Source organism: Melopsittacus undulatus, chromosome 3, assembly GCF_012275295.1.
Source record: "Melopsittacus undulatus isolate bMelUnd1 chromosome 3, bMelUnd1.mat.Z, whole genome shotgun sequence".
In the NCBI taxonomy this organism is placed as follows: domain Eukaryota; kingdom Metazoa; phylum Chordata; class Aves; order Psittaciformes; family Psittaculidae; genus Melopsittacus; species Melopsittacus undulatus.
In genome coordinates this window covers 1,691,170-1,945,839 of record NC_047529.1, presented here as the reverse complement: position 1 = coordinate 1,945,839, position 254,670 = coordinate 1,691,170, and the positions used below count along the sequence as shown (strand labels likewise).

General features: G+C 42.4%; 4 protein-coding genes across 8 annotated transcripts; 2 read left to right on the top strand and 2 right to left on the bottom strand.

Annotated features, from left to right (window-relative positions):
* The first annotated feature begins 9,758 nt into the window (after nt 1-9,758).
* MTIF2 (mitochondrial translational initiation factor 2) lies at nt 9,759-20,714 on the top strand. Of its 2 annotated transcripts, XM_005144013.3 has the most exons (14): nt 9,759-9,801; nt 11,113-11,344; nt 11,863-11,968; nt 13,233-13,404; nt 13,864-14,024; nt 14,580-14,756; nt 15,283-15,422; nt 16,412-16,536; nt 17,139-17,343; nt 17,947-18,199; nt 18,876-19,016; nt 19,803-19,967; nt 20,167-20,307; nt 20,466-20,714. In XM_005144013.3, the coding sequence occupies exons 2-14, from the start codon at nt 11,120-11,122 to the stop codon at nt 20,633-20,635; spliced, it is 2,181 nt and encodes a 726-aa protein (XP_005144070.2). In that variant the 5' UTR covers nt 9,759-9,801; nt 11,113-11,119; the 3' UTR covers nt 20,636-20,714. The 2 variants fall into 2 exon arrangements, with proteins under 2 accessions (XP_005144070.2, XP_030900464.2); XM_031044604.2 differs by lacking the exon at nt 9,759-9,801 and having other exon boundaries at nt 11,205-11,344; nt 11,827-11,968.
* Nucleotides 20,715-21,261: 547 nt separating this feature from the next.
* On the bottom strand, nt 21,262-23,552 carry RPS27A (ribosomal protein S27a). The gene is made up of 6 exons (XM_005144014.3): nt 23,487-23,552; nt 23,330-23,391; nt 23,034-23,088; nt 22,806-22,891; nt 22,155-22,286; nt 21,262-21,454 (listed from the first exon to the last, which is right to left on the bottom strand). The coding sequence occupies exons 2-6, from the start codon at nt 23,375-23,377 to the stop codon at nt 21,305-21,307; spliced, it is 471 nt and encodes a 156-aa protein (XP_005144071.1). The 5' UTR covers nt 23,378-23,391; nt 23,487-23,552; the 3' UTR covers nt 21,262-21,304.
* Nucleotides 23,553-78,740: 55,188 nt separating this feature from the next.
* Nucleotides 78,741-126,166, top strand: RTN4 (reticulon 4). Of its 4 annotated transcripts, XM_013127741.3 has the most exons (9): nt 78,741-79,277; nt 96,925-96,981; nt 97,792-100,236; nt 114,798-115,005; nt 117,157-117,295; nt 122,638-122,707; nt 123,280-123,326; nt 124,440-124,498; nt 125,113-126,166. In XM_013127741.3, exons 1-9 carry the CDS (start codon nt 78,833-78,835, stop codon nt 125,153-125,155), a joined length of 3,513 nt encoding a protein of 1,170 aa, XP_012983195.3. In that variant the 5' UTR covers nt 78,741-78,832; the 3' UTR covers nt 125,156-126,166. The 4 variants fall into 4 exon arrangements, with proteins under 4 accessions (XP_012983195.3, XP_030900475.1, XP_005144072.1 ...); XM_031044615.2 differs by lacking the exons at nt 96,925-96,981; nt 97,792-100,236 and having other exon boundaries at nt 78,755-79,277; XM_005144015.4 differs by lacking the exons at nt 78,741-79,277; nt 96,925-96,981; nt 97,792-100,236 and adding an exon at nt 106,718-106,886.
* Nucleotides 126,167-128,564: 2,398 nt separating this feature from the next.
* On the bottom strand, nt 128,565-246,289 carry EML6 (EMAP like 6). Its single transcript, XM_013127742.3, is given in 46 exon segments — nt 128,565-128,681; nt 130,270-130,370; nt 130,637-130,790; nt 131,857-131,960; nt 132,489-132,651; nt 133,222-133,394; nt 134,962-135,150; nt 136,281-136,395; nt 137,450-137,607; nt 139,032-139,240; nt 140,065-140,238; nt 140,602-140,622; nt 141,778-141,876; nt 142,482-142,611; nt 143,735-143,813; nt 145,308-145,316; nt 146,553-146,567; nt 154,940-155,066; nt 155,276-155,477; nt 155,590-155,766; nt 156,454-156,542; nt 157,867-157,998; nt 158,259-158,411; nt 159,560-159,701; nt 160,936-161,063; nt 161,832-161,943; nt 163,170-163,372; nt 165,194-165,294; nt 170,139-170,232; nt 174,377-174,482; nt 175,149-175,335; nt 175,949-176,067; nt 179,039-179,145; nt 180,014-180,181; nt 181,028-181,240; nt 181,896-182,152; nt 185,038-185,175; nt 190,848-190,993; nt 190,995-191,050; nt 194,409-194,544; nt 196,378-196,563; nt 199,186-199,254; nt 201,358-201,372; nt 201,374-201,457; nt 209,222-209,381; nt 246,093-246,289. Coding segments are annotated over 46 exon segments (5,922 nt in total). The 3' UTR covers nt 128,565-128,656.
* Between the last annotated feature and the right edge of the window lie 8,381 nt (nt 246,290-254,670).

Sequence of the window (254,670 nt, the reverse complement as noted above, 5' to 3'; positions counted from 1 at the left end):
CGTTAGGAGGAGCTATCCCCCGTGTCTCCCGGCGCCGTAATAAAGAATACCTGCTTGTCAGCTTGAAACTCTGTTGGCGAGTTTGTACCTGGAGTTTTCTCCGAATCAATTTGGCACCCCAGATGGGACCCTCTCTGCTCGGCTGCAGGACCCGCTGAGGACAGGGCTCCCTAGGGCCCTCGGGAGTTTTTCCTGGAGGGACCCCTCGACTCATTCGGATCACTGCGGGAGCAGACAAGGACCATCTTCAGAAAAGGTATTCTTTTATATTTTAAGGGGGGATCCTGCAAGACGCAGTGGCAGAAGGCGTCTTGTAGAAAGCATTGTATATTGGTTTGGTAAGCGTACGCATGGTGAGGAAGCCTTCCGTAAATCGAGATAGGAAATCTCGTGGGTAAAGGCGTATACCCGGCTGCTAGCGTCCGTTTGGTATACACCCACAAGAAGCAGTGGGCATCTTGTGGTTTGGGTTATGCAAGACGCAGTGGCAGTAGGCGTCTTGTAGGAAAGGTTTTTACCGGTATACAATCACAAGAGGCAGTGGGCATCTTGTGGTTTGGGTTATGCAAGACGCAGTGGCAGTAGGCGTCTTGTAGAAAAGGTTTTTACCGGTATACAATCACAAGAGGCAGTGGGCATCTTGTGGTTTGGGTTATGCAAGACGCAGTGGCAGTAGGCGTCTTGTAGAAAAGGTTTTTACCGGTATACAATCACAAGAGGCAGTGGGCATCTTGTGGTTTGGGTCATGCAAGACGCAGTGGCAGTAGGCGTCTTGTAGAAAAGGTTTTACCGGTTTACAATCACAGGAGGCAGTGAGCATCTTGTGGTTTGGGTCATGCAAGACGCAGTGGCAGTAGGCGTCTTGTAGAAAAGGTTTTACCGGTTTACAATCACAGGAGGCAGTGAGCATCTTGTGGTTTGGGTCCGCAAGACACAGTGGGTGTCTTGTACAAAAGGTTTTACGCACGAGAGGCAGCGGGCGCCCTGTGGTTTACAGACACAGGGGGCAGTGGGCATCTTGTGGTTCGGGTCCGCAAGGCACAGTGAACAAAAGGTTTTACGCACGAGAGGCAGCGGGCGTCCTGTGGTTTACAGACACAGGGGGCAGTGGGCATCTTGTGGTTTGGGTAAAGGTGTAAAACAAGAGGCAGCGGGCGTCCTGTGGTTTACAATCACAGGAGGCAGTGGGCATCTTGTGGTTAAGGTCCTACAAGACACAGTGTGTGTCTTATAGAGAGTCCTGCAAGACACAGTGGGTGTCTTATAGGAAGGGTTTTGGATTTTACTGGTATTTGACTTCTATTGTGGCTTATTACAGTTGTGATTTTGGTCTTGTGATTTTTGGTATTGGTGACAGACTACTATAAATGAGTCTGTTTCAAGTATTGTAACTGTGGAGTGCCTATTCTGTGGCTTGTTATAGTGATGATTTTCATCTTGTGATGTTAGTATTGGCAGCAGGTTATAACTATTAATTGTTTGATACGATTTTAGTCTTTGTCTCAAGTGTTGCAGCTGTGTGGAGTGTGTGTGTGTGGGATCCCGTGTGTGTGTGTGTGTGTGAATGCGAGATTGATAATGGGAAATCAGCAGAGTGGAGAAATCTTGAAAAAGAGTCCTTTAGGTTGCATTTTGGCCCATTGGAAAGAACTGGGAGGGTCTTCTGGGGGCTCGCTACCAATGGTGGCCTTTGTATAGTTTAAAAGATCAGGAAAAATGGCCTAAAAATGGAACTTTTAATTATGATACATTGTTATACTTAATGTTGTTTTTGAGGTGGCAAGGAAAATTGAATTAAGTAATGTATGCAGATATGACAGATGGAATGCAAAATTAATATACCTTCGCCAGATCCCTTAATTTTGGCTTTGGAAAAGGACAGGGAAAAATTTGAAAGCTAAGCTGGAGAGATGTTGTTCAGATCATGATACTGGGGAAAGATGTTTAAAGTTAAGGAAAACCAAGAAGGAAAGTAGGGGAGCTCGGGCAGCTCCTGTGGTTGAGTGGGATGAGTGCTGGGGGAAATGCATGGGATGGCTCCGGTGGCTGAATTGGAGCTAGACTGATGGGGACCTGGGTAATCTACCCTAGTAGATCTACTGGTTAAATTAAAACCGGGGACTAGAGGAAATAAAGTAGAATTTTAGTGGATACAGGAGCAACTTGTTCAGAGTTAAGTCAGAGGGAAAAGAATTTGTTACAGATGTGGGAGCTAATGGTCACCAAGGAAAAAAAAAACAAACAAAACAAAACAAACAAAAAACTTTCTGAAACCCTTTCAGACAATTGGAAAAACAAAGGAGAATGCATAAATTTATGCATACTAAATTCTCCAAAATCTATATTAGGACTAGAAGAAGCATTTAAAGAAGGTAAAATGGAATTGAGAGTTAAAAATCAGTTAATTTCAGTTTTGAGTTTATATCTTCAACAGAAAAGCGAACAGGAGGACACCCCCTGAAATAGAAGAAATCCATAATCAAGTATATCTGGGAGTATGGGCATCTGAAGTTCCAGAAATGGCGATAAGAACTGCTGAAAAAAGGTGGACACATGCGTCCTGAGTAAAAGGACCCATAAAAGAATGGAAAAGTTGTGACTGAACCCAGAGACGCCAAGTTGACCCTCAAGAGGACTTGGGATAAGTAACTGAGAGAATTCATATTGACTCCTGTAAATTTGATATGGGAAATGCAGATATAGTTGAAATTATTTTAAGAAACCATAGGATAAGGGCCAGTACCAGTCCATGTCCTATATGCAAACACTGCAATTTGTATATTAGACCTAAGTGTCCCAATTGTTTGAAGCATATTATTACTCGTAGGGGAGACCAGGAACAATTTTTTTGAGAAATCAATTACAGTTCTTTTGCATTCGGTGTGAAATTACCACCTCATTGGAACAGTTGTTGTGGGTCAAATACTACTGCCATAGTAGCCGACGGGGAATATACCTTTAAGCTACCAGAGAGGGCAAGACCGGAGGGAATCGGTGCTGCAGCTGAAAAGGTCTGCCGAGGGCTGCAACCCCTGGGGCTGTGACCGCTGAGCACTATGATCCTGACCGGACCTCTTTTGGTGTCGGTTCTGATAGGAACCATATGGGAAAATGCCGTGGCTTCTAAAATCATTCACAACTGTAGTGAATGCATTACCACAACTAGACAAGGGAGAGTAACCTCTCAAATGCTGATCTACCACACCTTTTATGAATGCAAAGGAACAAAGACAGGCAGTTGCATATACAATCAAACTCAGTGAGAACAAATTCAGAAGGAAGATTAATTGGAATAAGTTATAATGAAGTTATAACCAATTTGAGTACCTCACTGTCAATAATTTTTGATGCATGTGATATTATAGATGATGATTTAGATACTAATTGTGGAAGTTCAGAGTAGAGGCGGTACTACAGTAGCCAACCAAAATATATTTGCCCAGGTGGATACCAATGTCACATAAATCCTGATGATGTACCTAGTCAAACAGCTAGATATCAGTCATCACACCTCTGTGGAAGAAAAGGATGGTCTTGTGTATGCTGGAATACTGCAGGCTGGAGATATGACTAAAATTAATAGCAGGAATAGCTGTACAACCCGTGCCTGCAAGCCAGTAAATTTAACTGAAAAATTAGAAACAGAAAAAAAGTAACTAAAATTGGACTTAAAATATATGGAACTGAAGAAGACCCAAATGTGATTATTAGTATTAAGATCAAAGAAAAATATAAAGAGTCAATACAACATCATGTATTATCATGAAATGGAAACTGGAGTCCAATATGAAATTCCCACAGTTGCTAAAAAAATCTCTTTGTAAATCTTGCTGAAAATATAGCTAAAGCATTGAATGTAACTAACTGCCAAGGAAGGGGGGTATAGGCATTTGTTACTAAATTGAATAATAATCAAATGGTTCGCTGTCTTGGATTTAAAGGACTCTTTCTTTGCTTAATATTGGCCAAAGAAAACCAGAATTTATTGGCTTTTGAATAAGGAAAATCCTGACACAGTAAGGAAAACTCAACTAATTTGGACAGTATTACCTGAAGGGTTTAAAACCAGTCCAACAAGTTTTGAAATCAGTTAACACTGGAACTAGAAACATGGAATCCACCCACTCAGAGGGACTCTGTTACAATATGTGAATGACCTATTAATTGCTACAGGAACAAAGGAAGAATATGTCTCGTTAATGGTGGGATTATTGAATTTTCTGGGACTGAATGATTATCAGGTATCCAGACAAAAGGCCAAACTAATTCAAACCTGAGTTTCCTACCTAGGATATGAAACAACAGGAGAACATAGAGGTTGGAACTGCTAGAAAGGAAGCCATTTATCAAACACCACGACCATCAACCATCAAGGAGTTCTGTACGTTCCTGGGAATGACTGAATGATGCAGACATGGATACGTGATTATGGTGTTCTGGTAAGACCACTATATGAACTGTTAAAAGAAACCTCTCTTTGGAATAGACCGATTCTGTAGAGGAGGGCTTTAAAACAGAGCTAATGAGAACTGCAGCTCTGTGACTTCCAGATGTGACTAAACCCTTTTGGCTATATTCCTATGAAGAGGGAATAGCTTTGGTCCTTGCTCAGAAGCTAGGACCCTATAAGAAGACAGTGGTGCATTTTTCAAAACAGCTGGATGAAGCAAGCAAAGGATAGCCCAGATGCCTAAGAGCTGTGGCTGCAGTTGTCATGAACATTGAAGAGGCTTGCAAATTTACCTTGGGACAAAAGATTACTGTACTAGTGTCTCATGTTGTATTAGCAGTTCTGGAACAGAAAGAAGCCCACTGGTTATCTTCTTCATGGTTTTTTTTTTCTTTTGGTTTTTGTTTTTACCAAATTTGAAAGAAACCTGGAACATGCTGAACAAGAGCCCTGGAACTGTCTAAAGACAAAAGGATAAATATTTGGACTGATTCTAAATATGCATTTGTGGTCCATGGACATGGTGACGTCTGAAAAGAATGAAAACTTTTTTTTAAAAAAAAAAAAAAAAAATAAATTTAAGCTGGTGACTCTGATCAGGAAACTGGAAATAATTTGGCCAATATTGGAGCCAAACAAGAAGCTGAACAATCTTAAAATCATTCTTTTAATCCCTGATGACAAACTAACAATTGAGAAATCTAAACCTAGATATTCAAAGGAGGATAGAAAATTGATTGAAGATCTCGAAGGACAGGAAAACAAAGAGGGTTGGGTTCAGATACCTGATGGGCGAATTGTAATTCCTTATAATCAACTCTGGAGGCTAGTTCAAGAGGAACATAATAAAACTCATTGGGGTAGCAACTCTTTGTATAAATATTTGGACAAACAAATTGTAGGAAGGAATCTATACACCACAGTTCAATCAGTGACAAAACAATGTCAGCTCTGTCTTAAGAATAATCCTAAAACTGAAAACAGAAATCAAATTGGGACCATTGGGAGAGGAAATTATCCGGGACAGCAATGGCAAATAGATTTCTCTGAATTACCAAGAAAAGGGGGTTACCAATATTTGTTGGTGTTAACGGATACTTTTTCAGGATGGCCAGAAGCATTCCCTTGTAGAATAAATAATGTAAGACAAGTAATTGGAACATCGTTGTATGATATACCTTGTTTTGGAGCACCAGAGGCAATTTCTTCTGACCGAGGCTTACACTTTAGAGCAAAATAGTTACAAGAAACTAGCAAAAATAGAAGCTGATTGGCAACTACATGTACCATACAGGCCCCAGGTCAGTGGGCAAGTAGAAAAGATGGTTAATCTGATCAGAACATCAGATTGGTAAAATATGTCAGGAAATAAATTAATATTGGTACCAAGCCTTACTGGCTCTATTAAGGCTTTGAACTAAACCTCGGTCGAAAGAAAAGGCTAGACCATGTAAAATTTTATATGGAAGACCATATCAGTCCCAGTTTAAAAGAGAAAGTCTTCTGGAAGTGGGAGAAGGCCATCTCTGAGAGTTTGACCACCTTTACAGCAGTGAAGATAAAGGAACAACCTGCTTGGATACATTATTCAAGAATAAAGAAAGCACCAGAACCAGAGAAGACATGGTGGATTGAACCCTCAGGCTCCTGGTGTATGAAATTGTATCGGTCGTAATTTGAACTTATATGATAACTGGCATACTAGTTTGGGACCAATACTTATACCTGAAATTAATGCAGAATGTTGCTAAAATTGTTAATTGTAGTGGCTGTTGAGTGTGTGCACAGTTGCCTGAATCAGGAGATCAGGGCCGTCCATTAATTGGCATTCCAGTTTCCAACACTATCTCATGGACAAATTTGTGGGTGATATCTAAAATGGTATTACAAAGCCGAATGGCTCTAGACATTATTGGCTTCACAAGGAGGGGTTTGTTCCATAATCAGTGAAAGTTGCTGTTCCTGAAACAAATCTGGAGGAAATTTGGAAATAAACTAAAATCTTTCATAAAATGGCCAAGGATGATACCTCCTGGGGGCTTAAAGAAATATGGAAAAAGTTAACTTCATGGTTACTTGATCTCTCCTGTTTAAGGCAACTGGTTGCAGGATATTGTCTTAATATTAATTACTTGTGGTATAACAAAATTTTCTTTCTGGTATTGTAAATGATCTATAATAAGTTATGAAGACTGGAAAAAGAAATGAAATTTAAGTATCAAGTAGAAACAGGAAACTTTCAAAAGACTCTAGATGGTAATGGTATTATATAAAATGTTGCAAAAGAATTTGCAAAAGGACGGAAAAAGGGGGGATTGAAACAAAGAGGCACAAAATGTAATCAGTTCTAAAGTAATGATAAGTTTGGCTTTGTAATGAAAAGTAACCGTTTTGCCTGAAGGCAGTTTCAGGTCCTCAGAACCTCAATACAAAAGGTGTGACAAGAACAGAATGGAAAACGACCAAGGGGTGGGTAGCACCTGGGACTAGCTGATGGCCAGGATGGCAGCAGTTAAAACCTATTGATAAGTAAAAGAACAGGATGATTGCTATGTCTGTAATGTTAATTAAGCTGGGAACCACCATCATATTTTGTATGAATGCGGGAAACTTTCTGGAAATGATGTAATGTTCCCAGTGACCATATAAGGATGACCTGTAGAGCAATACGGGGACACACGTTAGGAGGAGCTATCCCCCGTGTCTCCCGGCGCCGTAATAAAGAATACCTGCTTGTCAGCTTGAAACTCTGTTGGCGAGTTTGTACCTGGAGTTTTCTCCGAATCAACCTTAAAACCAAGACTGGATCAGAATGTGAGGTCTCCATCTGTGCAGACACTCAAAACCCAAGGGGACACCATCCTGGTCAGTTTGGGATCCGACCGTGCTCAAGCCAGGGTCTGAGACCATCTCCAGAGGTGCATTCCCACCTCCACGGCTCTGTGATGCCACCACACGGGAGACCAAAGATTGCTGTATCCTATGGGGCAGATGAATTTGTCTGTCCCTCCTGTCATACAGCTCCAGGAGCTTCCTGCCATCCCCCTTCAGCCGCTCCTGGCTGGAAAGCAGTTATCCATAGCACTCCCCCATACATCTCCCTATACCTCCCCTCCCATGCAGGTAAGTACATACCGTGTTTCCTAAGACATTCCGTGTCTTTGTCACACAATGACTTTAGAACAATACATGCTTTGACATACACTGGGTTTCCCCATCCAACATGAACTGTACTTGGTTCAAATACTGGTTTCAGAACAGGTATTCGTTCTATATATACTCATCTGCTCATGCTCACTGTAATTCCAGGTGCCAGCTTAGTTTTGCTGAAATGTTGCTGCTAAAGAAGGAAGTTAAGAAAGAATCAAATATAGATAAATCAAAATAAACTCTTTAGCCAATGAGACACATTGAAAACTGCAAAATCAAATGTTTGTGTTTTTTTAAAGGCAACCAGTAATAACAAAGAGCTGCCACTAAGGGACCAAGGGAAGCACTAACGGCCACAGTTAAGTGGAAACTATTTCTACAGCCCAAACCATGGTCCTGACTTGTGACATCAGAAATTGTTTGGTTTCAGTTTGCCCTGCAGGAAAACAGGCAATCTGTAATGAAGCTTTAAATTAGAACAGCATGAATCTGTGGTTAAGAGACACGTGGATACAGTATGAGCCACACGAATTCCCAGAGCCTTAGAGCAGCACACAAAGATTTCCAGGCAGCATCCAGGGGAAAATCAACCCAAAAAGCAGATTTGAAGCAAACTCTAGTGACTGTTTTGTGTGATAAATTTACCTTTAAAATAGAGTTTTCCAGGTGAATCCCAGGCTCATGTGAAGGACATGGTGCCTGCAGGATGAGAGCTGGCAGCTCTGTGGGTCATAGAATCATAGAATAGTTGGGTTGGAAAGGAGCTTAAGATCATCCAGTTCCAACCCCCTGCCATGGGCAGGGACACCTCACACTAAACCATGGCACCCAAGGCTTCATCCAGCCTGGCCTTGAACACCACCAGGGATAGAGCATTCACAACTTCCCTGGGCAACCCATTCCAGTCCTGTCACTACAGTCCCTAATGAACAGTCCCTCCCCAGCATCCCTGTAGCCTCCTTCAGGCACTGGAAGCTGCTCTGAGGTCTCCATGCAGCTTCTCTTCTCCAGGCTGAACAGCCCCAACTTGCTCAGCCTGGCTCCATACAGGAGGTGCTGCAGCCCCTGAGCATCCTCGTGGCCTCCTCTGGACTTGCTCCAACAGTTCCATGTCTTTTTTATGCTGAGGACACCAGAACTGCACACAATGCTCCAGGTGAGGCCTCACAAGAGCAGAGCAGAGGGGCAGGATCACCTCCTTCGCCCTGCTGGTCATGCTCCTTTTGATGCAGCCCAGGATACGGTTGCTTTCTGGGCTGTGAGCACACACTGAAGCTGGTTCATGTTCATTTTCTCATTGCCCAACACCCCCAAGTCCTTCTCCTTGGGCTGCTCTGAATCTCTTCTGTACAAATCCATGTGCATGACCCATGTGTGGGTCCATGTGCTTGTGCGGTCTTTGTGCCCAATTCACCTCCCTGTGCAGGAACACAGACTGCACTGAACAGACTGCACTGAACACCTTTGTACAACCTTTAGTATTTAAGTTTGGGGGTTTTTAACTGTGCTTTACTTTTTAGATTATTTTTCCATTTTTACCTTTGGAGAAACACTCGAGGGCCCTGTGCATTGTCAGGGTATCAGTCCCTGACACATTAATCAGCAGATGTTCTCTTTTGAAATACAGGACACGGTTTCTGGTCATTACCCTGCATCATAAATGAGCTCAGCTCAGTCTCCCCTCTCTTGGGCAGGTTCAAGCCATTCCCCTTGGCCTGTCCCTACATCCCTTGTCCCAAGCCCCTCTCCAGCTTTCCTGCAGCCCCTTTAGGCACTGGAGCTGCTCTCAGGTCTCCCCTTCAGGAGCCTTCTCTTGTCCCCCAGCCCAGCTCTCTCAGCCTGGCTCCAGAGCAGAGCTGCTCCAGCAGCTCCATGACCTCCTCTGGGCTCACTCCATCAGTTCCACATCCCTCTCCTGTTGTTGGACATTGCAAAGAGAAAAGAACATCTCACAGGCAGAAGAACCCCAAATTTAAGTCTGTGTATGTGTGTATGTGTGTGTGTATGTATATGTAGTTACAGACATACAGTATCCAACACCCCCAGCAACGCCTCCGACCCCTCCATCCTGACAGGAGATTTCCCGCCTTCCGTGAGGGGAGGCAGAGCGCACAGGCAGTCACTACTGCGCATGCGCGATGCCCGTGGCGCCGCCCGGCGCCTGCGCAGTAGAGCGGCGGAGCCCGGCGTCAGGCACAGGGGTGAGGTGGGGGGGTGGTTATGGGGTCTCTCTGTGGTATGGGTTGTGTTGGGTCACTGCTGTCCCGGGCGGGCTGCAGGCGGCCTCCGGTGCTGGAGCCCCGGGGAAGGGGGTGAGGGAGGCTGTGACCGTGGGGAAGGCTGCAGCTGCCGGGTCTGCGGTGCTGGTGCGCGGCGCAGGGCCCCTGGCAGCGGGTGAGGGTGTGTGAGGCGGCTGCCCGTGGCCTGCCCTCAGGGGAGCGCAGGTTGTGAGGAGGAAGGTCTGTGGAGCCTGGTGGCTGCTGTGCAGTGCCAGCTATCGGGGAGAGCCCATCCCGGCACTGCTGACCCTGAGAGCCGGGAGTGCTTTCCTTGCTGTCAGCAATCTCCCGTGGGTTTCTGCTCCGTGAGCTTGTCCTGTCACATCCTGACCTTGTGTTAGTTGTCTGTGTATGCAGTCTTGTGGGTTCCTTGGCTTTACTGGTTCTGTCCCTTTAAAGTTCTCATTAGGGAGAAAACCTCACCCAAGTAGTTGGTTTTGGTTGGTTAGTTGTCATCTTACTTCTGCAGGTATATGGTTACAGGAGAGTTGCAGTTGCTTTGGGAGGAACTGATAGCGTTTCACTCATTCGGAGCTGCTTGGAAGCTGGTACAAAGCCACCTCTGAGGGAAGAGATAGAAGATATAGAGCTTGGCATCACTGAGCACAGGGACTTAAATAGCTCTGAACAGGATGAGAAGTTCAAATAGGAGACTTTTGTATACAGGGTAGTGTACAAAATGACCCAAGACAAAGTTAAGATGTGGGATGGTCTGACAGAAGCATCTTGGAAAGCTTAGTTGCTAAGGCAGGATTTAGCCTCAAAAGACAGCTCTGTCCATGTGACAGCACTGGTGTTACTACAGTGCTACAGAGTTTCAGTGGTGGTATATGCTCTTGTAAGAAGCATACTGCCGATGTGGTTTACAGAGAGGTTTGTTGCACCTGGATAACTACTGGTACAGAACTAGCCATGTGAATGTCCCTTTTTCCTAGGTAATGTCAACCCAAAATGTAAATAGTTCATATTAAAGGTGAGTGGAGGAAGGTGTAAGATTTGTAAGCTGTGGCAATATTAGTAGATCTGTGTGTCCACATTGGAATAATGGAGGAAAACAAAGAACTGAAGGGAACTGAAAAAACAGAGCAGTTACTGAACAGATCAACTTTTTCAGCATTAAAAGGCCTGTTTTGAAACACAACACTCTGTGCCTTGTGTTCCTGCCTGTATTATCACAGGGAAGAGTATCTTTCAGCTTTGAGTCTGATTTCAATGTGTCCTTTGTATTTGCAGTGAGGAAATGAATCGGGGGTTGATACTGAAGTTTGAGAATCTATTGCAGTTACGTGGTACTTGTCGGCAGCTGCAGACTCTGTCCTACAGGAAAGTTTCCAGGGCACAATGGAAGCCTGTGCAGTCATCTGCACATCCCGTGGGATCCATCCTTCTGTATCCACACTTCTGGCACAAAGACAAATCAATCAGTATCGCCTTATCACAGCGCAGACATCTAGCTACAAAGGAGGTGACTAACAGCATCCAGTGATCTCTGGGTTTATGTGGAAAGTGCAAGAGCTCAGTTTGAAGATTCTAATTAGAGAAAGAAGAGCTTTATTAATGAATATAGAGGAGCTTTTACAAATGTATAAGACAGAATGTACTTAATATATGACTACAGCATGACTTCCTCTCAAATGTTAAAGTGTTTATACCAGCAACATCATGAATCCTGCAGAGGCAGGAGGAAGTTAGTTATTACAAACAGAAATGAAAAATATTTTGTTAATTTTTCCCCTGGTTTTGCAATATTCAGAATGAAAAAGATTAAATGTAGTATCCTGTACATTTTAAATATTCATCATGGTGTGTTAAGTCATTAATTTATCATAGTTTATTAGTGTCATAGTAAAAATACATATTTACATCATATGGCTTGATTTTTTTACATCAGTGATTTACATAATTGTCTTTTTAATATTGTTTTTATTATTTCTTACTTTATGCCAGCTTTGTGTTCCTATATATGTGTCTAATTCCATGTAGGAGACAAAAAAGAAGAAAAAGAAAGTACTGCTAACAAAAGGTGAAGTGGAGATAAGGCAGAAGATGACTGTTGAGGAACTTGCACAAGCTATGGGTAAAGACATAGGTGAGACCCTGCTCTGTTGTTTAAGATCAAATGAAACACAGCAGTTAAAATCTGTCATGCCACTTTCAAGAGTGGCAAAGGGAAGGATGTCTATTATGGCATTAGTCAGTGGTTGCTAATCTCTCCCTTAGCAAGGTAAATTGTGCCCATACCAAAGGAAATGTTGGTAGACATGATGGCAAACTAAAGAGAAAAAATCAGGCCATGCAAATTACCAGACAAGACACTTTAATGTGAAGAAGCCAGGACTGTCTTCCATCTCCAGTAGGAAGGCTTCAGATCCTCATGAACTGCTCTTCATGACTGTATTTTCTGAGTGCCAAAGTATTCTGGGAGGAAAGACACTGCACCCTGGTTTGTCAGTGCTGGACCCCTGTGAGTAAAGAATCTGTGGGTAAAAAGAGAAGGCATAAAAGAGCTTCAGCCTGTAATCCAACCGTTGGGTCTTGGGTTCAGGAGCAATATGTATTTCATTAAAACAAGTCGTTTGATTAACTGTGAATGGGAAGGACTGGTCTGGAAACACTCCCCACTCAAGTGACTGCCTTAACACTGGGCTTACAGAAGCAGGCTTGTTCTTTTAACCCCACAAACCATTTGGGTTCCACAGTGGCTCAGCTTGACCTGTTTTCAGTGGCATTTTGGGGGTTATTATCATGTTTTGACTACTGACATTTGGAATAACTCCATACTTGTATAATACCAATCTCCAATCTCTTTTTATGCAAAAAGATGGGTACTTTTTGTGGCAAACTGTCCTCTCAGCAAGGAGGAGAGAAGCAGAAAAGTCTGTCATGTCTTGCTGTACAGATAGATTTGTAATATTATTAGGTCAGTGTACAGCAATTGTTGACTAATGCATTATGTTCTGTATTTCTGCTACCAAAGAAGGGGGCATATGAACAGATTTATCAAATTTCCTCCCTCCTTGAATCATTGCTTTGCTGCTTGGCTTACATGAGTTTAGTTGTTTCCTTCTCAGGGGTTAATGGAAAAGCAAGCTCTGAAAATCTGAGCGAAAAATAAGATTGCAGTATCTAATAAGATAGTCGTTTTCAGTAGATGCTTCTCAGTCAAGTTCTTCTTTGTAAGTCTGTAGCATGACAGGGACTTGCAGATCAATCTAAAGGCAAAATGCTTTGTGAATGAAATTTATTAGCATGATATAAACGACTAATGAAAAAGCCTTAAATTGTATGAAGTGGGATGTTTTTGTCCCACGTTTTTGTGGATATAATTGTTAAATGTCTTTATCATTTTACAGATCATATTTATGAAGCGCTGCTATACACAGACATTAACCTTGATTCACTAGAACCAGATTCCATCTTATATGAAGACCACATCAAGATAATTGTTAAAAAGTCAGGAATGAAGTATAAATCAGCAAAACTGAAAGAGGAAAAAGAAAGAGAAAACACAGATGCTGTCAAGAGGCAAGTTGTGAACTGCTCTTTTTGGTTCTTTTTATCCTACTTACTCCTGCAGGTGTTTTTTATACGCTGTATTTCCGTTGTTCTGGTGATATGTTGGTAATACCTGATACAGTCATGATCTGGTAATATTTAACAGGGAGGTTTTACTATTTTGATTTCTTTGGTCATAAAGTTGGTACTTGGATTTGGTTTTATTTAGGTGAGCTTTTTCTGTGCTGTTCCCTGGAGAAAAGTGACCCCTTCTTTGCCTTACTGAATTGCTGTATTAATTGCTGCAGTAAGACTGAATACTAACAGAGCTAACTGTGGGGTGTAGCTGGGAGTTGTGATATCAGTGAGGAGACTCACCCATTCATCACTGAGTTCTGGTAGATGGCTCTTTCTAAGGCATAGTGGGTGTGCATATCACTCAATGAACTTCTTTGGTATTTACAAACCACCTCATTGCTGTAATTGTAGGCCTCCTGCAGACCCAGCAGTACTGACTCCCAGACCGCCTGTTGTTACCATCTTGGGCCACGTAGATCATGGGAAAACAACCTTACTTGACAGCCTGCGAAAAACTCAGGTGGCAGCAACGGAAGCAGGAGGCATCACCCAGCACATTGGTGCTTTCCTTGGTATGAATCATGTCTACACGCTTGTGTAGAAACCAACTTACTCTCCATCTTGCAACTCGGGCTGACTTTCTGCCAGTTCTGTGGGGAAAAATCTTGCAACATAAACAGTGTATATGTAAGCAGTGAAAAAGGAAATCATCAATTGTGGTAACTGTCATAACTGTGTGGATGGAACTTAGAAGTGGCTTGTCTGCACAGTTGATATTAGACTAAGTGTTCAAGGCCAGGTTGGACGGGGCTTGAAGCAACCTGCTCCAGAGGGAGGTGTCTGTGCTGGTGGCCGGGGGTTAGAACTGGATGAGCTTTAAGGTCCCTTCCAACACAAACTTTGATACTACTATGATTCTTCTTTGAATTATTGAAGATTCCATGACACTTTTTCTTCCCTGAAGAGTTAAAAGCAGGTTTTGCTCCATGCCAAAAGTTATCCATCTGCCTCAAATATGTCATTATTATTAAAAACAGTTCTTAAAGAAGTGATGCTTGATTTACAGTAGGTCAAATAAAGTTCTGAGAAATGCTGATTTTAAATGTACCGTATTCATTTGTTCACAGTGCATTTGCCTTCTGGGGAAAAGATAACTTTTCTGGATACTCCTGGACATGCAGCTTTTTCAGCCATGAGAGCAAGAGGTACCCTTGTTACTGACATCGTCATACTGGTCGTAGCAGCAGAAGATGGAGTAATGCAACAAACTATAGAATCCATTCAACATGCTAAAAATGCAGGAGGTAAAGTGTTCACCTTGTTAATATTACACTTTGGAGTGGCAAGTCCAGTACTCAAAGTAAAGGTACAAGATGTGTGTTACTGTGCAGGTTTAACAGTGAATACTTTGCGAATGTTTATTTACTTCTCAAAATGAACTCCTTGGACTGGAGTCCACACACTTGGGAAGTAATTCTTGTAATCCCCTTCCTTCTTCCTTGGGAAGGTGTTTGAAAATGTACTGAATGTTGCAGTAATACATAAAGATATTAAAATACTAAGGTTTTTGTAGGACTTGCATGTTTGTGAGAACCCCCTCATAGGGTGTGGCTGTGGGGGTTACTGGGGCTGATTTTCCTCTTCCATAGTAAGATAACTCCTCCAGCTTACTTGTGGTAGTTCAGATCTCAGTGCCTACTCAGGGAATAGGCACAAAGTGAGGTCGTATGCTCTGAGTGGCCATAACCTGCTCTAACCTTTTATTGCAGTTGTGTTATTAGCAGCAATGTTTGGTTAGCTTGGTAATGAGTTTGTGTGTTCTCCTTTTAGTTCCTCTTATCCTTGCCATTAACAAATGTGACAAACCTGAAGCTGATCCTGAAAGAGTAAAGAAGGAATTGCTGGCCTATGATGTGGTCTGTGAAGAGTTTGGAGGTGATGTTCAAGCTGTAAATATTTCTGCACTCAAGGTAAAGTTTTGGTGGAAAGAATGATGGTGTTCATGGGTGTCTAATACATGCATACAGCTGCATTTTTGTCAGCTGGAAAATAAAATGCTAATCATCCTTGTATTTGACACCTTATCATGAGCTAAGTGCTGCTGGCTCTCACCAGAATCATTTACAACATCCTCCTGTCATATTTAGAGGCTCAGACCTTCAGTCAGCAATAATATATCAATTTCCTTCTGGTTATTTTTTCAGGTTAATGCTAATTGCTGTTTCCTGGTATATTTGCTCACTGTATGAAATCAGAATCAAGGTTGTTGATAGTGCTATGCAGGAAGAGGAAAATTCAGACAAGAGTGAATGAGTATTTTCCTAACACGTGCCTAATCACAGGAATGTAGTTCTGTAGTGATCTTGCAGGATTTACCATAATCCTGGCAAACAACTGAGAGCTACAAAGTGAAAATACAAGTAAAATCAGGACTTTACTTTTGTGGTGGCCAAAGCAGCTTTGGCCAAACTGCTGCAGCAGCATCATCCTTATTGGTGGCTTTCCAAATGCATCCCAAGTAATTTTCTAAGTTTTCAGGCAAGTTCAAGACCCTTTGAAGCCATGTCCTTATACTTTAAAATAGCCATACATAAAAATGGCATCTTCATTCACCTCTATAGCACACATTGTTGCCCTGTTTCATGTAGATCTGGATCTGCTGACAGCTGGCTTGTGGTATCTGTTCTCAAAACCAAAATGTAATTAGAACAAACTGGGGGGAAAAGAGAAGAAAACAGACCAACAATTTTGTCTCTATGGTGTCCTGGAATCTTGACTGGGTGGTCGATATCACCAAGTTTCAGTTTGGGTGGTTTGGTTAGTTGGGGTTTTTGGGGGTTGTTTGGTTGTGTTTTGGGTTTGTTTTTCAATTTGCATTCCTAATACACTTGTAGCAAATTATTGCAAGGTTTATAATTAATATAAATATATATATTTGTGTGTATATGGTTTTATACAGGGTGAAAACTTGATGGTTTTAGCAGAAGCAACTGTTGCTTTAGCAGAGATATTAGAGCTGAAGGCAGATCCCACAGGTCTGGTAGAGGGGACTGTAATCGAGTCTCGCAAAGACAAAGGGAAGGGGTAAGTAACCTGCTTCCTTTTCAGCTTTAATGAAGCAACTTGTAACAGTGCAGACACTGTTCAGTTGGTTTGTACCTCAGGATTTTTGTTTAACATTGAGCTTTCTGTTGTTGGTAAACTGTAGCAGTTTCTTTGCAGTGTTTGTGACTGAAGCATTGAATTGTTACTGTACAGCATGAGAGGCAGAAAAAGAAGCTATATAGTGATAGGGCAAAATTCATCATCTCACTGAAGTTAAATCCTGTGAGCACAGGAAATAGCTTAAAACGCTACAACAGATGCAATTTTTTAAAGTTTCATTAAAAATAGGAATGACAAAGTTTAATATTCGTAATACATACACAATTTCTGGTGAATTATGTGTAACATGACATTGTGCTCTTTCAAATATCATAGTTCCTTTGCAGATTCTCTGGTAACAACGTGTGTTTTGCCCTCTAAAAATAAACTGAATTCTAGAAAGTTGTTGGGGTTTGGGGTTTTTTTTGGTGGTGAGTTCACTTAATGTGTTAAATGTGTTTTCTTACTAAAGCTAAATGCAAAAAATGGAAGAAGAGTCACTTTAATTTTGCCTGTTAATTCTCTCCTCTGCTCTTCACTAGTTCAGTTACCACAGCCATCATCCAAAGAGGAACTCTGCGAAAAGGCTGTGTTCTGGTTGCAGGGAAGACATGGGCAAAAGTGCGTTTCATGTTTGATGAGAATGGCAAGGCTGTAGATGCAGCATCTCCAGGCATCCCAGTGGAAATCATGGGCTGGAAGGATGTCCCTTCAGCAGGAGACGAGATCCTTGAAGTAGAATCTGAGGTACAGAAAGACCTTTGGAAAACTCACACTGCATTGAGGTGGAGGGGAAGGCGCTGAGTGAAAAACAAATCATAGCTTTCATTGTAAATAACCTGGATAATTTGGTGAAAGATGAAGGATGAGCATGGGTATTGAGACCTGAACTAGGTGCTCTGAAAGAGGAATATCCAGGATATGTTCTGTGTTCCCTTCCTAAAAGGCACAGAAGACTTTTATACGATCACACTATTAACCTGAGAAACAATCCACTGCTTAATTATATCAGTGTTTTAATTTTAGAATCAGAGAACTAGTTTCTGTCAAGAACATGCATAAAACACAGCTTGAAATGGGTGTGGTGAGAGCTGGCCAAACACCACATGGAATAATGAACTATAATTCTTTTCTGCAGTGCATAGTTACCGTAAGAATAAGCCTTGAGTCATGTTGTAACCCAGGAAAGAAACTATTGTGGTTATTCTCTGCCATACTTGCAGCAAAATCTGCTGTTAAGTGTGAAATTAAATGAGTGAGCCTGTAGAAAAGATGCAGAATGCTGAAGCTGCATTATTGTGGAGTTTTCTGGTGCAGTGCTATGAATGATGTTTCTTTCTTCCTGCCCAGCAAAGGGCGCATGAAGTTGTGGCTTGGAGAACCTATGTTGAACAACAAGAGAAGCTGAAAAAGGACATGGAAGTTATTGAGGCAAAGCAAAAGGAGCACAGGATGGAATATGAGAAGAAGCACCAGCAGCTAGCCCATCTGACCTGGAGGCAGAGGAAGGCGGTGTTGTACAAGGAGAACAAGCGTGTCATGCTTTTAAAGCCTAAAGAGAAAACAGAGATGGACAAAAACGTGCTCTCGGTAATTGTTAAAGGTGCTGCTCTATTCTGTTTAAACATTGGTTCTGTGTTTCTCAAATGCTCAGTTTGAAGCATAGCACTAAACTAGTAAGAACATTCTGTTACCAGCAGTTTGATCAGTGCAAACCTGAACAGGTTATTGAACCTCTCTGTCAGAGGATGGGCATCTAAAACCACCCGGTGGTCAGAAGGATATACTTCCAGCAGGGACAGAGAAACAGGAAAATTACAAGGCGGAACCCCTTACCCAGAAACTGCTGAGTAAAACCCATATAAGTGTCTCTAGATATAAATATATATTAAAAATATGTATATCAAAAGAATTAAGTACAAGCTATATGAGCAGCAGTACTGCATCAGCAAAATGGAGGACAAGAACAATTAGGTATTAGTTAAAGTGGGACAGGGAGAACATCTAGTGATACACAGTGACAGCAGTAGCTGATAAACCACGCAAACCTGACCTGAAAATGACTGATGTAGATCCTCTGTCCTGCTGTATTTATTGAATTAATTTTTGGCATTAATAAACTTGTTAGGTGTGTTTTAACATACTGCTGAAAATACAGTAAGAATGATGGATGTCAAAAGACTTCCTGTTGCATAGTGTGGAGTTGCCAAGTGCTTAGTTCTACTTCAGTGTTTCTCTGATGTGTACAAAGTGAGCAGTGCTTCTGTTTATACACACAGGTGATGTGGATGGATCTGTTGAAGCTATTCTGAACATTCTGGACAGCTACGATGCTGACAACGAATGTAAATTGGATATCGTTCACTTTGGAATGGGAGATATCAGTGAAACTGATATAAGTCTTGCTGAATCATTTAATGGTGCGTGTTTAAAAATGGATTTACAATTAGTACAAGTTGTTTATTGAAATGGGTAGGACTCATTCTGGTTTTGTTCTCTCAATAATTATCAGCAGCATCAGTAAGGTAAACTTGTATCTTAATTTTTCCTTCAACATCAGACAGTGCAGGCAGGGGAGACTAGAAATACCACAAACCAGAAGGACTTGTGGCAAGTTGAACTGTTAAACTCTGACTCTTCACTCAGGTTGTTTTATGATGCTCAAACAGGGCAAAGCGGGAAAAGTAGGCTACAAAAGAATTCCCTTTTGCTCAGGGAGGTAATTGGAAAGACTGTGTTGGAAGTTGTTCCCACATATGTCCTGTAATGCTCACCTGCTGTAGAACATAGGGTCATTGCACCTGTGATAGTCCACAGGTGGACAAGAATGATTTAGTTAACTTCCAGCTTGATTTGACAACTAAGCTGTTTTTCCAGCCCCAGAATGGGAGGTCATTGTCCTTCACATGTGCTCAGGTGAGTTGTAAGCATTAGTTTCTGCTTTGACACCTACAGTTCTATCACAGGTGAATATTCTCTTAAGGCTTTTTGAGCCATTAGCTTTGATTCAAGGTTAGTAGCAGTCCATGTGCAATAGTGGAAGAAGTAAATGGTCTGTCCTTAAAAGGGAAGTAGTAAAATGCTGGGTTTTGTTTCGCTAACCACTTATTCTACCCTGTCCTTGCAAATGCAACATTACAGAATGGACTTCCTGGTTAAAGCATGATCCCTTGTAGTCATCACTTGCTGATTGTTTTATTTACCAGGTGTTATATATGGATTCAGTGTGAAAGCCAATGAAAGCATTAAACAGCTGGCTGCTAAAAAGGGAATAAAAATTAAACTTCACAATATCATCTACAAACTTGTTGATGACTTGAAAGAGGAGTTGAATAGCAGGCTGCCCCACACTGTGGTGGAGAATACAATAGGTGAGTTTTCATGGACTGAGAAATTCTTGCTCCCTAATGTGGCCTAAGGTTTATTCTCTAATGAAGTGTTCCTATTGAATCAAGTATTTCATATTCTCCTATATCTGTTATAAAGCTTGGTCAGTGGAGGAGTGAAGCTTGCTTCTGCTCATTGTCAGTTTCCTATTCTCATCACCCTCATACAACTTTTTCCTTTCAGGGGAAGCTTCTGTTCTCAACATCTTCTCTGTAACAGTAGGGAAAAACAAAATTCCAGTTGCTGGATGCAGGGTACAGAAGGGGCTGCTGGACAAGAAAATGAAGTTCAAGTTAATCCGCAAGAGGGATGTTATCTGGAAAGGTAAGTGGCATGGCCACAAAACAAGAATTGTGTCCAAGCACTGCTGGTGACCTGTGAAGTTAGTGCAAAATGTACATGCCATATTCACAACAGATGGGCAAAACAAAACACCCCCTCTGATATTGGTGACCTTCTCTGATGCACTTTTGTCTTTGTAGGATCTTTATCATCACTGAAGCATCTTAAAGATGATGTCCAGGTTATAAAAGCAGGCATGGATTGTGGATTAAGTTTGGACAAGAATATAGAATTCGTTATTGGAGATGAAATTATTTGTTATGAAGAAAAAGAAGTTCCACAGACAACTTCCTGGGATCCAGGATTTTAAAAGGCACTAACACTAAAGGACATGTATTGTTCCTGGCTGGCCTTCAACTCTTAACATTAAATGGACTTTCAAAGATACACATGAGCTTCCTCCTATCTGATGTTTATGTAACAATGTTCTGCTTTTAAATGTCAGCAACCACCTTAACTCACTGGAACATGAGATAAACTGTAACAATTGACATCAAGCAGCTCAAGCATTTGAAACCATCACCCTCTATTTATGTCTATTGGTTCCAGATAGCCAATCTTCTTTCTCCCCCTCCTCAGTGCTGCTATAAAATTTCTCAGTATGTATTAAGACTCTACTACCCTTTTCTCTAGCATTGAGCATTGTAGACATAACTTCAGACCTCTTATTTTTCCAGAGTACATGTAGGGTTTACTCCTTTGAGGTTTAAAGAGACCACTTCCAAGGTTACCCAGTATCAGTTTTCTTCCTCTGCCATTGCTACTAGTTATCTCCTTTCAAGGAGACATAACTAACCAAGGCCACTCCCTAAAGAAGTTGCTGCTTCAATCTCGAAACAAACTATTTCATCCTAGCCCACAGTCAGCATCTAAGTTTCAAAGATTTTCCTCATTTACCAGAGAGGAAATACAGCACCACAGGAACCAAAAATAACTACTTAAACCGTACAGAAGTTCAGATTTTTATTGTCTAGTACATTTACTTGTCTTCTGGTTTATTGAAGCAGTACGTCAGACAGCACTTGCCACAGTAATGTCTGTCGAAGTGACTTGCCATGAAGACTCCGGCTCCACACTCCTCAGAGGGGCACTCCCGGCGCAGGCGGCTGATCTTGCCATTCTCATCCACCTGGGAATCATGGAATCAGAATGGTTTGTGTTGGAAAGGATCTTAAGATCATCCAAAGTTCCAACCCCCTCCACAGGCAGGGACACTTTCCACTAGAGCAGGTTGCTCCAAGCCACATCCAGCCTGGCCTTGAACACTGCCAGGGATGAAGTATTCACAACTTCGTGGACAATCTGTTCCAGTACCTTACTGCCCTCAAATTGAAGAACTTTGTCCTTATATCTAACCTAAATCTCCCCTATTTAAGATTAAACCCATCACTCCTTGTCCTGTAACTATAGTCCTTGATTCCCTGATGAAGAGTCCCTCTCCAGCACCCTCATAGGTCCCCTTCAGATACTGGAAGGCTGTGCTGAGGTCTCCACACAGCTTTTCCAACAACCCCAGTTTTCTAAGCCTCTATTTGTATGGGACTGCAGAGAAGCAACATCTCATAAATGCCCTCACCACCTTTTACCACCAATGATAAGTTTGAGTTGTTTTTTTAGCAAAGTAGTTTTTGTGACAGTTACTACATCAAGCTTCTTGAAGTTCAGAAGTGCCCAGTTGCAACACTTAGTTTCTTTTCTATTTAAGAGGTTGGATGCGTGCAAATAGAAGGACTTTAAATATACCAGGCTACACATAGACTAGCTACAGGCTTCATGTCCTTCCTGGTGAGAACTCAGTTTTCATCATGCTAAGAGTCAGTTCTACATACCTTATAGTACTTCAGCACTGCAAGCTTAACCTTCTTTCTCTTATGCTTGTTCTTCTTGGGGGTTGTGTAAGACTTCTTCTTTCTTTTCTTGGCACCACCACGAAGTCTCAGCACAAGGTGAAGAGTTGATTCCTGTTTGGAAAGCACATGAAATAGATTAAAAATGCATTTAAGCAAGCTTTTATCTACGAGAGCTCCGAAAGGATTATTCAATATACAGGCTCCAGAGAACAGTGGCTCCTACATCCCAAACCCCAGAAGGTTCAATTGCTGTGCCTATATTCTCAATTCTAAGTGGAACTGCAGAATCATTTCCTGATGTAACTATACCAAACTGACAGCTTTTTGTATCCTCCTTCCCAGTGATACTCATTGCCCTGTCAGGTTAATCTGGCAGAAGTGAGCAGGATTTTTCACATCAGCCCCCTAACTCAGCTCATCCCCATGTGCCATATGCCCAGGCAGACAGACGGGAGATGCTGGAAGCAGAATCTTTACACTTCCCCAGTCAGAAGTGCCACCCAACCCTAAATCAATTGATTTGGTTAAATCCATCTGCAACCTTTCTTAGGCTCAGCTGCCTTGGCCAGTCTGCTCCAACAGGGCCAGCCTGTAGGTTCTACAATGCTCTGTGCAGCCTCCCCTACTCACCTTTTGGATATTGTAGTCAGACAGCGTGCGTCCATCTTCGAGCTGCTTTCCAGCAAAGATCAATCGCTGCTGGTCAGGAGGAATGCCTGAGGGGGACACAGATCACGATTAAGTGAAAAACACAACCTAGGACATTCTAGAGTAAAATATGAGCTTGCTGCAGATGATCACCCATGCATACGATATACAGCAACCAAAACGCGAACAGTAACTGCACCCTGAGCTTACCTTCCTTATCCTGGATCTTAGCTTTGACATTTTCTATTGTATCAGAAGGCTCAACCTATGAAAGAAACGAAACAACGGACTGAAAACACGCTTTGACTTCTTGCTAGCACCCAGATGCAGCAGAGCCACGAGGAGCTCCATGCACGCCGCCTGCGCTGTCACGGCCATTCCGCCTCCCCACCACGGCCAGCCAGTTTCGGACAGGCCCCGTGAGCACCCAGGGCACCGGCAGGGCCCGAATGCGTTGGGGCCTCCCTCGGTGAAGGCAAACCCTGCTAAGGCCCCGCCGCGCTCACCTCGAGGGTGATGGTTTTCCCCGTGAGGGTCTTCACGAAGATCTGCATGGCGAGGCCGGCACCTGCGGCAGGGGAGAAGGGGGAGAGCCGGTGAGGGGCGGCCGGAGGGGACGGGGGGGTCCGAGGCCACGCGTGCTGTGGCGGAGAGAGGCCTCACCCGCGGCTTCCTGCCGGAATGGCGGCTCCGAGAGAGCGCGGCGCCGGCACGCACGGGGCTTCCCCCTCCCGGGCCCAGGGGCGGGACTACATGTCCCGGCATGCCCCGCTATCGCCGGCCGTGCCATAGGCTGCTGGGAGCTGCAGTCCGGGCCGAGGGGCATCATGGGAGTGGTAGGCGGGGCTGGGCGTGGAGGGGCGGGGGGACTGCGGCTCCCACAGTGCACCGCGGCCGTGAGGGGAGGAGGCGGGTGGTGTTGAGGGGAAGAGGGTGGATGTTGGCTTGGTTGTTATTTATGTGTTGGAGAAGGGTGTTGTGTGGTGATTGAGGATGTTTCTGGTATCAGCGTCTGTTATAGGTCTGTGTTGAGGCCCGAAGTGCCAGAAATCAGTGTGTTTGCCTCGGTGCAGGCTGCTTAAAACAGCTTTATGGCCATCTTGATAAATGTAAATTCCCGGAGATCAATGTCGAGTTTATCAGGGCGTCTGTCTTTAGAATTAGAAAAGCTGTAGGTAAGTGAGGAGGAGAAATGCAGGTCACGTTAATTTGGAAATTACTTGTTAGGTGGATTGATGTATATGAATTGAATATGGGAAGGGTTAAGCTAAAAGAATTGCTTGAGTAATGAAGTATAATCTGTTGCTTTTTTAACCATTTCACCTACTTTAGGGTTTGATCTGAGGCAGTTGTTGGACAAGGGCGGAAAGAGGTTTAGACTTTGTGTGAGAATTTGCTGTTGTATAATGAAAACCATTGGATGGGAGTAGAACAATGTTCTGTCTTCCCTCCTGCCTTAAGAAGAGCAGATATCCATATGAGCATATATATGGACAGCAATTGAGCAAGCGGGTTGTGATGAACAGGGATCACCTGAGGAGTGTTACATTATAGACAGTAAAGCATTTTACAAGGTAACATTTTCATGTAAATGAGAAGTGACCAATAATCAGTGAAAATGGGTTTGCTCCTGCTTTGTCTTCTGAGGAAAAAGTGTATTAGCAGATCAGTTGGGTCTTGTTGGTTGAGGGTATGTATACTTTCAGCTGGTTTGTGCCCCTGTGTGCGCTGTAGTCAAACAGAAACCTCTCCAATAAATTCATATTACCAGAAGTTACAGCAGTGTTCATGCTTGGTAACTACTTTTCGTAACTGTGTGGCAATGATAAACCAAGAATAAACATTCTTAGCTTTCAGGATGGGTAGGAATAAGGGTTATTGGGTCTGCGTTTAAATCTTGACTTGGACTGCCATTTTAAGCTACTAAAGTGCACAGTACCCTCTCCTTTGGTTTTCTACATCTGTAAGTGCGAAATTCATTTAGTGCCTTGTTACTTGCTTCTGGGACTGTTATTATTTTAGGTCAGTGCCACAGAACTTGCTCCAAGGGCTATCTAAGGAGTACTATTTTGTCTCTTCATTTCATTTTAAACCTATTATGCTTATTAGAAAGTTCCAGAAAGGTGTTTTACTGTTCATTCTCTTTGTTAAATATTATGTCAAAGAGACATTCACATGTAAGAAAGTATGTTACTATGTACAAGAATGTCCTGACTTCAGTCAAACAGGAACGTGAGGCCTTTATTTGCCAGAATCAAGAGTGGCCAAAGGAACATCTTTTTTCTTCAGGAGAGGCTGAAAGCTCTGGAATCAGAGCCCGTAACTCTGAGATCATAGAATAGTTAGGGATGGAAAGGCCGTGAAGATCACCTAGTTCCAACCCCTGTGCTGTAGGAAAAGAGCAATGGAGCTTGGAGACACATTATCTCTAATAATGTTTAAAGCAAAACACGTTGTTTTAATTAGGACATTAATAATTGTCACTGGTTTCTCTCATTTTTTCAATGTTTCAGTTCTTGTTTTATTTTTATATGCAAGTTGCCACTGGTTGTGTAAAACCTTGCTAACACGTGGGGTTAGACTTCTGCTCCTCACATCTTGATGCTGATTATTGTGCATTCAAACTTGAGGTGTAAGCAGCAAAGGCTTTCTGTGCAGAAAAGCTGGAGGATCAGAAGTTAAACACACACAGATTCTCTCCACCTGTAGAAATAGCATAGCCTGAAAGTGAGGCTGTTGTATTCCTAAAGTGCACTGTCTGAGGTTGAGAAAGTATTTGCTGATGTCTTTTTTCCCTATTCTTTTATTAAATCCCTAATTCAGTGTAAGCATAGCCCAAACAAGCAATACCAACAGCTCCTTCTGAAGGACACATTTTGCTTTGGTTGCTCTCGGCCTTTCTTACAGCACTGTAGGCTCCAGTTTTGCTTGAGACGTTTTTTCTCTTACATTAACAATGGATGTAAGATTTGTCACAGCCTTCTGTGGATTAAAAATAATTACTATGATATTAATTTCTTCCATTTTATTGTTGATGTCAGTAGCAGATCCACAGTTTGAGACACACACTAAAACCATGCTTAAGCTGTAAACCCTATACCTGCATTTGGCCGTTGTTTTTCCTTTTACGAGTATAGGATACGTTCATATTTGAATTTCTAGAAATGCATCTGTTTCTGCATGTTTGATTTGGAGAAGACATTAAACCGACAGCAATGTGTTTTCCTAATTCAGAGTAGATTTGTTTGAAATGGTGAACAGCTTTAGTAGAGTCTGGTATTAAATGAACTGTAACGGGTGCCTCTCAGGTGAAGACTCCTGTGAAAAGCAATAGCTTTTTTTGAATACTAGCTTGTATTTTAGTTTTAAATTGAGGTTCTGAACTACCTTGTGTCTGGGTCAAAATACCACTTCTTTGTTTAAGTCCTAACCCATAACCTATCCTACTTTAGCCTGCTCTTTTGGCATGCTGCAGTCATTATTGTTCTTGGAGTAATAAGACCTCATTACTTACATCATCACACTGAAACAGTGTTTCTCAAGCCATGCATTATGACCACCTTGGGAATCACAAAGTATTACAAAACACAATGTGAGTAGCCAACAGCTTAGTTCCTCTGGGGTGAAAGAGTGAAAAGCAACTGTAGTTTCTACTTTCAAGCATTCCAGATGCTTACAGTAGTCAGGAAGCTGCAAATGGCTTTTAATTGTTTGCTGGAGAAGCCTGTTGAAAAATACTCTGTTACTGAAACATGGTGATGCCTTGTTTGTGTAGCTCCAGATGAGCTTCACCTCCAGTTCCAAGGCTATAAAGTTCTGATTTTAAAACAGTCCTTTGCAAATTCTAAAAATAAATGAATCCTAAACCATTTAGATTGTAGCAAAATAAGTAGCAATGACTGTAGCAGACATTACATAGCACTTGACGGCTTAATCCCTGTAGTTGTTGCACTATGGTTACTGCAACTGTGGCACATCACCAGTACCAAGCAGATCTGCTTCCACAGCCCAGTCTTTTTCTTCACAGTGCCTGGGCAAGGATAAGAGTGGTGCTTAAATTTAAAGATACTATTTCTGAAAATTAGGATTTATGCTTCCATAGCTTTGCATCTACTGTGCTTTTTGTGTCTTGCTCCAATAAACTGCCTTTAACTTGAGTTGCCTACAACTCCCCTGTCATTCTATTGCTCTTGCAGGTTTCAGAAGTGATCTTGAGTGCCATCAAAGGTATTTTGAGTGCAAGGTATTTTGGCCTTTAGGCTTTTTATATTAAAATAAGCACTGTTTTTCCTATGGGCCTTTAATTTCATCAGCTTTTTCTTTTTATTTTAACTTAGCTTTAAGATTTATAATCCATCAGGAAAAAACAGAGATTGGTTTGTGCAGGATGTTTAATATGAATAGTAGGAAGCTTTTTAGGGCAAATATGGCATCTTTAAATGCAGTTGGGTTTTTTCTTAGATGCATTGAAGAGGTTATTCTAAATGATACCGTCTTACTTTGGAAGACTGGAATAAAATAGAATTTGCTTGTGCAGAAAATAAGCCTGAAATGTTATCTCAGAGAATCGTGTCGGTTCTCCCCTCTCACAGAATAGAGTGTTTGAAACCTCACCGCTTGAACAACGTAAGAGGATAATGAACATGTTTTTCGGTAGTTTTAGTGTGTAACAACAGAGGGAGCTCTTACAGCAGGCAAGTGACGAATCCTTTTAGCTCTTTGTATGAACCGGAGTAAACACTAAGCATGAGAAAAACAGTGCTGAGAATTATTTTACTATCGAATATCACTTTTTTATCCCTTTTAATATGTCCGTGTGAGAATGTGTGCATGTCCGTGCTTTGTTTAACTGAAAATGTATTCTCAGTGTAGAAGAAAGTGGACGTGTTGTACTCTGGAATGGTATGGTAATTGTAGACACGTGCTTTCCATTCAGTTCTCAGCCTTAGTAAGCCTTATCTGTCCTTTAATATAGTGCTGGAGGGAGATACCACATGAGGTTTAGAACCAGCATGGCTAAGACACTGGTCTGAGCGGATCATCCCTCTGGACAAAGGGAGTGTGGTGTACACATACCCTGATGGTTTGATCCTTTTGTTTTTTCCTGCTAGACCATCACTGGGGTCATAGTACAAGTTAGATTATCAAGATAATCCAACAAATCCTTCCAAAATACAACAAATGTTTACTTAGACCAAATTTAGGCTTCAGTTACATGCATCCATCTCCTCCTTGTGTTGCTGTGGGATTTGAGGACTATATTACACTGTCAGAGCCAGTGAAGGAATTTGGCTTTGACTGATTAGTAAAAAGGGGTAATTCAGTCTTTGTGGGAAGGCAGATGCCCACTGCAGTCATACACCAGCAGATGCACTGGGTGCATGTTGGCAGAGCCTCTTGATAGCTCTCAGCCCACAACCCCCATAAACAGGAAGAAAGCTGAATGTCATTTGCTGTTGTCACTGTGCTACATGTTCCCAAAGAACAGATATCTGTATAATTAAGCTAGATATAACTGCTGCTGGTTTGTGTCAATTTTAATGTGCTTTTTAACTGTTTAAAAGCTGCTGGACCATACTCTATTTATTATATGGGTGAATCTGCAGTGTAAGGATTCACAAGAGAACTTCCTTTAAAAGAGAATTACAAGTCTACAGGTACTGTAAGTATTGTGTGGGTGAGGAGCAGGGAAAGGTATGGAAGTTCAGTTTTCAACATAAAGAATAATATGTAAATATAACCCCCAAGTTAATATATAAATGTAGAGATATAGACCTGAGGAATCTTTCAGCAAGAGAGAACACAGCTAATGGTGGTAAAAAGGCAATGCCCCATTCCACATGGTGGTTCTGCACTCACTGAAGTTAAAAGTTGGCCAGATAATCCTGCTTATAATTAATTAATTAATATTTCCGAAATAAATTAGTATTAAATATTTTTCCTAGTAATGCCTGACCCTTAGTAATGTGTTTTCAGAGGCTTGTGAATTATTACCACTCTGCAGAGCTTGCAATTGATGCCATTTTTTAGTGATACACTCTTTGTAGTGAGCATTAGAACTTCTGCTCAAGAGTGGTTCAATTCTATCAAAGGCTGTCCAGTTCAGTGGTACTTGAAGTGTATTCAGTGCTGTAGAGAAAGGTAAGTTCTGTGACCATGGGAAGCAGGGCCTTGCCAGGATGCTTTCAAAGTTGTCTAGCTGATCACTTCTTTTCCTAGGTTGGATCTTTTTAATCTGATGCGGTGTTTTCTGTATTCCACCTGCTAGGCTGAGAAGGAATTCCTAATATTTAAAGGGCAGTTGATATGATCCTTTTTGCAGGAGAGGGGGGGGAAAAAGAGCTGATACTGTCAAAAGAATGTGAGTAGAGAGATTTAAACCATTTATTAAAGCCTCAGTTTAATGAACATAGGAATAAGTGAGTGGTGCAATGTCTACTTTACATATTGCAGCTGAATATTGTCTGATGTTCAAGTCCATTTTTCCTAGAATTCTGAGAATGAACTACAAATTAGGAGTGGTGTTTTCCCTTTTAGTGCTTGTTGCTATTCAAGTAACTGAAATGAATGCAGTCCTGTCATTAGGAACGTCTGTGCTGATGTAGATGCTCCAGGAGCAGTCAGGTGAAAAGGTCAATGCTGGCAACTTCAGTGAGGTTTCTGAGCATGGCCCATCTATAAAGCAGAGCTCTGAGCAAGTGCTTATGGCTGGGGAAAAAAGTACTGTTATTTCTGTAACAGTAGAGCATTCATTGCTGACACTTGATCTTTTCCTTATAGCTCAGCTTGACACCACCTAAGTGACTGCAGGCTTCTGCACTTCCTGATTGTGAAATGCAGAGCAGCTGAATTCCATAGAAGAGACTACTCCACAGCCTGGTGTCATCAGACACTATGAATACAGAGGTCAACAGTCATTTCTCTTCACATTTATATAATTCAGTTATAAAGGTATGGAATTCTACTTGTGACCAGCTTGTATTGTGAAGTTCAAATCTGAAGTATATCTAAAAACCAAGCATAAGCAAGGGATCATAAAGAACAGCCAAATATCTTTTGTATGCCAGCAAAAAAGAGCAGGTATAAACTCTCAGAAGTAGTAAAACACCTTAATTGGAAAAAATAGTCCATGCTAGATGAAAAATGGATTTATTCTTAGACATTGCTATGCCTACTGAAACCTCAGGTTCCATTTTCTCATTTCATGTTATGCTGGTGGATGTATATTCATTTTAATGGTGCTGTTTCTCAGTATGTAATGAGTGACAAAAGGTCATCATCTGATTAGTTGCCACACTGATTATAAGATGGGGTGTTTGACCTTAGATACACTGTATATATTGTAACTCAATTTACAGTGTAACATACATCGGATTTTGACCAAAAGGATGAAAACAGTGAATGAAAGTTACTGATATTCTTTCTGTATTAAAGCTGACATCATACAGGAAAGCAGTGCAGCTGTAACTGATAATCCCCAGAGTGGTTACATGGGGATTGTTTAATATTTGTTTAATATTTGCAGCAGCTCAAAATGAAAGTCCTTGTTAAATTGATCAAGACAGTGATGGGCAAAACCACAAAGTTTTATTCTTTTTCTTTATAGCCATTTTTGCTGTGCAAAAGTGATTTCTACCAGGAATGCATGATCAAATGGCAGGCCTGAGGTAAGTGCTTCTTTAATTGACCTACTTGCTAGCTGTTTTGTACTTAGTGTTCTCTGGAAGCTCTAGAAATCATGCTACATAAGAAAAACAATGCAAGTGCAGTGTCAAAGATGTGCTCCCTGGAGCAAACACAACTGTTAAGGGGAGGATTGTGCTGCTGTTGCCTTGTACGCCTTATTTTCTTTCAGTATTTGGTACCTCCCAATCCAGGAATCAGTTGCTAATCATCTGCTGGGATTTAAAGCAGTTTAGACCTGTGTTTTATTCAGCAACCTCAAGAATTTTCAGTCACCTCATCTTGAGAAAAATAAGAACTGTTTTGACTATTCTATTTAGCAAGGTGACAGTCTACTTTTACCCAAAGTGTCCATGAAAGCCAAGTAGTATTCAAATACCTGACATTACATATAAAGAAGAGATGGAATTTCAACAAGATAGAGACATTTGCAGGTTAAAAATCCATTCCTTACAAGTTTTTATGTTCCCCGTTTCAGATGTTATTTTGAAGAAGAGTTACCCAGTTTCACAGCAGTGAAGTAGGAGAGCTGTCTTGTCACCTCACTGGTAAGAGACATTTTGAAACATTTGGCTACTGTCAGTACTCACATTTCTTTTTCCTCTTATTTATTAATCAAACTCAGAATCTATCATTTTCCCAGTGTTTGACAGACCTTGGCTTGGATAAAAGAGTCTGGTCAAAATATAATAAAGTGGTGATGAGCTTTAAAATACTTCAAGACTGAACAAAATGTACAGATACAGAAGTGTACAGCATCATGGTGCTGTGCAGTTTATTACTGCCAAGCTCTGGCTGATTTAATTTCTATCTCTACTTGACTTGTGTGCTGCACTCACCTCCTTCCAATGCAGACTTCACAGAGATCAGCCACAGATTTATACCTTGATCTAATGAAGAAATTAGGCTCTTACAAGATAAGTGCTATGGGGGGGTTAAAGATACTGGAATGAGAGGAAATGTGAGGTTAGTTATGTAGCCTAGTGTCTGGGATGTGTACCCAAAGGAGGAAATCATAAGCTTCCTGCTTCGTGGAATTCTGTCTTTAAGAGTTAATTCATTACTCATCTTCTGTCTTCAAATTAATTAATCACTGGAAAAAGTACAAATCCCCTCCAGGATCCACTTCCCAGGTGAGTGCCCTTACCACATATGAGATTGGTTTTTTCCAGCCCCCAAGAAATTTCAGTAGAGCTTAAAGAAGTGGTAGTAGTATTCTTATTGCCTTCTTGTCTTGGTGAGATGGGGTTTTATGTTACTCTGGCAAGTTTTATTAGAAGGAGATGACCATAACTTAGCTTTTTGCATGCTTTAATCCCCAAACTCCCGTGTGATGTGAGACATTTCCTAAGGTTATCAAAAGCAAATAAGATTTTGTGATAGTTTTCACCAAATGCAAATCACAGGGAGATGGTTATTGGTATGAAAAAGTTTGTATTGATAATTAGGTAAATGATAAAGATACTGATAAGGGTTTACATTGATAAGAGTCCATCAGTGATATTCATGAGGCCCTTTTAAGGAAAATTAAGATACTAAATTTTTAAACATTTTTTATGTTGTTTCTTTTTCCTGCTAGTTTTCTTGTATCTCCATGGGCCAATTATTCTCATACTTGAAACCACAGAATGGTGAGGAGCAATATTTCACTGGTGGAAGATTAATGGTGACCTAACACACATATATGTGGTCTATTTTCATCCTTCTGGAATTCCATTGAAACCCATGAGTCACACTAAGGGTGTTTGGCTTCACACCTTTTCCTTCAGTCAGTTTTGTGAGCCTCTGAGCCTCCTTTCTGGTTTTGAAAGCTATATATACAGTCACTTCATTGCTGAAGCCATTAGTCAGAAAGAGCTATTGAAGAGGCAGCACTAGAGATACCTCACCAGTTATGTCAGCTCTCCCAAGTGTAATTACTTATGTCCTAGATGTATTAACATTGCTTTGACAAATGGTTTTGAAACTTCCAGATACATTGAGAAATCCTGATAGTTTTATTCCAAATGAATTGATGGAATCTGATATCAAGTTGCAGTGCTCCAGGATTCATTAATTAAAGCTTCTCACTGGATTTAGTAAGCTATAAATTCTGGACTGTGTTTTGCTCCAGTGATACTCACTCTGACTGTTCTGCTGGAGAGCTGAAAATGGAAGTAGGTTATCTCTGAAGATAACAGAGCAAAAAAAGAAGTATTAGTTGCTGAGCTTTTGCGATTGGGTTCTGTTAAGCTTAAGCTCCAGTTGTTCTCTATTTTATGCTCAACAAAAATAACCCTAGTCCAAAAACTAGATTTAAAAAGTGCTACAAATGCAGTGCAGGAGACAGAATTAGCAAGTATGCAGCTGCTGACAGCAGATCTGCTAAGATGGAGTAAATGAGTTTTGAATTAAGCTCATATTTGTATGAAACTTAAAAGGTCCAGTAATTTCCCAGTAACTCACCATTAACCCCTGGTGTAACTGGAACTTCTAACTAGCTATATTTGGACTTCAGAAGTAACAACTACATTGTAATAAAAAAGAGTGATATGTTGTAGCAGCTACACTCCTTTAGGTCTGCAGTCCCTGATGGCTTTTGTTTCAGTTTAATGAGACTGTTCCTAATATCTATTAAGAAGCATCAACACAGACAATCCCATGATTTATGTTCAGAGTGCATATTGCTGAAATGTAGGACAAACTGCACAGCCCTCCCTCCTGCAATCAGCAGAGCAGCAATTACAGTCATTTTGATGATAAACCACCAAGGAAGAGGGGAGGCAACCCACAGTGTTTCATGTGCTGTAGGAACACAAAACTGTATAAGCAGAATCCTATTTTTTAAAACAATAAAAACCTTTCTTTCAGTAAAACAATAATAGAAAAGGAATCTCTGCTGGGTATCTTGCAGAGATTATTGTTTCTTATACAGTGCTAGCATTGAGCTACAGTCTCATTTTACCAGATATTGTTCAAATACCAGCAGACAGACAGCAAAAGTGAAAGGAAAGCAAAGTGCAAACACTGAGGTGGGTCTGGAAAGGTCATTGGTAGCTGTGTTTGTTGTAGGTACTTTTCTGAAGTCTAAAACACACAATGAAAAGAGCAAAGGGAGAAGGAGACACTGTAATAATTTGATATTTCTAGAGCATGTTATTCTAAAGATTCATTACCAGTTAATTTGTATTTCTGAGTTCCATCAGAACCAGAATTGAAGTGTAACAAATGTGGCTGCTTTGTGAATAGAATCTGGGTGTGTAGATAAGCTAAACAACTACTTGTTTGGCAGTCTTGAGTGTTCTGTCATTTTATTCATCCTTGAACAAAACTATAAGGTGCTGCAGTGTCCCCAGCACATAGCGGGGAGGTTACCCCCAACTCAAGGCATCAAACTCAGCAGAAGGTTCATTTGCTGAGGCTGCAGCCATTGCTGTCATGCATTGCAGGGTCAGAAAGCAGCGCTGCTGTCGCTAGCACACAACTGGGCCAGAACATTTCTCCACTCCCCTCCTCAGCTGCGGTTGCTCAGGCAACAGGATCATTCAGCAGCAGAAAAGCGCAGAAGGAAACTGTAAGGAGTGGGAGGAGAGAGATTTCCTGGGGGCTATAGAAAGGGGGGAGGAAAGAAGAGAGAGAATATTAGTGTCTGTCTCAGGGAAAACGCTTGCCCTTGTTGTTGTACTGACAATGGTGCCAGAGGCTGCTTCAGACCACTTCAATTAAGCTTCTTTCTGAACTTCCCATTTGGAGTAGCTTCTGCCCCTCTCTTGGCTTTGGAAAGAGGGGAGAAGATCGAATGAGGTGCCTAGTATTGGATAGTGTTAATATCCTGCTGTATACTGGAACAGTATTCTTTAGGAGTCATTTAGGTGCCTTTACCCTGGTAAACTTGGCATGAGGCATCTTGTCTAGTCAAATGCAAGCTGAGGTTTGTGTTGAACCAACGCAAAGCTGTTCTGGTGCACACTTGCTTCTCTCAGAGGAGCGATAGGATGCTGTTGTCGGCACTCAGGGCATCTCCCTTGGCTCTCAGGAGATCATGGTGTGTATTTTAGGGCTCTTGCCATATGAAGGCATACAAAGGTAGTTGCTCTTCTGGTAACTACTAATTAGGGGAAAATGGTGTCTGTGACCATCCTCTCTTAGGGGTAGAGAAAACATTTCTAAAAGGAGAACAGCAACCCCGTAACATTCCATCAGTGTTTCTACATATATGTTTGTAGTATTGGTGCCATTATCAAAGCTGTTAAAGGTGAGGAATTGTTACTGAAACTTCTTTAAACTTAACACATGAAAAATGAGCTTCAGTTCTAAACATTACCTCTTCATTATCATTTATTTCAATAACTATTACAGTTCATCAGTTACAGAATGTGAATACTCTATAGCCTTTACTGAAATTCTGAATTCCAATGAATTAATATTGATTGGCCAAACTAACAATCATTATTATTTAATTTTTAACACATTTATTTTTAGCATATCTTATGAAGTATTCACGTTTTCCTTCACAGATGTTTTATTGTTGTTCTGTTAGCTATTATGTGCCAAAAAGCTTGACATTGTCTGACACAGTCCATATGAAAAAGAAGCATTTTAATCTTTAAAAGCTGTATTGCAGTCAAAGTCTCTATTGACAACTAGATTGTTCTTCTTAATTGCAATGAATATATCCATGATATTTTTTGGATCAACCTGTTTGTTTTTGGAGTTGCTTTTGGAAAGTTCTGATATGAAGTCTTACAATGATGTCTAGAAAATCTTGATCACAACTGTATGATTAGTACTTCTCATGTTGGCCAATATCATTATCTCATTACTTCCCTTGTAGACAATTTACATGTGTTGTGTCTCAGACAGTAAATTCTTCAGAGCGCTGATTGTCTTTTGTTCTATATATAGCACCTTGCAGATGAAGTCTTGTTTATGAGTTGGGCTCCTGTGCACTGTGGTAATAGAAATCTTAATCTCCTCCTGTATATTGTTCCATTAATCTAGGTAGAGGTGGCAGCAGCAGAACAATGTTGTTAAGAGATGAGTTAATGCTGTTTGGGCTGGGCTGTGTGGCACTCACAAAGGCTGCAGTGTGCTGACAGAAGTGGGGTTGCCCCTGCTTCAGAACTTTTCAAGGTTTTACACTTACCTCCTCATGTGAAGTTCTTCTCTTGAAGGGAATGATCAGGAAAGCAACCACTAATTCACAAAAAAAGGATTGAAGGAATGTCAGAAGACAGGCATATCTTTACTTCTGATGCAGGAAAGACTGTCATCCCATGGCCCTTCACTTGATGGATGTATAGCTTTGATGCCTTTTGTTTTTAATTGCTCTAGGGGAGTCTGTCTGCTTTTCCTGCTTCCTTTTCACTGAGCTTTTCACTAGAAGGAGATACAGAAGCCCAAAGAATTAATTTGATGGTTTACAGTCATATCAATATTGAAATGAACTGAAAATCTAGAAAACTGAAATTGTTCTCATTATGGGAAGGTATCTCTTAACAGTGTGAATATTATAGAAGTGTTATTTGGGATATTTGAAACTAGATTGGACAGAAGACCTGAAAGGTGATTGGTGACTTCCTAAATGTTCTGTTTGTGAGCATGGATGATGCAGCATTGGCATGTTGAACCACCATTGCTTTCCCTACACTTGCAGCAGGTCTTTAATTAGACACAAAGACAAATAATGCTGCATGAATTTGCATCCCAACAGTTGTATTCCAAACTGGTATTTAAAGTGCCATTGGGAACTAGCAGCTGCTTATGAAATACTTGAATTATATTCAGAATTATCCTTCAGCACTCTGCTCTCATGAGACCTCACTTGCAGTACTGTGTGCAGTTCTGGTGTCCTCAACATAAAAAAGACATGGAACTGTTGGAGCAAGTCCAGAGGAGGCCACGAGGGTGATCAGGGGCTGAAGCACCTCCTGTATGGAGCCAGGCTGAGAAAGCTGGGGCTGTTCAGCCTGGAGAAGAGAAGCTGCATGGAGACCTCAGAGCAGCTTCCAGTGTCTGAAGGGGGCTACAGGGATGCTGGGGAGGGACTGTTCATTAGGGACTGTAGTGATAGGACAAGGGGTAATGGGTTAAAACTTAAACAGGGGAAATTTAGATTGGATCTAAGGAAGAAATTCTTTCCTGTGAGGGTGCTGAGGCACTGGAATGGGTTGCCCAGGGAGGTTGTGAATGCTCCATCCCTGGCAGTGTTCAAGGCTAGGTTGGATGTAGCTTTGGGTGACATGGTTTAGTGTGAGGTGTCCCTGCCCATGACAGGGGGGTTGGAACTGGATGATCTTAAGGTCCTTTCTAACCCGAACTATTCTGTGATCTTTTCTATGATCTTTTCTGTGATCTATTGGCATAAATAACAGTGGTGGTTTTGGTTATTCTTTGGGTTGATCCCTCTGCAGAAGAATGTATGACAGGGTTTAATAGTTGTACATTTGCTGCTGCTAAGCCCAGCTATTAAAAATACTTCTAATTTCCATTCAGTGAGTATACTCAATTTGTCTTCATAGCTGTGGTTGTAGGAGCAACCTTGTATTTTTCATTAGCTAATGTTTCCAAATTGAGTGTTGTGTCATTGGCAGAGAATCTGAGAGCAGAATTTCTTCCTCATTCCAAAGCCTGCATGTGGCAGGAGGTTTGTTTGAGGAGGGCCAGAGAAATGGGCTCCTCATTGTAAAGTGCTTCTGGAAATTCCCTTCTTGACTCATACACTTGTAAATTTAGATTCTGTTTGTCATACATCAGTAATGCCTAATTCTCTTGAGCCTGATGGGAATATCTGACTCTTAGAGGTATTTCTGTATTCTCTTGGGTTTTGAATGACAGAGACCTGTACAAACAACACTTTGTTCTTTCTAGAACAGTGTGTGGTGCCATTGTCTGCAAAGAGAGAATATGTCTATACTAGGAATAGGCATGATCTGGAACTTATGTCCCTGTCTATATGAGTTGCAGGGAAATGGGGAGTCATAGTTTTGAGTCCAGACCTTGGCACAATACATGCTTTTAGCACTTACTAAGAAGATGAATCACAGTCTTCACCACTGGTCAGAATGAGTGCAAACTTAGGGTCATATTCATAGCCAAGACTTTGCAGTTAGAATCAACTGTTGCCTAAGTGTGTGAGGCATACAGAGGGCTAACAACAGCAGTATAAATAGAATATGTGGTAGAGGTTTTGGTAGCCTTGGTGGAAAGTCACCATCAGCCTCTGTGATGATTTACTGGTAGTGATAGGCTGCTTCAGAGCATGGAGACTGGCACTGCTGAATCTTGTCATCTAGGACAATGGGGTAGGAGATGGGGTGCTGTCTGACAGGCTTGTGATGAAAGGCTGAAGTGCTATCTAGAGTTTCCATACCTGTGGGAAGAGTTGTGTCCCATACTGGGTGGGCTTTCCTTCGCCTCCTTTAGCTGCCACGAGTGGGAGCAGAGGAAGACGTGAAAGCTCTGTGTGCTCCAGAGCTTTGCTGGAAGTTGTGGGTGAGCCTCTGGAAAGGCAAATGCCTTTCAGGAGAAAACATTCCACACTGACCTGGCCATTGGATGTCATTAGAGGTGTCAATAATTAATCAAATGCCGGCAGATGGCGCCCACGAATGCGGAGTGTCAAGGCCAGAGTCCCCGGGACCCGGTGCCGTTTGCTCGGGTGTGTTTGCTACCTGAACACGCCGCTCTTAAGAAGCTCCACGTAGCATCTCTGCCTAAATTAATTTGTAGAACAGCAAGTAACGCATCAGATGCACAATCAGCTGTAAGAACTGAAGGTTGGTTGCAGTGCTAGTGACAGGGGAAGAGCAGCACTGCAGGATTCCAGAGGGTAATGCCCATGGCAGGAGGAGAAAAGCCCCTTTTTCCAGGTGTGGCCTCACTTCAGGAGTAGTGACTTGTCTGCAAAAAATGCATGTGGTAAATAAAATCCTTATAAAGCCCTGCAGAAGGCAACTTAATTGCAAATAATTGCTCGGGTGGGTGTAATAGGGATGGTATGGCAGGAATGAAGTTTTTTGCTTAGTCATACTTTGCAACATATGTTCAAGCATCTCTTTGCTCTCATAAATATTGGAGAGAATAAGATGGGGTGCCTGCATGTGGGAGCTTTCTGCTCTTGCTTTCAGCTCGCACGTGAAACACACAGAGGGATTAAAAATGGATTAGACAAGGATTCTTGAGGGAGTTCTGGAGAGAACAGTGCCCTGGCCTATTAATTGTGAAGGATGCAAAAAGCTACCTGGCCCTTTCTGGTTGGGGAAAGCACAGTATTTGTATTGGGGTTTATCCCATTTACAGCTTTCTTGTTGTTCTCCTCCTCTAGTCTTTCTTTTTAACTGTTTCAGGGTATTCAGTGTGTCTTCACAATTCTATTGATGTGTTCTTTCCCTAATATATCCCATCTGCCTTGAAATGTCAGTAGGACTGGAAATAAAACTGTGACCCATACATTAATACTAAAATTCTTGTGAAATTTCAACTTGTCAAGATACAAAATTGTACTTTTAGGCAATTTATTCTCTTAGGGCAGAGCTGGACTATTTTAGAACTTTACTGTTGAATCCAATGGGAAGGAAGTGGGGCCATAACATGTATGTACTTTGTGCACCCCTTTTTATTTTTTCTTGTATATTTTCTAGCTGATGGTATGGAGGATACTCAAAGCATGTCATTATTATGTGTTAACTACTGCCCTAAAGCTACATTTAATTAAACCTTTAATAGCAACAGATTAGAAATATCCCTGGAAAACACATTTCTTTTGTGCTGTAGGGCTGTTATAGTGCAGCTTAACTGGAACCCCAGAGACTGACAGCACCATCCAACACCTCTTGTTCTGTGGGGGAAGATAAGAGCACTGGTAATGAAGGGCAAAATATGAGTGTCAGGATTTCAGCAGCTGAAGCTATTCTGTCTGGCTCCTGCCAAATAGCCTATTAAACCTTTTAGCATTATGCTGTCTGTGACACTAGGAGTTGCTCCTATTTACACTAATAGCTTTACTGGGAGAGAGTAGCATGAATACCCTTCATTAGTCCTACAGATAAAATCCTGCGTAGTACGTGCAACATAAGGTGCTTAAAACATGTTGTTCTCAATGTAGTGCAGCATGTCATGTGTTACACTGTCTGTTAAACGTACTATCACTATTCTACTGAGGTTCCACACTGGATTGAAAGTATAAAATTGGTGCATATAATTTCCATTTATTCCATGGCTTCTGTCAAACTAATTGACCCTTTACCAGCCCCTTTGTCTCTTTTCTTCCATGTGTACTCCTTTAAAAGTGCTCCTTATAATCCTCACTGTAGTTCAGGATGGCACAAAGGAAATGTGCCAAACCCATCAGAATTTCATCGTGCAGACTTGTCAAAACCATCTTCTGAGCCATGCTACACTTTAATGCAATGCAGTGTCCTTTCTTAAGGCTTGCTTCTTCCTTACTTAGCAGCTGCTCAGAACTGCAGTATGCCATTTGCTTATGCACCATGATTTTTTCACAGAAAATGCCTCTTTTTTCCCCTCTTCCACAGATACTAGTCAAGAAACCAAAAATAGTTTGATTTCTCAAAGTACAAATATTATTAGAGGCTTAAGAGTTATGGCATCACTTAGAAACACATCTCAAAGACTTTTATCCTTCTCAGCTGGGATTCTGAGTTGCTATGAAATTGCAGAGTGCGAGATATTGAGGAATCTGCCTGAGAAGCTTAAGCAGGCAGTGAACTCTCATTCATGGTAAGGTGCCACACTGTGCTGACTCAAACCCCCAATCAACCAACACCAAGTCAGAGGTAGATATGTTATCTGTGAATATTTAGTAAGAGTTAAAGGAAAAACTGAAGCAGTAAAACATGTCAGATACTCTGTGGAGTGTTGCAACTCCTTTACTTGGAGGAAAAACTTTGTAAGATACTTTGAATAGCAGACGCTCTTGAAGTAACTAGAAGAGGCATTCTGCTGCATAGTGTTTTAGCATAGTCCATAAACAAAGACAGCCCTCAGCTTCAGCAAGACAGACTAATGATATAGAAAATAAAGCATCAGAAATGAGGTATGCAGGAGTGAACACAGAGAAAAATCTGCCCTGATTTACCTATGTAAATGTAGTTCACCCCCTCTATGTACATGGGTTATTACAGAGCCTTTAATCAGGTGATCGCATACTGTGGGAAACAGCTCAGCAGAACCACATTGCGATCTGTCTTGTCCACACTTGTGATACTATTCCAGGCAAGTGTTTGCATTCCCACAGATTTATTCCATGTATTTCCCTTCTCTTCAGTTTCTTCCCAAACAGTAATAATTATATAATTAAACAGCTTATTTCCTGCAAAGGCCTATTGGCCAGTATATTTACTTTCCACTTTGTAATTGCTGCAAATCTCCCTGTTTTAAGCATTATGACAGAGTTGAAGCTATGTTTCTTTGTCACAGTGTTGTTTCTCATACACTGTTGGTATTCCTACACAGTGTTTGCAGAGATACTGCTGTGCTTTGTTTGCACATCCATCTTCTGGTATCTTTCTGGATAAATGAAGTTTCCCTTTGACAGCCTTTCCAACCACCCGATGCTAAAGAGAAGGCTGAGAAATCTAAGCTGACACATGATTTTTATCCCCAAAGCTGCACTTTGGGGTAACATACAATAAATTCCTGGTCCCTATATGCTATTGTACAGAACAACATGTCGTCTTATGCCATCCTTACTGGGGGAGCAGTGTTTGTGAATGCAAGCTGCTTCTGTCACTAAGATGGATGTATTCATTTTTTCAGGGCTTTTGTACTCAGCTATCAGGCTGGTATTACTTCCAGGCTTTGATTTTGTGTGGAATTAAATGATCTAGAGACTTCCAGGAAGAAAAGAAAACACCAGAAGAGAGGAATTCAGGATTTCTTTAAGTAGCATACTCTAAGGAGAGGAGATACGTAAATCCCTTTGGATTTCTTCACATCAGACTGCAGTTCCTTACAGCCTGTTACTGCTGGCTGCTTCTTCACTCAGCCTTTTGCTCTCGATGGGCGCTGCAAATATGATCACAAAATACATGTGGTATTACCATAGAGCCTCTTTGTGTCCCACACATGCACTGGGTTTGGTTTTCATTTCCAGATCAGTCCCTTCTGAATTTTCTTGCCATGTTGAAGTCTTCTTCATTTAGGTTTACAGAGAAGAAATTTCACAGCTCCTACTTAAAGGCTTGCAGAGAGCCTCGCTGAGGCTCTGACATTTCCTGTTAGGTAATTGAGGTTATTGTAACACGTTACTTGAGGGGCATGCAAGAGAACAGGCTCCATCTGAGATTCCAAAATAAATGCTGACACAGTTTTTCAGTTAAAAAAAGTTTGCCAGAATATTTTAGAAACTAACAATTATATGCTAATATTTCTAGACTAACAGGAATAGAAATGAGATTTAATGAGTTCTCTGCAGGTACATCTGTCACATATTCAATGATAGGAGGCATATTTCATGCTCGCAGCGCTCTGCTAACATTATGCAAGCCTTGTAATAGCTCTCTGCAGCAAATACCAATCTTGATTTGCTGCTAGAGAAAATGAAACTTAGTTTCTAGGCATGACACCCTGAGGGGTAAGTGTGGCTCCTCCTGAAGTCCGTGGATATAAATGCTCCTTGGACTATCCAGAAAGAGCTGTGCCCCAGTGGAGCTGGTGTTATTCCTTGTGACTGAAAATGTCCTTGTCTAAGCCACACTGACAGTGTAAGAGCTCTGGCTGCCACAGCTCTGCATTGCCTGGGTGGGTGCATCAGTTTGCGGTAGCTGACGCCTCCAATGCAGAGAAGCAGCAATTTCCAAACATACCTGTTGAGCTGCTCATCTCCTGGGATAAAGAGAGAGATAAGCACAGAATAAATACATTTGTTTACAGAGTTTTAACCTGGAACTGCACTGCCAAGATTCCTGTGGATGCTGATGGAGTGACCTGGTTTGTCCCTGTTGCCATTCTCCGCTCTGCAGCATTAGAACAATAATTGCTCCTATCTTGGAAGAAATAGGAAAACTAAATGTTTCCCTAGTGCTGAGACAGCGTTGATCCAGTAGAAATGTCTTAATCTTTCTTAGGGTAGAATAAGAGTACCTGGCTAAGGTGTCCTTGTACATAGACTGGCAAAGGCATCCTCTTCTTTTGGCAGACTGGGTTAATTCAAATGAACAAGTAAATCCTGGGCTCTTCTCTTCCAGCCTTCCCATGATTTACAACCTAGCCATAAAATTGTGTCTGTGGTTCATTTAACCTGAAATTTCTAAAACAATTTACCTATAAATGAAAATCTGTTTGACATTTTGCTGCTTTTACTCATTTGGCTTACTCTCATTTTCAGTCACAAGTAATCTTACCACCTATTAGTAGTTTTTTATGTGAAAGTTGAATAAAAGGAACATAATTCCAATAGTTGCTGCTGCAGTTCTGCCTTTGTGAGACTGGGAAGTGAATTCAATGTCTGCCAACACCAGAAATAGAAGACCCACTCTCAATTGCTTCGAGTGTGCTCCTGGGAGATGTTCGTGCTTCTTTTTGAACTACCCCTGTTCAGGATAGGATAGTTCTGTATCACAGCAGATATCTGCAGGCAGAGAGGTGGACCTGAAAGGGAAGCTTTAATTTAGATCTTCACTTTCCGCACATCCAGGGGCTGTGTGAATCCCATTATAAGCTTAATTCCTGAAGCTCAGTTCTAGTTCTGAATTTTCCTTGGGCTACCAATAAGAAGAATTTTGTTTCAATCTGGATGTCTGGTATATCTTTTTATATCATTGCTGGCAGACTTCTTGATAGACCAGAAAACCTTTCATTTTCCCCATTAATGAAATTTCCATTTCCATTGTGTGATAAAAACTTTTGTTATGAATATAGAAAGAGTATACCTCATATAATAAGTTACTCCTTATCCAGGGAAATGGGGGTTTCGAGTCCATGGAAATGTCTCATGCTGCACCGGAGTTATTAGCTTTCCTGTAGCATTGCTAACACATATGGCAAGCTCTCAGGCACCTGAGGTAATACTCTCTTTTTCCCTTCTTCAATGCATCAGTATGACTGTAATTTTATGCCTTTGCTTTAAAATCAGTTTCTTCTTGCAGACCAACATCCAGTCAAAAGGACTTCTTGTCTTTAGATCATCTTTGCTATTGTCTAGGAGCTTCTCAAGCACATAATGGTGACAAAAGCTATCCACTAGTACTCACTGTCAGTTCCTCCACAAAGGCTTTTGAAAAATAATCGATTTTCTTTTCTTTTTAAGGATATAGGAATAGGTGTATAATAAGAACTGTTGATGTTTCACCACAATTAGTGCCACTGAACTAAAGAAATCGGTGTCCTTCTGTTGTTGTTCTTTTGCTTTGTATCTCAGCTGTAGCATCTGAAAAGACTGTTTTTCAAAAGGAAAGCGAAATCAAGGGGTGATATAATCCTAATGGTAAAGTCCTGATGACTGTAGACTGAATGTATGTGCTTTAGCAAGTCACTGTTGTCCTCCTTCAGGACATGTCTGCACTGGAGACTGCAGCATAGCTTAAAGGCATCCAACCTGACCCTGAACTAGACTGTCCAGAAACAGGGAAATGAGCCCATGGCAAACTCCCTTCAAGACTGCTGCAGCTGCAGAGCTGCTGGGCCTCAGTCAAACAAGCTGGGCTTGTTTAAAACCTGTTCTGGTTTCTAGACACTGTTCTGGTTTTCCCTCTTTAATGTAGGGAAATGGGATGTATGCTGTAGGAAAAGCTTTACCAGCTGTGAATAGCAAATGTTAGGTGGGGCCAGTAGTTTTTGTAGAATACCATTAATGCTTCAAGGGCTGCACTGACACCAGCAGCTAGGCAAGAAAGCATGCTCAGGTGGAAGGGATCATGTCTTGCATCCATTCTCCTTATAAAAGAGATGTTGAAACTGCATTGAAATAGCAATAGCTCTCTCTTGGTACTACTAAACTAAATTCCTGTGAATGATGAATGAGGAAAAAATGCATCTGGTTCTTTAGATCCAATCTGTGGAGTTTAATTAGGTATCCACTTTGCATCCAGTTATGTTTGTATGTAGTTTGACACTGCCTCTTAATTCAAAGAGCAAATGTGACCATGTTATTCTCTCACAGACTTCTCTATTAAATGCATGTCAGAAATATTCATTAGTTTCCTCTGTGACCTTTTTTGTTTTATTCCTGAAAGTTTGTTTGTTAATAATGTACAAAATGTGGGTAAGTTTCACCTAAATAAATAAATCTCACAACTTTTGAGGTTTGGACTAGTTTACATATAGGAACAATATGAAATTATAAAGACATGCTTCTGATGACATTTGGTCACTGCATGTGTGCCACACTCTGCAAGGTGGTGAGCAGATCATCCAGCAGTGTGCAAGGTCCTGTTCCCTTTGCTTAGGGCTTGTGGTGTTTAAGATGAAAACATGCATTCAGAATGAAGATGGCCAAAAGGCCTCTTTTTTTCCCTCATGCTCTCACCCATCCAGGCCATCTGAAGCCTGTGTCAGCTGGTTACTGTTCCTCTTTCTCAGAACTGCACCTAAGAGTGGTCAAGGGCTTCATCATCTCTCCTGTCTCCTCTCTTTACAAAAGAGATGTTGCACCTTCTGTATAATTCCAATTTGTAAGGACTTAAATTGTAAAGGAAGTCAATGGAACTGTCACAGCATTCACCCTGCTCTTCTCCTGATCCTGGTTTGTATCCTTTTAGGCCACTTCCACACTGGCCATTGCCCAAGCATAGTCATCCTGAAGTCAAATGAGAGCTGTGTGAATAACAGAAAATCACAGTCTGAGACTGTAAAATCCCAGTGCAGGAGCTATGTTCTCCTACTGTGCAGTTCATGTTTCATTCTGAGTCATGCTTAAACAGGTTGAGCAGCTGTGCATTTAAATTGCTCTAAAGGCATGTTATTTTCATGTGAAAGTGGATGCAAAACCAAAGTCTGAAGTAATCCAGGCTGACAAGTATCAGCTGTGTTAATTGTAGCTAGAATTAAAACTTCCTACTTAAACCTGTGTGTTTTGGGAACCTCATGGACAGCTCATATGAACTGGTTTCTCCGGTTAGTTCCTGTTGCTTTGTATCCCCAGCTTTTGAGTGAAAGGAATTAGTTCCTTCCAAACTGGCAAGATATTTTGGAAGAACAACCTGTGAATTTCTGGACCTGGACATCTTTATAGAGGTACTCTGGCTTCTATGCCTGGCACAGATGTTTCAGGTAACCTCCAGCTATAACCAAGCTTCTACCTACTAGCTCTTGATTCTGGGAAACACACGTGCATATCCGTATTACCAGCTGTCCGTAAGCTCCAGGCATACAAGCATGTGGTGCATAAGCTAATAGTGCATCATATGGTCAGATTCAGCTTTCTTCTGCCTCCTACAGTCAATTATCTGGATTGTATATTTTATAATAGAGCAGCTCCTGCATTAAAGATCCTTATTGATCAGCTGTAAGTTGGAGATATGGTATTCAGACTTGGCCTAGAGTTAAGCATAAGTCAAGTCAAGGACAGGGCTGGCAAATGTTCAGGCTCAGGCACCACAGTGCTGAAATCTGCATTTATTCTAATCTGTTCAGATACGATTTCTGCACTGCAGCCAGTGGCTAAGGCTGACCTTAAATCCAAAGAATCCTTGGCTGTTGGTTTGTCTCCAAAGGCTTAATCCCTTTTTGTCTTGAGTTTCTTCTGTTCCTCCTTATGCCTCTGCAGAATGGAATGGTATTTTTGCTGCTCTTTTATTTGTCCTGAAACAGTCCTTCACATCGCTCATGGATTATTGGTATTTTTGCACTTGGGTTTTTGGAGTATTAACTTCATTTAATCCCTCTTCTGCAGCACTCTGTTTCAGCTGGCCTGCAAGCACACTTTGGATTGCACCAGTGCTGCTTTGTTAGGCCAGAGGCAGTACCCCAGCGTGATACAAGGCGGGTCTGAGCTTGACCCAGAGCCTCCACTTTTTGCCCTGTGGTTAGTAACTGCAAACTGAGCACAGAAGTCTTTCTGGCACCATCATACCACAGACCAACAGCTGAACATGATGCATTAATGTTACAAATATTACAACTGGAACAAAAAGGGGAAATTAAGAAACAAGCTGTGCTGCCCAAAGTCCCCATCTGGTAACCTGGCAATGGTTTGTTTATTTTAATAGGTGTGCTCTTTAGCAGGTACAATCAGGTGTCTGTTTCTGTGCAGGCAAGACGTCTTATTCCATTCTGCTCATTTCCTTCATAACATCCTTGTGTCAATCTGTGTGTCCCATGTGCACCCTGAAGAAAGGAGATACCTTCTGCAGGCTGATTGTACTGAGGAGGAGGTTCCTGTGCACAGGACAGGGAGGTCCCTGACCTCATTTTCAGTGCTCAGCCTTCCAGCATCTGGTTTAGCAATTACGGTTGAAAATCCTCGTGAGTCTCTGGAGCTCACACTCTGCAAGTGGCAAGTGTTAGCACAGTCTGGCTGCATGGAAAGCTGTAAATTGGGATCTCTAGAAATTTAGTAGCCTCAAATTCAAGGAACTCTACATAGTACAGGTAAGTTAGATTTTTTCTGAGGATTGTATAGACATGAAGCTGGCTGTTGGAACAAGTCCAGAGGAGGCCATGAGGATGCTCAGGGGCTGCAGCACCTCCTGTATGGAGCCAGGCTGAGAAAGTTGAGGCTGTTCAGCCTGGAGAAGAGAAGCTGCGTGGAGACCTCAGAGCAGTTTCCAGTGTCTGAAAGGGGCTACACAGATGTTGGAGAGAGACCCTTCACCAGGGCCTGTAGCAATAGGACAAGGGGAATGGCTTTAACCTGCCAGAGGGGAGACTGAGCTGAGCCCTTAGGCAGAAGCTGCTCCCTGGGAGGGTGCTGAGGTGCTGGCACAGGGTGCCCAGAGAAGCTGTGGCTGCCCCATCCCTGGCAGTGCTCAAGGCCAGGTTGGACACAGGGGCTTGGAGCAGCTGCTCCAGTGGAAGGGGTCCCTGCCCGTGGCAGGGGTTGGAACTGAAGGAGCTTTAAGGTCCCTTCCAACACAAACCATTCCATGAGTCTGGGATTCTATGATTCTATATGTAAGTTTATTCCAGGGACAATAAGATGCGCACTACCAGTTACGTGCTCTTCCAGGTAAAAAACCCACAAACCAAAACCCAGCCCCCTTAAGATTCCTTTATTTGGTATCACCATGACAGTGTGTTTCTCTCCTTGGCTCATTGCTCTGAAACAGCTGAATCATTTCTTGCTGCAAAGAGCTCCAAAATTTTCAGCCAATGGCATGGAAAATGTTGATGCAAAGGTTTCTAAGGAGCTGTTTGAATGGGGAGTGGCAGGGAGCTGCGCAGTACGGAAGTGTGTGAGCCCAGAGTATCACACACACTTACAAAGCCACAACCTTCATGTTAGATCTTCCAAGTGAATAGAACATGAAAGACACTTGTTGTGTTAAAGGAACATAAAATGTTTGAAAACAATGTAGTAATTTCTCATTAATAGTAATTGTGTTCCTATGGTAGGCAAGGCTAGGGTATTAGGTGTGCAAGTATTGTGGAAATCTGACCTTTCCCATAAATCTGAGCAGGATAACATGGCTTTGATTTCATCAGAGTGTAGAGTTTCTCTCTGCTTAGCACTGGGGCTGGAAGCTTTTCTGTTAGTAGCTGTAAGCTGAGATTCCATATCACACCCTCAGTGAGTTTCTGTATTACAAAGGTTGTGTAAATTGAACCACACTAACATCACCTATGGATTCCAGGCTATGTGATTAGCATCACAAATGGCCTTACAGTGTGCATACTGTACACTCACCAATTAGGCTTTCTTTTCAATCCTCTTTGGTCCTTCATAAAAAGAGAGGAGGGCTTTTATTTGGTGGTGGTGTTGCAAAGAAAAGCTGCTAATGAAGGAGTGATGAATGGTCTGATTGTGTTGCTGTTTGTATAGTTTCACCTTCATTTGCATCAGTACCAGGCACAGATCCCAAGACTCATTTTTCAGTTTTCAGTACTCCTCTTCTTTGCCCCCTGCCTGCACCAGAACCAACGAAAGCAGCACATTTATCTTTGCCTCCTAGGACACAGAATAGGAGCATTTCCCTTCTTGCACCAGTGGGGCCTACTCATGATGGAATATGGACCTCTACCCAAGCACATCTCCCTCTTCTGTTGCAGGTTGATTTGGAAATCTCACACCAGCTGGAGGATACACAAAGTGCACTGGGAGCCATCCCTGTACTGTCCCTCTGGGATGATTAATGCATCATCTCTAAGTGTGAAGCCATTTCTTGCTCCAAGGAATGCATCTCTTATTTAGAATCCTTTTCCAGCAGTTCCCACCATGTGTTTGGCACAGTAAAACTAATTCCCCCTAACCCAAACCCAGAGAAGGCACACAAACAGAGTATCAAATTGCTTACATAGCAACCCCCTAAATGATTTAAATCAAAAGTGTGAGGCAGTTCTGCAGAGCAAACACTGGAGCAATCCCTCTCTGCCCATAGCCACAACTGAGGATACACAGCCCATATCTGACGAGTGACTCTTCGGATCTGGAGTTCTTTGGTCCTTCCTGTTTTTCCTGTCATTTAAAAATGTATCAACTCCCCCAAAATGATTGTTTTCTTTTAAGAAAATGAAAGAATGTGGCTCTTTGTGTTCTATATCTGTCCAGGGAACAAGCTTCAGTTGATTGAATGCCAGGGAGAGGATAATGCATTCTCCCATTAGGCTTGTCTGCATCTTTTTCCAGGATGACAGTTTAAGTCTGCTGGCTACAGATGGCCTTTGACAACTGACAACACTTGCTGCTATGCCAGTGTATGACTTCATCGGTGTGACACTGCATGTGACTACAGCTCTCTTCCTCTTTCACTTGCAGAAACTGGTCTCCGTCTCTGTAGCACCAGACTAACAGAGGTTTCCCATGAATAAAAAGGACTGCCTGAAACTGCATTGCTGTTCATGCTAAAAGCACTGGGAGCTGGAAAAACACAGTATGGCTGGGATCTGTTTGTTTGGGGCTTTAACCACCAAGTCTGAAGTTGGCCGGATTTGGTAAAGCATCTTTGCAGCTGCGGTACATTTTCAAACCAAGTTTCCAATTCTGTTAAGGTCCACCTGGCTGTAATATCCATCTTTCATGCACCAGAGAGCTTCCCAAGTGAAGAAATACCAAGTAATGAAACACCAATTGCAGAAGCAATTTCTGTCTCCTCTGAGTCTTGGCAACCTCAGGGAATGCTACAACTTGAATGAATGAAGTCATCCATCATCTAGCAGTGACTGGAGTAGGGTGAACTCATTCTCATTCTGCGTTTTGCTTCAGAAGCAGGAAAAAGAGAGATTCATGTTCTAGACTTTTCTTTTTACCACCTTTGAACAGGGCTCTCAGTTTGCTCTATGGTTGGTAGCTATTAACTTTCCCAATTTTTATTACAGCTGTTTGATCTAAACATGGTGCTAGGGCCTATTCCAACACAGGTAACTTAATCTTGGCTTTAAAAAGAGAGTGAAAAAATACTTTTCTCATTTTCTCAACATTTTTTCTTGCTCTAGACAATCAGAGAGCTGAGATACACATACAGTGGTACTGCTCTTAGGTAGTGAGTGTATGCACATGCTGTAAAGCCCATCACAGGCCTGGACTGGGGATGGAGCTTAGCAAGTATTTGGCCTCCTAACAGAAGATGACAGCCAAAAAGTTGAATGCTGTACAAGAACAAACCTCCAGTCCTCACAGACCATAGTGGTGGTGTTACCTGGCAGCAACTGAATGGCAGCTGGCTTCACCAGACATAGAAATACTTTGAATGCCAAGCACATGGCCTCTGAGTCCTGGAACACACACAGTGCAGAGGGGACCATGAGTCTTCCCTCTTGTAGGAAGCTCTCTGTTGTGTCTTGGAAGAGGGATATAGCTGGTGCAGCAGGAAATGCTGTCTGGCAGGGGTACATCAGTGTGCTCAGCTGGAGCCAGGCTTGATCAGTAGAGACAAAAATACTAGGGGACATGTTTTTAGTTCTTAGAATAGAATAGAATCATAGAATAGTTAGGGTTGGAAAGGACCTTAAGATCATCCAGTTCCAACCCCCTGCCATGGGCAGGGACACCTCACACTAAACCATATCACCCAAGGCTCTGTCCAATCTGGCCTTGAACACTGCCAGGGATGGAGCATTCACAGCTTCCCTGGGCAACCCATTCCAGTGCCTCAGCACCCTCACAGAAAGAATTTCTTCCTTATATCCAATCTAAATTTCCCGTTTAGTTTGAACCCGTTACCCCTTGTCCTATCACTACAGTCCCTAATGAACAGTCCCTCCCCAGCATCCCTATAGGCCCCCTTCAGATACTGGAAGGCTGCTATGAGGTCTTCATGCAGCTTCTCTTCTCCAGGCTGAACAGCCCCAACTTTCTCAGCCTGTCTTCATACAGGATGTGCTTCAGCCCCTGATCATCCTCGTGGCCTCCTCTGGACTTGTTCCAACAGTTCCATGTCCTTTTTATGTTGAGGACACCAGAACTGCACACAATGCTCCAGGTGAGGTCTCACGAGAGCAGAGCAGAGGGGCAGGATCACCTCCTTTGACCTGCTGGTCACGCTCCTTTTGATGCAGCCCAGGATACGGTTGCTTTCTGGGCTGTGAGTGCACACTGCAGCTGGCTCATGTTCATTTTCTCATTGACCAACAGCCCCAAGTCCTTCTCATTGGGCTGCTCTGAATCTCTTCTCTGCCCAACCTGTAGCTGTGCCTGGGATTGCTCCGACCCAGGTGTAGGACCTTGCACTTGTCATGGTTAAACTTCATGAGGATGGCATCAGCCCACCTCACAAGTGTGTCAAGGTCCCTCTGGATGGCATTCCTTCCCTCCAGCAGATCAACAGAACCACACAGCTTGGTGTCATCGGCAAACTTGCTGAGGGCACACTCAATCCCACTGTCCGTGTCAGCGACAAAGATGTTGAACAAGACCGGTCCCAACACCGATCCCTGAGGGACACCACTTGTTACTGGTCTCCAGCCGGACATTGAACCATTGACCACAACTCTTTGAGTGCGACCATCCAGCCAGTTCTTTATCCACCGAGTGCTCCACCTATCAAATTGATGTCTCTCCAATTTAGAGACAAGGATGTCATGTGGGACAGTGTCGAATGCTTTGCACAAGTCCAGGTAGATGACATCAACTGCTCCACCCCTGTCCATCAGTTCCGTAGCCCCATCATAGAAGACCACCACAATGGTCAGGCAGGTTTTCCCCCTAGTGAAGCCCTGCTGGCTGTCACCAAGCACCTTGTTGTTTTTCATGTGCCCTAGCATGCCTTCCAGGAGAATCTGCTCCCAGATTTTGCCAGGCACAGAGGTGAGACTGACTGGTCTGTAATTCCTTGGGTCATCCATTTTCCCCTTCTTGAAAATGGGGGTTATATTTCCCTTTTTCCAGTCATTGGGAACTTCACCTGACTGCCAGGATTTTTTGAGTATGATGGCCAGTGGCTTTGCAACTTCATTTGCCAGCTCCTTCAGGACCCACGGATGGATTTCATCAGGTCCCATGGACTTGTGTACATTCAGGTCCTTAAGATGGTCTCGAACCAGATCGTCTCATCACAGTCCCTGCATCTGCCTTCCATGACTTGGGTTGTGTGGTCAGAGCCAGTGAAGACCGAGGCAAAGAAGTCATTCAGAACCTCAGCCTTCTTCATTTGAATGGAACTCCAGGAAGACTCCTCTGAACTGGATGGCACAAGCATTTCAAATTACTCATTCCAATTCATGTTAGTAATTCAGTTTTAACAAAGTGATGTGGTTTTCAGTCTTCAGGGAACAATTAAGAGTATATGTAATAATCTCTGTTTAAAGATCACATTTCAAAGATGATCCCATCTTCACTTTGGAATCACACTGTCATGAGTCTGTGAACATGCTAAAGAGTATGAAAATGGATGTGCTATCTAAAAACTTACTTTCTTTAAGTGATAATGTGCTTGTGTCTATCCTACTGTCAAAACCAATGGACAACCTAGGAAAGGGATAACAATTGATATCCCAAGATTTGTATTTGGGATGTTATTTCTGCAGAGCATCACAAAATTCCATAACTTCAGAAGGCAGTTTATCAAAATGAAATGGAACTACCCTGGATAAATAAATTGCCTCCGTTAGATGGCCCCATACTGTAAAGCAGCCCTGGTCTGATGAAGGAATCACAGAATAGGTCTGTGACTCTCTTCACAAGGTAACTTCTGTAAGTATTACTAGTAAAATGTTATATTCCCCACATCTTGCTAAGGAAGAGTGGGACAGATGCTGCACATTTAAATCTTTGACAGTTATCCCATCTGGTCAAATGGTACTTTAAGAGATGTCAAAATAGAGGAATGACACTGGCAGAAAGAATTTCTATCTCAGTTTCCTTAGTCATGTTGCAGACACGTTAGATGAACAACCAGGGCGACATCCAGTGTGTTGGAAGGGCTGAGTTCCTGTTGTGCTCTGAAATCCATCACCTCTACCAGACAGTGTTTGATCCCTTCAGGCTGGCAAGCATGTGGCCAGCTAAATGCCTTTTCTGCTGTGATGCTCAAACCACCCTCTTCACAGCCTTAGCTAACAAAATGCTAATGTTATTTCTATAGCCTCCTAATGCAACTCCTTGCAAATGATCTTGGATCAAAAACATTGGTTGCTGCTGGTGCCCTTGATCCTTGTGACTGTGGATAAATCTGTTTGCTCTCTTGTTTTGAGACTTGGGAACATGTGAATTTTGCCCTTGTTTAGCCTGATCTTTGTCTAGTGACTGTGAAGTTGAGCCCTTGGAAAGGACAGAGAAGAATAGCAGCAGCTTGGCTGTGAGACATCACTTTGGCTGGCAGTTTGTGAAAGAACACAGTCTGTTGACTGGCAGTGATATAAATATTCAGGACTGGATTGACAGTATGCAGGACATAAGCCTGCTGGGAATAGTGATATTGAGACGTGACTTCTTTCCTCCTTTTGTGCTCCTTTTGGGAAGGCATGAAGGGTGGCCAGCAACAGGTTTCTTTCCTTCCCCAAGATAAGGACAAGTAGAACTGAGCTGCGAGGAGTTGTTGGTATTGTTTTCCACTTGGTTTCAACTTCTGCAAACAAAGCTAGAGCTGGTAAGTGAATATGGTTTAGAGAGCTTACTGGACCCTCCCAGAAGTGCTGAGTCTCAAAGCTGCTCTTGCTTCTAGGCTGCATAAATGACAGAGAGCACTTTGGTGTTGGCTACATCAGGCCTTTTCTTTTGCAGTTCACCTCATTGCCTATCAGTTTGAGCCTTGATGTGAAAGATAATTTCAGTGCTGGTGAAGAAGCAGCTCTCAGTGACACTTAAGGGGCTGCATTTAAAAGCTAATTAATACAGTGACATCAGTACTGAGGAATGTTACTTGCAGTTAAATGTGGCCAGAGAGACCAATGCTTCTACTCCAAGATATAACCATTAAGAAAAACAAGCTTTAAATGGCTGTCTAGTATGTATATCCCCAGAATGTTAAACTGATCACTAGAGCCCTTTTTAACTTACCTGCTTTTGGGTCAGATAAAACTAATGTGATTACTCAGAAGCACTCATAATATACAGGTGGGATGAATATAAGAGCCAAGAAGTTGCAATTCTGCTTATCAACAGATCTAAACCTGGGTTAGGTGTGAGATTTGTCCCAGTAATATAGAGTGGGACCTAGATGTGTTTATGTGTATTGCACATGAAGCAGAACTATTTCATTAATGTGTTTAGATTTATGTCCTTTATTTCCCCTTGTCTTTTGGGGCATTTTTATGTATGCAGCAGGAGTGCACATGAGATGAGCTCTGAAAATTGTTGGGTGATCTGCAGGCAAAAAGCACAGGAGGGGAAATGCATGAAAGGAAATCTAACAGATTGTGAAAGGCAACCAAGAGTGACTTTCTACTTTGTTCTTATTGACACACGCTGTTTCTACTTCACATTCTTACGTTGCTGAGAAACCCTGTCATCTGCAAACAAAACCAGCTCATGCGGTATAGAGCTGAGTGTGTGCAGAATGTAAAGAGGGGGGTATCTGTAACCAGCCCACAAGAGCTTGTCACGTTATCTCCATGCACACTAAAAGTTACTTACTTCCTGGCATCAGATTTACCACCCTGAGAAGCCACTTCTCTGCAGTTAATGGATTTTATGTTGGGAAGTTTCTCCGAAGACTTGACTCCTATATTCTTAAGTAGTGAACAAAAAGTTGTAAATTATGTTCCAAAGCATCAGTCAGTATTAAAATTACAGTATGTGGGATTCCTGCTACATAGCCTTTTATATAGGATATATAATCTTTATATAAGATATAGTCTTTTAACTAGGAACATCTGATTCAAGGTTATGAACTATTTCTCTGTACCATCAAAAAGACAACTAGTCTTAGTACTAGATTTAGTAAATTCTTGCAGAATATCTTAGGTAATATTTTACTGGTTATAGAATTTGAGCCTGTAGTATCTAACACTTTGTTTTCTGTCCATTTTTGTGTACCATGTCATCCCTTTATTAACTCTCAGGATGAAACACAGAGTCTTAGTGGTGGATTCCTTTCTGAGCTGCTCACCTGTGTTTACCCAGGAAGGACCGAGTCTGTCCTTGGATTTCTGGAAGTGTAGCCCTAACTGCATAGGAAATGCCAAGACTGCAGGATTATGTCTGGAATAAAAACGTGGTCCCAGTGGTGAAATAACAGAACAGTTTCTCAGCCAAAAGCTGCTTAGTCAGACAACCTGAGAGCAATGGACTGCCTGTATTGCTGCAGTGACACATTGCAAGACTCAAACCAACAGGGCACAGCTGGCCCAGGATCCCTGGTGGAAGATATTCCCGGTAATGAAGCATTGTCAACAGTAAGCTGGTGGTAGGCAGATGGCAGTGCACAGGCTGCTGTGAGGGGTCTCCTCACATTCAAATTCCCCATTATATCTGCAGGGGTCTTCTGTCCTTAATAGGGGACTTGGAGCTGGGCTTAATGGGCTCTGACTAATGACTAAAAAGGAAAAAAAAATGAAGAATTAGCTCCTTTGTGATTTCCTTTTCTTTCTTTCACCCATCCTTGACAGGCTGTAAATGGATTTTCTGGAGCTGCTACATTGCACTGGGAAAATCAGCATGGTGTGGTTTTAAATGATTAGTCATTATCTATAGGGTTTGTGCTCAGCTCTTGCACTGTAACTGTGAGACCAAGAGGTAACAAGGAGATCTTTCAGTTCCCAAGTGAGAATTCCTACTGGGGTGTCTATGGGAAAAGATTGCCCCAGTGCTGCTCATCCCCAAGGTAGTAACAAGACATGGCCTCATTGCTTGTGACCACCAAGCTCTGGACACTGAGTTTCTGCAACCACCATGAAACTCACATTTTCTACACTGTTTTAGCCCACCCTCTGCATTTTAGAAGGGAGATTTAGGTTAGATATAAGGAAGAAGTTTTTCCTTGTGAGGGTGCTGAGGCGCTGGCACAGGGTACCCAGAGAAGCTGTGGCTGCCCCATCCCTGGCAGTGCTCAAGGCCAGGTTGGCCACAGGGGCTTGGAGCAGCTGCTCCAGTGGAAGGGATCTCTGCCCACGGCAGGGGTTGGAACTGGATAAGCTTAAGGTCCTTTCCAAACCAAACCAGGCTGTGATGCTGTGATTTAGAATATGAACAAAAAACAGCTTGTTTGTTGATAAAAGTTATATGTAAAAGTTTAGTTACTCCTTCAGGCTTAGTAATTCCAACTTCAAGGTAAACTGTGGAGTAAGTTCCCCGCTGTCCTGTGTTTGCACTGGATTTGCAGAGAGCTTGGCATATGCTATGTCACAGTGTTTGTAGGGAGTATGTTGGGTCAATATTTCCCTTTTGAAGTCTTGAAAAAGAAGGGGAGAGATTCATGAACTGTCAATACTGCTGTCTACAGGGAGGGGGAAAACAGAAAGCTTTATAATTCGGATAGAAAGAAAATGCTGTCCATATTGATGATATGTCTTGTTTGATATGATATGTTCATATTGATGAGGCTGTAAAGCAGGAAAGGAAAACCCTTTTAATATAGACAAGCTGATTTCAAAGCTGAAGAACCTGAGATTTGGGCTTTTTGCAAAGTATATGGAGTCCCCAAAGAGATGAAGCCATGAGCTTCATGCAAAAGCCCAGTATGGTTATACTGCTACACCATGGTGCAAGAGGGAATGCAGAGATTGTTTAACTGGGAATTCCTGCTGGGTGTCAATGGGAAGAAATTGCCCCAGTTCTCATTTTAAATCTGTGCTTTGGCAGGTGAAAATGTGTGAAGGACGATGTGGGATGGAAAAGAGAAACCTAATTTCACATAAAGATAAATGTATAGACAATTTAAGCTATAGTTTTTGGCTTAGTGCATCTGGTTTAGTCCAGAGAACTTTACATGGCAAGTTTCTTAGAGCTGAGTGATATCCTGGTGTTTGTGATTGTTTTCTCAACAAAACCCATTACATTTGCTACCACTGTGTGATAAGCTTATTGTCAGGTTGAAGCTCAATCCAAAGAAACAGGGTTTGTTTTGTGAGGAAGTGATTAACCCTGGGCACACTGTAATTGAGAGAGAGTTCCCTCTCCAAAGCTTGCAGTGGATCAACACTGATCGGCTACTTGGACTCTCACAAATGTGTGAAGGCTTTACATATGTTGGCTGAGAAAGAAAAGTAATTTCAGCACTTTGCAGAACATGACTTAGTATTTTCAGAGCTGAAAACAGCTTCTTATGGCTGCTTCTTCCTTGGTTTATACTTATACATCCTTTTTGAAAGGACTTAGATGCTGATGCTTATGGTTTGAAGATTCTGTTGGTCTCTAAGATGGGAAGTCAAGCCATGAAGATTTAATGTCTGTTGAACTCAGTGGAAAGATTAAGGAGTTGAGGTTCTCTGGAGTCTAAGGCTGAGGGGTAACATTTGCTGTCACCTCAAGGCTGTGTGTCCTCTTTATTGTCTATCACTAATTTAATCACTGCTTCACAAAGGAAAAACTTAAAATAGGTTTCTGTTTAAAAACCATAGGAAAGTTAGAAGGTGTTTGAAAGAAACAAGCACAGAAAGATAGAAATTACTATAGAGAAAAAGAGGAAGCTGATGTGGACCAAAGGGAATGAAGGCAGAGGGTGTTGAAGTGAGCTCAGAAGTTCCTTGTAAAAGGCTTTCATTCTGAGGATTTGGATGTATGATTTTAGCAAAGGATTTGACTCCTGAATAAAGAACAGAAGCCACAAAAGGTAGAAGTGTTTAGTAAGTCATGGCTAGGGATTGCCTGTTGTTCCTTCCCCAAAGGAACCTATTTGGGCCTTTTGTTTTACTGTGGGACATTGCCGAGTGTACTTTGAACTCAGCCTTGATGTAGCAAAGAAAGTTTGAAGAGCAGGCTGCTTCCTCAGCAAGTGCAGTGACTCAGAAGTGACAGCAGCAGAGCTGACTGGGGTGAGGAGCAGTTACTCAGCAGCATTGTGTGAGTGGGCTAAATCAGTCCCTGACACCATTTCCAGAGATCTGCTGGTGACGGCTCCAGCTGGAGCAGGCTCTGATGGGGCTGTCAAAGGGAAGAAGGGTCTGAGAGGAGTTATATATATATATATATTATAGCTGATGGGAAGATGACAGCGCATTCCAGTTTGGGGGGATTTCTTTTTAAAGCTCTTGTGTGATGTCTACCCAATAATAGTAGAGAAATGAAGAGGCTGCTCCAGGCTTCCTCATCTGGACTTCGCTTTTACAGTCAGTAATTCTGCTTCTCCACATGAAACAAGTGTGTTAACAGGGGCAAGCACAACAATAGGGAAAAATCCAGGAGCAGTTATGTTATATTGGCCTAAATTACACAGGTTAATGAATGTAATTGAGGATTGTTGGCTTATTGTAGCTGAGGATCTAGCCAAAATAAATACAGCATCTAACACAACTGCAGTGTACCTCAATTAGAACCACGTGTAATTGCTCTGTATCTGGTAAATAACTAACATGGGCTCAGTCATTCAATTCTATTTGAATTCCATCTGTAAGCAGCAATGGCAGATTTTCTGAATCAGATACATAAAATGACTGTGAGGGCTTTTGTTCAGCCATGAAACAAGACATTGGAACACAGTGGATCACCCACATTTTGATAACAGGAAATAATGAAGCAGTAAAATGCTCTTAGTGCCCTGCTAATTGGTTATAATGGAAGTAAATTACTTTGGTTGAAAATTGCTTGATGGCCAGCTTAGGAGAGATTTCATTTGTCTGGGAGGTTATTGGAATGTTTGTGGTATTGTACAGCCAAGGGGTTTTGGTCAAAAAGTTAAAAATATAACGTTCATCAGAATCTTTTTAATGAAAATGATGCTTTAAGAAGGACATGGAAAGGTTGGAGCAAGTCCAGAGGAGGCCACAAGGATGATCAGAGGCTGGAGCAGCTCTCGTATGGAGACAGGCTGAGAACATTGGGGCTGTTCAGCCTGGAGAAGAGAAGCTGCATGGAGACCTCAGAGCAGCTTCCAGTGTCTGAAGGGGCTACAGGGATGCTGGGGACTCTTCATCAGGGACTGTAGTGATAGGACAAGGGGTGATGGTTTCAGACTGAAACAGGGGAAGTTCAGGTTGGAGATAAGGCAGAAGCTGTTCCCTGGGAGGGTGCTGAGGCGCTGGCACAGGGTGCCCAGAGAAGCTGTGGCTGCCCCATCCCTGGCAGTGCTCAAGGCCAGGCTGGACACAGGGGCTTGGAGCAGCTGCTCCAGTGGAAGGGGTCCCTGTCCGTGGCAGGGGTTGGAGCTGGAGGAGCTTTGAGGTCACTTCCAACCCAAACCAGGCTGGGATTCTGTGATTCTGTGATCTGCATTTTCTACATATCTATATTGGTGGAAGGGGGAAATAGAAGAATAACTGATACAGAATGGAAATGAACAAGAATAATTGTAGTCATGTCATAGAACATACCTGTTTTAACTGTCTCAGTTTACTCACTGGCTGCTTCCTTCAGTACTTTCTGTGACAGTGCTTTCGTTGATGGTTTCTACAGCTGGATATTCCACATTTCTTTTGTCTGCCTAGAGATAAATAGCGAATACCTTCTGGCTGCTGTGTCCAGGCTAAAAGTGGGAATGCAATAGGTACTGAGTTGTTCACTGTATTTGGTCAGAATAATTGTCTGCTTAACTCACTGCTTGATATTTCTTATGCTTGAGAAATATTTTGAATTGAAGGATTAGATTGCATGACTGCAGTAATCAAGTCCCTGTTAAAGGTTTTTACCCACCTGTTCTTCTTCAACATAAATCTTAAGCAAGATCACATTTGGAGGAGTCTGAAGTTGTGATATCTCTCAATTATCCTTAAGTATTCTTGGGTTTCTGGAATCATACTAGTCCCTGAGGTAGGAATACAATGGGAGAGGCCTTTTAGCAAGTTCTCAGGGTTAATTCCTGAAATTCAGGTCCTCTCTTTGGAGTTAGTTCTTTGTGCCCCAGAATATTGCTGTTAAGCAACACAGGCTTATTTCTTCCAGCAAAATTCACATGTATGGGTGAGGCTTGTTGAATATATTTGGCTTCTGTATTAGCATGAAGCAATGTAAATCAAACTGGGCTGTAAATACTTTTCATCGCTGCTGCAATCTTGTTGCTTCAATACACAAGCAGTAAAACACAATGTAAAACTGAATAATAAGATGAAATATTTACCAGTGCAAAGGCCTGATCTTGCTCTCTTTGTAATGATGTCAATTACTAAAGCCTGATGCGAGTATCTGCTTGATGTTTGAGGCCTGGAAATAAATTGTTTTGCATCTGTGAAGTCAGAGGAAATATATTTGGCATAAACTGTTTCATAAAAGCTTAATAGAGATCACTGCCTGACAGCCTGGTTTATCCTGCCTCTGTTAAAGACCGTTCCAGTGATTTTGGACTGAGCGTTATCATCTTTCTTGGCTAAAGTCTGCAACATTTATACACATGAATCATTTATGTGAATACTTTCATTGACTCATCCATGTAAATATTTTCAATGTGGAGCCTTGGTCAGTGTCAATTCTTCAGAGAAGTGATTATAAAACCTGATTTTTGGCTCTAGAGCAACAGAAATTATAATTTAAACACATATCAAAAATACATTTGTGAAAATGTAAGTGGCAAATAGTCTTTCTAAAGCCTGTTTTGAGAAAGGACATGTCACTCACTAGCCATTAAGAAACCACAACGATTTGTTGATGTTTTTTATATAGGATCAAGTTTAAGTCTAGCTGTGGTCAAGGAAATTTCTACTGAGGTTACAGTCATAGCAACTGATTTCAGGCTATGTCAGTCATTCATCCCATTTTTTACATAGTGGGTGTACTTAAAGGAGTAGATTTTGGCCTTTCAATGGATGCAGGGGAACACCCCAATATATTCTGCCATTGGCCAAAAATTTTCCATGTTAATCAAGTATATCTGGATGAAGTTATAAAGTCAGATTAGTACTTTCCACTGCTAAATTTCACCAATATGGTAACTGGAATATTTGGTTGCCTGGGATTTCCTGCTACAACATCCATCTTACTGAAATCTTTCCTAACACAGGGAAAAACTACTGATCCAGGTAAGGACATGGACTGATTTTCTTGAACCACTAGATGCATCAAGCCTTGTCATTTGTATTTCTTAGCCATGCTGTATAAAGGGCTTCAAAAGCACCTGCCTGTGCCAAGCTGGAGTTCGCTTTGCATGCCTTGCTTTATTAAACAGGGGAAGCACATCAGCACTAGAAATGCCTGGCTGATAAACTGATGCACTTTTTATCTCCTCTGGAGCCTGACTGACATCTTTGAATGCTATTGTATCTAAACAGCTTGAATATGTGACCTCATTCCTTAAATACCATCACTTGAACAGCTCTTGTTGCTAAAATAAAAGCAGTGTTGCTTCTCTGTTGTGATAACTCCTCCAGACCCTCTGACAAGCACAAACCAAACCACACCTTCTTTTACTATGATAAAACATGTCAACTTATTTGTACCAATTACAGTGTACCTGTAGCAGCAATTACAGTGGAGGCATCGCTTGTGGCTTTCATCATATTCACTTCACGTCAAAGAAAGCTCTGGAATAAGACTAGGAAACAGAACTTGAGGAAGATGATACCAGAAAGGTAAAGTGGCTGAATAATTTTGTTTTCTTATACTGACAAGTAGTTTGTTAACTGCTCCCTACACTGAGGAAAGACTGGAGTTGAGCCAAACTCTCCAGTAAGATAAAAAGAGGCCAGGATCAGCTTTCTCATTTTATGCTGTCTTTTATTGCTTGGAAATAAGCTTTCTGCAATGCAGGCCTGCGTCAGTGCTTTGTTAAGTACAGCCAGGTTTTAAAACCACAGGCTATGCCCTCCATTCAAACACAACTATGTGTTTCTCTGGAAACAGTGTTTGTAAGTTTTTTCCCAAGAGGTGATAGTTGGAAAAGCTGAACTTTGACTGGGAAGCTGAAGTATGGACTCCTTAAAAAGAAGCTTAGATTTTGTTTATCTATGAAAATCATTTTTTATGAGAGGACTGATGTGCACATCCACTGCAAAGGAAATAAAAAAGGGAGGAATATTCCTCTTTTAGTGAGTATATTTATTGACAATTGTTTAAACAGTTGTGTCAGTTTGAATTTGGTGCTTAAAATAGTATTTTGAAATGAACTGTGACTACGTATTTGCATACAATTGTTTTGCAGCTGCATTTATGACCATAGGTGCAAACTCTGCTACTTGTTACGTCCTGTTCCTATTGGCAGTATTGAGGCAAGTGCCATATAAAGGCCAAAGGACTCATAGTGCAGAAAGGATATTCAGGTCACTGAATCTGCATCTTTAACAGACTCTAGTCCTCTCCCCCCCAAAAAGCTGGCTATAAACTGTTTTAAATTGTGTTTCATTTTCAGAGTATAACCTAATTTTCTTAAAGTAAAACTATTTTTAATAGAAATCCTGCTCTTAGGTCCAGTCCAGCAAATACTTTGCCACAAAGCACAGTTTTGGATACACGATAGGGCAGCTTGTGACTACAAATCGCAACACACTTATGCAAGCACTGCAGAATCAAGATCTGTTGGTATAGAAGCAAATGAGAGTGCCTATGGTTTTATTCATGGATGTGAGGACCAAAAGAATTGGGATTTGGTGTCCTTGAATTGTGTTATTGTCTTATTGCAATTTTTACTGGGTTGAAATAAAGGTGGATTGATATGTACTATAGAGAGCGCCCTATTTTTAATACCTTTATCCAGTAAGATGAATTGCCATCAGGATCACTTATTTCTTAAAGCTCAGTATTATCTTGTTAAGGGAAGAATGTCACCAAGAGTAACAACTTAAATTTGTGTTTTAATTTATTACAACCAGATACAGCATTTACATAAAAATAAAGGATTTCAGTGTAACTTTGGACACCAAACCTGCATTTTGGAGGAAAGAAGGGCAAAAAATCTTGAATACAATCTCTGTGTAACTTTGGTGATCACAGTACATTGGACCTTTCTGCAGGAGAATGATTGTAGAGCAGCCAAGTTGCTGGTGAGGTGGGCACATCTGTATAACTGCTGGTAATGGGAAGACTCAGATGGGCCTGTCTGGCACTCAGAAAGGTGAGGGAATTGCTGCCTTGGAGGAAGCACCCGGGTTGAGATTCCACCAGGCTTTAAAGGTCAAGAGGAAGCACCTTGAGGCCAATATTGAATGTGGCTGGCAACCAGGGTAACTAAGCTACGAAGGGAGTTATGTGCTTACTCTGTCTGCTGCCAACAAAACTCCTGCCAACATCTTTTTGTAGTAGATGAAGTCTATTAATTCTGCATGCATACACATCAGCAGAAAGGGTCTAACATTACGCTGGTCTAAATGGAACAAAACACAGACATGAAGAAGGACAGTCGCATCCAGCAGAGGCAAGGAAGTGTAGTGGCAATATTCCAAAAGAGAAAGGAGAAGCATTTCACTCCCATGAAGGAACACTGGCTGGGTGCTGGACCAGAGACTCCTGGGGGTGAGAAAGAGCAGTGAGAGATGGTGTCAAAGAAACACAGAGTTTATATAGATATTTCATATATATTAATAGTTATTTTCTCTGTTCATCCTGCATTCATTTGCAGGCTCTTAACAACAGAGACACAGAGGAGTCAGGTGCACTGACAACACACAGAAGTGGCAGATGGAACAGTGGTAATGATTTTTAATTACATCTTTGTGATAGTTGGCATCTGAATGAAATTTAAGCTTCCTGATGATTTTATTAGATCCATAAGTGAAAAAATCTACAGACTGAAGAATTGAACACAGTGCTCTGAGAAGATCCATAATGAGTGATTTAATGAAGTAGTTAACTCCACTGCAGAACACAAACTGGTTTCAAATGGGAACACTGGATGGCTTAATCTTTCTGTCAGATGTTCAGAGGAAATCAAATACCCCGTTGCATAAAAAGCAGCTGGGACACGGGGAGAATGGCTTTTATATCAGTGCTCTGTGAGAGGTCAATGACAATTTTAATTGATGCTATTTCAGTTCTTGTGGTATGGTGGGAACTAGAATAGAAATAACTGAACTGCTTGTTCTTAGAAATATGTGGACTTTATTCAGGGGAATCTTCAGCTTCGAATCAAGCACAAGGATTAGATGAAATCTGCAGATAGATACAAGAAAATAGGTGCAGCTAAACATGATTTTATGGATACATCCATTCATTTCTGAAAAAAACAGGAAGTGGCCACATTCACTCATTTTCAGACACAGTTGACAGTGAAGCCAGGTATCATTAAACCTATTATACAGCTCTGAAAGAGAGATCCTAAACAACAATTGCTTTAAAGATTTATTTTCTTGATCTTTTAGACTTTACAGAGTCCTTTATATGGCTTGTCCTTTGTCAGCCTGAGATCACAGCATGGTCCTACTAAATCCATCTCTTGATGTCTTTGGTGTCAGTGTTGCATACCATTCCAAATAGAAATTGTATTACTAAAGTAGTGAGAATATGGGCTCAAGTTTGAACAATAGCAATATTGGTTCTGCTTTTTCACATATACAGAGGAAGATTGTTGTAGGGCATAGGAGACAATAACAGGAAACAGCATGTAACTGATTTTGGAGGCAGAGTATTTCTAAAGTTTAGCTTTGAAGAGACCTGCTGTCATATTCGGTCTTTGCTGTGGCTAAATGCTTGTAGTAGGGTATTGGGAAGTGGGTTTTAGCTGGTGGTATATGGGTATGTGAAGAGTACATGATCTTTTGACCTCTCTTTTGGACTAAACACTGGGGAGGCAGACTTTGGGAGAACCCAGGACAGGAGTCAGATGGTCCCATCCACTCCAATGCTTCTGTGATGTTGGTGACTTTGGTATGATTTTAGTTTGGAGTGTTATTCTGCACAGAGATATGTCCTGATGTCATGCTTTCCATATAGTTCATGTTTCATTTAGTTAGTTTTGAGCCTTATGAGCCTAACTGCAGCAAGCCAGATTCTCAGCCAACACTAATTCCCAACAGTGTGTTGATTTCAATGAAGCAGCCTGCATTTTATACAAGCTGAGGATCTAATCCAATACCTCTTTGCATAAGAAGGTTGGATCTGATTTTAGTGACAAATCTCTTAAATACATAACATGAACTCTCTAGGGCTCATCTTTACTCAGGTTGGCAACAATTAAGGATCGCTCCACTTATCCCAATAGCAAACATAGATCTGCATGATTCCACACATTTCTGGGGTTATCTTTAGAAGACATAGTCTACCAATGTCATTAACATGTCAAGCTGTGGTCTTGGAGTGAGGTTGTGCTCCTTACACTGCAGAGCTGTGTAGAAGAAAAACTCCCTCTGGAGAAACAAGGGGGAGGTGATTCCCACAGGGCTGCTGCATCCTCAGAAAGTGGTCCACAATCCAGTCCTCAAACTGATGCATCAGGACTTCAGATCAACTCCCATGGACTTCAAACCCTCACGAGCACTGAGGATTATAGTAATATTGGTAATTTTATGTTAGGATAACATCAACCTTTTTAAGTGTCTTTTTTCCCCATCTCTCTGTGGTTCATGTTGCTTTCCCAAATTCTTGTTGGTTCAGCTAACTTGTGTTTCTCACTTCATCACCCAGTCTCTGGTTTGAAGTGGCTCTACTGGAGTCATACTTCCTTCAGCTGAAGAAGGGATGAGTTAAATAGCTGCGTCTCTTGAACTGCTCACTTCCAAGTTTTAATACCTTTATTTTCCCCCAGCTTTATTGTGCTTTCTAGGTTTTAGGTGTAATCCTCCCAAAACACTTTAATCACATTAAAAGTTTAATCATTGTAACAGGTTTACTTACTATTACACATTCATATTACTTTTGAGCTTCTCTTTGTGGGTGGGTTTGGGTTTTTCTTGCTTAATAGTCATTTGAGAGTAAATTCTTAGACTACAAGATGTTTAATCTGAGTGGTGTTCATAAATGCAGAGACTCACATTTGTTATTATTTATTAAATGAATGGATGGTTGTTTCAGAACATTGTCTAACTTAGGGTAACACCTTCCTGTTTTAATATATTTATACAATTGAATAAGCAGAACAGAAGGTCAGGCTGTAAAGTCGGTCCTTATACTAAAAGCCCTGCAACAACTGCCTCTTGAGCTCTCCTGCACCAGACTTTAGTCCTTTTGCCTTCACATACACATAAACAACTGCATTTTGCTGTAGTGACACTCACATGTGCATGCCTGAGAGAAAAGCTGGTCCTTAGCAATAAGTTTTGAATGAGAAGAGAGAGTAGAGAATAGTACAGGCTTAAATATGCATTTAAAATAACAGAATGGAGTCATGCGCTAACTGCATTCAGTGCAGCAAAGTAACTTGAAATCACAGTCTTTGTTGGTTTTCTGCCTCATCTGGTTTTCTGCTTGTAAGGAACATTTTACTCCCTTTCCTTTCTTCTGTCTTCATTTCACATAACAGAACTGTATCAAAGTATTAATACATTCCATGCAGCAAGGTAACCTGAATTTATACTTCAGTTCTCTGCCTCATCTATTTTTGTGCTAGAAAAGGGGATTTCTTGCCTTTTCCTTTTTGTCTTCATCTTTTACAATTTCTCTGTATTGAGCTCATGATTAATTTCACTCTTTTTCTCCTAATCCTCCCATGCCTAGCTCAAAAACTTTGGGATACAGATTCCGTTTTGTTCTGCCTATTTGCTTTCTCCTCCAGCTGCTGCTGCATGACACTGCTTGGCTTGTTCCCCCATCCAGCCTGCAAAGCACCTTGAGTTTGCTGAATTGTCATCACAGGTTCTGTGCATAAATTCCCATCTTTTTCCTTTGCCACTTGAATCTCTCCCCCTCATAACCATCACTGAGAAGCACCAAGACTCCTGGCTTCAGTGTTGGTTGCTCTTCCTGAGCAAGTGACTTCATTCAGACACATGGGCAGGACCAGGCAGCAGTTCTTCATGCTTGCTGTATTAAACAGCCATTATTTTTGGAAGAGCATCACACAGCTTGTGGCAGTGTCAGAGTTTCTGTGTAGCAGCACTGAGAAAACCAATACCCAACTTTCTCTCTTGCAGTAATCTCGTGGGTTCCTTATCCAAGCATTGCCAAACCCACCTATCTTGTCAAATCCCATGTGATGTTGCCCCAGGTGACAGGGCTACAAACATTGCATACACATATCCCACACATCTGCATGTTGCAAATACTCAGAAGGGGTTTTAAAACACATCAGTCATGTGCTGACATGAAGGAGAATAAGTAGAAATTAAATTGTTCTGTATGGTGTGCCATTAACTTCATTGGCATAATGATTCTTCTGAACTTCTGCAGTGTGGGTTACCAGCACCTGGTTCAGCAGCGCTTCCAGCTGATGTGTTTGCCCTGTCAGCAGAGTTGTCAGAGAAATCTGATGGAAGAAGAAAGAAAAGCCAAACCCATCTTGGCAGGAGGTATTTATAGTAGCTATGTACCATAGGGGCTGTGATCAGGATTGTGGGTTCTTTGTGTTACACTCTGTAGATAGGAGATGATGCAGTCTTTGCCTAAGAAGCTTGCAACTCAGGAGAACAGAAGTGTGTGCTACAATATAATATAGAGTGCCTGAAGTGTTCATAAACTGCGTAGACAAGGCCCTCAGTGACATGGGTAAGTGGTGGCCTTGGCAGTGCTGGGGTGATGGTTGGACATGATGATCTTAACAGTCTTTTCCAACCTGGTTGATTCTGTGACTCTGTGTTCTATCTATATTGTAGTCTGCTTATATAGCTAAATATAGTAGCATGGGATGATGTTCTTTGCTCACTGAAGATCTTTTTTTAAACTCTTTTTTCCCCCAATCCATGTGTATAATTACTTGGTTACTTCTAGATCCATCTTTCAAATCCAAGGAAACCCCAAACATCTGCAAGCGAAATCAACTCGCCAATAGTGGTAGATAGCAAAGTGACTGCTCTTTTTCCACTGACCTCTTTGGTTTGTTGTTACCTCCTTTTTCCAAAGCACCCCCACGCAGCATGTCTTTCATCCACCTGCTGCATTGTGTTTTATGAACTGTGTGTAGGAGGGATCAGCTTCTTGACATGCCAGTGCATTGCGTAAGGCAGTGAGCCTCAGTACTCAGCTGTAAGCCTGAGCACTCCATAGGACAAACATGAACCTAACTAAAGCCAAACAGCCAGTTTGGCCAGAGACAGTATATTCTGCTTTTTTGGATCACATTTTGCATATGCATTTATACATACATATATATACATGCCCCACACAACTATAAATGCATAAATACTTAGGCTGAAGGAATATCCATACTTAGAACTGAAGTTTCCAAGTGGAGGGGAAGACAAAATCCCTAATATAGTGTGTTTAAAAATGACATACTGGTAGGAATGCAATAAAAATCTAAATGTTGCCATAAAATGGTCTAAAATGGAACCAAAGTATCATGTGCCATGTATTTATATGGGAGCACCTGATTTTTGTTGTTAAAGCAGTTCAAATAGCACTTGCTATTTCTGAAGAATATGGGAAATAATATCCTCTACTGTTTTTAGGAACTATATGTTTATCTGTTTTTGGTTGCAGTTAGATGGATGCTATGTGAAGAAGTAAGGATTAACCAGGCTGCTTTAGTTGGGGGGAACTCAAGTTAATAGTTTTAGACTGTGCCAGTTGCCAGTGCTGATCTTGCTGTTCTGTAGGTCAGCAGCTGGAGGTCTAGTCCATTTTAGCATCCATTTTTGTCTGCTCCCAGCTGTCTTTCCTCTTATCCCACAGTGGGATATATAAATTACTTTTACAAGTTCAGCATCCTGGGGCAGCCACAGAAATGGATTTGGAGGGGGGAAGTGCCTCAGATCTGTGCAGAGAGGCTGACTCTACAGAGGAAAAGACAGGGGAGAAGTTTTGATGAAGTATTATGCTTAGTTAATATAAAGTGCATATACATTTTGGTATCTCACAACCTTTCTTCTTGTTATATTCTTGAAGAAAAATAAAGGATAGACTGCTTCGAAGGAGAAGTTCAGAACAACTATTGAACACCTGTACAAACTTTAAGCTATGAGAAAGGCTAAACCAGGCCAGATGAGCAGCAACAGGATGACAGTGATGATCTGGTGAGGGGGTTTGTCTGAAAGTGGGCTGAATTTGAGGATTCCTCTGAGACAAGAGGAGAAGGTAAGCATGGGACTTGCTTAAGTGCTGAAAAGAGACCAAGTGGGTGACCAGAGTTATATCTTACCATCACATCTGTGCCAAAGTACAAAGAAACTGCATGTGTGTGGTCTGTGATCACACGCTATTGAGTGAAATAGAGGAATTCTTAGACTTACTAATAGGAGCAAGGAGGCTGTCTTCTCCCCATCAAAAGAATTTATTTAGAATAGCAATCAATAGGCCTGTGATTTTGAGTTCATTCTTTATTAGAATACTTACAAAACAGTTTTACACTGTAATTGTAAGTGTATGAAATGCACTGTGCTGAAAGAAGAAATAAATTGACATGAATTTAACAGCAGCCTCTAGGTATTCACATATTTGTATGCCTTATTAACTTGTTCCTCCTCTAGATTATAGTCTAGGTAAAAGGAATTGCTACTAGTGTGCTTGTCATCACTCAGTGAGGCTGGCTTTACAGCAGACTACACAGTTGAAGCATTATATGATTTTATTCTTTTAGCAGCAGTCGTTTGAAATTGATTTGCCAGGTGACATTTGGGGAAAAAAGAGAAGTTTTAAGGAAGTCATTATTCTCATCAAAAATCTGAGTGAACAGGGATTAGGTAAAAATAAAGATTGCATGTAAAGAGAGTTGGAAAATGAGATCAGTTTCTGAGGGCAGACACCGCCTGCTATCTTAGTTCATCTGTATTGGCTTCAGGAAGGTTGTAATGTGCTCCATCAGAGGGATCTGTTCAACATTAAACAACACAATGCAAAACATGCAGGAACTCTGTTGAATCAATTTAGTGGGGTAAATCTTCAACATTGATAGATATAAACTGTGATTTTATTTTTTAAAGCTTGAAGTGGGTAAGATTTGGATGAGAAACAACACAGAGCTTGCTACCTCTGAAACCACACTTATTTTATATCTTTCAGTTGACCCTGCCCAGGGTATGGTCAGGTTATAGTTATTTTCAGGCTCATACATTAAAACTTGCACTGTTTAGCAACCTGATTCTACCTGATGGAATAAACCCAGTTAATCTTAGCCAACGGCCTGTGCAGAAGTAATAATTTAAGCAGCTGTTACATGGTATTCAAGAAGTCAGATTTTACTGAAATATGTTAGCTTTTTACAAGTTATAATGAGAAGAGTAAAAACTGTATTTTCACTGAAAAAAAAGTACACTTGAAAATTGCTTAGAATAAGTGATACCTACCAAATATCTTGGCCTAGAAAGCCTGAAGAACCCCAGTTTTCTTTGGGGAATAAAGTAGCCCTATGCAACCTCTTTTTGTTTCTGCTCCTTTTCACAGGATACATCAGAGAGAATTCAGCCTACAAGATTTATCTCCCTTTTTTTTCCATCCTTGCCAAAACTGTGGCTGCACCTACATAGTCTTCACCACTGGAATGACTCACCTAAAATACATCCCTGTCTACAGCAGTCACAAACTAGTTCCAAAACCAGTAAAACTAGCAAATTCAGGTTTCCTACAGCTCCAGGTCTTACATTGTTTGCATCTATTGTGGCATAGCTTCAGTTGTTCTCACATCTCTCTTATCCTTCTTTTTGCTTTTGCCATCTGGGTAAAATACAGACACATCTGTAAAAGCTATGTACAAGCTGATGGCTCTCAAATGGAAGGGGTAAAACCAAGCTCTCCACAGGAGAGCTCCTCAGCTCTCTGTAATCGAGCCAGCTGCTGAATGTTACTAAACTATCAGGAGTCTTCTGCCACTGCCATAGTTAACTGAAATCATCCCCAGTATTCTAAAGCTGGTGTGGGGAAAGGTGAGGGAGATGAAGGCCTTCAGTGTATGATCAGCTTGATGTGATACTGAGAAAGCAGGGTACTGATGCTGAAGATCTTTTTAGGTGTCCTATCTTTGTCTGACCCAGATAAGAGGAAGAGCTCCCTAAATGCTTGTAAGGAAGAAGCCACAGTCACAGTCTTGGTGGTGTTTTCCAACGCTGCCACACCTTCTGCTTTGGAAGTCAAAAATGCAACCCCCAAGCACCACCATAACTGCAGCTGCTGTAGTCTGATAAAAGCAGTTACAAGGGACATGTTATTAAGCAGTGAGCAAAGTGCTAGAAGATGGTGGGCTGGTACCTTTCAAATGTGAGCCATTTAAAACCAGTACTGCTGCTTCCAGTGCAAGCTTTGCCTGTACGTTTAAGTTTCATAGTCCCAGTAGCAATGCCATCAACCTTGGATATAGTAATGCTGAAACTGTTGCTGCCATCAACCTTGGCTATAGTAATGCTGAAACTGTTGCTACCATCAATCTACTTACTCCTCAGACCTATTTAGCAGCCAGGGGAATAACCCTGGATGTTGGTTACCAGGCTATTTTTTTCCTAAATGGGTAAATATCAGTGCTGAAAAGAGCAAAAATTGATTTCTAATTGAAATTGGACACACTTTTAAAAAGCAAACCAATTTTAATTCCAAATGATTACAACTTGTATGAATTCCAAAGTTTTAAAAAAGCTCTTAAAATAATGTAGATATAATACCATGATTTCAGATGGTTCATTCTTGCTGTTGGAGTTGTAAATTCTAGACACTGAGCCAGCAGCATCACTAGTTCAACATCTGGAATCAGAATGGTGGAGCTGCCAGAGGGGCTCTTGCCACCTGCATCTTCCCCTGCATATGCTTCCCTCAGTCAATTTGTTCAGCTAATTCAGCTCAGTCACTTGTACATTCCAAGTTAAGAAATCAGAGATTTGAGCACCCCTGATTTAGAGAGGTTGGATATTCTGAGCCTGGAACATACCAGCTACAAGCTACAAGCTACACCTGTGACTGTAAAACTGTTCTGTCCACTCTCTAGTTTGTGATGTGATGACCAGACCCCTCCTGTCCTCCATCACCAGGAACTGAACATCACAGGTACGTCAGTCCAAATGACCCAAAAGGTACTGGGAGTCAATGGGCTTTTTCCTCTCCATTGAACCCCCATGCACACAGGGAACAAACACTGCTCATTCGTTACTTTTAATTACAGTGTGTGGGATGTTCACATAAAACTGAGGAAAAACATAAAAAAACCATTAGAAAGAATCATTAAGTATAAAGGCTGAAGAGTTTGGATTCAGACATGTCCATGAGTATTGATTTAGGGATGCCAAGATCTAAACTTAACATTGATTTTAAGCATTCATGTTTAAACGAAAAGTGGGAGGGGACAACATGAATTGGAAAAGGTAGTTGTGATACTACCTCAGTCTGTTTGCAGCAGGGAATAACAGAGAATGGATTTTTTTGTGTCTAGGTCCAATGAAGCTGGTCCTTATGTTCCTCAGGAGTGTAAAGTACTATGGCCAAAGTGGTAAGTGAATGATTTCATTGTATTTCCTACAAGTAGGAGGGCTGAAGCAGATTTACTGCTTTACTCAACAGTAAACCTGAAGTAGTGAATTACCTGTGTTCTGGGTTATCTGGAGAACTAGAATTAGAAAAATCAGAATCTTCACCATTCATTCCAATGCCTTAGAAACTTCAGGAATGCTCACAGAGAGTCTCAGAACACTTCACATTCTTGTAGGTTTAAAATGTCTACAGTGCCCTGGTGAATTTAGCAAGTGGCATTAACAGTTGTTTAGTGTACATCATTCTGCCACATTCCCGTGGTTTTGTTTTCCTAATACACTATTATTAACGTGTGAATGGACACATTTGATTGAATTTTGTTCTTAATATATTGCATCACTGTAATAACGGCAGGTAAACCTCTAGGCTTTATTTTCACTTAAGGACCTTCCTGATTGACTGTATGGTCCCTCCGAGGGTCCAACCCTCATCTCCCTGGCTGGGCAGAGAGGAAAAGACTTCAAGGAAAACATTTATCTTGAATCCACATTATCTGCTTGTTGGGAACTTGTCTGTCCTATGAGTCAAATGGCTTTCACTGGGGTTATTATTTAGGTAGAAGGTTATCCAGGAACACGGAAGTGCTGCAGGAAATGGCTTCCTGGCTTGTATCAGTAACAGCATAGCCAGCAGGACTAGGGAAGTGATCGTCCCCTGTACTGGGCACTGGGGAGGCTGCACTCGAATCCTGTGCTCAGTTCTGGGCCCCTCACTACAAGAGAGACCTTGAGGGGCTGGATGGGGCCAGAGAAGGGAATGGAGCTGGTGCAGGCCCTGGAGCACAAGAGAGATGGGGAACGGCTGAGGGAGCTGAGGGGTTCAGATGGAGAAGAGAAGGCTCAGGGGGGACCTGATGGCTCCCTCCAAGTGCCTGCAGGAGGATGGAGCCAGGAGGGGCTGGGCTCTGCTCCCAAGGAACAAGGGATGGGACAAGAGGAACTGGCCTCAAGCTGCACCAGGGCACGTTTAGATGGAGCTGAGGAACAATTCCTGCCCCACAGGGTGCTCAGGCATTGGAACAGGCTGCCCAGGGCAGGGCTGCAGGCACCAGCCCTGCAAGGGTTCACACAGCGTGGAGATGAGGCTCAGTGCCATGGGTTAGGGGTGGCCTGGGCAGGGCTGGGAACGGTTGAACTTGAGGAGTTTAAAGGTCTTTTCCAATCTGGTTGATTCTGTGATCCTGGCTTGTATCAGAAATGTTTGAGGTTTTTGCAGAGGTCTCACCTCTCTGCAGTGTCATCTTTGGGTGTGGAAGGATGCTTCAGGTCCTACATGTCAGTAAGACATAAAACTAGTGTCTTAACTATGTGTTATCTTTAAAGACCTAATGGTTCTCTCCAAGGAAAAGAGGAGTGAGACCCAAATCCACTTAATAGTGAATTCCTGTGCTGTTTTAGTGACATGAATGTCTCATTTCACAGCCTCATTTGCTAGAGAGCATTGTCATTGCTTTGATTCACTTCAAATGCTGGTGTATTTTAAGATTGAGCAAATATATCCTTGTGTTCACTGTTGTACCACCATTTTTAATGTTATACCTCAGCTTTGGTTCCTCTGAATGAAAGCTTGAACAGACAAAGTTATGGCCTAGGAGGAAAATACCTGGGTGTAGGAATTCAAAGCTATGGCTAATGGCAACTTTTCACTCATGACAGTTGGTATAATTTAGGACTGTCCTTAAACCACTCTCATTCATGCAGATAGACTGGCTGAAGGAAGTTTTGTGACAGGTCTGAATCACAACACTGCCTATGGACAAGGTCACTAGGACACCGGCTGTAGAAATGGACTGCTTTGGCTTAGCAAGAGGATTTTGAGAGCATAAAAAAGTGGAAAAACTGGCTCCATCTAAGTCAGCTATGGGATGTTAGAAACGATTCCAGAACAGGAAATGCCAAGAACACTAAAGCATATAAAAGATTTCAAAGCTACTGTCAAGAAAACATTAATGACTGTGGAGGATGAGGCTGAAAGGCAGCCCCAGAGAAGGTTCTGATAGAGCTGAACCCAACTCAGTCACTATCAGGAGATGGTAATCCCTTTGTATTATTGCTTTACCACTTGTTCCCTCCATATGCTGCATTTGTATTAATGAACTAAGCAGTGATTTTGTCACAATGTCCTTGTGATCTCGACAAGATCTTGATAATAGCTGCAGCAGATGTTCAGTTGTCTTCACTTGTGATGCCCAAGGTGCTGCAGCATGGGCATAATCTGGAAACTAAAGAATCACAGTTTTATCTCTCCAGAGATAAAGACACAATGCCTGAAACCTGAAGAATGGTACTTCAAGCTTAAAAGGAGGGACAGAAACCCAACCCCTTGTGTGACTTTAACTCCATAGTTTTAACTGTTATCTGAGCCCAAATGTGTTTTTTTCTGTTTGATCCTGCTGTGAAGTGCTAATACTGCATTTGTCCCATTACCATTACTTTCCTAGTCCATGACATGCTGTGATATCATGTAACATCTGTGTAAGATCAAACAGGGCACAGTGGACAGAAAAACTCCAGTCAGTCCATGGCCATCATTAACACTGCTCAGGATGTTTGGAAACACACTGATTGATGTTTCTCCTTCACATGATGAATCCTTTTCTTCCCAAGTTTGCCATACAGAAACATCTCATGGAAACTAAGTAAATGAACTTGCTGAATACCTGCAGAGAACTCCTGCTTCTTGACACATATAAGAATGGTATTTCTCTGAAGGGCTAGAAGAGAGGCTGCTTTGCAGTGTAGTTTCAGTACTGGAGAGCTGTATTTTCCCCTCACTTGTTAGTTTGTCTTGCCCAGGCTATCTGGAACTCCCTTCCTGTTTCCCTCCAAGACCTTTAGTCACTTCCGTTCCCTAAATAAAACCCCCTTTCATTTGTCCTTAACTGATGATGGATTCACTTTCAAGCTTTCTGATAAAATCAGCTGAATTATATCTAGATTTTTCCTTACTTGTTCGTGACCAAACCCCACTGCAGTTAGAGCTGTTGAAATCAGTTCAGCACTGTGTCTGTACTCAGAACTTTACAAGTGTTTCAAGGGACCTTGTTGCTTTAGGGCATATTTTAATGGAATGTTAAAATTCCATTTTCTTGTTTAACCAGGAAACATGGAAAATAGATTGGCTGGTGAAATTATAAAGACTTTATTCAATCAAAATGTTATTTTCTTTGCTTTACAAAGAGTGCAGATTCACAATACAGAAATAAAATGCCGTTTACTTTCCCAGTATGTAGTAAATGAGTACACAGAAAAGCTGATTTTCCATTTTATAAAGTATTTGAAGCCCAGACATCCACTGTGCATGGGGTAGGATGAATGCCACTGCAGACTACAGACTGCTATTCATCAATGAGGTCATTAAATGTGCCCTGTTGGGTTTGTTTTCCTCAGATAAAAGCCATCACCAGAATGTTACTCCTTTCTTAATGCAATTTAATATACTGAGCCTCTTCAAAGAGTAAAACTGTTCTGAGAATTCAAATTACCCAGAACTGAGCTACATTAAAAGTGACTGCCTGGTAGGAAAAGAGAGGAGGTATTGGGGAGGTTTCCTTTGCGTGCATTTACACTGAGGCAGCTGCTGTAGACACATCATTTGGGAAGTAAAACAAAGACTGAAGGTATCAGTTTGTATCTTCAATCATGAATCAAATTAGTTCCTGGCTCAGTGAAACACAAGTGCTGGTGCTGGAGTTCCAGCAAAGATCTAGGGCCATGATCCTCCACATCAGGACCCACCATCTCAATCAGAGTAAGCATGGTGCCTTTAGTGTATTATACAAATACTTTTCACATCCCTTCTGGTCCCTCCTGATGGAGATCAGGAATATTGATGTCTTTGCACATTCTGGAAGAAATCTCAAATGGAACCTCCTGTGCCCAAACTGAGGCTGAATCAGGTGTGGGGAAAGGCTGCTCGGAGTAGCAAGGGAAGGGAGAAGGTGGAGGTCTTCTGGTTTTAGCTTAAGACAGCAAGGGCAGGTTAGAAATTAAAGTTCAGAGAAAAGAACAATTTAAATTAAAGGGAAAAATAGTTAAGGGATGTACATTGGTCTTGGGCAAATTAAAACTGGATGTTAGGAGATCTCTAGTTATTTAGGTATTTTCAGAACAATACAGATACCAGCAACAACTCAGATATTTAGACCAGGCTGCTCCAAGCCCCTGTGTCCAACCTGGCCTTGAGCACTGCCAGGGATGGGGCAGCCACAGCTTCTCTGGGCACCCTGTGCCAGCGCCTCAGCACCCTCACAGGGAACAGCTTCTGCCTCAGAGCTCAGCTCAGTCTCCCCTGTTCTGGCAGGTTCAAGCCATTCCCCTTGGCCTGTCCCTACATCCCTTGTCCCAAGCCCCTCTCCAGCTTTCCTGCAGCCCCTTTAGGCACTGGAGCTGCTCTCAGGTCTCCCCTTCAGGAGCCTTCTCTTGTCCAGGCTGCCCCAGCCCAGCTCTCTCAGCCTGGCTCCAGAGCAGAGCTGCTCCAGCTCTCTTGTATGATCTGGGCTCAGACAGTTCATGCAAAGAATAGATGGTCATGTTTTCCTGAAGCAAAAGCAGACTCAATACCAGGAGCCCTTCGAGTCCCTGACTCATGTGTTGCCATTCTATTTTTCAGAATGTGACTGAATGCTGGAGATCCAACCCCAGTTCCATGCCAGAGGCTCTTCCCTGTGCAGAAGAATCACAGCTGCCCCCTCACTGTTCAGATACACTGAAGAGAGCCCACTTGGGAACAGCTCCCAGTGCTGGGCATCAGGCCTTCTGCATAGCAGGGCCACTCACTGGAACATCCATCTCTGCAGGCATTCTACCCTCCATGGCACAGCAGAGGTAAAAGAAGAGTTAGTGCTTTTATTCCTTAACTTCTCATGTCTCATGGAACTTGCCATTGCATGCTCCAAACATCTCTATGAGCTAATTATACAGGCATATGTGGGAGAATAACTCATTTGTGAGTTAAAAATCCATAATAATGCTGGAATAGGATTAAATCACAGAATCATAGACTGGTTTGGATTGTAAAAGACCTTAAGATCATCCAGTTCCAAACCCCTACCATGGGCAAGGATGCCTCACACTAGGCAAATGTCATCCAAGGCTCTGTCCAACTTGGCTTTGAACACTGTCAGGGATGGAGCATTTACCACTTCTTTGGACACCCTGTGCCAGTGCCTCAGCACCTTTACAGTAAATAACTTCTTCCTTACATCCAACCTAAATCCTCCCCTGTTTAAGTTTGAACCCATCACCCCTTGTCCTACCACTACAGTCCCTGATGAAGAGTCCCTCTCCAGTATCCTTGAACACAGAGTTTTAAGTCCTTTTGGTCTTATTGTGATAACTTCGTGGGTGGAAATCATGTCCAAATAAACACCGTTTCAGTTCAATTGTTACCCTGAGGGCTTTGGGCAATGCTCCATCTCTGCACAGAAAGCAAGAAACTGCACTGGGGTCCAATGCAGGCACAAGCCAAGTTCTGCTCTGTGAATTGCTGCCATTTTCCCCAGCACAAGCCGGGATTCAACCAGAGATGGTTGGATCTGCTCAGCTGCCTGACCTAAACTAACACGAGTGACCGGACAAGTTTGTCTCTTCTATAAACGTCTCCCTCCTGTTTTCCAGGCCCAGTCTGGTTTATGCATCATGTTGTGGTTGAACCTTCCGCTCCCCTCCGAGGAAGGCGCTGACGGCTCCTTGCCTGCGGGGCCGAAGAAGGAGCCTCCCCCACCCCGCAGTGCGGAGCTCCCCGGGACGCTTCGCTCTCAGCGGTGAGCGGTCCTTGCGGCATCGCTCCCGGCTTTAACGGAGCTAAAAGTAACCCTACTGCTGGCGGGGATGCGATGGACCCCGGAGCGCACCCACAGCACGTCCGTCACGGTGCTCCCGGAGCACGGCCCGTGGGCAGATAAAGGGATGAGGGATGGGGAGATGTTGGGATGGAGGGATGGGGGCACCTCCCCAGCGCCCCGTTACCGTGCAGTGCCTCCCCCTCCGCCCAGCCCCACCCGCATTCTCAGCACTGAACTTTACCCGACTTCTCTCTCCATCCCCGCTCCACCACCGCGCACTCCCCGCCTCCCACACTGCATATTCATGAGGCCGCACCTAACTCAGCGTCTCATTGGCTGTTCCGCTCTCCCTTCCCGTTCCTATTGGTCAGCGCCGCTGTCACTCAGCGCTGCGGGGCGGGGCAGGCGGCCGCGCCCGGCGGTGACTCACCAGGGCGGGGAGGCCGGTCCCGCAGCGGCGCAGCCGGCACAGGCACAGCCCAGCGCCGCGCACTCATTGTTCCGCCACCTCCAGGCACCATGGACGAGCTGGACCAGTCTCCTCTGGTCTCCTCCTCCTCCGGCCCAGCGCGGCCCCAGCAGCCCCAGTTTAATTACCAGTTCGTGCTCGACGACGAGAAGGAGGAGGAGGAAGAAGAAGAGGAGGAGGAAGAAGAGGACGAAGACTTCGACGAGCAGCTGGAGGTGATGGAGAGGAAACCAGCCCCAGCTCCAGCCGCAACCCTGCAGGACCGGCCGCCGCAGCTGCTGGACCTGGGCGGCCCCACCGAGCCGCCGCGCCCCTCCGCTCCGGAGCCACCGCAGCCCGACTGGAGTCCCTTAGGAGCCGTGTCCTCCTCCTCCTCGTCCGCCACCACACCGTCCCCCGCGCAGGAGCAGCCCTCGGCCCCCGCCCGGCCCGCTCAGCCCGAGCCCGCAGCTCCTGTCGCTCCTCGGAGGAGAGGGTCCTCCTCCGGCTCGGCTGGTGAGTGCCTCGGGGCCGGGGCTCGGGAGGGCGGCGGCCGCTCCGAGCCCGGATCGCTCCGCTTTGGCTGCCCGCTGCCCCGACGGGAGGTTCCCTTTGTCTGCCGGCCCGCGGCCGCCTCCTGCGGCATCGCGCCCTCCCCTCCGGCGCGCCGGGGCGCGGCCCCGCCGCAGCTCCTGCGGGAGAAAGGACCCCCCTCCCCTCCCTGTTTTTGGTTGTTTTCCTGTAATTTCGCCTCTTTCCCCCTCTCTGTTATGTTAATGGAGGGAGGGGGAAGCGCCGCCCCGCACATGGGCCCAGCAACGGGAGGGGGGGATGAAGGGGCCGCCTGTGTCTCGCCGGTTCTTCCCCCGATGCCAAACCTGCCTGGCTACTGCATTCCCGTCCGCTGGCCCGGCCCGACGCGGCGGGGAGGGGCGGGCGGCTGCGGGGAGGAGGGGATCCGGATACTTGAAATCTTACTCATTTGAACCAAATCGCCTCGCCGGGAGCGGTGTGGGGGAGGAATTGAGCAGCAGGGCTGCCTACCTCCTTCCCTGCCTGCCCGATGGGGCAGGGAGCCAGGCGGGAGGTGCGGGGATGACACAGCCTTCGGCCCGTGTGGGAAGCGCCGTGCTCCGGCCCCAGACAATGAATCCTAAGCCCGGAGAGGGAATGTAAACTAGTGAAGTACGTGTGGGAGCACAAAAGGCGTGCTGGCTGCTGTAGGTGTGGCAGCGCTGGGAGGGGAACGCCGGCCTCGCGTCCTGCGGATGCCTGGGGATGGCCGCAGGTATCGTTGAGGGGCTTCATCCCTTGATGGTGGGGTTCTCCGGAGCTCAGATCCGCTGCAGTGATGGGTGTGATGCTCCCCGAACAACTGTTAGTGCTGCCAAAGTGCTAAACCCTTTCTTGAAGGGCTGATCCAGGAGCATGACTAATGTGTTGCATGCGGCTTGTGCCTTGGCTCTGCTTTTGCTTAGTTCAAAGTACGAGAGCTAACGTGAACCCATTAAAACAGCGAAATGAGGCCATTAAAACAGCGAAAATGAACAAATCAAAGTGCCTTACGATCATGATGATGCATTCTTATTCACGGCTATTGTTACATTGGTACGATGCATGGGTTTTAAAGGGGGATGATTTCAAGAAGGATTTGATGTCATGGCATGAGTGGGCATAATACTCAAGACTTCATTAAAAAGGGCGTCTGGAACGGTAATAAAAAGGGCCTGTTGTTAAACCTGAACTAGATTTCGTTGGGGAGGGAGTTTCACAATGCATTTTATTTGCATATGTGGCAGGACTTGATGGTTAGTTGTGCTGCTGTCTTTCATGAAGCCTACTTCTTCTGTTCTTTGGTAGCTGTGTAGCAATATGCGGAGGAGACTGTTTCTGTTTCCACCATTTGGAGGACAGATGAAGACAAAAGCTTGCAACAGACTTAAGAGGAGGGACCCTGCATGATGGCTGAACAGAATCTTTTGAGTGGAGCTCAGGAAGGTTTGAACAGAACAGAATGCAAGGAATAGGATCAACCAAATCTTGATGTTGCTTTGAAAAGTAGGGCTAAAAGTGTGATTTCTAGAGTTGGTTTGTCTTTCTACTCTCTGACCCCTGAAGGATAAGGCAAAGAGCAGAGTAATTGCTGAAGTATTTCTTCCTTATTAGAGGAGGCCTAGCTGTGAGGATTGGGTAGTGTAGCTGAGCAGAGGTGTCAAAAAGTTACTTTCATTTATCAGTGATGATTAATTTAGAGCCCTGAAGTGAGGCCTGGCATCAGTGGGAGGCCTGGTTTCCAAAGACAAGTTGTATGATGAGCATAATGCTCATGTAATGATGGGTTGGAGTATTAGATGCTGTCTGAAATACTTGCTGAGAACAACTTTTTTGGTCAAAAGCTTTGTCCAGTGATGTCACGAGGACTTTGGTCCTCTCACATGCAGGGGTACTCAGTTTTGAGCATGCTATGTATCCATTTAAATGTCATGTATTTTTTAGTTTTGCATCTAGCAGCTATCTCAGTCATCACAGTGGAACATACAATAATCTTGCAGTACCTAAAGGGGCTCCAAGAAAGCTGGAGAGGGGCCTGGGACAAGGGCCTGTAGGGACAGGCCAAGGGGAATGGCTTGAACCTGCCAGAACAGGGGAGACTGAGCTGAGCTCTGAGGCAGAAGCTGTTCCCTGTGAGGGTGCTGAGGCGCTGGCACAGGGTGCCCAGAGAAGCTGTGGCTGCCCCATCCCTGGCAGTGCTCAAGGCCAGGTTGGACACAGGGGCTTGGAGCAGCTGCTCCAGTGGAAGGGGTCCCTGCCCATGGCAGGGGTTGGAGCTGGAGGAGCTTTAAGGTCTCTTCCAACCCAAACAGCTGTGGGATTCTGTGATTCTGGAGAGCACTCAGTCTGGAAGCCTCTCTTTGATTTAGTGAGGATTTGAGGCAAGTAACTTTGAACTTCAATTTCCCAGAGAATGAGCAAGTCATAGTGCCTGTAGCAAGCATGCAAAGAATAGCAGGGATTCTTTCATCTGCCACAGTAGGTCGTGGTGCTGCTTCCTGTCAGTGCAACAATAGAAAAAAATGTATGGACTACTTGATGGCCCATTAAAATGTATTATTTATACATCTGGATGTGTATTAAAAGTAAATCTTTGCAATTACTATTAGTTACAGACTTGGGAGTATTCAGTATCAATGTTGTAAGAGACTGTGACATAAATCTGTGTAATGCAAGCCTCTGGCTGTGTATCAGCAACTACCTTCTGAAGAGCTAATCATATACTTGCTGGAGAAGCAAACAAGCAGGAGGACTGCAGTGAAACTTACGCTGTCCTTGATACTTTCTGGGTTTTTTTCCTAATCCTTGCTTGATGTGTAGCAGAAAACACAAGTAATTTCAATAGGAAATATTATACTTCAAATAGTAATAGGAATACTTAAATGTTTTGATTACCTAAATTTACATATAGTGAGAAGTAAATTTGAGATAGTTATACATACATGGTGAAAGTATTATACTTTGGGTTTTTTCTTTGTCCAAAGTAAGATTAACCAGTAAATAACAGTAAGAATATAGCACTTTCTATCTTCAAAGCTCTAGATCCTGCAGCACCAGCTCCTGCTTTTAAAGGGAGGTCACATACCACTCTTCTGGAACAGACTATAGTGTTTTGAAATTAGACTGCACTTAGAAGAAGCCCCTATACTAAATCCACCACATCAGCATCCAAAGGGAATAAAGACATTTCCCTGCTTGTCAGCTGCCTGCAGCTCGGCCACGGTTCAGTACATAGGCAAATGTTGTGGAGGGCCAGCTAGTAATTAGTCTTGTTTTTCCATTTAGTTTTATAGGGCTTGTTTGTAATTCCTCAGTGCTGAGGAGAGGGTTCGTGAGCAGTTTGCTTCTGTGCCAGACAGTGTCAAGCAGAGGTCAGCAGGGATGAGGATGCCGCAGGCTGTACCAGGAGCACACACACTGTTCTCTGTTGGAGTTCACCCTCACCGAGCTGACCCCAGCTGCAGTAGGTGGGGATTAGATGGAGGGATCTATACCTGCTTCTGCCCATTCTATAGTGGGGTATTCAAGTCCTGTCATTTGTGTTTTATACACATTCTAAAGCAGCACATCCACTCCCCAGCTTTTTACTGTGTTGCTGAGTTTTCTGGTGAGCTGCTATGTATGCACAGGCACAAACACAGCAGTTGTGTGGATTTTAAGGGCAGAATGCAGCATGACTTGGGAAAAATACAGCTGTCCTTGGAAACTACCATTAGTGACTTCCATTTGCACCCTTCATTATGTTCTTGCTGATCTTCAGTGTTTCTTTGAGGTGCAAGATCCTTTCTCTTGCCAAATGCAGTTAGGGAAGCTGCAAAGGAGGTGGTTACAAGGTAGGTATAGCAAAGGTAGAGTGGGATATTTTTCCTATTACACATTTTCCATTCTAGTGACTTAGGAGGAGGAGAGTAACCAGCAATTTGAGTGGTTAGTAAAGCTGCTATCTTCATTCTGTATTTCATGTTCCCATCTAGCTGAGTTCAACAAGGGCATCGCTATGTATTTGGTTTTATTTATTGTCATGTACAGTGTATGGCACAGTGGGGCCTGCTTCTGTAATTGAGCTGGTGAGAGTTTCTAAAGCCAAATAGCTATTTCCTCACATAACCAGAGGTATGTGCAAGGATATTGCCAAGTCTGGTAGTATTTGCTTTGTGTGCGTATGTTCTGAGTTGTTTTCCAGGAGAAAACCACACAGCTTCCATCTACCATATAATGATGCAGCCCTCAGGGAAGTCTTGAGTTGCACTGGAAGTTTTCCCCTTGGAAATGAAATCCGACAAGCCACAACTCAGGGGACAGTGAAGAAGTACTGTTTGTTTGCCCTTTTTTCCCCCCTCTTCCTCCTTATCTGTACTTAAGGAAGTTTGCAGTGTGTCTACAAAGTAGCCACTATCTTGTCCACCTTGTTGTATCACCTTGTTGGTGACACACTGAAACTCTTTCATATCTCATAGATCAGGATGTTTAACAACATAAGAAAAGCACTAAAGACAGCACTCTTGTGAGCTGAGGACAGCATTAAAGCCTCCTGGTCAGTGGTTTTCTCCTGCTGACTGGTGCAAAGTTGCTAGGAAAGTGTCAAGTCCTTTTGCAACAGCTGATCCACAGATGGGTTATGTTCTTCGGAATATAAAGGCCAAGAGACTCAAGCATTGTGGCTCACAAGGAGAGAAATAACCTGTGGTTGCAGGCAATTGGCATGGTGAAATGACAATTTAAAAGTAGATCTCTGACTGGAAAAACATGATTTCTAAGTGGCTTGCAGATGTATCATGTGTTATTGCAGAAACTTGATGCATTTTCTACAGTACTGTGAGGATGCTATCTTTGCTTTTCCTTCCCCTTCCTTCAGTGCCCAGGATGGGGAGGAGGAGGATTCTAACTTTGTGCTGGGCTGATGCAAAAGGAGCGTGAGCAGCAGCTGAGGGAGGGGATTCTCCCCCTCTGCTGTGCTCTGTGGAGACCCCCCTGCAGTCCTGATCCAGCTCTGGGGCAGCAGCACAAGAGGGATGTGGAGCTGTTGGAGTGAGTCCAGAGGAGGCCATGGAGCTGCTGCGAGGGCTGGAGCAGCTCTGCTCTGGAGCCAGGCTGAGAGAGCTGGGCTGGGGCAGCCTGGACAAGAGAAGGCTCCTGAAGGGGAGAGCTGAGAGCAGCTCCAGTGCCTAAAGGGGCTGCAGGAAAGCTGGAGAGGGGCTTGGGACAAGGGATGTAGGGACAGGCCAAGGGGAATGGCTTGAACCTGCCAGAAGAGGGGAGACTGAGCTGAGCTCTGAGGCAGAAGCTGTTCCCTGTGAGGGTGCTGAGGCGCTGGCACAGGGTGCCCAGAGAAGCTGTGGCTGCCCCATCCCTGGCAGTGCTCAAGGCCAGGTTGGACACAGGGGCTTGGAGCAGCTGCTCCAGTGGAAGGGGTCCCTGCCCGTGGCAGGGGTTGGAGCTGGAGGAGCTTTAAGGTCCCTTCCAACCCAAACCAGGCTGGGATTCTGTGATTCTGGAGCTCACAGTCTGCAGCCTGGCTCTTCAGGAGAAGCATATAGGCATTATTCTTCTAACCCAGGAGATTCATTCTCATGCTGTTGTCATTCCCTGGGGCCTTTACTGTTTGCCACCCGATTTTGAGGGTGGGTGGTGGCTTTGCCTGTTCCAGTGTCTGTTTCACCACACCCAACTGCTTGGTGGCTCTCATCAGATTAATCCAGCCTTTGTGTGCTGGGAAGAAGGTATTTGAATAAGAAAGGCAGTTAACCTATAACTTGAGGCATGTCTTGGTGGGCTTGAGTTACGTTTCTTTGTTTTCTGTTAATATTTTGAATGAAAAAAGCCTTTTTTTGGTGTCCTGTTACTATAGTAACTGTGAAACTCGTGCAGAAATTAGCAGTGCATAGTTCAGTCTAAACACGGCCTTCAGGTTCTGGATATTCTCTGAGCAAGGCAATAGTTCTTGGGCTAGAGAACAGAAAGCAGTGTATAGCTTACAGATAAATTGTCCTCAGGTATTCAGAAATGCTTATGCATGAAGTAGGAGGAAAATTGTGTAACTATCAAGCTTCATTAGGGACAAAAGAAAAAAGCTATTATTACCAAGTAAAAAATAGTGATCTGAGACTTATTCCAAGTAGAACAATCGAGTGTGTTTCCATGTGGTTATTTAACTTCTTGTCTTATGATCTAAACCAGGAATTACTCCTGTTATGCTTTGAAAACACATGTTATTTTCTATGTGTTAAGACTGGTTTTAGGGCAGCTCAGCACAGCCAGCTCTGAGATCACCAGACTGCGGCCATGTGACAAAGGTTTGGTGGATGGCTTTTGAAATTGGTGTTTCCATCAATAAAATCTATTACAACAGCAATGAAACAATGGGCTTATTAATATTCACAAAGCCTGAGAAAATCAAATTATCACAGGAGCATGTTTTTGTGTTTCAGATGGAAATAACCTGCTGCTAACTGTAGCTGTCAAAACACAGACTTGAATTGAGAGATGCTTTTAAATGACTACTTTCCCCCATGATTTTTAATGGGTTTGTCTCCATTTACTGCTTTCTGATGTCTAAAGTAAGACTATGTGTATTTCCTCCCCCTTCACATAGAAGCATTAGGAATACCAGGTTGACTATCCCTGCTTTTGCTGGAAGGCTTCCTTTGTGTCTTAAGGAATGTACTGTGAACTTTTAGTTGCAGCTTCTTAATGAACTGGGCAATCATATCATCAACTTCATCAGCCAGGAAGCCTGTGTTAATTATGGTGTCTTTAAATAAGACACGAGGCTGAGATAAATATAAGCTTTTCTGTTGCCAGCTAAAAATGATCTCAGTCTATTAGATACTATTGGTCTAATGCTAAAATCCTGCTGCTCCTCCAGTTGTTACTGGTTTGAAAGGGTTTTTCTTGAGCTCTATTCCCTCTTTTCTGACAGAAGATGAAATTTCCTTAATGCCTGTCATTTGTGTGGGATAAGGAAACGAATGCCAACTTAAACAGATGAAAAAGCATGTGCAAGGCCTTTCAGAAGCAAGTTGTAGCTGCAGAACTGAAAGGAACAAGCAAGGTCTGGAGCAAGTAGAAAAACATATGTGGTAGTTGTGGAAGAAAGGTTGCTTCTTTCTTGGTCTTCAGCCAGGTCTTCAAGTATTCATGTGTTAAGCTTGAAAAATGCTGCTCAGAGGGCAAAAGGGTGAATTTCTAGTGGTCAAACCCACATTTTCTTTAAGAATCCCATTGATGGACAAGAAAGTCAGTTTTCTTTTGTATATGAATTGTATCTAAGTGCCAAAAACCAAAGTGGATTGCTAAAACCCATATTGATCAAATATCTATTGCAACCCAGTGCTGCTTGACAAATGATAGTCTTTGTTGAGGAGGAGGACATGAGGACAGTGTGTATCATCTTCACACTGCTTTATCTGTTATTAAAAGATACTCTTTTACAACTGCTAATGGCTGTAGTGAGTCCTCTGATGGATGTCCTTGTTCTTTTGAGGTGAAGATATCTTATGCATCAATCTGTTTTTATTTTACAGACTATAAGCTCTTGTATCAGAGGCTTCTCACGCAAGGTAATGTGCTGGGAAGAGATGCTGAAAGAAATCAGTAGCAGCTCTTCTCCATTCTTTAAAGATTAATTTAGCTAATCAATACATTCTTCTGCAGTGATAAAGTTGCTAATCTAAATACTGCTTAATTTGCTTAATTGTGGGGAAAGGGAAAAATTCCATCTGTACAAATCAGTGAAAGGGAATCTTATGATTGGTATAATCTCTAAAATGAAATTGGATAATGTCTGCATAATGATAGGATTTGCATGGCTCTTCAGACCTCCTGCCTTTGAATAACTTCTGCTGTAATTATTAGATCTTTCTGCTTTGTGGCTCTGCCAGAACCCAAATTTGTTACTTCAACAAACTGAAAGAGTCTGGGCATTCAGGAAGAGTTACTCTGTTTTTAGAGGAATTAGCTGGCATTTCTTTAGTTACTGATATTGCCAAGGACTGAATCCTTCAAAGCTATATGGAGCTGGACACATGTGCTTGCAGTTGGGTAGATTGTTTTTCTCCTTCTTTTTAATTAAATATATGCAATTGGATCTGTGAGTGTTCACATCTGAGGTGGTTCTAAATTCATTCTAAGCGTTGCTGCTGAATATGTTTGTGTGATATATTAAAAGTGGTTGTGATTGTGAAGTGGGCATTTCAAGCCATCAGGGCTGGGCTGAGAACAGATTAAGTTGATTATTGTGGCCACCTGACTTTAATGAAGGGAGATCCTAACCCACCACCTGATGCTGACTCAGGAGGCAGAACTGGCATGACCAGGTCAGTTGATTTACTTGGGGGAGAAGGCACAGGCCCTCAGGACACAGTTAGTCTGCAAACAATGCCACTCCTCTGGGAGCTCAGAAGCCAAATGGCTTATCTTTGTTCTTCAGAGGATTTAACTTGCCTTATGGTGAGCCACTGTGGATTGCTGGTCTGTGATAGGTGCATGCATCCTGGTTCTGAGAATTCCTTGTTCTCTTGTAGTACTTGATATAAGAATAATGAAAAGCTTCTTTGGAGCTGACCTGTGTGACTTTTTTCTTTGTTTATTTACTTTTAATAACAGAATATGCCAGATAAGATTCTGTCCCTGCTCTGAGGAGATATACTGGCCCTCATATGGATGAGGGACTTTTAATAGGAAATGGTGTTATAGAACCGTCCTCTGGAATGCTGCTTGGATCCTGTCCAGACTGTTACTGATCAGAACGTTTGGTGCAAGAGTGAGGTGAGGCTGGCAGTGACTTGTCTGAAGCATTTAATGACCTTTCAAAACACCCTTGTAGTGGGTACCTAGTTTGGCAGTGTGGGAATTGTAATGGAAAGAACTGTGACAGAACCAGAACTAATGTACCTTCTTGCTTTGGTTGCAGTTGCAGGGCAGTGGTACTTGTGTGCTTCTCTATAGCTGCTCAGAAGATGAAATGGCATATACCTTACCTGTGTCCTTGTGCACTCCACAGGATCTGCATCGCTGGCAGCCTGCCTCAAGTGTAACTTCCAAAAGAGAAGTTGCTGCAATTTGGATCATGTAAATACGATATTGGGAAGGAAAAAAAGCCCCCAGTTGAATTAACCTTACTTAATCCAGTTTGCTTATAGATTTCTGCTTAGGCAGTAAGAAAACACTTTGCTTCTTGCTGGAGACTTGTGTTTCCATAAACAGAATATTGAAAGCAGCATTGTCTGAAATGCTTCTTTTGAACTTGTTTTCTTTACTTCAAATAACACAAAAGGGGAAATGTGTGCAGCACAACTTGCTCTGCCCATGGTGTGTGACACCACTTTGTGATAATTGCCATGAAGACCTGGGATGACCTGCAGCTCCCCTTGTTTGTTAATCAAATCTCTTGGATCATTTTATGATCTTAGCTGTCATAAGGGTATCCAGATGTTAAAACCAGCTCCTTTTCACTTCAGTCCTCATCAGTCTCCATCTTCTGCAGCAGGTCCTATGCTCTCCTCAAAGACTTTCAAACAGTTTACAATCCGAGTTCCTAAACTGAGAACTTTTCCTTATAAACTTACTCATAGAACTAAAAAGCAGCTAATTAGTTGCTGTGGCTCTGCAGCCTGACCTAATGGTATGAGAAGATGCTATTAATAGTTACTGTTCTTTAACTTGAATGCCTTCAATATTTGGTGAAATAGCATATTTGGAACAATTGCATCATAAAGGGGGGTGATTTAAATGGAGTTTGTGTAGGCAGCTGCTTTTCTCAGGAAACTCTTGTGAACTTGGGTGCCCTTGTTTCCTACTGCAATAGGAAATCAGGCATCCAAGAACTCGACTCTCCTTGAAGTCATTTAACTTTTAAATCCCCACATATGTTGTTTTTGACACTTTATGCCAAGAGGTAACAATTTACTCATAATAATTTGACATCACTGCACATAGGAGGGGGAAAAACCCAACATGGCATTTCCTCCCTATGGTTATGAAGTGTGAGAGTGCTGCACTGATGCAGCAAAAGCTTTAGAGCGACAGTGCAAAAGCCTTTTGAGCTTTCTGAAGCTCTTTAATCTGTAAAAGAGTCTGACTTCATGGTGATGCTACATATGTGGTTTGCTTAGATAACAGTTTGGGATTAGAAACCAGTTGAGATTAGAAATGCTGCTTGGGGCAGTCTTTGCCGTCGACAGATGAACAACTCAGTGCATTGAAGAAGGAGACAATTTCTCTTTCATATCTGCCCCGGAGGGATTGCTGCAAATACAACTTTCAGGCTGCAGATGAGTCATGTCACAGATGCCATTGCTTTGAGTATTAATTTCAGCTTGTTTTCTTTGGTGTTAAATATTTGTATCACAGGAGACGCCCCTCAGAATCCATGTCCTGTTGTTGTAGGTCTGTAAGATGAAAGCAGCCCCTGTCCTGTTAGTTTGGCATTTTTCTCATGTTCTAAACATGCAAAGGTGAAGTGGATCCTTAAAAACTTTATTCTTGCTCACCAGTGGGGATTTTTGGCTTAAGAATAGCATCCATTCTCCAGCAAGCTAGTCCAGGAAATGTGGGTTTGGTTTCTGAAGACTGAAACTGCCATTTAGCAGCTTAATACAGTCTCCTACCACAGTTTGGGTATCAGGGTGAAGTTAACTCAGTTTATATGCAGAAAATAAAATATTTAGATCTTTTCCTGATTCTAAGCTCATACATAAGAATAAGGAAAGTATCAGAACAATAAACCTCAGAGCAGCCTTACAGTGTTTGAAGGGGGCCTACAAGGATGCTGGAGAGAGTCTCTTCATCAGAGACTGGAGTGATAGGACAAGGGGTGATGGGTTCAGACTGAAACAGAGGAAGTTCAGGTTAGATATAAGGAAGATGTTCCTTACTGTGAGGGTGCTGAAGCGCTGACACAGGGTGCCAAAAGAAGTAGTAAATGTGCTGTCCCTGGCAGTGTTCAAGGCCAGGTTGAACAGAGCCTTGGGTAATACGGTCTGGTGTGAGGTGTCCCTGCCCATGGCAGGGGGTTGGAACTGGATGGTCTTAAGGTCCTTTCCAACCCTAACTATTCTATGTTTGTATGATAAACCTGATGTACCACAGACCTGCTGCTCGTACATGGAAAGAGTCACACATGAGAGCAGATGGGAGGATCCATCAGTTATCCACAATACAGCGATGAGGGATAGAACATGTTCTTGCCGAGTTCCTGTTTTCAGTGATGAGACTTCAGTCCTCTGCTTTCTGTTGGCAAGTCTGTTTTGGGGGCGGAAAGGCAGTTTTTCCATAAATTGCTTTTTTTGGAGTTGTCAGTTTACTACTTCTTCATTTAAACATTCTCTCTTTCTCCAGAGATCTTTGCAGCTCACTTCATTTTTCTTTCTTGTCTGGGAAATCTCCAGTTTTCTGCTTTTTCTCTAAAGCTTTGATATCAGAGTTTGATGCTGGTAATATCTTGTAGCAACAGCAGTTTGTGGATGATGAGCAAAAGTTAATATGAGAGTTTAAAGAGACACCTCTTTGTCTTCTTGTTGTCAGGGTTTTTGTTTTTAAACAAAACTGAAATCTCTTGGTGGAGCTGAAGGTTTAGATGAAAACAAACCACAAAGTTTTAAAGTATGAGAGTTTGTGCTAGTCATAGAACAGTTTGGGTTGGAAAGGACCTTAAGATCATCCAGTTCCAACCCCCTGCCATGGGCAGGGACACCTCACACTAAACCATGGCACCCAAGGCTCTGTCCAACCTGGCCTTGAACACTGCCAGGGATGGAGCATTCACAACCTCCCTGGGCAACCCATTCCAGTGCCTCAGCACCCTCACAGGAAAGAATTTCTTCCTTATATCCAGTCTGAACTTCTCTTGTTTCAGTTTGAACCCATTACCCCTTGTCCTGTCACTACAGTCCCTGATGAAGAGTTCCTCCCCAGCATCCCTGTAGCCCCTTCAGACACTGGAAGCTGCTCTGAGGTCTCCATGCAGCTTCTCTTCTCCAGGCTGAACAGCCCCAACTTTCTCAGCCTGTACAGGGTTGTTTGTGGGTGACCCCTTAGTTTTTTCAGGGAATATTTAATTTACAATATCCAAGGTAAAACTTGCAGAACACTTTTGGTTAAAAATGGGAATTAAGTCAGAATGAATCACTTTGTGCATCACTTTGTTCTGCTGTTCCATGAATGCTTTTCCTTTCGCAATAGGGGGATATGTTCCTATACATGGGTATTAAGATAAAAAGCTAGAGGAGTGTGTGTGCTAATGAGCAAATCTGAACTCTCTCTTGTCAGGCAAGCAGCAGTCATGCAGCATTGGTCTGGTGAAGTGTGGGTGCATATGTCTGAACACAGTATTGGTGATTTACTGCATGCAGCAGCATCACCTCGGCAAGGTTGAGTCTGTCCATAGACTTCTCTTTAATAACCATGGATTGGATTACTCCAGTAACTAAGGGATCCCTAACTAATACAAAGTAACACCATTCCCACATAGGAGCTCTCCTGACTGTAATGCTGAAGGCAGGTTACTAACCTGCACCATTATGTGTTTTTGGCAGATCATATTTGGAGTAAGGCCTGTTTTCTCCTGGAGATTCAGTATTCATTTTGAACTTCCATTCTTCTGTGTTTCACGAAACAGAATGTGTCTTCTGGTGGAAACAGAAATTGAATAGATCATCTTGCATCAGTTCTTATTTGTAGATGCAGAAGGCTGCTTTCTGTCTGTTCTCTTTGTATCCTTGGGTGAAGCTCTACTGTAGCAAGGGCCTGCTTTGTAGGTCAAGAAGGGAGTTTTGAATATGCACCTTTACTAAACAATAATCTGACTTAGATTATATATTGTGAAATTTCACTTGATTCTAGTAGTGGTGTCCTACTTGTTTGCATCACCTGCTTTCTGCCATTGGCAGGCAAATAGGAAAAGCCTCTCTCAGTGATCTGATCTCCTCACCTTTTACAAATGAAGTTTTTCCACTATGTGCAATACTCTATTACCAAATTTACTACAGTTATCAGCTGTTCCTGGTGCTACCTTTGAGCAGTGGGTGGGAAGAGGCAGTGGTTCTCTGGAGTTGTGCAGTGCTGGCTGATGTGGTTTGCACACTCCTTAGGGTCTGCCTTTGAGCCTGGGCAGTCTTGCTCTGTGCCAGGCAGCATCTGAGAGATGCTGTGTTTAATTCCTCTCATTTATCAAAGCACCACGGAAGGGTTTCTGGTTCTCAAAGGTTTCTCCCTCCAACATTGAAGGTGAAGGTTCTTCAGTGCAAATATCACTGCTGGCAAATGCTGCATTCCTTTCACCTTATTTGAATTGGCCTGAAGGGGAATGGTTGGTTCAGTTGGCACTCACACAGATATGGGAGTTGTGCAGGTCCTTCTCTGTTCTCCCACCTTGCCTGGAGGGGTTGTACAGGGCCCACAGCAGGAAAAAGTCCTTGTATCTTCTTCCTTTCAGCAGGGAAAATGCCATTGAATGGTGGGTGGAGGGAAGGTGGGTGGTTCTCCTTGGCTGGTTAGGAAATGCTGCTTTATGTAATCTCTGCTCACACTCCAGCTATGTGTGGAAAATAAAGCTTGGGTGTGGGCATAATATCCTTCCATTAAGAGAACCTGGGAATCCAGTGACTAGCACAGCCATTGTGTGTTGATGTGTTGAGTAAATGGAAGCCAAACCTGAGGCAGAGCTTCTGCATTGTGCTGTCCTAATGAAGCACTGGAACATCAGTGCCCATGCTCATAAAACCAGCGTTCCTCACCAGAAACTGAGTCTTCTCTCTCTCTGGGGCTGGGAAATACTCAAAAGTAAGTCTGGAATCTTTGGTAGAGGTTGCAGTTAGTCTTTGGGCACCAAATGTACTACATCTTAAGGGATTTGTTGTGCGTTTTCTCTTTGCCACCTTACCCCAGTGGACTCCTTTCTTTGCCCATCTTTTATTTCTATGTTCTCAGTACCTCCACTCCATTGAGTTGTTCTTGGTTTCCCTGTGAGATCCCTTTCTTCTGGGCTGCCAGAGGTCTCTGTTTTCATGCTGCACAGTCTGCTTTTGTCAGGTCTATGCTGCTTTCTCTCTCCTGTGCTCCAAAGCAGAGACCCAGACCCCTTCCAATGAATGAAGTCTATGCTGCTATACCATGGCACAGAGCAGGTGAGAGCCTGGGGTGTCAGGGAAGGTGCAGGCTGAGGAGCAGTCTTTGTTACCAGCTTCAGGATGAATTGCCACAGCACAGGGCCCTGGAGGCTTTGGATGTGATCTCTGTGTGTGTGTGTATGTGTAGTGCCACAGGTGAGGTGATGGATTGACATTGGCTCAAGCATGGAGTATGTGGACACCACTGCTCTGTTGAAACAAGTGAGTAGGTATTTTGGCTACATCAGCATTCAGTACACACAGAGGGACACAGTCCTGTGTGTGCTTTCTTGGTCCATCTAGGCATAATGCTGAGGGAAAAGGAGAGTGTACAGCTGCTTGATTCAAACTCCAAGGCTCAGGAAAGACCTTAAAACAGTTTCCAAGTGCCTAGAGGGGCTTGGGACAAGGGATGTAGGGACAGGCCAAGGGGAATGGCTTGAACCTGCCAGAAGAGGGGAGACTGAGCTGAGCTCTGAGGCAGAAGCTGTTCCCTGGGAGGGTGCTGAGGCGCTGGCACAGGGTGCCCAGAGAAGCTGTGGCAAGGCCAGGTTGGACACAGGGGCTTGGAGCAGCTGCTCCAGTGGAAGGGGTCCCTGCCCGTGGCAGGGGTTGCAGCTGGATGCGCCTTAAGGACCTTTCCAATACAAACCAGTCTGGGATTCTAAGGCCCAAAGCCTAAAGCTCAGCAATAGTCCTGGATGTACCAGACACACCAGAAACTGAAGTAAAAACTCTAATGTTACTGCTGAAAGCATCATTTGAGGAAAGCCGAGCAGCAATTTGGAGCGGTTAGTCCCAAGCTGAGCTCTCACTGAAGCCCCTCATGTCACTCCACACCAGTCTAACCTGGGGCTATGGGCCCCTTGTGAGCAGCCTGCTTGTGGAGGGGATCCCCATGAGCAGGGTATGGGGACTTGAGCATCCCCTGCAATGAAGGGTGTGCAGTGACACTTGGCAGTGTGCGGATGAGCACAGCAGTCCTGGGACCTGGTGTCACACACTGATCGGTTGTCCTCCAGTGTGGGTTTTGTCCTTAAAAGCTTTCACCACCACTGAGCTGTAGCACTGCTTTAATGGGTTCTAAATTTGGAATTGAGGTTTCTCTCTGGGTGGTCCTTAATAGGAAAATGTCATTTCTGGAGAACTGAACAGAAATCCTTTGGGCCCAGCAGGACTTGAGGAAGCTCCTAAATTCCAAGTCCTATGCTCCTGCTTTATTACTCTGTTTTCTTCTATCTTGCCATATTTTGTGGATTATAAACATCACTTGGAATAACAATTAGGTTGGATATAAGGAGGAAATTCTTTCCTGTAGGATGCTGAGGCACTGGAATGGGTTGCCCAGGGAGGTTGTGAATGCTCCATCCCTGGCAGTGTTCAAGGCCAGGTTGGATGAAGCCTTGGATGCCATGGTTTAGTGTGAGGGGGTTGGAACTGGATGATCTTAAGGTCCTTTCCAACCCTAACTGTTCTGTGATTCTAACAATGTTCTGTGAAACAAAACTAAGTGGGTGTATATTGGGACAGGAAAAGTAGGTTGTGAGGAGACTTGATGTTTTGGGAAACTCCTGGTGGGATTGAATCAAGCCTGACAGGTGATGAGTATGGTGAAGGGGCATTGCTTTTGCAAAGAGGCATGGGTTGTGCTGTGTGTGCTGCTGGCTCTGCCAAGTTCTTCACTTCTTGCATCTTGTAGAATCAATTGCTTCCAGTTTTCTTTGGTTTTAAGAATAGGAAGTTCTTTTTTGGTGCTTGATTTTTGCCCATGCAAACATCAAAACTGAAGATTATTGATGTCTGTAGTAGACATTCAAAATCTAATTGAAATGCTTTAATACAGTTCTGCACGCTGCTAATACAATTGATGTCAATTGCAAATAGGCTTTAACAGGCTTAATTTGAAAACTTTGTGCATTCTTCAGAATGAAATGCATTTACCCAAATATTACTGGGTTTACATTAACTTAATGCCAATAGGCCATGATGGACCTGCAAAAAACACTGCTGCTGATGCCAAAATGCAGAGGAGGGCTGGTTTTGGTTTGTGTGGTTCCTAATGATGGCTGCTATTGCTGCTTCTGGAGGGGCTTTTCATCAAATGCTTTATTCAGCACAGTAAAATATCATATTTGTATGCTTTTACTCTAAGCTCTAAGATTGTTGAGCTTCTCACCACGGTGCAGTAGTGAAGGAGGGTGGTGACTTCCTTGGCTTAGGAGTGTGGCCTTCCTTATGTTTACTTAGTTCTTTGAGTGGAAATTGGAGAGCTGGGAATGTCGTGTGAAATGTTAGGGGTAAAACAAATACAGCAAAGCAAAGTATGCTCCTGGGCTTATGCTAAAGAAGGCATTAAAGCTAATGCCTTCATTGGGAAGCTTATCTGTGTTGTAACTCCCCCTGTGCTGGGCACTGGGGAGGCTGCACCTGGAATCCTGTGCTCAGTTCTGGGCCCTTCACTGCAAGAGAGACCTTGAGGGGCTGGATGGGGCCAGAGAAGGGCAATGGAGCTGGAGCAGGGCCTGGAGCACAAGAGAGATGGGGAACGGCTGAGGGAGCTGGGGGATTCAGATGGAGAAGAGAAGGCTCAGGGGGGACCTGATGCCTCCCTCCAAGTGCCTGCAGGAGGATGGAGCCAGGAGGGGCTGGGCTCTGCTCCCAAGGAACAAGGGATGGGACAAGAGGAACCGGCCTCAAGCTGCACCAGGGCAGGTTTAGATGGAGCTGAGGAACAATTCCTGCCCCACAGGGTGCTCAGGCATTGGAACAGGCTGCCCAGGGCAGGGCTGCAGGCGCCGGCCCTGCAAGGGTTCACAGCCCATGGAGATGAGGCCTCAGTGCCATGGGTTAGGGGTGGCCTTGGCAGCACTGAGCAATGGTTGGACTGGATGAGCTTAAAGGGCTTTTCCAGCCTCATTGATTCTATGAAAATACTGAAGATCTAACCAAACAGCAAACAGTACAGTCATTTACTGTTCCTGGTTTGATCAGCATCAGCATGCCTGGCCACTGCTCTGGTTTGGGAAGTTTCAAAGCCTTCCTTAGTCACTTCTCACAAAGTTTGGTTGAATCTCCATTTTGCTGCTGTTTTTGCCCAAACTGGTTGGTGTTAGAAACCCCTCTGACAAAGTGAGCTGATGGAGTCATTGTCAATGGCAAGTCAAGTGGTTTTTCTGGTGCTAGAGCTGCTGTAGCTGCTCAGTAGAGTAAATGTTCAGAGAGTGCAAGTAAAGAGTAGCTACTGTGGTGTATCTTACCCTAAGCATGGTCACTGGCTTGAAGGGTGAAGGTCCCTCAGTTGCCTCAGTGAAGATCCCATTGTACATGGAGAAATCTGGGTGTTGTCTTTCCCCAGTTACCCAGCTTGTATCCAGTCCTGTGGTTCTCTGTGGGTGTAGATGGTGGCTATGGATCTGTGTGGCTTCCTGGGAACTGACTCCTTGTGTGCTTTCTCCCCTCTTCAACCTAGCCTTTATTTCTGCTGAGGTTATTTGTTTGTTTTTCAGATGAGACCCTTTTTGCTCTTCCTGCTACATCTGCGCCTCTGATGCACTCCTCTGCAGGCAAGTTCTTTCTGCTCACCTTTGTCTGAATACATCCTGCATTTCTGACCTCATTAACCCATTCCAATTAGTCTGCCTTTACTAAAAGTCAGCATGGGTCCAAGAATAGCCTCCATCACATTGCTCCATCTTGTGACTTTCCAGTTGATCTGTTCAACATTTTAATACACATTCATTTCTTGACATAGTAAATGTTGTGTGGACAAGCCACAGCCATCTGAATTCTTGGACCCTTGATGTAGAAGAGAAGTTGATGTTATTAACAGGTTAACACATCGAAGCCATAGTTGCTTTACTGATTTAGCAGAAAGATTTAATCCATAGTAACTTTCTGCAGTACTTTATGTAAGTGAAATATGTACCTGTAGTATTTTAATGCTTTTTTTGTTAGCTACAGTGCCAAATCCCCACTAAGATGTCAAAAATGGACTTCATGCACATTTGTGCATATGTCTGTGTGCAAGTATTCACACATACCCTCTCTCTGTCTCCCCTTGCCACCTTCCCTCTCTTACTGTGTTAATATTGCCTGCTGTACTTGGATGCTCTGTACTTGTCTGGCATCTTCAGCTTCACTGTGATCTCTGCGCTGCATAGTTGCTGCTTCTCTAGCCTCTTGCATACTTCTCTGCTAGAAGAAGTGAACTAGAATAGCACACTTTAGCCCATGCTTTTAATGGGTAATAGTGTTTATGGTAGAACTTGGAAGAACTCTTAATAACTAACATCGTGTGAACCTGTCATGAACATTTGCATTGACTTTAAAGAGCACTTGCATTCTCTAACTTTCCTTTCTGTCCATGGTCACAGAAAAAGTTCTGGACTTGCAGGAGCAGCCAGGTAGCACTAAATCGCTTGGTCAAGAGGATTTTACTGCAGTCCCGCTTGATACTGCTCCTTCTCTTCCCTCCTTCTCTCCTATCTCAGCTGATCCCTTTAAAGAGCACTCAGCCCTTGATACGCTCTCAGATGGATTACCTGCAAGAAGCACTTGCAAAGAAAATGCAAGTGAGATTTATAAAGAACCTGTGGAAAAGGCAAGAAATCCATTTCTTTCAGAGGGAATTGGAAAAGACATTCAGACATCAGAGATGAAGTCCTCAGAACCCCCATTTGCTAAAGCAGAAGCAGCCATTTTCTCTCAAGCTAAAGAAGAAACACAGCTAGAGGGCCCTAAAGAATTACCTAATCTAGAGAAAATGCCTGCAGAGAAGCTGAAAATGTCTCCAGAAAGTCCTCAAGATTTGTTTGAGAAAAATGAGGATGATTTCTTCTATAACAAAGGCAAATACAGAGCTGGTGATCAGGGTGACAAAGGGGCACAGAAAGAAGACCCTCTGAAGAGGGAAGAATATGCAGACTTCAAACCATTCGAGCCAATATGGGAGCTAAAAAGTGGACTGAGCAGCGTGAAAGAGGATGTTGGAAGTAAGGTTGATGCCAAGCTAGAAAGCAGTTTAGATGACAAATATGGTGTAAGTAAGCTGGATGTGCAGAAGGATTATGAAAGAGACAGCGAAGGCAGCGTGGAAGATCGCTCCTTCCCAAGTACCCCCGAAGCTGTTAAAGAACCTTCACAGACTTACATCACTTGTACTAAATTTGAATCCTCTGTGAGTCCTGATGGTAACAAAGGCAAGTCTCTTTCTCCACTAGAGGAAGGTGCTTCAGAAAATAGAACCGATGATGAGAAAAAGATTGCAGAAATGAAAGCTCAGACAAGCACAGAACAAGGTAATTTTAGCACTAAAGCAGTTGGCAAGCAGGAAGGCCAGGAAGCTGACTATGCTAAACCAGAGAGTATATCAACAGTGCCATCTGACACTGCAGCAAATATGCCTGAAGGTCTTACTCCTGATCTAGTACAAGAAGCATATGAAAGTGAGATGCATGATGCAGCATGTACAAAACTTGCTTATGAAACAAAGATTGATTTAGTTCAAACCTCTGAGTCGGTACAAGAGACTCTGAAACCCGTGACACAACTCTGTCCCTCCTTTGAAGGCTCAGAAGCTGCTCCATCACCAATCTTGCCAGATATTGTTATGGAAGCCCCACTAAGCACTGGGACTGTGGGTGCAGAAACATCTGCTGTGCAGCTTGAAGCTTCCCCATTAGAAACATTTATTCCTACTGCTAATTATGAGAATGTAAAAGAAGAGAGTGAAAAACCTCCCGTGTACCAAGAGGCAGTGAAGGTACCACCGACACAGGCCCAAGAAGCAGAAGAGACATTAGCATTTAAGAAACCTGAGCATGAGAGTAGCACCAGTCCTGAAGATACAGAGACTCCATATATCTCTATTGCATGTGACCTGATTAAGGAAACAAAGGTCTCTGGTGAACCTGCTGCTCCATCCTTTACGGAATACTCAAAGACACCCGTAACAGAATGCATTCCTCAGGATGTGCCTGAAGACAAGGAACTCATTGAAAAACCATCTCCACAGTTTGGGAAGTCTGACCTGTTCAATAGCCAGGTGATACCTGACTTCACAGAGAAAGCAAGTGAAGATTCATCTGTCATCTTAAAGGGTAAACCAGCTGAGAATATTATAACTGATGAGGAATATGAGGAAGAACTGGTGGATTCAGGAGCTGCCACAGGGAAACCTTATCTGGAGTCTTTCCAACCCAAACTGGGCTCTTCCAAAACTGTGGCTGCTCTGCCCTCTGAGCCAACACCTACAAAACCAGCCAAGGTAGAGAAGATTCCTCTTCAGATGGAAGAGCTGAATGCTATGGCTTATCCAGCTGACGTACCTGTTGCTACACAACCAAAAACAGGAGATGACAAAGCTCTCTCACCCATGGAGTCTTCCCCAGTCACAGTGGAAGATGACTTTGTGATGTTAGGTCACCCTAAAACTCCTGAGTTTTTGGCAGAAGCCATTGACAGAGAAGTGATGCGCAAAGATGCAAGTGAAGAGATCAGTAAGGTGATCCAAGGTGAGAAGAGGCAGTTGCCTTGTCCAGAGCTACCCTGTGATCTGTCTGTAAAGAATGTAGACGTAAAAGCTGAGGAAGGTACCAATGCCTTGAAAAAGCCCTTGGAAGCTGTGGACAAAGAAGTGCCTGAAGTATCCAAGATGTCCTTACCGGCCACAGATACCTCACCTTTACCTGCTGAAAAAGAGATAGTCAGTGTAGGAAAACCAGAAGCTTTTGAGAAGGAACCTGAGCGAGAAGCTGCTTCTGTTAAAGACAAGGAAAAACCTACTGCTATATTTTCAGCAAAGCTGAATAAATCTTCAGGTAATCTGTGTGTGCTGTCTTGCAGTTTGCCAGTCTGCTGGTTTTTATAGCTAAGCTTAAGCATGTCATGACTTTAACTGTTTTTAAGTCACTTTCTGTAAACTTCTCTAAGGGTAACAGAATGTTAGTGCCTGCACTTTTACCTTACTCATATTCTGATTGCTTTAGTACTGTTTTTTCTTCTGTTTATCAGGGATGGACTCACTGTCTCCAGTTTTCTCCTTCAGTTCTCCTGCTGGTCTGTTGAGACAGAAATAAGTCACTACTCACTGCAAGCTCTGCTGTGGTGGTCTACAGGCTGGGCGTTAGGTGGCCTTCCAAACTTGCTCTTAATATGGGATAGTAAGCCAGGGATGGTGTTTCAATCTGCTGTGTGTACATGATTTGAAGAGGCATTGCTTTTCATACACAGTTCAGCCATTAGACATGAAACTTAGGAAGATACCCTTGCTGCTACTATATGTGTAGCACACACATCTGGAATCTGGAAGAGAACCTGCACATCTGCTGTTATGGGACTTGCAGCTTGCATTAGATCAAGGCCAGTGGTTTGAAATAAACAGTGCACATGAATGGGTGCCATAGTACTCAGGTTACTAGGAGAGTGGTCTTTGAGAGGTTGAGTATCCTGCAAATGTTAAAATTGGTTCACATGCAGCAGAGATGCTGATTTCCATTTTTCCTTTCAGGTGGGGCTTGCACTTCAGTGTAGGGGATTTTTCTTCTAGTAAAGTGTATTTAGGTAGCAAAAAGTTGAAGGAGAGACAAGTTCATTGTTGTGTTCTCTAAAGTGAACACCTCACGAAACTCCAGCTCTTGTAGCCTAGAGGAGTACTTGCTTTTTGATACCACAGCACTCTGCTGCTACTTGAGTCTTACACCAGAAGCATTCCTGCTAAAAAGCAACTACTGCAGGAAGCACGACTGTTTCGAATAGAAAACCACATATTAGTTTGACTCAGCCATAGTGTATTTGTGCAGTAGCTGCAGTTCACAGTTCATAATATACATTCCTAATGTAGGTAGACTATATCAAACGTGTTTTGGAACACACAGGTGTGTGTTATGGGGAATGTCAGGGTGTTGATGCGCTTGAGATATGGTTTGGAAAATAAGGTAGGAGATGTAATGCTTACATTTAACTTTGCATCATAGTTGCCATTCCTCCTGTCTCGCCTCTTCATACATACAGGTGGGTGGAAAGGACACTTGCCCTTCTCCCTGCTGATGAAATACCAGTGATACCTGCACTGTTCAAATGCTGTGTGTTCTGTGAAGACTTCTCTCCTTGTGCTCAGACTTCCAGCATACAGTGCTGTCTAGAGAACAGCTGCTCTGTATCTAACCCTTCATGTCAAGGGGTTAATTGTTCAGAGATCAGACTACTTAGAAAAATAACATTGCACTTAATATAATAGCTTTTTTCATTGGTTCTTATAATGGGAAGCCTTGCAGGGGTGTCTTAAATCATTGCATGGATGTAGCAGCCTGGGGGTGGCAAATCACTGCTTTGGGTCTGAGGAGGACACAGCTGCTGCTCTTCTGTCTGTGGGAGGCTGCCAGAGAAGCTGCACATGAACCCATTTCCCACAGCAGGAGAGGAGAGACTTGAAGGGGGTCTTCCCTCTCCCATCTAGTGGCACAGAGCTGGGACAGGCACGGTGCTGGCCTGGGTGAATGGGAAACTGAGGCACTGTCTGCAGTCTGTCAGTGCTGGAATCACTTTAAAGCAGCTGCAGTTTTAATTCTCGATGTGTTGTGTTGTTTGGGAAGGAAAACTGTTGTTTGTGGAGGCACATTTTCTTAAAGCCAAAGAGATGGGAATACTAACCCCAAACCAGGGCCCATTTGTCCTAGGTTTTTGTCCCTACTTTGTGCTGTTGACTTTTTGTGCTCACTTCTGCTGTATTCTATAATACAGAACAGGACTTCTGAGACCTGCCTGAAGAGTGTAATGACAAGCCATGAACAAAACCAGTTGTCTGCTTTTCCTGCCACACTACTTAAGCACAAAGTAGCATCGAAAAACTTAATGCATACACTGGTCTTTCACTCTCTGAAAAGAGGGATAATTCATCACAAGGCCAAGAAGTGGATCTGTGTGTGTATTTGCTCATCTGAGTCTTATCTTTACTCTGTGTGTGTGTGGGGGGGGTGGTTTACGTTTTTCTCTCATTCCATCTGTGGAACTGAAACAGATCTTCCTGTGCCTTAAGACTTCTGGAATCAGTTGGCTTGATGTATGTATGGTGCTTGTTAAAACATTACTCTCAGCTGCCTTACAGCTGCACTTAAATGAAGGTTCTTGAATGCTTACTTAACAGTGCTATTTTGATCGCTGATGTGAGTGCAAGAGTGCCTGTGTGTATCTGAAGGTGTAACTTCCACCAATCCCAGTGAACTGCAGGGAGCTAAAACCTCTAAAGGGGTTGCACATTGTGTGTTTTAAAACTCCAGCACTCCGATAAAGCAAATCTAAATCGTTGAGCAGCTGCCTGGGTTAGAAGGAGGTCTGTTGAATGCAGACCCTTGAGTGATCTGTTTTGCAGTGGTATCAAGACAACAGGCACCTTGTACTTCATAGCTGCACAAATGTGAAAACCAAGCCAACCAAAGCAAAGTCAGAACTGTGGTTAACTGTCAAGAAACCCCTCTCCTTGTAAGAAACTCCTATTTATAACAGTTTAACAGCAAATACCCCTCTGCTGCACCACCGTCAATTCCCACTGTCATGGGTATAGTGATGCTTTTTACCCCCTTCCCTTTCTCAGTACATGCTGTATTTGGCTTCCAGGCAGATAATCCTGCTGCTTCACCCTCACCACACATTTCTGAGCTCCATAAGAATACCCCAGATTAAGATGTGACTTCAGAGCTGATGTTTCAGCTGACCTGTGCCACGGCTTCTGCCAGGGCTTGTGCTGGTACCAATACAGTGCAGCAGGGAGTTGTGTGCTAAGGGGTGCTCATAAAAGGGCTTTGATGCCATCTAGTGTTTGTAGATGGAGTGTAACTCGAGTATCCCCTGCCTGCCAGGGGATTGCATCTGCGTTTTGAGAACCTCCGAGTATTGAAACCGGTTCAGTATTCTTAGGACTGAAAACTAAATACACATCAGAGCCTTTCTGTTGCACAGACTTTCTTCACTGATAATGCATTACTTTTGCATAGACACCATTAATTCTTCCAGATAGGCTAGAAAACCAGGCTTTTCATGAACCTGGCTGTGAGGCTTTCATGTTATTGAATAATAATACTAAGATTAAATCTATAGATTGTAGAACCTTCCCCAAAATCGAAACCTCTGACCATGACAGAAAGTTGGGTACCAAAATGTAACCACATTACCAGTATAACTCTTGCTGTGTTCACCTGGAGCATTACAATGACCTTTGAGAATGATGCTGAGATCTTTCCCACCAAGGCTCTCAGTTTGACAGGATACCCTGGTTTCATGGTGGTTTTGAACAACAGGCTCTGTATACTTTCATTTTAGATTAAATTTATGGGTTGACAGGTCTCTTGTTTTCACATATGCTACAGAGCGCTCTGTAACTGAATGACAGGAATGCAGCTAGTTACTAATATCTTACACTGCCTGGATTGTCTTGAGAGGGCAAATTCAGAGGTGAATTCCAAGTGGGAATGTGCTTTGGGAAGGTGGCTGCGTGGTACTAATGATGGAGCTTTTCTTTCTAGTCCTGAAATGTGGGGGCAGAAGTAAAAACACTTCCTGTGATTCTGTAAGAGCAAACCAGGTCATTGCAGGTATGTGAAGCTTGAAAGAAGTTAGAAACCCTTACACCATGTGGTTATTTACTGTTAGTTTCTGTATTTGTAGTTAGTTGAATAGAGCCATTCCCAGATGGGAAGGGTTTGGTTTTAGTTGGTTTTCACTGAGGGGCAAAATACCTTTGAATGCCTCTGGAATTCCTTTCAGGAGCAGATTACTTGTAAAATACCCCAGAACTCAACCTAAAATCTTGATTTAATTTGTTCTGTTTTCAGTCTTAGATTCATTGATGGTTTAGGTCTTCTCTTCTGCTACCAGGTCAATACTGACAGCTAGAGACTTCTATTCCAGAGAGAAGAGTTTGCAGAGGAGTAGGAGAAACAAGGAAGAACCCAAACCCAACCCTGAGACCTATTTTGCTGAAGGGAAGACCTGCTGTGTTTTAGTAGAGCTCTTGTGGCCTGTTGAGAGGCAAAGGCACACATAGCTAAGCCAAGGCCACTGACAAAGCAAGGCCTTTGGGAAGTCATTTGCAGAGTGGGAGATTTAGGGTGGTAAGCTTCCAGCTGAGGCACAGTTAGGTGGCCAGCATTGAATGAGCCTTCAGGCAAGAGCAGAGTTAGGTGATCATCCACTGTAGGAAGCTGGGAGCACTCTGCAGTGCAGAAATGCTGCTGTACATCTGCTCAGGGTGATTTAATATCTATGTAGTGAGTACAGTACTCACCCTGCAGGCAGGCAGCCCTTTGGATGGAGGTGCATTCCATAGAAGAACATGGTTAGAACTGATTGTGTCTGTTTTAGCTGTCTGGGTGAGTTGATAAAGCCATCTTGTACATAGCCTGTTAGTTGGATAGGCTTTGTGTAAACGGTGGTGTAGAAACAGGCATGCAACTTCCCTAACGAAACAAGAAAGCTTATACAGCAGTTTGTTGACACTGCTGGTGCTTTGTTTAAAGAGGAGGGAGTAGAGAGTGTAGAATAGGGCGTAAGTGCCTGCAATAAGAGGTGTGAGTATGGAGGGATCCAAACTTAGTTTTAGGCATTGTTTGCATGGAGTGGGAAGAGAGGACACAGTAAAGAGGAGGATCTTGAGGGTAGGGAGAAACTCCTGTGGATGGAGTTAGTGGTTCATGTAAGATGCAAGGAGAATGTTCTCAAGTAAGGAGAACGGGGTCTGGTAATGCAGTTGGTTGCATGTTCATGTTCTGGGTGCTGCCGATTTGCTGTGGATACAACAAAACATCTGCTCAGGAATGTGTTGCATAAATGGACTATTTTAAGTATGGAATACAAGGACTATGAAGAAGCAGTGAAGAGACTGTAATTGTGTATTGGGTAATGAGCAGAAAGAGCTTTCTGAAAGCATCAGGTTTCTGGCTATTTTAGTGACAATGCAGTCATCCAGACAAATGTGAGGGGAGAACAACAGATTTTGGTGCTTTCCAGTTGATCTTAAGAATTTCAGCTCAAAGACAAGCACATTTTCAAATGTGTTCTGTACTTGCATAGTGCAACTCTTCACTTTTTCTTGCACTGTTTGCACTTACACTTCCCATTTCCCTCCTATAGTGTATGCTTTGATTTACCTGTTGAACCTGTGAATGAAATGTAAGTTATGGTATGTTGAAAATGTATGTAACTGCTTTTGCTGTCAAAGGAGGCCTTAAATCTATGCAGCAGTTGAAGCAATAGGGTTTTCAGGTAGCTTTGTATCTTTACATAGGGATTGTCTGTTCTACTGTGTAAGTATGGAATCAGTCTCTCCATCCCAGCCACCTCCATCACATCTTTAAGAGGCTTTGGAGCAGTGCTGGGGAGTTTTTAGCATTGTATTGTCAGCCCCAGACCTTAAGAACAGACTCCAAGCCAGAGAAATAGTCAGATTCTTTTCAGCAGGGGTGGAAAACAGAAGGACATCGTTCTTACAGCTCTTCTCTTTCAGCTTGAGCTTCTGGTTTAGGCTTGTCTCATGCCTGTATGTTGCTCTCTATACATTAGTAGTGTAAACTTTCAGGTTCTCATTTTCATTTAAACGAAGGGAACATTTACTTGTTACTTCTGCAGCAGGCAGCAAAGGGTAAACTAAAAAGGGGAAGGTGTTTGGTTGTAGGAACTGTGTAAAGGGTTAGATAACTGTTCTCAAGCCTCCATTTAATGAATACATGTGTCTGAGTGCTTCGTAAGGACTAAAGATACCAGCAAAATGACTCCTTATGTGCTTCCCCAGCCTCTTGCTTTTGTTACAGGCACAGAAAGGGTCCTATTCTGTCCTCCTTCAAGCCCTTTTCATTTAAAGGGAGAGGTGTGTTACAAAGAGGTCTCTGTTCCCTTGCAGACAGTCGGGCGTTTGTTGAAGGAAGCAAGGGAAGACGTACACCGAGGAGGTCTGTAACGGGGTTTAACCACTGCTTGAAAAGCAATGTGTTTAAAGCCTGCCTGGTGGCTACTTTTAGCTCCACTCTGAAAAGCTTCTTAGGGCAGTGTTTTGTTAGCCTGTACTGAGCCTGTCCATGGCATGGGCACTGCAACAACCCCGCAGACGGGTGTTGTGCAGGCAGAATCCATCTCCCTCCATACCGGTTCCCTTCTCCCTCCGCCTCACGTCTCTCCCAGCTCCGTGAGCACGCAGGGAAGCAGCAAATGGCTGCACAGGGCCGGGATTGCATTGGAGCATGAGGAGCCTGGAGAGAGCTCGCACTGCGTCAGTCGTGCTCCACACCCCGTCAGCTGACCGGCCTCCTGCAGCACCAGTGCAGCCGCGCACTGCAGACGCGCAAGCCCATGCTTCCCATCCCGGGCTGCGGATCCCATCTCCTGCAGCTGCCCTCTTGGAATGCATAATTGATAACCACAGCTGGAGGGTAGAGCCTTTGTGGAGCGATGGACAGCCAGCTGAGCAGCTGGAAGGACAAGGGTATTTCTTTCACCTTCCTTCTCTTTCATTTTGTAACGCTAAAGATGCTGTGGGTTGTTGTTAGGGTTTGTGGCATGCGTGTGATTGTGAAATGTATCTGAGGGGGGAAGATTGTGCTGTTTGCAGAGGAAAAAGCTGTGGGTTAAGATGGGTAAATATGAGCAATGCAGAAGGATAAATTATTTATGTAGGTGAAATAGCTTGTGTGACACTGCAGATCTTTTTCAGCCCTACAGTGTATTAAAGCAGGGCTTGTTTCCATTCGCACTGCACAAATAGCAGCGTAGCCTCAATTTACTTGATGTTCCTTTGAAATCCCTAGATTATTAATGTCTTTACAATGCTAGCTGTTAGCCTGAAAGAATATGGTGCCTGCAGTTCGTGTGGTTTCATTATTTTATGAGGAGAGATCTTATGCGGACTAGAGCAGGGTGGGGGTATGGGGTTTTCTGTTTAATACTGGTCTGAACCTACCCTTAATCACATTTGCTGTGGATTTTTCCTAATTCTATTGGATTTTAGGTAAAACTGAGTCTGATTTTTTCAGAACTGGCAGCCATAATGTGGAATTGGTTTAGGTAAATAAGTAGCTAACCTTAAACGAATGTGGTTCTGACCTTTGTTCCTGGAGCCGCCAATGGGAGATGGCGGGTGTAAATCTCTGTGGATCATTACATTAGTGCTCAGTGTGTAAGGGTTTAAGCCTGATCTGAATATGTGATCATTGTATTTTATCAGCAAGACAAGCTCTAAAAGATCTTGAATCATCTCCGGCTGCTTAAATATCTCTTAAAGGGCCCTGTTGTGCTTATTCCATGTGAAATTTTCCTCTTCTTTTATAGCTATTGATCCAAATCTATGGTTATTTTCCCCTTGGACAGAATTGCCGGCTCCCTAGAATCCATGGAATGCTCAATCAGAACCTAAATATGCAGCAAAAAAGCCCTGCAGGGGAAAAAACCTTTACCCTTCTGCAAAACAGTTTCTTGAAATGCTAATCTTTAATGCAAGGGCTGTGAAATATTAGGAAGAGGATATTGTGCAGTGTTTAGCAATGGGATCTGGATGTGTCACTGGGTTAAACACTCAGCAGTGCTTATGTCAGGCCTGAAATTCCTGGGGTTGGGAAAAAAAAGAGAAGGGAAAAAAAAGGGATGGGAGGGATGATCAGAAGGATTCTGTCAAAATCTAAAGGGAAGTTTCCTTTGGGTATTCCGGCCCAATTCTCAGGCTGTGTTTTCCAATCCGAGGGCTGGTGGTGGCCTGTGCCTCGCTGTGACTGAAAGCAGACATTTCTGAGCCTGGAATTAGAGGCTTTGGGAATAATGGAGTCTTCCCTGGTTTAAAATGAATGGATTACCAGTGATGAGCACGCCTGCATGGCACGCATAGGGGTAATACGCTAAGCAGAGCAAGGTGTGCCAGTACCGGGGGTCTGTGCTCTTGGCTGCTGTGCAGAGTGTGGACCTGACTGGTGTGTACTGGAGCTGTCATCACATGAACAAAGCAAACCTAAACCAGTCTTTGTATATATGTTGTGCTGGTAAAACTGCTTCAAGCAGTTTTCAGTTCCTCTTTCCTCGCTTCATTCTTATGTACTGGCATCCCCTTAGGTGGAGGAAGCTGGTTCAGTGCCTGTTCTCCCTCCAACAAGTCCCTGCTGCCTTAGGTTTAACTTGCAGAGGTAGGGTCTAAAAGCAAATGGAAGCAGAGCTAAAGAAGGTGGTTTTCTGGGGAAGCAAAAGAGCCTGGTTCTTCTTTTGCAACCATTCTTGCAGCCTGGTTTGCTGTGGTTTGTGGTAGCATTTGTTTATGAGACGAAGATGCCTTATTTCATGTGTTGTTCCTTTGTTAGGTCAGGCTCCAGTGGCATGGAAGATGATGGGTAAAGTTCAGGGACTGATTACACTGTTCAGTTCGCCCCAAAATAAATATAGAAGCAAATATTGCAACATGCTTCTCACATGCTAAAAAATAACCTTCAGAAAATGCTATGATCAAATCTAAAGCCAGTGAAGGGCCAAAGGGATGGCCCTAGTTAGACCTTCCAGCTAAAGCACCACTTTCTAATTAATATAACCCTAAGCCTGGTTTTGCTGTGTGTGTTTCTTGTGCTGACAGCCATAGAATCTGAGGAATTGGCATAATGAAAGGGGTACAACCTGTGGTATTGATTTAATACCTGTTATTTGACATATTGATCCGTCTAGCCAGGCAGGATGAAATAGGTTTACCCTGGGATGACATGGCTTTTATTTTTAGCATTTTTAAAGACAGGTCTCTGTGGACAAATTGGTACTAAAATGTGTCTTTTTTATTCACTATTTCAATGAATTGTCAGGTTTTAATGAGTGATTAATACTAATGGCAGGATGAACAGCACAGCTGTACACCCAGGCTATCCCAGGATGGCTGTTATGTATATTAATGTGCTGAAAATCTGTCTGAATTCTGGTTCGGATTAGTTAAATAGAGGAAAAGGTTGCATTATTATGAGTAGCCAAGGCTTTGGAATGATTTTCCCCATTTATGCATTGTGCATACATGCACGGGTGTATGATTTAAGTAGAAACTGAAAGAAAACTACAGTTTTGGCTTACTAGTAATTTATAGTTATTTATAGGTACATCAATGTATTGATATATAGGTAGTATTTGTATCTGGGGGAGACAATCTGGTAGTGGGGGACTTTGTTTTCATCCTAGCATGTCCTTGGGAAATCCGTATCACTTTTCCTTGCCATGGACTGCAGGGCAGAATGTGCCAGCTCTGGAACGTGTGCGATGCAGACTTGTTTTCTGGCCCTTGGGCTCCGGTTAGACCAGCCCATCATTCCCACTGGCCGTGCCATCCCTGTGTAGCATCTGTGCCGAGGACAGGGAGGGCTCTGTTGGTTGAAGTCAGCTCCATGTGCATGGCACCACGTGCGGCTGTGTTACAACCCCCCGGGTTCACCAGGCTGGGATTGTTCTGTTGTTACTGACTGGCAGCGAGGCACTGAACTGGCTCCCAGCACGGCTCATTGGGGTGAAAGGAGGCTGGGATTTGTGGCTCAGGCTTGTGTGCTCCTGCTTAGGATGCTCCATCCTTGGCAGTGTCCAAGGCTGGGTTGGATGAGCCTTGGAGCAGCTGCTCCAGTGGAAGGTGTCCCTGCCCATGGCAGGGGTTGGAACTGGATGAGCTTTAAGGTCCCTTCCATATGAGTCTATGACAACTGTGATTTTTAAATGGTTGCTCTGATGTAGAGAAACTGGAAAATGTCAGGCCCCAGCATCCTAATGGTGTTTGTGCTTCACAGGCTGACCACTTGATGGGTTGGTGGCTTCTCTTTGGGGTTGGCTTGGTCTGATTGGTCCGGATCAGGCTGGGCCAGGCTTTGAAAGTGGATCTGCAAGCTTCAGCTCTTGCCTGGTAGATAATCAGTGTAAAAGATCAATGGACATCACTGTCAGGTGTAAATAGGGAGGATTTTTGGTGTAAAGTGGAAAATACTGTGCCCGAAAAGATCAGTGGAAACCCTGAGCATCACTGCAGGTGTAAACAGGCAGTTTATTTAACATAAAGTGCAAAATGCCTCTCTAAACAGAAACCAGCAGGGATTTGTGCTTGGGTGCTGGTTTATTTGTGCTGGTCCGGAGTTAATCAATAAGCCTCCACTGTACTGCGGTGACAGCTGTGACTGTGCACTTTACAGCTGAAAGCTGCCCTTTCTCACCGCTTGTTCGCACAGTGCGGCTGTTGTTAAACCCACCCCCCCTTTCTGGTGCTTCCACGCTCTTTATTCACACAACATGGCCTCCTCCCTGCCTTCCACCCCACCGAGCACCAGTTGTTCCCTATGGGGCAACCTCCCTGCCCTGCCTCACCCCTCACCAGCGGCATCCGGATGGGGCTGAGCTCCGCACGGCCGAGCCGCAGACCCTGCGCTGTCTGCGGCCGCTGCGCCATTGGCGGCGTCCGGCTGGGCTGCGGTTGCGTAGAGGCACCGACCTCTGCGTGCCCTGCAGGAAGCGGAACGGAGCGGGGAGCCCCGGGCTCGGGCTGCTGCATGCGGGCTGCTCAAGATGGAGGCCAGGATGGGTCAGTCCCTTTCCCTTCCTTTTCTCTCCTTGTTATCGGCAGAGCTCGCGTTCCATATGGAGCCGCTCGATCCCTGCCTCGGGAACAGCGAGGGGTGCTTTGGTGCCGCTGTTACTAAAGAGCGTTCTCAAGTTAGACCGATCGAGCCACTTGTTGTCAGTGTCACTGTTCGGTGTTAACTGCCCGTGGAATAGAGAGAAAAGGCTTTAAAATACAATTAAAGCAGCGGTAAAGCTGCCGCGGCACTCGCTTTAAAAGCAAAATGTAATGGGATGAGTTGTGCATGTAAGGCAGGGATGCTAGCAGGGCTATTTTTAGACGTGCCAAGTGACAGTTCGTGCTTACCAAATGTAGGCAGCTGTTCTTGCTTTAGAATAGGCCGGGGGTACTTGCTGTAAATGTAGGGGATTGTAGTTCGGGGGTATAAAATGAGGGTTAAAGCGGCTTCCAGGAGGAAGGAGGCTGCTTGGCACCGGTTGCTGAGAATTGGGGTGTGGGGGGTTGTTTTTGTGCTGTGCTGGTTTTAATCTGCTGTGAATATCTTGTGTTTAAAGCCAGAAAGCTGCTCCTGGTAATGCTTTTAACTCTTCCTTTTCCTTTGGAGAGAGATGCAGATACGTGTTTCTGATCCATTGGGGTTTATAAATCACTTCCATCGCTTATAAATCATTTTCATGGCTCTCTTTAAAACTGCCCCTCTCTTTTTCAGCGTGTCTTGTAACTGTCCCTTGGAGGAATTCACAATGAAACCAGATCCGGGTGTCCTTATGTTGGGGCTGGGTTGGTGCAGAGAGGAGGCACTGAGAAGTGCTTTGTGTGCAGTTTAACTGTGGTCTGGGGGCTCCCGTCTTGGGGGTTTTCTTGCTGTTGGCTTGAGAACAAAAGGCTGAGGATGGGGCACTGGAGGCCATTTGTGGGTGCTTTAACTGCAGCCATTTACATTGATTTCTCCTATCTTGGAAACCAGGATACAGGTGAATGACTCTTCACCTTCCTTACACCTGGGTGCAGGTACAATGCTTCCTGCTTGTAGTAAGTGAGTTCTTGTGAAGCAGTCAGAACCTCAGAGCAGTGGAGAGGCTGCAAAACTGTGTTAGAGAGGAGGGAGTTATCTCAGTTATCCAACTAAAGCTGTCTGCAAACGGAGAGGAGTGGGGCTCATGCCTGCCATGTCACACGATACAGGAGCAGCACCCAAGTATCACCGTATGGATGCTCAAATTGCAGCATTTAAAACTAAATATAGTTTTAGGATTTACAGCAAATACTTGGGAAGAAATGAGGTTTTCAAAGCTTTTTTGCATGATTTAGGAGCACAAAATCCACTCATTTATTCCTTTTTTTGCAGTACTGGTTTTGACACCATCCCCATTCAGTGTTACTGATACATGCAGCTCAATTTAGGTTTAGAGTTTACGGCAATTTTTAGGTCAAGCTCACAGTTTGGTTCATAACCTTCTTTTATCTGCTAAACTTGCTTCATTAAGGTGCACAAAGACACTACTTTGGTGGTTAGAAGCAAAGCCAAGGAAACCAAATAAATGTTACATTAAGGATTATAGCCCATACAAAAGGAATGTTACAATTACTTGATTTTCTTTAATTTGATTATTACAAATTAATATTAAAGAAGAGTTTTCTTGCTTAGAGCTTCATTGGTTTGACAGTGAGAACAGCAGCTCTGTAACATGATGAGAGCCAGCAGGATAACAGGTCAGCAGAGTGCACGGATGGGTTGGGCCTCAGTGTGACAAGGACTTTAGATGGGTGCTGGTGGAGCAGGAGTGTCACCTCCTTGAGCTGGCTGCTCTATCTCTCACCCCATATGTTGGTGGAGTCACATGGGGAAGCACAGCCAGCATCTGATCTGGCTGCTGCTTTGTTTGTATTCTGCTTTCTGAGGGCAGCAGCTGTCAGCAGCAGGCAGAAAACCAGGCAGGCAGTGGGACTGGGGGTGGTGGTGGAGGGCTGGGGCTTGCTCCTCACACAGCAGTTCTGGTTTGTAATAAATAAAGGAGAATGGGGAGGGAAATACCATAAGGGTTATGAGAACAGTTTAATAATTGAAATAAAGTGAAATATAATAATTGTAATGAAAAGCAGATAAAAAAGAGGACTAAAACCCAAGACAGTCAAGTGATGTACAATACAGTTGTTCACCATCCACTGACTGATGCCCATCCCGACCCAAGCAGTGATCCACAGCTCCCAGCCAACTCCCTCAGTTTCTATACTGGCCATGCTGTGCTGTGGTATGGAATACCCCTTTGGCCAGCCCAGGTCAGCTGTCCTGTCTGCTTCCTCCCAGGTTCTTGTGCCCCACTGGCAGAGCATGAGACTGAAAAGTCCTTAATCAGGGTAAGCAACAACTAGAACATCAGTGTGTATCAGCATTATCCTCATCCTAAATCCAAGCAGCACTGTGCCAGCTATGAGGAGAATTGACTTTATCCCAACCAAAACCAGGACAATATGAAAAAAGCAGCTCTGAGTTTCTGACCAGGCTCTCATCTCCCAGCTCCTGCTGCTCAGTACATTTTCCCTAAGGAAATCATTAGGAAAGGACTCCAGCCTCTGAAACACTGAAATTGCACCACAGCCCCAGTGGCATTTTCACATTGTACCTACAAAGGGATTGTGCAGACTTTGCCCTACAGAGGCTACCGAGTATTTAATGCTGGTGCATTACCACATTTTCGTCCTGTAAGCAATAATAGATCTGTTTCATTTACTTATGCAGTCATTCAGAGTAAGAATGTGTTCTGAACTGTGATGTGCTACTTTACAGTGAACTTCGGTGATGTTTAGGGTGAGACGGGATTGCTAACCTTGTGGGGCAGCAGTAATTCACTATAACTTACCTTGAGGTCTGTAGCTAACACATTATTGCTGTTCAGAAGCAGTTTGATGCAGAAGAGGAATTTGTGCTTGTGAGAATGTGGTCAGCTGTGGAAGTAGAAATGATGAAGCAGGAGTTTTTCTGTGCCTGTCCCTATGAAGTGTAAAACCAGAAGAGATGTCCCTGCCTACTTCTGTATTTGTCAATGGGGAGGACGTTTGCCAGAGCTCATGAGTTCAGTGCAGTAATTGACCAGATGGAGCAAACAAATGTGCAGGGTGTGCATTAAACCATTACCTGTGACCTGGGTGAGGGTGTAGTTTAAACAGTGGTGGTAAAAAATGGCACAATATTGTGTGCTCTCAGAAGGGTTGCTTAAGGAACAAGTTAAGATTAGATTGCAGCAGATTTAGCCTGGGTTGAAATTGCAGTGAGATTATTCCCTCTTGATGGCTCAGTCTGTCACCTGTAATCAACACTCCCATAGGAATGCCTTTGGTCAAAAGCAAACAAAATGAACTGTTACTGGGTTTTGAGCAGTGTCTTTGCCTCTACCAGATTTGAAAGATATAATGGCCTAGAGATCTGTTAGCATCTAGCCATTTGTCCTAACAGGGAATTGGACTCAATCTCAGTGAGTGACCCCCACAAAAGACACAAAAACAGAATGAAATGAAGCACAAGCTGCCATGGTTCTGGTGCAGAGTGCAGAACAGTGGCCAAAGAGATTAATTCTGGCATTGCTTAAGGGCAGAGTTGTTCTTAACTTCAGCAATTACATTTGAGGTAATCCTAATAACAATAATCTCAATAATCTGAAGTCCAGTGCTATAAAATAACCTATTCCTAGTTGTCATTTCAGCTCTGGTGTCACAGTGAGATGCAATTTCCCCTCTTGATGACTCTCAGCAGTCAAGTGAATTGTGTTTTACTGTTTTCATAGGGATGCAAAAGGTTTCTTGTTCTAATTTCTTTCCTTCTTTAAATTCTAGTTGTTGACCTCCTTTACTGGCGAGACATTAAGAAGACAGGAGTGGTGTTTGGTGCCAGCTTGTTCCTGCTGCTCTCATTAACAGTGTTCAGCATCGTGAGCGTGACAGCTTACATTGCCTTGGCCCTGCTTTCGGTGACGATCAGCTTTAGGATATACAAGGGAGTTATCCAGGCAATCCAGAAGTCCGATGAAGGCCACCCGTTCAGGTGAGAGTCTTCCTTTCATTAACAAGAGGTGTGCTGTTCTGGGGAGCAGCATTGGTGCTGTTGGGAGCAGGGGATGACGTAGGCAGTGATATGTTGCATAATAATGTATGTTATCTGTACTGGAAAATGTCCAGCCTGTGACTCTTCCTCTTTCAGTTTTTCTCAGCAGGAATACACAGTGGTAAAGAAATTGAACTGTGTGCTTGGTACCTGGGATTTCCTTGGGAATGCTGGAGTGGTTTAAGTTGCATAAAAAAACCCCAAATACGTCAATCTAATGGACTAATATATGCTTTTTAGAATGGTAGAGTCTTCAGAATGTGAACCAGTGGCAGATGAGCTACAAAATGGAAAGGATTCCCAGGAGATGCAGCACTTTCTATGCAGTATATTTAGCAAAAATCAGAGTAAATGCCCCAGGGATCCTTTTATCTTTTTGGGACTTTTGAGAGTACTGTTAAAGTCTGTGGTTTGTGTGCAGCAGCATGGCTCTGTTCTCCACACACAAGGCTGCCTTCTCCCCAGCAGGATGCAGGTTCATTGAGGCCTGCCCAGATCTGAAATCCAGAAAGTTGGATTCTGGATTCTGTGGCTTCAGGAACTGAGTCATAGGATTAATTGAGGTCCTTGAAGAGCACCTCAGCTCTTTGCTTTAAGTGATGAGCTAAGCCCTTGTGGCTTCCCACGTGTACAGTGTGGGAATGTGGTACCCATGGTATTCCTCCTTCCCTGTGGGGAGTACAGCAGTGCCCAGGCTGCATCTGAAGAGAAACAACAACTAATGTGTTTAATTGCTAAGAGTGCCTGTTTCCTGTTTCCACACCAGCCCTGCCCCGTACTGCTCAGCCTCACTTCTCTTCCCCTCAATCAATGAACTGGCTCCATCTCACCTTCCCTTGCACCTTTCCAAAACTCCTGCTTGCCCTCCTCTGTACAGCTCTGATTTTGTTCTCATTCTCTTCCTCTCATCTTCAGTAAGGCAAAGTAAAGTGGTTTCTTGGATTTACCTCCATTCTTCTCTGTGTTGTGGCTCATTTACCCAGTGGAAGCCAGTCCGTGCCCAAACCAGCATGGGGCAAAACTCTGGGGGGGGGAAAAAGGAGTATTTGCTTTGAAGCTTAAATCTCATACAGAAATTACATTTGAACATTCGTTATAGCAGTATGAAACTGTATCTTTTGTGAACTTAGGGCTTTGGTTGCTTGCTTGCTTTAACCCACCAAGGCCTTGCATGGCCCTCCTTATTCACCCACATGAGGGTGAGTAATTCTCACCTGAAATCCTGCTTGCTCTCTCTACCCAATGGTGCTCTTGGGAACCCAAACAGCATTTCCAGGCTTCCCAGTTCTGTCTTAGCAAGAACAAGCAAGACTTGTTTTACCTGTGTTCTTACTGCAATTTATTTCTAAACCCACTGATATTCATAAGAAGCATCCAGACCTTCTTGTCCCACATACCTGATTGCTTCTTACCTGTATACCTTCACCTACAAGGTTGTTCTTACTTGAATTTAGCCAGTGAAGAGCACATGCATGAAATAGGCTTAATTTGTGGTTCAGGTACTGAATACCTTGCAGATGAGCAGAGAAGGGGGTGCAGATTGGAGCCAAGCATGGATAGTGGAATGCAGCCTTGAAATGGCTGCCTGCTGTGGTTACTGTTTGAAGTGCTTGCATTTGCTTTGGACTTGCCTCAAGGCTGTGCTTGGCTTTGCCTCAAGTGACAGCCATGGGAACCTCCAATGTGCATTTTTCAGCTTTTCACCCCAAATCAGAATCCCACCTAAACAAAAGGTCAGTAACTGTAAAATGAGTGCCCTGTTACAGATGTGCTGCATTGCTCCTTCTTCCTCCAACAGGCAAATTAGATTAATTAATCTCTAATTAATGAATCTAAATTGCTGCTTCAACTACAGATAGAAGCCTCAAAATGGTGGAAAGAGCACTTCCCCATATAGCAGCTTACATCTTTATCTTAAAAGAACTGCTATCACTAACTGTAAGAACTGGTTTTAGCATTCCTTATACAGTGAGGTTTTTCCCTTTATAGAATTCAGAGGAACACATGTTGATGTTATATATATAAAACATATGTTGACACTGCTTGGCAGCACTCCTACAGTAAAGTTTCATAAGCTCTTCTCTCTTGCAGGGCTTACTTGGAGTCTGATGTAGCTGTGTCTGAAGAGCTTATTCAGAAGTACAGTAACGTTGTGCTTGGTCACATTAATGGCACAGTCAAAGAGCTGAGACGTCTCTTCCTAGTCGATGACTTAGTTGATTCTCTGAAGGTAAGTTTGCTCCAGTGTAGAACCAGCAGCCTTGTGTAAACTGCTCCCTTGCTGACCTGGGTTACAAAGCCCACTAGTCCTCAGGAACGTGGAGGAACAATAGCAGCTTTGGTGCTGTGTAAGTAAATAAGGAGTTTTTGTTTGGGTGTTGGAAGTAATGAGCCTTTTTGTTTGTCAAGAAGTAGAGCTTTCTGTTAGCCACACTGAGCTGAACATCAAGTGCTGCCTGCAGTAGCAGTGGGTAACTTTAGCTCCACTTCATTTTGCCAGTATAATAATAACCATTGGAAAACTGACATAACCCCTGGCTGCATGTAGCTCAGCCTTACACCTCCTCTTTGGTGCTGAACAGCAGAAATCTGCTGCTTTTAGTCCTGCACATCACTGAAACGGGGTTTGCAAGTTACTCTACATGAAGTGTGCAGTGCTCCCCAACAGATACCTTGAATAGCTCCAAGTGGCACTTTATTTATTAAAGGTGGCAGAGCAAAACTGACAGTGCATAATAATAGTGCTAGAATTGGCTGCAAACCCTTCAGTTCTGCTCCATGAGGATTACATTCCCTCCTTTCAAGCTAATAGTGTTCCTTTGTTTTTCGAACAGTTGTTTCCTTTACCAAGTACGATGTGTTGGCCGTTTCTTTCTCAGTTTGCTTAATCTTCTTGGATAAAAGTAAATCCCTTACTCAGTGCTTTGTAAGGTCCTTTGAGTTGCTGTAGGGCTGGGGGAAGGGAGAGGAAAAGGAAAGATTGTAAAGTCTGTGTTGGGTCTGTGCAGTATAAACCAGAGGTGGATCTCAGGTTCTTACCCAGTTTCTGACCCAGTTTCTCATTATGATCCAACTTAAGCAGAGTTTGTGCTGGAAAAGCTGCACCTGATGCGAGTCTGCAGTGAGTCCTGTCCCTCTGGAGACAGGGGAGATGAGGGGGCTGTGGGGTTGTTACCTGGGGTCTGCTGCTGGTCATAAAGGTGCATCTTCTCCAAAGGGAAGAGGAGATGGGAGATGTTAGGCTGGGGTTTGGTGTGTTTTGATGGCTAAATAAACCCTCTCACCACTGCCCATTAGTCTGGGCTGTATAAAGCTGTGTCTCACAGTCATGCTGACAGTACTGAGTACTTGGGATTCATCTCTGCAGCATCTCAAGGCCACAGCCTTGGCTGAAAGAATTACTGTTCCACAGCCAGAATTCATTTGATAACTAAAACTTGGAGTGTGAGGGAGGGAAGGGACATACCCTTTGTCTATTGTGGGGTTTTTAAGGGCATTGAGTTTCAGTGCTCAAACAAAAGTTAACTTTGCTGAGTCATGTTTGATCTGCCTAAACACCAGCACAGAAACTTGCAGCCACAAGGTCACTTGTGTTTCTTTAATAATTAAGCCCTTTGTGATACGATCCTTTATCTGAATTATAAGGGTTGCTTAGAGATCCCGATCCCTTGCAGGGAAGGAAAAGGAAGCAGTGGGCAGCCAACTGCTGCTTCAGTTGACACTGTTTAGAAAACCAGGCCTTGCAGAGGGATTAGGTAGGAAGCAGAATTAATTCCAGTCAGAATGCCTTCGAGGCACTCCATTCACTTCTAGAGCGCTATGGGCTATAGGAAAGACGTGTTTATTCAGCTCAACTGATTCATTTCCCTTGTCTTCTGGCGTTCAAAACGTTTTATGTACATTAATGAGTGTAATTTGTGGTAGCTGGGAGCAAACCAGTGAATGTCAGGGCAGTTCATGAGCACAAGTTACTGATCTGAAGAGTTGGTGCTCAAGGAGGTGATGGAGATGCTGGGGTCCGAGGGAGTACAGCAGCCCTGGTTTAGTGTCTTGGCTCGTGTAGTTTAAACATCTTCACTGTAGGAAGCAGCATGTTTGTGTATAATTAGAGAGCTTTAATGTAGGAGATGTCTGCAGGTCAGGTTATTGTGTGTAATAGTCCTGGCTGTAAAATCCGTCTTGTGAAGGGTTTTCTTGCCTTATTAAACAATGCTTCAGACACGGAGGTCTTAAAATGGGCTATAAATATTTATGCAGCTCAGAGAAGCTCAGGAGGAGCAATTCCAGAGAAGCCCTTGCCAGGAAGCCCAGGAGATGCTGCACTTTGTCCTGCTCAGCAATGGTGTGCTGCTGCAGCCGGTCTGGCACTGGGCATGGTGGCTTTTGCCTCTGCTCAGATGATGCTTTGAGAAGCAGAGCTCCTTGCTGCAACTGTCTTATAGTAAAGAAATTGCTATATGGACATTCCTGGATTTGCCATTAAATTGTGGTGTGCTCTGGGTGCTGGGGAGTCATTGGAAAGAGGGAGGCAGAACCTCGATGCAGGCCCATTGGATACACTGGGGTTTTACTGGTGTGTGGATCATCCTAATGCTGAGCTTGGGCCTGGGGCTTTCCCTTGGTCCTGAGCGTGCGGGAAGAGCAGCAGCATCTTAGTAGGTCAGTCCTGGGTTGCCTTCTGCTTTCTTTTCATCTGGAGCCTTAAGGACATAGATGTGTCCCAGGTAACCCCTTCTGCACTTGAGAGGCTGAGTTGTCTCCTTTCTAAGCAGAGCAAAAACCAGAGGCCAGTGTGTAAATGTGGGATTGAGGTCAGCTCCACTTAATCCCAGAGCAGTGTTTAACTGGCAGCGAGTGAAGGGAAGAGGAGGAGCTGTGGGAGGAGGGTCTGAGGTTTTGGCTGCAGTTCATTTGCTTTGCTAGCCCTGGTGTCTCATACTGATGTGCTAGAAGAAGTCGGTCTTGATGGGCTCAGGGTTCCCACTCCCACCCGGTGTGAGTAAGTGAAGGGGATTACACACTGAACATCCAGTCGTTAGACCCTGTGCTGGTCAGGACAGACTGGGAGAAGCAAAGCCTGTGTCAGCCAAACATTAACTCCTGGATTTTGATCTTCTTTGGGCCATAAAATCAGTGCTGACTGCATAGGATTGGGTAGTGCTGGTGAAGGTTGGACTTTGGGATTGATTCGGGCTGTTACCCTCTGCTTGCATGAACTTGCATTTTCTGCCTCAGTTGTAGTCTTCAGCAGTGTTATTCGGTGCTCACCTGGCCAAGTGGTGCCTGTGAGAGGAGGTGATCAAATCACAGATACAGTGAGGCTGGAAAAGCCCTTCAAGCTCACCCAGTCCAACCATTCCCAGCCCTGCCAAGGCCACCCCTAACCCATGGCACTGAGGCCTTGTCTCCACGGGCTGTGAACCCTTGCAGGGCCGGTGCCTGCAGCCCTGCCCTGGGCAGCCTGTTCCAATGCCTGAGCACCCTGTGGGGCAGGAATTGTTCCTCAGCTCCATCTAAACCTGCCCTGGTGCAGCTTGAGGCTGGTTCCTCTTGTCCCATCCCTTGTTCCTTGGGAGCAGAGCCCAGCCCCTCCTGGCTCCATCCTCCTGCAGGCACTTGGAGGGAGCCATCAGGTCCCCCCTGAGCCTTCCCTTCTCCATACTAATAGGTGGCTGGCAGGATGTGTGTGCTTGAAGCTGGCACCTTCAGTTCACTGAATGCAAAGCCTGCAGGAACAATCAACCTGAATGGCCACAGACCTGGGGGTATTTTTGCTGCATTAGAAGTTAACTTCCCTCCCTTGGCTGGGCATGGGGATGTGCTGCATGTCCAGGCTTGCTGTGCAAGGAGAGCATTTGCTCTGTTGAAGTCTCTTGTGCAGGGGCTGGCAGGCAGTGCTCACCCTGGCACTGCAGAGCAGAACTGGGCCAAGGTTTGAATGAATCATGAGGGAGGCTGGAGCAATGAGCTCTGTTTGGCTTGGTAACCCTGCCAGAGTCCTTCAGTCCATGGCAACATCAGCCTTGCCTGGGGGGTGACTGTGCCGGGGGTGCCTGCCTCACACCCAGGAGGAACCCACAGATAAGTGCATGGTTTGCAGTTCATGCTCCTGAGGTTTGAATGGGATCAGCTACTTTGAATGAAGCTCTTGCAGTGACTTCAGTTTGTTACAGGGGTCCCACAGTTAAGCTGTGTTGATTGTCATGCCCTTATCTTGCTGTTGGCACTTGATTTGTTTGATTTGGATACTTTACATCTTATGATAAGCTAAAATTGGATGTTTGGATACATAACTTCAGTGTGACTCAGCTGCAGGGCAGATCCTGCCCACTCCCACAGGCCTTCAGTGTGCAGCTTTGTACCCATCTCCTCGCACTCACCTGCTCACAGAGTGCTTCCCCTTCAGTCATTAGAATCATAGAATGATTTGGGTTGGAAGAGAGCTTAAAGCTCATGTAGCTCCAGCCCCTGCCATGGGCAGGACACCTTCCACAGTGTCTTGCACACAAAACAAGCCCCAGTGCTCAGGTGATGAAAGGGCCGGGGTCTCTGCACAAGCAAAACACGATCCCATGCTCAGCCAGAGCCAGGCCTGGTGAATGCACTGTTGTGAGAGCCAGCCCCTGGCTGCTGCTCAGCTCCTCGTGGCTATGCAACACTAGAAGAACCAGGGAGGAACCCTGCACAGAAATAGCATCGGCTGCCTGCCTGCTATAGGTCAGAGGTGTGCTCGGGACACGCTCCACCTGGCTGAGCACAGGGGCCCAAACCCCCTTCTGTGTGCAGGGGAGCAGAGGAGCTGTGTGAGTGCAGTCAGTGGTGCTGGGGTAGGAATGGGGCCTGGCTGTGAGCTGGGACAGGGATGAAGCCAGCGGTTGTAGCAGTGATGAGGGGGTTTGGGTGGCTGGGAACTGAAGGGACATCTTTGCTCCTGAGTTTGCCTCCGGCTTGGAGCCAGCTTCCATTGCCTGGCGCTGCTGACTCCTCTCTGAAGCTTTAGTATCCAGAGCTCCTGGTTTTTAAAGGGAAAAGCCAATCGACGCAGCCTTGCCATGTACCTCCAGAGAGGTTTTAGTCCCGGGGTGACAGAAACTGCCTGCCCTGGTCAGTGTTCACTGAGAGCTTTGCTGAGCCAGAGTGTGACTGATCCTTGGTACCAAGCCTGGATGCACCAGCAGCTGCCCTGCTTCCCATCTCTGGCACACAGCAGCCCTCACACCACTCACTTCCTTGTCTCTTGTTCCATCTCTGGAGGGAGGTAGGAGCTGTGTTTGCTCATTGCTGTTTCATATGGATTTGAAAGCACTGAATAATGCAGGGGACATGGAGCAGCCACCAAGAGCTCACAGCTTGTGGTCACTGCAGACTCGGGCTGAATTCAGCCCATGACCCAGACCACATATCCTGTTACTGAGCCCTTCAGCAGTCTTGTCACTCCTCTCTCATTACATGAGACATCCAAGGGTGAAGGGGTTTGGGGTGTTCCAGTTGTGTGTGTGTGTGGTTAAGGCTGTAAGCAGTTGTAGTGGCAAGGCCATGGGCTGACACACGCTGTTTCTCTTTCCTTTCCAGTTTGCAGTGTTGATGTGGGTGTTCACTTATGTTGGTGCCTTGTTTAATGGTCTGACATTGCTGATTCTGGGTAAGTGTTTGAAACCATGCTCAATACAGAATAACTGAGGTCTGCTGGATACCATGGGGCTGCTCCTGCGTTCTGGAGCACGTAGCAGGATGCGGTAGCTCCGTGTCCTTTCTCTGGGATGCTGATAACACTGCAACAGGTCACTTTGAACCATGTGGTTTGAAAGGCAGCAATCTGAGCAGTTCAGACTTGGTATCATTTGAAAGCACTTTCTGTTGTGCTTATCCCTGTCGGGGTTAGTCTGGGGCTCTGGAGGAGGTACAGGTTGGCTCTGACCATGTCCCACCACGGGCAGGTTTGTTCCTTGTATCCCAGAGCAGAGCTTCAGGTGTTGGCCCTGGCAGAAGCTGAGGCATCCCCTTTGAAGAACGTGCATAACCCACAGTGACCAGCCCCAGGGTGCTGTGAATGAGACCTGGAGTCCAGCCCAGGCTCTGGGCTACTGAAACTAGCAGCCAACAGTTGGTGTATGTGGCTTTTGGAAGGCAGAGTCAAGGTGTGGAAGGCAGGGTTTGTGTTACCTGAACACCCTCCCTTCTGCCTGCTCATACCTCTGCTGTGCTCTCTTCCAGCTTTGATCTCGCTCTTCAGTGTTCCTGTTATTTATGAGAGACATCAGGTGAGTGTTTAATGTGAATCACAAAACCGGCTCTGTTGAAGCAATGCTACAAGTGAATGAACCCAGAATTCACCTCAATCTGCTAAAACCCTGAAAGCCTTTAAAAGGCCTCGAGGCAGGAGGCAGTGCCAGGGTCGTCACATTCACTTCGGTGTGGTTCCCCTCCTCCTCTGCAGTGGCACCAGGGGAAAGCTTCCCCAGCAAACAGGACAAAGGCCTGATAACCTGGAGGCCTCCTCTGCCCTGATCCAGCTTTGGGCAGGACCAGAGCAGCAGCACAATGCGTTAATCCTGGTTTCTGCAGAACTGATGGTCGGATTCACAAGGCCCTGTGGAATCTGTAGCCCTGCAGAAACAGGAGGGGGGAACTCTTGGCTCAGCCCAGAGCTTCTCCTGTGGTGAGACAAATGTGAAGGGAAGAGACAAGAAGGAGCCAAAGGTGCTCGGTTCAGTTCCAGGCTGGAGCAGGGGCTGCCTGCATGCAGCAGGTCACAGCCAACCCTGGCTTAGCAGTTCCTTCTCCTCTTTCACAAACAAGGCTGCTCGGGGTGAGGGGGGACCTGGGGCATGGGGAGGGAGCAGAAAGGCTTGGAGCAGATGGTGGAGCCTCATGGGCTCCTCTCCCAGCTCCTAGGAGGTAGCAGGGTGCTCTGCAGGGAAGGGAAACCCCATGGTCTGGGGAGGAGGGACAAGTTGTGGGGTTTAACCCAGGCCCCACAATCCTCTTGAGGGGCTGAAGCCGCTCACCAAGGGTTTAAGCCGGTTACCAGGCCTGGCCCAGCTAAGCTGCTTCCCTTCCCTGTGCTGCCCAGCAGCACCGAGGGCCTGGGCTGGTTGAGCACCCTCATGTTGGCCTTGAGCTGAGGCTGGAGCCACAAGTGGCTGCTCTAGAAGCCAGAGATGGATCAATGTGGGCACGTGCCCACTGCTCCCTGCTGTTCTGGGGCAGATGCTGCTGTGGCTGGAGCCATGGGCACCAACCTGGGATACACGTGGGTGAACCCCTTCCTGCCCCTTCCTTACAGTCTGTCTCCTATGTAAAGCACATGTTGTGTGGTGGGATTCTGCAGCACAGTAAGAGCTGCTGGTAACATCTGTCATCTTCTGTTTCAGGCCCAAATTGACCATTATTTGGGACTCGTGAACAAGAATGTCAAAGATGCCATGGCTAAGTGAGTAAAGTTGCACTTTATAAATAGCATTTAGAGTTCTCGGTACCTGTGTTGTTCCTGTATATAACAAATGCATTTTGCACTGGGACTGGGAGGAAAAAGTCCTTTGTTTGAATTTGGAATGGTTACAAAAATCAGCTCAGTTCTTGCTGAGTTAATCCTGTTTGACTTCTATCAGAAGTCTGTGTCGTTCAACCCATCAGTGAAACCCGGGGCCCTCAGCAGTTGCAGCTGGGGGGGGAATGGAGAAGAATTGAGCAGTTGCATTGGGTTGTATGTTGCTGTGATCATTATAGAATCATAGAATGGTTTGGGTTGGAAAGGACCTTAAGATCATCCAGTTCCAACCCCCTGCCATGGGCAGGGACACCTCACACTAAACCATGGCACCCAAGGCTCTGTTCAACCTGGCCTTGAACACTGCCAGGGATGGAGCATTCACAGCCTCCCTGGGCAACCCATTCCAGTGCCTCAACACCCTAACAGTAAAGAGCTTCTGCCTTGTATCCAATCTAAACTTCCCCTGTTTATCTTGCCATGCTGCTGCTTTATGACTGTGTTTTACACCTCCTGCTTCTTGTTCACTACTCAAATGCTGTTGTTCCCTCTTGCAGGATCCAAGCAAAGATCCCTGGGTTGAAGCGCAAAACTGAGTAAGAAGCCTGAAGCAACGTATCGATAGGAAGTTCATCTTTTAAGGGGGAAAACAAAGTACTCATTTGGATTTACACGGGGAGGGTCAGGGAATAGCAAACCCCTTGACATTGCAGTGCAATTTCACAGATCTTTATTTTTTAGCAACGCAGTGTTTGAGGAAAACAAAAATAACTGTTTTGACTGCCATGTGTTTCATCATCCTAAGTATCGTAAGCTGCTATGTATGGATCTAAACTAATCATCTTCCTCTATCCTGTGTGCAGCAGCACTGGCTAACCCAAGAGTTGAAAGCTGTACATTTTGCTTCGTCAGCGGTAGTCCCTGCGGCGTTCCCGGATGGGGCGGGTGGAGCGGAGGCACTGCAGTGTGTGCACGGTGTATGGTCTGTGTAGGTTGATGCCCATTTTCTAAACTGAGATGTTTTAGAAGAATTGTACCATTTGAGCAAGGTTTGAGAACAAATCTTGCCTTTTTGGTATGAGTATAGCTGTATTGTGATTTTATTGTTTTATCAATTGCCAATATATATATATATATATATGTGTTTCACAAAGCTTAGGTCTTTCAGCTGCTCCACAGTGCTTTGTACTTCAGAGAATTGACTGGTGGCTGGACTAGCTCTGCAGCACACAAGCTTGAACCCCAAACTGTCTGTGTAAACACTAGCATCTGGTTAAAACAAACAGCGAGAGGGGGACGAAGGAAGGAACCTCCACATACACCTAAAGCAAGAGACAAGCATACACTTTGTGGCACAAACGTACAGTAGTTGATTCTGATCTCTCAAACTCTCCTAATCTGTGGACCGAGTATCTAATGCTGCAAATGTTGTTGGGAACCCTAAAACCTTGTTACGCAAGAACTAAGGGAGGATTTCTCCACTTGCAGTTTGAGCTGTATTGAACCGAGTCTGTGGAATGCATTGTGAAATGTAAAAAAACCCAACAAAAAGGCAAAAAAAATCCCCCAACCAACCCAAACCCCAAGTATCAATAAAGCTTCTAGACAGAACCTGGTGCCATTTTGCTTTCTTGAGGCAAATTGAATCTCTTTGTGTTTATTTTGTTGAAGCTCATGGTGATTCAGTATCCATTGTACGTGGTGGTGGCTGCGGTCTGTCAGATGTAGGGCGATGTGTGGTGGTGGCTGCTCTCAGTACCTGTTCTTCCCGTCCGTGCAGTGTGAAGCAGTGTGGTCAGTTCCAGTTCCAGAGCTCTCGTTCCCAGTGGCTCCAGTGGGAGTGTGGTTCTTGTGGCCCAGGCTCTTGGCTGTGGCTCTGGTTGCTGCTGCCACTCAAGTGGTATGAGTTGGGTGTTGGGTGTTCACTCAGCCAAGTGAAGGTCCCTGCTTTGCTTTAGAGACAATTGATGTGTGATGCCATTGGCAAGCACAAGTCCCACTGATCTTTCCAGATCAATTTGTTGAATCTGATCTGAGAGCTGGACCCTGGAAACTTGTATCCAGATTTATTTGGGACACAGATTTGTAATTAATGGCATCCTGACCATTAGAGCATCAATCCATGTGCTAGGATTGACTTTACAGTATTGGACATGGTGACTTCTGAACCTTTTGTACGTAAAGCCAGACCCTAGAAACGCACAAAGTTAAGTGTTTCCTGACAGACACTATTGCTTTAAGCTGCTTTTCACATCACCATTGATTAATTCTATCTGGGATACTGTCCATGCGGAAGGAAGGCAGAGAAGGTGCTCGCTGACATCCCCACCTGCCAGGATTACATCATCTCAGCCAGGAGGTGTGGCTAGAACAAGGACTGCATAGGGCCGTGTTGTGTATCTGACAAACTGATCTGTGTAGTGATACAAGGCATTGATTAATAAATTCAGTTGTAAAAAAGGTGATTCTTTGAGGTCACTGAAGCACTTTTGTGTGGTACCTGGACACTGATCCACTCCTTGCACTGGATATTGCACCCAACAGCCTCCTCTGTGCAGTGGGTGTCAGAAATGGGTTGGCAGGAGCTTCCCCCAGTTCACAATGGTTTGGTTCTGACCTGGGGCTAAAGCACTAACAAACATTTCTTTCCAAAGACCAAATGCAAGTCTAAAGGTTTTATTTTGGCCTTTATGTCTTTGATCATAAACAGTCTTTTTACAAGAAAGGTGATTTTAAGATACATTGTTCTGTGCCCGAAACCTCAGAACTCCTTTGCCATTGCCCACACTTCCCATTCCTTTGCAGCCACTGTCATTGGAAAACGTTGAACATTTTCCTTCTCCACTTTCCCTGTCCCTGGCGTTTTTGGTTTTGACAGAAGCACTGAAGGGCTTTACTTGCCTTGTGTGGACCTCTGCTCTCCTCTCCTGGATCCCACACCCTGACCCACAGGAGAGGTGATGATGGGAACAGGAGTCCAAATGAGCACAGGGGCTGCTTTCCCCAAGGACAGGTGGATGTTCTGGTATGGGAGAGGTTTCTGTTCTGCTGCACATGGGCAGTGCCAGGTGTTCCTTGGGATGCCTGCAGGAATGACCCAGCACAGGAGGAACAGGCAGCAATGACTCGGAGGCTTCCACACCATTAATACAGTGGATGGCCCCTGTCTGTGGAAGCAGTTCCCCATAGACAGGGAGTGGATGGATGTGGGGAGCAGCTTCCTCACTGTTGGCATCTTTAGCCAAGCCTCTCCCCCTCTACTCACCATTTAAGCTTTGCATTCTGGCTGTAGTTGCGCTACCATCGCGCACGTTGTGAACAGCTTACCAAGAGGTGTAGTACCACCAGGGAATTGTCCTTAGAACAGCACAGAGCTGCTGCCTCTGTCCCAAACATTCTGGAATTCACTTGTGAAGGTGTTGAAACCCAAAGCAGAGAATGGGACAATGGAAGTAAGTACACAGCTGGAAAAGGGGGTGATGGTTATAGCCCTCCTCTGTGTGGAAGTTGTAGCACCGTGTGTTGAAAGCAAGGGGTGGGAGGCAGGGCTGCAGCCCCTACTCATAGAAAACTATTCAAAGGCACTTCATGGATAGAAAAAATTGCCAAATATCTATATTTAAAAAGAAGATGGACTTAAAAAAACACTAACTTTGCTCCTTCCCTCCTGACCCCAGTGCCCGTTCACAGCCTGCGTTTCTGAGTGCACCAAAGGGGAGCTTGAAGCAGGTGGTTAAAAACCCACCCTTTTCCTTGACCAAATCAAGCCATACACTTTGAAATGATGCAAATTAAAGGGCCCAGCGTTTTCTCCGTGTGCTCCCTTCCCAGACAGGGTTTAGATAACACAGGAATAGGCAAAAGCAGCTTTGAGAGGGAACTGTTCATCACTTTGGCCTACCCGGGTTACAAAAGGATTCCCTTTCAGATGTCTCCTTCTCGGGGCTATCGCTCGAGACCACGTTCAGTGAATGCTATGAGTGATCTGGAGGTGCAGCATCGGGTGGAGGTCACAGCAGCCCAGGGCTCCAGGCATCGTGGCTGTCCAGGCTGGCCCAGTCACTGGGTGGTGGCAGTAACAGCAGCAAGGAGAGGCTGCTGTCAAAGGCAGCGCCACACGAACACACTGCAGGGAAGGAAGGGAGAGAGGGGTTAGAGTGGAGCACCAAGAGGCTATGGATCCGTAATGCCTGTAAAGACAAGGGTGGGTTTACCAACCAGCTGCCAGGTACAGCAACCTGTATGTGCTTCCCCTTCTCCAGAGTTACAGCATCATAACCATCTCCTGCCCATGTGTTCAGTGCAGGCCTGGGAATGCTGGTTTACAGAAACAAGAAATCCCCTCCATAACCCCTGCCCAAAGCAGGGCAGCTGATGAGCTTTTCTGAGCTTACATAACTTGTGTCCTGCAGGGTGAGGGCTGAGGTGAATGCAGCCTTTGTTCCCATGCAGCTGCTTTGTGATGGGACAGAGCTTCCTGCTCCCACTGTGCAGCCCCTGTCTCAAAGCAGAACACTGCCTTCTCCTCCGCTTCCCCTTTTACTCCCCCCTAAAAGGAGTGGGAAATGTATGGGGGTGAGGGGAGTCCTTCATTACCAGCGTGACTGCAGGAGCCACAGTGGATGCTTTAGTGTGGGAGAACTGCAGTGAGGGTTACATTGCCTGCAGCCTTAGAGCAGTGTCAGCTGCAGGCTTCCTGCAGGGGAGCCTGGTGTCAGCAACCGTCCATCAGCGTTTAGGGCTCTGCTTCTGGAAAGCAGCAAAGTCCATCCTGCAGCCCCTGGCTGGTGGAAGCAGTTATAACAACCTGAGGCTTGAACGCAGCTCTCTGGTACCTGCTCCTGTCGGGATTTGTGTCTTCATTTCCCACCTGCTTGGTTTGCAGTGAGGAAAAGCACTTTCCTGTAAACCCAGGACTGTTTCTAGCTCTGCTTTGTGCTGTTTGAAGGTCTCTCATGGGTTGTGTTTAACACATCCTGTTTTCATTCCTCACCTTTCTGCTCCCTTCTGCTCGGCAGCTGTGTCCTCTGAGCAGCACTGGGAGCTCCAATAGAACATGTGGGGAGTGAGAGTGAAGGGGAAGGAACCGGCTGCAATCCCACGTGTGTCTGTGTCTGTGTGTGTGCATTTACTGGCCTTTTCTCTGAAGGAGAAAGGAAAGCTCAGCTCAGACTTGGGGCACCTTCTGCAGCTCCTGCTGTTTGAAATGTCTTTCTAAATCCGTCCATCCCTGTGTTTGGCCGGAATTCCTGTCCTACCCTTTGCTGGGCAGGAGCTATTCAGTTATTTTGGTGTGAGTGACACCCCCAGCAGCTGTCTTTGAGTGGTCTCAATGTTCTCCAGGCACACGTGTGGGTCCTGTGCCAGCAGCCAGGGCTCCTTCTGCTACCTCTTGGTGCCCAAAGCCTCAGAGCTGGGTGCTGGCCAGTGCAGACCATGTCTGCTCTGCTCTGCCCATAGGGAGGAGGCAAACCAGGGAGCTACAAGCAGATGCTGCTAAACACAGGAACCCAAATGTGGGATGTTTTATGCAGTAGAGATCAACCTATGAATGGTGCCAAGGTGGCAGGATTTGAGTGCAAGTGCCCATGAAATACATTGATCCCAGAGTCATTGATGGGCCGAGGGGGGTGTTCAGTGCCCTGCTGTGGGTTTGGTGCTGATGGGTACACACAACACCTTGGCTCATCTCTGCAGAGCACATCAGCCCTCACCTGCAGTCGTCTCCTCCTGTACTGATCACATACTTGTCGTCGTGGGAGAAGCGGATGTTGGTGACATGAGCAGAGTGCCCGAAATACCTCTTGTGCTTGGCCTGTGGGGAAGGACACGTTGAGGTTGGTACAGCAGCTGGCACCAGGGTGACTGACCCCAAACCCCAGCAGCACCAGTGTTCTGAGCCCACAGTAAGCCCAGCTCGGGGCTCAGTGCTGTGTGCTCCTCCCTCCCTGGCGCCTCCATCACCTGCAGCCATTGCTGCTTGGAGCTGGCCCCACTTTTGGAGGCCTTAAAATCACAGAGCAAGGAGGCTGAGGATGAGGAAGATCAAACTGATCAGATCAGAGTGAAACAGCCACTTACAAATTTTTCTGTGCATGGGAAATCAAACAGTTTCACCAGCCCAAAGTCGTCTCCTGTGACTATGTTCAGGCCAGCATGGGTCACACACGCACAGTTGACATCTGCTTTATCTGCGTTTCGTGGCCAAATCCCAATGACTTCGTCTCCAAGAATGCTGTTCCAAAAGCAAGTTAAGAAAAGACCATTAGACCATAAGGCTCATTTGCTGCTGCTCTATTGCACAGCATGGGGAGGCAACACAGCCCAGGGATAAATAATTGCTGCCTTTTAGAATAGTCTTTTCCTGAATGTGATCTCATCCTGGAGAACATCACTTGAATACATCTTTGTGTGACTCACAAGATCACCTCTTAATCTAAAGCCTCTATCCATAAATCCTGAGGTTTAGCTCCTGTGAACCTCTCTCATCATTCTATACAAGCAGCCACAGTCCCCTCTTTCCTCAAGGACACTCAGGGAGCCTCCCACAGGGATTTTTGACAGTGATGTTCTCTTAGCTATAAGTTACTGGATGAGGGGATGTGTGTTTGGGTGTGGAACACTGCCTAAAATACCTGTTCTTAGATTGAGCTCCTTTATAATCATTCCATTTCCTGCACAGTTACTGTCAGATGTGTCTGTCCCTCTCCCACAGTCTGTCAGGAGTCCTTAGAACCAAGGAATTTGGGACAGATCCTTATGCTTGGTAGCAGAGCAGTGGGAGGAAGAGGAGGATTCTCCTCAAACCACTTCTATTACCCCCTGCTCCCATCTCAGATCTGCCTTTGGCCTCTTCCACTTTGCACATGATTACAGTTTTGTAATCATGTTGGGAGGAGCCCACATAAACCTATGGCAGTGAATGTATTTTAATGATACCCACAACTCATTCCTTCATAGGCAGCTCCTGTTTCCATGCTTCCCATGCTGCTTGTGTTTGTTGATGTGGGATAAGGCAGCACCTACACCACTGTGCCAGTGAAAGCAAAGCTTGAAGGGCTGCAAGAGCCCCAACGAGCCCCTGTGGGTGTCTGACAGCCCTCAGCATGACTGCAGGAACAGTTACAATAACACTACAGACACCAAGCAGCTCTAAAGGTGACTGTGGAAGACAGAGCTCTCTGTGCTCTGGCAGCTGTGCCAAGCCCCAGGGACATGTCAAGCTCTGCTAAACACAACCTGACCTTAGTTCTGCACTAGACCTGCCCCAGCCAGGCAGAACACTGCTCTTAGTGCTTTACCTTGTCCATGTGGCCCACGTGATCTTCTCTATTAAAGCAGGATCTGTTATCTGCTTCCCTAGCGGCACCTCGTGCACTTGGCGCTTATAGGCACCCGTTGATACCTGAGAGCAGGGAAGGAAAGAGCTGTGACTTTAACCCTAAAGACATCATTGTCTACATTTGTATCCTTTCCAGCAGTAATAGTCTTAACAGGTGAGATTTCCTTTTCCCTAATTAGCTATAATTCATTATATGCAGTATGAAGTAATAACTGTTACAGATGTGAATGCTCCATCCCTGGCAGTGTTCAAGGCCAGGCTGGATGAAGCCTTGGGTGCCATGGTTTAGTGTGAGGTGTCCGTGGCCACGGCAGGGGTTGGAACTGGATGATCCTAAGGTCCTTTCCAACCCTAACTATTCTATAACTGATATAACTAATGGGGAAGACCTGAGTGTTTAGAAAGAGGACTATAGAGCCCTATGAACCTTCTAAAGCCAACCCAAGTTATCTGCCCTACCTTGGGAGACTTAGAGGCACCTTGAAGTTCAGAGCAACTTTGGGAAGCTTCCCTTTGCCCTTTCTCACCTCTGTATTGTTATTGTGTCTGGTAGCAGGGAAGCCACACTAAATACAGCCAAACAAGACGTACCTGGATGTACCTGCTGTCTGCAGAGAAGTCCATCTGTATGACAAAGCTTGCGATGTCTTTGCAGTAGCCTATTCGGTTCAAGGTCGTACCTTGAGTGAGATCATAGAAATCCACAGTATGTTCTTGGGAACCCACTGCCAAAAACTTGTTATCGGGGCTGATCCTGGATGATAAAACACAGAATGGGGATAGAATTTACTGTTTCTGTAAAAGATTTTCTTTGGCTTCTCATGTTAACACAAGAGAGCAGATTTCTCCTACTGGAAAACAACAAAAACCTTCTGTAAGTAGCAAGACTGAATCCAAACTAAACCTTGATGCTCAAAAGATAAGTAGGATGGAGGATACTGTTTGTAGTTCACTGATGTTAATGCATAAAGCACATGGCATGATGTGCAGAGTAACTCTGCTCCTCTGGGAGAAAGCAACAGGAATTACAATTTAAAATGGTCTGTGATGTTCATTCCCCTATTCCCAGTTATTCCTGGTGACATCCAAGTGGATATAACTGGATTAATCACAGGAATACGCCAGATATGAGACACATAAACTTTACACATATGTAAATACAAGGTTTAGGTATATACCAAGCCACTAGCTGGCCAGTAACTCCACTCCATGCTGTCACACAAGGAACATGGAGTTACAAAGCATCCGGCCATCAGCTTGGATCTCAGTGGCCCTTTTCTTGAGTCTTGTGCATTAGAGAACTCCATCTGCAGCTCTGCCCTACCTGATATCCTGGATGGCAGATTTCCTGTCGCGCTTCTTGCCCCAGACCTTGAGGCTGTTCACAAGCAGAACCACGAACTCTCCATTCTTCATGCCGATGGCCACCATGTCCCCATCGGGGCTGTATGCGGCACAGCGTGCGGGGTGACCCAGGTTCACCTTGTTCAGCAGTTTCTGTGTGAACACAAGAGGCTCAAACCTGCCCTGGGAGAGCTCCTGGGGAAGCTTCTGAACACAGGGGGTGAAAGCCTCTGATTAAAACCAAATGGAGTTTCCTCTATATATAAACCTGCAATGTCACAGCAGAAATCACATCCCACCAGGCATATGTCACAGCGGAGAGATGGAACTCAGATGGGAGCTTGGGTTTGTGTCTTGTTGCAGGGGACTTGGTGTTTTACACCAGAAGGGACACCAGTTATCAGAAAAGGCAGAAAAATCAATTTCCCAGTTTGTGTGAAAGTGATTTGGCAGCTTCTGCAAGTGCTGATCAGGGCAGGGGCTCCATTTGATTTGCTGTGGGAAATCAGCCTGGAACACTCCTGCTTTTTCCTCCTATCTGACTGTCTATAATAGAATCATAGAATAGTCAGGGTTGGAAAGGAGCTTAAGATCATCCAGTTCCAACCCCCTGCCATGGGCAGGGACATCTCACACTAAACCATGGCACCCAAGGCTCTGTCCAACCTGGCCTTGAGGTTCACAAACTGTATCAATTAAAAATGATCCCTGTTGGCTCAGGTAACTGCACTTTGAACAGGTTTGTGTAGGTTCCCACAGACACAAACCTTTTTATTAGTTTTTAAAAATGTTCTATTTATTTGTTATTTTAAAAACTGATTGTTGGTATAAAACCTGACTTGGCAAAATAAATATCCTGGACTAGACTACAGCATCCAACCTGGCTTTGAGCACTGCCAGGGATGGGGCAGCCACAGCTTCTCTGGGCACCCTGTGCCAGTGCCTCAGCACCCTCACAGGGAACAGCTTCTTTATATCCAACCTAAATCTCCCCTGTTTCAGTCTGAACCCATCACCCCTTGTCCTGTCACTACAGTCCCTGATGAAGAGTTGCTCCCCAGCATCCTTCAGCTACTGGAAGGACTGGAAGGATGTGAGTGATTCTAAAGAAAGTCTCTAAGGAGGAGGGAGCCATGTGGCCAGCAAGGCAGGCTTAGTGTCAGGGTCTGTGTATTAGTGACAGCACAATCTGTGTCAGCCGGTCTCTAGGCATGGAATTAAAACCTTTCCTTAATCCATGCCAGCCTGTGCTTTCAGATCAAAATAGGCCATGCACGACAAAAGACACTCCATCAGCATGAGGGCGTTTAAACTTGTGCCCATAGAGCTGTGGCTGCCCCATCCCTGGCAGTGCTCAAGGCCAGGTTGGACACAGGGGCCTGAAGCAGCTGCTCCAGTGGAAGGTGTCCCTGCCCGTGGCAGGGGTTGGAGCTGGAGGAGCTTTAAGGTCCCTTCCAACACAAACCAGTCTGGGGTTCTGGGATTCTCTGCTGTGTTTCTCTGCAGACTGCAGTTGGAACGAGCAGCAATGCTACCTCAGCAAGGACTCACCCTTCCACATGGCCACACAGCAGGGAATAAAAAGAACCATACCAAACCAGGAGAAACACGTTGCTCTCTTTATGTGGCTGTGCAAAGGTGCATACATACACCTGGAAATCCACACGGTTGTATGAAATGATCATATTTTATCACATACTTTATATTCAGCAATACTCACTTTGTCAGACAGGTCCCAGATTCTTGCTGTTCCATCATTACTGGCAGAGATAAATATGTCTTTTGAGGGGTGAGTTGCTAAGCCCCAGATTTCCCCTTCCATGTGACAGTCAATCAGCAAGTTTGAAGCAGCATTTTTTTCTCCTACTTCAAGGATTTCTCCATCTTTTGTTCCCACTAAAATCTTCCCCTGTTTGTAGGTGATAAGAAGAATAAGACATAGGTTATCTGTGTAAGAGACAATAGATCCATAGCAGTGAATGCCAATGTACTGCAGAAATACATGTGATAACTCATCCTGATTTATACTGCTTGTTCATGCAGCATCTTAAAAGCAGGAGGTTAAACCACGGACACTTTCACATCTTGGTATCTGCTATCATGTTCTGGTGTTACTGGTGAGTGCTGTGGTGGGTTTGCACCTTGCTATTAAGGGTTTTAATTCAGAGCAGAGTGTTTACATACAAACTGGCAAAGAGTGATTCTCATACCTTTAAGGTAACATAATGTTGGGCAATAACAACTGGGTTTAGGCTCAGTTAGACTGCTGATGGGCACCTTGCATCTACTCTAGCCACTCTGTCATCGTCTAAACTGTAAATACATGGAAAAAGCATCAACAGATACAGTTTGAAACTGGTCAATGGCTACTTGATTAGAAACATAGAACATTCCTCAGTGGTGGTGTTACCAAAGAGCATGTCAAATTCCTGAGACTTGATTTATGAAGTCAGAGACCATTTCATGTGTTTTTAGGCTGGACAGATATCCGCCATATAAAATAACACTCCTGCATCATCACACACTCCTTTCACACCATTTACAAGTGCTATTTAAATGTGTACAAAAGTGACTTTAGCATGTAAATTACTCAGTTATCTCTATTTGCCACTTCACCAAAACTTAAAGTCAACCAGTAATTCTCAGCATCAATGTGTTCTATTTGTGACTTTAGCTAAAAACGAAGCTAGGATCCTCGCTGTCCAAGTGAAGCACCTAAGCTGTGCCCATGTTTCACAGGAAGCACAGCTGTTAAAGTGGGCACCTAAGTTCCTTTTGTCATTAGAAAGGTGGGACACGGGTCCTGCCCTGGTGAAACATGTCCATATGCTTCCTTGATGACTATAGAGGAAAGACAGGCCCCAAGTGCCAGAAGCATGATCCTCATGCAGCTTAAAGCCCTTCCTGAGCTCAGGAAGACACGTAAGGACACATACCTGGGTAGGCACAAAGCCTCCTCACATAATGCCACAAAACCCTTCCCCCTGTGTCTCCCAACAGCCTCCACCACGAATAACATGCAGGGAGCTGCTCACTCACCTTGCCCCTGCAGACGGAGCGCACGCACTCGATGAGCTGGCCGGTCTCAAGCTGGAACGCTCGGCACCGCTTCATCTCCTGGTCCCACAGCTTCACAGCTCCCCCTTCTTTAGTGCTGAAAAGAAGGGTGCTGTGTTACCCACATCTCCCTCTGCACAAAGCCCATATGTAAATCTCACCCGTATTTTTCTGATTAAAAAAGAAGACATACATTGAATCACCTTCTACTGTATCTAAGGGGCTGGAGGACCTCCCATGCAAAGACAGGCTGAGAAAATCAGGGCTGTTCAGCCTGGAGAAGGGAAGATGTGGGGAAACCTCAGAGCAGCTTCCAGTGTCTGGAGGGGGCTGCAAGGATGAGGAGAGGGGCTCTACATCAGGGACTGCAGTGATAGGACAAGGGGTGATGGGTTCAGACTGAAACAGGGGAAGTTCAGGTTGGAGATAAGGCAGAAGCTGTTCCCTGGGAGGGTGCTGAGGCGCTGGCACAGGGTGCCCAGAGAAGCTGTGGCTGCCCCATCCCTGGCAGTGCTCAAGGCCAGGTTGGACACAGGGGCTTGGAGCAGCTGCTCCAGTGGAAGGGGTCCCTGCCCGTGGCAGGGGTTGGAGCTGGAGGAGCTTTAAGGTCCCTTCCAACACAAACCATTCTATGATTCTATGACTATAAAGACACCTCACTATTGTGTAATGGAAAGTAAATAATGTAAATGCCATCACACTTCATGTTCTGAACAATATCTACTTTGTAAAACCCAAATTGTTCTCTTATCACTTAGCCTCCAACCTCTCGTTACTACAAGTAAATGAAAGAATTTACTCCTCAGCACCTCCATTGGGAGACATTGTCTGTAATTTGCCAGAATAAAAAAATTAAGGAAAAGCCACTTCTACCAGTCTGGTAGGAACTTATGCAGGTGTTCCTATCAATTGCTAGTTTGAGCTTCAGTACATCCTTTGCACATAATATGCATTACTGTGTCCCTTGAGTATCCTACTTATTAGTCCTTTAATAACTACGATACCTGTGCACATTACATCGAGTTTAGATAGAAGCTGCCACAGTAGAGATGCCATTATCTCTGGGCAGCATTGTGCATGCCTAGGGTGTTGGATGAATTAAAAACAAGAGAGAGAAAAGCTGTGCACTGTAGGAAGGGTTTGTATCTTACGGTCTCTCCTTCCCTCCTGTAACAATGAGTCCGTCTCGAAGGGTCGTGTACATTGTGAACACTGGCCCTGTGTGAGCTTTTGCCACAAGCCTGACCAGAAAATGGTCCTTCCACACGTAGACATCTCCATTTATGGCACCAGTAAATGTAAGGTTATTCTGCAACAAAAAGCAACAATCTCTGATATAATAAATACCTGAGCAGTTTTGTTCAGCTTCGTTTAAGACTCTTTAAGCTATTGAATTTCCTGAGAAAAGTCAACTATACAATGTAGGAATTAAAACCATCTGCACGAGAGAATGAGTTTAATGACTGCACTCTAAGGGTGCTTCATTGGGATGTTACAAATCATGTGTGTGGAACACATTCATCTCATGCATCTATCTCAGTCTTTCAGATACATGTGCTTCTTTTGCTGTGCATATGCTGTGCCATAGCCTCACTAGTGAGATGGACAGCAGGTTACCACTGCTGAATTCTAAGTGATGCTGCTTTCTTCTTGGAGTATGTGTCAGGGAGAATCCCAGTACAGGTGACTGGCAAGCAGGATCTTCCAGATGTTGAAAATGAAGTGTATAAACTTAACTGCAGAACCAGCTCAACCTGATACCTGCTTTATGCACCACAGCAATGGCATAATTCCTCACAAAGGGAAGCCAGTGGGATTCAATCACACATACTTGAGGAAGAAAAAAGTATCCTGGACATATTCTGATCGAGTTCATCTGCTGGTTTTGAAAGTACAGACAAGCAATTTGTTTGTTCTGACATTACATTCTGCTTCTTATTTAAAATCACTTTTGGGGTCTTCAGTGTCCATTACATTACTCCTATTTTGTACTGGAATAATTCCACTGAAGAGAAATAAATGTCTGGTATTAAGCATTTTTTGACAACACAGTCACTTGTTTGGGCATAAAGATGAGGATTTGGGAGGCTAATTCTATAGTCCTGCATTTCACACATTCACAGGGTGGGTAAATAGGAGTAAGGGGGAATTGGTGATTTGTGTAATTTATGCCCAGCCTGTGCAAAGGTAATTTCTGTAGGGTTTCTGGGTAAAGCAAAAGCTATTTCAGACCTTAGTTAGGCTCATGGTAAAGCTGCTTTTTGCCTGTTAATATGTCCTGGTCTCACTAACGATGAAATCTAAAGCACAGTGCAAGGTTCCCTAATGACTATACTGGAGAGCAGAATATACTGGTGCTATTAGTGGGATCACTGGTGTATGTTGTACCAAATACTGGTAGCAGAAGAAAAGGCAGCAGAGCCTACCCACAGAATAACATCACATTCTTCTAAGTTAGCTAATGAAGCACTAAATAACTTGCAAAGTAAAGACAGAAAAGCCAAGGCAGCTGATGCTGCAGGTGAGCACAGCCATTAATAAAACCCATTCACTGACAGAGAAACCAGACCCTGCTCCTGAGGATGCAAAGGTGTCCAGGTTTGAAATGCAAAGTTTAACTAAGAAGCAAGAGCTCGATGGTCTTGCATTGTGTGTGCTGCACTAGATCTCAACAAAGCAAACTGACACTTGCAGTTTTAATAACCATGTATGACAAAAGTCACTTGAACTCACTGCTCCGAAGGCCACAGAAAGCATGGTTTGCATTTTGGCATCTTCCATGGAACCAATGACTCCTTTCTTATAGAGCAAAGCACTGCCAGCTAACGTCCAGAACTTCATGTGCTTTACCCCAACGGACACAAACTGAGTGTCTGAGTCTGGGCGGAACTCCACCACGAATATCCTCTCCAGGTGTCCTCCCCTGCTGGCAACTTTAGCCCCTGTTTTAATTAAAGGATAAAGATAAAGTTAAATTGACCTGCAAAGTTAGGCTCTGAGATGATTTTATAACATCAATTGACCTGGGACTGGACTTAGAGAACTGTGTCCTAGATGCTGAAAGCTAAGCAAATCCCCACGTGGTGCATCAACCCATAAGGTCCCTGGATGTGATAGTTTTAGGAAGCTCAGATTTGGTACTTCACAGCACGATTTGTCACCTTCATCAGTGAAATAACACCACAGAAATGTTGAATATGCTCCATCCCTGACAGTGTTCAAGACCAGGTTGGATGAAGCCTTGGGTGCCATGGTTTAGTGTGAGGTGTCCCTGCCCATGGCAGGGGGGTTGGAACTGGATGATCTTAAGGTCCTTTCCAACCCAAACTATTCTATGATTCTATGATATCATCAATGAGTTGCCCTCTGGTGAAATGCACAGGGGCACAGCTGGGACACTTTCCCTCTCATCTTCCCCATTTCCAAAGATGCTAGTTCCTTTTTGGAATCCCCAAGGCTTATCTGCAGCATAGAATTTCAAGTGTAAGTATTTTAGGAAGAAGAAAATAATTTCCTTAATTTAATGGAATTTTATATTAAACAACATTATTTCCTTAACTTACTTTTATTTACAGTAGAAATCTAAAACTGATTTTCCTGTTCTATCACTTTGCCATCTCCTTTAACTGGTTTTATGACTTAAGGAGCTGTGATACTCAGAGTAATCTGTTCTCTGGAATACCCATCTATTCCAAAGACTTGAAAGGAAAAGCAAACAACTACACACAGTTCTGTCAGGCCAAAGGAAGATGATTCTTGCAGTTACCTTCTTGCCACCTCCACACTGTGATGGTGTGCTCTGGATCAACTCCCACAGAAACCAGAAGTTTGCCAGTTGCACTGAAGTTAACATAGTTGACCCCTTTGGTATGGAAGCAACGCAGCATTGAAATCGTTTGCTTACTCATAGCATCCCATATATGAATGGTGGGAGTGGTACCTACATGCAAAAAGATGTGTTCAAAGAGAATTAATTCAGCATTTGGAAAGCTTCAGTGCAAAAGAGGCATATTTCAAGAACATTTAACCTAAACAGACACTTGGAAGCTTGGGGGGGGGTTTTTATAAGGTTAACACTACCCAAACCAAAAATAACCATAATAGCTTGCAAAACACAGAGGGAATCATTGGATTTCATGAAGTAAGACACGTTCTGAGAGAACAACATAACACTCATGAAGAGCCTCATGCAAAAGAAACTGGATGTTTCATTTGTATCCGCGGTTCACACAGATACAACGAGGAAACATGAGACTTTAACAGAACTCTGCTGGACTAAAACCCACAAACACATCAGCCTTACCTGGGAATTCTGTCATATCACCTGCATTGTGAGAGCAATGGCAAATGAGGAAGCACCAAGGGAAAACAATAGGTGAAGTAAGTCATGTTTCTAATGCTGAAGTGCATCAGCACCAGAAGGAAAAACAAAATTAAAAGTTTGAAAATGGATATGGATTAAACCAACAAAGCAAATAAGCAGGAATATTGTTGAACTTCTTTGGGTATATTGGTGTCTATACACAAATATCGCAACAATATTTAGTACTTGGAGTTTTAAAGACATGCAGCTTTTACAAACTATCACATTTCCAAGTGGGATGAATCTGTGGTCATACAGAACCTCAACCACAGTCAGAAGCGCTGATTTCATGGGCTCTTACTGACGGGCTAAAAAGTCAGTTTTTAACCCAGTATTTGGAACAGAAGCTCTTACAAGACACAGACTTTTGTGTTCACTCAACATCCAGATTGAAGTGACAGCCCTGGCTGCAGGTGGCAAAGCTGCTTTGTCAAGGTGCCATTTTCCTGCCCTCTGTGGAGTTACTCACTACAGAAGTTACAGACTCAGGGCTCCTTCTGTGATGAGTTGAATTCAAATGACACTGTTCTTTTTCATGCAGTTAATTATATTAAGCAGGTTTAAGTGAAAGGCAACAGATCCTTTGGAAGGCTTGGGATGAATATCCTGCATTCCCCATGCTACGTTTACACCTGCAAAAGGCACTAGGGAATGTAAGAAGACTGTGTAAATACTAAACATATAAATACATAGGGTCTCACAACTGGCCCCTTACATGTGCCATAACTTCTGTTGAGATTCCACTCTTTTTCCTTCCTTTTCTGTATAGCTTCTGTACTGCTGCATAGGAAATCTTGATTGTTTTATTGTCACTGCTAAGCATTTTACTGCTAAACACTGCCTTGGATACAGGAAGGAATGGGAATTCTATAAATCAGATGATTTAGTGCAGTTTATCAAGGTTTGCTTTCTGAAATATGATTATGCTACAATCAACTCTAAAATCCAGTCACCCACAACCACAGAGGAAATGGAAATCATAGGAAAATCAAAGAAAAAGACTGAGGACAATAGAACTGCCATGTCCTGCTAAAACTCCAACACAGAAAAGCCCAAAATAAATCAGTGCCCCTGATGATTTGTGAGTACAACATTACTATATGGAGAGTCACCTACCGATCTGGCTGGTAGCCACAATGTTTTTATACTTTGGGTGCTGGTTCACAGTTAGGCAGAGGATGTCATCAGTATGCTCCAGGTAGAAACTCTGACTACCTAATACAATTCAAACATGGTTTTAGTCACAATAGTATTGGAGGAAAAGCCACCACTGAAGCAAAGAATACTTGGCCTGTTGCTACACTTGTGCTGTGCTTTCCAGGGATGGATGGGGATGGAACTACCTCAGCAGCTGCTCTGCTCTCTCTCCCAGGCAACATTAGCAAATGCACTATGAACATAACCATTAACACAGGTATATATACATATATATATATATATATATATATATAACCAATATCTGGTAAAGTAGCTATGTTCAGGGAACAAGAAATCAGCACAAGAATCATTCTGTAGCAACCTGTAGCTGCAAGGAAAAGCCAAACTGGCAAGTGCAGGGTCCCAGTTCCCCAGTAAATCAAAGTAAAGTGGAGAGCAAAGCCCCGTGAAGTCTGAGCTTTGCACTGTCCTCCCATGGGCAAGGGCCCAAATAGAGAAGATGGGACTGAGCTTCTGTGGGTCAGAGGGCATGCTAGGACCAGGGGCCCTGAAGGTCACCTCTGCCTCTGCCCCTGCTCCTTCTGAAGGCAGCAGTTTTCAACCAGAAACATTTGACTTGTAAAGCATTTTTCATCTCAAAGTGTTGTTCCAAGTTGAATTACCGGTAGAAAGATTCTGGACTATGCCTGCTGCAGCTGTGTGGAAAATAATATCAGCACCATCATTCAGGTAATGGAGGTTGTTGCGACAGTCGAATCCTCTGTATCCAAAAACATGGTCTAAAGCCAGCTCCTGCTCAAGTAAAACAAAGAGGAAGAGTGAAATGAAAGAAAGAACAAGAGATCACAGAGTTTGCCTCAAATAAGCACAGTTCTAAAGTAATCACATGAGCTACAAATACCTTGTAGAGGTGATATAATTAAACTATAGTTCATCAGTTAACCTTGCTCTTTTACCCATTTACTGGGGCATGACATTCTCACAGACTATATACAATGCTGTAACGGTCATCTAAGGCACTGCATTTATATTACTATTTCTTTAATAATTCATCTGGCTGCTGCAAATTTCCCTTCAAACTATATGCAACTTATAAAACAGATCCAAATCTATTAATCTTCCCATCACGGTTTGATATCTATATAGGACATCAGATCTTTGCGAGTGTCTTTAATTCTACTTGAAGAGTCTTCAAAAATCATGCTTTCAAATGACTAAGTTCTAATAGACCAAATTCTGACCTTAAAGTCCTTCTAAGAAGCAAAGGCTATAAGTAACTACAATTAACCCATTAATCAGAGGTGTAATTTCAGCATACAATAAGCAACTGCTGAGGAAACTTCCTCCACAAAAACAATGGTGGTTAATGGGTAGTTGTTAAAGTTGCTTTTGTAGCCCAGAAGACAAGAGTTAATGAACCTGTCCCAGACACAACCACAGCTTACTTGGCACAATCCAAATGATAGTGGCAGCCCAAGCAAGGGTTGTAAAGGGCCCACATAGAGCACATAGGCTGTCTGGGGGAAAAGGTGCGTTCCAAAGTGAACAAGAATACTTCATTATGCAAAGTCCTCCATGTGATTTGTCATGTGTGAACATGCAGCTTCTGACTGTATTTCCCATGGCATTATGTAGTGAGTACAGGCTCTGCTGTGGATGCACATACACTCTGGGTCTACCTGCCTTCAAACAGAGAGACAGATGGTGGGTTTGGAGAGCTTTCTATTGCATGCAAGCTTTAACACCCTGAATCTGAGGCTCTTCCTGACAGATGTTGCTGTCTGCCACATCTCCTGGTGTTTGAAAGCACTGCCTAGAAATCTCATTCTCTTCTACCTATCCATGACTTCAGCTGCCCTCCGAACAGAGCTGAATTTTCCCCAGTACTTCTAAAGCAAACAGTATAAAGCCTGACCTCAACCAGCTTCTTTTTCTTGTTGATATTGTTCTTCTGCAGTTTCTCGGGTTGAGGAGCAGCTCTGCTAACTGGTGGCCTGAAACAGAACAGGTACAAAATAGGACAATCAATACGTGTGAAAGCAAAATGGAACCTCCAAAACCACAGCATGTGTTTGGTATGGCAACAAGAAATGGTCAACTGTGACTCTATCAGCTTAATGCCTAGGGTTTTTTAGAGCTGACCAGCAAACTGAATACAATCATGTGCATGTTGATGGAAGAGCTGAAATAACAGATTTTGTGGGTGAATGGGGAATTCCTTTAATACTAAAAGATAGTAAATTATTGCTTTCAGAAATGAGCTAAAAGATCTTCCACAGCTGGCATTTGACCGTTCCCCAACCTTGCTGCTTCTGAGAAACCCCATCATGAACCCTTGACATGACTTTATGAACACCTTCTCCAAGATCATATTAAAGATGAAATGATTAGATTTTGAACTGTACAAGTTATTCATCCGTGTGAAGTTAACAGGGACTGAGGCCAGCAAAGCACTTTTGTATAATTACAGTTGCTACAAGTAGCCAAAAAGGCAAATGTGGAACACTGAGACAAAATCTGATCTGTGCAAATGGTCTTTAAAGACTGACAACCTGTGCTGCTGCCATTGATCCTTCTGAGGAAGAAAGAGGCACAGACCCAAGAGGAGAAGCAGGAGCTCAGCCTCTGGAAGTTCATGACCTTACAAAATCAAAGGCCTGCTCCACTGTAGATGAGCACTGTGTTAATTTGAGCATAATGATTCTCCCTTTCTGTTAACAGAAGTTCATGAGGGCTAATTCATGTAACACGTTCATGAGGGCTAATTCTAACCCTGTCCCTAGCAGAACAGAGCCCTAACAGTTGCACTGGATTACCTGAGACATTAGCCCACAGAAACCTGGCCCACATCCTTTATCCTGATCATATTTCACTTAGAAAAGGTCTTGGGTAGAAGTGATGATGGGAAGAGAATAAAACCAGATATTATGGTTAAATGCTTCTCCCAAACATCACTTGATGGCTGCTGTTAATAACACAAACCCCACCTCACAACATGCCTTTAAACCCCAACTGCAGGTTCTGGGGACAGGGTTAAACAACAGTGGGGCTCTATAAGTGAAAAGCCCTCAATTTATTTAATAACTATTCCAATTTGGAAAGCATTTCCAAAGTTTAAGATTCTCATAAGATGTGAACACAATCTCCATTATAAATGCTGTGAAAATGACTTTGTTCTTGTCCTTAGGCTTTTACTCCCATTAATTCTCATTTTTGCACAAAGGAATTGCAGAAGAATGAAATTCCTTTTACTTAAAGGGAGCTGCTTTTGTTGGATTTGTATTCTTTTATGGAATGCATTAAAGGCAACAAGTGACAAAACGCACATTTAAAGCACTTACTGCTACACAGCTTCAATACTGAGCTCTCAATAGAACAGAACAAAGCTGGAGGTGCACAAACTAACCCACTTCTCAAGCAAACAAACAAAGTACTAGCAAAGTACATTAGCAGGTGATCTTGTGACATTAAAAGAGTGAAAGAGTTACCTTGATCCCCTTGTAAGCAGCAAATAAAGCCAAGTAAGAAACTTAATACAGTTTAGGTGTACTTCTGACCACTTTACTCATGCACAAGCACTTTCAGAGTCCATCAGTCATTCCTGTGTGGCACAAACCATGCTGTTCAAGCATGCCAGCAAGAACTAAAACAGAAATCAAAGAGGGCACCAGTCCACACATTCAGAAACACCATCCCTGGGTATGCTCTGAACTAAAGATCCTATGGGATGGAGGCAAAAAGGAAGCTACATCCATGCTTCCTGCACACTTTATACTGCAGGAGAATGTGATTCCATGTGTCTATTTGCAGGTTCCTGACAAGGATGGGAATTGGTAGGAACTTAACAGCCTCCTAAGCACGGTTGAGAACGTCACACAATGGATGCTTGTTTTCTCTCCTAGTTGGGTCTGTGATTTCGCCTCCTCATTGTTCCTTGGGAGGCCAACTCGCTCATGGGGACAGCTTGTACTTTTTTGTTCAGAGGGAAACAAGTACCTTTATTTTCTCTGCAAGTGGTCAATCAAATCACATTACATAAGTGGTGGTGGCAACTGGACTGAATAGCAGCGCAGCCACCAGAGAAGGGGGGAGGAAACTCTTACAAAACTTAAGGCTCTTACAAAGTAAATCATGGTTTCATTGCAGCCCAGATTTACCAGGGCCTTGCTTATGAAAGTAATACATCATTTTCTTGTATGCTCCCTGCTCTTTTTTTTCTGTTTTAGTGGAACTTTAAAACAGTTTGTACAGTTCTTTACATTCCTTAACCCCCAAGATTTAACATCAGTTAAAGTTTATAACAAGAGCAAGGCAAGATTCGTTATGAAAATAAGAGGACATTACACTGTTACATGCTTGATCATCACTACTGTAAGCATGAGATTTCATTTGGAAACATACACACACACATATACTTTGCTGTATACCTTTTCGCAGTACACATCATGTTGTGTGCAGTCATATATACGTATCACATATATATACACACGTATGCATTCACTGCCTTATTATGTTAATAAAACAGATGTAAAGCAACCCCCAATGTTTAACATTTTAAGAAGTAATTTCATTTTTAACAAGTCTGGGACTGCATCTACTTCATTTCGATACAGAAGATGGCAGTGTCAAGACAAGAAACTAGCACTGTAGCAAATGCCATGTATTTCCCCCTTTTGACCTATGCAATCTGCATTGTACATGGACAGCAATCTGCTTTCTCTGTTAGTACTTACTTGACAATTCCCTGCCTCCAAAGGAAAGCAAGTTAAAACATAATACAAGCATTAACGGTTTCTTTCCAGTCATTTAAAAGAAATGTGCTTATATTACATTATGGGGTGAATGAGTTCCAGGAAAGGTAAGACATAGTCAGACATTAAAAGGGCTTTCAGTTCTTTAGATACTGTGAATACAGCAAATAAAACTACTGTTACTAATGATTATCTTGACAATATGCTTACACAAGTATGCAGGGATCAGTGAATGACTCCAGATTTACACTGACAAACCTCACCCACTGTCTTCATAGAGAAGGGTGAAAGAGACAATTCATTCCCTCACACCTAAGCAGAAGGTGATCTGAAATGACCAAGAATCATGAGTAGGAAGAGGAGCCTAAATCATGGGTAGGGTGAAGAGGCAGCATCAGGACAGAGAATAACACATAGCGAGAGCTGGATAATGGAGGGAGAAGGAATGAGGGTATGGAGGAGTGGAGCAGCTTGAGGGAGAAAAGAGATGTGATCTTAGGAAACAGGGACAAGGTAAGGGGAGGTAAAAAAGTCGGATATGTTTAGACAGAAAATAAAGGAGAGGAAGCAGACCAAAATTGTTATGATAAACTCTATGGGACAGGGATAACCAGCTCATGCTTTTAGAACACATGGCATAACTGCTCTCTGATGAGAGACACTGCCTGCATCAGTAATAAACTGGCAAGAACACAAATATCCTGTTCTGAGGCCAATGGGAAGCAGAATGGGATCTTCAGAGACAGCACTGCATGAAAGTAACAGTGAGGCTTGGAGCAGGGACAGATGGACACAGAGAAGGTGATGGGCTGGGATCAGCAGAAATGGGTACAGAAGAAGCTGAAGACAGTCCAACAGGGAAACTAAGGTGTGAATTTAGATGGCAGCTACCTGGAGAGGGAACAGATTTAGATGCTACACAAAACTGAGCAGGACAGCTCCCAGGAAGAGAAAGCAAGGTGCAAAGAGAGGTAAGAGGACCCACTACTGTAGGCTTGTTTGCACAGCAGAACAAACCCCCCAGGATTTCAATACATATACATATATATATATATATATACACACTATTTATTTGTGAAAATGCAAAAGCAGCTTTTCAAAGCACATTTCTCCATGCAGTGCTGATGGAGTGCCCTAAAACTGCTGCAAAATGAGCTGTAAGAGGGGATTAAAAGACCTTGTGAATTTTAAACCAGTGGATTTTCCCATCCCAACATAGATAGGAGTTAAACAGACACCTTTTCCTGGTGTTACTTTCCCATCATATTTTGTGGATAACACGAGACAACCAAAGAGAACAGCATTCAAGAAGAAAACACCCTGCTCTAATACAGTGGGTCAAAGCAAAGCTGACACAAAACTAGAGGGAAACATCAATTGTAATCCAAGTTGTTTTTAAGGGGGTAGCACTGAAAAAGCCTCAGCATGGGCACAAATATTGATGATTTCACACGTGTGCTGATGCCCTCTTTAAAACAACCCAAAACCCCAGTGGTGTTGCAAAGCACATGGTGGTGCAGTCATGTTTTGTAGGGGAAGTTAAGACATTACCTTTACATGTCATTCCAGTTCAGTCCCCACATGTGGAACAAGCAGATTAGTGAGGAGGGTAATCACTCCTGAAGGAGATCTGAAGGCCCTTATTTTTTAACAAGTTTATCGTTCTAAGCATCATGGAAAGCTGTTAATCTACACAACTGTTGCAAATGGGCTGGGCCTGTTGCACAGAGGGCAACACACTGGGCACAGTGCTGTCTGGAGGTTCCCTTAGCATCAACTGCCCAATGTACTGGGTAGGTACCCAGCTGCAAGGTACACACTGTAACCTGCTTTAGGCAAAACCTAACTTTCTGTCTTTGAGCTAAAAAGGTTTTGATCACCTCAGGTAATGAGACTGCAGGAGAATTCTTGCCATGTACTACCAAGGCATCAGAATCAACCCAACCTCAACATGTTCTGGAAGGTCCCTCTCTTTCCTTAGGCTTCTCTCAGGGTTTGGGATCATGCTTGAGGGGAAGAGCCTTCCCCATCTGGGTTATTTTTATTCTTTCCATAATCTCTGACGTGTTTTGAAGCTGTTTTTGAAGCTGTGTTCACTGGATAAGTAGAAATATTCCACCAACAGTATATGGAGAACTTTTTCCATATAGGTAAAAAGGGCTGGAGGTGAAATGCAACAGGCAGATCCTTCCCCTGCAGAAACCAACACCTTTTCAACCCATCCTGGACCACAACCCTCAAAAGTAGTTGTATATTTCACCCCAACCTCAGGGCAGAGAGCACTCAAGTTCAGAGAGAGAAACGCTGGTGACACGTTGTGCCCTCGGACAGTGTTGGCATCCCTCAATCCCACACACCCAAAAGGGAACAGACCTTTGGGTCAGCTTTGTGCTGACCCATAGGAGATGCAAGCTTGACACTGAGGTCAGGAGGTTGGCAGGGACTGCACAAATACCACTCACAATGTGTTCAAGCCTTGGGGACAACTGTGATGAAACCAGCATGCTGCCAGATACACTTAGGATGCATTAACTTGACATGGTGCTGTTGAGAAAGTAAAAGGGAATATCCCAAAGGATGCTGCTCATTCTCAGATGCTGGAATAAGCCCAATGTTGTTTTCTCCACCCCAGAGATGTGTTTTCCCAGATAGGTTTTGAACAGTTCCCTCCTACACATGAATACAAAGCAGAGTCACATCCAAAGCTTTACACTGCACCCACAGAAGCGTGCATGTAAAAATGCATGAGCAAACTTTGTAACCATGTGTCTGATAATCCAGTTTGTGGTACGAAGGTCTGTACTCAACACTTGTGAGGCTACTTTGAAAGCCTGTTTAAGTCAGCTCATGTTGTTTTAAAGGAATAAAGCATCAAAAGGGTAATATTTCAAGAGGGAAGATCCAGGTTCTCAACCTTCTTTAACTTCCCCCCTTTATCAGAGCATATGATTACAGATGATGCATAGTAACACACTGGGGAGCAGGCTCTGACTTGTGGAGAATGCGACAAGACAGTATGTTAAGCAACCAGAAAAGTAGACAAACATGCCAATGCTGCTTTTTGTTCCCTAAGCATTCAACCTGCTTCAAAGGGTCTTCCATCACCAGGTATATTACAAGAGTTTTCAGTTTATGTAGTCATGCAAATCAAATTAAATGGAAACTGCAAACATAGGATATGTATTAGCAGTTAGTAGAATGCAGATGCAAATGTATCTTTGCCTTTTGTATTAGTAACATAAATATAGTCTCCACACAAGCTTGTTTTACTTCTTATCATAGAAATTCTTTGCCAGTTAAACCAGTCCCAGTTCAGAAGTTAGCCCTTTGCTGAAGGGAAGCCCAACTCCTACATAACACACAGTAGAGCTTACAATTGCCCTGGACTGCCTGGAACAGCCCCATAAGTGAGCAAGCGGTCCTGTAGTGTGGGAGCATTGCTCCTGGAGCTCCCACACTGTGAGACTGCACCTCCCATGGGCACCCCACTTCTGAACCACACAGGCAGAGCAAAGAGGATGCCAATCAGAGGAGCAGAATGGAAGAGGAAAGTAAGGGTGGGTGGGAGGGCAGGAGGACACATGGAGGGGGAGAAGTAATAAACCAAGAAGGTTGGGGAGAGGAGACAGAAACAACAGTCCATTAATTACTTAACTGAATGCAGCAGATACACCCACAAGACATTCGAGAACTGTTCCTCAGCCTCATCTTTCCTGTTATTTTCTCATCCTATAGCTATAACTGCTGATGGAGACAGTAAATCTTGGGTCCCCCCAAAGATGCCACACCATGATTTATTTCAAGTGCTGCAAGTAAAATCCCCCATGTAACTCTTTCATTCGTCCAAGACATTTGTAGGATCATCATTATTTTCATCACGTAAATAAACAAGACAGGAAAAGTACATTTGACAAAGTGCTTTCATTTTCTTTTCTAAGGAAAAACTTCAATATTATCCCCAAGTTTGCCATATATAAGTATTTTGCCCTTTATAATAATGAAATTTCTCTGCCCAGTTTGCCCAGGGGTCCAGTGCTCTGGAGATCCAGAGGAAACCAGTGGAAAACAGGTTTCCTTTTCATACTGCTGGATTGTGCTAAGCACAGGGCACGTGCTGGGTAATAACAGCAGCTGCTCAAAGTCACAGTTATCTTGTGTATTATTACATCAAATCTGTCCTACTCTTTCCCATGATGGGGGAGAGAAGGGACAAGAATTGCTGGCTCCTCTCTTTTGACAGCAAAGTCTTTGTATGAACTGAGGGAGTCCTTCTGAAATTGCTGACTCCTTTCCATAAGGGTGGTGGTTGTTGCAAAGCTTTCCCCTCACTCCTTGTACCAGCTCCCAGACACTTGCACATCTCAGTTCCCAAGGTTAAACTCCTCCTGAGTTGTACAGTGATTTGTTACTTTCAGGACATGATGTGCTTTGAGTTTGTCATAGTCACCACTCTTAATGTTATGGAAGCAGATTCCTGCAAGCTTGTTCTGGCAAACACAAGAATTACAGAGATGGAAATGCAGCTGTAATAAAGAGGAAAATAAACCAGCTATCTTGAACTGTCTCCTAGGTGTCACAGAGTACCTTTGAAGTGTATTTGTATTAGCTGAGGGAAATCAGTTGTTCAGCACCAGTCCACCTTTTCAATAGTACTATTTAAAGAAAGAAACATAGTGAGCTTAAAGTCCCTGTTCCCAAGAAGCAGCTCAGAGCAACAGCCCCTGCTATTCCTGTCTCTTGCTCGAGCTGCAGGCTGGAAGGTTGGTTTTCTCTCCTTTCTTTTCTTAATTTAACCCTCCTTTCTTTAATTCTAATGTTCTACCTACTATGCCTATGAATAACTCACCATACCCATGGATAACTCTCTGCATCTATGAATAACTCACTATCTTTCCTTTCTCAGACACACAATGAAAATACAATGTGGGGACAAATCCCAGATCCTCAATGTACTCTGCAATGAAGCAGAGCAGCAGTGTTTCAGGTCTTGTGATGAACTCACTTCTACCTTAAAGGACCTTCCAGCTTGCAACATGGTTTTCAATATGTAGACAGTGTGTTATCAGAGTTCACAGTGTGCAAATCCCATCAAATGCACAACCTCTGGGGTCTTTATACAGACATGTGGAATAATTACAAAGATGAAAGATCTGGGAGTTGAACACGACCAGACAAACCTTTACTGGCTGCTTCATTACATTGTATTCTCAGAAGAGATGGGATCTGGCACAGCTAAAGTTTGCCTCATAATTCACATGTCTTACAAGAGAAGTCAGCTTTACCCTGAAACACTCATAATTCAGAGGGTTGGGATTCTGCATAAATTGTGCACATGTTGGTACAACTGTGGCCAAAAACCTTAAGTCATTGACTACTGCAGTAGCCAACACATGTATCTCATCTTACTGCATCCAAAACCAATGACCTTTCATAGCTTCAGGCCCTATCCCAGCACAACACCCTCAGAAGCTGCAGTTTTTCCTACATTTCACCTTGAAATTTCTGCTTATAATTATTTGACTATAAATTCTGATCATTTATATTAATCTGATGGAGAAAGGGAAGCGAATTTATCTTTGCCTAACAAGTTATATATGAAAAGTATGGGATCTGTTGGCAATTTGCAATTCATAGAATCATAGAATAGTTAGGGTTGGAAAGGACCTTAAGATCAACCCCCAGGCAGGGGGGTTGGAACTAGATGAGCTCCAGGTCCTTTCCAAGTAGCTGTAATTGAAAGATATAAAAATGTACTGAATAGCTGTGACTTTTAAGTTACTTTTAAGCTATTTTAAAATGAAGTTTGAAACTGTTGATTACATATAGGCAGTAAGAAGAAATGAACATATGGAGACTTAAAGCCTAGAACTTGTTATGGGATAGCTTATTCTTTCAGATAGGCCACAGGAAGCTATTTCCACTTACAGTCATTATCAAGAGATTATTATGGAAGGCATTATTACTTGAAGGCAACCTCACTGCAGAGGAGGTGTCTACCCATTTAAATAGGCCCACCAGCTGTAAACAGAGTGGGTAGTGTGGAAACACTCAAAGAGCTTCCAGCTTCAGTGTCGCTTTGTGGCATTGAATAGCACAAAGCACATTTTCCCTGTACTAGGCATTATCAGTTAGTGTGACAAGCAGGAAGCCTGCTCTGCAGTACCATGGGTTTTGTGTAAAAGGCTGAAAACAGCAAACTGAGTGTTCATTGCAGGATGACTTCCTCCACAGCAGCACAGCAGTTGTGTTGCTGAATCAGCTGAATCAGCTCATGCATTGTAGGACTGAGGATGTGGACAGAATCAGAAGTCAGGAAGTGTACGTGGCAGAGAGATACTACTCAGAGAAGCTGGGTACTTGCTTGCATCAGAGAGCAGATCCAGGGCCAGTTAGGGAAGGGAAGCTTTCAGTGTACCCAAAGGGACTGTGGTGGTTTTCACTCTTGGACTGAAAATAGTGCTGGCAAACTGCAGAAGAGACTGATGCTTATGCTCATATTGCTGGTAATTACTAGCACAAAACAATTTTAAGCTCAGCTTAACTGGTCAATTAAACTGGCTCTACAGTTGCTTTTGCACCATCAAAGCAGAATAAAGCAGCTGGAAGGTACAAGGGTTTCTGGTGTAAAACATCTGGTGCACCATTGGCATCTGTAATTCATGTGTAATAATAGTTTAGCACTATTACCCCAAAATAAAATAGTTTCCCTTTTTTACTTCAATCTCAAAACATTACTAGATAATACTCTATGCCTTTTTAGAGAAAAATGGAGGAAGAAAGATGTTATATGAGTAAATAAGGAAATGGAAAGAGAGATCCTTAAAAAAAGGTGAAAAGAAACATTTATGGTTTAGTATTCCACTGAAAAAAAAGATTAATGCTCCTATTGCATGTTTTTGTTAAAATGTGATGAGAATAAGGGGGTGCACCATTTCTCTTCTCAATTTTTCACATCCAACTTCTGCTGTCCCATTCAAATACTGACTGAAAATGTTATGATTACTTTCTATCTATTCCTTGAGAGCTTTAAAATCATAAACAAATTCATTTTTCAAAGGTCTGCATGACATCAGGAACTATTCCTCACTCCATTTTGCATCTTGCAAACCAGGACACCAAGGAGATTTAAAGCCAAAAATTGCACCAGTTTTCCATAGTCAGGTAAGAGAACCTCAGACCTTCATCAGTTCAATGTGTTACATGGGTGTTCAACACACGGGTTAACTAATCTCCACTTGCAGCCATGAGTGTGCTGTTTTCCTGCTGTACTCCTCTGGGATTGAGGTGGGACATGGTGAGAGGCTGCCTGCAGAATACACCACCCAGAGCCCTGTGATGGAAGCAGAACACAGCTCTCCACAGGCTCCAGAGCTCTCTTCTTGCCATCCCAGCCTCTTTCTCCATCAGCACTCTCATCTTCTGCAGTACCTGCAGCAGGGATCCCGCAGTGCATCAGTGCTTCCTTCTGCAACTGTACTCCCTGAGGATATGTATCCTGCTCTCTAACTAGGGCAGGATCCCTGAGGAGAACAATACCCATTGCTGAACTGGTGCTAGTCACATGTTCTGGGCAGACTGAGGGCAAACAACCAAGCTTAAATTGTTTCTATGGGTTAACCCACAGCAGCCTTCTGTCAGTGCCCAACGTTGGGCAAAGGCAAGAAACCTCATGATGAAAGAATGACCACTGATCAAAAGACATTCTATAAAAGAGATGGATTAACAATTGAGAAATCAGCTGGATTCACTGTTGATTTACTGGTCTAGATGAGGAAGGGGAATGTACTTTACTGGTTATAGATTCTTCTCTACCAGCAATCCTGTCCCAGTCAGGGTTTTTACTCACCCACTCCTCTAGGTCTATGTTTCAGTGGATCTCATTCTCTATGCTCTGCTCTTACCTCTTTACTGTCCTCTCCAGTACTGTTCTCCTTCCAGCTATTCTTCCCAGAATAGTTCAGCCTAAGGCCAACGTGTGCCATGGGAAATTTCAGCTTTAACAGTAACAACCTGACACAATTATAACCAGCTGAAAACCTTTCAATGAAAACATCACCAAAAGCCTCAGTTACAAAGCATCTACAAGCTCAGCCTGTCCCCAAAGCCCTGCTGCACACACATGCACAGCTACACCTACTAATTAGGAAACAATACAACTGCTTATGTGACAGTAGCAGAGAACACAACACTCACAGGTGTTTTACTGATGTATACATATTTTTCCCCATCATATTAATACCTTGAGCACCGTTTTAAACATTATCTTGTGAATTTGCATGTTCCTGTCTTAGTTTTAATTTTAGTTGCATGAAAAGAGATTCAAAATAATGCAATATACATTTAGAAACAAATGCCTTTGTGTGACATACCTCTCCTCTACTGAGACTTCCTTCAGCTGCTGATGTGGTTTTGTCCCTTCCATTTCTCGGATGCTTACTGCATAGATCTTAGTGGTATAGTCGATTGCTTTTTCTCTTGCAACATCACTATCATACCCTTAGGAAAATAAAACATAAAATAAAACAAACTACCCTTTTTTCACAGTGGAAGAGTAGAAAATGAGATCTACACCAATAAAAGGAAAGAAACAATCCTACCAAGTTCTCCCTACACTGAGCTTTAGCACATGAATGTTTCTTTCCCACTTCAAGTTAAACGCCTGTGTGGGTCTAACTTAAAGCCATGCTTCATACAGTCCTTTTTACCTCCATCTTCTTCTGCATCTGTGTCTGATTCTTCACTATCCACCAGCTTACTCTCCTGAATGCCCAATAATTCCCTGGTCCAGATCATCAAAGCTGTATCAGCACCACCTACAGTCAGCAGCACAGAATCATTGTGTAACCACCGCACGTTGGTTACCTGTGCGCTGTGACCCACATACTTCTTGAATTTTGCATGTTGGCCCTGTGTAGCACAAAGAATTCACATGTTAGCAGCCTGACATACCACAAACAGCATCTTCCTTAATTCCATTGCTTCTGCAGCATCTAATGACAGAAATAAATGCGTTTATTACCTTCACTGGATATGAAAAAAGCTTCACAAACCCAAAATCATCTCCTGTAGCTAATAGCGTTCCATCTTTTGTAAGGCTGGCTGCATTCACAACAGTCACATCGCTGTGCATGGGCCAAATTCCTTCACAAGTAGAGCCAAGTACACACGTCCAGGTGTCCCACTCTATTTTCTCTACCTGCAATCAAAATATCCCCAGAAGATATTGTCTTAATACATCAAATGCACATTGTTTTCACATTTATCTGTTTGATATTAACTTAATTTTAGTGGCTTTAGAAACTGTTCACTGTTTACAGCCTATTAATACAAACTGCATATCTTCATCAAAAGGCTTAGAGCTTCAACTATTCCCACTTTTCCAAGGTAAAGCATGATTTGGATACAAATCTCCTGAAGGATTTTCTGAGGTGCTAAACATTGGCAGTTTTGCACAAGAATTATGTGTCACAAATGATTCACATCATTAAATCCAGGCCATACTCTTTCGAGATGGTATAAACTAGATGAACATCCATGACACAGAAAACCATGGCAGGGGCTGGAACTGGAGGATCTTAAGGTCCTTTCCAACCCAAACTGTTCTAGAATTCCATGATTCTATGAAAACAGGTGACTTTTCAGGAAAGGGGTTATGGAAAATGACTGCCATTAAACAACCAGCAATACATGTAGAGATACAAGCAGAAGCTTGCAAGTCCTACCATTTACAAAGGCTAGGAAAGATGCTATACAGAATGATTAAATCTAATTCTATTGTATTTCCAAAGGAAAAGCTATACTATTTGAAGACAAAAAATGCTAATTTCAACAGTCCTGAAAAATAACTTTCACAGTAAAAAGATCCAATAAGCATAATTCGTACCTCAGCAATTCTTATAATATGCCTTTTCCCCCTTGGTGCTTCAAAAAATAGCTGTTCTTTGGCACCAGAATTGACTTGCAATAACTTCCCTGGGTATGAAATAAGAGTTTATTATGATTCTTATTCATTATCATGAATATTCTGAACTTTCTTTCAATCGAGTGAAGAGATTTCTAAGGGTAAGCTAAAGCAGAGGCTTCAGATCACTCTCAGAAGAATCCTATGCTCCTGATTCACTGCAGAAGCTGTATTTTAAACATTATCCAGCATCCCTAAAAAATTACTGTCTTGCAGCAAATCATGTTCTTCTCATAAGAAATATTTAGCTTGTGTTTTTATCACCATGATAATGAAAAGTAAAAACTATAAATGTGTGTGCTTTTAATTTTCATAATCATTCTGCAAGACAGCTTTGCCAAAAGCTAAATGCACTGTAAGATCCTGTTTTGCAGTGCTTGACTGGTATATAGTCCAGTTACACACCAAACTGTCCTTCAATATGAAGTTTACTGTACTCATACAAAAGCTGTGATATTACAAAGATAATCCTGAATGCAATTGATAGTACATTAGATTATCAATTGATATGAACTAGTGCATTTCCAGCAATGCTCTATTTTCACTGGGCTTCTTGACCTGTGTTACGTGAGCTATATATAGTCAGTCTGTTGGGGTCATTGACAAACAGAAATGCAATATGCTATAGAAGCACCATGCCCTTCCTACCTGACCTGTATAATGCAGTTTATACAATTTAGTATATTAATCCTTTACATCTAGAAATTCAGTTAGTTTCCAATAAATACCATAAAGGACACAAAGTATAATCAGTTTTCTTATACTTTATATCTGCCCATGCATTACATCCAAGAACTGGCTACTACAGGTAGTATCAGACAACTTGCTATTACTACTTCACAACTGTCAGTAGTCAGATTATGAGGGTTTTAAGCAGGCATACAGTACCAGCTCAGCTGTAGCATGGCTTTCTATTTCCAGCCTAAGAATGGCACCCAGACCTGAATGAATTCTGCAAGGAATATAGCTCCTGTTGTGGGCAGTGAGCTTGCACCACATTTTGGGACTAGCAAAACAGGGGAAGCAAGGCTCAGACACGCAGGTGTTCCCATACAGAATCATATTAGGTCTGGGAAGGCTTATTTGCAAGAGTACATTATCAATCCTGCTAGATGTAATTAGCTGTGACAATAAGGCTCTCTAACTTCATTGCAGTGATTGCCAAGCAAATTGGACACCAGCAAATGTAATTGCACTGAACCCATATGGTGCTTAATAGTGAAACATCATTTGCATTAGTAGTGACAGTTTATGCTAATAACTGGTACGAGAACAGCTTTCTGATACTCTGTTTCACAGGCATTTTAAATGTGTACCTCTGGTCAAACATTTTACCTCTCGAGTCCCAGTCAATGTGCGTGATATAGCTGGATGCACCTTTACAAATGCCAACTCTTTTGCTGGTAAGCACATTGTAAATATCTACAAAATTATCATGGGAAGCCACAGCCAGGTACTTCCCTGATTCTGTAAAGAAGAGACACTGAGGTTATTAAAGCTGTACATGTTATTATTGTTATGCATTTTAGTACTGTAGAGCAACCAAGTGCACCAGTTTGGGGTGGGCTGCATTATACTGTGTTGCATACAACCATACAGAATTGTAAAGTATTTCAATGGGGCACATATAAAGCCAGTCTACCTTCTGAACATTCACTCTTTTGTCTAGAGGAGAAAACCAGACTCCAAGATAAATGCTGCCCTTCCACCTTATCATCTGATTATACCTCGTGAAAACTTTATATCTGAGATCATTTCCTTTCTGTGGTGAAAAGAGACCATGTCTTCAACAGTGTCAGCATTTACAACTAGAAAACTCCCATCGTTCAAGCCTACAGCCAAGGCTTTCCCATCGGGAGAAAAGGCACAGCATCGTCCACCTGCAGAAGAAAAGGGGAGGGAGTATCTTCAGGCTTACAGACTTGGGAGTGAGAAAACCATCAATAAACTGCAACTGAAAGGTTTTTACATCAAGTACATACCTTTTAAATAGATTTGTTGTTTATTAAAACCAATATATTATTTGATAGGAGGGCTATGATTAACATTCTACTAAGTGGGAATGTATCTTCTGTGATTTGATAAGACTTGGAACGGGTTTAGGTGCAAATACCACCTTGCAGCTGTGTTCTAAATGTGCCAATGATGGCAAAAATCAAAGCAAAACAACAGAAAGGATATCCAGATGGAAAATTCAAAGACTTATTATAGGCAGCATTAACTACATGTCTTCTAGGGATACTACACTGAAAGCTTCTTCATTATACAACTGAACAATGGTTCCTGTCGGGTGGAACATGTTTAAAACAGATGGACTACACTCCCTCCACTTACTTTTGGCCTCGCCATTATTTCTGACCATACTCTCTCATAAAGCTATCCTCCTCCACCACTGAGTTCACCTGACTCTGTTTTTCCTCATCCAATTAGAGTTCCTGTGCTCTGGATCTGTCACTGAAAATGAAGCATGTTGAATTTCCACCAGAAAACATCCTAAAGGATATTGATGAATATATGAAATAAGAGTAATTTTGGGAAGAGAGCATTTCAGCATAGCTTATCCCACCTTATATGGAGGAGAGGGCAGGAAAACTGTTCATTTTCAGAGAAGTTAGACTAACGTGTAAAGTTCATGTTGCCACTGATTGTGCTCACCATGCAGAACATTTTACATCTGTCTTCATAATGAAACTTTATAATGTCAGCAAAAATATATGACAGCCTTAAATAAGTATTCTCAGGAAGGAAAATAATTCCAAGGTCAAGTCATCCCACTTGGAATCCAATGAAAATATATTAATTTTATTATCATTCATTACAATAGATTATCATCCTTTTTCTTTCTACCCTTTTCACTGACTTGACACATGCCAAAGACAATTCACTTACTATGCTTCCAATTTCTTAATGACTATATCCTCTTCCTACCTAATTAATGCCCATGATGAGCATTGAAAGCAAGGATGGGCCTGTTACAGGAACAGAGTGGCACCATGATCATCACAGTGTATGGCAAAATGAGAAGTACCTTTCTTGAGTTTCCTCACGGCCAGCATGCGGTGCTGGGATGAGAGCTCCCAGATTCGGAGTGTTTTATCATCACTCACTGTTGCACAGACAGGCAAGAGAGGGTGAGCTGCCAAGCCCCAGACTTCTCCTTCCATATGTCCCTAAAGGGAATCATTGAGTATAAGAGAAAATAATGCGTTTGGGTTTGGGTAGTACCTTACAAGTCCCAAGCAATAAGGCTTTCACCATCTTCTCTCACAGAATTGCCACATTCAAAGAGAGCTGACTGTTCAGTCTGTTTCCTCTGATAACCATCTGACATACACTTTTGCATAGCCTCCTCCATTGCTACTAGCTGTAATTCCCATGCTTCTAATGCTCTCTGTTCCAGACTTGAAATGAACAAGAAATAGGGATGCCCCGAACATGACTTTATCCTGAAATCCTAACATGGGCTAATCTGTCTTCAAGGCTTCTGTCATTTTTGAGATCCTGAAGAACTTCTTTGTCCAATATACACATATTCAGCTCTTTTAATCTTTCCTCAGAACTCAGTTTTCAATGTGCCACACCAATAAGGGGAAAAGGGGAGGAGCTCTCACCACATCTTGATTACACCTTATGGATTCTCTATTTTGGCTCGAGCTGATGCATTTAAAGATGTCATTTTAGATGGATGACAGTTATAACACTTTACCAGAAAACTCACAGCAATCAGGTAATTCTAAGGTAATTTTACTATCTCACAACCTTAGTATTCATCTGAAGACAAATATATTAGGATGAGATTGCAATTCCAAAGTAATGAATGAGTTAAATAATTTACAACTTTACGTTCAGGTTAAGGCTGTCATGCAGGCAATGACTATCTGAAAGACTATTTTGTGTGATTAGAACTGACTAGAAAGAAAAAATACTAAAGAAACAATGTATTTGTAAGAAATAATGTTAATTTAGTCAGTTACAGACAACAAAAGCTTGACAGATTATAATTCAGTAAATGGTACACGGGATTTTCAACATACAGACATTAGGGTTAAGACACTAAACCAATGCAACATCATATACAGCAGTGGGCATATATATGATTTGTTTTAGCCAAACTTTGCAGAACACCTGGGCTTGCAAAAAGAGATCTCTTTAAACTATAACATCTACAAAAAGCATAAAAAGCCTCATCAGCCTTTGGACCTATTGGACTGTTCATTTCACCTTCAGAATCCTGAATCCACAGTGAATCCCAAAGTCATTTACATAAGAAAGCATCAACTTCTGCCTAAGTGAGGAAACGAATGGTGGCCAACAGGGTTAATGAAAACAGAAAGGACTGGGAAAATCTTGTAATGTCTTCTGTTTCTACAGGGAACATTTTGATATGGGAGATCCATACCGTACCTGAACAAGAAGAGTCATAGGACCACTTTTATCAATTTCAAGTATCTCTCCATTTTTAGTTCCTACTAGTATATGCCCATGTCCTAGACTGATGGCTCGAATGGAGGGATTGTCTTCTAGCAGTAAACCTGAAGAATATAAAAAAGTTAAATTAAGGTTTTCATTGTGAAGTCAAAAAGAGCCTCATGTCACACAGGTTTTCATTGTGAAGTCAAAAAGAGCCTCATATCACCCATAGCTTTTACAGCTGATAATACCTAAAATTACAATCTCTTTAAAATCATGAAACATGAGATGCATTTGCCTGATCCAACTACTATATAATCCCTGGATTTAATTAACAGTTCAAAGGAGGGGAGCTTGTGCTAGTCTATACTGTGGCAATATAAAGGATGCTATTTTACTGCTTTAACAGTGACAGTGTACCAGGGGTTCAGCTGCTCCAGCAGCATGGATGTTAAGTCTGTCATTAGCTGTGAATGTCACTGTACAGGGTTTCACCTGATGCCTGTTGGAAGCACAATTTAACAGGGCTTTCCAGCTCACAGGGACCTTGGTCTCCCTACATGAAACATGTCCAGCTGAGGCTGCTAGCTGCTAAAAAGAAGGCTTTGGAGCAGCCAGACTCACAGGTTCATGACATTCCTTTTTAAGATCATTTCTTCAGTGAAAACAAAGCCAAATGTCACGGAATAGAGGAGGAAATAGCAGAGCAAACTAGAAATGGCAAAGATTGTGTGAAATGCAACTTGCAGCAATCCAGAGAATTACAGCATGGAGTAGTAAGTAATATATTACAGTTCCCTTTGTTTTCTGGTGAGTTTTGACACCTATTACTGCCATTTTACCAGCCTTCCTGCATATAGTTCTTATTAAAACACACTGAAAAATAATACCTTTAGAACTAGCAGAGAGTGCTGCTCTTTTAATAGCGTACGTCTTCAGACATCGTTCAAACATATCATCCCACAGAGCCACGATTCCATCTTTTCCACCCGTTACAAACCCCTGTGTGATCACAGAATGGAACCAGACAAATGTCAGTGCTCATACGTTAGCATTCAAAAAGACATGTCCAAGGACAGTATAAATTCTCCTCTGCATTTTATTTATGTGTTGAATTAAAAGCATTGGAGCCTACACCTATGAAAATAAATATAGAAGGTGATAAAACTAGAGTTGGTTTTTTAGGGTTTTTTTGTTTTTAGGGACTTATAACCCTGCAGATTGAACACTATTGTAAGTAGTAATGCTGGACCATAACATTTTTCTGCATGTGAAAATAAGCTATGGAAAAATATGTGCTTCATCTTCAGACAAGTAGCTAGTAAAATAGTTTCACTTAGCAGATGCTTCAGATTGAGTTCTAATAATGCACAGGAACCAGTTCTTTGATTAATACCCTTGGTAGATTCTCTTTATCAGTGCCAAGTGAGTGTAAAATACAGCATAAATAACTAACCAAGAACAAACTAAGGGAAGAGGATGTTCAGAAGATGGAGTGCCAAGATCAAATAGAAAACCTGATGGAAAAGCTGGGAACAATCAGCCAGGGCCAGAAAGGACTGAGCTGCAGGGATTTTAAGTGACCTTGATCTATAAAACTGTTTATAGTTAATATTCTTTTGCTCCTGCTATACTTTTGAAGTTGAAACTATAACCTCAAAAAGGATGTTCCATTATCAGCATCTTCAAACTGCCAGTGGCAAAACTTTGCCCCAACCTCATTCATGTGATGTCAATAATACATTTTGCCATGACTTCTAAAGATTTCTTGATGCAGCTTAAGAAAAATGCTATCTGGAATAAATAACTCAGAGTAACAAAACCTTTGGATATGCAAAGTCTTGATTGCTTAAGATACAGTGATAATACTATTAAAAATTCATGTGTCATATTTTGGAAACTGATAATGCAAACATAGTTTTGGAATCAGGTTGAAGAGGCAATGAATGGCTCCTGTTACTCTCCTGGGGTTTACAAATACAATGACAAGCCTGAGTGTATTCTCTCTCAGTGAGAAATAAATGCTGTATATTCCCAGGTCAGAAAGCTATTGGTCAAACAGCAAGGACATAACGACATGGTGCTTACAAATAAATGTCTATCAAATAACAGAATGCATTTATATTGGGTTTGTGATTTTAATCATATCCAGATTCATACACACTTCTAAAATCCAGTGCTCCAACAGAACCAATAAAGATGAATGGGTCACATCAGATGCTAAATACCTTATCCAACGCGTGCATGGCAAATACAGGTCCATCATGGGCTTTCACTGTCTTCAGCAACAGAGTATCCTTCCAGATATAAATATCTCCAGTAGCAGCACCAGAGAAAACTAAATCTTCTATTCGCCCATATGAGACACTCATCATAGTTTCCAGTTTTCCAGTAGTTCCAAATGTTCCTCGTTTTGATGTAAAGCCTCCACCTGCACCATGAACAAAAGGTATCTGTCTGGATTTCAGTTTGCAGCCATAGTGCTGTAAAGACAAATGTCTTGACCCCATCATCCCCTTTGATTATCTATGATAGAGTAGATTAGAAATACTGAAAGCAGTACACAGGGGACAAACAGAAGAAAATCAATGTAGTCATGGCAGTTGTGAAGCAGCACAGACTGTAGTTTTCAGACTGTTCTTTCCAAGCAAATGGTAAATTTAGTGATGAAATGTGTAAAAAGGACTACCACAATGGTTGGCAGGATAGCTCTTGCACAAAACAGCCTGCCAAGCTCCTGCCAAGCATCTTCTCTTTAAAGGTGACCACAGCTACACATGAGATACTAGAGCTTCATTTTACTTGTCCAACCTGGCAATTTGGCAGCAGTTCTGCAGAATAAATGGTAGGATTTGCTCCTGTTTTGCTCATCAGAGAACCAAGTTGCCACAGTGTTAGTTCAGTTCAGAAAGCAGGAGTAGTTGTAAGCACCCATGAATTGAGTACTTACAGATTGAAATACACATAGAAGTACAAAATAAAATAGCAGTGGCATCCTTTTGTCAAGTTATTGTGTATTTCACAACTAACACCACACCGAGAGTTCCATGGAGCAAATCTTAATTCAGAATACACCATTTTTATTGCAAAGAGACTGTACTTTGAATCAGATACTGCTTAATGCAAATTCCTGCAATGGAACTTAGCAAACAGCATTGAAAGTGTATTTAATCATCACAAAAATAACCTAAACATAAAATACATAGGGAAAAATGTAATTTTTAACCTGGGAGCACCTAAACCACTTGAATGCTGTCAAGTATGGTGTAAGTACAGGAGCTTCATAAAGCTGCCTGATACTGAGTTGTCTTGAGTTCTGTTTTCAGCTGCCCTTGCCCTGCCAACCTTACACACTGAAGATGCTCTCCAAGACCTTTTGATCAAGTACTCATGTATTGTCTATGCAATTAAAAGTCATGAAGAACAAAAAATCATGAAGAATAAAACCACCCTCCATCAGAAACCAGCTCTTTCTCAGTCTGACACAAGTCTAGACCAACAACTACTTCCCATTCTGAATATTCTGCTTATTAGTCTGAAGAATCTTATCCTAACACCTTCATTTTTCATTATTTAGAGAAGGAAACAAAACTTCTGTGTCAAACAGAAACTAGATTACCTTGATATCTTAGTTCTTGTGATACTGTGTTACGAATTTTAGCCCAAATTGTTATAACTCAACTTCTGCAAAACACCCTATTTTTTGTTTCTGTTTTATTTTGCCCAGGCACACATTGTAAGGTCCATCCTCAAACCTGCCTGCACCATGAAACATGTGCTTCCATCTCTGGAAGTCATCTCTGGTGACTGAAAACCAGCTCTATCTTGAAACTGAAGGGTTGCAGAAGTCTCCCAACAATACCTGAGGAACAAACACTACTGTTTCCAGCAGCGGGTCAGAGGCACCTTGGATTTGTAGCTACGAGCTGGTGTTTCCACAAGGGTCATAATCTGCCCAAGTGAATTATAGGACTGTGTGTTCTTTGTGATCAAGGATGCTTGTTCAGGATAACCATAATCCTTAATGGTATGAATAGAGCTAAAAACCAAGTAGCTGGAAATGTCTTCCAAAGAGAAAGGTCTACTGGGACATTTGCTGATTCAGAGGTAGGTTTTTATCCCTCTCTTATTTTGGTAATTAGAAAACTGCTTTACAAATAAAACAGATTCTTAAACTGAGAACATTGTGTTCCTCTATTAAAAGTATACACAGTATCAAACAAATTACATATAAAATATACAATACAGGTACCTGTTTGCTGCCAAAACTTGATGTGTTTCATCCCAACGGTGACTAGTTTGTCTACATGATGTGGATTACACTTCACTACAAATATTTTATCTTTATGGCCCCTGCAATGAAAATGAAAAGTAAGAGATGAGCTAACATTTCAGATTGTTTTGTTCTAAACAGGCATTTCATTGTATGGACTGACATGGTCTTTAGCAGTGAGAATCTCACCACCATGACTGTCCTACTTCTGGTGCAGTTTTGGGTCTGTAACACAGTGAGAGCTGGCAGATGAGCCACAGAGGCTATGTCCTCATTATCCCTCCCATCCCTACCCTACCCAATAGAAAGCAGAGCACTGTGTTTCTGATCTGCAAGAGTTCAGCCCTGGAAACCTTCAGAAACATGGTGAATAAAAACTGTCTCCCACTGGGTTGAAGCAATCCCAGGCACAGCTACAGGTTGGGCAGAGAAGAGATTCAGAGCAGCCCGAGGAGAAGGACTTGGGGGTGTTGGTCAATGAGAAAATGAACATGAGTCGGCTGCAGTGTGTGCTCACAGCCCAGAAAGCAACTGTATCCTGGGCTGCATCCAATGGAGCGTGACCAGCAGGTCAAAGGAGGTGATCCTGCCACTCTACTCTGCTCTCGTGAGACCTCACCTGGAGCATTGTGTGCAGTTCTGGTGTCCTCAGCATAAAAAGGACATGGAACTCTTGGAACAAGTCCAGAGGAGGCCACGAGGATGCTCAGGGGCTGCAGCACCTCCTGTATGGAGCCAGGCTGAGAACATTGGGGCTGTTCAGCCTGAAGAAGAGAAGCTGCGTGGAGACCTCAGAGCAGCTTCCAGTGTCTGAAGGGGCTACAGGGATGCTGGGGAGGGACTGTTCATTAGGGACTATAGTGATAGGACAAGGGGTGATGGGTTAAAACTTAAAACAGGGGAAGCTTAGATTGGATCTAAGGAAGAAATTCTTTCCTGTGAGGGTGCTGAGGCACTGGAATGGGTTGCCCAGGGAGGTTGTGAATGCTCCATCCCTGGCAGTGTTCAAGACCAGCTTGGATGAAGCCTTGGGTGCCATGGTTTAGTGTGAGGTGTCCCTGCCCATGACAGGGGGGTTGGAACTGGATGATCTTAAGGTCCTTTCCAACTCTGACTATTCTATGACTCTATGATAAAGAAGCAGGCTACAATGGTTGGTGCAATTAAGACAAGGTGTAAAGAGCAACATATTTAAGTGGGTAAGAACTCAATAAATACTGTAAATAGTCAAGAAATACAAGGAAGTGTTTAACATACTGTGCTTCCAGGCAAGAACTAAAAACCCAAATTATATAATTATAGTTTAGGTAACAGTTCATTCAGCAGCACATACACCTTCCAATTCAGTTCTTGGGTAATTAAATTATCCTTGTTGGAGTATGTATTTATGGGAATTTGTAGTTTAAGTTTCAGCATTGCAAAAGGAGTAATTATTTATATCTCAGTGTTTTATAAAATACCAAAACCAACACTCCCCAGATTTTCACTGTGTATTTCCAGGTCTTGTACTGTGACAATGACACTTTAATCTGTCAGATTTAGTAGCTCTGGAAATCACATGGTTCTTATTCCCTCCTTGGATTCAGTGTTTTCTTTAGGTGAATCAGCTAGATGAAAAACAGTCCTTTAACCCCTTTGACATCTGAAGTACATCTTGCAATTCCTTCTTCTTTTGTTCATCTACTTTACTATAATAAAAGTAAATAGTAGACCAGGCCAGTTACACTGCTGCTTCTGGAAGCATCTATCACGCAGGCAAAATGGACTGCCCAGAGTGCAAAATCAAACTAATTGCATCCCAGTGCAGGAGTCCCTGTGATGATGAGAGTATGTCTGCATCTGTGGCAGGATGAACAGTGCTGACACACAAGATCTGGACTGTACGTTTCTACCCTGATTTCCTTTGTGTCCTTGTGTTCTAAGGAGCTGGCACAGGACATTTGCTGTTATAGAATGAAGTATCAGAGCACGATGCTCATTGATTTAGATTGTAAATGCATTTGACAACGCCCCCCTCAGCTCCCTTAGGGATTGCAGTCCACTAACACAAAACGCTGGACCAGTAATGCCTCAGCATATGAGGCACAAGAAGCTGGCGAGGGAAGTTCAGATACATCTTGATTCTGAAAGCTACACTTGTTCAATAGGGATTTTAATAAAACCAGACAGAAGACTGTAGAGGCAAGATAGGGAAACAAGCTGTATGATTTATCCAGGATGCAATTATAATAAATAAATAACAAGATATTCCAAACATTGCAACAGGGAAATCATGCAGAAATAAATGATCCTAGAAAGATTAAACAAAGAGAATATTCATTAGAAACAAATATCAAATAACTCCAGAATAAACATAATGAATGTTTTTATACAGTGAATGCACACTTCATTTTTCAGAATTAGTCCTTTAGATGAATTCTTCTTGTGGGCCAAGATGATTGTAAGGAGATGTCCTATTCTTGTCTGCAGAGGTCATAGAATAGAATTATAGAACCATAGAGTAGTTAGGGTTGGAAAGGACCTTAAGATCATCCAGTTCCAACACCCCTTGCCATGGGCAGGAACACCTCACACTAAACCATGACACCCAAGGCCTTGAACACTGCCAGGGATGGAGCATTCACAACCTCCCTGGGCAACCCATTCCAGTGCCTCAGCACCCTCACAGGAAAGAATTTCTTCCTTAGATCCAGTATAAACCTCTGTTGTTTAAGTTTCAACCCGTTACCCCTTGTCCTATCACTACAGTCCCTAATGAACAGTCCCTCCCCAGCATCCTTGTAGCCCCCTTCAGGCTGCTCTGAGGTCTCCATGCAGCTTCTCTTCTCCAGGCTGAACAGGCCCAACTTTCTCAGCCTGGCTCCATACAGGAGGTGCTGCAGCCCCTGAGCATCCTCGTGGCCTCCTCTGGACTTGTTCCAACAGTTCCATGTCCTTTTTATGCTGAGGACACCAGAACTGCACACAATGCTCCAGGTGAGTTCTGACCAGAGCAGAGCAGAGGGGCAGGATCACCTCCTTTGACCTGCTGGTCACGCTCCTTCTGATGCAGCCCAGAATACGGTTGCTTTCTGGGCTGTAAGCACACACTGAAGCTGGTTCATGTTCATTTTCTCATTGACCAACACCCCCAAGTCCTTCTCTGCAGGGCTGCTCTGAATCTCTTCTCTATTCACATGAGATACATCTTGTCACATGAGACCTACACCTAAAATTCAGATGTAAACCTTCCTGTCTTGCTTTTTGTCTCTCTCTTTGTATGTTTTACTGTGCCTGCCAGAATGGGGCACTTGCCTGTAGGCACTTCTAAGATATAAACAATATATTGGAATACTTTAGAAGATAAACTCTTTCTTTATGCTCTATTTCAGGACTCTTGAGTGTTTTCAAAATAATAGGTTAGTGGCCATAGTAGAACCATTGGGTACATGCAGCTTTATACACTGAAAACAACCTGAGTACTACATCTTCTATCTGCCTTGAGGCAGGGAGCCATATAGCCCATCATCACCTTGTTTTTAAAGCTTAGTAGGTCTCTGTGGGAATATATGTGATATTTCTTTCACTTGTGTCGTCTGAAGCACAATCTGGGTGCAGACAGTGGAACCAGGATTGCAAAGCAAAAGCAAATGTCACGTTTTCCAACACAGACAACACTGTTGCTAAGCAAGCCCCACACCAGAGATTTTAAGCAGGATCTGAAATCTTGCTGCTTGATAAATGGGATGTCTGAAACAACATGATAGAGCTGATATAGATCACGGTACCCACACACTTGGATCAATGTGTTTATTTCTTCAGTAATGGTATACAGCGAACAGATTGTGCTGCAATGAGAAAATCTTATTGTTTCTGGAACATGTCACTGTATAATAATAAAAGTAAATTATCTTTTACAGACACTTTTTTTTGCAGTTATACTAATAATTTATACTGACCTGTGCTAGACCTTATATAGTTGCAGTCAGCATATGAAATTAAGTCCTTTCCTTTCTGATACAGAAGCCCATGCTTACATGGTATCTACACAGCTCTAGAGGTACATTTGTTTTGCCCACTGGTAAGACAGAAAGAAGGTTCTCAAACACTTTGATTCTTCTGTCATATACAACTAGATTAGTATAAGTCACAGGGGACATTCATACTTGATCTAGTTGAAGATGTCCCTGCTCATTGAAGGGGGCTTGGACTAGATGAGCTTTGAAGGTTCCTTCCAACCCAAACTGTTCTGATTCCATAATAAAGAAGATTTTGCAGTTCAGTATGTTAGAAGGAAAAAGCAAACATGTGGACTGTAATCCCACCCTCTCTCCAACACTGATCCCTTCAAGCAACTGCAAAAGCTTCTTCACTCTCAGGTTATTATCTAAGCCTTCAGTTGGTAACTGCAAAGAGTAAATATCTCAGAAACAGCTGACTCAGAAAAAGGACAAGATCAGAAGACCTTGCAAAATCTACTTCTATTAGAGGGAACACTTTTTGCTTTATAGAAAGTGATCCGGTTATGTGCACTGATGGAACCCAGCATGTCATCTAATGCATAAAGGAATATATGACATCTCTGATGACTTGTGTCCTGAATCAGGACATAAAACAGAGAAAAGATCAACTTCACTTGAAAATCACTAAAAGAGCTACACTGTCAATGTTGTTATCTAACAGAAATGTTAGGATCTCTCGACAGAAGTAGTTCACAGGATTTCCAAACACTAAGCTGTACATCCCAAAGTTTCTGATCTGGATATACTGCTCTGAAACACCATTTGGTTTGCAGAGAGATGTTTTGTTTTTCTCTCTAAACATAGTAATAAATGTCGTTGGTATATATAGAAAAATGTAACCATGGGGGACATTCATTCTGAGATGCATTCCTACCTGGTTGTTGCTAATCATGGGGGACATTCATAGCAAGATGTATTCTTACCTGGTTGTTGCTAGCTTTTCTCCTTTTTTCCAATCCCAAAACACAATGGCATGATTATCATCGAGCCCAACAGATGCCAAACATTTTCCATCAGCTGTACAGAAGTAATATGTAACGTTAAAGGTGCTACAGCTTTAGCTGAAAACAGGCAATGAACAAAACAAATACACCATAAACTGAATCTCAAATGATGTACTGTAAATGAAGCAAAAGGCTATGAGAGATTAAGGTTCAGGTTCACTGATGGCCTTCAGTTCCTAAACCAGATTGCATGCAGAATTAGACAAGTAAACCTAGACAGTCGATCTGCCCAACCTCTGAAGATGACCAAGTCTTTATCTGCTGACAGTTTTATCCACAAGTATGATAGCACCAAAGTGAATACCTATTGTGTGATGACACATCAAGGTTTCACAGAGCATTCTATTAATCCATGACCGAGTCTTCCTCTTCTTAACCAAGGTGACTTTAATATGGCATCACCCTTATCAGAGACACACCAGGTTGTGTTATAGGTGACAAAAAGTGTTTTCTGCTTAATTACATCCTTCTTCTTATACAAAGGACATGGAGCTGGTGGAGCAAGTCCAGAGGAGGCCACAAGGATGATCAAGGATCAGGGGCTGCAGCACCTCCTGTATGAAGACCGGCTGAGGAAAATGGGGCTGTTCAGCCTGGAGAAGAGAAGCTGCATGGAGACCTCAGAGCAGCTTCCAGTGTCTGAAGGTGGCTACAGGGATGCTGGGGAGGGACTGTTCATCAGGGACTGCAGTGACAGGACAAGGGGTGATGGGTTCAGACTGAAACAGGGGAAGTTCAGGTTGGAGCTAAGGCAGAAGCTGTTCCCTGTGAGGGTGCTGAGGCGCTGGCACAGGGTGCCCAGAGAAGCTGTGGCTGCCCCATCCCTGGCAGTGCTCAAGGCCAGGTTGGACACAGGGGCTTGGAGCAGCTGCTCCAGTGGAAGGGGTCCCTGCCCGTGGCAGGGGTTGGAGCTGGAGGAGCTTTAAAGTCCCTTCCAACCCAAACCATTCCATGATTCTATGATTTTTAACTGGATTATTACAAGGGTCTATTCTTATCTATAAAACGCATTATTTTGGCTTTATTATCTTCTGCTATAATTTAGTTTAAAATTCCTATTCCTTATGAAACCATTGATCTTTCCCAAAGGCTGACACAAACCATCCCTGTGTTTAAGGACAAGGAAGGAAGGTAAGATCAAACAAGACAATGAAAGTCAATTCCATAAAGTCCAAGTACTCCGAAACATTTGAAACGTTTCTGATCAGATGATGCTTCTTTTCTTGTGCCTGAGATGGTGACAAGAATTATGAGTGTGTAACAAAATGGGTGGTTAAAAAGTTAATAGACAATGTAATGAAACTGTGAGTATGATAGAAAATTGTAAGGCTAAATATAACTGCTGGCTATCATCTCTTGACTACAGGAAAGACACAGCACTACTGACAATGAGGGGAAGAAAGGCAAGAACAGAAGATCATACATAATTCAAGTCTACCTAGGCATTCTTGCTATGTGTATGACATAATGAGAAACCAGATCACTGTTAACAAACTTCTAGGGACAAAACTCCTGTCGTGAAATTGGAAAAGTCTAAAAAGCTAAACCATGTTGTTCAAGTATATGATAAGACAATTGAACTTGGCAGGTTGTAGAAGGAATGCCACTGGTAGGCTGAGAAAGTTGGGCTGTTTAGCCTGGAGGAGAGAAGGCTTCATGGAGACCTCAGAGCAGCTTCCAGTGTCTGAAGGGGGCCTACAGGGATGGTGGGGAGGGACTATTCATTAGGGACTGTAGTGATAGGACAAGGGGTAACAGGTTGAAACTTAAACAGCAGAGGTTTAGACTGGATATAAGGAAGAAATTCTTTCCTGTGAGGGTGCTGAGGCACTGGAATGGGTTGCCCAGGGAAGCTGTGAATGCTCCATCCCTGGCAGTGTTCAGGGCCAGGTTGGATGAAACCTTGGGTGATATGGTTTAGTGTGAGGTGTCCTTGCCCATGGCAGGGGGGTTGGAACTGGATGATCTTAAGGTCCTTTCCAATCCTAACTAGTCTATGATTCTAGAACTACTGCAGAGTTCACCAGGCTGAACTCTGTACCAGGTTCTCACAGCTAGGCTGGGCTCACTGTATTTAGTGACTGAGTTCTGTGAGAAGCAAGTCAGGAAGGAGAAGGGGAATTACAGAAAGAGGAAAAGAGTTCACAGTTGAATGAAGCAGGCCTAGATGGAAGGAGTGTAAGAAGGCAGGGAAGAAGGAAGGTAAAAAACAGAACAGGAAACCAAAACCAAGTTTATTAATAACTAAATTGAAACAAATAAGGAGACACAAAATTAATGAGAAAAGAGACAGAAGAGCTATTCTGTAACAGTTTTAGTGAGATAAAATGCTATAATGATAGCTGATATGAAAGGAAAATATGCAATAATGTGCACCAGTTAAGAGGTATATTTGTATCTTTTGATGACAATTATTTTTAGGGGTAACTCAATTACGTAAATGGAACATGGTTGACAAACTTTTGTTGGTAAGAATACAATGTCAACTTTATTCCCTTGAAACAGGGGTTTATGCACTACTATGGAGTATACACTCCAATTACTGCTCACAATTATAGATGTTAAATTAGCCACCAGAGGGCACAGCCAAACATTGCATGAATGAACTCATAAGCTTTGAATCATAACTTCATCAGAAGGGTCCTACAGGACTGGTCCAGCCCTGCACATGCTTTCAGTAATGACCAGTAGCAGATGTTTTAGCGAGTAAGGACAGAGAGAACTGGGAGTACAGAGTCACCTACCAGGTCAAGTACAGCCAAAAAAGGTTGGGAGTTTTAGGTTTCTTCCTTTAAACTTCAAGAAGTGTGACCTGAACCTGATTTAGAAATACCTATTATTAACACAATGAAAACTGCTTACACAGGACCAAAGCAGCACTCTGATCCCATAGTGAAGTGCATATTTGCACAACTATCTGCTCCTCTCTATGCCAAGATTCCTAACTAAAGCCAGTTAGGAATGCAATGTGTGCATTCTCAGCATCAGGTGCTAAAGCAAGACTGTAATGATGTCAGTAGTGGCTACTGTTAAAAAGAGCTTTAATGTTTTTGTATGGATTTATGTCCACAAAATATGTGGCCAGTTTATGCTTTAGGCTTTTATGGAGGGACATGGATTCTGATACATGGAATACATCTATACAGGAATCTAATGATTAAAAACCACAAAATATTTTCTAAATACATGAGCATGTGTTCAACCAGGGATCATGATCAGAAGTGTTTTAACATCCCTGTACATTATGTCAGTTAGCTCACCCTTATCCATTTTCACTTCTTCTGCTACCATATCTACTTTCAGAGCTTGGTTACACACCACAGTGGATCAGCAATATCACATTTGAATTCCAGTTCTTGGATGAACACCAAGAATCCCCTTCTGATAATGGAATATGACTCAGTTCCACAGACTTATCTTTGTGAAAGTAAAACTTCTTTTCTAAAGTCATGTCTCGTAACTGTGATCTATGTCCTAGTGAATTCTAACTACATTTCTAGAGAGCAGAATATGAAATAGATTGCATCTAATTGAAAGAAATCAGATAGGAAAAAGGATAGTTCAGGTAAAGTAATCTAATTACAAAAAATAGAAATAGGGAGAATCAATCTGTAAGCACTTCTATAAAGACACAGATGTATGTAAGTCACTACCATATGGATGATGTTTTTCAATGTGGAGCACAGGATTTACTCTTTGAGAACTGAGACAACTGAGGTCATCCATCTCAGAAAGACAAGTAGGAGAATTTGTCATATTTACGTCTTCAAACTCACTAAAATGTGGGAATTGTTAGCAAATGGAAGAACTGTCTGAGCCTACAGATCACATTTCCATCTCATGTGTACACTTCATGCCACCATTCTGCCTGCTTTTAAATTGTTATGTCACCATGTAGGCAGCCACCAGAGTCCTATCTATTACACATGGTATTATGGATCACAGACATCAGTTATCGATCAGTTGACAGAAGGCCCATGACTGCCTTTCCTACACACATTAGTGTTATCAAACCTGTCAGCTGTTTCTACTGTTATCAAAACAATTTCTATGTAGGATTTGTAGTGGTTGTAAAGCTGGCTGGCTCCTCAAATGAACATTTCATCAGAAGCATTGCTTTTAATTAAGCATTTAGATCAATGTAGGTTGTGGCTTACCTGAAAAATCCAGGGCACACACTCCTCTTTGATGCTGGCCTTTGAGCAGTGATAAACATTTCAGGGTCTGTGTGTCCCAGACGTGAATAGCAGCATCTCTTCCAACCTAAATCACAGGGTTAATTGGAATATCAGCTCAGAGGAGTTCAAAGCACACCTATAGCAGTAATTAGCACTATCACAGCTTTGAAACACTCCAGAGGTAACTACTTTTATCCTTGCCTTATTTTATCTTCTTCAAGATGTTTTGTCTTTTAGAGAAATATCACTAGTCAGTCTCTAAATCATCAGCATTTGTTATCATGTTAATGACATAATTTATTATCATATATGAATATACCAAACATATCAGATTCATCTGTAGAGTGCCCAACATAAAACACCCTTTATGTGAGTAAGGCTTTTGAATGCTGCTACAGTACAAAAATACCAAGACTACCTAATGAAACCTCCAAATCTCCCAGGATGTAGATGAAATACTGCTCCTGCATTTTACAGATGAAAGCAGAGTTTCAAAGTGAATGTAAGATTATTTGCAAGGCTATAGCATAAGGTTGGCAGTTCGCCTGTTACATAGGAATGATTTAATAATCACCTTGGATAGTTTCCAGTCCAGTGCTCCTCAGCTGTTTGGGAGGGATATAAGAAACAATACACAGCTTATCCTTATTTAGGAAGAAACACTAGACTGAAGGACCATGTTTTTCCTAATTCCATATTGTAAAGGGAATTTATTTCCATGTTTTGCTAATGGTAATTTCTAAACACCTACCTGTCCAGTGGCAACATAGTCTTTCACTGGGTGAATGCTTAGGCTAAGGATGTCATCATCATGACCAAGATACAGCCTCTGAGTGTGTTGTTGCCTGTTATATACAACAGCCACAGCAGCAATGTGATACACTACTTCTCCAGTTTGTGTGTAGAACAAGTTGTTTCGACAGTCATAGCCTCTGTAACTGAAGTAAATGCAAACCAAGTTATATTAGAAGCAGAACCATAGAATGATTTGGGTTGGAAAGGACCTTAAGATCATTCAGTTCCAACCCCCTACCACACAGGCAGGGACACCTTCCACTGGAGCAGCTGCTCCAAGCCCCTGTGTCCAGCCTGGCCTTGAGCACTGCCAGGGATGGGGCAGCCACAGCTTCTCTGGGCACCCTGTGCCAGCGCCTCAGCACCCTCATAGGGAAGAACTTCTTCCTTAGATCTAACCTGAATTTCCCCTGTTTCAGTTTGAACCCATCACCCCTTGTCCTATCACTACAGTCCCCGATGAAGAATCCCTCTCCAGCATCTTTGTAGGTCAATGCAACATTTATGTATTGAAATGTAACATTTATGCATTATTTATTATATGGTTATGGCACTGTAAACTTCTCTTGCTCCTTAACAAGTACAGCGGAATAAAGAAAATCTATGATATCACAAAAATTGCCCACAGTAATAATGACAAATCAATTGCAGGTAAGCACTGAAAAACACTTTGCTAAATGCTCTGATGTGAATTAACATTGCTAGGATGTTTTAACAGTCACAAAGAAACCCAAATATTATCTAATATTACCCTACCCATGTATAAACTGCAGCTTCAAGCTGTCCTCAGGTGCTCGCTCTCTCTTCAGGAAGGGCACAGAATGGTTTTTCTCTTTACTTTGCTGTTTCAGCTGAGGTAGGTCTTCTTTGTAAACCTGAAGAATAATGATTAAAATTAATTGCACATCTCCAGTTTGCTAAATACCTGTGTATATGGATGAAAGTGACTTTCCTTTAAGTATTAATGTGATGCTCAGTAGTTACAACATAGAGTAAATTGTGTCCTACAGAACTTCAGTTGGTAATCAACTTTTTCCACTCAGTGAAGCCCCCTGAGTGGCCCAGAACATGAGTCTGGAACAGCAGCAGCAGAATGTGCTTCTAGAAGATTCCAGTGTCACTTAGGGAAAAGCAATTTACATATTGACTGGAACTCTTTGGTGTTTTTTAACTTCCCTGTACATACTCAAAGCTGAACACAATGAATTGATTCTATATAGGGATTACAGTGAAATATACAGTAACCAACAGAACTTAAATGATTTGCCATGTCCAGAATCCTGATGTTGAATTCCAGCTCTATAAATACACTAAAGATATAAAATACTATACACTTAAAACTTTCAGGAATGCTGAAACTCTGTGGAGCTGCTAAAGATGTTTGAAGCATCTTCAGAGCTGTGGCACCGAACAAAACCCATTGTAATGCTGAAACATAACTTTATGGTTTGTCTTCTGTGCAGGACAATGAGATTGCTATTCCCACAAGTATCTACCTGACTACAAAGATGGAATATTGAATTTTTACAAGGAAGGAGTTGATATAAGGAGCTGAGCTTTTGAAACAGGACACACAGAGTCTTAACATTTTGTGTCTGTGTCTCATATGTGTTGTACTTTATCCTGTTATGTTCTCATCCATTTGCTTTTGCTCCTTGGTATGCTACTAATGAAATAGAATACAATAATCATCTTCAAATGCATCTCAAAATCTGGAATCCTTTATACTGCTTCATCCATAACTTCGAAAAACCCCAAACCAAAACCAATTCCCAAAATAAGACTGTTTTTGTTTCCATGTGTTTCTCTAAATCATTTCCTTCATCAAAATGCAAATGTAGCTTATGCTTGGGGTTGTCTCACACTTCCTGTGTAAGATTTTATTTCAAGATGCTTCTAGCTCCTTCAGGCATTAACCTGCCTGGAATATTGCTGTTTAACTTCCTACACCTATTTTTGCACTTTTAGGTTTTAAACCCAGACGTCCTTTTTGACACATAGACAGCATGGAGGAGAGTGCTGTCTGATTAGAATACAGATGGAAAATCAGGAGAAGGAGGAGGAGAGGAGGAAGAAGGGACAAACACTCTTGTGAGTCCTACAGTAAAGGGAAGAGGAGGGAGAAAATGTGACAAAACCTCTGTTTCATTTGGCAAATACAATCCATCTCTGAAACAATCTCTGATTGATCTCTGAAGAGGTAAAATAAACTCTATCAGAAGGATCTATGTAACTGATTGCAGGATCTAGCAAGTGAGGCGAAAAGATAAAGGATGGTCCTTGGCTAAAGCATGGAACATTAGAAGTGATCCTTACACATTCTAGAAAGTAGCTCTATGTCAACCATTAAATCACTCAAACCGACTTGGACCAAGGTTATTGTGCATTTTTCTTGCTTAGAACAAGATTCCAGTTCTGGTCTGAGGAAATTCTGACCTTTCACCATTGCAATTGCTAAGGTAAGAGGACAAAGTGACAAATAATATTCTATTCATGATGACAACAGGTCCTGAAAAATCAGGTTCCAAATATTTTTAAGTAGAAGCAAAAGTCAGACAGCAGAATTTGATGTTAATGTTTCTTTTCCTTCAAAACAAGGACAACATCATCCTTCCACACTGCAAACTGTTATAAAGATCAGTGTTTGTGAAGCACTCAGTATCATGAATGGAATGGAAAGAACCACAAGGGAAACAATTCTGTCTCCAGAGACATGTTCAAGCAATGTGCAATAAAGGCAGCTGATGAATGAAGCCAGATTGAATAGTTCCTTGTTAGGTAAGAACTAAATGTTCCATACACCAAATGAAGCAGAAGTGCTGCAGCAATGAGTAATCATAATCCATGCACCCAAAAAGGGCAGAACTATGTTTTGTTATGGCATTTTCTAAACTTGATGTAACTTTGTGACTTGAACAATGTTTTCTAATACAGTATTGTGTAATTGTCCTGATGGAGGTTGGGTGAAACCTCATGTCATGGAGCAGTAGAGTGGAGAAGGGGAGCCAGGAACTGAGCATGATCACAAGGCCAGCCAAGAGTATGCCCTCTCAGAGAGGGAGCAGTCCCACAGTGATAGCAGCACAGCAGATTGTGGTGTCTGTAAGCAAGTTCAGGGTTGATCACCAGCCAAACCCATAGTGACAAAGCATAAATCAACCCCGAAGGATCAGGTTGAAGAGTGAAAAGGCACACTACCATTCCTGAAAAAGCAATGTAGGAAAGAACACTGATTTGTGTTCTTGTGTGGAAACAATCTACCTTAATTTAGCTCACAGCACAGTGCTACTGAAAAGAAGTGCATTAAGTGATTATTAGAAACCAATTTTAATTGGGTCCTATAAACAGGGTAATTTTAATTCTTGGACATTCTTTTTTATTGCCAAAGACAAGAATCTGTCACAAATAACTCTATTATGCAGGTTTCAAACTCAGTATTAGTATTCTGCTTTGAATATGCAGAAGCCACACAAAAACTGCATGAGCTGTATTCTACAAACTAAGATTCTAAGCTTAATTGGCCTGAAAAGTCTTCTCTAACTTCTATTATGGAAATGGGAATAGCAATAAGATCTCACAAAACCTTGCTTATTTTTGGTGCTTTTTAAGACATATTCTTTATTCTAACATATAGTAGTACATAAACTGTTTTTTCTCCAAACCCTTTTGAATTCTCATCTCCAGCTAAAGTAAACTCTGGTTTTATGTATATTGGTTGCATAATCAGCTGAATATTGTCAAAATAATCTTCTTAGTCTGCTGAATTAGCTGCAAGCTTCTTTTGCTTTATGGACTAGTCATGATAAATTGTCAGGTGTTTGGCTTAGTGTGTGAGTTGTTACTCACCTGGCGATCATAGTTGATTTGAGCTTCCTGCTCAATGTCAGAATCTAACTCTGGCACATCAGATAAATCTGAATCTGATTCTTCACTGTAGGAGTCAACACCACCTTCTACATTAAAGATAAATAAACAAAATCAGTCCTTTGAACACACAGAATCACAAGAAAATAGTATGTGATGGTTTTATATAACTTAAACTATGGCAAAGCAGCATTCAAGAACTTTGGAAGCTTAAGCAGCTTATAAATATCATGGGGCTGACTGAATGTGCCAGGTTTCATTCCTCTTTCTCCTGTTTCAATGCCTGGGGCAGGAAGGTGGCAGAGAGAAGTAACTGAGGAGTTAGTGGTACACTTCCATCACCTGAGAAAATACTGTTTTCTTAACAGGCTTTGGAGTGAAAACATACAAAAGTGGTAAATAAAACCTTTCAGTGTGATTGCTGCCTGTGTTTAAATAGATCTGCTGTAATAAATCTATTTTACAAAGGTATTTTACAAATTCTGGAGGCACAAGTTTGCACTTTTGCTGCAGGGAATCCAATTTTCAGCAAGTGCTACTCCACAATTCATCTGGCTACTGTACAATGCTGTAAGTGTTATGAATAGAACAAGAAAACATTCGCAAGTGCAGCTATCACCTATATATGTGAAATTGCATTGGAAAGAAGAAGAATTCCCCAGACTTCTTAAGGCAAGTTAGATGGCCAATTCTGAGTATTCATCTTGATCTAGTAATCTCCCATCTAAATGGCTTTTATCACATTGATGAATACTACTTGTGTATTCCTAGACATACAGTACTGCAGCTTGCAGCAAACTTGCCTGAAATAAATGGTTGTCTATGAAAAATGAAGTATCCCAAACATGCTGAGTATAAGTAATCCCAAGGAATTCATTCAATATGAGTTTTTTTTTACCACTGCTGCGTTCTATGTTGGCTTTCTTTAATAAACCCTTCAAAAGAGATAATTTTTACCTTGTGGAGCTGTTTCAAGGATGCCATTTGTTATCCCTTCTGGTATAAACCGCCACTGGAACACAGAGTGATCAGCACCTCCTGTACTTAAAACCCACTGGAAATCATGGGACCAACGGACATTGGTTACATGTGCTGAGTGGCCAATGTACTTTCTAAATTTAGCTCCTAAAACCAAAACCAGGACTTTCAGTATGTAAGAAGGAAAAAACCCCACAACACTGTGACTAATACAGTTTGGTTTTTAATGGAAACACAGCCTGAACACTCTTATGGAAACTGAAGACAAAATAATACTTAATGTCTCTTGATATTCTGATGCTAAAAGTTACTATAATGTAAAAATAAATGGCATAAAATAATATGAATGATACATTCACTTCAGTTTTCAGAAGAGTCTTTGAATCTTGGCAGGAAGTACCAGATACACATTGTGTTTAATTGTCACCTTCATGGCCATTACTGCTAATGTGAGTTATACACGTGTATTATGTATTTTAGTATCAGAAAATACACTGATATGATATCACATGGATCATGGAAGGCCAAAAGGTTGTATTATTTAGTTCTGTTGGCTTTATGCGTGTTACAGTGCAGACCCTGAGGAAACCATCTATGTTAAAAGCCTACTACAGATGTGAAGCAGATAACTGACAGTGAAACCCTTCTAAGTTTCTGCAATAGTTACTGGCACAAATGTGGGCAAATGGTAGTAGTACATCTGGTGTGGATACAATTTTGATGTGATGTAAAGTTTGAGTCAGCTTCTGAAAAATGAGAATAAGCACACACTAAACTGTATGTTCTCAACAGTTCTAAACCCCAGGACATACACATTGATAGGAAAGTGCTGGATACACAGAGTGTTAAAGTCTCATCTTTATGCCCATAAATACTAACATGAATTGTGTGCACACTCACTTGAATTATACACTAAACCTGCCATTAGAAAATACACTGATGTGGAATCAAGATAAATCCTGCATTCTTCAGAAATACAAAATACTGTCTTACCTTTCTTTAGGCATGGAAATCTGAATAATTTAACCAGCCCAAAATCATCTCCAGTCACTAGCACTGAGCTGTTGTAATTTCCATCCACAGAGTTGACATCTGTAACATTAGTGTATTTTGGCCAAATTCCACTCACTTCAGATCCTATCACACAGGTCCATGAGGCCCAGTGAATTCCTTTGACCTCATCTTTGTTAGTTAAGTGCTTCCCTGCTGCAAATACAGAAGTGAATAATCAGTTTAATCATTTGTTTTACAGTAAACTCCATTTAATTTATTTTTTCTTTGTCTTCTTACTGTGATTAGTCTTTAAACATCAATAAGTTTAAAATAGTCACAGTTTTCTTTAAATTACTATAATATTCACATTTTATTCTGAGGATGCTGAGGCGCTGGCACAGGGTGCCCAGAGAAGCTGTGGCTGCCCCATCCCTGGCAGTGCTCAAGGCCAGGTTGGACACAGGGGCTTGGAGCAGCTGCTCCAGTGGAAGGGGTCCCTGCCCGTGGCAGGGGTTGGAACTGGATGAGCTTTAGGGTCCCTTCAACCCAAACCATTCTATAATTTGTGGTATTTGAGGACATCATACACAAGTTCTACTGCAGCTGCATATAAACAAGCATAAAAACATGTTATGTAAACTCATACAATTTATGCAGAAGTAAATGCAGAGACAGCTTTTACTTAATGCAAGCTGAAGGTGGATATATTCTGTACACACTGATTTCAAAAACAAGCAGTAGATACTTATGTAAGTCCAGTCAAGAAACTCCACTTGCAGGTCGCACTATTTCTATTGCATTTTTGTTGTCCTCATTAAATCCATACTGAAGTTTACTTTTCCATAACATGAACCCCTTGTAAACTTACACGGCATCTTGTAGAAGAGCCTCTCTCCTGCCCCATCATTGGTTTGCAAGAATTTACTATCCACAGACCAGTCAATGTGAGTAATAAAACTCATAGATTTGTTGCATTCACCAATTTTTTTGTATCGCTGAGCCACAGCATAGATATCCACTGGGCCATCATTGGAACCCACAGCAAGGTAAGAGCCATCTGGTGAAAACTTCATTTCATGGATCACTTCTTTTCGGTCCTTAATGTGAACCACCTCGGTCATGTCTCTGCAAGAACCAACAGTAAAAGTGTGAACTGAATGGCAAACTCGGGAACAGGCAATCATAAATATGTAAGACAAATAAGAAGATAGAAGCACTGAATAATGTGTATAATGAAAACCAGATTGCACTAAAATCATCTTTGTTTTGAGAAGTTCCTGTTGCTTTCATTGGCTAGAAGCATACTGTTACAGTACAAGATAGAAACAGCTTTACCTGTCAGTGATGTTCTTAATGCTATTCACCTAATTTTACCTGTAACATAGTTAGCTGTCTAGTCTAAACTAGACAAGACTTAATCTGGGTTTTTTTGCACAGGCATTGGAAAGCAAGTCCCTTCTTACTTAGAAGGACCACGTTGGAAGACACCCATTTCTCCACATTGACTCCCACATCCTGGGAAGACAGGCAAATGGTTTAGATTAGAGGCTAACAAATAGACTGGCAAAGTTAGATATGATTAATCCCACACACCATGACTAGTTAGCTGGTTATAGTGTGTGGGTTTGGGGTTGCAGCATCACCACTGCCATCACCACCAATGGAAAAACAGAGAAGTGACAACACCTTGCATGTGTCTTTGACAAAAATCCAACAGTTACATAGTCTGTTCATATGAATACTCACCTTTCTGTATGAAATTACACTTGATATAACCCCCTATCAATCACAGAACCAAAACCTTTAATGGCAGTGAATACAGACAAGATTTTTGCAAGTAGGTTTCCCCACATTCTTAGGTTATGAGGAAAGAATTATAACTAAATTAAAATAAAACCTTCCCCTGAGTTGGTTGAACATGAGCGAAGTCTCAGTTCCATTGATTCAGAAAGACAATCCACACCAGATTACACATTTGGGCTATAAGAAAACATTGGTAGGAAGAGTCTTCTGTGGATATCATGCTGCTGTTACTCTGTATTTTAAGCTTTTAAAATACTTTTCCTTATTTTTGCTTTAATTAATTGTTGGTAGAAACACCAACTTTATGAAAAGACTCAAATTTATTTAAAATCCAATAAATTTTGTTAATATGACCAGCAGGTCAAAGGAGGTGATCCTGCCCCTCTGCTCTGCTCTCGTGAGACCTCACCTGGAGCATTGTGTGCAGTTCTGGGACATAAGAAGGACATGGAACTGTTGGAACAAGTCCAGAGGAGGCCACGAGGATGCTCAGGGGCTGCAGCACCTCCTGTATGGAGCCAGGCTGAGAAAGTTGGGGCTGTTCAGCCTGGAGAAGAGAAGCTGCGTGGAGACCTCATAGCAGCTTCCAGTATCTGAAGGGGGCTACAGGGATGCTGGGGAGGGACTGTTCATTAGGGACTGTAGTGATAGGACAAGGGGTAACGGTTGAAACTTAAACAGGGGAAGTTTAGATTGGATATAAGGAAGAAGGTCTTTACTGTAAGGGTGCTGAGGCATTGGAATGGGTTGCCCATGGAGGCTGTGAATGCTCCATTCCTGGTGGTGTTCAAAGCCAGGTTGGACATAGACTTGGGTGATATGGTTTAGTGTGAGGTGTCCCTGCCCATGGCAGGGGGTTGGAACTGGATGAGCTTAAGGTCCTTTCCAACCCTAACTATTCTAGGATGCTATGATTCTAAAAATGCTGATACACAGCACTGTTCAAAGCAAAGTCCTGAAAGGAGAATCATCCATAATTGAAGACAGAGGTTCCTGGGAGATGCCAATATGAATGGAAAGGTTAGTGTTACAGATGATCAGGATCTTAAAAAATCCTAACAGACCAAGTTAGTTAGAAATTTCTCTTAAAATGGTGAAATTCCAGAATGTCAATAACAGCAGAAATTTTGTTGGGAAAATTCTCATTTATTCATAACCATTTTTAACTTCAAATAGTTTCTTTGGGGAAAAAACCCCAAATCAGTTCTTAGCCCTGAAATGAGCTACCAGTTATTACCAAAAACTGGTAACATAACTATTCCATTAGTCAATATTGCTACTGAGAAGAGCAGCTCATTCTCTGGAGTATTCCATAGACCCTGAACCTTCCTGGCCAAGACAAAAGAGAACACAGATTCATGTGGCTGAGTGCATGACTCAAAGAAAATGACAACGAAACACGTTGGCATCACCCAGGTTTACTGGATCCTGTGCTGTAGATTTGTCACCCCATCAGGTCTGTCACAGGGAAGGAGCAGATAGAAGAGCAATTGCATTGAGGGCCTTATACAAGGAATAATACTGGGTTTATCATTCTCAGTCTCCACAAGCTGAGTGATTAATTATGTTAGTTATCAGGCAAATTAGCAAAGACAAGATTACTGTGAGACAAAGAAGATTAACATCTATGGAAAAATAGTAGTCTTTGAAAAGAATTTTGTATTAATATGAACAGATCATTTAAGTTTTGCTAAAGTCATTAAAGCAGTAAATTTACAGGAGATTTTGCAGATCCTCCATCAACTACAGGCTTTTTGTCTTATCAGCTAGTAGTTCCAAATGTTTTCAATATATGCTCACCAAACAGATGAAGTGATGTTAAGGAAGCAGTAATCTTTTCAAGCATCAATTAAATTAGCTTGTGTGTTATGAAATCACACTGTTTCGTTTGGCTGTTTCACTCTTATGGCCAACCTGCTGGTTTACCTACTCTTGTTTGTCATCCACAATAGTATTCCAGACAGAAGATGCCTACTGAGTAAGATGCATTCATGCAGAAAGAGGCTTGTCATTTTATGGGAAAAGAAGAATTCACATATATCTTACAACTGCTTAAAAATGTCTTTTTATCACCAGTTATTTTGCCTGGTATCCATTCTTGCATATGACAGGAAATGAGCTGTATGATCAAGGAGATCTGTCTCAAAACTGTTATCTCAATTAAAACTACTAATATGAGAAAGTAATGTAAGATTTTCTCCTTGTACCTTACTCGAAGAACAATGAAGGAGCCATCCTTCATTCCGAGTGCTAACTGGGATCCATCCGGACTGAATGACACGCTCCGCACTGCTTCTTCCATGTTACAACGGGCTATCAAGGCATGGTCAGCCAGACTCCATAACCTGCAGGGATGCAAATTGGAAGCAGTAGCACATATTTCCTGACTGCAGAATATTTCAGTAGCATCAAGAGTAAAAACACAAAGTCTAAGTCAGTTGGTAAAGGCCCATTTGCATGCACACTTTGCATTAAGGTTTTATAATGTATTCCTTTCCAAGCATGGAACAAAGATAACATCACTGACTTGAGCATACAGACCTACTAAAATGTAGTTTTTAAAACCTCAAAACTCTATTGATCTAGAAGAGAAAGAGGGTGCAGAATGAGTGCCTCAGTCAATACATGGACACAGCATTCTCTGACACTGACACTGAATGTCTGGGCAAATAATATCAAATGAAGCTTCCAGACACCTTCAAGTGAAGCACCAGCTTCAGATTCTTTACTGATCCCAGTTCTAGTAGGAATGGCATCTCAGACCTGAACATGCAGCCTGGTCTAGTGGAAGGTGTTCCTGTCTGTGACAGGGGTTTGGAACTGGATGACCTTTAAGGTCCCTCCCAGTCCAAACCAGTCTGGGATTCTATAATTCTATGTACCTTTGATAGTGGATGAGAAAACAGAGTGAAGCTAAATCACATTATCATTTGGTGTTACACCTGGACTTTACTTACAAACAAAATAACAAAATACAACAAAAACCATAACCCAAAATGCAGTTTTTGTAGACAGAAAGGGTCAGGGCAGAGCAGACTGAAATCTTCACTGAAAGTGAGGGCAATATTCAGAGAGCAAAACATTCCAACCATGGGGAACACCTTGGAACACAATGCCATAACCCTGGATGAACCAGTAGACAACACTGCATGCTGATTCACTCATTTACATCATCGTAAATAGAATCAACCAATAAATTATGCCATAAGATAGAGAAAGGTGAATCATGTCCCTGCAGTTTTAAGAAGGAATGGAGGCAGTTCCCCCGATCACTACAAGCTGGTTAATCTGATCTCTGTAGAATGCAAGATGTAGAATTACAGGAAAGAATAATTAGAAGTATGGCAGAAATTGCATAAAACCCCTTTTGAGGTAGAAAATCAAGTCATTAATACCAATATTTTGAGGACAACATTGTACATCTGATGTGTTTGTAAAAGATGTATGAAGTACTTGAACAGTAGCATATGTGATCAGTGGCTGAACTCAAGAAAATGACAACTTGTCCAAGAAGTGCAATGTGACATTGAATGAAGCTTTACAGCAAGCTTTACAGAAAGAGACAGTCAGGCTGACTGGAAGACAGCACTGACATTTCTAGGTACAAGCTTTGGGATAGTGACATTTCATATTGTCACTAGACACTGGCACAGGAGATGAGAATGCTGATGGGATCTGCTATGGACAGCGAGCTGGGAGGCACTGTGAACCCGGAGATGGATTTATCCTGCTGGAAGAAACAGAGGTTTCCTGATGGTGAAACAAACAGACATGGAATGAAACTTAAGCAAAGCCCATACTTTCAGAGCCGTATGTCTAGCACTATGCTGTATGCTCAGTGGAATCAGCAAAAAGGAGGAAGACCTCATGCTGTTTTTAAGTTCCAGAATGACTGTGATCACGGACAGAGCTGCAGACAGGAGAAAGGAAATCCTGGGTGCTATTCCAGGAGGTACACAAAAAACAGTAGCACACATCTGGCATGTCTTTATGAATGACTGTAATAAAACCAGGAAGAAATGCAGCGAAGGATTAATGGGATGATTAAGAGAATGAAGATTATATCACATCAAAGATGACCAAAGGGGTTTAATTTTTATACTTCAGTGAAACAAAGGCTGGGAGGGGGTAGGATTTCTTCACAGAACACATCAGTAAGATAAATGTCAAAGGAGAAACAGCTCGGTTGAAGGACCATGCTGGCACTGGAACAAACAGCATCAACAGAATGCAAATACAGCCTGAGAGAAGGAAGTTTCTGTCCACCCCAGCACTAATAGCCTTGAAGTAAGAGGAACAGGAGAAAAAAGTAAAGCTAGAGTTTGATAACTTTAGTGAAAGGATTATAGAACTGCCTGCACTGAGAAAGGATGGAAACCTGTGACCTGAGCATTTCCTTTCAAGCAGAAACCCTGTGGGTCTTGTTATGGTAAAGTATTAGCACCAGTCTAAAATCAACTACCCTGAATGATGCTGGTTTCCTCTTAGGCCAAGAGAATTCAAGGATGAGAAAGAACTTGAAAAGGATGAGAAAGAACTTGAAAAGGCTTCTCTGTTCTTCCCAGGGAACAAAACGGACGGATGCTGAAACTGCTTTCAAAGACAGAACAGAAGTAGGATCAGATGCAAGAAGCTCAGCAGCCTTGCGAGGCAGAAGCTATGAGCCCAACACAATGAGGAACAAACCAGAAAGGATTTGGAAAGATTTCAAAGGATATGCCAGGATAAAATCTGCCTCCAAACTGTTGCTTTCCCATGAATCACTTTGTCCGATGCATTGGGAGCGTAGCTGCAGTACATGGCAGCACAAGCAGAGTAATTCCAGTTTCTCAATAACCAGACAAATGACTTTTTGAATCAATGGAAGGGTAATTCCAAACATGAGCTTTTTAATTTGATAAAGAAAAGCATTTTGCACACATGCAGCCATTTGTATAAACAACTGACAAAATAAAAGCCTTATGAAAACAGCAGAAGTATCTATTCTGGCAATATTCTTCTGCACATTGTTTCTGGAAGAGTCAGAGAAGTAAAGTATTTCCATGTAAGAAGTGTTTGTATTTTCAAATAAGGTGTTTCTGCCATTCTATGACAATTTCCCTCTGTGTTGTTTAAATAACTGACTTTATAAAACTGACTTTATAAGATCTTTTATGAGATGGGCTCATGAAACATCATTTTATCAGCCAATACTCCAGACTTTCCTGCCACCTCTCTGGCAGGTGAGTTCATTTACTGCAGCACAGACTGATTATAGCCTCCCAAGGAGGTTACTTGTACCCTCTTCATTTGCAGAAGAAGCCATACCTGATCACAGGAGCTTTACTGCTGCTGTTCCATTCAACTGGCAGAGCAAGGCTGCACACAGAAGTCAGAGGTATGAACGTTCAAATGCATTCATATAAAACCAGGTTTCTAATGAATCTTCTCCCAAATGCAGGAATAGAGAAGACCATTCCAGAAGACAGTGCAGCAGAGAGGTTCTACCAGAGGAGCGGATGCTACCTGCAGCCCTTCAGGTAAGTGTTCTAACACCACATTACAAACAGACCTACGTGAGGTCCACTGAACAAATATAATAACTGATGCTGTGTGTGGCTCTTTGCATTCAGATGAGAATGCTGAATTTTTCCTGTTGGAAGAGGTGGGAAGCAGGCAGCTTTCCTACTTGGTACACTTGTGAAGCTTAAAACACTGTATTTGGCTAGAGCCTTCTCTCAGCTGCACGAGGCTACAGTAATTCCCCTTAACTTACAGAGGTCCTTTCCATTGAGACATCTGAGACATGAAAATAATCTGGCCCACTAAATACTTTTATTTGTAGAACAATTTAGATTTATATTATATAGCAACTCTTTTCAAAAGAATGGGATAACCAAATACTAAGAAAACTGACAGCACTATAGAAACATTCCTGTCAATGCAATTTTGTTATTGGAGGGAGGCAGACAAGTAAGACCCATAATGCTTTTATGGACTTTTTTATTCCTCACATGAAGCCACAGTATGTAAAATATACCTCTGTCTGAACTAGAATTCAAATCCTACATTCCCTAGGGCCTCAACTGCTAAATGAATGTGTGATGTAGCACAGTAAAATACCTGTAGTGTTAACAAAACCAGGTGTTTTATACTTGCATATTGCTGCTGCCTTTTGATATTTGATAGAATGGCAATGTCCAAAGGCAGAAGTAATCTAATAACCATAACAATGATAATAATCATAAGAACACCACTAATAAAGTCTGTGTGTGCTCAAAGAGCTTGCCTGCAGTCTTTCACAGAAGGGACATCAAGTTTGTTCCAGCACAAGTTTGAGCCAGCAGTACATCTCCCAGCTCCAAGCCAGAGCTAAGTTACCACTAACCCAGAGATGAGCCCTGAAACAAGTGATCCAAAGTCTTAGCAAGGCTTATTAGCTTGAGGGCAGCACAATGCTAATCCCAGCTTTGCAGCTTGTTTCAGAACTGGCTTGCATCCCACCAGAATGCAGACAGTGTGAACTTGTGCCTGTCTATACATCTGTGCAGACAAACTCAAGCAGAAGGGACTATTCATGTGTTTTATGAACTGAAAGAAATCATATGAAGGTATAGGAGGCAGGGAGATAACATGACTGTGGCGAACAACTGGAGGTTCTATTAGTTTCACACCCTGGGTTTAACTATGGTTAAAAAGAGATGAGGGATGGCAGGAACAGGAAATCAGTGCAAGTAAAATGAAAGGAAATGGGAAAAGAAATTCCAGCTGACCAGCCTCAGAGCAGAGGGGAATCATAATAGTGGGAGCTGAAGGGGCATGAATTAGAAGCTGTATATATGGCAGGGAATTGATTATTCCCAAGCAGTAGAATCCAGGTGTTTCTGAAATAGGTTGCCTAGTTGTCCATAAAACTAAAGGACTCTTTGGTAGCTGCATGGGGTTGATGTGAAAAAGATGTAATCAAATTATCTAGATAAGATTAAAAGCTGCCATCACCCATCTGGCATAGGGATGGAGAAAAACCTGATGAAGGGGTTAGAAACCAGGATAGTGGGATAGGAGCAAACACTAATGAGGACATCATGGGTAGCAGAGCTTGGGATACCTAGCTGCCATGAACCCCATTGTGTGCGCCGTGCTGCAGGGTAAAGGAAGACCCACAATTTGAGCAAAGACTCAGAGACCACCATAATAAAGCCAGGTCTTCCCACAGATCTCTCCAGTCCCCATGGGTAGTTTTAGCAGTCAGGAAAATCTCAGTCTCTTAAATCACACATAAATAATTAGTCATGAAGGGCAGTGGCTTTGCCCAGTTGAGATAACACATAGCAGATGTGTGGGTATGGGAGGACTATCATTACAGTGAGAATCTTCAGCCTAATCCCCAGACTTTACAGTAGAGTCTTACCTTATTAAAAATGCTTAGTTTTTTTTCCAGAGGACTTATCAATTTGCCAGATTTTAACAGGCACAGGAAAAAACAGCCTTGACTTGGTGACAATTGCCACAAATACATCCACAAGATCCAGGACACAACATTTCAGATCTCTGCTACAAAGCCCTGAGGATGCAAGTGCTACAACTAAACATCTCAAAGATCTTCACTGTGAGCACATCAGCACCTTTTCACTAATCTCATTTGTGGCATTTTAACTGAATTGGGGTTAGATCAGATTTCCTAACACTCTAGGCTGAGGCAAACTCCTGCCTGTGTAAACCATTGCCCAAAGGTATTTAGGCTTTAAGTTTATTGGCAGAAGTGGGAGGTGACCATTCTACATTGAGATACCTACCCCTGCTGTTCAGAACAGTACTTATAGCAGAGCACATGCATCCAGCAGTGCTTTGAACATCAATTCTGATTACTTTTATGCCATGTGTGGAGCCCAAACTATGAGGGCTGAAGAGAAAAAGCAAAGCTGCTTTTTCCCTCATGAAACACATGGGGGAAAAAGCTTAATGGGGTCTTAAAACAAAGAAATGACAAATCAATGTGAGCATGAATGAACAGACAACAAGGAAGATCCAGCCTTACCGTACAGATCGATCATCGCTGCCTGTGACTGCTAAAGGCTTCTTTGGGTGGACTGCCAGGGCCCAGAGCTCCCCTTCACAATGGCCCTGCATGATCAGCATGGGTTTATCTCTCTCTCTTACTAGCACCTCAAATATCTCACTGTCCTTGTGTGCCTGCTAAAAGCCTGTCTGCTTTCCAACAGACACTTCGGATGGACAGACCTGACAGGGGACAGAATAGGCTTAGATTAATGGCAATGAGAAGACAAAGTGATAGTACAGTGAAGATCATTGAGACTTCAAGAGTTAAGTTTATAGCCACTGTTATGTTTTCCCACTGAAGTCTTATAACACATCACAGCCTGGTTAGAATCTCAAACCAGTTCTGTTAAATCATCTTAATTTACAGAGGAAGAGAAAATCTCAGTCCTGGGAAGGTGCTGAGTGTCTAATATTGCTGCTGCCAGCTCCTAAAGGGATGCAAGCTCTCATGCTTTGTGTAAATCTTGGGAATTTACTTTCAAAAGCAATTCAGTTTCACATGATTTAAAGCTGTAAATTTTAGATGAGGCAAAGTTCCTGTGACTGAAGCTGGTTTTGTTCCTTTCTTCAGTATTTTTATTTTTTCACATGTAAATACAATGTTAAATACATTTTTAATGGTGAATCTAAATGGTTTGTTCCTATGCTACCACACTTTCAGTCCAGCTGACTGTTAGAGAATAAGCCAAAACATCCAAAAAGCTGTGGAGCCAACAGAATCTTGCTTAGTCTAACTTTTACAGCTTGATCTTATTCCACAAATCCTGATCCTAACTTTGCAGCTGGAATGTTACTAACTCAGGCTTAGAAACAGCCTCTTAGTAGGCTGATCAATTTGACAGCATCCTCTGCTTGACTCACTGCAGAGTTTGTCTTTTCTGTTCCAGGATATGAAAATTAAAGTCTGGATAATGGCTCTGGATGCTGTGAGATGTGAATGAATAACAGCTCCATTAGTCATGTAAGGCAAGGTCAACCACATCATCATTTGAACATCTTTTGGAACCAAATACATAATGCAATTAACTAATGGCCACAAATAAAATATACTCATTGTAGCATTTTATGTCATCTCTTGAGAAAGACACATTAATCTTCACTTACTGTCTTGTCCATTTCCAGTACCTTTTGGATAGCCATTTTGTGACTTAGCTAAATTTACACTGAGTTTATTACTTATATCTTCTTGTTGATACACACCAAAGGCTACACACATAATGAAGTCTAGATGTTAACTGGAAAATGGGTATTTAAGTTTGAGAACTATAAAGTACATCTTTTATGTGGGAAAGGTAATGTTTAATGTGACATACTGCCCATAAAGATATCTATTGTCAGATTTCTTTACTAATATACATGTATATTTTACATATAACAGCCAAGCCTACGGTCAGATTGTTACTGGTGATGCAGCCCATTTAAAAAGGGTTTCAGTATCCTTCAGTACAGGATGAATGATGAATGAGCTGTGAAGCCTTCCTGGCACCCTAGAAAGACATTTTAAGTTTGAAAGCTGATGTCTTTGCAACCTGCTCCAGTGGAAGGTGTCCTTGCCCTGTTGCAGTGGGTTGGAACTGGAGAAGCTTTAAGGTCCTTTTCAACCCAAACCAGTCTGTAATTCTGACAGAAGGTCATAGGTAACCAGATAAGGCCAACTCCATTGCTTGAAGTTACAAATGTGATTAAACTAAATTCTTTCACTGCTTTTACCATGTAAGCAAGCAAAAAACCTCTACTGATTGTCTCTCAGAGGATATAGCTGCTGTCACAGTGCCTGATTCTACCCATCTGCTCTCATCTGTATATTCTGTATCCTGTAGCATTTAGGAGATGGTAGAAATAAGGCATTAAGTTAGAATCACTCCATAGCATTGAGGATTCACCTTCAATAAGCCATTCCTTGTTAACTTCCATCAAGATCAAAATCACTTCTTGGGCAACCTGTAGAAGGGATAGCTAGGTGTTTTCTGATGACAGCGTGCTAGAAGATGACACCTTAATGAATACATTATAGCTCTGTAATGTAAGTTACAATTCTGAAGTAGTAACTTGCCACAGAAGACAAGCTACAGTCCATTAAAAGTAACTGATGGAAGTTAAAGTCTGGTTTGTGCTGTGTGTGGATACATCCCAAGCAGCAGTGAGAGCAATAAAATTGTGTTCTCACAAATGTGTGGGATGAAGCAATATCTCCCTTTCAGAATCACTTCAGAAGACCCAAGGATGTTGAAGATGCACATTTCATGTATGAGCACTGCTTTCTCCTATGCTTATCTTCAGTATATGTTCTTCTGACTTCTATTAGGAACAGACTGCCTGCAAGCCTAGCGTTATCCAGAATGACCTGTCTCACCCACATGTACAGGTTTATTCTACCTCAGTCTTCACAAGGTATTTCTAAACTGATCAAACCTGCTGTAGGTACTGTCACTGTTTCCTAGAAAGGAGTGTTAAACATTATGACTGGATCTAATTCTACAGATTCTCTGATTCTGGCCACAAAAAATGACATAAAGCCAGAACTACAAAGGGAGTACCTAGCTGGGTGTCTCTAACAACGTTTTGGAGGGCTTAAATTCCAGTTTACACTACACAAGGGCAAACTGGTGGAGCAGCCTTCAGCTAAGGCTGTGCAGTTTGCTTGCTGGAGGAGCCTAGACCTTGCAAACCTATGCATCTTACAAGCATTATAATCATCAGCTCATTTGGTTTAAGGTGAAAAATAAACAGAATGAGCTTGTTACCAGATCACAGCCAAAACATCCATAAGTGACAAAGTAGATTTTACTCTTTCTAGTGGCATCTTGACTATTTCAATGGTAATTTTAATAGGAAAACTAGGTCTAAAAGCATCAGTTGAGAAGCAGGGGAAAGTAACAATTACCATTGCAAAGTTGGCTGCCAAGAGTGTACAAAGCCTACTGCAAGCCAGCAGACAGACTGCTCTATTTTCACTCCAGATAGATGTGTAGAATTCCCAGAAGACTAAGATCTTGTTAAAGCATATTCTACAACCTATGGAGATCATGGAGAGTCTGAGAGTCTAATCATAAAGCCAAGTGATGACTAAGCTCGTAGGAAGCATGAGTAGGTTCAACAAATATGATGGTCAAGAAGCCAGTAACTTTCTATGTTACTAGTGCTATAATTCTAGATGGACCTAATGAAGGGCTTAGATGGTCAGCAGCTTTAGATGGTCAGCAGCTTTGAATATCTCAATTAGTTAAATGAATTGCAATTAATTAAGTTAAAGATTGGCTAATTTCATTCTCTTATTTTCTTATGTTTAATTAGTTTTGTTATCTTCTTGTATGTGCATGGTGGGGAAGAGCACCTATAAGCATCCTCCTGTTTATTCTATGGCACATCAAGTAACTCTTCAGGGCACATCATTGTCAGAGAAAAGAGGGAATACAGATCTCAAAAGTTAATGCAGTTATTAAGTAAAAAACCCAGCAGTATGCAGACATTTATGCTTCAAATTAAATTGTACCCATTATCTAGATGTGGGAAAACCATTAAAGTAATAGCTTGTTACCTTTGTATCCTTGTTCAGTCTCCCTGAGATCAATTTTAGTAATGGGTTTGAAATCAGTGTCCCATAACCGAATGCAACCATCTCTCCCTCCAGTGGCAAAACCTTCCTCACAAGCATACATACTAAAAATTCCAGCCTGTTAACCAACAGTATAACAAGTTTTAATGCTCTTTACAATCAGAATACACACACAAAGCAAATATTCATGAACAGACTCTTGTTCAAGGCTAGAAACTGCTAGGCAGCAAAATGGTCATCCAGAAAGCCGAACAGCAAACACAGGGGGATCCTTTTATTTCAAGTGCTCCCACTTCAGTGGCTGATGTAGGGATTTTTGTACAAACAGCAGAGACATAGAAACGTTAAATTTGATTTAGTTAATGTTGTTACAAGGAGCATTAAATAAATAATGGAACACTTCAAATAAACAGTTACCCAGAATAAGCAAACCCAAGCAAACAAGCCACACACATATTCTTACAGGTGCGGAGGTGACTGAGATATTCTTTCATGATTTCAGTTCAGACATCAGTTGGAATCTGACAGGAACTGAAAGAGTGTCAATTCATTCTCTTCACTGAAAGGCAAGTGTCTGTTACAGTCTGAATTTCTTCCTCACTAGTGACAAAGCCTCGTGATTGATGACTGCGCTGTACTACAGTGTAATAGCTCATGGAATGAATGCTGATTCAGTGCTCTCTTAGGAAAGCCTCTTGGTTGAGAGACAAGCTGAACTGCATGGAAATTAATAAAATGAAGAGAAGACCTCTGTTTTCAAAGTGGTTTTGTCCAATGTCTTAATAAATTGGAAATTTGGCAAGAGAATGCATATTAGCCATAATTTGTAAGAATGAAACTGAACACTATATACAAGGGATTCTATTTAATCATTCTAATGGATCTAAATGAAGTTCTGCAAACAAAAGTTCTGCAAATACACTACAGTACATACAAATATACTATTTGCCAAAGGTATTTCCAGTGTTATTGCAGTTGCACATTACCCCAACCTGGCAATTACACAACAGTTCTGCAGGTAGGATGTCCCACTGACTGCTATCCTAAATGAGGGATTATGCCTATAAATAGCAACTACTCTTCCTGAACACTGAGATCTGATTTGAAGAGCTACTATGAATCTTGATGCACTGTCAGCATAACTGATTTGGGAGGTCAGAACAAACTGCTAAGCTTGCAGTCCTCTTTCTAGAAAGGTTTGAGAAGCAAACTATAGTGACAACTGTTAGAGTTCACATCACTCTTCCTTTTGTTCCAAACCCCCAAGCTGGAATGCCAATAGCCATAATCATGTTTAGAACAGGAGTAGCCCTTCAAATACATTTGAAACAAGATGTGAAAATCCTGCTGTGCCTTTGCTGCAGCAGCAAAGACATCAATTTGTTATATTAGACTGGTTAGGAATCTACTATGATCCTACACAATCCCCCTTTCTCAGTAATTACAAATGCTCCAAACTGGGGGGGCGTGTAATGAAGCCAGTTGGAGTAAACAGCCTTTGGAATGTGACTGGAGTGTAATTTGCAGATTAAACAGATTTACTCCACATTGAAGCTTTTATGTAGAGTCAGTCTTCAGTGTTGGGAATTTTAGTAGTAGAATTCTATTTAAAATCAGATCATTTGCTTACCAACTATTTTTAAGTAAACTGATCATAACTAAAGTGACTCAATCTGTGAAACTTTAGATTTAGAAACGTCTCTTCAGATTTAGCCTGCTTCGTTAAATCAATGCTATAAATATCAGCAGTTCTGCCAATATCAGTTTCAGCCCTAGCATCTGTTGACAATACATGAAGTATAACATTACATGTAAGTTCTTAATTGATGAGCAGTCTTAAGACATTCTTCTGGCCTGAAACAGAAGATCATCTTTGTAGATGAGCCTTCAAGTAGTTTTGCAATTCAACAAACAGTTCATTTCAGGAATTGATGTTAAAACCACGACTTACACTATGTGCTCCTTGAATTGTGCGGACTAAGTTTAGCCCTTTCCAAACATAGATGTCTCCATTTAAAGCACCAGAGTATGTGATGTCTTCTTTTGCACATGCTAAACAAAGGATAGTTTGGAGATCTCCTGTTTTACCAAATATTCCTCTCTTTGCTGTCAGTGCATTTCCACACAAGGTCCAAAACTGTGAAACAGAAATGGCATATTAGGAAAAACTTCTGCAGAATATCATGTTTGCTCATATTGATGTGCAGATCTCACATGTACATCCTGGACAGACACTTACATGACTCCTGCAGTCCCATCATAATTCCTATCACTCCAAACCCTTCCCACCTACCATGGACACCCCCAGGCAAGTGCAGTAAGTCTAAGAACAGAGCAAAATGATCAAACTGAGCAAGTGAGGCACAGTTCTGACTCACTATTGCTACACTTCCCTTCTCATTACCTCACTACCTTTTATCCTGTTTTGCTAGGGGCATCTGTCAGTGCACACTTTCTAAAGCCAGGAATGTGCCATTTCTCTGGTCTGCAAAACTCAAAATACAGCTACAGTTCTGAAGTGATAAAATACTTTATCTTAACAAACTTATGTGCCTCAAGTAGGTATTTCTGCCCTTTTCCGGTGCGCTGAGATAGGTCCTTCAAATATAGTTACATTTACAAAGAAACCATCTGTTGGATGGAGACTGCAAATGCTTGTATGTGAAACAACTCTCTCTGACAAGTGTGCTAGGTTCTCTGAGTGTGGAATGGTGACTTTCTTGACATCTCCACAGACACAGATCCTGCAGAAAAGAATGTAAGACTGACTGTAAGAGTCAAGAGGATAACACAGCTTGCCTTAGAAGGGTGTCTTTAGCTGTAGGCTAGATATACCACACTGTTTCTTTCTCAGAGTGCCCCTTTTTGTTTTAATAAACACAATTTAGCAAGCAGAGAGGATGGGTTGTGCTCTCTGCTCCCCCCAAGGATCAGGGAAGGCAGAGTAAAGACAATTTCAATTAGATGTGTAAAAGAGGTGCTGAAATATCCAGGCCTGCAGGCACTGGGGTGTTCTGGACACATGCAGAAGCAAAGGAAATCTATGGGGTGTATGTAGCACAGTCCTGTCTGGACTTGCCAGCTCAGCTCTTTATAGTTGAGATCTGTGGTCCACTGCACTGGAGAGTTACAGTCAGGGACTGGACAGGAATATTGAAGTGCCTGACACAGATGCATAATGCCTGTCTCATTCCCACTTTATATGCCTACATCTTTTCATGGCTTTAAGATGAATTTTTAGGTCTTTCTCTTTGTCCTTCCATAAAATTCCTATAAAGCAGAATTCCACAAAATCCTTGGATGAAGCATTCCTATTTCAGACCCTTCTCTATTTCTAATTCATCTAAATTTTCCCTTTGCCTCTTAATAAGCCTGTTTATGAGAAGTCAGTGGGAATACTTCCTCTGTTGCTTGCTTTCTGTGAGCAAAACATATGCTCTCCTCACTTGTGGTTAGCTGCAGCAGGACAAGAGAGAAGGTAGCAGTGTTAGGAAAGGGGTGGAGGGAGGATCCTGGGCTCAGTGTGTGATTCCTTAGCACCCTTAGCTCCTTAGCGCCCTTAGCTCCCAGGCTTTACCACACCTTCCAATTGCTCAGCCAAAGGAGCCAATAGAACTGAAATGCTAAAGGAATAAATGGCACTATTCCTAAGTCCTAGTGCCATTCTCACAGTGACACACTGCTTCAGAGCTGTTCTTTTCCTTTGTTGCAAGTTAATTACCATGTTCTCACAGTTTATAATGAATGGCAAGCACATAGACTACTGTTTGAGCACCACTGGAGGGGAACATCAGATCACTTCCTCTCTACAGTTATTTATTGGTTTTTGCATGTCTCTATCTATAAGTATTTACTTTGCCTGGTGTGATGCATTTCAGGGCAATTATGGCCATTTAAAACAGAATACAGGTGCCAAACAAAGGCAGGTTTTGGAAAACAGCTTGCAGAACTACAACAGATGGTATCACTGCTGCCAAGCCCACCCACAGTTTGAAAGCAGTGGTGGTTTTAAGGGCATGAGCTTCTCACTAACCAGAGCTAGAGATATTAACTGGTTTCCTAAACTTCTAGTTAAGCTCTTCCCACCCCAGTCATGTGAAATAATTGCCATCTGTTAGGAAGGCTTTTGATGAGACAGGAGAAAAATAGAAACCTGCAGGGAATATTGGCAAACAGAAGGACTTTTTTCACAGGCACGAGGATGTTTTATCCTAAATTTACAGTATACACTGAGGTTCATACTTAAATTGCCAGAAAAGGTGACTTAGAGTGAGCAAAAAGTGGGCACCAGAGTTCTTGTCTGTTCATCTCTCAGGTCTTGCTTACCTTCTCTGTGGTATTCCTACAAGTACCAGTAGCATGACAGGCCAAATAGCAGTTCATTTAATCCATACTTTCATCTTCATTCCTCCTGTACCTGTTCAGTGACCCTTTGTGATGCTCAGTGAGAGAAATCGCTACAGGCTGAGACAACCCTGAGCCAATTGAAGTGGAATGGAGAGGGCAGAGAACCCCAAAATGACAAGTATGTAATGAGGAAAATGACCTCAAATGATCTTGTTAAGTGGATGGGCACCTCAGCCACTGCTGAGTGTCTACACTGGCTTCAAAGAAAGTGTTGCTAAAAGCTTACAGAGTAAAGAAAGAAAAATACATATATGATAGGTTTTTATGTTTAAAACCCTGATCATCTAATAGAACAAATTTCTTTTGTGGCATTTATTTTCCTTTAAATGATTAAACAGTAAAAACTATTTACCTTTATGTGTTTTACTCCACAGCTGACAATTCTATTTGGTTGATATTGATCCCAGGAGATATCAAATATCTGTTAAGAAATACAGTAAGCTGATAATTCAAATTATAGAGTAATTGCATCTAGGCTCAGTTTGCTTTTGTCAATATTTAGGCATCATTTCTGCTCCAACATGTTACTAACAATGAAAGAACACCATTTAGGTAAAGATTAAAGCAAATATGTAGGCTTCCTCCCAGAGCTCTGTCAGCACACCTCATTCCTGCCTTTGTATACCAATGTATTCCAGCTCCAAGATGTTATTGAATAAACATTATTTACTGTGTCAAGTAAAGTGGGAATTAATGGTGTGATTAGGGATGAAAGACTGGTGCATTTATCTTTACACATTATTGTAAGTAGAAGGTACAGAATCTAATTTAACTTGATTACCAAAGACCCCAGTGACAAAATGGGCGAATACCATTCATCTGTCTTGATCTACAGTTAAAATTGAATTCTTCATTTTGATTAGTCTCACATTTACATTTATAACTTGATAGTTATATAATGGTATGCATCAAAAAATGAAGCAAAAGATCCTGTGTAGCTTACCAGAGCAAACTCACAGTGTATTCTGTGGCTATGGGATTATGCCAAATGAAAATTACCCTATAAAGTATGGAAACAAAAAGGTTGTATTTTAGGCCCACATTCCCAACAACTTGTTGGTTTTAGACTTTGTACCTCTGGCATTCAGCTTTGCAATGTCCAAGCTGAAAACCAATGAGGTGCCACAACCATTAGTTACTTCAGGAAATGTAGGCCTGTACAGAAAGGACAATGGGACTTTTTGCTGCTTTTAGCTCATCAGCTGTTAAGTATAAATCACAAGAGAATTCTGATCAGTTTACACAAACATATTGTCTTAAGCTTACTCATCATTCATTTTATACACCAGCAAGCACGGTCTTCCTACAGAATATCTTCTTTATGAGCATCAGGATTCACAGTAGTTCAAGTACTATTGTTAAAGGTTTAGAACACACAAGATATTTCACCCTCAGAAATGCTTTGTGACTCCTGTACACTAAATCATTGGACTCAGTGGCCCAATTCGAGATGCATTCTTCCCCACTCCCTCTTCAGTGCAAAATCTCCCTTTGCTGGTTGTGAAAGACTAATGGGATACTAAGATTTTAGTGTTTCTTGCTTGTCCTGGGGTCTTCTGCTAATTCAAAACCTGATCTTGAACCTACTGGGCTCAGTAGCAAAACTGCCACTGATGTGACTGGGAAATGAATCAGTTCTGAAAGAGAAATTTGAATGAGGACTAAGATTCTGTTGTGTTGTGAACATTGTAAGCAAAAACTGAGCCACCAGATGTATTCAGATGACACACAAGATGCAGGTAGACTGTATGCGTACACAAACTGTAAGGAAGGGTTTAGGCCTGCTGCTTTGCATTTATAAATACCTCTGTCATGTGTAATAAAACATCATAAAGCTTAATATTATAACATTCAAGCATGTTATAATGTCATAACAGGGTTAGAATTTGTCAGAATGTGTCATTATTATTTAAGGTACACATCCTAGTGCTCATATATGTTGGGGTGATATTTTGCTTATGCTAAACCTGTTAAAACATTTCCTAATCCTGAATAATGTCCAAAACTCAAACCTCTTCAGGTCTCATATATATTGAAGTTAAAATCCTTTATCTGAAGTTAATATCCTTTATCTGAAGTTAATATCCTTTATCTGAATTTAATAGACAGAAAAAGACTATTTATCCTAATGATGTTTCTCCTACAGGTAACTGTCTAAAGCAAAAAGAAACCAGAGCTAACTAATCTTTCCCTCAGGATAAACTGTCTTTTGGATATATTCAGAAACAAGATGATCTTTGTCCATTGAACTAGCACTTCACATCTCATGTAGAGAGCTATAAATCATCCTAATCAATGTGTAGTTGCAAAGTGGTTCCTCCCTAGGCTTAGGAAACAGCACAAGAATCCACTGTAGCTTCTTTTACTAACACAGTGCTTTATCCTATTTCTGGCATAATGAGAAGGAATACCTTGGTCAGGATTATAAAAGCCAGCCAGAATGATCCGAATTATCTTTGCATTAACCTGATACAGAGAAAAATGATGTTTAAAACACAAGACACAATTCAATTCATACAATTACCCTGTCTGAATGGCCATGTAGCTGTCGCCAGTAGTTTTCCTCTCTTCCAGTCCCATATACACACTGTGTTTTTGGCATCCAGTCCCACTGATGCTAAACGCTAAGGAAAAACAACAGTAATCCAGTTAGCAGAAAACCAGCTCAAAGATCTCTTTACTATAGTTCAGATTATTATGTGTGCAAATTGATTTTCCCAACATGTGACTTGGGGCTATTTAAAAAGGAACCTTCGAGATACTCACATTTAACATTTACTCACTGCAGAAAGTGCCAAAATGTCAAATCTATTCCAAAAAGTCAGGTTTTAATCTTGGGTTACTGATGTCTCAAGTACAATTCTTACCATGAAATATTTGAGGTGCTTGTTTCAGGTGCACACCATGGTAGCATTTTGATTTCTTAATCTGATAATGAAAGTGAATGGGAAATAAAAGCTCTTGCTGTTTCCAACTACAGTTTTGTTCATTGTGCTCATTTTGTTGAGCTGTAGAATCACAATTAGATATGCTTTTACTGATTGCCTTCTCCATAGCTTAGTATAGCAAAATAACAATTAAAGTAATTAAAATTATTACTTGCCAAATTGAAGTTATTAATTAAAATTATTATTAATTATTCAGCAATTAAAATAACTCATTATTTTAATACTTTCATATCTCAGTAATACAAGAAAAAAAAAGAACAAAATAAAATGGAAGAGAAAATCTGGAGGGGAAGATGTAGACTGCATGCACTAGCAAAGCATCCAAAGATCAATGGTTATCATGGAGGCTTGTAGGTTCTCTTCCAGTGACTGTGTTCACTATGTCCAGTATTACATGATTTCCTCCAGAGCTTCCTAAGAGGTGAGAGGGCTCAGCTGGGATTTGCAGCCCCAAGATGGTAGAACCAGGTTCATTATATGTACCAATGCAAAGACTAAGGTAGTGCCAAATGTACTTCATCTGTACATACTGGATGTGATGCCAGGTATGTTGCATATGGATATATAACATAGGTAATGGGTTGAAACTAAAACAGTAGAGGTTTAGATTGGATCTAAGGAAGAAATTCTTTACTGTGAGGGTGCTGAGGCACTGGAATGGGTTGCGCAGGCAGGTTGTGAATGCTCCATCCCTGGCAGTGTTCAAGGCCAGGTTGGACAGAGCCTTGGGTGCCATGGTTTAGTGTGAGGTGTCCCTGCCCATGGCAGGGGGGTTGGAACTGGATGATCTTAAGGTCCTTTCCAACCCTGACTATTCTATGATTCTATGAATGTGCCTGAGTGACTGAGAAGACAAGAGACTATTTTCATGGGAAACTATATAGTAGCTCAGCAACAGGACTTCTTAAACAGGGTTGTATCTGTGGAGTCTGTGTTGCCTGTCCCTTGTTCTTCTCATAGTCCTGCCTAATAACTTAATCTCATAAGGAATCATCAGTCCAACTGAAGCTCCACAGCATTTTGCTCAGTTATAGGAAACCCTGCAATTCAAGACCATGCAATAGATGAAACCTTTCTTTATGCCTCAGGGTCAAAGATCAGCAGATGAACCTTCTGGTGCAATTGGATGTATGTTTCAGAGGTAACACCAACCAGATCTTTTCCTTGAAGACTTGCTTCAAGAAGACGACATGCAAACTATATCCCTTCAGCTGGATTTCCTTCAACTAAATGTCCACTGGTTTTGGCTCATATTTTCAATAGGCAAATTATTTAAAGTCTGGAGACATATTTGATAACACAAAAGGACTGAGCCATCAAAGAAAACAGGTACAATCACTAGAGACTCCCCTAAAATGCTGTATTAGAGAAACCACTCACTGCAGTAAGGCTAATAACTACTGCACAACTGAGAGAAAAGATCATCATTCATAAAGAAACACAAGGTTCCAGTTTTCACTCTGTAGCAAAATAATTCAGAGACCAGGTACTCCATGCCTTTTCACACTATTTATAAGTGTAAAAACATAGAGTACATCTTCCTTCTTAAGGGAGCCGCTATCAAAAGCCTCTGGTCTAAATGCAGTGAATACACAAGCACCCTTCACTGTTCCCTCAGTAGATACAGTTCTTTTAATTCAGAACAATGAAATATATCTTCTCAGACTTTGGTTGCATGAGAGCTGACAATATGCATTATGTCTAAGGCAATATTTGAACTCTGCCTAGTGAATAATGTATAACCCAACCAATATCCTACCAACAAATGTACTAAGCAATATGGTATTAATGAAAAACAAAACCAAAACACCCCGAACAATAAAAAACCAAACCAACAAAGCCAACAACAAGCCAAAAACCTATTTACAGACTTATTCCACAAGCTCCTCTGAGCACAGTCTACTTTTATATTGTCTTTCACTGCAATAAAAATGCCTCAGGTCTTATGAAATCAAACTGTGTGAGACTATACTGCAGGAACCCACAATACACCAACTAGTCAGAAGACTTTATTACGATATAGAGTCATGGAATCAACCAGGTTGGAAAAGCCCTTTAAGCTCACCCAGTCCAACCATTCCCAGCCCTGCCAAGGCCACCCCTAACCCATGGCACTGAGGCCTCGTCTCCACGGGCTGTGAACCCTTGCAGGGCCGGTGCCTGCAGCCCTGCCCTGGGCAGCCTGTTCCAATGCCTGAGCACAGTCTGTTTGAAGACTCTTCATATGTGAGTCTCTGCAATGGTAGGTAAAGGTAGGTTCAAAATTTGGGGTTCTATCACTAGATGTGAATGAAGCTTTTCTCTCTCAGATGTGTCCTGAATATCTGCATTTAACCTTGGACAACATGCTTGGTTATTAGATATCTGGTAAAGAAGGAAAAAGAAAACCAAATACAGGAAAGAACAAACTTGCTCCTGCCAGTTCCCAGCATAAAAATCTTACTTTCCAGAAAGGCCTATTATTGTAGAAAAGGAAGTTTGCTTTGCCCTTAGCAATCTACACCCACCCAGGGGCTTGGATGTACTGATCAAAACACAGGATATTTTTCACGAAGCCTTCACCAATTCCAACTTTTTCTCACCTCTTTTATACTCTTCACCATGGAAACCATGGCAGCACTCACAGCATCTTTCAGATTCATGGTGTGAACCTCATCAGACCTGAACTGCAGCTATCAGTCAGGAAATTACCATTAGTGGGGTAGATGGACAGTGAAAATCCATGGGGAAATGAAGGAATATTTGAGATTCTCTTTCACATATGTCTGCTGAGGAAGGTGGCAGAAAAGTGCTAAATGCTGGAGTTCCTTTTTGGTTGAACACTGATGCTTTTAGTTCTCCTTCTGGAGGAGAATTTGACAGGATTCTGTTCATAGAACTCACAGAATATCTGCCAAGTAGTTTATGCACATGGAAATGAAACAATTCTCTTAAAATCGACACAGATTTGGAAGAGCTGGATAAAGAAGCCAACTGCTACCTAAGGCCAAACATAGAAATGTGTCTGTGTATTGTGGCAGGGCCCTCCTCATCCCATTGAAAACAATGTAGTTTTAGGAAGCACACAAAAGAGTTCATCGAAAATAACTCAGAAAAGAAACTGAAGTATACAATACAGGTGACATACTTCCATAGGAAACACATCAGCTCTGTAGGTAATTCCACAAAGGGTGGATGTTGGTCCTTTTAAGGAGAAACTGCAGTTAATGCTTAATTCAACAAAAAATACTTATAATTCCAAGCAAACCAACAGTTCTTCATTCAACATTTGAACTAAGTGCAGCTTCTTTCCTGCCAAATGCAATCTCCTGGTCGTACACGAAAAGACCGAAGTAAAATACCTGGTTTTAAACAGCAACAGGTCTGCAGGAGATTTAGCTCCTACCTGTACTATTAAAATACAGTTTTACATACAGATAATGTACAAAATAGGAAATTTACTCAAAATGTATCTGCCTCCAAATTTAAATCTGCATTGAAGGTACATAAATGAATGTACACAGTGACAGGACAAGGGGTGATGAGCTCAAACTTAAACAGGGGAGACTGAGCTGAGCTCTGAGGCAGAAGCTGTTCCCTGTGAGGGTGCTGAGGCGCTGGCACAGGGTGCCCAGAGAAGCTGTGGCTGCCCCATCCCTGGCAGTGCTCAAGGCCAGGTTGGACACAGGGGCTTGGAGCAGCTGCTCCAGTGGAAGGGGTCCCTGCCATGTGCAGGGGTTGGGGCTGGATGGAGCTTTAATTAGGTCCTGTCCAACTCAAACTATTCTATGATTCTACAAAGTAAAGAAAGCTATAAGCTAATCCCTCATGTAAGATACATACTGATCTCCTATATTATCAAAGATAACAAATCCTGTCTACTCTCCATTACCCAGTCTGTGGTAAATCATTCCAGAGAAGCACTGCAGAAACCATTAAGCTATCTCCATGCAGTGTCAGCTGAAGTACAGCAGGGAGTAATACTTCACAACTAATTCATCTGAATGCCTCAGACAGAAACCCAGAGATCCCGGCACAAGAGGAGCTGATTAACTTGGCTAAAATACAAAGGCAGCATCAGTATTTGAGCCATGCTAAAGGCACAGACTGGAGCTGTGCAGCACCCTTGGAACCAGAGCTGGGCACACTGGAGCGGGATGAAGCCCACTGAGTGCATGGGATCCAGCTCAGGTAATGAAGCAGAGTTATCCAGGCTTTTCCTCAGGCTGCTTACATTCAGAAAGTGGACAGCTGACAGAGTGAGCAGAGAGAATACATTTCTTACAGCATCTATACTTTACATGCTTGTTGAATTTATTCATGATCTGGGGTTAAAATAAAACCCTTTCTTGGGTATTAACAGACATGCAGTATAAAAGAGTGGAAGGTATGCTTTGGAAGGCAAGGTGCACACAATGTATGTGAAGTCCGGTTTGTTCTGTCACAAGATGTCAGCTCCCTTGGGTGTGCTGACTAAAGAAACTGGACCTGCTAGCAGCAATGAATTCCAAATACTCAGTCTTTCTACCATGCCCTTTAATTTTGGTGCAGCACAGCAGCTTCTTCTGCAAAGAAAGAAAGAGCAGCAAAAAGCCAAGACACATCATCCATATTTATGTTTTCCAGCCCTGGGCTTTCTCCAGATCTGTGTAAATTTGTATTTCCAGAATAAACAGCAACTTTTCCAGCACATCCAGAAGCAGAACTTGGCTGTTCTGCAGGGTCAGCATAGGAATGAGTTCAGGTTTTCATTATAGCAGGATTTTCAGAAGAGCCTCTAACCTTTACCTCACACTGACTGGGCTCCTTAGGGCATCTTTATTCCCATTTGGTGCTTAAAGATGTTTAAAACATAAAAAGGTTTATTCACCTGTCTTATGAAATTAAAAATAAGGAAAAAAAATAAAACCAGGTATTTATAGAATCATAGAATCACAGAATGGTTTGGGTTGGAAAGGACCTTAAGATCATCCAGTTCCAACCCCCCTGCCATGGGCAGGGACACCTCACACTAAACCATGGCACCCAAGGCTCTATCCAATCTGGCCTTGAACACTGCCAGGGATGGAGCATTCACAACCTCCCTGGGCAACCCATTCCAGTGCCTCACCATCCTTACAGGAAAGAATTTCTTCCTTATAACCAATCTGAACTTCCCCTGTTTTAAGTTTTAACCCATCACCCCTTGTCCTATCACTACAGTCCCTAATGAACAGTCCCTCCCCAGCATCCCTGTAGCCCCCTTCAGACACTGGAAGCTGCTCTGAGGTCTCCACTGCAGCTTCTCTTCTCCAGGCTGAACAGCCCCAATGTTCTCAGCCTGTCTCCATACAGGAGGTGCTGCAGCCCCTGATCATCCTCGTGGCCTCCTCTGGACTTGCTCCAACAGTTCCATGTCCTTTTATGCTGAGGACACCAGAACTGCACACAATGCTCCAGGTGAGGTCTGAATGAACAATATCTTATCTTTTGCTGTCAAAAGAAAGACTGGGGATAATGTGGGCCCTCTCTGGAAGGAAACTGGAGAACTGGTTACCCTGGGTTTGGAGGAAGGCTGAAGTACTCAATGACTCAAATGCCTCAGTCTTCACTGGCAAATGCTCTGACCACGATGCTCAAGTCAAAAAGGCTATATGTAAGGACTGTGAGAATGAAGACCTTAGGCCCACTGTAGGAGAGGATCAGGTTCGAGATCATCTGAGGAACCTGAATGTGCACAAGTCCACAGCATCCGTGGGTCCTGAGGGACCTGGCAGATGTGCCTGCTAAGCCAATGTACATCCTATCTGAAAAATCATGGCAGTAGGTGAGAAAAGGAAATATAACCCCCATTTTCAAGAAGGGGAAGGTTGAAGACCTGGGAAACTAGAGACCAGTCAGGGGCTTGGAGCAGCTGCTCCAGTGGAAGGTGTCCCTGTCCATGGCAGGGGTTGGAACTGGATGATCTTAAGATCCTTTCCAGCCCAAAGCAGTTTGGGATTCTTTGACTCTAAAAAATATTATAGCAATAGCAATTTTATTCTGTTGATTTGAGGGTTTTCTCATGTGATGTTCTTCGTTTCACAATTCCCAGGAGCACCTTTTCCTTTAATTAGAATTGGCACAAGAGATTTCAGAGGAAATGGTTTATTTTAAGAACACTGTAGGAAAAAGGTTAAAAACTAGGCTTAAAATAGAAAGCTAGTTCCAGTTTTTAATGGGGAAATATCATCCACAGTGTTAGCAATTCAAGGTAACCAATGCTTTTTAAACGTGTTAAACTGCTTACATTGATGTCCTTAATTTCAGACTAATCTTTGATAATGTGCAATAAAAAGTCCTTTTGCTTCATTTGAGAATATATTGTATGAATTGTATGGCCAGTTCTGATCTCAGAAAGAGTAATAAAAGCACTGTGTGGTCAGTGGAAGAGTAGCTGGGAATTACAACAAAGCACTCTCAATAGACAGCTACCTATCTAGCGCATGATTTTAAGACCAGCACCTAAAGGCAGTTTGCCCTCTTGGGATGCAATTGAGACACACAGGTAAATACAAACCCCAATAAGGATCTGTGTGGATCCAATAAGGATCCAGGTATCAGCTCTAAGCATTCCTAGAAATAACTTCAGCAACCAGCTATGAAGTATGACCACAGCAATGACAAAACTGTAGAGATAGATATCTATAAAACTATGAATGGGAGCTATTTCTCAGGTTTATATGGACTGTAGATCTATTTTCCTCCCACTTCATTGACAACTGAATGATTTTAATGGTTTGCCTCCAGGGAGGAAAATAGAAACATCAATGTGTTTAGCTGTGAATACCTCATCATTAACTTTTATGTTAAATTTTGTCTCAAAATACAATATAATCTAATCACATTGTACGAAGCCACACACTCTGTGCCCTAACCCCATTATACAATTGACTGTGCACCCCAGCCAAGGAGACTCTCCCAGCAGTGAGATTGCTGGAGTTCCTGTGCCAAAACCACTGCACGGTTGTGAGGCCTTTGTCAGGAACTGATCTCTTTGAGCAGCAGGTGACAAGAATGTGATGAAGCTCTGACATTTGAGCCACAGAGGCCCATTTCTTCTATGGATATTTGTCTATCACCCAATGCCTCCACTTGACTTGAATGTTAGGTGGTGATTTTCACCTCAAAAATACCTTTTTTGAAAGAGCTGTATTTGCAGACCTTGCATTCCCCATCCCTGGAATTGTTTGCATGGGGTTAGAGCAACCTGGTCTAGTGGAAGGTGTCCCTGCCCGTGGCAGGGGTGGAACTGGATGAGCTTTAAGGTCCCTTCCAACCCAAACTAGCCTGGGATTCTATGATTAACAATTTAACTGTATTAGGGGTTTCATCACTGCAGCCATATAGCTTCCTAAACACAAAATAGAACCATACTATGCGAATCTTCCAGACTCAGAAATCAAACTAAATTCACAGCATAGAGAAAGAAGATATACAAACCTGGCCATCTGAATCAAAAGCTAAGCAGGCAACTCCATGTGTATGTGCATCCTTGAGGACAGACACAGTCTGTACACGGTAGGAGTCCCAGATGCAGATGTAAGGGTCTTTCCCCACTTGCCCTGTAGCTACTAAGGTTTTATCTGGGTGAACTGCAAGGCTGAAAAAGAACACAGGTGAAGTTATAATACACTTTCTGGGTCAGTAAAATAGTATAAAATGTAAAAAATTAATTACAATAGAACTCAATATGTTTTAATTCTCAGAAACTTCATTTCCTTTTGGTTTATTGGAATGATCATAAAAACCATCTTCTAAACTCAGTTTATTCCATTATTCACTTCAAATAATGATTTTACTGAGACCAACATGGCTAGTGCAGGATACAACTTATCATGAAATAATGTTTTAACTGGAAAATTGAGGGAAAACATAACCAGAGAATATCTGGATCCTTCTGGTTAAGAAGCTAAACAAACACATGCTTTTATGTTAGTCTTTCATAGCTTTATAAAGCCAGTGGATGAGTTTCTACAATTTATTCCTCTTTTACACATCAGCGCAAACATTCTGAAGTAAGGACCAGTGGCTAAATAATGGATATATTTCACTATGAAAAGTACATGTAAGAAACAGTCTCATCTTCACATGTTTAAAGACAGTAACCTCAGAAGACACAGAGAAACATACTGTTTCTTCTATGCTTGAACAACGACATACGTATTTTCAGATCTTTTCATTACTGCTGCCTATGAAGAGGTGTCGTGGTTTAAACCAAGCCGCACAGCTCGTGCACTCACTCCCCTCCTTGCTCCCCCAAATCCCGGAGAGCTAGGAAGGAGAATCCAAAGAATGTAGCCCCCACGGGTTGAGATAAGAACAGTTTAATAACTAAGGTATAACACAAATCACTACTGCTACTACATGATAATAATGATAAAGGAAATAACAAGTGAAGAGAATACAACACCTCACCAGCCACCAACCCGATAACTCACCCCACCCTGCCCGACCTGAGCACCGACCGATACCTCCTCCTATCCCCCCAGAGCTCCATCCCTTCCGGGTCTCTCCCGGTTACATCCTGGGCTATGACATGTGCTATGGTATGGAATACCTCTTTGGCTAGCCTAGGGTCAGGTGTCCTGTCTCTCCTTCCTCCCGGCCTCCCCTCCTCCCTGGCAGAGCATGAGCTCAGAAAGTCCTTGGTCAGACTAAACATTACTGAGCAACAACTACAAACATTGGTGTTATCAGCACTGTTCCCAGGCTGAAAGTCAAACCACAGCACTGCACCAGCTACCAAGAAGGAGAAAAATGACTGCTACTGCTGAGCCCAGGACAAGAGGTAAAATTGACTGTACCTATATCAGTTTACCCCATTTTCTCTAACAGCCAGTTAGAAACTGGTACTTTGCACAACAACTAGTCACATTGAGCAATGTTTCTACTGCTTAAATCCCAGAAAGGTGCCAGAGTTGCAAACACTGTTTCTGGTTTTCAGCTATTAACTCCACAAGCATCCAGAAAGCTCAATTTGACAATGAAAATGACATTTATTAAACATTCTCTGTGGCATTTGCACAGAGCTCTGTTACTGCAAGCTGCACTCTGATGGAGGCAATATTAGCAGAATCCAACTGTATTTCTGTTCACAAACCTTCAGAGATCTGAAAACCTCCACAGAATCCTTCTCAAACCCCATTTAAGTGTGAACACTCACATTTACTTCCATTTTATTGTGTCAGGAGCATTTCTCTTGGATGTCAAACATTTTCTGGGACGAAGCAGCATCACCATTTCAAAATAAACTATAACATTCCATTTTCCTCATCACGCATAACAGGTTTTCATTTGAGCACAGAAGACAAAAGGATGCCATTTAGCAAACTTCATCCCACATTAACAAGAGGAGTAGAGGCTATCGGTGGTGGCACCGTTCCAGCAGCTCCTCTTTGCAATTACTCTCAGCTATTGCCAAGCTGCTCCTCAGCCCTTGTGGCATTCTCTTGCCAACCCCAGAGGATCCAGGTCTGAAAACCCAGCTTGGGGATGTTAATAATAAAACCCCATCCTAAGGAAATCTGAACACAGTTTGACACCGTTAGCCAGGGAAGAAATCTGAACAATATCTGAGAGAGCTCCAGATGGCACAAGGAAAAATATCCTATCAATAAACTGACATTCAACAGATGGCTTAGGGAAGCTGAGGATTTCTGCTGCCCCAGGAGCAGACAATACTAATTACTAAGGATATATCAGAAAAACTTGAGGACATTGCACAAATGTATGTATTCAATCTTTCATGTTAAAGAACAATGCATGCAGAAAACACAATGCCCAGTAAAACTGCTTGATCTGCTCCTGCACTTGCTCATTCCTCCTCTCCTTCACAGCCTTGGATTCTACATTATACTGTGTGTCAAGTACAGCTCACCTCAATTCTAAACCCGGGAGTAAAGGATGACTCCACCATACTTAAGCTGCAATACCTATAATTACGTTAGAATACTTTTCCTCATTAAGAACCAGACTGAACAGATTAATTGGGCTTCTTCTATCTCACTGCTAGAGCAGAACTGCAGCTTAATTACATCTACCCCTGCTTTGTACAGTTCAGTTTTCACATACTAGATTTTACATTCCCATTCCTGCATATAAGGTTAAGAACATCTCCTACAACATCAACATGTCTGTACTGAACATATCCATTATTTGTTCTATCCTTTCTGATGCATGAAGTCAACTAGTGGGGGAGCTAAAATTAGGAACTAATATCAATTTTTGGCACCTAAATAAGCAGTCTGGTCTTTCAGAACCACTGAGGACATTCATCTCCTGCTAACAGCCTTTACAATGCACTACGACCGCCTACATTCAGTCTGGCTCTTAGATAACCAAGTGCTTATTTTCGGCAGACAGAACAGTGGGTTACATGAGTCCAACTTCAAGAACAAATCTCAGATACCTGTATATATGATTTACATCTTTGTTATGTATTAAAACATTAAAATTGCATGTCCATTGTATATACCATGTATCTGTTGTACGGGTCACTTCGTGTCTTCATGTTGTGGGATTTCTGCTGGAACAGGTTCCACAACCTTCCCTGCTTTTTAAGATGAGCATGAACGTCATTGCTTGTGTTTTGCATTTAGGTGCACTTATTCAACTTTTCTAAGCAAATATCCTGTATCTACACCATTTATAATGATATAACCTCATTATTTGCACCTCTGGAAAATACCAAAATACTATGATATCAATGCAACGTGAAAATATGACTAGAACTAGATTAGGGAATCAAACAGCAATTAATGGTATAGAAAAATATTACTAGGGAATTACTTCCTATTACTTCCAATAGGAAGGACATCTCAGAAACACAATTCTTATGCAACCAGGACAATTTACTTCAAGTCACAGGCAACAGCTCTGCAGGTACCAGTCTGAGACACATCAGTGTACAACAGAGCTGCTCAGCTAAAGGGAATGCCTGGACCACTGTAGGCTTCATATCTCCAAGCAAGTCATAATTTCTCCACTCCCATAGCCCCACCACACAACTTTGTCACCAAAAGTTTCCACAATGAGAACATCAGCCATTGGAATAACATTCCCAGGATTCCCCAGTGTTGGAAATATATGATTTGGATGAACAGGGTGCTGGGACAGCTTGTCTAGACTGTGCTTCTGCCAAGAATAGGTTGGACCAGATGATCATTGAGGTCTCTTCCAACCTGATATTCTATGATTCTATGATCTTAAAACTATGAGCATTTCTCTTAGACGTAATTCATATAATTCCCATGCTTTTCCCATAAGCACACTATATACATTATAGTAGCAATGGCTTTACTACGAATGAGCAGTGAGAGCAGGGTTGCTCTACAAGGAAAGATAAGCAGGGAACCAAGGACAGCCATGGCAGCACATGCAGCGCTGCACTGACCAGGCTGTTATTCCCACAAGATCCAAGCTGGGGTGGGCAGAAGAAATCTCAGAAGGGAAATAGAAGTGGACACTGTCTTGCTAGAAGAAAGATAGGATAAAAGTAGCACAATCACTTCTGGTACTGCTTAGCTAGTAGTGGCAGTTACTTCCTCGCACAACTCGACCGTCTCTCAGTGAGGCAGAGTAACAGGGGCAGATGCACATGTAGGGTAAGACACCGAGTTCAACAGCTTTGGAAGTGCATGTTCCCTTTCTTCTGGGAAGGCAAAGCAAGTAAAGGATTCCTGGCAGTCTGCTCTTGTGAGCAGCTGAATGTTTTTGTGTGTGCATAAAGCTGACTGTGAATTCCTACAGCACTCAGATGTGTTTGCAAAAAAGGGCTGTAATAAAAGTGCCTCGATGGGTACTTCTTTTAAGCAAACAATCCATTTAAGATGAACCAAGGTAATACTTTAACATTACACCTTATTAACAAAATGGTCTATTAGGAAGAAAAGATCTTATCCTCCCCTTCCAAGACCAGCAGTTCTGACTGTAGCATCCAAGGCTGGAACCCCATTAATGTAGGATGATTAAAGATGCCAGTCATGTTCCAGCAGGGTCTGATGAAATGCTTTATCAAAGTCATTAGTGGATCCATCTGGTCTGGAGGCCCTGCCAGATGGTAAACTCCTGCCTCCCCTGCAATTTCTGGTGCAATAATACCCAGCTCCAGGTTTTTCTTCTTCTTTTATAACCACTTTGGAAATTCAAGGGACTGAAAATATTTGTTTCTTGGCTGTATTTAATTATTTTGGTTTTCTGTAACAGGTTCCATGCAGTTAAGTACATACAATACACACTGAGTTTAAACCAAGATGGAACTACATAGAACAGTTTACATATGGAACGTGATCTACTTCAAGAAGTTGAATTGAATATTCAATTGTAATTTGTGTGTTGAAATTGCTCCCAAACTGTGGATAAACCACTTTTTTCTTCACAAAGCACAGTCAAGGAACCAGAGAATTGCAGGTGCTAGAAAGAATGGATGACTGGGAAGAACAAATGATTGATGAAGAACAACCATTGATGACGGTTGAGGAAGAGAAGGCTCAGGGTGGATTTAATGACAGTCTTCCAGAACATCCAAAGCAGTTAGAGAGAAGGTGGAGATGCTCTATTCACAAGGATGCAGAGTGAGAGGACAAAAGGCAAGAGACACAAGTTGCTTCATGGGAAATACTGTCTGGATACAAGAAAAAATGTTCACCATAAGAACAACTACAGATTGGGATAGGTTGCATAGAGAAGTGGTAAGAACGTCCCTTGCTAGACAATGATTCAAGACTTACTTGGCCTGACAAGACCCTGGATAACCTAATCCAAGGTCATGCTGTCAAGAGAAAGTTGCACTGGATGATCTCCAGAGGCCCCTTCTAAATTAGACTTTGCTGCTATTCCCAATACTGAAATACATCCAAAAAGTCTGAAGTAATCAAAGTAAAACCACATTTTGACTCACAGCAGTTTACTTGCATTAGATAATTGCTCCTTGATGCTGCAGAAAGCAAGCAACTCCTATTATCTTTAATACATACACATGGAATTGATAGGTTTGTGGAGATCTTGAAATGGGTGGATCACAGAAGAGATAGAAGTTAAAAACTCAGCATTCTAAGTCTTTTAAATATATCATTGCATTATCCTATTTATCAGGCAGCCAAAACCGCAGCAGCCAAAGCTGAACATTTGCTTTTCTAGTTTTGAGTGTATAACTTTCAAGGTATGTTTTCTATTCATAAATGTCACATTATTATGAACCATTTTATAACCATCCTATTTACTCTTGTTTGATTAACATGAATCAAGTACATACACTTCTCATACAAACTAAAACTAGTTTCCAGAGCATCCCACCTAACAAACAAGGATTGCTCTTTGAAAGAGGAAGTAAACACCTCCAGTTCTGAATGGAGTCAATGCATTGGAGCATTGTGTGCAGTTCTGGTGTCCTCAGCATCAAAAGGACATGGAACTGTTGGAACAAGTCCAGAGGAGGCCACGAGGATGCTCAGGGGCTGCAGCACCTCCTGTATGGAGACAGGCTGAGAAAGTTGGGGCTGTTCAGCCTGGAGAAGAGAAGCTGCATGGAGACCTCAGAGCAGCTTCCAGTGTCTGAAGGGGGATACAGGGATGCTGGGGAGGGACTGTTCATTAGGGACTGTAGTGACAGGACAAGGGATGATGGATTGAAACTTAAACAGCAGAGGTTTAGACTGGATATAAGGAAGAAATTCTTTCCTGTGAGGGTGGTGAGGCACTGGAATGGGTTGCCCAAGGAAGCTGTGAATGCTCCATCCCTGGCAGTGTTCAAGGCATGGGTTGGACAGAGCCTTGGGTGCCATGGTTTAGTGTGAGGTGTCCCTGCCCATGGCAGGGGGGTTGGAACTGGATGAGCTTAAGGTCCCTTTCCAACCCTGAACTATTCTATGATTCTGTGAATGTGGATTCTGGATTTCCCCATGAATGCAGTTCACTCTCAGTGCTAGGGCTGTTTTCCACCCTAAAGCAGATCTGATGCTATTCTAAAATAGCTCTAGACTGTTAGACACTGATAAATTATTCCCTACTTCAAATCCACCCTGGTTTAAATTTGCCATAACTTTCATGTTTAGACAGACCTTTACAGAATAAAGGTCCAACCCGAAAGCATTCTATGATTCTATGAATTATGCAGTTTTATATAACTCAGTGCTGTAGTGATAATGAAGACTTGGGGAGATGTAGCTACTGTCTGTATCTGAGTAATTCTCTTCAGAAATAAATGAAATCATTTGGTTTTGTGCTCAAAATCCTGCTAAACCCCAACATTCCAGCAGAACAGAGAACATAGTGGGGTTTTCCAACCCTAACTATTCTATGATTCTATAATTCAGGTCAAACTTCTTGCCGTGTACTCCAGGCATCTGACTGTGCCATGCTTGGATGATGGACAGATAAATTACACAACTCTGGGTTTTTCTTAAGACTTAGTAGCAAAAAATACCTCTGAAGAAAGCATGTTTCTAAGAAGCTCCAAGCCTGCCCTGAAATAGGCCATTATGTGCCAGCAGGTATGTTCTTTGTTGTCTCCTTCTGCTCTGCGCTGTGAGTTCTCTGTGCAGGAAGGAAGTGACACCTTCAAGATCCTGACAGACCATGGACATGTTTAAAGACCAGGGAGCTTTCCAGCTGCATTTTACTGCTCACACTAGTGCTAAGGACAGAGCTGTCTTCATGTATCAGCAAAGAACACATTCCTCATTTCACAGAACAAAATGAGTTTCTTCCTCAGTGGTGGGGTCTAAGGGAAGACTGCACAGACAGAGCACTATCATCAGCAAAAGTAAGGCAAGATGCAGCCTGAGTTCTAAAGGAAGCATGGGAATAAAGACCAGCAGTTAAATTGGAAATGTGGGGGACTGCAGCAGCATAGGAACAATGGAAAGGGGAGGGAGGAAAAGGGAAGAGGAACAAGGTAAGACCAAAGCAACCTGCACAAACCCCACTAGATCACGCTGTTAAAATGGAGAGGAGCACTGAGAAGGAAAGTCCAGGAATTTGACATGCTTATTCTGTGTATGTTCTCCTTAGAGATTACTTCCAAAACACAAATACCACAATGATCATTAGAGGAAAAGCAGTATCTTAATTATGGAGTCTGCTATGCGTGTACACAGCTCCCAACCTTTTGCTCTTCCAGGGCAAGCCTGTGACCCCACATGCTGTGAGGAGCTGGCAGGCACATCACACGCCAGGATAACCAATTCTATTTGGCATGTACCACAGTGCAGAGATAGGAAACCAGTTGGGGAGAAGCAGAGATCTGCGCAGTGGCTCTGGTACATGCAGTGACTCTGTGTGTGTGTGTATGCATGTACAATGCAATTAATGCACACACTCATACAACTGAATTAGTTTTTATACACTGTGAACATATAGCTGCAATAATACATTGAAATATAGACATTTCTATATAGAAAATATGCCACAAACTTCTTGCAAACTCAAGTACAGAACATATTTGTCCTGAAAAAAATTAGACTATAAACCTTGATGGGAGCACCATTGGGTAAGGGCAGTGACAATTTATTTACTGGCTTGATATTTATATGGTAATATCTTGCTTTTTATAACACAGAACAGCATATGTTTTTAAAGAAATCTGTTTTTAAGACCATCTGGCAAATAAGGCATTTTTTCAGGTCGAAGATTTTACTAAGTGTTCTCCTGCTTGCTTTTCCCCTCCATACTCCCTGTGTAGGAACAAAAGTGATAGAGCTAGAGGTTCTAGCATTGAGTCACCATTCAGCACTGCCTTCCCACCTAGGACAAGCCAGTGCTGGCTCACCTGCTCAGCAGCAGATTCTGAACTTGGCTGGCCTGCTCCAGACTTATCTGCTTGTCAGCTCTGAATGAACCCAATGCAGCCTGGAACTGGAAATCACTGTGTTAAGCTTGGCACTCCTGACTGGTCTTGGCCACAGACTGAGTCTAAGATTAATCATTTATGAAGCGGATGTGCAGCTCAGGGCTTAACAGAGGTCTTTAAAGCACACACATTAATAGCTGTTGTTATGCTAAACTATACTTAAGGTGTCCTGGGACTGCAAGGGGCATTTTGACAAGGATTTTACTTCTCATAGTGGGTGGAATGGTGACTAGAAGCATGATCATTCCTGCCACTCCAGAACTGTCCTTGGGAAATCACTGCTGACCTGCTCCCTGTGCCAATGTTTGCTCTTCAAGCCTATGGAGTTATTCCACCACACTTCAATAGGGTTTGTTCAGCTGCTCAGTGCTTATTAGAAGTCCTAACAGACCAGGCCCATAGGGCTGTGTAGGCAGCCTGGCAGAACATGGGATTTGTGGTTGCACCACAGAGCTACAGGGGGTCACAGAGTGAGGCCAGATTTAAAGACTAAATTGCTTTTGATCGAGTGATTAAAATTTCCCCAATGACAGAAGGGAGAAAGAAGCAAGATTCAAAATCCCCAAACTCTTAAAATTTAATGTTCTGAGCAAAGTGTTCTGTATTTTAATGAGGGCAGCTCATGAATCTGTACACAGAGAAACCTTTGGCAGGTTTAATAAGAGGGCACTGCAGCACCGTGGTTCCTCATCACACATGGCTAAGGCAGCACAAAGGTCCCACAGTTCTCTAGTGACATATTCTCCTCATGCATATTTATTCCATATGTATCTCATAGATATTTTGCAACTCTGAGCTTCTGCCAGTGAAAAGAAGTGCAAGGAGATGTTATCCAAAGCCCATTTAATGGCACTGAAAGGTAAATAGAAACAGCTGCTGGTAGCCTCAAGAACTGTGGGTTTTGAGCAACAAGTGGGTGACCAGCGGAAAACATGCTGTGTTTATCAGCTGCACTACATCAAACTGACCTGCTGGGTAATTCTGAGGTTAAACTACCATATACCAGTTCTGCCCTTCATATTTTACCTGCATGCACAGAGCTGTCATCTGAGTCTAATTACATTTTACATTCATGATGGTGACTGCAGCATGCTGCAATATCCAAAAATCATCCCCCAAATGACACAACTGTGAAACTTCTGTGAATTTTCAAACATAGCATGGTATGGCTATTTCTTCTAGAAAGACCTGAAGATAGAAGACATATAGGGTAAGATAGAGGAGATTCAGGGTGAGTGTGAGGAAGAAACTCTTTACAATGAGGGTGGTGAAAACACTGGCACAGGTTGCCCAGAGAGGTGATGGATGCATCCATCCCTCGAGACATTCAAGGCCAGGTTGGATGTGGTTCTGGGCAACCTGATCTAGTGGATGGCATCCCTGCTCATTGCAGGGGGATTGGACTGTGTGAGCTTTGAAGATCCCTTCCAACCCAAACTATTCTATGATATACTGGAAAGAGAGGATCCTGGCCCATGCTGAGAGAAGTACGGTGGTGCTGCTAAGCAAACAGCTGGGTAAAGTTGTGTTGTGTGGGGTTTACCCAGGACAACGATAGTACTTCTGGTCTGAAAGAAAACTTAGTGGGGCTGGTTTTGTGTAGAAAAAGAGCAGGAATGTACCAAAGCTATAAATTAGAAAGAAGAGAGAATAGATTTTTCAGATACCTGAAGCATTTCTGGATAACCTTTTATTGCATGGCCTCAGTCATGGCCTGCTTAGAAATTACAGGTGTGTAAGTATGAACATCATAGCGACCACTGAAAAAGACTGTAAAGACTGGCCAAAAGACATATAAATAAATACCCATGACAGATATCTCTGGATTTAACCATCATGATTTGGCAAAGTCAGGAAGGTGGAGCTGAATCAATCATTCTAAAGAAAACCATACTAGAACTGAAGACTGAAAACAAGGGCAGGAAAGAAGAGTTTTTTAGCTCAGCATTATCTTTGCCCCCTTTCCCTAGTCTGTATTTATGAAAGTTAATGCACGATATCTTGAAATATAACACAAAGAAAACACTAAGTAGATTCTTAGGCTCTGAAGCTGAGATAAAACCAGCAACAGTAAATGATACCAGGTTAGCTCAGTACATAGAAAAGAGATTATGCACTGCTGCAAATTTAGTATTGCTCAACAGAAACCAGCAAAACGTTCATGCTCATCTGGTAGAAAGAATTTCAAGGCCAGTGTGAACACTGGGATTGAAAATACAGGTTTTATCTGATGTATAAATGGCAAGTTAAGGAATCACAGGCACCGTCACATGTTGTAGCCTCCTTTATTTCACCCAATTTCAGTCTGACTCTGTTGAAATACCAGCTCCAAAGTGCAGTCCAAAGGGATGAGATGAACTGTGCATGGCTGCTGGTAATCAAACTGTTTATCTTTGTGATTCCATCACACTCCAGGGCTGCAACAACTAAAAATGGACTTGATGTAGCTGTGCCTTTTCTCCCAGTGCGGAGATGTGATCATAATTGAAGGAAAGATTAAGCCAACAGCTCTAAAACTGGTGGTCACGATGAACAGCAACTATCTGTGCACTGATTAATAGCCCACAGCACGATGATGTCAATCAAGCTGTACCAGTGTTGCTGCAGATGGGTACTATGCTTGACAGCACAGCTGAAGGTATTCTTTCCACAGGCTGATTTGGTAATTAACTGCTTTGGGATTTCCTGGATCTGCTCTGCTTTTCCTACAGCTAACAGTCATCAGTGAATGCAGCTGTAACTCAAATATGCAGATCACTCAAGACACAAGCCAAGTCAAAACTATTTGCGGAAACATCTGAGAAAGAGAGGAAATGGGAAGAAAATCATGGAAACAGGACAGACATAGGACACAGCTAATAGAAAGAGGCACCAAGATGGAGCTCGAAATGAATAAAACATAGAAGATGTGACCAAAATAACCAAAAAGCCCAGAGAAGAACAAGTCAAGGAGAAACTGGAAGTATTGCAGGGAGCAAGGAAAAGCACCCAGCCCCTGTCACAACTTCTTCTGGATTACATCCCACTTTCATTTTTAGTTTAAGAGATTTCATCTCATCCTGTTGAAAATCCCTGGGTCTGTTCACACCTATGACAAGTTGTATGATCTGACATCAGCTGTTGAAAAGATTCACACAGGGGGGATAATACTGCTTGCAAAGGTTTGCCTTTAACTGGTCAGCAGGGAGTAGGGTTTTAAGCTGAGGGAAGCTATTCTTACTTCAAGTGCCATGACTGCATAGTGTTAGAGCTGCATCCTACTCTGGTATTCTCATAATCCTGACATACAACAGTTTTGAGTTTAAGCACCTTAATGGAAAGAAGCAGAGAAAAGCAAGCACTTGATTCAATAATCCATCAAACAAACACACATCGAGCTGCACTTGATCAGTCAGAAGTAGATGATGACTCTTCATATACAGAATAAATACTGGCAATACTAAATGTGGCTGGAGGAAAAACATTAACTTTTAGGTGCGCTAGACTATGGGGAGCTTTTCAGTGCTCCTGAGGATGCTCTTGTCTCTTTTGACCACCACATTTCTCATTATCTCACACAAAATGTGAAGACAAGACCTGCAATTTTGTTCCTGTTCAAAAATATGGTATTGTCACACTGGATGATCATCAGAAAGACAGAGGGAGATAAAACCTTTCTATGCTGAAGAAGATATTACACTTCAGTTTGCTTTGGTACTTTCTGAATGACAGCAGTCCATATTCTGCAGCCAGTTACACCTCCATAGGGTCACAGACCTCTAGGTATAATGAAGAGCAGAATCTCACACAGTGTGGAGGAACTGGAAGTATCTCCACTAGCCGAGTGGTAACTTGGTAACTAGCAGTTTGTTGAGCATGCTGTAGTAGAAGACGTGTAACACTGACACGTTGGCTGTATATATATGGACGTGGCCCAGTTTTAGGACTGCTGCTAGGCAGCAATAAAACGCTGTCAAACTTCTAAGTCTTCATGGTGGAGTGCCTGAGATCAGCTACACTGTGTTGTAATTATGAGTTGTAGTACTGCTTTGGCTAAACTGTATTTTGCTTCCTTAATAACTGCAAAAAGGACAGAACTGCTAATGCCATTTTGTTGTAGTCAGCTGAAAGCTCACGTTCACTTTGGTTCTTAGAGAAACTAGCTTTCCTTGTATTTTAGAGGGTGAAAAATAACATAAATAGGAAGGCAAATCTTGTATGATTGCATAGAAATCCTACTCTTTTTGGCGTGCTGAAGTGATTAACAAGGATCAGATCAGAGCAGACAGCACTGCAGAGCACACAGAAGCCATATTTAACACTAAATGGGTCTATACTACAGACTTCTAGTTACAGTGCATCAGTGGCGTGGTTGTGAATATCAGTTTTATGAGGCCTCTTACCAGGTTTCTGAAACCCTGTTTCACCAGCTAACTGGGGAGCACACAGATGCAAACACCGTTCCTGAAAACTCAGATTGCTTTTAACATATACATGTTATAAATCATAGAATCATAGAATAGTTAGGGTTGGAAAGGACCTTAAGATCATTCAGTTCCAACCCCCTGCCAAGGGCAGGGACCATTTCCCCTTTTCCTAGCAAATAAAACAATAAAAGTCTCTATACAAAACCCCATGAAGCAATTTTATTTGTCAAGAAGTGCCCTTACTAAAATAAATTACCATTGTTATCTTGCTTTATATTGTCTACATACCCTGAAGATTTTAAGTATTAGGTGTTTGATTTATATGAGCTATATACAAAGGTTCTGTATCTCAGTTACCAATGACAATGCAAGAAGCTACTACAGCCCAACCAGCATTAAATTTTAACCTTATAGAATCATGGGTTGGAAGGGACTGGTAAAGCCCATCTAGTCCACCCCTGCAATGAGCAGGGACATCTTCAATTAGATCAGGTTGCTCAGAACCACATCCAGCCTGGCCTGGAATGTTTCCAGGCATGGCACAAACCTCCTTACCTAACAGAGTTTATCTGGTTTCCCAAAGCCTATTCTAGCTGCCCTACACTAAAGGCATGTCACCCAGCTATAGCCCATTATTAAACAGACAGCAGCTGAGTATCATTATCTTTTAAGACCATAAGAGAAAATAGTTAAGGAGTAAAACCAAAGCCTTGATTTCACCATACTCTGCTGTACTTCTGATGGTGAAGTTAAGCAGCATCATGGCAAACCCAACAACTTAGTTCACCAGTAACACACCAATACTCTGCACAGAAAACCCAGAAAGGTAAAGCAGCAAAACACAGTTAGAAATTAGTGTGATCAGAGTTTTCCACTGCTTACACCTTTTAACCTTCTCTCCTTTCCATCACAGCCTTTGTCAGTCATTGCAGCTCAGGTGATCTAATCTACTGCTGATTGGAACCACTAGATAGTGAAAGATCTGCCTCTGAATGGGGAAAAATACTGAAAGATTTGAGGAATTATTTTCCAGTTTCTTCATCAAACAAAACTGGAAAATGTTTTAAGGTTTAGGGGTTTGTTTGGGAAAGCAGGAATAAGCAAAATAAATGCTTATAAGGTCTTGGAGAGCTTCTTTGAGTCCAGTTTAACAACTGAATTCTGCATCTAAACCACATCTGTTGTCCCCTCCCTCTTCCAGATGCTCCACATATGCTCCAAATGGAAAGCCCTGGCAAGTCCAGGTGCAGGTGTTTAATTGTTTTTTGCACCTTCTAACTTCTGGTTTCTCAAGTTCAGGTGGTCAAGCAGAGGTGAAAGACTCATTTGAGAAAAATGTGGCCTTAGCCAATGTCAGACACCAGAAAGTCCTCCCAGACAGAGCTGGATTTTACCAGGAAAAGCTGAAATTCAAGTCCACATTGGTTTGGAATCACAGAATTGATTCTATAGTCCAGATCTTTTCACAGTGGAATCATTGGTCACCAAGACACAGCCATTACATTTAACACCACATGTATAGAATCCCAGCCTAGTTTGTGTTGGAAGGACCTTAAAGCTCCTCCAGCTCCAACCCCTGCCACGGGCAGGGACCCCTTCCACTGGAGCAGCTGCTCCAAGCCCCTGTGTCCAACCTGGCCTTGAGCACTGCCAGGGATGGGGCAGCCACAGCTTCTCTGGGCACCCTGTGCCAGCGCCTCAGCACCCTCACAGGGAACAGCTTCTGCCTCAGAGCTCAGCTCAGTCTCCCCTCTTCTGGCAGGTTCAAGCCATTCCCCTTGGCCTGTCCCTACATCCCTTGTCCCAAGCCCCTCTCCAGCTTTCCTGCAGCCCCTTTAGGCACTGGAGCTGCTCTCAGCTCTCCCCTTCAGGAGCCTTCTCTTGTCCAGGCTGCCCCAGCCCAGCTCTCTCAGCCCTCTGATCATCAGTTAAGGTGAGCACTTTGCCAAGCCCAAGTTTTCAGATGTCTGGGAAAAGACATCTCATTTTGAAACCTTATACTGAAATAAATCCCTTATTAATCAAAGGTAATGAAAGGACACCATTTTAATAGGAATCTGGCTCATGGCACTATCAGCAGTTATTTAAAATGTTTCTAAAACAGGTGCTCAAGCTGAAGAAGCTTCACTTGTGAAAATAAGCCTAAATAAGGCCAACACACATCTCAGAAAGCCTCCATGATGATGTATCTATCTGCTAGTGGAATCCTCTGAAGATCCCAGACACAGGCATCAGAACTCCATCAATGCAGAAACTGGGAATGGGAGACTGGAGGTGAGAATGTCTAAAGAATCCTGCAGCAACAGAAGTGTGTGGGACCAGCAAGATCTGCTTCTTATCAGAAACTGTGAGCTCAAAATCCCCCCAGCTCCTCACTGCTGTTAGATGGAAGTTTACTAGCAAAGGATTTATCTCACCTCCTTCTAGCTGTTATTCACACAGAGGAAATGTAAAGGTTAAAGGACTGTAAGAGCTTATGTAAAATATAAACTATATGTACAGTTAGTTTAGTGCCTTCCTTTTCATCACGATACCAAAGGAATTGCCTTTTCTTCCTGAAGGCAGTATAGAAAAACATCCACTACAAACAAGGGCAGATACCACAGAGATCTGTGAAAGGAAACCTGGAGTTCTTCCTTCACAAACTGCAGGTAAATGGTGATCACATCTGGGCCATAGGATCTGCAGCCTTAAGCAATCTGAGAACCTTAACTCAAAGAAGCTCAAGAAACTGTCATTTTATCAGTGATTTAAGAGTCAAATTCTGCCAAGTTTCTGTAAGAGGGATGTTTTAGGATACTGGCTAACAAAACTCAGCCTAACTCTGATATACTTCAATGAGACACCTACGTTTCCCATTAAAACCACTGAAACTACTGTCAGACCTAAACAAATACATGAATGCCCTTAAAAATCTCCCTTCACTCAACACATACAAGTACTGTTGAGTTTGTCTTTACAGAAATGACTCTAAGAATATGAAGATATAACCCTTGGCCATAGAAGTATAAAAGCCCAAACCATGTGTATTAAACAAGTTTCTCCCACCCATATCTGTTGAAAGACAAAAATTCACTCAGGTCATTTTTAGAACTGAACTATATATAGAAATTTTAATCAGGAAAAGGTTAATTTCCTGTGATATTACTGAATATTTAATGCCATGTTATGCAAGTACTTTTAATGCTTTTCTAATTATACAATCATGGAATCACAGAATAGTTTGGGTTGGAAAGAACCTTAAGCTCATCCAGTTCCAACCCCCTGCCATGGGCAGGGACACCTCACACTAAACCATGGCACCCAAGCCTCTGTCCAATCTGGCCTTGAACACTGCCAGGGATGGAGCATTCACAACCTCCCTGGGCAACCCATTCCAGTGCCTCAGCACCCTCACAGGAAAGAATTTCTTCCTTATATCCAATCTAAACCTCTGCTGTTTCAGTTTGAACCCATCACCCCTTGTCCTGTCACTACAGTCCCTGATGAAGAGTCCCTCCCCTGCATCCTTATAGCCCCCTATAGTAATAATAAAAAGGATAAAGAGGTAGATGGCTTTATTAGCTACTGAGTACATCAAGTTCACCCTAGTCTGGTGCTCCATACCAAAGCAGACTGCCTGAGGAGGTAGAAAGCCCATTAGAAAGTTTGATTATATTATTCCATCAACCTGCCACAAAAGGAATCATTTATTGTTTAACAAAGTGAAAGAAGCAGCTTCAAATGTAAATGTTAATACTAATTACACAAGCCAAAGTGAATTCTTTCTTTGCTATTTTTCCTCCTGGAATCTGTATAAGGTTGTATACGCCCTATAATATGTCTTTTTGAGGTTAATGAGGGCATGAGCAGTGCTTTTAGATGAGAAACTGTAGTTTATCAGGAATAGAAAATCAAATAACTTCTTAGACTTCTAAGATACAAAATCTTATTCTTGAGATTATAATCCCAAACATCAGCTGTTAATACCAACATAGTATTTTAACGATATTTAGGAAGAATATGCAGACTTCTTTCGATCTTTGTGATAGCTGAAAGCATATTAAGACTATACATATGTGCATAACAATGTATATACAACATAAAGAGTATGCACACACAGACTAGTATATAGTTTGTATCTAAGGAAGCCCAGGGTGTGTACCCTGGGTACTGCACAAAAGACCATATGTGGGTGCCTCAGGCATCCCTTGTCCCTGCTCTCCACTGAGATTCACCAGCTCCTTGGCTGCAGATGACAGCAGAATCTACTTCTCCCAAAAGTCTCTAACCTACAAAGGGAGGACTCATGAATTAGTATTGCTAAAAGCAATAGAAATGATAGATAAGAAAGTTCAAAGAGTTTCAAGCTGTCGACCTTAATGCCTGCTAAAACCCACCAGGACAACTCAAAGAACAGGATGAGAGTGCCTAGAATCACAGAATCATTTTATCTTTTTCTCAAGCAGCAAGTCAAATGTATTATTTGGCACCACATTCGTAAATGTGACATTCCGTAAAGCAGAAGAAGGAAACACAACAAGGTTGTCTCACTTAATATGTGTCAGGCTTTGGCTGCAATGCTAGAACAACTATATACAGATTTCATTCTTCATTAGCTTCAGAACAGAAGCATATGAGAGCAAATACAACTACTAGGAGTTAAATAAATCCATATGCTGTTTTCTCAGTAATTGTTTACATTATCATAATGTTTTAAGTGTGCATTAAAATGCAATTTAAGATTTGAATGCAATAAATCTGCCTAATTCAAATTACTGCACCTACAGGGTCTATGGGATGTTGCATACATTTGGCATACTCGGGGTATGGCTTCCAAAATGTGCTACAAAACAGCTTCTGAGCTGATTTAGGTATTCACGTCTTGTGTTGTGCTCTCAGTATAGATCAAATAGATCAAATGGGAAGCAGACATATTTTAAGCGACAGTGCATTGGAGGAATTCCCAGCTTTGCCATAGAAGGAACAATAAAACTAAGGCTATTTGCCCTTTGGGATTCCACGCAAGTGGCACCTAAGCTGAAAATATTCCCAGGACCATCACAGTCTGCAGCACTCAGACACCTGCAGCTCAGCCATCAGCATTGCCTGATTACTTTTGTGTTTCTGAAGGCAGAATATTAATACATCCGACTGATGCGAGACACATTATCCACATTCTTCTCTTCTCGCTGGCAAAAATACCAGACTAGTGGAGAAACAACTAGAATTTTAATATATGTTGATTTGTACACTGTGTTTTGCATAAATTTGCTCTTATTTTGGTACTATGCGGGCAGCTGGAATAAGTAAAAAAAGATCTGCATTCTTCCCAGGCCTAAAAAAGAACCCTCGAAAGCCAAAGTTTCCTTTTCAGATTCATGATTTAAATATTAAAATAGTAAAATTACATACTTTGGTGTTTATGATCTCATAATGAAGTCATAAATATATTTAGAAGCATTTGTATTTTTACTTTGGAAATGAGCCTCATAACCTGACTGGAACACACTTAAAATACAAGTGGTGTTTTCTTCTTTAGATGGCATTAGATAATACTCTTTTCTATTCCATTGGAAATGATTGTGTTTAATAACATTCAAGTTCACTTATGTAGCTGAAAGTATGGCTCACTTTGCTTTTCTTATTATTTTATGAGCTATATGTGACAGTCTGTCAACGTTAAAGCAAGTAGGTGTTCCACATTGAAGAAAGATTGGAAACTAAGACTAATGAGACTAAAAGCCAGAGTAGCAATAGCAAGATCTATCGCATGTGAAGCAGAGCCTGAGAAGCCCCAAGTCTGCTCTCCTGAAATCCAGGTTTGAGATCTCAGTTTCCTCACTGCTGCCCCTCAGCATCCTGAATTTCACTATTTCAATGGCCACTGCAGCCAAGCCTGCTCCTGACCTTAACATCCCTCACCCATTCTTGTCTGTAAACACAGGGTCCTACAGGATGCCACCGCTTGCTGGTTTCTTGAATGCAACAGGATAAATCTATATATTCAGTTATCTTATATTCATTAAGAAACCTAAATACCCCACCAGCTGCAGTTCAATAGCGTTAAACAAAACCACCAAAACTGAAGGTTGCCATACATTTTTCCAACAATTCCTCACTTCAAACCCACCTTCCCATCTCTATGGCAGGTCTAGGAAGAGGACCCCTTTTACATTTTCATTTAATCTCTTGACAGATAATATACACATTTCTCCCATGCAGATGGTAATAGCATGTTATGTATAAAGATGATCTCTCTTAGGTCTCAGCTGAGTAGTTTGGAAACAATCCTCAAAGGAAACAAAGTCCTTTCGTTAGGAGAAACACTTCTATTGATGGTGCCAATTCCACCTGTTTCTGATGTACAGCTGAATAGAAGCGACGTACACTGAAACTTCAAGACACTATGGATATGTATAGAAAATAAAAATATGAACACCTAGGGAAGATGTTCTGTTATTTCTTTGTGGTTTATGCTAGTCTGGATAGTTTGGACTAAACAGCTCAGCCACTGAAGTGTGGGAAATATTAATGCCAATGTTTTCTCTACTCCTCTGGGAAAGCCATCTTTTCTGGGTCTGGGTGATACTGCTCTATACACACACAACTTCCACAGTAATTATTTTCAGATCTATCCATATTTGAAATCACTTCATATGACAGCAAAGAGGAAAAATGGAATGGGTTTTATTTACCTGCCCATGGCAAGGGGTTACAACTGGATCATTTTAAGGTCCTCTCCAGCCCTAACTATTCTATGATCTTGTGATTCTACTCTTACAAATATGAAAATAGAGATGCATAGCATGATCCTGATTGCTTCTACAAGTGGTGGAGTTCTGGAGTGGCTGATTGTCCATTCTGTATACAGCTTCCCTTGTCATACCTCCAGGACCTATACATATATATATATATTTATGTGTGTATATATGTCACTGTGGCTTTTTGTGCATCAGCTATCACCCCAGCATTCCAACAGGAGAGGGTCTTCAAACTCTCAGATACATTTGCTAGCAATTTCCTGATTGACTTTTGTTATTCAGAGTTGGATATTTAATTCCCAAGCATTCAGCATAAACTCTGTTAATAGCTACATCTATACTAGCAAATAAACTACTGTTGAAACATGGGGTCAGCACTGACCTACTACCATCTGTGCTACTGAAACAGCAGCAGTTTTAGCCTGAGGCCTTTAGCTCTTTCCCAAAGCCAGGACAAGGTTTGAAAGACAAAACATGACATGGACATTTCCTTATGACAACATATATGGTGTTATTTCCTTTTGAGAGGGAAAACCAGGCAAATGCATGGATGCAAGCTGTACCATGCTATTTATTCTTAACGCTGGAGAACCAAGTGCTGTCACTGTTTTAATTAGAAGTAACTAAATCAGTTGTCCCTTGGCCCAACAGTACTCCCAGTATTGAAAGGTTGCAAACAACTGAAGCTGATTTCAGAGAAATAAATCTCTCAGCTGTGTGAGTCACATCTAACTCTTACAGATTTGATGAACAATGCAGATTCATGACAAATGACTGTTTTACCCAAGGGATATCATCTTATGTTGACTGCAAGGAACTATGAAATTAATATCTAGATTAACATAGAAGAGTGAAAATAGATCCCCTAAAAAAAGGGATGCAAGCTGAACAGAATTGAGAGAAGATAAGACAGCAAGGAAACGTTCCACATATTAATCAAAGCATGTATCTGAGTTAGTGCAGAGAAGAGACCTTCAGCAAGCCTTTAGGGACGTGGCCATTGGGTCATCACTCAAAGCAGACTGCTGCAGCTGTGTGGGAGATTAACTGATAACTCTGAAGTTATCTCCCCAAAGGCTCCTGAGAAGCACTCATGTTATTCACTGTGTCAGCTGAGCTTTCATTTTACAACAGTCCAAGAAGTCCAGTAAGTTTGAGAAAAAAGGAAAATTATTATATCAGGAGTACACTTTAAGATATAAATGAAGATTCTAATAAAAATAAAGATTGAATGTCTAACAACAGAATGACATTCAAAACTTATGAGGGGCTGCCAACTTTTCCTATTAACTAAATACCTTGGGGGTTTTTATCAGGTTCTGGAAAAGCTGATCAAGGACACAAACTAAAAGGTTCAGAATAACATAGATAAAATATGTTGTCACATTGTTCGAACAGCTGAGCTGGGGAAGCCCCACAGCAGGGAGCAATCCAAGAGCAAAATAAGAGAGACACAAATGTACTTTCATTTCAGTTCCACTGAAGATATTCCATTTGGGGTGGTGGATGCCAAAGGTAACGGGAAACTAGTTCTACCTAATTGGCTCAAGGGAGCTGGAAGATAAACCGAAATACAACATGTTGGAAAGAGTATGCTAACTTTCCTACAGGAATGATCAGTACAGAAGATAACTGGAAATGACATGTGAAATGCCATGATCCATCTGCAGAAAGCAATGAAGAGCTAAAAATGCCCATGAGCTTCCGAGCAGAATGCAATGTCTGATTTATGTGCAAATATAGCAAAGTTCTTCTATTTGTGATTTAAGGGGGTGTATGTTATTACCAGTATATTAGATTTGGACATGTTATAAAGCCAGCAGATCAGTCCACAAAGAACAAATCGTGGTTGTGACTATCACTTTTTTGGGGTGACTATCACTTCTTTTTCTTTTTCCTAATTTCTACCACATACCAGTGCCAAAACCCCCATTCTGACACGATGTAAGAGCTTCTGTTTCATTGGTGATGCTTCCAAGGAGCCTAAAATTCCATCACAACAGGAAAGATCTCAGGTTTGCCAGTATTGAACATCTCTAGATCCAACTGCTTAGCAACTCTAGAGTTAAGTCCAGCACATCCATACACTGAAGGGAGGGACAGCATCACTCATCACTGCTATCACCAGTGCAGAGCAGAGTGTCTAGAAGCAGAGGTGGCCACAATCATTGTAATTCATTGGCAAGAGTTCTAATACTATTGATTTGAATTTACAGTAAAATCGACTTTTTGGAAAGCTGAAGGGAGGCTCATTCCCAAATTTATGGCTGTATGGACATCTTTCCGAGAGACATATTCCTGTTTATCTAGAGATAACTCACATTGCATACGGTGGCTATCATCGGCTCAATTGTCCATAAATCCAAAGCACACAGGATGCTGTAACATGGAATAGGGGTGTGGGGCTTTTTTAATACTGAATATTTACATAAAACATTTAGTCAAGAATTCATTTGAAAGCCAAACATACATATTACATATATTTATGCATTATGTATTAATACATAATTGCATAATAATCTATGTATATACATACATAATCTAGTGTGTGAGTATATCTAGAATATTAAACCCCCAGAACACAATCCTGACAGCAGAAAGAGGTGGATCAGTACAAGGAAACCATATACTTACTACTCAACTGGTAGTAAGCAATGTGTGACAACTGCAGCAAATGCTCAGCTTCGAGAGGGTGAGGCTGATTAAACAGCTCCATTTGATAGGGAGGAAGAAGGCAGATTGTGCAGTGCACTGAACTGTCATCATGTATAAAGTAATTCATACCAGACTAAATGACGAGGTAAAAGAACATTTACCTCTAGGCAGTGGGAGTCCCATAGGTTCAGAATGAAAAATAGCAGATACCGCAGGGGGAAAGTGAAATGCAATACACTGTGTACAGTGGACAGCCAGAGTAATTCCATCAAGGAGCTGCTTAATACAGCAAGAAACAGTGCATTCTAAAGAGCTGTCTTACTTAAACAACAGTGTATTCATACTGGATTTAATGTGTTCTGTGCTGAAAAACAACATACCATGTTTATTCCTGATTTAAACTGTCTTATGACCAACCCCCAGGTCTAACTGTTTACTGAAATATCATCGTAGAATTATACTGAAGTAGACACAAGTGCCAAAACATTCCTTGCTCAGATACATGGACACTGCTCTCTCAGCTCTCTTAGAGAAAAATCATATCTCACATGATGCCAGCTCTCAGAGAAAAATACTATCTATCCACATTTAAAACACTCTTCAAGACAGGCATTTACAAAAACAATAGTGTCACCCATGTAAGCAGATCTAAGATCTCCTCACATGACTGGGCACACTCACGTATTCACCAGGTTTTGGAAAGTGAATCTCTTTTTCTCACCCCAAATCATAGAATAGTTTGGGTTGGAAAGGACCTTAAGATCATCCAGTTCCAACCCCCCTGCCATGGCCAGGGACACCTCACACTAAACCATGGCACCCAAGGCTTCATCCAACCTGGCCTTGAACACTGCCAGGGATGGGGCATTCACAACCTCCCTGGGCAACCCATCCAGTGCCTCATCACCCTTACAGTAAAGAATTTCTTCCTTATATCCAGTCTAAACCTCTGCTGTTTAAGTTTGAACCCGTTACCCCTTGTCCTGTCACTGCAGTCCCTAATGAAGAGTTCATCCCTAATAATGCTGCAAAGAACAGAAATCCTCATTTACACAACATGAACAACAATAACAGAGAATTCCTCATATGACTGGAGCAAGAAAAGGTCAGACAAGTGGACAGACAATAAAGAGCTTGGTTTGTTTAATCTAATAAAAATAAAGACCAACGATACTGCATAGAAAAGTACATAAGATCAACCCTGTGCAAACTCCATGTAAAAGAGGATGTAAAACCAGCATGTCCATTTATACAACTGGAAGTCTTTTATTTGTTCAAACTCCATCTAACCAGTCTACTGTACTAACAGCAGAGGTAACATGCAGAGTCACCACTATCACATACAGACAGCACACAACATACAGACAGTTAAACCACAAGTCTCGACATACACCATGACTCCAGCCGTTGATTCAAGCATTTTCTAGACATTTTAGACACTGAGGATGAAGTTACTTCCAAACTCTTTAAAAGACCCATCTGTGTTAACAGAGCCGTTCATATGTTAGCACATAAGGTAGAGCCCACAGAGCCATCGTGATAGCTGAGAAGCAAATTATGTGGTAACTCTACAGAAAGATAAGAGAAATAGCAGAAAATGAAGATAGAGTTTGGAAACTTAGCACGTTCTTTGAATCAGATCACTTCTGTGCTGGCTACAAATGGGTAGCTGGAAAACACGTGAAGGGAGATCATGCAGTATCTCTTTTAAGGTTATTTTAGGCAACAGGTTGGTAGAGGGTTGAATTGCCTGCCTGGAAACAGCTCTCTTTTGACAACTGAATAAGCAGGCTCCTGACTTTAGTTTCTCAAGCAGCACCTAAGCTTGATAACAAAAAGAAACTATGTGAACACTTGATTCTCTGTTCAAATTCCATAGGCTAAATGCACAGTCTGACTTGACATTCACTTATCTTGAGTTAAGCAATGTTGATGGGATTGCCTTATATTTGCTTAAAAATTGATATAAAATGTAAGTACACTAAGTTTCAAATACAAAATAATACCATGTAGTTAATATTTTACAGAAGTAGCTACATTTTTCAGTATTAAGTTTCTGACCATTATATTATGGTAAGGAACCAGAGTGTCACTGGAACCATTCATTAATCCTCACATAGTTATTAATTTTGCTTGGGGTTTACTGGATGTGCAGCCAGTCACAAGCACAGATAGGAAAGAGCTGGTGTTGTGAAGTAACTTCACTACCAAACTCCATGAAATGCTGCATTCGAGAGGGACTGCAGTCATCTAAAGGATGCCTTTTAAACATGTCCTGGTGAGACCGATACCAGGAATTATATTAACAAACATGGAATTATGACTTCTTGTGTTTTTATGTAAGCACTGTGACTCACTCCCTTGTCTGTTATTATTTCTGGTTTTCTCTTGATTACTTCACAACTTATTCAAAGCACAGACTCTGAACCTGGAATTGTGCCTTCTGTGAAATCCTGGGGAGCAGGTTTCATCCAAGACCGTTTTTGCTGAATTTTAGGTTCAGAGACTGAAGAGTTTCATGCAATTACTTAAGTGCCTGGCAGCATGCAGTTTCCAGCAGTAATAATCTGGTTTACTGCTTGCCATTTTCTAATACTCTGGTTTTTCTCCAGCTTATGGTACCATGGGTGTTGCAGGGAGTTTTGCCTTCTGCATCACAGCAGGAGAGAAAGCAGGCTCCATACAACAATATGAAGAACAGAATGTATCTTCCTCTCGACAGCATCCTTTCTATTTACGTCTGCCTCAGCAATCAAAGCATAGCACTCTCCCCTTACACAGAGAAAGTGGGCTCTACTAATAGCTTATCTGATATTTGGAGGCTGAAACTGAACAGAATAGTTGAGCATAAACCCAATGTAATATTAGGGAAGTGGTGTTTCAATGAAAGAGCTAATCAACTGCATTCAGTTTGGCTTATCAGACTTCCAGATTTAACCATATGATGGCAGACAGCCAGGAGTGGGAAATAGCAATGGGCTTTGTGTGCAGGGACATACGGAAAAGAAACGGGTCTCTGCATTACTAAGATACTACTTTCTGTCAGAGCTTTAGGAAACACAAGCTTCTAAAGATTTCCTGTGTCCTTGTATACAGTTCAGATATATACTTGCTCTTATGCTCTCCTACAGGTTTCCTGAACAAAATACCTACTCTTCATGAACGTATTATGAGGATGAAACTGCACCTGTGCAAGTTACCTGTTACAGAAAGAGGCATCATATTTAATGCTTCAGTATCTATCTACACTAACAAACCCAGTGGGCAAGTTCTCCAAAAACTTACCCAGTCCTGGTTTTCATGGTTAATTCAAGCCATGAATTTTCTGTACATGCATGATATTATTATTTATGATTTCTCTGGTAATTCATTAACCTCACTGCAAAAGAAAGTGTTAAAATATACACTGACATAACTGCTTTGGTGCAAGAGTTGAAACCTGTGGGCTTTTGCCATATGTGCTTTTGAAGATTTATTATTCTAGAATACATCTACAGAGCAGACATTCAATCAATAGGGCATATTCTGCTAAAAGCCTTAAAAAGTACCAACATTTATCACTTCGGTATTTTCCTGCTGCTGAGGAATTATTTTCCATAGATTCTACTATAAGGATACCACTGGCTGCTCTGAACAGCTCTTTATTGCCTCATTCTCAGTGCTGAGATACAGAAGCAATGCCTTAGAGGTGAGTAGCCAGAAATCAGTGCGAGACCTCCTCTAGCATAACGAGTAGTATGCACTCCACTCACTCTGCAAACAAAACTGGAATAAGATGATATCTTTCATGCTGTATTTTATTTCTCTCTCCAAGAAATTCATCTCCTTTCAAGGAGAAAAAGAATAAAATGTATAAACCTGAACATTTGACAGAAGCACAGAGAAAAGTAAATATGAAACCAAAGCAAAGCAAACCGCAAACCTTCAAAACTCTTCAGTTCTATCTCAAAGGAAGAAAGTATTTTGGGTCTATTTTCTTGCTTTTCTGATAAAACTCTCAGTGTTCTGACAGGAAGGACTTGAATTTATGAAAGGTAATTTTAAAAATGATATAAGGATCATTTAAAAAGCTCGAAGGATTACTTTAAAAGGCAGCAAGTGATTTTAGGCTGCCATACAGACTAGGTCATTAATCATATGAGAAACATTTTCATATCCAAAGTGATTTTGCTAGCAGCTCCTCTTCAGCTAAAACAAAATTGATGGAAGTAGCACTGTATGAGAACAGCTAAACAGTTTGCAATCCATAAGCTTTAAGAATATCAGAGTAGTCCAAAAACCTGTATAGGAGTGATATAAAGTGAACAGGGATATAAATTGCTGCTCAATTAAATAGAGTGCAACTGTGAAAATTCAGTGTCTCTGTACTCCTTCCTGTAATTACCATCTCCCTTGTAGCTGGCTACAGACACTGGTAAAATTCCAGGCACAGCACAATCCACAGACAAAATAAGAAACAGCATGTTTTGATCCCATTCTATCTCTAGATAGAATATGAGAGATTTAATTAAATACAAAACCCATTTAAATGTCAGTATCTGGAGTTTATCATAGCAATATTCTTTAACACCTCAGGTTTTTCTTAAAACCATATTCACTCCTTATGTGTGCACATTTACACAAGTTTTACTGTCAGTTTTGTCTTTCACTTTACAAGGATTTATGGCTGAGGTTCCTGAACATTTTGTCACCTTAGCTCTATTTCTGAATCAATAATTCCTCCCAACCAGAAATACTAGCATCATGGTAATTAAAAACACAACAATTAGCCAAGTGAATTTAAGATTATGATCCTTAGCTTAGAAAAGTCTTAAAGACCTACTCAAGTCTACCTTAGCAAGGAATAAAGTACCTTCACATTTAGTACACATTTACATTAGAGGCTATGGAAGCTAATTGCATGGATTAATCTTGTTATCTACAGTTGATGGCTATAGTTATATAGTGTGGATTAAACTAGTCTACCTTCTTTCATCTATTTATCAAAATACCTTTTATAGCAGAAATGTAAAAGCTTTCACACTTCTTGCTGGGTTCAAAGCAGTGATTTACCACCACCACTAATAAATTCATGCATCTAATACACTACTCATCACGACTATTCCTAGGTTATAAAGTAATGTATTTTTCAATGCTGCAGCTACAGCTAAATGAGTTTTCAGAGCTCCATTGCCAGCAGAAGCCTACCCTTCACCATATTCTGCAGCTACTGTCTCTTCCTCAAACATCAGCTTTCACTGTCACTGTCTTTACTGCACCAACACCCCACCATAACAAAAAGAGAAGGCAATGTCTAAAACACCACCACAGTGAACAGCAATCCTACTTACACAGATGTGCAGCATTACCTACAAGCAGCTTGCTTTTAAGTTTCCAGTTTAAAACAATCTAGCACCTGCCAGAGCTGCTGCTTAGAAGATGTCTTCTGAGCTGTGAACAGTGCACCAGCAAGAGTTTTGTTACTGGGTAGATAAAGCAAGTTTCACTTGGAACAAAGTAGTAGTTGTATAATATTCAACTACTCTAGAAGTAGTGGAGTCAGCCCACATGCAGTAATCACTGTATCTGCATAACACTATAATTGCATATTACAAACCTGGTTTAGAGCTGCTAACAGAAAGGGTAGTTCCACTAAACGGTATTTAACAGGTGTTTAGAAAACAATGAATATATCACTTCTATACAGATGAGCATGTCATCTCAGAATCCTAGAGGGATCAGGAATCTGCTCTAGACCTACTGCTAAAATCCAGTTTAAATGCAGCCACACAAATTCAGCATCAGTAAAAACAGGGCCAAACTGTTGGTCTTATTAGTGTCATTTGTCACATACACGTAATAATCTTTCCCGTATTCTGACAGACAGAAAGATGAAAACTCAACTTCTACCTAAACATAGATTCCAGCATTTGGAGAACTAACCCAGAAATTCCTTTAGGTACCTTATGAATAATGTTCAAAAACTGGAGATATGAAAGAAAAATAAAGGCAATTTACATTCAAGTTATGTTTTCTGGTCAGAGAGGAGCTGACTGTGACAACAGGTTACTGTTGTTAAGCATGTCATAAGATACATAAAAGAACAAAGTGTGATCTGACTAGTCAGGGTGAAAGGAAACACATGCTCTAACATTAACTGCAAGTAGAGCTGTAATAAACTGAAGGCATATTTCATCAATTGTCCTTTTTTACTAGAGTTAACAATGGTTTCTAGAATAAAAAACCATTACTTTTTTAAAAGAGGGAAATGTGAAGAATTCAGGATACAGTGTAAAAAGTTCAGTTCTTGCTCAAAGCTGTTATAAATACCCTTAATTTGCAATTAATATTTGCAAGTAATAATTGACTACTAAAAATAGTGTAAGAGTAAATGCCACTTGCAGTTTTTATCTCTGCATATGGAAGACAATTTCTCAAGATGAGGAAGCAGACGTTCTGCATACAAACATGCCCAATTTTGATGCGGATTCATCAATATTAGTATGATGATCTATAAACTCTATTACTAGTCAGCAACTTCCATGTAGGACTATCCCTTGAACGTTCAGGTCTGCTAAAAAGAATTCAAAATTCCCAAGAAAAATCCAGTTAAATCTTTGCTAACAAGGAGTATTAGGCAACCAGAATCCTGTTGGATCTCTCTGAGTATAATTTATTTCATATTCTATTTTTATGACCAAAGTTTCAGTGTATTCCAATCCATCTGTCACAAAAGACAGAACAGACTTCAATGCCAGCATCAACATTAATTATATCAGTAAGATACAGTGTACCAAAGTTCATTGTACTGTTAGACTGCTGAAAGAAACTTGATGTGTTTTATAACAGAAACTCATGAGTACACTCAAAACACCTCGGCAAGGATTCTGAAATCTCAATGTGTACAGCAACACACCACACTCATTGAAATCAAGAGTCATCAAGCCCATCTCTGACCAGAGTTGAGTCACTATGCTGTTAGTCATGTCTGGTTAAGTGCAAAAAGCTCATGAACTTGCAAAAGCAAGCGTGCAACCCAGAACATCACCACTACACAGTCACACAAGGAGCAATACTTTTGTGTTCATTAAGCTTTTCTTAACAATTTGTACAGTTTTGTACAGAATTTGAGGTAGAAATGAGGTGAAAACTAAGTTAGTAACTTATTTCCAGCATATCTGCACAACACATCTAACCCTTTTCCTGCAATACCAATGACTCCAGACAAAAGTGCTGTTAATGTTCTTCCCTGGATGCATCCAGTGTCCCTGAAGATGCATGAGGTTGAAAGATGTTTCTTTTAGGGATCTCTTAGGTTGGTTCATCATGTCAGGCTTCAAGATAGACATAAACACATGGTCTCTATATGGCTTTAAGCTTTGGAGGTCTCATTCCAAGCCCATTATAAATGTCACCTTGAAAAAAGAATTAAAATGCAACATGTCTCTGAGACAGAAACTCCAGAAAACTGAATGTTCTTGAGACATGCATCTCATGAAAAACAAACTGCTATTCCAAGGAAGAGTCTAAGTGGGAAAACAAGTAGGCACTTTTGCCATTTATCAGGGCTCCTAAAGAACTGAGTGGTAGGCAAGTGAGCAGAACACTCTTTAAAAGACCTTAAACCCCCTCCTACTTCTACAGAGAAACACTCAAACACTTGGAGCTGTAGAAAGCATATGGATTCTAGGTGCAAGCATAGTGCTGAAGTCATTGAGGACACTTCACAGAGCTAGTTATGATATCCAAAACCAGTTCCAGCAGTTTGTCCTTCTACAGAAGCACACTGGGAATACTGCTACAAATATTGATGCGGTTTCTTCACCAAGACTTTGGGCTTTAAAATTAAATACCAGTCTCCCTCAAACTGAAACCTTTGCTTCTATTCCCAAATAGATACTACAGCAAAGGATCTTTCTTCTGCAATGCAGTACAAACCCCAACAACTCTCATCCCCTTTCACCAAATAGCACTTGCATCCTTGAGGAAAAGCCCAAAGAACAGACTACAGCAACTTGCATTTTCCCACCTGAAAAGCCTCAGTTTGACTGGTGACAACATTGGAACAATGTTGTAGTCACCATGAGACACAATTCTTTCTTGCAATACCCAGTTATGAACAAGTCACCATGGGCAAAAGTATGAATTTTTAATGCTCATTGCTGAAATACACAGTATTATTTTTCCATTAAGTGTTAAACGGAAGATGTGATTCTTCCTGCAAAAACCTAACCAACACTTAGAAGAAAGAAAGAGCTATCTGGAAATTGCCTAGATAAATGTCTCCGACATCCATTTAGCCATTAAGAAAGATAGGAATAATAGTTCATGGAGGTTGATTTCTTCTGTGCTACAAGGTACAGTTTATAAACTTCAGTAAAAACCAGAACTTGCAGACTTTGACAGGAAGTTTTCGAGCAGAAAATGGTAATACAAACCCATAATTTCCTCCCTTCTTCTAACTAAGAAGATAATTTGAAATTAAGGTTCTCATATCAAAACAGCACTACCTGATGCTTCCTAGTCATCTTCAATCAAATTGAAGTGAAACAAGTGAAAGAGTTGCAGAATGTTAACACAGAGCAAACATGGAAAAGAAAATAGGGTTGATTTAAGTTTAAGATACTGTAAGGAGTGAAGGAATACAGGTAAAATAATGTGACAGAAATCTCTAACTGCAAAATTCCAATATTAGACTAATGCTTGTGAAAATCTGGATATTTAATAAACTGGATACTCAGTTCTCTGTGATAAATCTTGATATTTAATAAGATGGATGCTCAGTTCTGTGTGATAAATCTTGATATTTAATAAGCTGGATATATGGTTCTGCTTCACACAAATCCAATGTAAATGTAATATGCTAGCTGATACAGACTTAAACACTTGTCTGTCTTTCAGCTGTGAAAGATAAAAACATTGTAAAGATGCAAACTTATTCTACTGAGGAATAAAAGGGCTTCCTATTTTGTTGGACATGTTTATTTCTTTTCCATTTTGAAAAGGAGTTACATCAATCTGATGATTTAAACACTCAAAACTCCATTTGTGATTTGTAATAAAAACCATCTTTTCACTTGCCCAGACAAGAGAGCTGTTACTGGACAAGCAGTAAAGATTACATATTCTTCTCCTACCATACCTGATGTATCACTAGGGTATATACAGACCCCACTCTTTAAATAGTGCAGCTAAGTGCCAACTGTCATCACAGACAGGTTGCTACAAATGCCTCTGGAGTTTCTCTACATTTTAACCGATCTATGTGTTTTTAACACCATGTTCAATATCATACTATAACTATAGATTCTAATGTTTAATGCATTAATGTAGGTATTGAAGAAACATTTATAAGAGCTCATGCCCCAGTGGAGAGTTAAAATCTAAATGCAGCACAGCAATCAAGCAGAGCAAAAGGAGTAGCCACCAGGACCCCATGAAATAAATGGCCTTTTCCCCAGGTTTCATGAGATTGAAAGCCAAAGAAGCAATAAGCTGATTAGAGGAGTTTTTATGGGGGATTAATTTCTTTAATATGAAACTCCTGTAACAACCTACAGTCTCAAAACTGTTTCCAAAGCAGGTTAATACACATGATCTCATGTTCTACTTCATTCTAGCTGTTCCAAAGTCATGTCTTTTTCACATAGGAACTTGCATGTCAATGTGTAAAAAAACAGGTCTGGAATTTCTGTTGTTGAAAGACTCAGATAGCTTTGTTGCTACTTTGCTGTGTTTTGGGTCACTACATTTCAGCTGTCCCATATGTGTACCTTATGGGACAGAAGTCCAGGTTTAGCACAAGCTATGGAGAGAGCAGTCTTCCATGCACTTATAACAAGTAATAACCACAGTAACTTGAATGTCATTCTACAGCAAACAAGAGCTTTTGCTTACAATCTGAATGGTTGCAACTAAACATAATGTATTTTAGATCCTTTCAGATAAGCAATACCTTATGAACAGAAATATTATTACAACACCTAATGTTAAATAGAAACTTAAAGTATAAACTGGCTATTTTAACTCTGAGTTTTTGATTTGAATACCTTTGCTGTCAATTTAATTGTTCCAAAATCACATTTACTACAGTCAGCAACATTGCTTCAAGCCTCATATTTCTTTTTTCCTCACTGCAAAGACAAGAAAACTTGCAATCATGTTCCAGTATGCACCCTGTCTCCTGAAACCATCACTCTAAAGAACAAACCAGGCCTCCAGTCACTCTCACAGCCTAGCAAATCTCATCACCCCTGGCACATCCGCACTTCTAATCTCAATCTGTCAGCACAGTGGAACACGCACGCCAGAGTACTTACAGCAATATTCTGATAAATCCGACATTGCTATTACACTATAAGCAGCCTTCCAGAAACGACATGCTTTGGCATCCATAGATAATGGGATAGCTTCCCAGGGAGTGAGCCAAGCAGCAAGCGCTGCAGAGAGACCTGAGAAAGGGGTTGTTCGCTTGCAGCACTGCCTCACAAGTGACTCCATTGGAGGCTACTGGAGGGCAAAATGTGCTTTGTAAATAGTAGAATCATAGAATGGTTGGGTTGGAAAGTACCTTAAGATCACCCAGTTACAACCCTTTGCCATGGGCAGGGATGCCTCATCCTAGACCATGCTGCTCTGTCCAGCCTGACCTTGACCACTGCCATGGATGGGGCATTTACCACTTCTTTGGGCAACCTGTTCCACTGCCTCACCTGCCTCACAGTAAAGAGCTTCTTCCTTACATCTAACCTGAACTTCCTCTGTTTAAGTAAGCCCATCAGCCCTTGTCCTATCACTGCAGTTCCTTGATGAAGTGCCCTGTGCTCAATACCACAATGTATCAGATAACACCAGAAAATGGGGTATTTAAAAGTGCAGGTGAAGTCTTTAACATTCTGTCAAAGGTGTTCTCTCACTAACTTTTGACACGGTGAAGAAAACTGTTCAATACTGCAGACATTCTTGGAACTACAAGAACAGGGAGACATACCAAATACACCATCAGAAAACCTTTCTGAAGTTAGAAACCTCTGCTAACAAATGAATTCTGTAAAAATGAACAAAATCAACTATTTTAAATTACAATAAGTATCTCAACCGGTTATGTTTTGATTTTTGCTGTTTTCTCTGGAAAACCTTTTTGGCTTTTGCATGCACATATTGCAGAAAAAATCTAGGAAAGAACTGCCTCTATCTAACACTTCATCAAGAGAAAAAAGAGTGATCTAACTGCTTGTTGCAATACAGGTAATGCCCAATACAAACATGAAGAAAACCTTCTGTTCCTTTGAAAATGTTTAACTGCTGTCAAAACTAACAGTCCAGTCTTGTAAGAGGTTATAATAAACATAAATCCCACACATGTATGAATTCCAACAATGGCAGTGGTGCTGCATGAATCGCATGATTCTCATTAATACCTGAATTTACAGCCCATAGAACAAGTTGCTGCAGAAGCCCACTTTGCAATTACTTATGAAGGAAAACAATACCCATATGTCAACGTTACAGCTCCTGAAACCTAATCCTGCAAAGCACCAATGACTGAATTAAGTGAAAATCAGCTACACATGTAATGATGTGTCTACATAACATTTTCTGCATTAAAATGTTGCAATAGCTTTCACACAGCTATTACGCATTGGCTATAATGCTTCAGCTAGATAACACTTTGAGAACAATCAAACACAGAGCTATCATGCAAGACTTCATGACTGCTTTGTGGTCTGAAGCAGACTTTTGGGCAAACCATAGGGCTTGCAAGCCTTCAAGTTAGGAGAGCTCTGGTGGTTACTCAGTCCAACCCCTTCACAAAACAGAGTTCACTTCCAAGTTAAATCAAGTTGTACAAGACCTTATTTCATCATGAAGTTATAAAGAGGAAGAGTCTGGAAGCACAGCATCTTGCAGTGGCTTTGCACAGGAAGCTGAACACTTCAGAGCTCACTTGCTCATACTCTAGACATTTACCTTATTAGCTGAGTGCTGTATGTTCCTTATGCAAATAGAACTTGTTTTTCAAATACAAATCTTGGGAGAAACAGCATTTCTCCATTAATCCAATACAGTCTGGATTACTGCAGCCCAAACTAAATTATGTCCAACTGCATTATCTTGATACAAAACAAGAGGCAGAACTATTAAAACTGTGAAAACACATTAAACATTCACTTTTGAACCCCTAAACTTTTTCTCCAAGGACAAATATCCCCTTTTGTGACTTTAATAAACACTTCAAGGTCATACACAGGTTCTCAACCCTCTGCATCATGAGTTCATGAATTATTTTCCCCACAAATAGTATTCACTGAAACCTTTCAACACAGGAGGAATTAGTGGCAGTGCTTGGAAGCTGATATTCCCTCTTCAAGATCAGCCAGTCTTACTGATTTCACTGTATTTCCCCAGATCTGCATGTTTTCTTTCTTAACATCATGATTCAGCTTTCTTTAGGAATTACACCCTGTTGGACTGCACATGTATCACTGCTATTTAGAACCCGGTCTCAGCAAGTAAATACCAACAGAACCAGATGATTTGGTCAGGTACATTCATCCCATTCATCTCAACTGGATGACAGCTGTGAAGCCTAAAATGTGAGTATTTAAATTCCCTTATTTATGAGCCGTATCAGTGATAACCATACAAGAAACCACCTAGTTAAAGTACACACATTGATGGGGTATTACACTGATAAGGACTGCACAGTGCATCAGAGGCAAAAAAGGCAACCACTATGAGGTGCAAACAACAGAACATTCTAGCAACAGTTTGGAGATTCTCTGCTTCCTTAAAGCCCGTGTGACAGCAACACTTCTTGGCCACTAAAAGCTGAAATTAACTGTTATTTGTGTCTGGCTTGTGCTTTATTGACCTAAATGTTTCATACCTTGTTGACACTACATTTATCCCACAAAATTCCTATCTTATTAAAGATCAAAACCAAGACTCATCTTTCCAAGACATTAGCTGAATGTACAGCATTTCCCTGAGTCGCTCAAATCACCCACCAATTTCAACAGGCTGTTGCCACAGAAGCTGTACAATGCAATTATTTTTGGGAGGGGGAGTGTTGTCAAGTGTAACAGGATTACTTTCAACTCTGCTGATGCTATATCAAAAAAGAGAGAAAGAAGAAAGGAGAAATGGTGACAGAAATTAAGAAAGGCAAAAAGAAAAGAAAGAAGAAAGAAGTGGGAGAACCAAAGCACTGCTGTCCACCCAGACACCAGTGGGTTCCTGTAGATGCACAGCTGTGTCTTGACAAACTGTATTTCTAGTAGTTAATGAGAGTTCAATCAGAACTCAGAAATATAAATCTGTATATTGCACTTCATATTCCACAGAGTACCAAAACTTATGTTCCATACAACAAAGAAAACTTTCATCTCACAACAATGCAGATGCATCTGAAGTACTCATTCCCCTGAAGGACCTGAGAAGCCATGTGTCTATTTAAAACACCCTTTTAGAACTGGTAATACCTTTGAAACCAGAATTTTCACACACTGTACACACTGTACTTTACGAAATACTACTGCTGTAACATCTTATAAAGAGGAGGAGAAGAACGCTGCCAGGATACATGGCAGGGAAAAGCTCTCACTGGGAAATGTGGATGGCTTTCTGTGAACTCCAGAATGATTACATGACATTTATGTGATTTTGCTGCTGAGTGTCAAAGCTGTGACTTCAGCAGATGTTTCCACGGTACTCCTGCACCATGAGTCACCCGGGGCTGTTCTGGTTTCACATCAAGGAAAGGCTTCATTCATGCTGTATTAGGTGAATAGGGAGGGCAGCAGTTAGCTGTGCTTGGAGGCAGTGCCGTCACCACGCAACGTCCTTCGTAAGGATACACTACATTCTGATTTCTGCCATAAAGTAGCAGATAAAACATTAATTTCCTATTATGTCAATTTGTACATTTTGGACAGATTTCTTAAAAGACCACCCTGAACTCTGCAACCACGTTTTTAGTGTGTTATTTTGTGAGATGCAGTAAAATCAGTATACCTGCAGGACAACATCATCAACCAAATCCACTTCTTTCTCAGGCAAAATTTGAAAGAAAGAGACAAAACCCCATTAGACCAGGCTCAAGACCTGTGCTTCTGTAGCCATCTTGCACCAGCACGCTTGGGGTTCTTTGGCTGGAGTACAAACAGCTCAACTTGATTTTGATTGAATTTTTCCAGATATTAAAAAAAGATTAGTTTGCCCCATGTGCCAGATTTATGCACTCTTGTGCTGGGATTTGTGGAGCATAAGCAGAGCTACACTTGCTCTCTCTAGACATCCAAATTGGCGAGCTAGAGTCCCGGCTCTGGGAAGATCAAGGTGCTGGATCCACGATTTTGCAGCACTGTTGCACTAAGAGCTTCCCAGGGCTTCTTACCGAAACTAAGTGCTTTATTTTGGTGCAGTGCAAAGGAGAAAACTTACCTTCTCTCTTACTATTGCAACATTTTGAAGCTTTGGTACAAAAATAACGATCATGAGCGGTATCTAGAAATAAAGCTCTCACACAGGCTGCTGCTAAGAGATCTGAGCTGCTTTAAAACGGCAGGTACAAGCTGAGCTGTGGGAAGCGAGGAGGGGGTATTCTGCCAGCCCTGCATTCTCCTCCCTTCCCTTTAAACCCCACCCCACCCCACCAGCAGCAAAGTCAGCCCCCTTACCTGATAATATCATCGTTGTGCCCGAGGAAGAATTTCTGGCTGTGCTCTCTGGTGTTATAAACCACGCCGACTCCAGCCACGAAGTACACCACCTCTTTGCCCGCCGTGTAGTACAGGTTGTTGCGGCACTGGTGACCCCTGTACCCGTAAACCCACTCCAGACGGAGCTGGCATCCAGGAGCCGTCCGATCCGCCATGATAACCAATCCCCTCTCCCCCCCCCCCTCCACCCCCCAGCACACACAGAGCCGAGCGCTGCCCCTCCTTCCCTCAACTCCTTCCCCCTCCGGGGTTTCCCCCTTTAAAACGTTAGCGATCGCTGCCCAGCGGAGCTTCAGGTGGCACTTCCCAACGGAAAACGCATTCGCGGATCAGGTCTGATGCTGTCGCCGCTCTCACCGCTGCGCTGCCACCATAATCTGCTGCTGCCGCTGCCCAGGGCGAGCAGCAGCCGCGGCCCCGCTTCTGCGACCGGGGTAAGTTCTTAGGGTAGAGACGAGATGGCAGAAATGCACCTTCAGGAACAGCAGACGGGGCTTTATCGTTCCGAAGGCAAAGAAACTTCTGTGCGTCAGCACCTGCCGAAGGCTGCACCTTCCCCGTTGGCTGCAAGAGGCTTCCTGGGCGCTCTGCTTTGTAAGCTATGTACCTTCGGGTGCGAACTGAAAAACACACACAGAGAAGCCGTGCGTTTGAGTTGCACAATGTACGTGTATTTGTAATGTAAAGGGACTACTGTGAATGGGGGAGGCAGTGCTGGGAGCCGCGCTGTGGCCGTTCTGGGGCTCTAGGGTCCTCTAAGCTTTCACAGCATCAAACCTTGAGTCTTCACATGAGATGCTGTTAAAAGAGAAGACTAGTCTACAACATCCAGCATGGCAATATCACCCCAGCTTTCCTTATCCCCCAGCACCCCCAAACTTCCTCCTTTTGGAGTCTATAGCAACGATGTCATTAAAACAATTTTACGTTCCTATTTCTCAGTCACAAACCACTCCAGTTTGCCATGAAGTAGTGGGGGCTTGTGCCTTTATTTAGTCATCCGTTGGAACAAAATACCCAAGGAATACACACATCCTTGCTCCCCTTCTGCTTTTTCTAAAGCAAGATTCGTATGGGCATCACCAGTACAGTTGGTGTACTGGTACAACATAGTACTGTTGGTTGTGGTAAGACATCCACCACTTTATAGTATCAGTCAACAAGAGACCCAACCCTCCGAAGCTCGGCCACAACCGCAGGGAAGAGAATGCTAAAATCAGAGGAGTAAACCCAAAGCCTCCTTCACAGAGGATAAGTGCCACATGGAGGGGAAGAATGAACTACCTGCTACAAGGCTAATCCCGTTACCTTTCACCTCACATTCTCTGTGTGCTCAAACTGAGGAGCAGTGTGTTGACACCGGTTTACATAAAGGGTTTTAGTGCCCGGCATACAAGGCTACAACCCGCCGTTCACGGATTACACTCCACGCTTGAAGCAACCCTTCGAGTAAACCTGTCATCACACCCACACCAACAGCCTCCGCAGGGAACACCACCTCTCATGACCCCAGTCCCTACCGCCGCCCCTCAGCCTGGCTCCCCAGCCGCCGGAGCGGACGGGCGGTGGGGCAGAGGGAGGACCGGCCTGAGGGCCGGGGGCTGTCCGCTCCCACCCCACAGCAGGGACGGCAGCCCGGGCGTGTGCGAGAGGCGGAGGCACCTCCATGTCCACCCTCCCTCACAGGCAAGAGGAGCCGGCCCCACAACCACAGCCGGCCCCACAACCGGAGCCGGCACCACAGCCACAGCCGGCCCCACAACCGGAGCCGGCCCCACAACCGGAGCCGGCCCCACAACCACAGCCGGCCCCACAGCCGGAGCCGGCCCCACAACTACAGCCGGCCCCACAACCGGAGCCGGCCCCACAGCCACAGCCGGCCCCACAACCACAGCCGGCCCCACAACCGGAGCCGCCCCTTGCGCACCGGCGGCGGCGGCGCGCAGAGAGGCGCTCCCTCAGCGCTGTGGAGCCCCCCGCGGTGCCTCATGGGAAACCGAGTTCTGGCGGCTGTTGTTTGCCGCGAGGCTGCCTGTAGGGAGGACTACAACTCCCAGCGTGCCCTGCGGCGAGGCGGAGCGCCGTTGCTATGGTGACGGCAACCAACGGCCCTGCCCTTGCTGAGGCGGCCCCTGAGGGGAGGGATGGAGGGGTCGGTGCCGCTCGGCCTGCGGTGTTTCCTGCGGACGGAGCCGCCCTCGTTGGCCCTTACCGAGGCCGGTGGGTCACCTCAGTCCTCCGCTGCCACCGGTGGTCCGGGAGAGAGCGTTCGGTGTTGAACAGGAGCTGCCCCAGCCCTCCCGCACGAGTCATACGTAAATGCACACAATAAACCCCATCTTTCTGCTTTCCTCCTTCGCAGCTGCATCCGGAATTTCTCACAAGAATTGAGAAAAATGAAGATATAAAAGATTCCCTGATCCTTTCCTCGAGGACAGCTTTTCCCTGCATCCAGCTGCTTTGCCAGCAGTTAACCAGGTAAATCCTAGCGGCCACGCAGCAAAACACACATCTTGGTGCAAGCCCCTTGTGGTGAATTGATTTCCCGTTGGGAATACAAGAAATGCTCAGGGCCTGTACAAAATTACCTTCTCTTCCAGTGGTCCCTCAGGAATGGAGTTGCAAAGACTTTAAACGCTGTTGTTTACTCATGTCAAAGTCGGTTCTGTATAGTGAATGCTTTTAAAAGCTACTTAAAGTATTTCGGATTCATAATGGGTGTAGCACTCTCAGGGGTGCCTTTGTGCCTATCTCCCACCCGTTTACATCAATAAACTTAAAACTTAGGGACTTCAAACATTTGAGTGATGTAATTGCTAAATCAACCCTCTCTCCTTTAGGTAACTGTTTAGAAAGTAGGCTTAAAATAATGAAAATGTATTTAACACTTCATAGAATCACAGAATCATAGAATGGTTTGGGTTGGAAAGGACCTTAAGCTCATCCAGTTCCAGCCCCCCTGCCATGGGCAGGGACACCTCACACTAAACCATGGCACCCAAGGCTCTGTCCAACCCGGCCATGAACAACACCAGGATGGAGCATTCATTATTTAATATTTACCATAAACTCTCATACCAGAGGGGAGCAGCTGGGGTTAAACCATGACAAAGCTGCTAAAAACCACTGATTTTTGCCTGTTCTGAAGCATAAGAACATGAAAGTTGTTTCACCAGCTAGCAGATGTGGATATCTAATAAGACTTCCAATGAATTCTGAATTCATAATCCTTTGTTATCTTGGTGTTGGTCCATGGAATAACTTCCATGTGATCTTAGCTTTCTTTGAATGACTTTGTTTGTTATATTACATAATTCTCATTAAAACAATAATACCTATGACAAACCTGTCCTTCACCTACTCAACAAGGACAAAGAAAAGCTAGTTTGAAGTTTGCTTGCCATCTTGCTGCGAGCAAGTGTTCAAGTTGAACTTTGTGCTTCATCCTTCAGTAAAACCTTGGCATATTCTTTGTCCCATTTGTGACAGTGTAAAGCTTGGAGGCTGTAAATAATAAGCATCGTTTCACTGAAAATACATCCCCAATGTTGAACAAAATGCTTTGGTATAAATAATGATCATTCTTGCAGCAGTGAAGTATGCTAGTCATGAACCAACACCTAAAAAGACCTTAAAGAAAAAAGCTTTACACATGTGCAACCCCAAGGTCAGTTTCACTCATTCTCCTATTATCTGTACTCAAGGATTTTGTGAATTACCTTTCATGGCAAGTTTTTTCCCCATTAAAAACCGAACTGCATTACTACTTTCCTATTAGGAGCTGTTATGTTGCTAAAAATGCTCCTCAATACTGCAGCCTGCTGTCCATTGTCAGTACAACATAAATACCACACAAAAAACAATGCTTTAGGATATAGTTCAGAACATAACTGAAAGATAACAATTTGCGATAGCACCACCAGGTTTCCTCCTCCCTGGGGCAAGAACCCCATTAGCCTAGCCTAGAACATATATTCCACTACATTTACTTCTTTTAAATATAAAACCAATCTAATAGAGCACTTTATATGAGCAGCACTTGAATGACAGCTCCCACACTCTGGGGTTTTTGAGGGGTTTGGGGTTATTCGTGGTTATTTTGCTGTTGTTTTGTTATCTTGTTTGTTTTAAAGCGTGCCTTCTATAGAAGATGCCAAAAAGCTCCGCATCTCAAATTAACTCCAAACCTCAGTGATATATCCTGCCCACTCTATACATATACAAGAGCTGTGATTAACAATGAACACTGAGATTTACCCCCTCAGAAACATCTGTGTTATGTTCTACCTCTTTGTTACACAAAATATCACTTATAACTCACATTTTAATGGATGAATGTACAGCGGATGCACAGAGATGGCATATTAATTGGCATTTCCTATTTTGTACCTCTTGCTTGAGCTGTAATTATGTAAAATCTATAAGAACTTGGGGGCAGGGATCAGAAGCAGGAACTGTGATCTAGTTCTGTTTGTCTGTTGCCTGGCATTACATTAATCCAATCCTGACTGATGCCTCTCGGTGGTTTTTACTATCTAAGTACAAAATAATAACAGGGGAATTGGCTCTAAGCTTTTAGTCCTTGTGGGTGGAAATACTGATTTGCATTGATGAAATGCTAGGGTCTGGCCAGAAATAACGTTAGGAAAATGTGGGGGAAAAATATTGAGTCCTCTCCCTCCTCAAATGCAAAGCATTTGTAAAAGATCAGGCTTACAGTGTTCTTTCAAATCCCAGCCTGGGTGGAAAGTCCTTCTGACCAGCCCTAATGCATTTGTTTTGCTGCGTGTCTGAGTGCAGTCCAGGACTGCCATAGGCAGCAGAATGATAAAAACCTTGATCTTGGTCTCCTGTGCTCATCCCTGCTCAGAGTCTGGAGGTTCTGAATCACAGCACAGCGCCAGCCTCTGAAGCAGCCTGATTGACCCCGCAGAGCCTCTGCATTGCAACACAACCACCTGCCCTGAGGATATCCCAGACCCAACAGGAGACCTCATCTCCAATGGGTTGCTCCTGCCTTTTTCCAGACACACATGGGGCTCTTTCTGTCATCTTCTAATGGAATTTCAGTGATCAGCTCAAACTCACTATCACCACAGCAGAGATCTTGATCTTCCCACAGAAATTCATCACTTTTTCTGCCACAGCAAGGATAGTGGTGTTCCTTGCCTTTCCATATGCTGGCTGCCATGCTTGACTCAGCTTCCTTCCTATGATGATTCACCCGAGACACATCTAAATCTTGCCACAAGTTTACATAACTCCTTTAAAATCTGACTTTTCCAAATTAAGAGAATTTTTGTCCAAGCTCTTAATTCTCTTGAATGCAAAATACAGTACACTAAAATAACATCACAATAAATGCACTTGGTATTGTTCAGGCCACAGCGGATCTGACGCAGCTCAGCATCACTTTGCACAGAGTGACCTCTCATGGATAACACTTGCACTGTCAACAAGGGGAATAGTTTTCTCAGCTGGGTATGGGAGTAGAGGAATAGTGATACTAATAACAAACTAGTAAAAATTCATGTTGGGAACAGATAATTTCTACTATTATAATTAACTACCACAGCATCTCACCTAAGATTATTCTGTGCAGTGCATTAGTTTGATACACAGAGTAAATGATACTTCAAATATAGAACAACACAAGTAATTGAACTGTAGGTGTGATGTTCACCATCACCAGGCTAATCAGCATGCAGAGCTTCAGAAGCAAGGGTGAATTCATTACACACTTAGGCACAAAATCCCTCATTTCATTCTTCATGGAATAGGTCAGTATTTTATTACCAAGCAGACCACTCCAGGTCTTCTGCTCCTATACTGTGGGTCCCTGCTGCAGGTGGCTTAGCACAGGCAGCAGCTCCCTGTGCATGCTGCGTGTGCTGCATTATGACACACTGCAGATGTGACCACGTGGGCTTGCCGGAGCAGCTCTGCTGCCTCGCTACACAGACTCACTCACCCACCCAACTCATCCACATCCGCTTCCATAGCATTCACACATCCTAGAAGACATCTCACCCAGACAGGCTGTTGTCAGAATGCACAGCAACAAAGGGTACAAGCTGAATTATAAGCAAACCCCATAAAACCTATGCTCTTTGCATTTAATCGCTCCATGTTTTAATACATTTCTCTTTATTCTGACTAGTTGTCCTGCCTGCTGCAGCATTTCCAGTACTGCATTGTGGGTTTGCTTTATGCCTCACCTGATTTGTACCGTAATCTTGTTTAAAATCCTTTGAAACAAAAGCCAGTTCTCTACCAGAACCAGAATATTCAGTGAATTGCTCTCACAAGGCTAGAGAAAAATGCTTGACAACACGGAATAAATTACATCCAGCAGTAAGGAAGGCATAAATTAGTCTCAAGTGCTGAATACTGACTTCTTAACTCGGCCCTGCACACCTGTAGCTGTGGGAACAGTTCTGATCCCAATGCATTGAGAACACAGTGCTTTCTTACCTCAGCCGTGCTCTGCTTGGCCTCAGAACGCACCTTCTCCATAGCAGGACACAGAGTAACAAGCCAAACACTTCCTCTCCTTGTTAGGATGTGGCCTCGATTGTTCAGTCCACAGATAGAGCTGTAGTGTCAAAGAGCTGAATTCTGCTTTTCCCACTAACTTAATACTTAACATTGTCAGTCATTTAGCCCAACCTGATTTTCTGAAGTGTTTTTTCTTAATGGAAAGGACTAATGTTTGTCCAAAATTATTGTGATTTAAGTTTCTATATTTATTCAGATATCCAACAATATCCACCCGAATATCCATCAGAAAGGCAAAACTGCATCATACCTACAAGTTATTTATTACAAAAGTATATTCTTAAAGACCTTTTATAATTAAAATCCATTCTCTGGGAACTCAATCATAAAAACCAGAACAATGAGAGGTGAAAACCCATCTAAACCAGTATTTCACCAGAACAGATATTATTCATACTTTTCTTTACCATTGATCTTCCTCGTGCAGAGTACAACCCTACAATGGAACATATTCTCTATGCAGAACAGATGGATTAACAGATTATTTGCATCAATCTAAAAGAAAACCCTCCCACTCAACACATGCTTAATTCCTTTGGCTAATGAGTTTTGGATTCTTTCCCCCCATTGTGTTTTATTTGTCTAGATATGGAAAGGCCCCTTCAGGTGCAGCGCTCTGGTATTTTCCCTCAGTTTAGAACACACAATCCAAGGCCTCCTGCCAAGACAAAAAAGACAGACTGACCTGACCAGAGGATGATTTCTCTTCTTCATAACAATGATAGCAGCACAGCTGAAAAGTGGTTGCCCTTCATTGGTTTTCTTTGCAAATGTTAAGGTTCAACTTCTCTACTATGTATCTCCAGAGAAAACAACTTAAATATGAGTTAGCTTTCAAAACCAGCCAACAAAGGAAGCTGGAATACAGTGTCAAACTGTACTACAAGTCCTCATTCTTCACTGTGGTAACCACGAGGAACACAGCGTTCAGTGGTGCAATTCAAAGTAACACAGTACCTCTGCAAGAGTTAACACTGATAACCTGCTCCAGTTCCAGTCCTGTTCCCGTCATCCAGAGTGTCTTTCTTCCTCCTCTGGTACTTTCCAGCAGTCCTTTCACATAACCCATGGGAAATTCAGATTTCCCCCACTTCTCCTCCTGAAACAAGCACATCCCTGAGTGGGTGTGGGCACTGAACAGACTCTCCTGATTTGGCTCAATCCGAGGAAGTTCCTCCTGACCCACCAATCTCTGCATGGAAACCGTACCCTTACAGGCCAATAGGGAAAACAAGGAAGGCTTACCAGATTTCATGCCTGTTCCTCAGCAACCTAGAGTCAGTTCCTAAGCAGAAAGGGTTTTAATCAAGTCATTTTTGGGAATAACTTGCAGTGAGAGGCAAGACAAACAAGGACAACTCTGAAGGCGTGTTCAACCAAGACATTACACAATTAAACACAAGAGGTAACCAAGTTCAGTCTGTTAAACTACACGTTGTAATAAGTTGAAGTGACAAATATGGTAAGGCATCAACATTTTTGGGTGCTTTAATCAACCAAGAATGTTTCATTTTCTCTTTTACTGATAAACCTCAGCTTTTTGTATTGTATTAAACTTTACATTTACAAGACTAATGGTGTTTTCCTACATATTACTAATAGCTAGACTGGAACAGGGTAATATTACAGGAGTAAAGACTCATGTGCATGAATTGGTTAATATCCAAAACCTTTGGAAAACAGGAAAACACGGTATAGTCCATGAAAAGAATCAAGACACAGCCACATGCTCAAGAAGACATCACTTTGAAACATATTAGTTTGTGGTTTATCTGTTTTCCAGCTATAATTATATTTGAGTGTATTTTAATAATGGTAAAAAATTAAACACCAGGTTCCTTACATTTCGTTTTGAAACTCCTAATGCGTATTAGGGCTTTCTGAAGCTATTCCTTTTAGGTGACTCCCTAGATCACATCCAAGATAAAGACAATTCTGGAAAGATGCTGATCTTTGAAATGCTGACAACACTGAGGAA

What these genes read in the sequence shown, in the direction of transcription:
- MTIF2 (XM_005144013.3), top strand. Translation starts at nt 11,120, where the DNA reads ATGAATCGGGGGTTGATACTGAAGTTTGAGAATCTATTGCAGTTACGT. An exon ending in TCCTTGAAGTAGAATCTGAG is followed by an intron (nt 17,344 to 17,946) that starts GTACAGAAAGAC and finishes CTTCCTGCCCAG; the next exon opens with CAAAGGGCGCATGAAGTTGT. An exon ending in TGTGGTGGAGAATACAATAG is followed by an intron (nt 19,968 to 20,166) that starts GTGAGTTTTCAT and finishes TTTTCCTTTCAG; the next exon opens with GGGAAGCTTCTGTTCTCAAC.
- RTN4 (XM_013127741.3), top strand. Translation starts at nt 78,833, where the DNA reads ATGGACGAGCTGGACCAGTCTCCTCTGGTCTCCTCCTCCTCCGGCCCA. An exon ending in ACTTAGTTGATTCTCTGAAG is followed by an intron (nt 117,296 to 122,637) that starts GTAAGTTTGCTC and finishes TTTCCTTTCCAG; the next exon opens with TTTGCAGTGTTGATGTGGGT. An exon ending in TTATTTATGAGAGACATCAG is followed by an intron (nt 123,327 to 124,439) that starts GTGAGTGTTTAA and finishes CTTCTGTTTCAG; the next exon opens with GCCCAAATTGACCATTATTT.
- RPS27A (XM_005144014.3), bottom strand. Translation starts at nt 23,377, where the DNA reads ATGCAGATCTTCGTGAAGACCCTCACGGGGAAAACCATCACCCTCGAG. An exon ending in GGAAAACCATCACCCTCGAG is followed by an intron (nt 23,089 to 23,329) that starts GTGAGCGCGGCG and finishes TTTCTTTCATAG; the next exon opens with GTTGAGCCTTCTGATACAAT. An exon ending in CTGACTACAATATCCAAAAG is followed by an intron (nt 22,287 to 22,805) that starts GTGAGTAGGGGA and finishes CTTTCCAAACAG; the next exon opens with GAATCAACTCTTCACCTTGT.